Consider the following 288,358-nt stretch of genomic DNA (forward strand, 5'->3'; position numbering starts at 1 on the left):
TAACCACAATACAGTTTTCTCTGTCCATGTGTTGGTTTATATTCCACATATGAGTGAGATCATACAGTGTTTGTCTTTCTCTTTCTGGCTTATTTCTCTATATATACCCTCCAGGCCCATCCATGTTGTTGCAAATGGGATAATTTTGTCTTTTTTTATGGCTGAGTAGTATTCCATTGTATATATATACCACATCTTCTTGATCCAATCATCAGTCGAGGGACATTTAGGTTGCTTCCACTTCTTGGCTATAGTGAATAATGCTGCAATGAACATAGGGGTGCATAAGCCTCTTTGGATCGTTGATTTCAGGTTTGTTGGATAGATTCCCAGTAATGGGATAGCTGGATCATAGGTCCTCAAAATTTTAAAGAGAATTATATCGGCAGAAGCACTACCTGCTTGGACTGCTAGAGCTTAAATATTTCTCAATACAACAGCTTTCAATGTTTATATTGCAAAAAATTATATTCACATCTTAAAAACTGAATATAGTATTTTAAATAAAATGATGTGAAGAAAAATGTGAAGTTATGCTGCAACCAGAATTTGTAGAAAATCAGAATCATGCTGCAACCAGAATTTGTAGAAAATCAGAATCATATGTAGCTATTTTGAAAAGCTTGCCTAGTATCAACAAAGGGAGTGTGTATCTGAATGTTGCTGGAATTAAGAGGGACCACAGTGTCTTACTTAGTTTGAGCCATGCTTTGTCATTTTGCTTCTGCCTGATATGCATTTCTACAATGACTGCATGTAAAGCTGAACAATTTAGTGTGATTAAATCCTCCACATGAGGTCTTAAGATCTCATCCATTCTTTTTCATGGACATCTTCAAAGCCAGACTCTTGCAAGAGCAACAATTTTCAGCTTGGCATGTCGTCAAAGCCTTTGAATTCAAATTGCCAGATTAATTTCCGTCATTCACCGTGTATCTTCTTTGAAGAAACTCTTTGCTTCACCTTGTTGATGAACCCTAAAGCGTTTGTTTTTATGGAAAAGAAGCAACAATAAAGGCCCAAGAGAGTATCCAGTCAAGGCACTGGTCATAAGCAGCCTAAAAGAATAAATGGCCCATGCAGATACAATGTGTAACATTACCCTTATAAATTTATGGCAGCATGATGAAGAGCCCTTCTTTTAAAAAACAGCCTGATATATCTTAGAATGCCGTATAAAGGAATTTACAAGTGTAAATTGTAAACTGCTCTATTTTGCAATTTTTTTTTTCATCCTAAAGTACAGATCATCTTCCCTGAGAATTTATCAGTGCCTTCCTGTTCTGGAGTCTCTACAGCAGTGTCACCAGTACTGGTCAGATGGGTGCAGTGAGGTCCCAGGTTCTTGGTCCACAGATACAAAGGAATTTGAGAGCGGATACTAGCAAAAGTTTTGAGAGAGGAGGATTTATTAGCAAAGTGAAAGTACACCCCCAAGGGGAGGGGTGGGCAGACTTGAGGGGAGCAACTGCCCCGAAGTCCTGGTGGTCGGTGGCTTTGGAAGGTTGGGTCCCCGGGGGGCAGGGGAGGGTTTTGGAAGGTGGATCAACCGGGGCATTGTCTCCACCCCCATGTTGAGACGGGGAGATTTTTCCTTACATAGGCATCTCCGGAATTGTCATGGTGGTGATTCCCCATAAGGGGGGTCAAAACCGCAATGCAGATGAGGGTATAACGAGGCTTGGGGCTACTGTCCATCAGGGTCCAGGGGAGTGTTGCATGTCTGAGGAGCTGCTGCCTGGTAATGAGGACACTGCACCTGGTAGAGTGACCTTGCTCCCAGGTCATATCTAGCTTCCTGCCTATCTCAGCAGCACCAGCAAAGAGAGAGAATACCCTTCCCATTCCTTTGAATCTAAGAGTTTGCCTGAAATTACTCCTTTGTCATCCAATTCATTAGCATTGTCATCTTTGGTGCCTGTGACAAAATACCTGCGTTCCTCTCTTCTCAAATATCTTTAAGCTTCACATCTCTAACAACAGTTAATTAAAAGAAATTGCCTGCTTTTAATTATAATTTTAAAATTTCCTTAGTTATTGGTATGTATTTGGTGTGCCACATGGTAAACATAATGTGAAAGCAACTGATAGCAACCATGTTAATTGTTTGGTGATTAAAACGTTGTTCTTTAAATATTGTACATCCTAACAGGAGAGTTTGTTACTTATAATTCGCATTTTACTTTATTTTAAATACGTTAGGAATTTTGGGGTTGATGTGTAACATATTTTTTTTTCCCATTTAAAAGTAGGCTCCCAGCTAGCATTTTCTTGTGGAGCATCAGATTTTCAGGGATGGATTACTAAAATTACATAGAATAAGCCTTCATTGCTATTCCTGTAATTTCTGTTGACAAGTTTATGCTGTGTTTCTGATCCTCTCAGATTTTGAATTGGAGATTAAAAAAAAATTGTGATTATCTTGTTCCTGTCCTACTATTGTATATTGGATATGTTAAGGGGGAGATGACTTGAACATGAGAGCTGTATTCAGTCCTTAGGAAGATATTGGACTTTGAAGAGGATGGGGTAACTGCATGGGACTTTAGGTTGTCCCCCTTGGGAAGGGGAGGGTATGTTTATCTGTGGGAAGAAGGATGTGCCCTGATATTTGGGTAGCCAGAGGCCTAGAACTATGGCAGAAACTGCTGGTTGCCCCCAGTATCTATTGTTTTCATTTTGCTCAGTAATAAAACCCCAAATGTTAGCTGTGCATTTGTCCAACCAATAAAAAACAACTACATTTCCCAGTATCTCTTGCAACTAAGTGTGGTCATTTGACTAAGCTTTGGCTAATGGGATGTAAGGAGAAGTAGTTTGCATAGATCTTCTGGGAAGTTTTCTTAAAGAGAGGAAGTATGTTCTCTCTTCCTTTTCACTGGTCTTCCTGGCTAGCATGTGGATGTATCCGCTCAAGGTGAAACAGCCATTTTATACGTCAGGGTGGAAATCACAGGTAACAGTTGGCAGAGCAACCTGTCAGGAGTCTGGGATCTCAGATGGTAGTGAAGCCACCATCTTAGCCTAGGATGGTTTATGTTCACCCAAGAGTGAGATAAACCTTTATCTTTTTACCACTATTATTTTAGGCTTTTCATCTAATGAGTACTCCTCTTTTTATTTCATCCAAACAACTATCTTATCTTAGTTTATACTATCTTATATTATTATTACATCTATCTTATGTTCTCTTGTTTAGTTTTCTCACTTATTTGCTATCTTCCTCCTCTAGACTGCTAGTTTCATGAAAATAGAAACGTTGTCTCTCTTTTTTGTAACATGCTATAATTTTTATTGCAACATGGCCATTTTTATGAAAGTGGGTAGTTTGATCTCAAAAATAATGTTCCATTTGATGTTTTTTTATACAGAAGTTGACATCATGACTGATATTCAAAATATCTTTAGTGTTGCAAGACTACTCACATGGTAAACATAACACTACTATACTTATTCAGTAGTATACATGAAATGGAAAACAAAAAAGCATTAATAACAGCTATTTGTTTTAAGAAGATATGCAGATGACAGGAATGAACATTGGGGTACTAGAATAAGTTGATGACCAGTTAACATAACTTAGTTGGCATTCCTTTTGGGGTGGGGGTTAAACTCATTACAAAAAAGTGCTTTCAATGCCTAGTGTTATATGTGTGCTGCCATGTCACAAAAACAGGCTTGCCAAGGTACGTGAGGTGTATGAATGCTTGATCCTCACAGAACTGCAGTCAAGTGCAACTATAAATAATACTGAATAAAGTTTATCACCTGACAATTGATAATACTATCAAGGCATTCAATTAGCTTACCCTTTGCAGTATTCTAAGTTATTCACACTTCACGATCACATTCATTGTAGTGTTTGCTGCATGGGAAGATATAAACAATTGTTTTGGCTAAAATGTGACGAGAAGGCATTCCTTGGATTCTACATAAAAATAACAGCATTAAACAGTCTAAAGGCAATCACTGATAGGCTGCTTACATGAGTATTTCCTTCATTCATTGTTTTGGACGGGCCCATTGGGAAGGGGAAAAAAACAAAACAAAATCTAATACTAGTACAATTGACTGAGCTGGAGAAGTAGAAGTTGCTTAACATCCAGATGGCACTTGACTGTCATCTTATAAGGGTTTTCCTTCAAGTAAGACTACTACACTGCCTCCCAATTTCTCTCCAAGTAAGGAACAGTTCTTAATATGATCAAAGCCATTTATTTGCTACTCATGTTTAATACACTTGTAAATTTCTTTTTAATGGCATCTAGAGCTAGCATAAATCATCTTGCTTTTCAAAGGTGCACTTTCAGGAGCTCAGAACATAAATACCTTCATGGGCCACATAACGATGTTTTGGTCAACAATGGACGGCATATGATGGTCCCCTAAGATTAGTACTTTATAGCCTAGGTGTGTAGTAGGCTATACCATCTAGGTTTGTGTAAGGACACTCTACGATGTTCGCAAAACCAAGAAATCACCTTAGACGCATTTTTCAAAACATATGATGTTAAGTGACGTGTGACTGTACTAGGTTTTCTTTCTTAGCAAATCAGCAATCATTCAGAGGCAGCAACTTCACAAAAGCTGTGTAGGGGTCCTCTACAGTGTCACCCACCAAGATCTACTTTGCTTCCTCTACAATTATTTGTCTTTTGTCATCACTTAGAAGAGAACTTCTTTCTTTCTTTGATATTCTCTTGTGTAGAAAATGTCCTCACTTTCTTATCATTGAAAACTTGGGTGACTTGACTTCATCATTCACTGTAACTCCAGAAGCCGCAGTCCGCAGCTGCAGCGGCAGCTCAGGCTCCCGCTCTGTAGCCCTGGGAGGAGAAGTAGGGGTGGGTGGAAACCTTGTCTCTCTTGTTCACATCTAAATCTACAGAGCTTAGTGTCTGGAAAACAGTACATGCTCAGCAAATATTTGTAGAATGGATGAGTCAAGATTAAATTAGAATGAGATTCCTCTAAAAGTAGTAAGCTTTTGCTCTAAGGAAACTGTAGATTTAGAATTCCAAGGAAACTGCAAGGTCATTATAGGTGAGGAAACTGATATTTAGAGGGGTTATATGACTCACAGGTCCCTTGTCATGCCAATCGTTGGTCAAGCTCCTTAGCTAGGTGTGAGTTCTAAGACCACTGCCGCCTCTACTGTGTGTACCATTTGGCTGATGAGCGCTTGTCCTGGATGCTGTAGGCAGGACTGCTCAGTGGCCCATGGTTTGGACAGGATGATCTACTGCCCTTTCCCCACACAGGAAGTGTATGAACACAGCTAACAGATTTTTCAAGCCTTCTCAGGCACCACAGAGCTTAGAAAGCCCAGCAATTGGGAGCAGTGAGGTCGCAACCAGCAGGCAGCCTTAGCTATTTATTACCTGGCACTCTCGGGAAGGGGAGCTGGCAGTTCTGAGGAGGACGGTTGTCCAGGCTCTCCTCTGGCAACCATCTTCCTCCACCAGCTCCCAACAAAGACATTTAATCGCTTTCTTCCATTGCCCTCAGTCCTACTTGGCCGGGCTTTGAGAGGACAGAGGCTGGAGTACAATGTGATCCAAGTCACCTATCATCGCGCATCCGCCTCAGCGCTCGCGCTCTGGCGCGGCGCCGCGCGTGGGGAGAGAGGAGGCAGGCGCGTCCCCGAGCTGCGCCCTCACACTGTCCGCTCCGCGCACCGTGCTGGGCTCGGAGGAGCGGGCGCGCGCCTCCAGCGGAGGCCCGCTTGAGGGAGCGCGCACGCTCCGCCCCTCCCCGCCTCCCCGGTGCGTGCCCCGCCCCCTCGAGCTGCGATACGCCGACGGCTCAACATCCGAGGACTTTGGCCCAGAGTAACCCCGCTCGCGTGACCTTTCCCCTCCGTTCCGCACCTCCCGCGGCCGGCCAGGCAGGCGGGGGGTGGTTGGGGCGTGCTCCCCTCCCTCCTCCCCTCCTCTCTCCCGAGCATCGGCTGACCGCCTCTGGGCCCTGCGGGCGGCTCCTCGTCATGGCGGCTCTCAGCAAGTCCATCCCTCATAACTGCTACGAGATCGGCCACACTTGGCACCCTTCCTGCGGGCTTTCCTTCGTACACATCACCAGGGGCGCCCTGGAGGAGTCCCTGAAGATCTACGCCCCCCTGTACTTGGTGAGACCCCTTAGCCCCTCCCCCAGGACGAGTTTAGTGTGGAGGATGGGCCGGGGGTGCAGTCGTGCTCTCGAGGGGCTTGGGGGACTCGCCCTGTGTAGGTTTCTCATTTGGAGGAGTCACAGTGTTTTTTTTTGGGTGGGGGGCTAGGATGAGGGGAGGTCGCAAGAGGCGGATGTCCCAGTCTTACACGAGACGGTGTTCATGGGTCAGCGAGGCGATGAGAAATGGCCGGCAGTGTTTTCTCATCTAATTCCCTGTTTTGCCTGTACCCCCTAATTTTTTTTTTAAGGGCATATTTGACAGCACGTTCCTGTGACTTCAGATCTTATATCAGCTTGGGATGACAGTATTGTGGTTTGAGGGTTTTGCAAGTGTTTTTGCAAGTTCACGAAGTTGACTCCTGGTTGAGATTTTGCGTGGTGATTTAAAGGGTGGCGCCAGTCTTTGGGCCAGTGAAGGTGGTTAGGAGATCTGACTTTATGTCACCTAGGTCCTTTATTACACAGCTTTACATGTAGGGCAATCTAATTTTGGAGTTTTTAATAGAGAATATTTGGAAATATGTGTATGTAGCACTGGGAACTGTTCTTAAGTTTAAGTTTGTTCTTAAGTGTTCTCACTGGCATCTTTTTTTTTCAGTAATTTCATCCTTGGTGTTAAAGATTTATTACTTTGACTATTGAAGTTCATCCTCTCATTTTCTTGCCCAATAGAATCTGTGTCCTAAGAAGGCAGAGATCATATTTTTTGTATGTTTCTTAAAAGTCCCATGTTCAATGGATGGTCAATTCTTACCTCTTATTGAGTAATAATTTGGATTTATGCCTACACGTGTGTCATGGACATATGTATAGTACTTCTTGAGAAGTCTTATTTTTTGTTACAGAGATAACACAGGAGAAGATGGCAACTTTCTCTCAGCTTGTAGAAGCCAGTTTCATTTTTATCATATAGACTGGTGCTTTTCAAACTTTAACGTGTGTTAAGAATCTCTTGGGGAATCATGTTAAAATGGGGGTTCTGATTCAGTAGGTCTGTGTGGGGCCTGAGATTCTGCATTTCTAACAAACTTCTCAGGTAATATTGATGCTGCTGGTACTATTGATGTGCAAAGAGCCACACTGAATAGTAAGGATTTAGAGTAGAGGCCGATAATAAACTTATTATTGGAGTTGGAAATTTCTCCTTTGATTTTCTTTGGCAAAGATCCATGTTTATCTGCTTTTCCACATGAATTGTGGCCAGTCTATAGCTCAGCTTTTTTTTTAATAGAACATCTACAAACATTATTGAGCTCTTGATATGTTCAATAATACAAAAAGATTGTTCCTGCCCTTAGAGGATTATGATGTAGGTAGGGAGAGAGTTTATTTCTGTCATTTCTCTCCCTGAAAATCAATAGCACTTTTATTGTGCCTCATTTATTCATTCATTCATTCAACAACTGTTTGTCGAGTGCCTAATATTTGTCATATCTACAGCCTAGACAATTTATTGGTTATGTTCCATGATAGGGAAGTTCAAGGGAGCTACAGAAACATGGGTTCTTCTATTCTAGCAGGTAGGGTGGGGGCAGGGGATCAGGAAAAGTTTGTGCTTCACTGTTGTATCTTCAATTAGATTAAATGTTTCTTTTTTTTTGCTGAGAAAATTTGTCCTGAGCTAACATCTGTGCCAGTCTTCCTGTTTTTTTGCTTGAGGAGGATTAACCCTGAGCTAACATCTGTGCCAGTCTTCCTGTTTTTTTGCTTGAGGAAGATTAGCCCTGAGCTAACATCTGTGCCAGTCTTCCTCTATTTTGTATGTGAGTCGCTGCCACAGCATGGCTGAAGAGTGGTGTAGGTCCATGCCAGGGATCCAAACCCGCGAACCTGGGCTGCCGACACGGAGCATGCCGAACTTAACCACTATGCCATGGGGCCAGCCCCTAGATTAAATATTTCTTGAGGATAAATTCTCCATCTTATTTGGGCTTATATCTCTTACAGCTGTATATTTCAAACTTTGGGTTGCTACTCATGAGTGTAAAGTAAAATTAGTGGGGACTGACCACTATTTTAAGTGAAATAGAAGAGAACAGAAAAAATTAGAGCCCATTGCAGGTACTAAGGATAAGCATTATTTCATGACCGTTTTGTTTCAGTTATAGTTGTATGTGTGGCTGGGGCTACTTAAAAAGAGCAACACTTTGTTCTCTCTCAGTGTTGGATAGTTGTTGATTCAATGTGTAACCCTAGGTGCCAAAAGACAAGGTAGTGTGGGAAGAAGTGGGCTTTTAAAAGAGATCAGGGACATCTGAATTTGAATCTCAGCTCCAACAGTTACTAGCTGTTTGACTTTGTGCATGTTACTTTGTCTGTCTTTGTGAAAACTGAGTGAAATAACGCATTGAAGGTGTATCACATATTTTCTGGGTCATAATAGGTCTTAAATAATTAGGCATTTTTTTCTTTCCTCTTCCTCCAGTGGCACTTAACGTTAGGTGTGAAGTTCATTGAGGGTGGCCTCCAAGGCTCCTTGGAGGAAGTAGCATTTGACTTGGGCCTTGAATAAGGGTGGACAGACATTGATTCATGTAGTAGATATTTATAGAATACTTATTCTTAATGGAGAGGAGGGAGAATAACGTGAATGGAGGCAGAAAGCTAAGTGGTTTTGTAAGAGAAGCAGTACATATATTGATTGGCTAAAACAGAAGTTCTGTGTACAGGAGTTGTGAGTGATAACAACTCCTATTTATTGAACACTTATGTACTTAGACCTTCACGTATTTTATCTTATTTAATCTTTACATGACTGTTTTTTTTTTTTTGGTGAGGATGATTACCCCTGAGGTAACATCTGTTGCCAATGTTCCTCTCTTTTTGCTTGAGGAAGATTAGCCCTGAGCTAACATCCATGCCAGTCTTCCTCTATTTTGTATGTGGGTCATTGCCTCAGCATGGTCAAGGAGTGGTGTAGGTCCACGCCTGGGATCCGAACCTGTGAACCTGGGCTGCCGAAGCAGAGTGCGCGGAATTTAACCACTACACCATAGGGCTGGCTCCTACACAACTCTTGTCTTACTGTCCTCATTTCATAGGTAAGAAAACTGAAGGTTAGAGAGATGAAGTGATTTCCAGGATTCAGAGCTAGGAAGGGAAAGAGACAGGATTCACTTCTAGGTTTTTTTTGACTTAAAGTCAGACTGCTTTTGACTGAAGGAGCCATTGAGATTTTTTTTTGAGCAAGGGGATTACAAGTACAAAATGGTGCTTTAAGATAATGAACCTGGTAGCACTGGGTAGATTGGATTGGAAAGACAGTTTGGGATTTGATGCAATAGATTCACTAAGTGGTGAAAAGAATCAGTTTCCGTGAAATTCCACCCTGCAACTTACTAGCAATGTGATCTCAAGAAAATTACCTCACCTCTCTGAGCTTTAGTCTCCTTGCTTTGCAGAAGATAATTTTACCCATCCTTTAGGGCTGTTGTGAGGACTTAAATGGGATGATAGTGTGTAGGCATAGCAGCTGTCACATAGTAGGGTGCTAATAAAGTGTTGCTCTTATGAAAACAGTGCATTCATTATAGTCTCTCTCTCTATCTCCTGTTAGAATGGTGGTTTGTATTCAGAACTAGCACAGTACTTCAGTAAGTGCTTAATAAGTGTCTGAATGAGTGCAGGTATGAATGAATGAACTCATGACTAGTTCAGGAGTGAGGAGAATTTGGCAGGTCTAAAGTAGTGCCAGAGAGAATGGAAAGGAAGTTTTAGAGGCATTTTACAAGAAAGGTGTGTCACAGGAGAGGTATTTCACAGGAAGAATGAACAGGACTTACAGACCGAGAATATTGCAATGGGCAGTGCGAGGACTTGTTTATGCTTCTAGGATTTCAAGTCTGATTGATGCTGTTGCCATCATTGATAGAAGAGGAGAAGTTTTGAAGGGAAGCTGGTTTTGGGGAAAATTTTAATCAGGTGTTTTCTGGAGCCTATAAAATGGGTCTTGTCTATGAGCTTTTCATTTGAAATATTACTGTGTGTGTTGTACTGAACGGATTCCTATTATTTCTTTCATATTTACTCTCTTGTTCTATACGTCTGCTCTCATGCTTCTGTTTCATCTTGGTAGCTACAACTGTTCTTAGTCAGTATTCACCTTCTAATGCTTAAACCCTGTTGAAATGTAGGTGGACTATTCCTTTTAATAGTGAATCTTTGTGTTTTCACAGTTTGTAAAAAACATCAGTTCTCATCATCAGTTCGCTTCATGTAGTTTTTTTTAAAAAAATAATCCTACGTATGATGTAATATATGCTAACAATTTATGCCTGTACCAAAGATGTATTTCAGAAAGTTATATTTTATTTCTTGAATGTTAGTTATTGCCACGCATTCACAATAAGTGGTACCCCTCGCCACAGACACAGACACGAAACAGTTGTTAAACTGTTTAAACCCCAGACTACCACCAAAATTAACAAAGCATGGTGCCCTCAGTAATTTGTGGCAGATTTAAAATACATAATTGCCCATTTAGGGGGATGGATTCTATGCTGTTCAGGTTCTCAGTTGCCTTCTCTGAGACGGAAAACTTGTGCACTTATCTCGGGTGGTTCTAGACCTTTATTAACTATGCTTTTCCTAGGAGACTTTCTTCAGGAACTCCAGATTAGGGTATTGGCATTTATCCTTAGCTAACTCCAAAGTAGAACCTTTTGCACTTTTGGAAAGGAATGATTTAAAAACCTGCTTTTTTGTTGAGCTTTAGATGTTTATACCCTTCTTCAGAGTATGAAAATCTTTACTTAATATTTGCTCTCTTTGAACTTTATAATCTAACAGGTTTGTTAGATTATAAAGGGTCAGTTCATTGCCTCTAGACTCTGAGTAAACATGTAAGCAAGAGGCGGAATTCTAGGAATAAAAAAACAATTTATAGACAGTCTCTAGTTAGTTGCTGAAGGCTTGAAAACCACTGACTGTGAAGAAATCAGTTCAGTGATATGGCCTGAGTTTTTTTTTTTAAAATGTTCTCATGCAGTTTTATTTTATGGAAAAAAGGTAATTCTACAGAACTTCCAAAGAACTTCCAAAGTATAACTCCACTTACAAGAGGCAGTTCAGATTTCTGTATTTCAGGGTGGATTAGGAGGCAGGATCCTGGATTCTGGGATCAAATTGCCTATGTTAGAATTCTAGCTCACTACTTATGAGCTGAGTAACCTCAGACAAATTACCTAACCACTCTAAGCTTCAATTTCTGTGTCTGTAGCATTGGAGAAATGGTGAATTTTAAACTCTGGGGGTCCTTGTTAGGATTAAATGAAGCGTGATATGTAAGGTGCTTCTGGCACATAGTGTGGACTGAGTTTTTAAAGGCAATGGTTTAGCAGGTTTTCTAGAGAAAATGAGATCAGCAATGAGACTTTCGAAGTTTTTGGTAATAGGCCATTTGTTTTTGCTGTTTGCTTAAAAAAAAAGAGAGAGACACTGAAATCATTAAGGAATATGAACTACTGAGAATATCTATCTGGATTATTTGACCTTTGGAGATCACAGAATTTGTAAATATGTGGACTAATCCCTCTTTGATTTTTGCCTGAGGCCTAGTTTAGGGGGTGGAGGTAAGGGACCCATTTTATCTCTATTTAATAAGTAAATGATGATTCTTACATGTTTTGTTATTATCTCTTTGGAGCTGTAACAGTCATTTGGTCATTTTCTTTTAAATGAGCAGTTAAATGATGAGTTTCCTATTTGTTAACATGACAGTTTGTTGAACTTGTTTTTACATGCGACTTCTTGTTATTTTTTATCTCATCTCTGTTGAGTACAAACAGCACTGCTAGCATATCACTTCTAATTGAAAGTTGAAGATTTACTGTTACAGTAAACACTTCCTTAACTCACCCATTTTTGTAGCAACTATCTCTGAGTATAGCTAGTCAAATCTGGTTTACTGTTGTTTTCCCCTTTAGTTATCGTGGATCAGGGATAACAATTACTAAATATTGGAATATAGGATCTAAATAATTATGATCCATTGCTGTTCTTGTTTCTGAGTCAGTAGATTTTTATTAAAACAGATATTTGGTTGATTTAAAGAAATTTAAAAAGCTTTCAAATCCTTAATAAGTATTTTTCAATGCCAGCATCGTTTCATTTTGCATAGTCACTAGAAAATTCTCTTCAAATCTAAAGAGGTGGTCCTCTATCTGGGAAAGTTTATCCTCTTCAATAAAGTAATACATTTTGGTAGAGAGAGAAGCCCATCTGGAGGAGTGAGGGAGCCAAATCCACAATGGTAATCCTGTGGTGACAGATTTTCCATCAGATTGCCTTCATACCCAACTCTCTAATTGATTCACTGTGATACAGATTATTTTGAATAACCAGACCTCTTATTTGCTATTTAGAAAGTTATATTTGTCATGAACTTTTGACTCTTTAAAACATTTTTTGATTACTTACTGACAAATATTAATGAAAAAATAACCTAATGGAGGGGAGAGTGAGATTTGGTGATTAGGTTTAGTAATATCTGAACCTAGACTATTAGTATTGGAATATTTGTCACTTGTTCATTTACCAGTTATTTATTGAATCTGCTGTCTGCAGATGCTGTGTAGCAGCTCTGTGCTATGTGGTATAGTGGAGAATAAAAAAATGAATGGGATGTACTTCTTATATTGAGAGTGTATAGTCCACGGGAGATTAGGGGAGATTAGGCATGTGTTATCCTATAATACAAACTCATTGAGATAAATACCATAAGGTACAGATAAAATGGTTTGAGAAATCAGGGATAGATCACATTTGACTGGGAGATAAGAGGAAACTTAATGGAGGCGGTGGCATTTTAGTGGCCTTGAAAGAAAAGTAGGATTTGGAAAGGGAGAAATAGGTGGTGGATAAGGGAGAGGAATGGCTTGAACAAAGACATTCAGGTAGAATAGGATATGGTATGTTTTGGGGAACGGCAGTTGGAATTTGGACTTTCTTTGATGTAGTAGGTGATCACTAAAGGTTGCCGACAGGGGGTAGTATATTTGAAGTTGTTTCATAAAGCTTAATCGGACAGTGGTATATAGAACTGTTAGGTTTAGTGACATAAAGTAGGAGGAAGAATCAAATGAAGCTATAAGATTTTAAGCCTTGTTTATTGGGATGTGTGGAAGGTAGTGCTTTAGGAAAAATATTTTCAGTGAAATACGCTGGATTGCTTTGGGGCATATTGAGTTTTAGCTACTAGTGCAGCATCTGAGTGGAGAATGACCAGGAGACATTGAGAAATGCAGAGCTGCTGTTCTAGGGAGAAGGTGAGGCTAGAGATTTAGGTTTAGATGCCATAAGATAGAGATGAAAGTTGAAGCTATGGTAGGTCAACAAGGAAGAGAGGTTCTTAGGTCAACAAGGGAGAGAGTTCAGAAAGAGAAAAAAACTGGAGGAATGCTCATTTTTGGAGTAGAGGGGAAAAAAAAAAAGAAGCAGTCAGAGAGTCGTGAAGAGGTTGAGAAGAGAGTAGCAGAGAAGTCTTGAGCAGGGAGTTTTGGGAGGTATTGTTAAGAGGTGGGAAGAGCATGGGCTTGAATTTCAGTCCTGCCACTTAATGGCTAATTGTGACCTTGAGAACCTCAGTGTTCTCATCTATAAAATGAGAGTAAAATAACTATCTCATATCCTTTATAAGTCAGCGCCTGTTATTCTTGGGCTCAGAACTCTCCGTTGGCTTTCCATTTCAATAAAATGTTAAATCTTTACCGTAGCCTATAGAGCCTTATATGATCTGGCTGTTGCTTGTTTGATTGCATTTCATACCATTTTCCTCTTATTTACCTCCATCCATATGTGATTGCATGATTTATTTTATATTTTTGAATCTAAGCTTTTAATTTAGAACAGAGAGTTCTTGATTTCTGGAGAATATCTTAAATTGGACAACAGATTGTAAAAAATAAACATTTCTAAGGAGTGAATGAATATAAGGTGGTTTCCTCTTTTTATGAGTTATGACTGAGAAAAAAATCTTGCCTCATATTTGTGCATAAGCAATATACATGTAAGTAATTGCTTTTATTGATTATGACAAGACAACCAGGATTGAAAGGCTGGAGCACAAACTTATGTTTCATAATTCTATCTGTATAAGCTTTGATAGTGATAAAAAGTGTGGTAAGACTTTGATAATAGATTTATAATTTATTCATCAAATATTTATTGGATATCTACCAGGCTCTGTGCTAGGTGATAATTAGGAAAGAGGAGTTAATTGAAGTGACTGCTTAACAAAGAGCTAAATAAAAAGTTTTTGGAAAGTCTTTTCAAAATGTGTTGGTAAATTTCTTGCCTTACTTGTATTACATATTGCATTACATAGTGAATGTGAAAGATATGTTTACAGCCCCAAGGACTATACGAGACACATAGTAATGCATAATATTAGTTGATGCTTTGATGATTAAGGGTCTTTTTTTTTGTTGTTTGAGGAAGATTGTCCCTCAGCTAACATCTGTGCCCATCTTCCTCTATTTTGTATGTGGGACGCCTCCACCATATGGCTTGATGAGCAGTGTGTAGGTCTGCCCCCAGGATCCGAACCTATGCACCCCGGGCTGCTGAAGCAGAGCATATGAACTTAACCACTACACCACCGGGCCGGCGCCTAAGGGTCTTAAAATATTTTATTATAACATAGTATCGTATTAAAGATTTGTTTGAATCTCTATTGAACTGAGGTCAAACTTTTAAATTGTCTTTTGATTAATCACTAATCTTAGCTTTCTTTCTACTAATTGATCTCCTCTAAAAGAATGGTGTGATTTGGGATTTTTTCCTTCATGTTTAATATGAGATGAATCTGTTTCATCTTGGGAAACTAGGAGTATAGTTAGTGTTTGTTAATGAGCCTGATTTACTAGTGAATCAAATTAGTATTGTAAATTGATAATACAAATTATATATGAGACTCTCTTTTTCCTCATAATTATACTTGAGGGGAATCAATAATTGAAGTGAATGAATGCAGATTTTAAGTAATTTTGCTTTTGGCAGCATTGAAAAATGTTTAGTAAAATGAAATTTTGTCTGTAAAGAAGTATGAGAGCGGAAAAGAACCTTAGATCAAGTATCATCAGATTTGACCAGGTGCCTTTTATAAGAATGCTGAATTTACAATGTTTTCAACTTGTTATTTATTTTGTTGAGTCTTTTGGTTCATTACATGTGTCAGGTTGCTTTGGTTTCTTGATTCCAGCTAGGTCTTTGACGTTTGGATTGTGATTAGTCCAGTTTTCGAGTTGCCTTTGAAGGATTCTCTCTCTATTGGTGGTGATGGAAGGAGCCTTATTCTGATCGTTCTTGATTTCTAAACCTTGAAGAAAGTAGATGTGGGACCATTTTTTTCAGACCTATATTTCAGAAACTCTCAAGCCCAGGAGACACTGAATTAATCAGGATTACACTGCATTTCGGAGTGTGCTCATAGTTCCTTTTGGAGCCTGTGAAGTGTTACTGTAACTGTATATTTACTCTGATTCTGCGTTTCCTCTCACCCTCTTACCTCATTTCATTCTTCAGATATTACGGATTGCCTACAATGTGTCAGAAATATAGGGGTATGGGCAACAAGATGTACATGGACATTACAGTTAAGGAGGAAGATAAAAAAAATATACAAAAAATTTATTTCATCTGTGATAAGTGCTATTAAGAAGTACAGGGTGTTACTAGAGAGTGTTATCAGAGGACTCTTTCTAATGTGGTAGATGTGGAAAGGCTTTCCCAATGAAGTGACATAGTGAGTATGTGAATATGTTTAAGTGAATATGTATTAGACTTGAGAGAAATAAGAAGCAATTACTTTATAGAAAGGAAGATTATTTGATGATTTCTTCAACCCAATCATTTGGGTTTGGAATTTGATTTCTTTCCTTTTGACTTGGGCTTTTACTTAAACTTGGAGTCAGAGGCAGTAATAAAACATCTCAGACCATGCAAATACCTTGATTAACAGATTTTCTGATATTGAACCTCCCTTCTAATAAAATCTATATTTTAAATTAAGGTAGTCAGAAATTTTCAGTTACAAATGTTAGAAAAACTGTTGTAACCTCTATTTGCCTTCACCCATTTGAAGGTAAACAAGGGTTGTTTTAGATAAAATTATGAGGTCTGCGAAGTTAAGCATCTTTTTTAAAGCTTTCTTTTTCTGTGCTCTTTTTTCTTTTTCCCATGGTTAAATTTGTGGTTAAATTTCCTTTCTGGTTCAGGTAGATGGTCAGGGTTATCCCCATCAAAAAATAATAAGGGATTTTATATCTATCAAAGAGTTGATGGGCTAAGACTTCAGTACAGTGAGTTTTAGCAAATATGTGAGTACAAGTGCAGTTTAAACCTTTTGAGAATGGCTTTGTCTTCTGTTAATGGAATTTTATATATCAACAAGTGGTGAGGCAGTTTGGTATGTTTTAGTCAGCGTAGTCCCCTGATACTTGTGATTTCTTCTCTTGCTCAAATTGTCTCTACTTCTCTGACTTAAATTCTTAGTTTGCTTGAGTTCTATTTTAAGGATTCAGTTCGGTACTCCCAATATTCTTATTGGACAGACTGGAATATATGTGCACACCTTCTGTTCATCTGAATAGAGTTCTTCAATAAGTGTATTATTAGAAATTTTCTTTATTAATTAAGGTATTTCTTATTAGAGCCCATGATATTTGTACTTAAGTGTGCAGAAGGTGGCAAAATATGAAAAATGTTTTAGTTTAAGATTATAGTATTGCATAGTGAGTTATATCAGCAAGTTTAAGTAACAGGTGTGTGTTTTCAAGACTGACCTTACATTACCCAAAATATTGATATTACTTACTCAGTTTGGAACATGGCTATAGTGTATGCAGGGCTTAATCTGAGTCTTGTTCTTGGTCATATTTTGTCTCAATATTATATCTAAAGTATATTTTCAGGTTTATCTTTAAAGCCTATGTCAATCTTCATATAAATTTGAAAGTGGCCCTTTTATTGAGAGTAAGGATATTATAAGGCTTTAGTCATCACTAAAGTGTGGTGGTATGATTTTCATTATAGGGGGACTTTATAATAAGTAGCTAAGGAAAACGTTTGAAGATTTGCTTGTATTCTCTGGCATGTATTATTTAAAAAGTTGCCCTAGGTGGGTTTTTTTTTTTTTTTGGTGTTGTTTTTAATAAGCTGGTTGTCTGTATGTGATGAGGCAGCATGATGTAGTGCATTGGGAATAAGTTACAAGAGCTGGGTTTTTCTTTTGTTCTGCAATTTATAGTATGCCCCTTAGTTTTCTCATCTATAAATAGATAATATTCCTGCCTTAACTACTTCAGGACTTGCTGTGGGAATCATATGAGATAGTGCATATGTAAAAGCTTTGAAAACTGTGAAAAGATATGTAAATATTGGTCTCTCATACTTGGTTTCTTGTCTTTTTGTTTTAGATATTTAAATTTGGCTTTTGTAGTTTGTAGTTTTAACCTTAAAAGTAAAAGTGTTGGAAGCACACACATACTATATATATATATGGAGAGAGAGAGAGATAGAGAGAGACTTATTATAAGGCATTGGCTCATGCGATTATGGAGGCTGAGCAGTCCTAAGATCTACAGATGACAAGCTGGAGACCCAGGAGAGCTGATGTGTAGCTTCAGTCTGAATCTAAAGGCCTAAGAAACAGTAGAGCCAATGGTGTAAGTTTCATTCCCAAAGCCAGCAGGCTTGAGACCCAAGGGGAGCAGATGTTTTATTCCTGAGTCCAAAGGTGGGAAAGGACTAATGTCTCAGTTTGAGGGCAGGCAGCCAGAACGAGTTCCCTCTTACTCAGCTCTTTTGTTCTATTCAGGTCTTCAATTCATTGGATGAGGCCCACCTACATTAGGGAGGGCACTCTGCTTTACTCAGTCTACTGAAAATGTTAATCTCATCCAGAAACACCCTCACAGGCACACCCAGAATAATATTTGGCCAAATAAATGTCTGGGCACCAGGTGGCCCGGTCAAGTTGACACATAAAATTAACCAGCACAGGAGCTGGCCCGGTGGTGCAGTGGTTAAGTTCCGTGTGCTCCGCTGCAGTGGTGGCCCAGGGTTCACAGGTTCAGACCCTGGGCATGGACCTACACGCTGCTCATCAAGCCATGATGTGGGGCATCCCACATGCAAAATAGAGGAAGATGGGCATAGAGATTAGCTCAGGGCAAATTTTCCTCACCAAAAAAAAAAAAAAAAAAAAAGAGCACATGCAGTATAAATTTATTTGTGACGGTCTGTCTTGTCACTTTATATATTTTGATTTCTTCTTTCCTGATCATTAAATAGTCTTCTAAAACTAGGTTATATAAATATAAATAAATAAATAAAGTGTATATTTTAATCATAGTGCTATTATGTCCCTTGTGTTTAGCTAAGTGTTTGTATGCATATTTGGAAAATTCATAAGAAATTAATTAACATGGAATTGCTTGATCAAAGCATATGAACATTACAACATTTTTGCTATAAAATATGAGGTGTTTGATGATGTGTGATAATGATTTTATACATATGTGCATGTGCTCTTACAATTACTACATGATTAGTACAATTACTGTTACGTTATTTGGTTAGATCAGTGCTTTCTAACCTTTTTTCTCACTGTAGCATGCTGTGGTGTTCATAGAAAATGATAATAATTGTGTGGCATGCTAGGGAAAACTGAGATGGTTATCACCCTGCTCTGTTACCCTGGGCCTGGCGTGGCTACCCAGACTGCTGAGAGGATCAGTATTTCGGCCACTTGTAAACCCTGGTTAGAGGCTCTGAGTTAGAGCACAGTGATGATTAGGTCCTAGGTTGTTTCCCACATTTTATGTCAGATTTTCCCTGTTTCTCACAATACACTGTACAGTTTGGTCTACCAATATTGCAAATATGTACAGTTTATCCACTTTATTGTTAATGAACACTTAGGTGTTTTGCAGTGTTTGTAATTATAGATAGTGCTATGAATGTAACTTTTGGTGGAAATAAGCACTTATTTCTCTTGGGTATATACCTAGGAGTGGAAATGCTGGATCATAGAATAAGTACACATTTAATTTCATTAGATAATAATGGTTTTCCAAAATAACTGTGCAGTTTTACATTCCCACCAGCAATGTGTGAAGTTCCAGTTACTTTATTCCCAACAGTACTTTGCATTTTCAGTTCTTTTTATCTTAGTCATGCTAGTGCGTGTGTAGTGGTATTTCACTGTGCAATTCTTTGATGACTAATGATGCTGAGCATATTTCATATGCTCATTGATCATGTGGATGACTGCTTTTTTGTTTTAATTGAACTTTTTGTTTTGAGAAGATCGTAGATTCTTATGCAGTTGTAAGAAATAATAGATTCCCTGTACTGTATCTGGTTTCTCCCAATGATATCATCTTGCAAAATGATAGTAAGATATCACAATCAAAATACTGCCATTGATATAATCAAGATACAGAACATTTCCATCACCACAAGGATCCCTCATGTTGTCCTTTTATAGCCACACCCATTTCCCTCCCACTTACTCCCCTCCTCTTAACCTGAGGGGCAACCATTAATTTACTTTTCATTTTGTAATTTTGTTATTTCAAGAATGTTATATAAATGGAAACATGCAGTATGTAGTCTTTTGGGATTGGCCTTTTTCACTCAGCATATTTATCTGGAGAGTTATGAAGATTGTTTCATATATCGCTAGTTTGTTCCTTTTTATTGCTGAGTAGTATTCCATGGTATGGATACACCACAGTTCTTTATTTTTATTTTTATTTTTTTTTATAATTTTATTTATTTATTTTTTTCCCCCAAAGCCCCAGTAGATAGTTGTATGTCATAGTTGCACATCCTTCTAGTTGCTGTATGTGGGACGCGGCCTCAGGATGGCCGGAGAAGCAGTGCGTTGGTGCGCACCCGGGATCCGAACCCCGGGCCGCCAGCAGCAGAGCGCGCGCACTTAACCGCTAAGCCATGGGGCCGGCCCGACCACAGTTCTTTAAACCATTCACCTCTTGAAGGACTTGGGTTGTTTCCTGTTTTTGACTATTACAAACAAAGCTGCTATAGATATTTGTGCACAGATTTTGTGTGAACATAACATTTTCATTTCTCTAGGATAAAAACCCTGGACTGCAATTGGTGGGTCAAATGATAGTTGCTTGTTTAGTTTTTTAAGAAACTGTCAAACTGTTTTCCAGAATGGCTGTGCCATTTCACATTCCCCCCAGCAATGCGCGAGTGATCCAATTTCTCTGCGTCTTTGTCAGCATTTGGTGTTTTCAGAATTCTTTTTAATTTTAGCCATTCTGATAGTTGTATAGTGATAGCTCATTGTGGTTTTAATTTGCATTTCCTTAAAGGCTAATGTGCTTATCTGCCATTTTCATATCCTCTTCAGTGAAATGTCTGTTTATATCTTTTGCCATTTTCTAATTGGATTGTTGACTTTTTTTTTTTTACTGTTAAGTTTTGAGATTTCCTTATATATTCTAGAGACTAGTCCTTTGCTTGATATGTAGTTTACAAGTATTTTTTTCCCATTCTGTAGCTAGTCTTTTTATCTGCTTAATAAGTCTTTCAGAGAGAAAAAGTTTTAATTTTGAAGTGTAATTTACAGTTTTTCCTTTTATGACTTGTGCTTTTAGTGTCATGCCTAAAAATTCTTTGCCTAGCCTTAGATCCCTAAGATTTTCTCCAATTTTTTTTCCCTAAAAGTTTTGTAGTTTTATGTTTTAAAGTTATGTCTATGATCCATTTCGAATTAATTTTTGTATAAAATGTGAGACAGGTTGAGGTTGATTTTTTTTTTTTTTTAGCCTATGAATGTCCACTTGCTCCAGCACCGTTTGTTGAGGCGGCTACCTTTCCTCCATAGAATTGCCTTTTTACACCTTGTCAAAAATCACTTGGATGTATTTCTAGGTTCTCTATTCTGTTTCGTTAATCTCTGTCTCTCCTTCTGCCGATATCACAAAGCCTGATGCTGTAGCTATATAATAAGTCTTGAAATTGGGTAGACTTGTTCCTCCCACTTTATTCTCTTTTTCAAGGTTGTTTTAGCTCTTATAGTTCCTTTGCTTTTCTTTATAAATTTCAGGATAATCTTGTCTTTATCTACAGAAAGCACTCTGGGATTGTGACAGAAATTACATTAAACCCATTGATCATTTTGGAGAGAATTGATATCTTTACCATATTGAGTCTTCCAATCCATGGACATTTATTGATATCTTCTTTGATTTCTTTCATCAGCATTGTGTAGTTTTCAGCATACAAGTTCTGTATGAGTATTGTAGATTTTTCCCTAAGTATTTCATTTTTTTGAGGAGTTATAAATGCTATTGTATTTTTAATTTCTGTGTCTATTTGCTTATTGCTCGTATATAGAAATATGAATGATTTTTGTATGTTTATCTTGATTTATACTTTATATTTTCCATTTAAAATATATTTTACTTTTCAGTTTAAGAATGTTTTTAAGGCATTATGAGTATTTACCTCAACATTTGGAGGTTCCTCATCGTATGACCCACGTTGTCATTTCTTGGTGTATATTTTACCCATTATATCTTCAATAAGTTAAAGTGTCTTCTTTTCTGTCCCAGAAATTGTATTTTTGTAAAGGAGCCAGTAAAATGCTAGAGTTTTTACTTTAATTTTAAAATATCTGCTATTATTCAGTAGCTTTCATGTAAGAGCTAATTTAAGTAGGAAAAGTTGGTTGGATTAAACAAAAAAGCCTTTCTCTTTCCAGATTGCAGCAATTCTCCGGAAACGAAAATTAGACTATTATTTACACAAACTACTCCCTGAGATCCTACAATCTGCTTCATTTCTGACCGCGAATGGTGCCTTGTATATGGCTTTCTTTTGCATTTTAAGGTTGGTACTCATAATCACCACTGGAGGTTAATACAAGTTCCTTTGTTAAAACTGAAACAAACATGTTTATAAAAATGTTGTGCAGGTCACTGCTTGTATATTTTTTTCTCTTTGTGAAATGACATTTATTTATCTCAAAGAAAGCTTGTAAACCCAAGAGCTGTGGGCCTCTTGGCCTAAAGATGTAATATAAGCTTCAAATTATTGCTGTGATTATATAGCAAAAGTGCTTTAATATATCATGCATACATTTTCTGAGGCCTACCTATTTACCAAGTTGTTGATGAGGATTTCTTAACTTTTCAGTTTCATAGATCAGGAATTCAAAGCAACTGTCCATGATATAGGTTAGGTCCATATGCAGTGAACAAACTTGAAAGGGACTATAAAATGCTCGTGTTTATATATAAAACAATAAGTTAACTTCTGGCATATGCTACTGATGAAACTTTTGCTTATGATTCAGTCTTATATACATTATCTGGGGGGCCGGCCATGGCTTAGCGGTTAAGTGCGTGCTCCGCTGCTGGCTGCCCGGGTTCGGATCCCAGGCGCGCACCGATGCACTGCTTGTCAGGCCGTGCTAAGGCCGCATCCCACATACAGCAACTAGAAGGATGTGCAGCTATGACATACAACTATCTACTGGGGCTTTGAGGAGAAAAAGGGAAGAAAAAAGGAGGAGGATTGGCAACAGATGTTAGCTCAGGGCCGGTCTTCCTCAGCAAAAAGAGGAGGATTGGCATGGATGTTAGCTCAGGGCTGATCTTCCACACACACACACACACAAAATAATAATAATAATAATAACGATAATAATAATAATAATAATATATACATTATCTGTCACATGCTTCATACAATGTACATGTTTTTAGAATTCAGTTTTTAGTGCTGTGATATACCTAACATGTTTATTAGATACTTACTTTTTATCTTTTTCTCCATTGATTGTTGAAAACCCAAACTAGTATTTTTTTAGTCTGTCAAGTTAAAATGGTCACTTCATGTTATCCTCATATTAGTGTTACCAATTAGTTTCGCCCAAAGTGGTTCTGCAGGTATATTTTACCTGCAATTAAAAATATAATTTCCAAATGTATTTTACAGGTTTTTTCCCTCAGAACATTAATATTGATAAACTTTTAGATTGTGCAGAAAATAATTGATAAGGTTTATAATATTGAGTAAAGCATGCCTTTAAATTGACTTAAAAATCTGTGTAAGAAACTCTTTGTCATGTGGTCTCTGGAAAGTTTCTAATGCTTGTTAAAACTCTAAAAATAAAGTTATTGGATAGTTAGGTTTAAAACATTGCAATAATAGTAAATTGCTATTACAGCATATTTCTTTATGTTCTATGAACCTGTTTGGTTAAGTTGTGGAAACATAAAATACTTATAATAAGTTAACATATGTGTTCCTCCTGTAAGTGACTCATTGAGTTATTTTCCTTTAATTTTACGTTCAATAACGTGTGAAGTCCTTTGTGGATTTTATATTGGAGGGAGAATCACCTCATCTTCTCAGGCAGAAAGTTTCTGATGTCCTTCATTTAGGAAATACCCATGTTATGTATGATCAGTAGGTTTTCTAATTCTTTTAAAGCTAAGCTTTAATTAGAAAGATCATTTCTTCTGTGATTCTTGATCCTTATCTGTATGTGTATATATTTTTTCCTATAACGCATCGTTTAGCAATTGACCAACTTTATTCAGATAATTTCTTATAATTTTTATGTGCTGCTTCTGCCTTTCTTAGGAACATGTTGTCTTTGAAAGGAAAAAAATCATCCTAACATCTCCAAATTTCTTTTCTTTTTTCTCTTTAAAAACCCGGTGGGGCTGGCCCGGTGGCGCAGCGGTTAAGTGCGCATGCTCCACTTCGGTGGCCCCAGGTTTGCAGGTTCGGATCCTGGGTGCGCACTGATGCACTGCTTGTCAAGCCATGCTGTGGCGGCATCCCATATAAAGTACAGGAAGTTAGCCCAGGGCCAATCTTCCTCAGCAAAAAGAGGAGGATTGGCATTGGATGTTAGCTCAGGGCTCATCTTCCTCATACACACACACAAAAAAACCCGAAGCAGCTAATCGCCATTTATAATGTGTGAGACACTATGCAGATTCTTACTTTCAAGGGACATATTCTGGTAAATGAAAAATGATATATACGTAATTAAAAAATATGAAATACTTTCGTAAGTGCTATAAGAAAAAGTTATCAAGGGTTGTAGAAGCAAAGGAGAGACATTTGTTGAATATCATGTGTTAAAAATAGTAGTAATAATAATAATAATTGTAATAACAGCTAACTTTTTCTGAGTACTTTCTATGTGCCATGCATGGTGCTGGGGAGTATCTCATGTAGTCCTCATGGCAACTGTATGGGATAGGTAATATTATTATTCCCATTTGATAGATAAGGATATAGAACATCTATAGAGGGTTTGCATAGTGAGCAATATGGATCCAGGGAATGTCTGAATGAATATGACTGGCTAAATTATTGGAAGGAGAGACACCTGTTAGTTTGCTGTTGTAGTAACCTGAGTAAGAGATGGTGAGGGACTTAACTAAGGCAGGGGCAGTAGGTTGAGAGGAATTTGAGAGATAAATTGCATATGGAAAAATTTAAGGGAATGATTTAGTGTATGGGGTAAGGGAGAAGGAGAAGCCAAGGATATCTCAAGTGTCACACCTAGACAGATAGGTAGTTGTTGATGCCATTAACCTAGGAAAGTAGAGGAGAGAGAAAAAGTTCATGGGGATAGGGGAGAGAGAGTTGTATTTAAGTTGCTGTGGGACGTTTAGATAGAGGGTGGACTGAGAAGGGAAACTTTTTCTCTATTCATAATAACTGAAATGACCAACTAGAAATTTCACACAAACATTCCAAATTTGAATTTCAGGAAGATACTTGGAAAATTCTACTCATGGAGTCCTGGCTTTGGTGCCGCTCTGCCAGCATCTTATGTGGCCATTCTAATTGAAAGAAAAAGCAGGTAAAATTTTATGTAGCTACATGTTTAATAGAACTGATTTACTATCCCCCACCTGACTAGAAATTTTTTTTTTTTGCTTATCATTTATTGTAGTCCAGGGTTGAGAAATACTTCCACATGTATTTTATAGTCTTGCAAATATTTGATAGAAAATTTAACTTTATACTAATACTATTGTTTATGTTTATTAAGCTGTTAAAGATGCTTTAAGCCAAGTTTGCTATGATTTATTTTTAGCACTTGAGTAATGTGATAACATTTTTGAAGTATTTGCTTACTTTGTAACAGAAAATGTTGAAATGAGCATCTGTGTAACCATCACCTAGAGTCAACAGTTGTTGACGTTTTGCCATTTTTACTTTATTTTATGTGCTTGTATGTATAGATACGTGTGGTTTTGTGTGTGTGTGTGTGTGTATGAACCATATGGAAGTACATTGTAGACATCATGACACTTTACTCCTAAATACTTCAGCATGCATATTCTAAAATAAGGATACTTTCCTACATAATTACAACACTGTTATTACACAGAAGAAAATTAGCAGTGATTCCATAATACTGTCTAGTCCACCTTGTCCTAAAATGCTTTTATAGCTGTTTTTTTGAACCAGAATCTAGTCTAAGTTTATGTATGGCATTGTATTTCTTTATCTTCTTTTTTTTTTGTGAGGAAGATTAGCCCTGAGCTAACATCTGATGCCAATCCTCCTCTTTCTCTTGAGGAAGATTGGCCCTGGGCTAACATCCGTGCCCGTGTTCCTCTACTTTATAAGGGATGCCGCCACAGCATGGCTTGACAAGTGGCGTGTCCGTGTGCGCCGAGGATCCGAACCCACGACCCCCGGGCTGCTGAAGTGGAGCGCGTGAGCTTAACCGCTATGCCACTAGGCCAGCCCCCTTCTTTATCTTCTTTTAATCTAGGTTAATCTCCCCACTTTTTCCCCCCATGGCATTGACTTATTGACGTGGCCAGGCCAGTTGTCTTGTTGTATATAAAACATTTTTTATTTTGTCTGAATTTTTTCCTCATGGAATTGTTTAATTGGTTCCTTTATCTCATGTATTTCCTGTTAACTTCAAGTTCGGTCTAAAGACCCATTAGATTCAGATTAAACATCCTTGGTAAGAACATACTTCATAGATGCTGCTGAGGCCTTGAGGAAGTCCATAGTTCCAAGTGGTTCCAAGTTTGAATATGTAATTTAAAGTGGTAATCACCAGATCTTTTCCATAAATCTATTGTTTATGGTGAATTAGAGGAATGGATTTTCTAACCTTCCACAATTCTCGCTTTGCTGGAATGAACCTCAATTCATTCATGACATCACTATTTGTGTCATTGTTTATGTATGTGTGTGTTATTCTTTAGCAGGTTTGAGTGTCATATTTACTTGATAAAATATTGCAGAAGTTTTCCTCCTTTTTTCTTGCTCTGGAATAATTTAGTAGCAATGAATATTCTGGCCTTTGAGTATATGGTCGTTCTTCTGTGAAACCTCCTGGGCATGGTGACTCTTTGGGTATGGTTGTTCTTAGAAAAAGTTATCAGTTTCCTGTATGGAAATTGGTCTGTTTAAACTTGGAACTCACTCAATGGAGAAAGAGTTTTAGTAACTTTCTCTAACAGCTAGAAAGTTATCCATCTCTTAAAAATTATCAATTTCCCAGAAATTATCCTTTTTATAAAGATTTTTATATTTGCAGAGTTGTACAAAGTAGTCTGTTATGACTTGATTGAATTTTATGTTTTCAATGGTTATTTCTCAACTTATTTATTTTGTATAATTGTGCCATTTCCCTTTTTTATCAAGTTAGCTGCTAATTTTGTTGATTTTGTTTTTTAATGAATCATCTTTGTTATTAGTTCTGTTTTTGGTTTTCTAATTCAATTCTTGTTTTTATTGTTTTCTCCTACTTTCTTTTGACTAATTTGCTTTCCTTTTTAAAAGCTTTTTAGTTTGAGGCTTATTTATTTTTATTCTTTAAGTTCTGTTGATATAACTGTTTAAGGCTATGAATATTCTTATCACTGCTTTAATTATATATCCCATAGATTTGGATATGTACTATTTTCATTATCAGCATTTTCTAGAAATTCTGCAATTTTAGTTTTGTATTTCCCCTTTGATATAAGAATTATTTAGTAGAGAACTTAAGAAGATGGAAGGGCCTCCTTGTTATTAATTTCTACTTTTATTGCATTCTTATTTGAGAATGTTGTTTGTAGTATTTGCTCTGTATGAAACTTAATCAAGTTTTCTTTGTGGCTTAATTTGTGCCCATTTTTTTTGACTCTTTTATGAACATTTGAAAAAAAGATGCATTTTCTTTTATTGGAGTTCAAAGGTTGATGGATAGCCATAAGATCTATGCTATAAATTATGTTTTTCAGATTGTATCTTCATTTTGAGGTGGAATTTCTAGCATTAAAAAGTATGTTTTTCATTTCATTTAATGCCTTTTGGCTTGAGATTTTTAGTTACTTTTCTTTCTTTTTGCTTGCATTTGCCTAGTTTCCCAATCTTGGCACTATTGACATGTTTTGGGCCAGGTAATTCTTTATTTTGGGGAGGGCTGTCCTGTGCATTGTACTCATACATACCATTAGCACTCTCTTCTCCTCCCTACCACCAAATTGAGACAACGGATAATGTTTCGTGGGAAACATGTCCCTATGGGACAGTGTAGTTCTCCTTTGTGGAGAACTACTGATCTATGTTGTTACTAATTTTTTTGTCTGGTTTTATCATTTGCTGAGAGAAAGGTATTAAAATCTCCAACTGTGGTTCTAGGTTTGTCTGTTTCTCTCTTGAATGTTTTCAGTTTCTGTGAAGATTTTATTGGTATATACACATTTATGATTGCCATTTCTTCATGATTAATTGAACCTTTTATCAATACAAAATGTTCCTCTATAGCCCAGATAATTCTCTTTGTTCTGAATTCTGTTTTATTTGATATTAATATTACTATTCCAGCCTTCTCTTACTTACTGCTTTGCATAGTATATATTTTTCTTTCCAATTAATTTCAACCACCTGTGTCTTTATATTTAAGGTGTATTCTTTGCAGATAGTATATAGTTGGGTCTTGGTTTTTAAAATCTATTCTGCTAATTTTTGCCTTTTGATCAGATTTTTTAGTCCATTAATATTTGGTGTATTTATTGATATAGTTAGATTAGGTCTACTGTTTTGTTTTCTGTTTTTTTTTTTCTTTCTCTGTTCCTTTTCCTGCTTACTTTTCCATTATTTGAATTTTTATTTTTTGTAGAACATGACACTGTGTGTTACTTTTTTTAAAGACTTTATTTTTTTGGAGCAGTTTTAGATTCAAAGCAAAATTGAGAGGAAGGTAAAATAATTTGTCATATATCCCCTGCCCCTACACATGCATAGCCTCCGTGATTATCAACATCCTCCAAGAGTGGTACATTTATTACAATTGATGAATCTACATTGACACATCATTATCATCCCAAATCCATAATTTACATTAGGGTTCACCTGATGTTATACATTTTATGAGTTTGGACAAATGTATAATGATGTGTATCGACCATTATAGTATCATGCAGAATAATTTCACTGTCCTAAAAATCCTCTGTGCTTGCCTATTCATTCCTCCTTCCCCCCAATCCCTGGTAACCACTGATCTTTTTACTGTCTCCATAGTTTTACCTTTTCCATAATGTCATATAGTTGAAATCATATAGTATGTAGGCTCTTCAGACTGGCTTCTTTTACTTAGTAATATGCCTTTAAGTTTCTTTTTATGGCTTGATAGGCCATTGATTTTTTAGTGCTGAATAGTATTCCATTGTTTGGATGTACCACAGTTTATCTATTTACCTATTGAAGGATGTCTTGGTTGCTTCCAAGTTTTGGCAATTATGAATAAAGCTGCTATAAACATCCATGTGCACGTTTTTGTGTGGACATAAGTTTTCAGCCTCTTTGGGAAATTACCAAGGGGCGTGATTGTTGGATCATATTTTGTAAGAAACCACCAAGCTGTCTTCCAAAGTGGCTGTACCATTTTGCATTCCCACCAGCAATGAATGAGAGTTTCTATTGCTTCACATCCTCACCAGCATTTAGCATTACCAGTGTTCCGAATTTTGGCCATTCTAATAGGTGTGTGGTGGATATCTCATTGTTGTTTTAATTTGCAGTACCTTGATGGATATATGTTGTGGAGTGTTTTTTCTTATGCTTATTTATTTTAATCTGTATACGTCTTTATATTTAAATTGGGTTTCTTGTAGATGACATATAGTTGGGTTGTGTTTTTTGATCAACTCTGTCCCACCTCTGCCTTTTAATTGGTGTATGTAGACCATTGACATTAAAGTGATTATTGATTTCGTTGGATTAATATCTACCATATTCATTACTGTTTTCTCTTTGTTGCCCTTGTTCTTTGTTTCAGTTTTTGTCTTCAACTCTTATTCTGCCTTTTGCAGTTTAAATTGAACATTTTATATGGTTCCAGTTTCTCTTCTTTCTTAGCATATCATTTATGCTTCTTTTTTTACTTGTAGTGATTGCCCTAGAATTTTTTTTTTTTTTTTTGAGGAAGATCAGCCCTGAGCTAACATCCATGCCAATCCTCGTCTTTTTGCTGAGGAAGACTGGCCCTGGGCTAACGTCTGTGCCCATCTTCCTCCACTTTATATGGGACGGTGCCACAGCATGGCCTGACAAGTGGTGCATTGGTGCGTGCCCGGGATCCAAACCTGGGCTGCCAGCAGCGGAGCGTGCACACTTAACCGCTATGCCACGGGGCCGGCCTGTGCCCTAGATTTTTCAATATACATACAACTAATCGAAGTCTGCTTTCAAGTTATGCTATACTCCTTCATAGGTACTGAGAGTACCTTATAATAACAACATAATCCTAATTCCTTCCTCTTGTCTCTTGTATCATTGCTGTCATTCACTTCACTTATATATACTTGTGTATATAATACAGAAGCATATATATATACACACATATATGTATACACATATATATACTTATATATGTATATATACACGTGCACAGATAGATATATACATAAGCATACATAATCAAATATATTGTTGCTGTTATTATTTTGAACAAACTGTGATCTGTTAAAGCAATTAATAAGAAACATAAAATTTTTTATTTTACCTTTGCTTATTGTTTCTTTGCTGCTCTACCTTTCTTTATGTAGATGAGTTTCTGACCTGTATGATTTTCCTTCTCTCTAGAGAACATTTAGCATTTAATATTTCTTGCAGAGCAGGTCTACTGTCAACAAATTCTCTCAATTTTTGTCCAGTGAAGTCTTTATTTGTCCTTCACTTTTGAAGGATAATTTCACAGGGTACAGAATTCTAGGTTGGTGTTGTTTTCTCTTAACCCTTTAAATATTTCACTTCACTCTCTTGTTGCATGGGTTCTGAGAAGTTTGATGTAATTTTTATCTTTGTTCCTCTCCAGGTAAGGTTATGTTTTTTTTTTTGTCTTCTTTCATGATTTTTCTTAATGTTTCATTTTCTGAAGTTTGAACATGATATGCCTAAGTATAGTTTTTTTTTGGAATTTATCCTGCTTGATGTTCTCTGAGCTTCCTGGATCTGTGGTTTGGTGTCTGACATTAATGTGGGAAAATTCTCAGTCATTATTGTTTGAAATATTTCCTCTATTCCTTTCTTTTTTCCTTCTTTTTCTGCTATTCTCATTATGCATATGTTAAACCTTTTGTAGTTGTCCCACAGTCCTTGGATATTCTATTCTGTTTTTTTTCAGGCTTTGCTCTCTTTGCTTTTCAGTTTTCAAGGATTCTACTGATATATCCTGTAGGTCAGATTCTTTCCTCAGCTGTATTCAGTCTACTAAATAATCCCATCAAAGGCATTCTTCATATCTGTTACAGTTTCTTTTCTTTATGGTTCTTCCTTAGGATTTCTATCTCTCTGCTTACATTGCTCATCTGTGCTTACATGCTGTCTACTTTATCCATTAGAACTCTTAGCATGGTGATCATTGTTGTTTTAAATTTCTGGTCTGATAATTACAACATCCCTGCCATGTCTGGTTCTGAGGCTTGTTCTGTCTCTTCAAGTAGTGTTTTTTGCCTTTTGGTATGCCTTGTAATTTTTTCTAGATAGCTGGACATGATGTCCTGCTAAAAGGAACTGCTGTAAATAGGCCTTTAGTAATATGGTGATGAGGTGTGGGGGGAGGGGAAGTGTTCTATAGTCCTTAGATTAGGTCTCTGTCTCTCAGTGACCTTATGTCTCTAGACTGTGAACTTGACCAGTGTTTCTCAGTGTTTCCCCTCCCCTTTGGTGGTGCAGGATGGCTAGAGTGTTCTGGAGTTGGGTATTTCGGCTAGAGTTGGGTATTTCCCTTCCCCAGGTCGGTTAGGCTCTCATAATACACCAGCAGGTTGGGCTCTGGTTAACTAGTTTCTCTTAAGGGCAAGCCTTGTTAGGAAGAGTGCTCTGGATTATTTCAGAATGGTTCCTTTTCTCCTCACCTTGCTTGGAAGCACAAGAGGATTTTTCTCTGATATGTACTTGAGAACTTAGCCAAGCTCCTGGAGATAAAACCACAAAAGTGGGGGTCCCCCTTATGACTGGGTAGCCTTGAAATTTTTAACTCTCTGACTTGTCCACCCTGAGCCTCCTGCTATTCATTGGTTACAGTTCAGGTTTTCCTACCCTAGCTCTCTTGCTCTTGGAGGTTTCAGCTTGTGAGTTTCTGCTTTGGTAAGTTGTGATTCTCTGTATCTGCCTGTATCTCCCCAATTTTGGGGGCAGCAGTTTGCAGTGTAACTTCACTTCTTTTATGGATCTGAGAAAAGTTGTTGAGTTTTCAGTTTGTTCAGCTTTTTCCTTGGTGTTAGGACTGAGTGATGACTTCCAAGCTCCTTACATGGGAACTGGAAACTGAAAGAAGAATTTTTTTTTAGAATTCCATTTTTATGTATTTTTTCATTTTTCTTTTTTTAGTGCTTGCTCTACTGACTACAGTATATATCTTTAACTTTCTATAGCCTCTTAGTGTTAGTATTTTATCACCTTGCAAAATGTAGAAATATGTTTAGGTCCATCTTAGAGGCTGCTTACCATAGGATCTTTTTTCTTCCCCCCTTTCCTTTTATTTTTTGGCTGATGAATAGTCAGTTACTCTGGCACCAGGAGTTCAATAGTCCATTCTTTACTGATTTGTAATGCCCCTTGTCATATACCAATTTTTCATGTATATGTGTGTGTTTGTTGTTGAGCTCTGAATTCTTTTCTGTTGATGTATTAGTCTAGGTCTTATTTTTACAATTTTAGTTAAAAAAGATCAAAGTTTTCTTTGAAGACCAACATTTGTTTAAATACAATAACACCAAAGTAAAATTGTGTTATTGATATTAAAAGCTATAACTTAAGGCTTAAAGAGGTTTTCTGGAAGTGGGATGATAACTTGGATTTTGGTTCACTAGTTTTTAGTATTTAGTATTCTGTTTTTACTTTTGATAGTGAATTTTTTAAAGCTTTCTGCTTTTTATTTCCTTTTAATGAGTTATTGCACTAGTGTTTTATTCATAGACACTAGGTATTCACAGAAAATCTGTAGGTTTTATAGATTATGCCTGTTTTAGATATTAATTGGAGTGGTTTTACTGTTTTAAAGACCTAATCAAAATTTTGAGTGTAGCTTCTTTATAAGTATTATTATATGGTCACTGAAGAAAAATTGATCCTTACCTTGATGTGATTGTTATGTAGTTGAACTCTTTGTGATATGTGTTAATTTAGTTTTGTTATTTATTAGGTGATGCAGTTAATACCCAGAAATAGCTCTTTAGTTGTTTTTGTTGAGAATTGTTTATGTATATGTATATCAACTACAAATCTTGGTTTAGGGTCTAATTAAAAACTTTAAATTGTAGTTTTTTTTCTTGTTCAGAAGCCATTAACTTATGTTTTTAAAAAGCAGGTTTTTAAAAATTTTTTGGAGTTAACCTTAAAATATAGAAAGGCAAATCTTTAGCTTTATCTCTTTGCAAGTTGCTTTATAGTGTGTCATATTTTAAGCAAGTCTGGTCGATGTTTGTCTGGAGTTGTGTAAAAGTTAACTTAGTGCTTTGAAAAAGTATTTTTTACTTATCACAAATTTTTATTAAGATTTCATTAAATATCAAGATCCTTTAGTAGATAATAAGTAATTTACAAAGGTTGAAGTTATGTATATTTTAAAATTATTACATCTAGTGCCCCAAATGAAGCATATTAATATTATAGTTTTTACTTTAAGGAAAAGGAATTTATAATTATGCCTTTAATGCATAAAGAAAATCAATATAATGTTGGTGGAGATAGCCAGTAGGCAGCTTGAAATGTGAGTCTAGATTCTAGAGAAGCATGGTAGTTATAAAAATAAAATTGGAAGTTTCCCTCTTATAGGTGGTCATTGAAGCTATGGGAGAAGATTAGAGTGTGAAAGCCCAGAATAAGAAGAGGTCTGAGGTTAGAATTTGGGAAACAGCAAGACTTAAGGAGTCAGTTGTCAGTTGAAATATGTATACAGTTCATCCTTTTAAAAATAAATATCAGTAATATATTAGAAAGACTGGAATAAACAGAATGTGGATGCTTAGCAGTTTTTTTCAAGTTAGCAAATAATAGTAGTCCTAATTTTTAAATCTCTAAAGCTTTATTTAATAGTGAAATCTTTACTCTGAGATTATATATTTTGTACTCAATTTATAATCAGGTTTTCAAAAAGCATTTAATGAGGTAAGAACATACAATATGGTTATACACAGGCACATGTATATGATGGATATAGATAGATAGATAGATATGTAAGTGAAGATCTGTTTATATTCATAAATATGTCTTCATCTACATTAGTTTAACTTTCTTTCCTCCCTATTTTTTTCTCTCTTTCTCCAACCCATCCATCCATTTATCCATCCATTTATCCATCCATTTATCCATCCATCCACCCATCCATCCACCCATCCATCCATCCATCCATCCATCCATCCTTCCATCCATCCTTCCCAGTCTCTTTCCTTCCCTTTACAGAATTAAGCATGCTTAGCCAGCTAGTTCCTGACACCTTATAAGAGGGCAGTTTACTTAAATCTTAATCACATCACTGTGGGGTTCTGAGAAAGCTTTGAAGTTGTTTCCAGGGTTGCTTAAAAAATTTGTGCCACAAGGAACTGTGATCATAGTAACTCAGCATGAAGCATTGGTAACATCTAGTTTATCCCTAGGTGGGCTGTTAAGAACTAGTCTTCTCTTTCTTTTTCTAGGAAGTGCTTTGTTTGTGGTTCAGAAAGAAGTTGTTCTGATGGATTTTGTTTTGTAGAATTGCTGTGGAATCTGCTTTGATATTTAGTATTAATTTAGATAAATTAAAACTGCAGGGTGCTCAACATGGGTGTAGATTAAAATATCAAAAATTGCCTATTTATTCTAAGTACACTCATGGGTTGAGTTGTTAAATTACTCTGTTGTGGTTATGAAACTCCTAAGCGTATATGACCAAAATGAACGAACTATATAACTATGTAGTATGTAAATAAAAGAATATCATGAATTTGATCTATAAACTCTCGACATCTTGTAAGCTTCAGTGTCATGTTATCTTCACAGGAAGAAAATTAAATTACCTTGCAGTCTTCTGAAAAGTTTACTCTGTATTATCCACTATATATAATAGAATATGATCATAGACTCTTGCTCTAAACTGGAAGTTTATCTTATCCATTCCTATATCTTAAGGAAGTATTTTTATACTGTTCTAAAACATTCTAATAGATGAAAATCTATTATATCTTGAAAGACTTTCTGAGATGATTAAATAGCATCTCTTAAAGCATTACAGTGGTTAGGAACTTTCACTTGTATTACACATAAATATTTTTATATGTATAGTATATAGAATATATAAATACTAAGAATTTAGAAATTACACCATTCCTACTATATTCCCTAGTGACCTTAGTTATGAAAGGTGTTATATATAGTGTCATTCAAAAGTTTGAGAAGGTTAGCTGAAGAATATATACATTAAAGTTTCCAGGAAAAAAACATTATTGCTCATCTAATTAGACATGGTGATATTGTTAGAAGTTAATAATACTTGGAATTTCAGGACAATGTGAGGATACCTTTTAATCTACTAAGATGTTAAGAAAATTTAATTATTTTAATATTTTTCCCATAGAGATAATGATACTCTGATTACAGAGTTAGTTCTTACAGCAGTGGTTCTTAATACTTTTTTTAGGTAGTACCCCTTGATGTGCACACCCACTGAAATTTTGCATATAAGTTTAAGAGATTCACCCTTTTCCCCCATCAAAAATAAAGAAGCTTATCTGTGGTTTAAAGAAATACTTGACTAACTTTAGATTGCTTAGTCGCTGAGCTTCACCAGTCTTCTAAATCTAGTGATTCTCAGCAGAAAGGGAGTGTTTGTGTATCGGAATCTCCTGTGAATGAAAAAAGTTATGGTCCTTCTTGGCCTCAGCCCTTCCTCTTTAGGCCTAGGCCACCTTTAGTTCTATCTGGCACCTCCCCCTTCCCATCACTGTTGTAGTGGTATTTTAATATGTAACTTCGTTTCCAGAGAGAATTTCCTCACTAGGAAGGGAGTGACCTATTTGTCTTCAGACTTAGGCTAGATATAGTCAAGTGTTAAATAATAAAATGGCATTTAATTAACTTACCAGTTTCTCGTGATACTGAACATTTCTGGAGAAGTGATAAAATAAATCACTGTTCTGATATTCTACACCTACCAAATTGACATTGGAACGGAGGTTGAAGACACTGCACCAGGGTAACCTACCAAAAAGTCTGGCTATGTAATCCACCATATCATGCCATTTACAGATAATTGTCCTCTCTTTCTTGAGGCTATTAGCTCTGGGTTGGAATTCAGATAAAGCTGGTAAGAAGGTGATCTTCCTCATTATTTGAGAATGATAAATTGGATCTTGAGACCAGAATAGGACACAATCTAATAACAGTACATCCTCTGCTTTTCCCAGTAGTGAGTATGTCAAGGCTTTACTCATCCTCAAAGCACAGAAGCCTGTTAGGACGCCATATTAAACAAATCAGTGAATTGCAGAATTTAAAGAATTTCGTAATGTAAAGATTTTCTGCAGTAGAAGCAGTGCGTTGGAAAGAACACAAAACTGAAGTCAGATGAACTGACTCCTAATTCCAACTTGGCTTTTTGCTACTTGTATATTTTTAAGGAAACCATTTAACTTCTCTGATTCTTGATTTTCAGTAGAGTGAGGATAATAGTATCTGCATTATACTTCATAGGACTATTGAGAGGATAAAATCTGATTTCAAAAAATTGATTATACCTTGTAAATTGTTAACGTTTATGCAAATGTAAGATAATCTGATCACATCTTTGCTTGCTAACAAATTGGTATCATTAATGGGCCCTCCTCTGCTAGTGGCTGTCTTTTGTGATTATATTTCTATAATATATATCTGTAATGTGTTCCTTTTTATAAGGCTGGGTTCCTAGTAACACCTTGTTTAGTAATTCCACAACCATTTGTTTAGTGCCTATTAGATGCCAGATACTATTGCGGGTTTGTGAAAATGTAGAAGTAAACAAGATAATCTTTGCCCGGAAGTTAAAGATAAACAATTATATTGTCAGATAGATGGAAGCTAGTGATGAAACTGGAGCTGGATTACAGGTAAATATTAGAGACAGAATTAGATTAGTGGAACAAATGTTTTTAAAGATAGCATCGTATATTACTTTACTTCATAATGAAATGTCTTATCAGGCACTACCATTGAAATTACAGAAATATTTTTGTTTTTGTTTTGTAATTAAGAATATTATTTTTTTCTTCTTGTGTAACCAGCTTTTGGTAAGAATAGATATCTCTTGAGAAGGATTTAACTTTTCTGTGTATGTGTGACTCTTGGATGTTGATGTTACCGTAATTTTTCTGTATATAATTTATTTAAAATGAGTAGTATTAGAACACCTTTGATTTAGAACTTGGTAGGAACTGATAAGATTGGTAAGGATTAGTAAGAACAATTTCAATTCAATATGTACAAATCATAGAAAAGAAGAACTAAAGGGATTTTACAGATCATCTTATCAGTGATTTTTAAATTATTTTTTAGGGGAGCAATAGAATTCTGTTGTTCTGCTGAGGTGCATTAGGACTCTCTGAAGAGGGACATTGTCTGGGGGTGTGGCTCAGTGGGTGTGTCTAGACCTCTTCCCCTTTCAACCAGAGTAGGTCCAAAATTATGTTTTGTATATTGGTGATAAATATGTTTTTTTATTTAAATAGTTCTTATATTTAAAACACAAATTAGATACCAATACAAAATAAAATACAAGTTAGTCTTGTTCTCTCATTTTTAAGGACAAAATTACAGAGTACCAGAGAATTAAAGTTACCTGGAACCCTGATTTCCTAACTTCACTTCACTGTTGTTCAGTTAAATCATCATGCCTCGGTGTGGCTTTAGTAATATTAAAATTTTATGAAGCCATTTTAAATAATGAACAATCAAGACTAGGTATGCCTGGATCTGACATCAAGAAGATTTCATTGACAGTGTTAATATCAAGACCTGCACGATATTTAAATGAAAGTGATTTGATATTCATACTTGTTTTATATACAAAGTATTTTTTCTTTGAGTACTACAAATTGTAACTCAAATAACTTTTTATAATTTTCAGAGTTTGTTATTTGAACTCTGCCCTTAAACTCTTAAAACATTAAAGATCTCTTGGGCCGGCCCCATGGCTTAGCGGTTAAGTGCGTGCGCTCCGCTGCTGGCGGCCCGGGTTCGGATCCCGGGTGCACACTGACACACCGCTTCTCTGGCCATGCTGAGGCCGCGTCCCACATATGGCAACTAGAAGGATGTACAGCTATGACATACAACTATCTACTGGGGCTTTGGGGAGGAAAAAAAAGATCTCTTATCTAGAAAATAGGATGTACTTCATTCATGGTCTCATATGTAATAGAAGTTAAATAAAGTGATTAAGGGCATAGAATTCTTCTTATCTTTGAGTTTCTACCTGAATTCTCATTAAATAAGTTTGGTAAACATACAATTTTTCTGTAAAGTGAGCGTTTATAGAACTTTTGTTTGTCCTTTGGCATTAGAAAGCTCACTTAGTGCTTGACTTTTCACTTAGCATTGAAGGGAAAACCAAGGTGATTTAGTATGATTTGTAATGACATCTAATGAGCATTGTGTGTGAAACAAATAGAAGGCCTGATTGTTTTTTTTGTGTGTGTGTGTGAGGAAGATTAGCCCTGAGCTAACATCCAATGCCAATCCTCCTCTTTTTGCTGAGGAAGGTTGGCCCTGGGCTAACATCTGTGCCCATCTTCCTCTACTTTATATTTGATGCTGCCACAGCATGGCTTAACAAGTGGCATGTCGGTCCTCGCGTGGGATCCGAACCTGCAAACCTTGGGCCGCCAAAACGGAGCACGTGAACTTAACCGCTACACCACCGGGCTGGCCCTAGAAGACCTGATTTTTTTTTTTGAATAAATTTTCAGTTAGTTAGCATCCTTCTGGCCTTGACTTTTTTGGCAAAATGAACTTGTTAGGATTCATCATTAGAGAATAGAGAATTAGAGAATTTGGAATTCTCTAGCATAAACATAGACCAATAGCAAATTGTACTACTCTTCCTATTAATAAATAATGATAAGGCAATAGTAATTTTTTTAATTGAGATATAATTGACATGTAACATTGTATTACTTTCAGGTGTCCAACATAATGGTTCGATATTGGGATACATTGTGAAATGATCACTACAATAAGTCTAATTAACAATTACTAGGCAATGGTAATTTTAAAGAATTTTAATTAATGACCACTAAATAGAATGTTTAATGACCACTAAACAGAATGACTCGTAGAATCTATTTAGATCCAACTATTAGGTTACTGAAAACTTAGTTGAGCATAATCTACCCCCTTTTCTCAACTCCTGATAACTGTTTTGAGATATTTCTGAAAAGTGATAAAGTGATTAAGTCAAATTGATGCTTAATCTCACTCTATCTCTTTTTAAAATTATTTGCAGGAGAGGGCTGCTCACAATTTATATGGCCAACTTGGTAAGTAATTCTTTTATGTGCTTGGAAGATTTTTCCATGTGCTTTTTTATCTTTTTATTTTTTTGTAATCAAGTTTCCTTAAAAAAAAAAGGAAAGGAAAGCTACTTAAATTTGACAGTATTTTCTGTCTCTGTTTTAAAGGACAGTCTTAAATGTTTAAAAGAGCCTTGATGCCATCTGGTTTGTTCCTGTCATGTATGTCTGAATTTCACTTATTTCAAGAGGAAAGTGATTCACTGCCTTGTGCCCTTCATGACTCTTGTTTTTAAGCCTAGATCTTCATCTTTGATAGGATCTCTCTCTCTCTCTCTCTTTCTCTCTCTATATATGTCTTTAATTTCATTTCATACTCTACTTCTATTGCCATTTCTTATGGGAAAAATGATTTAAGGGTGAGCTTTTGTGATGTACATCACAACAGACATCAGAACAGCATCGGTTCTATCTCCAAACACTGAGTATATTTAATAATATAATTAGCTAGCTTCGAAATTTCTAAGTTTATAGAAATGAAATTAATGTTATCTAATTTGATATTCTTTACAATAAATATACAATCAAGGTTATATAATTTTCATTACTAAGTGTATATTTTAAAGACATTTATATTAAAAGTTGTTTGATAGAACTGACAGGCAACATTGAAAAATTCAACTAAGAAAAGATAAATAATTATTTATTTACCTAAGGATGGGTTCTTGAATTCTGTAACAAGGGAATATAGTTCAGAGTTATATTTAGCAACTCACTTCAGTTATAAAATATTTAATTTTTGCTCTATACTTCCCATGTGTCAGTTACTGTGCTGTATCACTCAAGATAGAGACAGTCCTTGTATGTATGGAGTTTGCTGTCTAGTGGAGAAGTCACAGTAGAAATAATAATGTTTGAAAATGACTGAAAGGTAAATTATAGGGTGCTGCGAGAACCATAATAGCAGCACCAGAGTGTTCTGGGTGCTGCTCTCCTTTCTTATTTTTTAAAAAACATAAAAATATTACGCCAGCATACTAGAAGGGAATTTGAGTTTTAATGTATTTTTTTTCTTTTAGCCATGTGTATGCTTTTCTATACTACAGCATGGTGTATACTTTAATACTCAAATACTGCGTGTATTTATACACTTAACTTTAAATTTTAAGTAAACTTTTGCAAACTTTTTTTGTGTTCCTGGTTTAGATTGTAAATTTCTGGAGAGATCTTTGACTTTGGTTGATCTAATCAATGTCGGAGAATGCCCTTAAAATACAGTATTTTTTTTAGATTAAACTCTGTTTTGAAATAATCACAGATGCATATACAGTTATAAGGAATAATGGGGAGATCTCATGTACTCTCTACCCAGTTTCCCCCAATAGTAATATCTTTCAAAACTATAGTAGTATCAAAATTAAGATATTTACATTGATATTTCCTGTAGTCAAGACAGAGAACATGTCCTTTACCACAAGGATCCCTCATGCTGCCCTTTTGTAGCTACATCCACTTCCCTCTTACCCTTAATTATCCCCCTACCCCCTTAACCTCTGGCAACTACTAATCTATTTTTTATTTTTATAATTCTGTCATTTCTATAGTCATTTCAAGAATGTTATATAAATAAGATCAAATAGTATATATATAATATTTGTGATTAGCTGTTTTCATTCAGCATAATTCTCTGGAGATTCATTCCATTTGTTACGCATATCATGAGTTCATTCGTTTTTATTGCTGAGTAGTATTCCGTGGTATGGTTATACTAGTTTGTTTAACCATTCACCCATTGAAGGATATCTGGCTTGTTTCGTTTTTTGGCTGTTACAAATAGAGCTGTTGTAAATATTTATGTGCAGGTTTTTGTGTGAACATTAGTTTTCATTTCTCTAGGATAAATGCCTAGGGATGCAATTGCCAGGTTGTATGGTAGTTGAGTGTTTAGTGTTTAAAGAAACCGTTCATCTGCTTTCCAGAGTGGCTGTACCATGTTGTTTAGCTGTACCATGTTGTTTACCATAGTGTTCCCAATCTAGAATATTCCTTTGAATTTCTAGTTCTTTCTAAATGGAAAACTTTTTTGGGGGGGAGGGTAACGTTTGTCTGTTCAGTAGATTTGTACTTTTTATGTCCAGGTTAATAAATTTCAGTATTAGAAAAGTTTTTCAGAAAATGCAAAATATGAATTGGTCTTTTATCTTTGTCAGCCAGTTATAAAGGGTCTGCAATTCAAAATTTAATGAGATCAAAGGCTTTACAAAGATTTTGACTATATTTAAAGGAAAGGGAATTTGTACATGATATATTCTGGATACTAATGATAATCTAATAAGTTTCATCTTTCCTTTATCTAAATAGAGCCTTTTATTTGTACTATTACTATATAACTATTACTATAGTAAGAGTGTGGTTGGTGCAGAATAGAAAAGAATTTAAATATTTTCAGAGAGACCGAATTTAGCTTACCAGATTAGTTTGAAATTGTTGGCTTATAGCATCAGCAACAAAATTTCCAAACGTTGGGAGGTTTTATTTTTAAAAATTATTTATGTATTAAGTATGTGTTTCTGATTTGGATTGCATGGAAAAGCATAAAGAAAAAGTAAAAATCATCTGTAATTTTATCATGAAGTAATTACTAACATTTTAGTGTTTATTTTTTTTATTCCTTTCCTTCTCCTCCAGTGTACAAACATAAATACATGAACATAGATGCACATTCACATTACACGTTACATTCCCATTTTTTAAAACAATTGGGGGCACGTTGTTTTGTGACGTGTTTTGTTACTATGCCATGTAGTTTTTATTGCTCATGATATTAAATAATCATTATTTGGAGGGTGTACTTCTACCCTTTCACTTACTTCTTGATTATATCTTTATTGCAATGGCTTGGTTTTATACATACACATATGTACGCAGCCCCACTCAAAATGTTGGGAGACAATTAAATAATAACTATTTGGTTAGTAATAATTTCATTTTGTTAGTTTCAGCTTTTACAGTTACCCATTCCTTAATTATTTTGACAAGAAAATTTCAAAGGCATTACCATGCCTTTGAATGAATATATGATAGAAGAGTATGCAGAATTGGCTCCATATTATCTTTATCATCCTTGTCTTTATTTTTTATCAGTGAACCTTTATTGAGTACAAAGCACTTTGCTGGGTATTGGGATACAAATATAAGCAATTATTCTGGCCTCGAAATTAATTTGTTGAGGAACAAGGTGTATCTAGATCTGGAGTTACAATGAATAGGTAATTAATAGCCCAAGAGAGTGTATTCATGTCAAATATATGATTTAGACAGTACTGTCTAAAACTTTAGAAAAGGGAGTTAGCTTTGGGCTGGGGCAATCAGAGAAGGTTTTATAAATTACGTGGGACTTGAACCTTGAAGAAAGGAGAGGACTTGGAGGCAGCGCCGTCTTAGAGACCACTGGTGACGATAGGACAAAATTCTTGCCTTTCCAAGGATTGCCAAGTTGGGGCCGAGGTTTAGGGGAAAAAAAAGGGATAAGAAACATTTTTTGAGCATCTACTGTGTTAGACACTGTAGGTGGAATTGGAGTTACCAAAATAAACAAAGTATGGTCCCTGCTTCTGAGGACCTTATGCCTCACTGGGGGAGAGAAATATGTAAACCAATGGAAGCAAACCTCATCTCTGTTTTTTCATATTGATAGTTGTCTCATAACAGAAAACAGTACAGCGTTTGTACTATGTAATTGTGAATATAGATTTTGCTAGTTGTGTTTCTGTTAGTGTTGTGGGGAGCAGGTGAAGACCTAAATACTCTACATAAGGGACATCTCTGTTAATGCTTTTGTTATTATAAAAAGGTCTTCCCTTGGGCTCCCTTATAGTTACTCTTATTACTCATATCTGTCAGTAAGCTCCAGTAAATCTTAGTTATTAGAACAGTAGTTTATAGCTTTAATGATTAACTAGCAGTTTTAAAAATTACAAACTTAAGGCAATTGAATTAATACCCATCTGAAAATGTTATTATTTCCTTGTTATATGTTAGTTAGCATATTTTGGAAGGAAAAGTGTACGATTTTTAAAATATTATAGTTTTTTAGATTTTTAGAATTGATAGAGAATTGGTTGTTAAAGGGCAAAATGTATAAAAAGTATATAGAAAAGATATGAAATAAAGAATTAAATATTTTTTCTGGCTTCTGCCCAAGATATGGCTATAAAATGATAGAAACATTTTCCTGGGGCTAATATGCCAGAACCAATTACCCAGAAGAACACCAGCTGCTAGGATTCAACTCTGCCACAGTATGATTTAAAAAGAGAACACAAAAGTTTGCGTTCACATGATTTCCCTTTATTATGTTGGTTGTGACACAATGACTGAGGATTCCAGTCTTTTAAAATTCATTATATGCTGCCAACAGTTATTTAAAGTGTAATGTCAAGTGTAGTTCATTTATGTTTAGTTTAATTCTTATTTATGACATTTAAAAATCTTTCTATGTAAGTCCTTTTGAAAACTTCTCTGCAGTTTCATTTATGCCACCAAGCATTCAACAATGCATGCATTTTAAAATTGTAAACATACATCTAGTAGGCTTGTCTGTAGCGTTTGTTTTTTAATTTTAAACATGCAGTGTCTTTATTTGAAACATCTGTATTTGATTTTTCAAACATAAGATTTGAAAATGTTCATGTCTTCTTGTAAGGCCACTTCAATTTAATTAGATTCAGCAGGTATTTATTATATATCACTGTGTGTAGGCACACGAGGATACAAAAGCAATACAAAATGGATTGTAAACTAGTTGAAGAAAGTTGACAGATAAACCTGAAAGAAATAAACTGAAAGTATTAAATTCAAAAAACAATTATGAACACCCTCTTTCAAATTTGCTCCCCTAAGCCTTCCATTTGCAGCAGATAACATCAACTATCCATCTAGTTGCTTAGGCCAGAAACTTAGGCGTTTTAACTATTCTCCTTATACTCCTAGTCCAGTCCATCAGGAAATCTTATTCTACTTCTAAAATAGATTCTGCATCTTACAGTGACTCACCACCTCCACAGTTGTAACCGTAATCTGAGCCCTGTAACCATCTCTTGCCTGAGCTGTCTTAACCTAACTGGTTTACATTTTCCCACTCTTGTCTTCCCATAGTCTGTCTTCCACATAGCAGTCAGAGTCATTGGAAATACAAATGAGAGCGTGTCAATGTTCTGCTTAAAACTCAGAAAACTTTCCCTTCCTGCTGCACTCCAAATAAAATTCAAATGCTTCACAAGGCTCTGTATGGTAGCTGCTACCTCTCTGACTTCATCTACTCTTTCTTCTCATTCTTTACACCGGCCTTCTTTCTGTCTGTTGAACACTTGAAAGCTTCTTCTTCCTTTCCAGCCTTAGCACTTGGTTTTCTTTTTGCTTGGAAATCTTTCCCTAGATTTTTCTTGGCTAGCATCTTCTCCTTATACAGTTCTCAATTCATTGTCACCTCCAAAGAGAGCCCTTCTTTATTGGAGTTACAGCAGCTTCCCCTTCCCTTTCTACTCTCTACCTCTTAATCTTATATTTTTCATGGCACTTATAAGTACTGAAATTTTCTTATTTGCTTGTTAAATTGTTTTTCCTCCCTCACGGTGTATAAGCTGCTTAAAGGCAAAGACTCTTGCTTATTCACTGTCATATCCCTAGTACCTACAAACAGTGCTTAGCATATAATATATGCTCAATAAATAATTATTGAATGAATGTAGATTGGGAGCAAATACTCCCAAAATGGTAAGGATGAGAGAGAATGATCCTTCTCTTCTAAGTTGGTGAACATAATGCCTATTCTTCTTCTCTCTCCCCAACCTCCCTTCCATTAGCCCCAAGACCCAACTCCATTAAGCCAACCAAATGACCTTGTTTTCCCACCGGAAGGTAAACAAAGGAGTAAGTGGATCTGCCTCAACTGAGTTCCTGAACTAGTAGATTCCTTTGTTGGAAGCTTTCTTAGAAGTACCAGAATTAGGGATGATATTCCTCTCTCTGTTCTTACTCTGATTCTTTCAATCACATTGAGGAATGTGTTTCTGGTACCCAATATAGTATTAGGCAATGTTGAGCTCTTATCTTCGTTTTGTAGCAAGTGAGATACTTTGCTGTCTAAGGAGAATAGGTTCCTTAAAGTTGCCATGGCTCACCTGATCACAAAGACAGACATAGAGGGATATTTTCCTGGATACTACAGCCAAGCTTGTGAGCATGAAAAGGGGAATTATTAGAGACTCCCTCTTATTTTCTTTTATTGGATAATTTAATACTATGTTTTCAAGATATATCCATATTGTATTTACTTTGAACTTGACACTGTGTTTTCAAGATGTATGTGTATTGCCTTATATACTTCCAATGCATTGCTTCTGACTGCTGCATAGTATGCCAAAATATCCATCCCCTACATGTGCTTTATAATACCATTATTGAGATATAGATCACCTACTATAAAATTTACCCCTTTAAAAGTTTACAATCCAGTGGTTTTTAGTATGTTCACAAAGTTGTGTGACTGTCACCACTATCTAATTTTAGAATATTTCATCCACTGTATTTTACTTGTTCATCCTTCCAACATGGGCATCCAGATTGCTTCCAACTTCTCAGCATCACAATGTGGTGATGAACATCTTTGTACATGACTGTTTTGTGAATTTCTCTAGGTGTGGATGGATAAAAGCTAAGAAGACAGATTTTTAGATCATGTACTTTCTGATAAAAGGACAGAATGAATGGCTTGGAATGTGAGAAAATATCATTATTCTAGTAGTTCATTTGAAGGTAGATTTATTGTTACATTAGTAGGGAGTTTTGTCTTGTGCTTCTTTGTCCTGTGTTTCTGTTTGAATGATTTGATTATTCATCCTAGGTATTTTAAGGTTAGAGGTTGAACTTTGAAACTAGTAGGGACATTGCTATAAATGGCTGAAGGACTGCTACAGGGTCAGTTAGACCAAAAGATGTAATGTCTCTTTGGGCATGGGTTATTATCATAACTAGTCTTTATACAGCTTTGTTTTCTATATGCTTTGTAAAGATAATATGAAATGTATATTAAAAAATTGAGGGGCCAGCCCAGTGGCGCAAGTGGTTAAGTGCGCGCGCTCCGCTGCGGTGGCCTGGGGTTCGCTGGTTCGGATCCTGGGCGTGCACCGACACACTGCTTATTAAGCCATGCTGTGGCGGCATCCCATATAAAATAGAGGAAGATGGACATGGATGTTAGCCCAAGGCCAGTCTTCCTCAGCAAAAAAGAGGAGGATTGGCATGGATGTTAGTTTAGGGCTGGTCTTCCTCACCAAAAAAAAAAAAAGTGACAAATGTAAAGGAAAATCATTAAAAATAAATAAATAAATACAAGAGGCAGTTTTGAAGAAGTAGAATTACAAAGGAATATAAATAAAAGAGACAAAGGAAAGTAGTATATAAGAAAGGAAAATGCAAAATATAAAAACAACCCACATAATAAGAATTTGGCTTTCATTGACACCTGAAGGGTGGTGTGGCTCCTCTTTATTGCTGGGTGGGAGTGGTCTATACTGACACCCCTGGTGGCGGGGTAGGAGAGCAGGGGCCTAGTTATCAGCTGTTGGGGATGAAAGTCTCAGCTTTCTGCTTGGTCTTCTCTGACTCCTCTCCATTGGGGATGTTAGGGTGCCTTGTTACAGCCTCATGAGGGTAGAAATCTGGGCTCTCCACCTGGTTGTTGTTGGTGGAGGTTGGATGTTTTTTTCCTGTGTGTTTGGCTAGAGTAGAGTGGTTGTGGTCTAAAAGTTGCTGTTTTGCTAGGCTGCCCTTTTCCTGGTCCTTTAGCAAGACAGAGCAGGTTTTTGTCTGTGCCTGTGAACATTTCTGGTTTGCAGTCTTCTTCAGCTTCAAGACTGGGATGTGTAAGACAAAAAGAAAACCTAAGTACTCACCACCATGTCATTTTCTGGATCTCAAGATCTCTAGATGGTCTGCCTTCCCCCCCCACCTTTCTGTCTTTTAATGTTTGTTTTATATATAATATCCAGTGTTTTTAGTTGTAATTCGTGGGAGGAATAGGGAAAATATGATACTTGATCTTCCTGGAAGCACAAGTCTTGCTTCACATATACTTTTTATATGGTACTCAGAAATAGTCAAGCACACAAGGAAACAAGGCACCAAGATCAAAATCTGGCAGAAACAATAAACAGCAGAAACAGACCTGCAGAGACTACATGTATTTGAATTATCTGAAAATGTTATAAAACGAGTGTGTTTACTATGTTTAAAATAAAAGATGACTTCTGATTCAGGCCAAATTGGAGTGATGGGGGACAGATTTACCCTTCTGCCTGAAATAACAAAAAACCGGACAAAATAAATGAAACAAGTTTCCAAGGCATTGGACGTTAAGCAATGAAGGACAGTGATGCCTGGAAGATTGGAAACTAGTGAGATGAGCCCTGTGATTGCTTTGGCTTACTACCTGGAGAACATTTCTAGGCCATAGAGCAGGGATTTAGAACTGAGGCAGAGCCTGGTTGTATCCCAGAGTTGGTGAGACAGCTAGGAGTCTAAGGAGACAAGGTGGCTAGAGTGTACAGGTAGGTCAGGAGAGAGTTAGAGAGCTCCAGAGATATGCAGAGGGTCCCAACAAGTAGTCAGCTGAATTCTGATCAGTGCATGTATGTGAGGAATCTGCCTGAGGCTGGGGAAAGAACTAGTCAAACCCATTAGAGGGAAAAACCTTATGAGCTCATGCAGGTCTAGGAATAGCTGTTTTCACCACTGAGAATAGAAAATTTCATAATTCATAGGGCATTGGGAAGAGTACTTAGAAGGATTTTTACCTCAGTGTGGGGCAAAATTAGCCCTAGATTAAACACTGCTCTGGCCTCAAGTGAAAAAAAAAAAAAGCAAGACGCGAAAGGATGTAAATGTTTCCAAATACAAAAATATATAGCACTCAGCAAGGTAAAATTCACAATGTTTGGCATATAATAAAAAATTACCAGGCATGAAAACAATCAGGAAAATATGACCCATCGATGAGAAAAATCAATCATTTGAAACCAACTCAGAAATGATACCTATGGTAGAATTAGTAGACAAGGACATCAAAACAGTAATTATTACTGTATTCTTTATACTCAAGAAGCTGGGGTAAATATTGAACATGTTAAGCAGAGATATGGAAGATATGAAAAAAGACCCAAATTAAACTTCTGGAGATGAAAGCTATAATGTCTGAGATGAAAAATACACAGGACAGGATTACTGGCATATCAGACCTTGCAGAAGAAAAGATTAGTGAACCTGAAGGCGTAGCAATAGAAACTATCCAAAATGAAACACTGAGAGAAAATAAAAAATACGAACAGAATATTAGTGATCTAGTAGGACAACTTGAAATGACCCAATGTGCATACAATTGGAGTCTTTAAAAGAGAGGGAGAAGGAGGGTCAGAAAAAGCATTTGGAGAAATAATGGCTGAAAATGTCCCAAACTTGATGCAAACACTAAACTTTTGTATCCAAGAAGCTTAAGGAACCTCAAGCATAAGGAACATGAAGGAAACTAATCGTATCGTAGTCACGTAAAACAGTGATAAAGAGAAAAATATTAAAAGCAACCAGAGAAAAGAGAAACATGTTATACAGAGGAACAAAGATTATGTTGACAGCAAATTCCTTACTGGGAATAATACAAACCAGAAGACAGTTAAGCAACACTTTTAAAGTACTGAAGAAGAATTGTCAACCTAGAATTGTATACCCAGCGAATATTTTTAAAATCAGGTGAAATAAAGACTTTTTCAGACATACAAAAGCTGAAAGAATTCATCAACAGCAGACCTGTACTAGAGGAAACGTTAAAGTTTGTCAGAAAGTTTTCAGGAAAATGATAGCAGTTGGAAATCTAGGTTTACACAACGAAATGATGAACAGTGGAAATGGTAACTACATGGGTAAATATAAAAGATACTTTTCTTATATCCCTTTAAAAGTATAATTGACTGCAAAAATAATAGCAGTGATAGTTTGTGAGGATTATAACATATGGTAAAAGTAAAGTGTATAACAACAATAATACAAAATTCAAGAGGGAAGAGATGGAAGTGTAATGTAAGATTTTTATACTGTATGTGATACTGTATGTCACTTGAAGGTAGACTGTGATAATTTTAAGATGTATATTATAAATGTATTTATAGTATATATAAATATAGTATATATATTTACTATATATAAATATAGTATTTGTGTAATATAAATGTATTTCTTGTAGGTTTCATATTATAAATATATTATACATATTATAAATATGTAACCTACAAGAAGCCACTTTAAAAGTAAAGGGTCAAATAAATTAAAAGTAAACTAAAGCAGATTAAAAGCAAAAGGTTTGAAAAAAGATATGTCATGCTCACTTTAATCAGAAGTAAGCTGGAGTGGCTGTGTTAGCATTGACATAGTAGATTTCAGAGCAAAGCATATTACTAGAGAAAAAGAGGCTCATTTCATAACAGTAAAGGGGTAAGTGACTTAAGAGGACATAATAGTTCCTAAATGTTTGTTCACTTAATAACAGAGCTTCAAAATAAATAAAGCAAAAACTGATGCAACTGCTATGAGAAATACACAATTACACTTGGAGATTACAACATCCTTTTTTCAATAATTGATAGAGAATATAAAAAGAAAATCATTAAAGATACAAAAGCCTTGAATAGCACCATTAGCTAACTTGACATTCATAGAGTACTCTTCACAACAACAGCAGAATGCACATTATTTTCAAGTGCTGTTAAGATGGACCATATTCTGGGCTCCAAAACAAGTCTCAAAGGCTTTAAGTCATACAGCTTATTGTTTGTCCACGATGGAATTACATTAGAAACGGGTAACCGAAAGATATCTGGAAAATCCCCAAATATTTGGAAACTAATGTACTTCAGAAGATATCAAAAGAGAAACTAGGAAGTACTAGTTGAACGGAATGAAAAGGCAAACACAATATAATAAAATGTGTGGGATATATTTACTGCATACTTAGAGGGATATTTATAGTACTAAATGCCTGTTTAGAAAAAGAAGAAAAGGTCTCAAATCAGTGACTTCACTTTCCACCTTAAGAAACTAGGAGAAGAAAAGCAGTTACAGCCAAAGTAAACTGAAGTAAGGAAATAATAAATATTAGAGTGGAAATAAGTGAAAAAAAATTAAAACCAAAGAAAAAAATCAATATACCCAAAGCTAGTTCTTTGAGAAAATGAGTAAAATTGACAAACCTCTAGCCAGACTGATCAGGGAAGAAAGAGAGAAGATACAAATTACCGATGTCAGGAATGAGAGAGGTCACATCAATATAGATTATATAGGTATTAAAACTATAATAACTTGATATTTTGAATAAGTTTATGTTCAGATATTTGACAACTTAGATGAAATGGTTACATTTCTTGAAAGATACAAACCACCAAAATTCACTCAAGAAGAAATAGATAGCCTAGGGCTATCGATAGGGCTATAGCCTAGAGGGCTATCGATGGCCCTATATTTATTAAAGAAATTGGATTTGTAGTTAAAAACCTTTTCCCAAAGAAAATTCCAGGCCTAGGTAGCTTCACTGGTGCGTTCTACTAAATATTTAAAGAAGAAATAATACCAGTTCTACTCAAACTGTATCAGAATGTTGAAGAGAAGCAATTACTTCCAAATTCATTCTATGAGGCCAGCATAATTTTGATATCAAAATGAGACAAAGACATTACAAGAAAAGCAAACTATAGACAGTATCCCACATCACTATAGGTAAAATATTCTTAATGAAATTTTAGCAAATCAAATCCAATATTAAAAGAATAATATATCATGACAAAGTAAGATTTAGCCCATGAATTCAAGTTTGGTTCAACATTCAGAAATCAATTAATGTAATTCATCATATTAGTGGACTTAAAAAAACATAATCATCTCAATAAAGTCAGTATAAACTTTTGACAAAATTCAACATCCATTTCTCATTAAAACTCTCATAAAACTAGATCAACGGTTTTCAATCAGGAGGAGTGATTTTGTACTCCAGGGGATATTCGCAATGTCTGGAGATATTCTTGATTCTCATGACTGGGTGAGTGCGACTGGCACTTATCAATTTGAATCCTGGCTTACCATTTAGTAGCTTTTGTCTCAGTTTCTTCGTCTGTCAAATGGAATAATTAATATATCATTGTTGTGATTATTATGAAGATTAATTAATATGGTCCAAGAGGAATAAGAAGCCATTAAACCTAGCATTTCTTTATTGTGATAATGAATCATTCTAATAAGAAGGAAAAGATGAGTAATTTAAAGAAATATTTTATTGTTCATAGAGCTCTATTTTTGACTGCTTTTTAAGATATATATATTATGATAAATGGGTAACTAATTAAGGATGAATAAAAAAGTGGCATACATTTTAAAAATACAGACATTGTGGGGCTGGCCTGGTGGCGCAAGCGGTTAAGTGCACGTGCTCCGCTTCGGCGGCCCGGTTCATGGATTTGGATCCCGGGCGTATACCGACGCACTGCATATCAAGCCATGCTGTGGCGGCGTCTCATATAAAGTAGAGGAAGATGGGCACGGATGTTAGCTCAGGGCCAATCTTCCTCAGCAAAAAAAGCAGAGGATTGGCATTGGATTTTAGCTTAGGGCTGATCTTCCTCACAAGAAAAAAAAAAATACAGACATTGTTCCAAAGAGTAAATAATGTTTAGGTTATTAGCATTGCATTGTTATTTTATTAATGCATGATTAGTTTCCCAAAATGATTACCTAAAAGCTGTTATGAAAGTAGGTTCTGGGAATTGGACCTGCCATAAATGCCTTATTTACTTGAATCTAGGTGTTCACTTTTCTAGTTCTGCATTCTTTCACTACATCTAGGCTAAATAAGTCCTTGTTAATGAAGTTGGGAAACATGGTTTTCCTTAACACGGATATAGGGTGGATTAGATCAGCACCAGGAAGTAGCACTCTTAGCAAGGAAGACAAGAAATGCTGAATTTATTTTTCCCTTCCTTCTGCTTTCCTTAAATAAGCCAAGAAATATTTATGAGGGCACATTTTTTTGTCATGAATTTAAAGGGAAATAATAAATGCAGTGTATTTTTTTTGGTTGTTTTACCTTTCAGATATTTAATATATGATTTTTTGGTATTTTTGTTTGTTTTCCTTTTTCCTTTTCTGAAATAAGCTCTTCAGAGTCTGGGATTTTGTCTTCTGTCTTTATAATTTCCTACAGTAATAACCAGAATGTTTTATAATCAGTGAATAATACTGTCATAGTTAATAATAACTCATGTTTATCTATTGCTTTAGTAAATGCTTTTTCCCATACTTTTTTGCATTTAACATACCCAAACCACCCTGTTAAATAGGCATGACAGCTTTTATGATCCCATTTATGGATTGTAAAAATAGAAAATGGGAGGACATATGACTTCTCTGAATTCATATTGATGGTATATGATAAAGTGATACTGAAAACTAAGGCTTCAGTGCTGGGTTTAGTGCTTTTTCTAGGGTACTGTATCCTACCTAAATGTTATTGATTAATGACCTTTTAGAAAATGAGACTTTTTAAATGGTTATTAAGAAACAATCCTTAAATGTGGCAATAGTTGCAGTACAGAACATGATTGTTTTCATTTATGGTCTTTTAATTAAAGTTAAATCAGAGGTCTGGAATGTAATGGCAGTATTTAAAAAAATTTAGCACTACTATGATAGCTTCAGGCAGCGGTTTGGGATGTTAACTCAATATACTTATGTGTTAAATCATTTTATGTCACTTTGGTTTAGAAGGAAAACATTAATTGTATTTCCAGGAATTAAATTATTCAAGTGTGCTGTATGTTTAAAACCAAAGGAAAGATAATGTATTTAATTTATATTCACTTAGCAGGCAATTTAAGTCCTAAAAACGCTTCTTTTACTACTTTACTATATTTTGTGGCTCTTTGGTCATCTAACCATATTCAACCAGGTTTTTATGGTTTTTATGTATTTCTTTTATTTTGATATCCAGAAGTATGATTTAATATAATATTTGGTAGTTTTGAAAAACAGAAGCAAAGAACTGTGACTTTCTTAATGTAGTTATTGTGCTTATTCCTATTGTGAAATACAAATTTAATTACAAGGCTAAATATCATCTTTGAATCATCTTTGTAAAATTGTTAAAATACTAAATTCACCCTTAAAGAAAATTTAAAGGTAAATGGTAAAAACACATTTACTAATTTAAGGGCTTAAATACCTTAATTTTAAAATATTGCATTATATGTTAAATTTTTTGAAGAAAAGGAAGTAAGTTTTCCATCATTTGTTGAATTATATCACTGAATGGCATGTGATGAGAGGGTTTATGATTGTATTTTCTACCAGTAAAATTTTGTACCATTTAGTGCTACCTCTTAGCAGACTTGCATAAACATAACATGAACAATGATATTGCTTATCAGAAATGTATTGCTTATCAGAAATGATTTATTGGGCCGGCTCCGTGGCTTAGCGGTTAAGTGCGCGCGCTCTGATGCTGGCGGCCCGGGTTCGGATCCCGGGAGCGCCCCGAGGCACCACTTCTCCGTCCAACGTGAGGCCGAGTCCCACGTACAGCAACTAGAAGGATGTGAACCTATGACATACAACTATCTACTGGGGCTTTGGGGGGAAAAAACTGAATAAATAAAATCTTTAAAAAAAAAAAAAAAAAAGAAATGATTTATTATTTGAGAAATTATGTCTAGATGTATCCTAAAATGTACAGATTCTGGAATTTTTTGCACTTTGGCATAATATACACTGTAATTGGTTCAAAATTGGTTCAATAAAGTAAGCAGTATAATGAAGAAATTTAAGAGAGATAAATGGGTTTAATGTGTAGGAAAAAAATAGCCATTTGGAATATGTCTCTAAAGCATGTCCTTTACACCTCTATAGCAGTTAGCATAGTAGAGGATGAAACATCCTGGCCCAACTTACAAGTGCCGTTTGGTGAAAGATGGTAGTGGACTTTCTTATTTCCATTTAGCTGAAAAAGTTATAGGAAGCAGGTAAGGACTACTTTTCCTGAAACTTGATCTTGTATTTGTGAGGAACTATTTGTTTAAAGAAAAATAGTAAAAAAGAAAAGTGAAAAGGCAAGAAAAAGATGTTTACTCTAAAAGGTACTTTGGTCACATGAACCTGAATCTTTCATATCTGGCGTTTATTATGTTACCTCTGCAATTATTTTTTTCTTAGGTGGTTAATGGGAATAATAGTCTGATAAAGATTTTTTTTAAAATTTAACTCTTATTCCACAAAACCAGACACTTATGACAGGATCTGGTTTATTATTGTATTAGTTAATGTTAAGTTGACTTTCTATCCCTGAAAGTGTGGCAGTAACCTGGTACAGGTCAAGAGACAGAAAATGTGGAAGAGTGGAAAGCAAACTGGTATGGAATCTGGAGGCTTAAATTCTGCTATCAGTTTTCATACCGGTTAGCGGCCATGTCATTTGTCTTCTTGGCCCCTGGTTTATTAGTCTGGGAACCCTGAGATCTTTTCAGTACTACTTCAGTACTTTGTCTTTGTCACTAAGAAAGACTTTCCAGCCACTGCTGCCTACTTACTGGTTGTATGATCATCTTGGTCAAACCATCTTACTTCTGTGCCTCCATTTTCTCAGCTATGAAGTGGGGATCATAATAGTATCTATTGCATAGAGTAGTATTGTGAAAATTAAATAAGATAATGCATGTTATCTTATTTGCGTAAAAGACTTACTGGGGAATAGTAAGATCTCAATAATGTTTGCTTTTATTATTGTTTTTGTCATGTTGTTGTGACTAGGATTATGATCATGTCTATGAAATCTTTACAGCATGGAAAAATGTTATCTGTGTTTCCAGTAAGGCTATATCTTTGGAAAACTTGTATACTATGAAGGCAGCAAATTTCCTTAGATTTAGAACTAAATCCTCATACTTTAATTTGTTTTTTGTTGTTGTTGTAATTTGATTTTATTTAGACATCTAGAAAGAATTCATTTTATTTATTTATTTTATTTTTTTTTGTGAGGAGATCAGCCCTGTGCTAACATCTGCCAATACTCCTCTTTTTTTTTTTTTTTTTTGGTGAGGCAGACTGGCCCTGGGCTAACATCCGTGCCCATCTTCCTGCACTTTATATGGGACGCCGCCACAGCATGGCTTGCCAAGCAGTGCATCGGTGTGCACCCGGGATCCGAACCAGCGAACCCCGGGCCGCCGCAGTGGAGCGCGCGCACTTAACCGCTTGCGCCACTGGGAATGCCCTGAAAGAATTCATTTTAATTCTCTCCTTTTTTTCCCCCCTAAGGTGTCTAAAGTAGTGATTAGATAAAGAATAGTTGATGTTCTATTTTTATATGGTTTTAGTAGTTTTTCATTAGAAATGGAAATATAATCATTAATACTGTTGTATGGCAAATTATACTTACTATCTTTCCTCCAGGAAGCTCAAAACATTTTATAGATGTAACTAAACATTTTATAGACACTATTTTAATTATCTCTATTTTACTGAGGTGAAACACGGAGGGTAGAAGAGTTGAGAATATTTGTCATGTCTGAAGGATGTGGAAGTTGGTGCTAAAATATTTTTAATCGTGGGGAAATTCTTTCTCTTAGGCTATGGATATTATAAAAAAATCTTAAAGTAATTTATCCTGAATTTATGAGGTGAATAAGACTGAGGTTCTCTGTTTATATACAAGAAAACAAACAAGGAAAACATGAACTACTGTATGACATCAAAGTCTGATTATCTGATCAAAGACATTATTATTAGGTAAGTCTGCATCTGAAATATAGATTGCAGTACAGAGAAGGTGTCATCTGGCAATAAGTTGTCTATTAAAAAGAGACAGAAAACATTCAAGAGTGTTGTAGGTGGTAGACTGGGCATAATCATTTACTACTTAGGTCCTTCCTTCCTTTCTTCCAAATTTTAATGAAATGGTAGCAAACATTTGCAGAAAAGGAAGAAGTCCATAAAAACGTTGGAAGAGACTAGAGATTTTAATGAATTTCTGGAAACTGGAATCCTAATCCTAATAACTAAAAATCTGGGGAGGAGTAAATTACAGTCTAGCACTCACGGGTGAATGCGACAGGAGAGGTTGGAACCATCCTTCATGGTAGAACTCTGGAAAGAGTTCAAGCTAGGAGCTTGAAAAAGAGCCAGAGTCAAGAGGAGTGTATCTAGAAGAATGGAGTCATTCACCCTAGATAGTAGGATGGGAGGAGTTGGATGATTCAGGGTAACTTTATCTAAGAGTAAAATTTATTAAAGGATTTTGAGCATTTGGGAAGCCTCCCATGCTTGGCTTGCTTATCTGCCCTATACTCAGATCTTTTTAAGTGAAGTCTGCCAGTCAGTGTGCCTAGTTTATGCATATAACTAACAGTTGGCTTTCCATTCAGAGGAAAACAGTGTTGGACTAATAACCCCAGAACTGCAGTGGACACTTTTTTGTGTTTGTCTATATCTCTTTAGTCTTTCTATTATAAATGTGAATATATAACCAGGTTTCACTAGGCATTTGAAGAAAATGAATAGCATGAAATAGATCATACTGAATAAACATTTGATTTTGGAGAAAACAGAATTCAGGAACAAGAGCAAACCTGAAAACAAACAAACAGAATTTCCTCAGAGAATTTTGAGAAAGTATAGCAATCATTAAACAAGAATAGATTTCTTTGTAAAAGAAACAATTAGAGAAATAAGTTATTCTTAGAAATAAAAGATATGATTGATTTAAAAAAACCCATATAAAATGAAAGGCTGAAAGATAAAGCAGAGGTTGTTATGCAGAAAATAGAGCAAAAGCTACAGATGGAAATTACTGAAAGATAAATTAATAGATGTAGTGGACTGTGCCTAATTATGAGTTGTAGAAAGAGAAAATGAGAGAGTGGCAGAAAGGGCTCTTCAAGGGCATCAAAAGAACAGAGCCTACTAAACTGTGTCACAGACTCCATTGGGAAGCCTGCCTAGAAGCCACTGGGGATGACTTGCTTGCAGACCCCCCCAGCTGGCCCATGGGCATCCTCAGTGTCATGTACACCTCATCCACACGTGCCCCGACTGTGTAGCTGGCTCCTTGTGCGTGCTCCTGATGGTGGTGAGAGTGAGCCTTTGCAGATGGCTAGTAAACATGTGCAGAAAGCTGGCTTGAGTCTGTGGGCCTGGGAGATACCACAGACTTGAGTGTTCGGCACCACCTTAGAGAAAACAGAAGGGAGGTGGGCTTTGCAGGATTGAGAGGAGGCTCATACAAGCTTAAGAATTCTGCCATAAAAGGGAACAAGAAGAGTGGAGCAGGTGTGCCCATAGAAAATGGCAGAGAAAGCCTGGGATTCTGAGAAAGCCTCAGAATCCCTAGCAGGGCTGACAAAAGGTATTTCTCTCCTGAAGCAAGTCAGTAAAGAATAGAGGAGGTGACTGCTTTTTCGGATCTGCAGACGGCAATGCAAACTTCAAGGCAATATGAAAAATCAAGGAAACATGACATCACCAAAGCAACACAGTTTTTCAGTAACCAACCCCAAAGAAATGGAGATCTGTGATTTGCCTGATGAAAAGTTCAAAATAGCTGTTTTAAGGAAGCTCAGAAAACAGAAAGACAATTCAATGAAATCAGGAAAACAATGTACAATTAAAATGAGAAGTTTAACAGAGAGAAAAAAATCATAAAAAAGAACCAAACAAATCTTGGAGCTGAAGAGTACAATGAATGAAATGAAAATTGTAGTAGAGATCACCAACATCAGTTTAGATTAAGTAGAAGAAAGAATATGTGAAGTACAGGACAGGACCTTTGAAATTATCAAGTGAGGAGAACAAAGAAAAATGAGTGAAAAAGAGTGAAGAAAGCCTATGTGAAAAAGGGGATACCATTAAAAGAAACAATCTACACATTATTGGAGTGTCAGAAGGAAAAAAGAAAGAGAAAGCAGCTGAAATCTTATTTAAAGAAATAATGGCTGAGTACTTCCCAAATCTGGGGAGTGATTTGGACATACAAGTTCATGAACCTAATAGATCCCTAAACAAACTCAAAGAGATCTTCTCTGAGACACATTATAATAAAACTGTTGAAAATCAAAGATAAAGAGAGACTTTAAAAAGCAACAAGAGAAAAAAAATTCCTGCGTACAAAGGAACACCCATAGGGCTATCAGCAAATTTCGTAGGAAATTTCTTAGGAAACTTTGCAAGCCAGAAGAGAGTGGGATGATATATTTAAAGTGCTGAAAGAAAAAACTGCCAACCAAGAATACTTTACCTGGTAAGTTGTCCTTCAGAAATGAAGGTGAGATAAAGACTTTCCAAAACGAAATAAAACTTTGGGTGTTTATCACCATTGGAGCTGCCTTACAAGAAATGTGGAAAGGAGTTCTTCCAGCTGAAAAGAAAGGACACTGATTAGTAACATAAAAACATATGAAAATATACAACACAATGGTAAAGGTAAGTATATGGTCAAATTCAGAATACTGTACTATTGTAATATGGTGTGTTAACTTCACTCTAGTATAAGAGTTAGACGACAAAGATATTAAAAATAGCTATAGCTACAAAAGTTTGTTAATGGATACACAGTATAAAAAGATGCAAATTATGACATCAAAAACATAAAATGTATGGGGGGAGTAAAAGGGTAGAGTTTTTGTATGTGATCGAAGTTAAGTTGTTATCAGTGTAAAATAGACTGTTATACCTACAAAGTATTTTGTGTAAGCCTCATGGTAATCACAAAGCAAAAACCTACAGTTGATATATAAAAGATGAAGAGAATGGAATCAAAGCAAAACAGTACAGAAAATCATTAATTCAGAAAGGAAGACAGCAAGAGAGGAAGAAAGGAACAAAGGAACTACAAAGCAGCCAGAAAACAATAAGATGGCATTAGTAAGACCTTACATATCAATAATTACTTTAATTGTAAATATATTAAATTTTCCAATCAAAAGTTATAGAGTAGCTGAATGGATAAAAAATTCAAAACTCAACTATATGTTCCCTACAAGAGACTTACTTTAGCTTTAAGGACACATATAGGCTCAAAGTGAAGGAATGGAAAAGATATTCCATGCAAATTGTGACCACAACAGAGAGGGAGTAGTTATATCAGACAAAATAGACTTTAGTCAAAAGCTATATAATGAGAGACAAAGAAGGTCATTATATAATGATAAAGGGGTCAGTTTATCAAGAGGATAACAATTGTCAATATGTATGTACCCAGCATTAAGCACATAAGTATATTAAGCAAATACTGACAGACTGAAGGGAGAAATAGACAACAATACAGTAATAGTAGAGGACTTCAGTACCCTACTTCAACAATGGGTAGATCATCCAGACATAAAATCAGTAAGGAAACATTGGACTGTAGATGAAACAGACTTGCCAGACATCTTCAGAGTATTCTATCCAACAACAGCAGAATGCACGTTCTTTCCAAGCATACGTGGAACGTTATCCAGGATAGACCATATGTTAGGTCACAAAACAAGTCTTAGGAAATTTAAGAAGATTGAAATCATGTGAAATATCTTTGCAGACTACAGTGTTGTCAAAGTAGTAATAATAGGAGGAAAACTGGAAAATTCATAAATATGTGGAAAGTAGACAGCTTACTGCTGAACAAGCAATGGTCAAAGAAGAAATCAAAAGGAAATAAAAAAATATCTTAAAGCAAATGAAAATGGAAACACAGCATGCGAAAACATATGAGATGCAGCAAAAGGAGTTCTAAGAGGAAAGTTTATAGTGATAAACACCTGCATAAAGAAAAAAAGAAAAATCTCAAGTAAACAACCTAACTTTATGCCTCAAGAAAATAGAAAAAGAAGAACAAATTAAGACCAAACTTGGCAGAAGGAAGGAAATGACAAATATCAGAGTGGAAATATATGAAATAGAGACCAGAAAAACAGTAGAAAAGATCAATGAAACAGAGCTGGTTTTTGAAAAGATAAAAAAAATTGACAAACCTTTAGCTAGGCTAATTAAGGAAAAAAAAAAGATAAGACTCAAGTAAATTAAATCGGCAAAGAAAGAGGAGACTTTACCACAGAAATACAGAAGATTATAAAAGACCATTATGAACAATTATATGATGCCAAATTGTATAGCCTAGAAGAAATGGCAAATTCCTGCAGTCATACAGTTTACCAAGACTGAATCAAGAAGAAATAGAAAATCTGAACATACCAACAATGAGTAAAGTGGTTGAATCAGTAATCAAAAACATTCCAACAAGGAAAAGCCCAGGAACAGATGGTGTCACTGGTGAATTTCACCAAACATTTAGAGAAGAATTAATGCCAATCCTTCTTAAATTCTTTCAAAAAATTGAAGAGGAGAGAACACTTTCAAACTCATTTTACGAGGACAGCATTAGCCTGATACCAAAGCCAGATAAGAACACTACAAGAAAAGAAAACTGCAGGCCCAAATCCCTGATGAATACAGATGCAAAAATTCTCAAAAAAATACTAGCAGACTGAATTCAACAGCACATTAAAAAGATTGTACACTATGATCAAGTGGGATCTATTCCTGGGATGCAAGGATGGTTCCACATATGCAAACCAATAAATGTGACACAACACATTTAATAGAATGAAAGGTAAAAAATCATAAGATCATCTCAATAGATACAAAATAAACATTTTACAAAATTCAACTTCCTTTCATGATAAAAACTCTCAACAAATTTGATATCAAAGGAACATACCAATATAATAAAAGGTATGTATGAGAATCCCACAGCTAACATCATACTCAATGATGAAAATCTGAAAGCTTTTCCTGTAAGATCAAGAACAAGACAAGGGTGCCCACTCTCATCATTCCTATTCAACCTAGTACTGCATAGCCTAGCTGGAGCAATTAGGCAAGAGAAAGAAATAAAAGGCATCTAAATTGGAAAGGAAAAGTAAAATTGTCTCTGCAGATGATATGACCTTATATATAGAAAACCCTAAAGACTGCAACAAAAAACTGTTAGAACTAATAAATGAATTAAGTCAAGTTGCAGGAAACAAAATCAATATACAAAAATCAATTGTAATTCTATATACTAACAATGAAATATCTGAAAAAGAAGGAAAGCAATCCCATTTACAATAGCATCAAAAACAATAAAAACTTAGGAATAAATTTAACTAGGGAGGTGAAAGATTTGTACGCTGAAAACTATAAGACTTTGATGAAAGAAACTGAAGACACAAATAAATGGAATATAGCTCATGTTCATGGTTTGGAAGAATTAATATTTTAAAAATGTCGTAGTACCCAATCCCATCTATAGATTCAGTGCAATCCATATCAAAATTCCAGTGGCATTTTTCACAAAACTAGACAAAACAACCCGAAGTTTAATATTGTAAAGGAGGAAGACAATTCTTCTACCCTCTAGGTCCTTCTGGCTGGTCTGAGAGTTAAATTGATACGAGACAGAATAACAGGAGAAAATAAACAGCGTTTAATAACGTGTATACATGGGAGAAACCCAGTAAAACTGAGTAACTCGCCATAATGGCCAAAGCCACCACTTAAATACCATCTTAAGCTAAAGACAAAGGAGGATGTTGGGGGGTAGTGGCTTGGGACTTCAAAGGGGAGGAAGGCAATTTACATGGAGATAGAAATGCAAATGTTTGATAAGTGTTTGCTGGACCATCTATAGACAATGTGACCTGAGAGACAGAACTTGGATAAAAATGGGCTTGCTAGTGCTTTCTTGTCTATCACACCTAGTTTACATTATACTATAGTTATCTTATGGTATTAGATCCTCCTGGAACAGGCCTTCTGTCTTCAATTCTTCTTGGCAGTTAGGGGGAAGGTCAAAGTTTCTTTCAGAATCTTTTGTTCTTAAAAATAATCAAGGCAAAGAGACACGTTTTAGGCCAATTCTGATCCCCCACGATATAGAGCCACAAAAGACGTCCTATAGTCATTGCAATCTTGAGAAGTAATAACAAAGCTGGAGGGAACACATTTTCCGATTTCAAACTATATTCCAAAGCTATAGTAATTAAAACAGTATGGTATGGGCATAAAAACAGACAAATAGACCAATGGAACAGAATAGAGAGCCCAGAAATAAAGCATCACATATACATTTGCCTAATATTTGACAAGGGAGCCAAGAATACTCAGTGGGGAAAGGATAATGTCTTCTAATAAATCATTTTGGGAAAACTAGATAATTAAATCGAAAAGAATGAAACTAGATCTCTATCTTACACCACTCACAAAAATTAATTCAGAACGGATTAAAGTCTTAAATATAACACGTGAAACCATAAAACTCCTAGAAGAAAACATAGGGAAAAAACTCCTTGACATTGGTCTTGGCAGTGATTTTTTGGATATGACACCCAAAGCACAAGCAACAAAAGCAAAAATAAACAACTGGGACTACTTTAAACTAAAAAGCTTTTGCATAACAAAAGAAATAATCAAATGAAAAGGCAACCAAGGAATGGGAGGAAATATTTGCAAACCATACATCTGATGATGAGGAGTTTATTTCCAAAATATATAAGGAACTCATACAACCCAATAGCAAAAACATAATCTTATTAAAAGTGGGCAAAGGACTTGAATAGACATTTTTCCAAGGAAGACATACAGATGGCCAACAGGTACAGGAAATGATGCTCAGCAACTCCAGTCATCGGGGAAATGCTACTCAAAACCCCAGTTAGATATCACCACATACTGTTAGAATGGCCATTATCAAAAAGACAAGAGATAACAAGTGTTGACGATGATGTAGAGAAAAGGGAATCCTTGTGCACTCTTGGTGAGGATGAAAATTGGTAGAGGCACTATGAAAAACAGTATGGATATTCCTCCAAAATTAAAAAATAGAACTACCATATGATCCAGCAATTGTACTTCTGGGTATATATCTGAAGGAAATGAAATCGTTGTCCCAAAGAGATATCTGCATTCCCATGTTCATTGCAGCATTATTGACAGTAGCTAAGACATTTAAAGAACCTATGTGTCTCTGGATGGATGAATGGATAAAGAAAATGGAGTGTATACACACACACACACACACACACACACACACACACAGGAATATCATTCAGCCACAAAAGAGAAGGAAATTCTGCAATTTGGAATAATTAGGTTGGATATTGAGGACATTATGCTAAGTGAAATAAATGAAATAGAGAAAGACGATCTCATTTATGTGCTCTCATTTATATGTGGAATCTAAAAAAGCAGATGTTATAGAAACCGTAGAATGATGGTTGCCATGGGCTGGGGGTGGGGGAAATGGGGAGATGCTGGTCAATGGGTACAAACTCCCAGTTATAAGATGAGTAAGTTCTGGGGATTTAATATATAGCATTGTGACTATAGTTAATAATATTGTATTATGTACTTTCAAGTTGCTAAGATAGTAGATGTCAAATGTTTTCACCATAAAAAAAAGATAATTATCTTAGGTGTTGGAGGTGTTAACTAACCTTATTGTGGTAATCATTTTGCAGTATATATGTATATGATATCATCACATCGTACACTTTAAACTTACACCATATTATATTTCAATTATATCTCAATAAAGATGGACAAAAAAATAAATGTATAAGCATTTTGTGTATATTTATGGTGATAATCCAGTTAAATGACTAGAATCATAAATAGTTGATGTAAATTTTGGGTTGCCAGTTGAACTGGGACTAGAAATAGTCATTTTTATTTTGTATCGTCTCTCTCACTTTTTCTCTCCCTCTTTTTTATTTTATAGTCTTCTTATATTCTTCTTAATTTTAATATTATTTATTTTTACCAAGGTGTGTTTATGGATCAGGAGTTCTTATTATCAAGGTCACTGCTCTTAGGATGTATGGGATAGCCAAAATTAGTATAACATAAAACATTCAGTAATTCTTACTTACAAACAACTCTCTTAGGTTAACATTGTCATTGTCCTTCTCAATCTCTAGATGATGTCCTATGTTGTAGACATTTGACAATTCAATGGAAGGTCAATACAAATAATTGGAAAATGAAATTGCAGGTTTTTGTAAAAGATATGGCATGGTATGAAGCCCCTAAAAGTTAATATTTATGACCAAATTGAATCGCTGAGAAATGTGGGCCTGGCAGTTAACTGCTGAAGAATCTTTTTGAAATTTAGCTTTATTTTTCCCATTACAGTTAGACCATTTCCTCACTATTTACTCTGAAATTTTAGTCCTTGTTTTAAGTTGACCAAAATTCTCTTTGTGGGGTTTTTTTGGTTTTAATTATTCTTAGATAATGTGGACCTTCTAAAGTCCTTTAAAAAATATTTAATTAAAGTTAGGAAAAAAAGTACTTAGAATATGGCTTAAAAGCCCAAGGATAGAAAAAAAATCATCATTCTGCCAAGTCAGTATATTAGCCTTAGTCCACAGGGCTGAGATTGATTTTTCAATAGTTTCCTCCAAGTGTCAGTGAGTTCTAGTTTATGCTGACAAGATAAAATGAAGTTCATTTTATTGAGGTAGTGTAGGGCTTTCTATAAGCTACTCATTGAGTTGTATATGTTGCAGTCATGGACTACACCATAACACTTAAGCTGTTTTTATATGTGTTACAAGCCACTGTAAATAAGAAGGGCAAAAGAAACACAATACTGGTGCTGATTGTGAACTGAGGGAGATATCTGTACAGGACTTGGAGGTAATTGTACAGATTAGTCAGCTAAGGATGCAGTACTTGTAATGGCTTGTTACTTTTACAACAGAGGTTTTGGCAAACTAGCTAGTTCTGCAAGTAGCTAGAAGGACGGTAGTCTAGAATAGACCACTGACCATATTCCAGTATATTCATGCATAGTCACCTTTATTTGTTATCTTTGAACTCAAACAAAGGCAGCATATATGAAGAATTTTGGAGAAATGTTGAATATTGAGCTCTGTAAGAGAAGCCCTGGTAATTAATTTGTCAAAAACGGGGACTGATTAAGACTTAATGATATAATTTATATTGTAGTTTTAAAAATGTATTAAAGAAATTTGTTTAATTTTAAGAAATTTTTATCAGCCAGATCTTAAAGAACATTTCTATACTGTCCATTATTTTGTTTAAAAAAATTCATAATATGCTCAAGGGCTGTGACATTTTATTAATACCTTCTTAATAGTTAAACCTAAATTCTAGATCATTTTAGTTTACAGATATTTTTCCTCTACATTAGAAGTGACTTTAGTGACTTTATTCTTTAATGATTTCTGATTCAAGTGGAACTTTTTTTTTTTTAATTGGTGTTTTAATGGTTTTTAACATTGTGAAATTTTGGGTTGTACATTTTTGTTTGTCCATCACCACATATATGACTCCCTTCACCCCTTGTGTCCACCCCCCACCCCCACTGCCCCTGGTAACCATAGTACAGTTTTCTCTGTCCATGTGTCTGTTTATATTCCACATATGAGTGAGATCATACAGTGTTTGTCTTTCTCTTTCTGGCTTATTTCACTTAACATAATATGCTCCAGGCCCATCCATGTTGTTGCAAATGGGACGATTTTGTCTTTTTTTATGGTTGAGTAGTATTCCATTGTATATATATACCACATTTTCTTAATCCAATGGTCAGTCGAGGGACACTTAGGTTGCTTCCACTTCTTGGCTATAGTGAATAATGCTGCAATGAACATAGGCGCATAAGCCTCTTTGGATTGTTGATTTCAGGTTCGTTGGATAGATTCCCAGTAGTGGGATGGCTGGGTCATAGGGCATCTCTATTTTTAATTCTTTGAGGAATCTCCATACCGTTTTCCATAGAGGCTGCACCAGTTTGCATTCCCACCAGCTGTGTATGAGAGTTCCTGTTTCTCCACATCCTCTCCAACACTTGTTTTTTGTCTTGGTGATTGTAGCCATTCTAATGGGTGTGAGGTGATATCTTAGTGTTGTTTTGATTTGCATTTCCCTGATGATTAGTGATGTTGAACATCTTTTCATGTGCCCATTGGCCATCTGTATATCTTCTTTGGAGAAGTGTCTGTTCATTTCCTCTGCCTATTTTTTGATTGGGTTGTTTGTTTTTCTGTTGTTCAGTTGTGTGAGTTCTTTATATATTATGGAGATAAACCCCTTGTCAGATGTACGTTTTGCAAATATTTTCTCCCAGCTGGTAGGTTGTCTGTTCATCTTGATTCTGGTTTCGTTTGTCTTATAGAAGCTCTTTAATCTGATAAAGTCCCACTTGTTTATTTTTTCTTTAGTTTCCCTAGTCTGGGTAGGCATGTCATCCGAAAAGATTCCTTTATGACCAATGTCAAATAGTGTGTTGCCTATATTTTCTTCTATGAGTTTTATAGTTTCAGGTCTCACCTTCAGGTCTTTGATCCATTTTGAGTTAATTTTTGTGAGTGGCGATAGCAGATGGTCCACTTTCATTCTTTTGCATGTGGCTGTCCAGTTTTCCCAACACCATTTATTGAAGAGACTCTCCTTTCTCCATTGTATGTTCTTAGCACCTTTGTCGAAAATTAGCTGTCCGTATATGTGTGGTTTTATTTCTGGGCTTTCAATTCTGTTCCATTGATCTGTGTGTCTGTTTTTGTACCAGTACCATGCTGTTTTGATTACTATTGCTTTGTAGTATATTTTGAAGTCAGGGATTGTGATGCCTCCTGCTTGGTTCTTTTTTCTTAGGATTGCTTTAGCTATTCGGGGTCTTTTGTTGCCCCATATAAGTTTTAGTATTCTTTTTTCTATTTCTGTGAAGAATGTCATTGGGATTCTGATTGGGATTGCATTGAATCTGTAGATTGCTTTAGGTAATATAGACATTTTAACTATGTTTATTATTCCAATCCACATGTGTGGGATGTCGTTCCATTTCTTTATGTCATCATTGATTTCTTTCAATAATGTCTTGTAGTTCTTATTGTATAGGTCCTTCACCTCCTTGGTAAAATTTATTCAAAGGTATTTTATTCTTTTTGATGCAATTGTAAATGGTATTATCTTTTTGAGCTCTCTTTCTGTTAGTTCATTATTAGCATATAGAAATGCAACTGATTTTTGTAGATTGATTTTGTACCCTGCAACTTTGCTGTAGTTGTTGATTGTTTCTAATAGTTTTCCAACAGGTTCTTTAGGGTTTTCTATATATAAAATCATGTCATCTGCAAATAGTGAGAGTTTCACTTCTTCGTTACCTATTTGGATTCCTTTGATTCCTTTTTCTTGCCTAATTGCTCTGGCCAAAACCTCCAGTACTGTGTTGAACAGGAGTGGTGAGAGTGGGCAGCCCTGCCTCATTCCTGTTCTCAGAGGAATGGTTTTCAGTCTTTCCTCATTGAGTATGATGTTGGCTGTGGGTTTGTCATAAATAGCCTTTATTATGTTGAGGTACTTTCCCTCTATTCCCATTTTGTTGAGAGTTTTTATCATAAATGGATGTTGTATCTTGTCAAATGCCTTCTCTGTGTCTATTGAGATGACCATGTGGTTTTTATTCTTTGTTTTGTTGATGTGATGTATCACGTTGATTTGCAGATGTTGAACCATCCCTGTGTCCCTGGTATAAATCCCACTTGATCATGGTGTATCATCTTTTTAATGTATTGTTGTATTCGGTTTCCCAATATTTTTTTGAGGATTTTTGCATCTATGTTCATCAGCGATATTGGCCTGTAATTTTCTTTCTTTGTATTGTCTTTGTCTGGTTTTGGTATCAGGGTGACATTGGCCTCGTAGAATGATTTAGGAAGTGTTCCATCTTCCTCTATTTTTTGGAATAGTTTGAGAAGGATGGGTATTAAGTCTTCTTTGAATGTTTGGTAAAATTCACTGGAGAAGCCATCTGGTCCTGGACTTTTACTTTTTGGGAGGTTTTTGATTACTATTTCAATCTCTTTACTTGTGATTGGTCTATTCAGATTCTTCATTTCTTCTTGGTTCAGTTTTGGGAGGTTGTATGAGTCTAAGAATTTATCCATTTCTTCTAGATTGTCCAATTTGTTGGCATATAATTTCTCATAGTATTCTCTTATAATCCTCTGTATTTCCGTGGTATCCATTGTAATTTCTCCTCTTTCACTTCTGATTTTATTTACTTGAGCCTTTTCTCTTTTTTTCTTAGTAAGCCTGGCTAAGGGTTTGTCGATTTTGTTTATCTTCCTAAAGAACCAACTCTTTGTTTCATTAATCCTTTCTACTGTTTGTTTGGTCTCAATTTCATTTATTTCTGCTCTGATTTTTATTATGTCTCTCCTTCTGCTGACTTTGGGCTTTGTTTGTTCTTCTTTTTCTCGTTCTCTTAGGTATAATTTAAGGTTCCCTATTTGGGCTTTTTCTTGTTTGTTAAGGTGGGCTTGTATCACTATGAGTTTCCCTCTCAGGACCGCTTTTGCTGCATCCCATATGGTTTGGTATGGCATATTTTCATTTTCGTTTGTTTCCAGATAGTTTTTGATTTCTCCTTTAATTTCATCAATGATCCATTGGTTGTTCAGTAGCGTGTTGTTTAATCTCCACATTTTTGTCACTTTCCCAGTTTTTTTTTCATGGTTCATTTCCAGTTTCATAGCATTATGGTCTGAAAAGATGCTTGTTATGATTTCAATCTTCTTAAATTTATTGAGGCTTGCTTTGTTTCCCAACATATGGTCTATCCTTGAGAATGTTCCATGTGTGCTTGAGAAGAATGTGTAGTCAGCTGTTTTTGGATGGAGTGCTCTGTATATGTCTACTAGGTCCATCTCGTCCAGTTTTTCATTTAAGTCTACCATTTCTTTATTAACTTTTTGTCTGGATGATCTATCCATTGATGTAAGTGTGGTATTAAGATCCCCCACTATTATTGTGTTGTTGTTAATGTCTCCTTTTAGGTTTGTTAATAGTTGCTTTATGTACATTGGTGCTCCTATGTTGGGTACATATATATTTATAAGTGATATGTTTTCTTGGTGGAGTGTCCCTTTTATCATTATATATTTCCCTTCTTTGTCTTTCTTAACCTGTTTTATCTTGAAGTCTACGTTGTCTGATATGAGTATGGCAACACCTGCTTTCTTTTGTTTGCTGTTAGCTTGGAGTATTGTCTTCCATCCTTTCACTCTGAGCCTGTGCTTGTCTTTAGTGCTGAGATGTGTTTCCTGGAGGCAGCATATTGTTGGGTCTTGCTTTTTAATCCATCCTGCCAATCTGTATCTTTTTTTTTTTTTTTTTTTTTAAAGATTTTATTTATTTATTTTTCCCCCAACGCCCCAGTAGATAGTTGTCTGTCATAGCTGCACATCCTTCCAGTTGCTGTACGTGGGACGCGGCCTCAGCATGGCCGCGGCCTCAGCATGGCTGGAGAAGCGGTGCGTCGGTGCGATCCCGGGATCCGAACCTGGGCCGCCAGCAGCGGAGCGCACGCACTTAACCGCCAAGCCACGGGGCCGGCCCCAATCTGTATCTTTTGATTGGAGAGTTCAATCCATTTACATTTAGGGTAATTAGTGATGTATGAGGGCGTAATTTTGCTGTTTTGTCACTTATTTTCTGGTTCTTTTGCATTTCCTTTGTTTCTTGTCCCACTTGTTTCGGACTGCCAATTCAGTTTGGTTGTTGGCAGTCCGAAACAAGTTTTCGGACTCTTCTAGTTTTCTCTTTGTTATCGTATGTGGTTTTATTTTGATTATTTGTTTAGTGGTTACCTTGAGGTTTGTGTAAAAAATCTTGTGTATGAGATATTCCATTATCTGATGGCCTCCTATTTCCTTATACTAAGTCAATTCAATCACTTTCCTCTTCCCCTTCTAAGTAGTTCTTGTTATACCTTATTCTATCTTGTGTTGTGGCTGTGTGTTTACAGTGATGAGGTTAAATTTATTTTTGGTGAATTCCTTCCTTTGATCTTTAGTATTAAATCTTTTAGTATTTAAGTGGTTGCTAACCTATTCTGGTAAAGATCTACTATTTTTCTGAGTTTATCTACCTATTTTTCTCCTTGCTCCATTCTTTGTATTCCCTTTCTCTTCTTTTTTTTCAGGCCTGAGGGCCTTCTTGAGTATTTCTTGTAGTGGGGGTCTCGTGGCCATGAACTCCCTTAGCTTTTGTTTATCTGGGGGAGTTACTATTTCTCCATCATATTTGAAGGATATTTTTGCTGGATAGAGTATTCTTGGCTGAAAGTTTTTGTCTTTCAGTATTTTGAATGTATCATTCCAGTCTCTCCTAGCCTGTAAAGTTTCTGTTGAGAAATCTGCTGAGAGCCTGATGGGAGTTCCTTTGTATGTTATTTTTTGTTTTTGTCTAGCTGCCCTTAATATTGTTTCTTTGTCATTGACTCTGGCTAGCCTTACCACTAGGTGTCGTGGAGAGGGCCTTTGTCTGTTAATATATTTAGGTGACCTGTTGGCTTCGCTTACTGGTATTTCCTGCTCCATCCCCTGATTTGGGAAATTCTCAGCTATTATTTCCTTGAATAGGCTCTCTATTCCTCTTTCCCTCTCTTCTCCCTCAGGAATACCTATAATTCTTATGTTACATTTCCTAATAAAGTCAGATATTTCTCAGAGACTGTCTTCATTTCCTTTTAGTCTTAGTTCTCTCTCCTTTTCCATCTGGAGCATATCTGTATTTCTATCCTCTAAAATGCTAATTCTTTCCTCCATATTGTCAGTTCTGTTCTTTAAAGAGTCCAGATTTTCCTTTATCTCCTCCATTGTGTTCTTCATCTCCATCAGCACTGATGGGTTTTTCTTTATGATTTCAATCTCTTTTGTGAAGAAACTCCTAATCTCATTGAATTGTTTGTCTGTGTCGTCTCGTATTTCGTTGAGTGTTTTTATGATAGCTATTTTGAAATCTCTGTCATTTAGATTATGGATTTCTGTGTCTTCAGGGTTGGTTTCTGGGTGCTTGTCATTTCCCTTCTGGTCTGGTGATTTCATATATCTTTGCATTTTGGTTCCTGTGTTGGCTTTGTTTTTCCTCATCCTGGAAATCTCTGGTTGCAATTTCCACCCGCTGCCACTGTATGGTGGTAAAGGGCTGTGTAATCTAAGCCCCCTGCAGTCTGCCGCAGTTATTCTGCTGCAATCCGTGGTTTTCCGCTGTGACCCCTGGGTCAGATAGCTTGATCTGGTCTGCCACCGATCCTTGGTCTGGTCTGGTTGGCTGAGCTGCAGGGTCCGGTTTGTGGGGAGGGGGCGCTCTCTCTTTTGCCCTCTGGGTCCCTGGCATGGGGGGCTTCTCGTTCGCACCTAGTTGTCTGCTCTCTGCGGTGCTCAGATGTTGATGGTACCCTGTAGCTCTTCTGAGTCCTCTGTGTGGGAGTTTCCCGCTGGCTGAGTGAGCCCCAAGAGCTACGGTTTCCCCACAGAGGGCCGCCCCTCCCCCCTCTCTGGGAGCCCTGCTGACCGGGATCCCTGATCTGATGGGGATGGAGAGGAGTTCTCCTTACCTCTCCCCACTTCCTCCGGGGCACAGCACGTTCCACTCTCAGATGTGCGGCAGTGTGGATCTTTCCGGTCTAGCTTTTCACTGTCTGGGATTCCGTGGTTGGTCTGTGACTATTCCTTTTGTTGTATCTTATGGGGGAAGAGTTCACAGGAAAGGTCACTCCGCCATGACGCTGACGTCACTCCGGAACATTTTTTTTAAAGGTAAAGTAAAGTGATTTTACTTGTCTTGAGAGCTGTGGTTGATCCCTACCCTACCTCATTGCTAGTCCCTGTTTATTTCAGTAAACACTTTCATAGTCACCTTCACTTTTATTCCTATGCAACTGAACTATATTTACATTGAGTTGACTGCCTTTGAGGTCTATAAATTGTGTAATTTAATGGCTTACCTGGCATTGACTTTTCTATTAATTTTTTACATCTAGCTGATATTAAGTAGATAGTTAAATTTAGAAATATTCACTCCTGACTATTCATTATTTAGCTTTTTTGGGATTACTGTTTATAAGAGAAGTTTTCTTATAACTTCAAAATTTTCCTTTCCAAAACAAAAGAAAGTTTTATACACACAGCAATTTGAGTTTGTCACAAATGAAAAAGAAAAAGAGTAGAGCCTGTAATCTTTAAGTTCATTATTGGGTTGGTCGGTTTTGAATCTCAATCTAAGAAGATTTGTGAGAAACTTGTAGCATAGTCTTAGAAATCCATTAAACATTAAATTGATTTATGTAGAATTTGGTTTAACACATCAGCAAAATAAATAGAAATAGCAATCTGTTTACTTTTCATTTATCTAAGAATGTAGATTGAAGATAATTTTAGTTCCTTTAGCAAATCTAAAGATTAAAATAGATTTATAAAATAACTTTTCAATTTTTACTCTTAAAGAAAATCAATTAAGGTTCATTCTGTTATTTTATAGTTTTCACCTCCCTCTGGCCCACGATATGTATATGACAGTAGCCTTTAATTGGTATATTACAACTGCATGTATTGACATAGTTTACAATGTAAAATTCCACATTTTCTAGATCTAGAATTGACAAAATTCATCTGGATAATTGTTAGCCTTTATAAACACACTTTTATTGTGCTTCAAGTCAGAAAACAGTGACGTTGAAAGCCTGTGCTTTTCTAACATATGGCTTTAATTTGCATTTTAATCAGAATATGGAAGTCATTACTCTGACATCTGAAACTGAGGTAGCAATAAAAAATTATCACTAACAGGACAGCAGACACAATTTATTTTGTGTTTATTACTGGGTGGCCTTCTTGAAACTTTCCTGAACTTAATTGGTTCCAGATATTAGAAAATTACGGTTAAACTATGACATTTATTTTGGATGCATTGAAGTTGTACTGTCTTAATAGGATTGGTATAAATTAATGATTAATATCTTTTAAGGTTTATAGCATATGTGTACAAACACACATATATATGCATATATATGTAAATGTATAGATAAAGGACCAAAAAGATTCATTTGAAAATGCTAAATGGCTTCATTATAGTTAATATCTCTGAAATGGGAATGTTGGTGAGAAAAGAAATTTCAGGATTTTTTCTAAATATTATTTTGAGTCTTATATTGGGGATGTATTATTTCTATTATAAAATAATTTACAACATGAGATGAAATTTCATTAATTTTTAAGTTTTATTTGAACTAAAATATGCAATTACAATTGTTAAAGCATTGTTTAATAAATTATTAAAACAAATTAACTTCTAATGAAGAAAATACTTAAAGGTACATTGTTCTACTATCTAGAACTTTGTTGTTATAGATTTCTAAGATAATTTTAATTTATGCATTCAGCAAATATATTTTGACTCCTCACGTGTTCCATACATTGGGCTAATTGTTGGGGAAAATAATGATGAATAAAACATGGTTCTTCTCCTTGAGAAACTCAATGTTTGATGAAGTGTAAGTACCAGCAAATAGATACATTTCAATATGATATGGTAAATATTGTTTTAGCGATGTGGAGGAGGGACAAAACAATTTGCTGGGAAATGTAAGGAAAGGTTTTCCTATCATAAAATTCAGTTTAGTGTGGAAAAATAAACAAGTAATTAAAATCATAATGGGTGTTACAAAGGGGGAAGTGTAGGGTATTATAAGTGTATATAACAATGTTAAGTATAGGAGAAGCTTCTGGAATATTGAGGAGTGATATGAAATGGGACTGGATGGGGGTTGGGGTCTCCTTGTGAAGTGCATTATATACTGAGCATTAGGCTTTTAAATAGTATCTTATTAAGAAATTAACTACAGAAGTTCCATAGCATGATCAAACTTGCTATTTTAGGACAATCATTCTGAAAGTTCTCTTAAGGATGATACATAATAAAGCAAATTAATATTCTTATTCTACATGCTCCCACTGTACCCAGCTTCTCCATGATGACTAATATCATCTAACTTATTTCGCAGAATGAGACGTGTCAGACTATTGACTAGCACCTTTGTGTTTTGCTAGTCTTTTGCCAAATCTTGATTTATTTTAAAACTTGAAATCATTTTCCCATGATAAAAATACCTAGGTCTTTTCATTTAGGTTTTTAGTCTATTCAGCTACTACTTTGAAATCTGTCGTTGGTACAGCTCCATCTTAGAACTCGACTATTCGTGTCTCAGGCATTTTGCTTAAGGCCAGGGGTTGGCAAACTTTTTCTGTATAGAGTCAGATAGTAAATATTTCCGGCTTTTTGGGTCTTATGGTCTCTGTGGTAACTAGTCAACTTGGCCACAGCCATAGACAATATGTACACAAATGAGTGTGGCTGTGCTCCAATAAAACTTTATTTTGGACACTGAAATTTAAATTTTATATAATTTTCACCTGTCAGGAAAGACTATTTTTAAAAAAAATTATTTTATTGAGGTCATATTGGTTTATAACATTGTATAATTTCAGCTGTACCTTATTATATATCAGTTTCTGTAGAGACTGCATTGTGCTCACCACCAACAGTCTAGTTTTAATCTGTCACATACATATGTGCCTCTTTACCCCTTTCGTCCACCGCCCCCACCTGCTCTGGTAATGTCTAATCTGTTCTCTTATGGATGTGTTTGTTTATCTTCCCCATATGAGTGAAATGATGTTGTGTTTGTCTTTCTCTGCCTGGCTTATTTTGCTTAACATAATACCCTTGTCCATCCATGCTGTTGCAAATGGGACGATTTTGTCTTTTTTATGGCTGAGTAGTATTCCATTGTGTATATATACCACATCTTCTTTATCCATTCATCAGTTGCTGGGCACTTGGGTTGCTTCCATGTCTTGGCTATTGTGAATCACGCGGCAGTGAACATAGGGATGCATAAATCTCTTTGTGTTGAAGACTATTCTTTTGATTTAAAAAACAGCTGTTTGTATTAGTTTCCTAGGGCTGCCATAACAAATTACCACAAACTAGGGTGGCTTAAGACAACAGAACTACATTTTCACACAAATCTGGGGGCTAGACACCTAAAATTAGGGTGTCGGCAGGGCCATGTTCTCTCTGAAGTCTCGAGGGAAGAATTCTTTGTTCCCTGGTCCAGCTTCAGGTTGCTCCTGGCGATCCTTGGCGTTCCTTGGCTTTTAGCTGCATCGTTCCAGGTTCTGCCCCCATTGTCTTGGCCTTCTTCCCTGTATGTGTATGCCTGTATCCACATCTCCCTCTCCTCTCTCTTATAGACACCAGTCATTGGATTTAGGGATCACCATAATTCACTATGACTTTACCTTGGTTACATCTGCAAAGGCCCTATCTCAACATAAGGTCACATTCACAGGTACCAGGGGTTATGATTTCAACATATTTTGGGGGGGACAATATTCAACCCATAACTCTATTTAGAAATGTAAAAACCATTCGTGGCTTGTGGGCCATACTAAACAGGTGGTGGGTGGATTTGGCCTATGGCTGTATTTGCTAACCCCTGCTCTAGCCAGAGTTGGCTTTTCATTTATTCTCTGATTGAACATCTTACCCTTACTGGGAAACAAGGTGAGAATTAACATTTATTGAGCCCCTACTATCTTCCAGACATTTTGCTGAGGTTTTTTTTTTTTTTTTTTTTGGTGAGGAAGATTGGCCCTGAGCTAACATTTGTTGCCAATCTTCCTCTTCTTGCTTGAGGAAGACTGGCCCTGAGCTAACATCTGTGCCAGTCTTCCTCTATTTTGTATATGGGATGCTGCCACAGCATGGCTTAACGAGAGGTGTGTAGGTCTGTGCTAGGGATCCGAACCCGGAAACCCCGGGCTACCAGAGTGGAGTGCATGAACTTAACCACTGTGCCACTGGGCCGGCCCCATTTGCTGAGTGTTTTGATGTTTTTTACCTTGTTTAATCTTCAAGCAATGCAGAAGGCTGTTGTTATTATTACCATCAGCAGCTCAGGAAACAGACTGAGAACACTGTTAAATTAGCTCTTCGTTCTTACATCATGTAGGTAGCCAGTAGTGAATCTAGGATTTGAATCTGCATCTGAAAGTGAGGGACATTAATGTTTTTCTTTTTCTACTCTGTCGCTTTAGTTTTTGCATATATAGTGACTTCACACTGCTCCTTGGAATAGATCCATAATCCCCGATCTTTATTTTAGCTCTTCACTAGGTTGATTGCACATTCAGTGTTTCATATATCTATTACAGTTGCTTTGGTTTTGTATAACAGAAACCAATTTGGTTAGCTTAAGACAAAAATAGAGATTAAGGGAAGGACATTGAGATGGCTCACAGAATTGAAGGAAGTGCTAAACAATCAATCTCAGGAAAGACTGGAACCGGGGTATCTATGGGGAACTCAGCAGTAAGACCTTTTTTTAATTTGATACTCTCGTTAAAGTGACTTGCCTCCAACATCCCCACCCCACTCCCTTCCTCCTTGCCTTTACCCTAAAATTTTAAATCCTTTGTGGGGGAGACTCTGATTGGCCTAGTTTGGGTATAGTTTATCTGATCCTGGATCAAACGGCCGTAACAGGGTGGGGGACAGCAAGGGAACGGGGCATAGCCCAATCATGACCTCTGGTGTATTCTTCATGAATTAAACAGCATCCTGAGTTTTGCCAGTGACATCTTTTGCGTCATACATTCATGGGGCTCCTGTGCGTACAGAGGGCCAAATGGAATAATCGCCATTTAATACGTGGTATGTGTCACTGTTATTTCCTGGTCATGTACCTAAGTCAGTGGCAAATCTGAGTTTAGAAATCTTTCTTCTAGTTAGGTTATATTCTCCTCTGTTCTCCCACAGCGCTTAGTTTGTGATTCTGGAGTGGCAGTGTCCCTCCCTTCTTGTCTCCTCCCTTCCTCCCTTCCTCTTCCACTTGTGCTTCTCTTCCCTGTCATTACACTGGTAAGCTCTTCTAGAGCTGAAATTTTATTTTAGTCATATTTGTGTTCTAATGAGCCAGATCAAGATCTTGTGAAAGTGTGTTCAGAGACAGTGAACAGTAAGTAATTAGGCCTCTAGATGGGAGCAGGCTGCATCTGATTTGTAGCCGAAAAGTTATGGCTGGACAGAATGGTATGGAATGAGGTGGGAAAAATAGTCACAGGACATTGATATTTAGGACATTGTGGGCCATGGTAAGGAGTTTAGACTTTATTTTACATTTAATAGAAAACTATTAGAGACTTTTAAACAAAAGAGTAAATGATATGATTTGCCTTTTCAAACAGTTACTCTAGCTGATTTGGGAAGAAATAATTGTAGGGGAGATGGGCAGCAGTATTAGAAGCCTTGGAGCCAGTTTTCAGGCTGTTGTAGCAGATTATAAGCGCTCCAGAAAATTTAAATTTCATGTAAAGTTGATTTAATTAAACTTTACAGATAGTTTATTTAAGTACAGATAAATTTTGGTTAGCCTCTAAAATTTATACTAATTTGTTTTACTCTTTTACCAAAGCAAAATTTGTAGTCAGTGCATGGAACATATACTTTCTCTCTCAGCGCCACTCCCCGCCCTTTCTCCTCTATCAGTTGTTTCAACAATGGTATGAAGAAAAATATTATATTGAGATTTGCTATGAGGTATGCTTCAGTAAATTTTTACTTGTACTAGTGAAAATATTATAATTATCTCTTTAATCATAACTGTCCCTGAATTGCATCCTGATATACTTTCTTGAGTGGGAAACAAAGGAGTGAATTACAGTTAACATGACATTAATTACCATAATCTTGGGAACATCCATGGGAGTGTTAAGTCAGCTGTTTTAGAGGTCATGATGCAAAAAAAGTTGAAACCCCTGTTTCAGATGAAAGGTAACCATTGTATTTATTTATTAATCGTTTTTATTTCAGTTAGAAATTATCTTTTAAATTAGAACATTTATATGAAAATGATTTGTTAATTTTAAAGTTCTATACAAATATAGAGTATATTAATTCACAGGATCAATATAAATCTTTATTGATCGCTTTGAAAAGTAATTATAATTCACATCTTTATCAGTAGGCTCTTGAAACTTAATTTTTTTTTGCTGAGGAAGTTTCACCCTGAGCTAACATCTGTTGCCAATCTTCCTCGTTTTTTGCTTGAGGAAGATTAGCCCAGAACTAACATCCGTGCCAGTCTTCCTCTACTTGATATGTGGGTCACCACCACAGTGTGGCTGACGAGTGGTGTAGGTCAGAGCTTGGGATCTGAACCCAGGAACCTGGGCTGCCAAAGCGAAATCCACCGAACTTAACCACTACACCCCATGGCCGGCCCTTGAAACTTAACTTTTGTAGCTGTCTCTTTAGAAGTCTGGACTGTTGTCCCTATGTGTACATAAATGTATATTTTTACATATATGGTAGCATCAGAAACTTATCTTAATTTTATTTCACTTTGTTCAAATATTTTCAAATATTTTACTTGAGTTGTTGATAATTATTCATCTTTTCATTAAAAAATGACAGTTTAAACCACCATAATTAAAACAATGACATTATTTAACTTTCTAGAAAAAAATTTGGTATATTTTATTATTCTGCCTTCTTTTTTCCTTTTGAGAAGGAAATTTAGTCCTTGCTAACAGTGTATAGATTTAAAAGTGCTATTGTTTTTTTTTTTTCTCATATAGCACACTATGTGTTTGTATATATATATATACACACACACTTGTGGGAGAAAGGGACTTATTGATTGTACCATTATGAATCTGATGTTTTTGAAACGTCATGTTTTCCATTTTTGGTGTTAAAAATTGCTAATAAAATGAAGTCACTGTGAAGTATAGCCTATGCATATTTGGAAGTACTAGAAAGGAAGCATTACATTTAAAGAAGGCTGGGTTTAATTACTAAGTAGGCATATATACTGTATGTGTTTATAAAATTTATGTTTGGATTCTGAATTCTTATTAGAGTAATTTATGATGGAAATAAAAGTCAACAGCAGAGGCAAACTAGTACAGGAAATGGTTAGAAATTGTGGAATTAGGGGGAATGATTAAGAATTGGGATCTATTACATTCTTTTTAAGAACACACATACAAGTGTAGATAAAAGAGGCTAAGTTCATTTACGATATATTTATTAACAGCCTGGCCTGGTAGAAAGCAACATTGATTGAGCAATTCTGGATGTTTTCCAAGTCTTGTTTACTTTGTTGAAACCATAACAAGGTAATCTGGTTCCTTTTGACTTAAGACAAAGAATTCAATATTGAGGCACTGTTTATAGGTTGTTAAATGTTTTAGTTTGGTGTCTGAGGATAATGTTTATTTAGCATTGTGTTCAATTAGTGTGAACTAACCAATTGAAGTGCCAGATTCTTAAATGTCTTACTTCAATTAATACAAAATACTAAGGGCCCCATTCATTCCAAGTTACTTGCTCCCTGGGTGCCAGCCACACAGTCTCCATAAGGAGGCTTTTCTGGGGACTAATCAAGACTCATGGCCTCCAGGTTTTGTGGCAATGGCATTTCAGTATCTGAAACGTCACTTTTTCTTTTTATGAGCTTCTCTGTTTTTATCCCTAGTTCGTTCTCCCATTTTAAATTATGCATGGAATTAAACTTGTATGATACTATAATGTAGTTAGAAATGGGTGTAATATGGTAGAGCATACTGGAAAGTTATAATAATAAATAAACCCAAATGAAACTTTATGCCAGTTTAGCGGATATTGCTCTTCTGTAGACAAAATTTTCAGTCAATTAAAGACAGCAGTAATGTTCTTTATTGCTACCAGTGATAGGGCCAGATGTTGGTAAAATGGTGAAGTAGGCAAATTTTTTGTTTGGTACTCTCCCACCTTCTTTTTCAGCATTTCTTTCTGTTTTTCACCATCTCTGTTCCTATTTCTGTTTTTCTTCAGGTGACTATCCTTGTCAGCTAATTTTTCATCAGTTTCCAGTGTGCAGAGATATTTGCAACTTAATGCAAATATTTGTTAATAAATGAAAAATTCTGAATATCCATTAGAATACAATAATGCAAATATGGTTTCAGGCACTGTGAGAGGAAACGAAGATCTGTTTTGGAGGTGAGAGGGACTTTCAATGTCTCTTAAATCCAAATAGGCAGATAAGTGCTCTGACTATCTGATCATGCTGGATCTAGAGTCTCACTTGGGCTTCATTGTGTCTAGTCCTAGTTATTCTCTGAATTGGTTATGTAGATAACAGAGAAATTGTATAGTCAGTATAGACAGTTGTATAGTCTAGTAAAACTCTTGGCTTCTAACTTTTTATAATCTCCTGTTAAGAATATTAAAGCCGGAAAACAACAGTGTAGTCCCTCTACACTTGGACGACACCTTTTTTCCTAGTCGTAATTGTGTGTGTGTGCGTGTGGATGTTAGCACGTATGATTGCAAGTGTGTGCATATGTGTGTACACATACTTCCTTCAAACCTTCTACTCCTCTGACTCTAGATCTTTGCTCCAGCTGTTTAAACTCTCTGAATACTCTTTTTTCTTATAGGTTTCTGTTACTTGTAATAAGAGAATCTTTAGCAGAGCAAGTGTCTATGATTTTCTTGCCGGCGAGAGAAAGCTAAAGAAATGCTTTTGATTACTAAGTTACCACCACATGTATGGTATCATTAAGTAGGTAGTCAATAAATATTTACTGGAGTAAGGAATAATTTCACTTTGAAGTTTCTTTAGATACTTTCAGGATACTTGATGAACTTTCTTTTGTTAACCTGGAGAAAAATATTAACTAGGAAATGAGAACTATTATTTGTTGCTCGTAGGAGTGCAAATTAGTACAACCACTTTGGAAAACAATTTGGTACTTTTTTAATAAAGTTGAACATACACACACCAATTCCTTCTTTAAGTATGTACTAGATATTTACCTGTGTGTGCTAGGAGAAATCAACAAGAATGTTTAGAGCAGCATATTCTTAATTATAAAACCTCACTCAGTTCAACTCAAGGATCCACCAGCAGTTGAATAGATAAGTAAGTTGTATATTCATATACTGGAATACTATATGGCATAGAAGCTTCAAGTTGTTTCTAAGAAACTCTAGTGAATTATTTCTTCCAAATCCCCGTGCTGTTTTCTATTTGGAAATTAAGCAGCTTTAAGTTTATTTTGCTTAGAGTTGTGGCTTAACACTGAATATCTGAGGCTTTTGCATCTTCTTACTTTCTGATTTTGTAATTTATAACCTTTACTTTGCTTTAAAAAAACTTAGTATTACTATGGCTATAGTTGAAAGGAACACTGAGGTTCATATTATCAGCAGAATTTATTTTTGTTGTGTATGTTCCCTATTATTTTTGTCATAAACAATATAAAACTGTTTACATTCTCTCTTTGGAAAAAGTGAGCCCTGAATTAGTAAAATATAAATATTTCAGAATCTGTTTCATAATTCTCCATACATCTAGAACCCAGAATATTTAAGGAATGATAAATAAATGTGAGGTGCCACTCCAGGATAAAGATTTTATTTTAATAAATTCTGAGGCAAGTTCTTGACTGGGCTTATAGATTTATTTGGATGCAAGTAGCTGGATACCCAACTAAAGTGACTTCAAGTAAATGTACATTTATTTATTTCTTTATTTTGGTGAGAAATATTAGCCCTGAGCTAACATCTGTTGCCAATCCTCCTCTTTTTTGCTGAGGAAGATTTGCTAACATCCATGCCCATCTCCCTCTACTTGATATGGGATGCCGCCACAGCATGGCTTGATGAATGGTGCGTAGGTCTGTGCCCAGGATCCCAATCCACGAACCCTGGGCCACTGAAGTGGAGCGCATGAACTTAACCTCTAGGCCACCAGGTTGGTCCCCTGTACATTTGTTTTTTAAAGTAAGTTACAGGGAGTCTTGAGAGTAGTCCAGGATTCAGTGATGTTATCAAGCACTCAGACTATTTAGATCCTTCTACTCTGCCATCTTTGATTCATTGGCCTTTTGCTTCCATGTTTGTCAATAAATTCCATGATAATGATGATAGTGATGATGGTGAAGGACATATAATTCCAATTTGTAGTTTTTCTGGGAGGACTTGGATGAACAGATTGGAAATTAAGACATAACTCTTTGAAAGAAATGTTCTATCCGTATTTCGGAAATAATATGACTGAAATGCTGACATCATGGAAAGGAAATGGCCTTTGTATTCACAGTTCCTCCTGTTTTTGCTCCTTCTTTCCTTACTGTCCTTTTGTGTGGCCTGTAGAGATTGGACTGCGTATCTGCATAACAATCATTATTAATGACTGGGTATTCTAGTATGGAATGACTAGCCATTAGATGTTTTCAATGAGTTAAATTCAAATTGTCATCTAACTTCATCCATTTTTTGGCATTTATTAAATTATTTTAGTTGTATAAAAGGTGCTATTTTTAATTTATGTGTTTTTTTAGAGTTTTTTCCTTTTATTTTTTACTTTGGTATATGACTTTACCTTTTCTTTTTAGCTTGTACATATATGCTTTTTAAAACTAGACTTAATTTCCAGAGCAGTTTTATAGAAAAATTGAGCAGAAAGTATAGATAGTTCCCATATTCTCCCCTTCTCCCAATTATTAAAATCTTGCATTAGTGTGGCACATTTGTTACTGATGAGCGTATATTGATGCATTATTATTAACTAAAACTCATAGTTTACATTAGGGTACACTCTTTGTAATGTACAGTTTTGTGGATTTTGACAAATGTATAATGCCATGTATCCACCATTACAGTATCATATAGAATTGTTTCACTGCCCTAAAAATCTCCTCTGTCTAGCTGTTCATCAATCCCTGGCAACTGCTGATCTTTTCACTGTCTTTGTATTAGTTTTGCCTTTTCTAGAATGGAAAAGTTGTTTTTTATTGGTTTTTAGCCGTTATTAGAATGTCACCTGACAAAAAGAGAAAGTTTTACTTCTTTTCTAATCTGGATGACTTTTATTTCTTTTCCTTGCGTTATTTCACTGGCTAGGACTTCCACTACGGTACTGAGTAGAAATAGAGCTGACATCTTGCCTTGTTCTTGATCTTAGAGGGAATGTATTCAGTCTTTTCACCCTTGAATATGTTAGGTACAGACTTTTTGTAGATGTCCTTTTTCCATTTGAGAAAGTTCTCTTCTATTCCTAGTTTTTATAAAAGTTTTTAGTATCAAGAATAGATGTTTGATTATGTCAAATGTTTTTTCCTTATCTATAGAGATAATCATGTGATTTTTCTTTTTTAGTTTAGTATGGTGAATTACACTGCTTGATGTTTGAATGTTAAATTAATCTTGCATCCTGAAATAAACACCACCTGATATAGTATTCTCTTTATATATTGTTGGATTCAGTCTGCTCAGATTTTGTTAAGCATATTTATATCTATGTTCATGGGGGATATTGGTCTGTAGTTTTCTTGTAATGTCTTTGTCTGGTCTTACTGTCAGGGTAACAGTGCCCTCTCAGAATGAGTTAAGAAGTATTCCCTTCTTCTCAAATTTCTGGAAGAGTTCGTGTAGAATTAGAATTGTTTCTTCCTTAAATGTTTGTAAGAACTTACCAGTGAAGCCATCTGGACCAGGAATTTCCTTTGTGGGAAGATCCTTAACTACCATTTCAATTTCCTTTATAGACATAGGGCTATTTAGGCTAATCTTCTTGTGTGAACTTGGGTAGTTTGTGTCTTCCAAGCAATTTGTCCATTTTATGTCAGTTGTCAAATTAATTGGCATAAAATTATTCATATATTCCATGATTATCCTTTTTAATTTCTGAAGAATTTGTAATGATATCACCTCATTCCTGATAATGGATGGTAATTTGTACCTTCTCTTTTTTTTCCAGATTATAGTCTATCTTGGGAAATGTTTTGTATGGATCTGAAAGAATGTTAATTCTGCTTTTGTTTAGTGTAGTGCTCTATAAACATCAATTAGGTTAAGTTGATTGATACTGTTCTTCCAGGCTCATATCTTTGCTGATTTTCTCTCTACTTTTCTATCAGTTGTAGAGGGGTTTTGAAATCTCTGAGTATAGTTGTGAATTTGTCTTATTTATCCGTGTAGTTGTATCAGTTTTTGACTCGTGTTTTGAATCTCTGTTTTTAGATTCATAAACATTTGTTATGTCCTCTTGATGAATTGACCGCTTTACTATTATGAAATGGCCTTTATATCTGGTATCATGTACCGATATCTTAAAAAATCGCTGGTGAGAGGAATGGGATCACAGTATTGATTTAGTTAAGCCAATAGCCTTGTAAAAGAAGATGAATTACTTAAACAAATTCAGCATTTTGTTAGAATAGAGGAAGGAAGTGAAAGAAGGTGGAGGGATGTTGTATAGTCATCTAACAATTATTTATTACGTATGCTAATCCTGCCTACTCTAAAAAAATTTTATATGCTAATTAAATGAAAGGTCAAATTTAGATATAATGCGTTATTCCCCACTCTTGAATTTGAAGTTAAACAGACTCTCAATTATTATAATATTTGATGTTATCAATACCATTTAATGGATGAGAAAACTCAGCTGAAAGAGTGACTCAACTCTATTATTTTGTTTTGAAACAGAATTGAAGTCTAACTCTAAATCTCAGCATTTGTGTTTTTTTGTTTGTTGTTTTCCTTTCTTAGTTTGTTTTGACTCTCAGTCTAAGAGGATAACATTGTGGGGGAGCCCCCCACCCCCATGCTTTTTCTTAGGTTTTGTTATGTTCAAAGAAGAAAAGCAGAACATAACATGGTATGTTATTTCATCATGTCACATTGGATAGAACATGACAGAACATATATTTACAAAAGTACACTCTTCTTTATAGTTAGATGACTGCTATCAATTTGGAAACAAACCATCTGCTTATTGTTTAAATTCCTGGATAACTTACCAACCCACATCTATAAACAGAAGTAACATTCTTCATAACCTTAAAACCACTGCTAAGGTCTGTCATCTCCATATGTAATGTATATTTCCTGTGTACTGAATGAAAACAGATTATGACATTTATGATGTCTAAAAAGATCAAGTTGATTTCATTAACATGAAAGGCTAATGAATTATACTTTCAGTGTTTGAAATTGTTATAATACAGTTTGGGATATATTTGTTCACACCTTGGTAAAGCACATATCCCCAAAATATTGATAAACAACTGCTTGCTTGACATATTCTAAACTACTGCTTATCCATTAGCTCTTACTTCTTGTGTTCATTCAACATTTATTTAGTGTTTCTCAGGTGTTAGGTGCTAGGGGTATAATGATGAGTGAAATACAACCTACAGTCTAGTGAGAATTTTAGATGAGCCAGTAATTACTATAATAAGTAGTATAAGTATACTACTATAATAAGTTTTACTTATGCAAAGTATTATGTGTTTTTGAGAGAAAAGAAAGATTCAAGGATGACTCAAGTTTCTGCTTGGGCAAATGGTGGTTGGAAACAGGTACAAGAACACTCACCTGCAGATGAAGGAGAGATTGGTGATGCTTGTTTGCCTATTCTTCAGCTTTTATGTATAGTACTTATTTTTCTTAATTATCAAGTTAAGTGTGTATTAGAGCAATGGTTCTTAAATGATGATATGTGTAGAATTTTGTATGGAATGCATAGTTTTCATAGCAATTTACTCTCTTGGATCCCTAAGTGTTCCTATGAGTGTGACATGCAGGATCTATTTGTCCTATTTGTACTAGATTATTCATCTCTTGCATTTATTGTTTGCTTTAGTGTTACTGCTCATTTTCTTCTGCTTTGGTCAACCTCTACCCTCTGCCTCCAGTTTATATAAATTTAAGATAACATCTATATCAAAGCATATAAATAGCCTTCCTAAAAAATTTTCACTAGGGTAGTACTTAGCTTTTTCCTAATGATTGGTTGGAATTAAATTACCAATTAATTGAGAACTGCTTTGGGGAGGGGGACAGGTGTGCATTCTTTTTTAAAAACAGCTTTATATTTAATGAACATCACCTGTTTAAAGTACACAGTTTGATGAGTTTTGACAGATGTTTATAGTTGTGTGACTACAAGCATAATCAAGATGTAGAATATTTCTCTCTTCCCTAAAAAGTCCCTCTTCCTCCTTTGCAGTCAGTTCCCTTCCCCCATGTCTCAGGCCCCAAGCAATCACTAATCTGCTCTCTGTCACTATAATTTTGGCTTTTCTACAGTTCAAATAAATGGGCATATGTTTTCATTTCTCTTGGGTAGATACCTAAGGATAGAATTGCTGGGTCTTAGGGTAAGTGTATGTTTAACTTGATAGGAAACTACTCAGCTGTTTTCCAACGTGACGGTACCTTGTTGGCAATAAAAAAAACTGTTTTGTATTGCCACCAGCAACGTATGAGAGTTCCAGTAGATCCATATTCCCGCTATCACTTGGTATTGTCATTTTTTTTACTTTTAGCCATTCTGGTGCATGTGTAGTGGTATCTCATTGCACTTTTAATTTGCATTTCCTTAAAGATTAATGATGTTGAACATCTTTTTCCCTATTCATATATATGTGTGTGCGTGTGTGTCTACACATGCATGTATATACATATGCAGTATGTACACACACATATGCATGCATACATATATATGAATATTTATGCATATGTGTATATATCTTTTTTATTTTTGGTGAAGTCTTTTGAAATCTTTTGCTCATTTTAATTTTTTTGGTTGTAGGTCTTATTTTTGAGCTATAAGAGTTATTTATTCTGAATGAAAGTGCTTTGTCAGATATATATTTGCAGATATTTTCTGTTGAGTCCGTGGCTTGCTTTTTCATTTTCTCAAGTCTTTAAAGAGCAAAACGCTTTTAATTTTTTTTTTTCTTATGAGGAAGATTAGCCCTGAGCTAACATCTATTGCCAATCTTCCTCTTTTTGGTGAGGAAGATTGGCCCTGGGCTAACATCGTGCCCATCTTCCTCTACTTTATATGGGACGCCGCCACAACATGGCTTAACAAGCAGTGCGTAGGTGCGCACCCGGGATCCAAACCTGCAAACCCTAGGTGAAGCGGAATGCACGCACTTAACTGCTATGCCACCGGGTTGGCCCCAAAAGGCTGTTAATTTTGATGAAACACATTTTATCAATGTATTGTTTTCTGATGCTGTGTAACAAACCACTCAAAATTTAGTGGCTAAAAATAACAATAGTATTTACTTTGCATGTATCTGCAGTTGGAATAGAATAGACTGTTACTGCTCTACTTGACATTGGCTGGTTCAGCATGAAAGCTAAGGGCTGGGATCATCTGAAGACTCACTCACATGAATGACACGTGGGCTTGGAGTACTTGGGTAGCTGTGTGTTGGAATAGCTGGGGCATCTCTTTCTGTTTCTATGTGGTTTTCCTAGCATGGTGGCTTCAAGGTAGTTAGGCTTCTTACATGGTGGCTCAGGGCTCCAAAGACACGTGTTCAAAGAAAGGTGAATGCCAGACAGAAGTTATTTTGCCTTTTATGATTGGGCCTTAAAATCAGCATCACTTGTGCTTCATTATGTTTAAGTTACAGTTAAAAGGTAGTTTCAAGGTCCCAAGTTCAAGGAAAGGGAACATGGCATATAGAGGAAAGTTAGTTTCACATTTTAAGAAGCATGACATGTGGGATAGGATATATATTGGTGTAGCCATCTTTGGATAGTACAATCTGCCATAATGAATTTTTTCTTTAATGTTTTGTTCTTTTTTCCCCTACGTAAGATAGCTTTGTCTAAATCAAGATTATAAAGTGTTTCTTCCCAGTGTTTCCTGCTAGAATTTTTATGGTTTGAGCTTTAACAGTTAAGTTTATTCTATTTTGAGTTAGTTTTTGTGTATGGAGTGAGGTGTGGGTCGAGGTTCATGTATTTCTGTTTGGAAATTCAATTGTTTAAGCTCCATTGGTTGAAAAGACTACTGTTTCCCTGTGTACTTTGGTATCTGTGTAGAAAATCAGTTGAACACAGAGTGTAGGTCTATTTCTGGATTCTAACCTGATGCCAATACCACACTGGATTGATTACTGAAGCCTTATGATTAGTCTTCAATCCTGTAGGATAAGTCGGCCAACTTTGTTCTTTTTAAACATTGTTTTGGCTATTTTCTGGGTTTTTTTTTGCATTTTGCTATAAATTTTATAGTCAGATTGCCAATTTCTACAAAAGTGCCAGGATTTGGCCTACAGGCCATAGTTTGATGATCTCTGGTATAAAGAAATCCATTCCTTTTATGATGAATGTTTGGCAATGTAAACCACTATTTCTTAGCTTGTAGGATTACCCCGTGTCAGTTTTTTGTTTGTGATGAGGAAAGTGTTACCTTCAACCTTCTAGTTTGAAATGAACGTTGGAATTCAGTCTATGTAACCATAATGTTTTACCTCTCTGGAAGACTGTCTTTGAGTTGCACATTCTATCAGGTGTCCTTCAGTTTTCTCTGTTATAGTCAGATGATATTGTTGTAGTTTGAAAACTAATGTCTAAGGGTAACATAGATGGAGATGCATTAAGTTTATTATGTATTTTTGAATTTTCTACTAGATTATAAATTTATGTTGGGGACAGTGGAACTTCATCGTTTCTAGAAAGTAGACCCAAAATGTGCTCATCCACTCCATATGTACATCCAGTATGTACATCCGGTACATATGTAGTATTACTACATATGTACTTTGCTATGAGGAAAAGGTATGTTATTAGAAAGCAAAAATTTTTATATGCATTTTAATAAATATTATTTCAAGGGTGGCTTTTGGAGAGTTGATGTGAGTTTGTTTTTTTTAATTTAATTTTAACCTCTGTATGATTGACACACAGAAGAAAGGTATGTCCATGTGTTCTAATATTCAGAGCATTTATTGAGATCACTGGGATATGAATACAAATAAAACCTTTTCTCTGTTTCAGAAGTAAATGTGGTTCAGAAAGCAAAATACATTTGTAATGTATGCTATTGTAGAAATATTTATATTTAGGAAGAACATTTATTCTTTACCTTGAAGGGACATGGAAGGCTTAATAGAGGAATTCTGAATTGAATTCTGAAGTTATGTTTTTAAATATAATCTGACAATCTCTGTCTTTTAATTGATGTGTTTAGATCAGGAGTCAGCAAACAGCAAAAGTCCCCTGTCTGCTTTTGTAAATAAAGTTTTATTGGAGCCATGTCTATTCATTGATAAATTGTCTCTGCTTTCATGGTACAATGACAGAGTTGAGTAGTTGTAACAGACCCTGTATAGCCTGAAAAGCCTAAAATATTTATTTGACATTTTGCAGTAAAGTTTGCTGACCCTTGATTTAGATAATTTATATTTAATGTAATTATTTATATTGTTTGAAATAAGTGCACTATCTTATTATTTATTTTTTGTGTCACCTCTTTTTTTGCTTCTTTCCTCCTCTTTTCTTGCATTCCTTGGATTATGAATATTTTTTACTGTTCCATTTAACTTTAGCTATGGGACTTTTGGCTATATCTCTATGTATTATTTTTTAGTGATTCCTTTAGTGGTTATAATATACATGCTTAATCTTTCACAGTCTACTTGGAATTAGTATTTTACCACTTCTAGTAAAATGTAGAAGGCTTACAACAACACAGGCCTCTTTACTCTCCCCGCTTATGTTATAGTTCTCATATATATTCTATCTACATACATTGAAAACTCCATCAGACGATGTTATTTTTCAAGTCATTCATATTTTAAAGATCTTAAAAGAATAAATAACAAGCTTTTACATTTATTCAAATTTTTACCATTTCTGTTGATTTTCTTTCATTCATCAAGTTTCAGGTTTCCCTCTAGGATTATTTCTCTTTAACCTATAGAAATTTCTTTAGCAGTTCTGCTGGTGACAGATTCTCTTAGTCTCTTTCACATGAGAATGTCTTTATTTTGCTTTCATTCTTGAAGGATATTTTTGCTGGATATAGAACTCTGGCTTGGGCCGGCCCCGTGGCTTAGCGGTTAAGTGTGCGCGCTCAGCTGTTGCTGGCGGCCTGGGTTCGGATCGCGGGTGCACCCTGACGCATCGCTTCTCCGGCCATGCTGAGGCCACGTCCCACATACAGCAACTAGAAGGAGGTGCAGCTATGACATACAACTATCTACTGGGGCTTTTAGGGGGAAAAATAAATAAATAAATAAAATTAAAAACAAAAAAAAGAACTCTGGCTTTATAGTTTTTTTGTTTCAAAACTTCAAAGGTGTTCTTTCTTCTTGCTTCTGTGGTTTCTGGTGGCAAATCCATAATCATTCTAATAGTTGTTCCACTATATGTAGTATGTATGGTTTCTTTTTTCTGTGTTCAAGATTTTTTGTGTGTCTGTGAGGAAGATCAGCCCTGAGCTAACATCTGCCAATCCTCCTCTTTTTGCTGAGGAAGACTGGCCCTGGGCTAACATCCATACCCATCTTCCTCCACTTTATATGGGACGCCGCCACAGCATGGCTTGACAAGCAGTGTGTCAGTGCGCGCCCAGGATCTGAACCGGTGAACCCCAGGCTGCTGCGGTGGAGCGTGCGCACTTAACCACTTGCGCCACCAGGCTGGCCCCCGAGATTTTTTCTTTATATTTGGATTTCAGCAGTTTGTTTATGATGTGTCTAGGTATGGTTTTCTTTGAGCATATCTTACTTGGAGTTCCTGAGCTTGAATGTGTAAAAGGATGTCTTTCACCAAATTTGGGAAGTTTTCAGCTATTATTTCTTCAAATATTCTCTCTGTATTTTCTCTTTATCTGGATCTCTGATAATACCAATGCTAGATCATTTGCTGTCCTTCCACAGTCTCTGGGGCTCTGTTCATTTTTTTTTTCCGTCTTTTTTTCTCTTTATTCTGTAGAATGGATAATTTCTGTTGATTTATCTTCAAGTTCACTGATTCTTTCCTCTTTCATCTCCATTCTGCTGTTGAGCCCCCATCCACTGAATTTTTTTATTTCAGATATGGTATTTTTCAGTTCCAAAATTTCCATTTTTTTATAGTTTCTATTGCTCTGCTGAGAACTTTTCTTTCCATTCACAGAAGTGTGTTTAACCTTACCTCGCGGAACACAGTTGTAGTAGCTGCTTTACAGGCTTTGTCTGGTAATTTCAACATCTGATTGTCTTTCCTTTGAGAAGTGGTCACAATTTTTTTGTTCTTTGTAGGTTGAGTTATATTGGATTGATCTTGGACGTTTTGTATATCATGTTGTGGGACTCTGGGTCCTGTTAAGATCCTCTAGAGAGTATTTTTTTTTTTTTTTTTAGTAGTAGTAAGTAGTCACCTGTTAAGTTCAGACTATAAGTTCTGTTATATCTTCAGTGGGCAATAGTTCCAGTATGAATTCTGTTTTCAATGACTTTTCTAAGCTACTTTGGCTCTGTCCCATCTATGTACCACTCATGGGTCATTCTAGGCCTTGGGTAGTGGTTTTAATTGTAGCTTTGCTCTTAAAGCCTTTGCTTTGCTGCTTAGGTCTTTTCTGTGCATGTGCTGAAAAGCGGTGAGCTCTGTACTTGTGCCACTTAAACACAGATTCAGTTAAGGGAATCTCCTATTCTAGCTTTTCATTTCTGGGATCCTCCCTCCACCCCCCATAGTCTCTGCTTCATTGGGCCTCCTTTTTCTCGTCCTCTGCCCAGAAAGACGGGGTTTCTCTCAGGGTTTTAGCTGCCTGTAGTACTGTTATAGCTACACACACTCAATAGGGCCTGCCATTGGGACAAAGTGGCTGAGAAAAGAGAGTGAAAAAAATAGTGGGGATTCTTCTTTTCTTCTTTGGGTTGCGGAGGTCCCCTTACCATATATGTCTTTGGCCAGAAAAACAGAATTTCTTTCTCAATTTTAACTACCTGCACTGTTGCTGCTTCATCTTATAACTAGGGCCTATCCTTGGGGCAGAGTCAAGAGGAAAAAGAGACAGAAAATCCCTCCAACAACCAGGGATTAATTCCCTACATTTTCTGGCTCACTTGGACCCCTCTTCCCTCTTTTCTGGCTAGAAAGATAGTTTCTCTCAGAGGTTTTGCTCCCTATGCTACAGCTCCCTATGTTGCAGCTGCTGCAGTGCATGGGCCCTGAAGTTATGAATTATAATTAGTGAGCTGGAAAAGGGTGGGGCTATATGCAGCTGCCTGGAGAGAAGAGTGAGAATGGTTTGGGGACATTACAAAGGTCTTGGTTGCTATGCTAATGCATTTGTGTATTTTGAATACATGCATATTATTAGATTTGTATCATGCACTGCTTCTTTTGTGAGAAGCAGATAGCTAATTCTCAGTTTTCCTATTTTTTATTTTGTGTTTTTATCATCATAAGGAAGCAAAGCAGCTGGTGCTTAAAAGCCTCAGTATTTAAATCTTTTTTCTTCTATGGCCAGGATAAACAGCTGGGGAATGAATTTTGCATATGATTTCTGAAGACTTTTGCTAAATTAATCTTCTTGAAGTAATGTAAGTTTTCTATTTTTTTTGGTTGTCTTGTCAAGAATTTTAGCATAAATAAATGGTCATATGGCATAATGTGCTAATTATGGTTGACTGTTTTATATAGTACGTTTTTAATTGCCATCTGAGGCAATTTTTAATTGCAGTCTGATGACTAATTTTTAAGGTAGAATTGGATTTCTGCATTTTCTTTTAGATAATAATAATAATAAAATTATCATTCATTGAGCACTTACAATTTTCCTTGAGTTATATATCATTATCATTATTTTGCTAATGATGAAGTTGAGCTCAGAGAAGTGAAGTTGCTTGTGTGAGATCACACTTCTTACAAATGGCGAAGCTAGAGTTTGGACTTAACAGTCTGCTTCTGAAACCTGCTTTCTTAATCTTTATACTGTCTTGTTATACATTGCTCAAGGTGCTGGGAATACATAAATAAAAGATATAGTTCATGCCCTCAGGACCTGTCTGAGTTGGTGAACCAGAACAATAAAGAGAGAGTCATAAAACAGTACGTGCTGTGACTCTTTGTCATAGGTTTTTGTTTTTCATAATCACAGCTGTGATTAAAGCTCATTTGTTTCTGGTCTTTCATTCATCCATTCCTTATTTTTACATTTGAAAAATCAAAATTAGTATTTCTCAAACATCTTTTCATCTCAAGAAGTGCTGTCCTAAATTAGACCTTGGATTTATTAGTTTGCATTTATCTAGCTCTTTACAGAGCTTTTCACATATGTTAACACCCGCTTTGACCACCACAAGAAGACTGACTGATATTAGCTGTCATCTTTTTACAGAGGAGGTCAGAGCTTAGAGAGTTTAAATGACCTGCCTAAGGTTGTCGGAATAGTAAATACTAGTGGAAATAAGATAACTAGGATTCTAGTTGCTTGACTAATAGGAAATAAATATCTGCTGAATGCAACTTTTGTATTTATATTTATAAATTGCATGTAAATTGAAGTCTTTTTGTAATACGATGCTTTAAAGTTATTATAATCGTACTGTTTTTCAAGGTTGAGTATATTAAATGTGTATTTCTTCTTGTTAATTTTACTTGTCTTGTGTTGATTTAATAAATTAAAAAGTATTAGACTGTAAGAGCATGAGTCTCTATTGAATTTTGATTATTTTCACTTTGGGAGCTACTCAATGTAGTACTGCTTGTATTATAACATTTTATATTATTCCACAATTCTGTTTTAAATCTGTTTTATCTTTTAGTGTAATAAAGTTTTTACTTTTATTTTTTTACTTTTTATTTTTATTATTACCAAACAGTATATGTGGATGATAGAAAGTTAGAAAATGAAGAAGAAAACACCCAGAGATTACTACTATTATCAGCTCATTGTACATCCTGGATCTTTTTTGATTTGCACACATACACACACAAACACAGGAATCCAGTCCCTAACTTTGCATTTATTACATCTAGATTTCATGTCTCCTATGTCTTTTTTATCTACCACTCTTCTTAAAAGCAGTCTCTCTTGATAACCTATTTTTAAACAAGGACCTATAGATGATTTTTTCCCCTGCCACTGACGGAAAGTGTTTAATGAATGTTTTTAGTATTAATCATTTTAGTTATCAAAACTCAAGGAGAGGGAAATTTCAATGAAGAATTTGCTGGTGGTAAATTTACAAATGCTGGGAATTAGCCCTGTATCTCATTGCTTTTGACACTTGTTAGTTGTTGTTTGGTTACAAGTAAATTAAAAGCAGTCTCTTCAGTAGAGGTCAAAAGAATGTTGTACACTCCAGTGCCTCCCTGTGGAATCAGAGGAAGCTGAGCTGAACTGACAGAGCGCTGTTAGAATGAGACATCCTTAAAAATGTTGGTGGGAAGAGCTCATGAAATAAATTAATTTAGTTGGAAACAAAAGATCGAATTTGGTATTCTTCTTCTACAGGACAAAGTGCAGAAAAAGAATTAGATCTTCAAACTGCCTTGGGTTTTTGAGACACAAAAAAGTAAGAAGTTTGATCTAGTTTAGAGAAGTTGTTACATACTTTATCCCAAATGCTTAGTGCCTCTGCCCTTCTGCTTTTGCTCCTCAAATATATACAAATATATATAAATATATGTAACTAACCTGACCTAGATGAGTACTGTTAATCTCATCACTAGATTATATAAGGTTTAAAAAGAACCAGGAAGATTGAAGATGTAATTTAATATACAGATTATTAAGAATAGAAAAAATGCAAGTACATCATTGGTGAGAAATTTTTTTCCTTTAATAAAAATTTCTATAAATAGTTCTTTCTATAAAACATCTAGTTTTATATGCTTTAGTAAAATTCTATCATAGCAAAGTTATTCATTTATAATCTTTTTTTTTGTTTGGGTATGTGCATAACCCTTCTCTCTCCCCATAAATGGCCTATTTTAACTCTTTCAGTGAATTATGGATTGGAACTATATTCATATTGTGCTGCAATCACAAAATTTAGGAGTGTTTGCCCTAAAAGTTTTTTATTTTCTAACTTAGCATGTAGACATCCACCCCTCTCCCCCTTTTTTAGGTAGGGGTATGTGTAGGAATTTTCTAAAGATGGTTACTCCTCAGTTAAAAAATGTTAGAAAAATTTTGCTTTTATTTATAAATTACATGCTATATTTTACCAATAAAGTAGAATTAATTAAATTAATTAATCCATTTAATCCTTATCCTTTCTAGCCTTGCTCACTTTTTTGACAGTTCCTAAACAATGAATCTCTCTAGCTTTCATAACTACATGGATTTGTAACAACAAAGATTTATGATTTTCAACCTTAGCTGGGCTTTTAGTATTGCTTGGTAGTTCTGTGTTCCATTCTCTTATGTTTTCCTTTTACATGTGTTACGTACTCTCATCCCTGTCTGTAAGTCAGTGTCTTTGTCATTCTTAGGAGATTATCCTGTCTCCTAATTCTGAGAGGGAGAGGGGGAGAGGAGGAAGGGAAGGGATGAGAGGGGAGGGAAAGTGTGGAGGGAGGGAGAGGGAAAGTATTTATATGTTTGCACCTTCTCCCTTTTACCATAGCTAACAGGTTGCTCTGTGTGCTCTTGATCCTATCTTCTACACGAATCTCCTTCAGTCACTATCCATTTTCCTTCCTGTGTCTGTAACTTCTTCCACCTTACTATTTCTACGTAGCCATTAAAAACTTGTTTAAATCTCTTCTATCCTAAAAATATCCTGTTATCAATTTTCTCTCAACTCTACTTTTTCTACCAGCAACTCAATCTCATTCCTTACCTTTATTGTTAAACTTTTTGAAAGAGTTTACTCACACTGTTTGACTCTGTACTCTCTTATTCAGTCCTCAACTCTATTCGTATATGTACCACTCATTAAAATTGTAAAGTATTTGATCTCTTTGCAAAATTGGACAATATTGATACTTATTCTTTTAAAAGTTAAAAAAAATCGTTTTGGTCAAGGATTTACATGTAGTGTAAACAGTCAAATAGTATGCTGTGAAGCTAGTAGAAAAAGAGTACTCTTCTTCACCTCTTCCAATGCCTCATTTCCACAACTCAAAGGCAACCCCTCGCAACCCTTTCCTTATGTCTTCTATTTACTTCCTTATATCTGAATTATATGTTTATACTGCTGTTTATATTACACTGATCACACTGATTTTGTACACATATGTCAGTTTCCTTTGGTTTTCCATCCCTCCTACCTTTGGATTTCTTTAGATGTGCATTCAGTTTTTAAAGGTAAAATTCTCTTCTTTTTGTTCATATACTAATTCTCAAAACTGATGTTCAGTAGAGCATCCTTTGAATTACATTTTTGATTACTGAAGGTTGAAAATGCATTCCTCTTATGCCAGGTTAAAAAATATTGAGTAGATGAACTTGTGTCCTCTCTTTTCTCAACCATATTCTCATGCAGTCTTTTTCTTTCAGCCTCGCTGGCCATCTTACTCGTCTTTGAACATGCCAAGCATGATCCTACCCACTGGCCTTTGGCTTTTTGCCCCTTCTGACTGGAATACCCCTATTATGAACTGAATGTTTGTGTTTCCCCAAAATTCATGTTGAATCCCTACCCTGCAATGTGATGGTGTTAGGAGGTGGGGCCTTTGGGAAGCAATTAGGATTAGATGAGGGGCTCTCACACATTGGATCAGTGCCCTTATGAGAGTACACAGAAAGCTTGCTTCTCTTTGCTCTCCATCATGTGAGGATATGACAAAACAGCCATCTAGGAACCAGGAAGTAGGTCCTCACCAGACACCGAATCATGAAGCTTTTCCCTTATGTTTTCTTCTAAGTGTTTTATAGTTTTAGCTCTTACGTTTAGGTCTTTGACCCCTTTTGAGTTAATTGTTGTATATGGTATTAGGTAAGGGTCCAGCTTCATTCTTTTGCATGTGGATATCTAGTTTTCCCGCACCATCTGTAAAAACGATTCTCTTTTCCCCATTGAATGGTCTTGATTACCCTTATTAAATATCGTTAGACTGTGTATACAAGGGTTTATAGACTGTGTATACAAGGGTTTACTTTGGGGCTCTCTATTCTACTTCATTGGCCTATTTGTCTCTTTATGACCAGTGCTACACTGTTTGATTGCTGTAGCATTGAAGTAAGTTTTGAAATGAGGAAGTGTGAGTCCTCCACTTTGTTCCTCTTTTTCAAGATTGCTTTGGCTATTTGGAGTCCTTTGAGTTCCATATGAATTTTAGGATGGATTTTTGTATTTCTGTAAAAAAGTTATTGGTATTTCGATAGGAATCACGTTGAGTTTGTAGATCTTTTTGGGTAGTATTGACATGTTAACAACATTAAGTCTTTTGGGTAGTATCAACACCTTAACAATATTAAGTCTTCCAATTCATGAACACAGGATGTCTTTCCATTTATTTATGTGTTCTTTAATCTCTTTCAGCAGTGTTTTGTAGTTTTCAGTGAGTAAGTCTTTTGTTTCTCGGGTTAAGTTTATTCCTAAGTATTTTATTTTATTTACTTATTTTTTTGATGCTATTGTAAATGGAATTCTTAATTTTCTTTTAGAATTGTTCATTGTTAGTGTATACAAAGCAATAACTCTTTTCAGGTGTTATTTAATACGTGATTTCATTGAATTTATCTTCTGTCAGTATTTCAGTAGCAGTCAAGTGATTTGAACTAAACTCAAATGGCAGCTAAAAATCAGAATAAATGATAATTTTGGAACTGAATCCAAGGACTAAATTTTTGTTTAATCTTTGTTAGTTAAACTAAGGTTTAAACTTAGCTAAGTGTACTAATTTGAAACTACAGACCTGGAAGAATACCAGCAGATCACAATAATCTTTGAAACAGTTCAGTTTGAGCTCTTGATAACATTAAAAGTTTCTAAAGATGATATTTCTGGAGTATAATGTAGAGTTTGTAGTTCTTATTATGCCTTATTGATACTTCTATAGAAGTTGCTGGAAATGTAGTAGCATTGAATGTTTTTTACATTTTGGGGGTGGGATATACAGTTGAGTACAGATTATAGATAATATATTTTTGCTTTTTTTATTCACAGGCCACAGAAACACTGTTTAGAATGGGTGTAGCAAGAGGAACCATCACAACATTAAGAAATGGAGAAGTAAGATGAGAATTTTGATATATTATTAGTTTTTAATTCATAGTATGCCATTTTTAAAACAAAATGTCATGAATTCTATGATGCTTTATATAACAAGTTGAGAAATACCTGATGTACATAATATTGAGTGAATCTGACCTACAAATCTATTTTAGTCCAGTCATATTGGAAGCAGATCTTGGGTCGAAAATAAATTACTGGGCCCTTTAATCTTAGGTTACCAATTTTTTTTACTCTTAAAAGAAAACGACATTTTATTTATTAACAACTTCTGCGTGTATGTATTTTTAATGAAAATAATCCCGTACTTTTTCCTTTCTTCCTATTTTATGTTCTACAGATCTGATACTTCTTTCTTAGGATAAAATAATTTGAAATGTTGACATTTATCACAGAGAAAGAGTGAAGGAGAGGGAGTAGGAGGTGAGAGAGAGATGGAATTTAGTCTGCTCTTTCTTATATTTGAGGCTCAAGATACAGATTCTAAGTTTTGATTCTAAATGATCCTACCAATTCTCAAAAAAAAAAAAAAATTTCCATTACAAAATTATTACCAGCCTAATTACTACTGGTTATTACTACTGTCTGGTTTTTCTTTATTCGCTCTCTCACTAAGACATACTTAGGTTGAGATTGAATATAATGTCACATTACCATGTTCCTTTTTCTATTCTACTAGCAAATAGTTAAGGATAAAATACAACTAAAATCTCCTTATTCTGGAATTAAGTTCTGTGTTATTTAATGTAATGTTTATATTTCAATAACCTAAACATTTAATAGTGGAAGTGAGTGAATATCTAAAGAGTTAATTGAAATGGTATTATTGTATGATTATAAAATTTATCGGTTGATGTATCTGCTTGTTAGGTGAAAATGTACAATCATTTGGAAATCATATACTTTTAAATGTTTAATTGTATATTGGCAAATCACTTTGGTATTAATTCGTAATATATATATATATTTTTTGTGTGTGTGTGTGAGGAAGATTAGCCCTGAGCTAACATCTGTTGCCAATCCTCCTCTTTTTGCTGAGGAAGATTGGCCCTGGGCTAACATCTGTGCCCATCTTCCTCTAATTTATATGTGGGATGCCTGCCACAGCATGGCTTGATAAGCGTTGTGTAGGTCTGTGCCCGGAATCTGAACGTGCGAACCCCAGGCCGCCAAAGCGGAATGTGTGAACTTCACCACTACGCCACTGGGCCGGCCCCCATGTAATATATATTTTGTCTATGAAAAAGACTTAATTGATCCCTTTGCGTTCTCAACAAACTGCAGTATGTGGTGCCGTTTGAGAAAAGAAAACATTCCCATTAATAAAGTCAGAAATATTTCTCTGCCTAGAATGTATCAAAATGAATTTCAGATTTTGGTAATTACTGTGTATTTTCTCATGGGGTGGGTAATGAACTTTTGAATTTTATCTTCTATTCTAAGAAGGTTGGGGAAATGTATGCAAGACAGTTTTATAAGTAATCTTTTGAGCATATCAACATGTACTGGATATGTACATATTTTACTTAATGGAGAGAAAGTAGTTAAAGCAGCTGGCTTTGGATCCATTTCTCCCCCAGTCACTGAGGACTGCTACAGGCGACTAACTTGGTTATCAGGTATTAATGTTGGACTGAGTTTTTAAGCACTCTCTGACCTTCAGTTTCTAAAATCAGGTTAAAACTGTAAGATGCACATTTTTTTGCCTTACACTTTAAGATTTCTAAAAATGGAATGTGTCTTCTAACCAGTGGCACCTCATAGTCACCATTTACTGTTTTTCACATTCTAACAACTCTCAAATTATGAGATTTCTTACAAGTGTATAATATTTTAGAGTTGATAAAATATGGTAATATTTTGTAGTTTAAAAAAATATGGAGTGACATATAGTAAGTATTCAGTAAATGGTAGCTAGGGTAGGCCACAAATTAGTTTTAATTTAATTATTTGACTTTGGGAAGTAGAGAATTAAGACAAAACAAAACAAAGATATTGAATATGTGTATACAGAAGTGGTATAGGTTTTTGGAGATGGTGGACTAAGTGATGAGGACATAGATGGTGTAATATGGTTCCTGCCTTTAGAGGAGCTTACTCTCTGGTCGAAGAAACAGTGGCATCAATACTTGGAAAAAAAATTTGGGAGAAAGTAGAAATACTTAGTTTAGGGTGAGGCTGGAAGTAAGTAGATTCCAGATTCCACTTGGAATGTGCTAAATTTTAGTATTAAGGCAATAATAGAGAATTCATTTGGAAGTAGGAGATAAACTAAAAGGTTAGCAATTTAGTGGGTTATTTAAAACACAAGCTGAAATCACCATATTTATCATATTGGAAAATTTATTATAAGCTAAGGGAGGAGAGTGGCAAGGAGTTTACTTGTCCTAGGGCATTTAAAAAATTGTTCTAGCCCACTACTCTGAAAATATTTGTTAAGCAGGGGTAATAGGTAACCCCATGACAATGATATTAGGTAGGAGGAATAAAGACTGGTATATTCAAATTGCAAAAATATCAGTCTTTAAGTAAATTTGTTATCTGGGTACATGATGACACAACTTTGCTTGTCTCCCCTTCTCTGTGTGCTGACTCTGAGCCTTTGTTTTGTCTACCTATTGGATATTTTAAGAAATGTTGAGACCAGAGAACACGGCTCCTCTTTCTGAAAGTAAGAAGATAGTTTTTGAAAGGAGTTTGAAACTTACTTTATAAGTTGCAATGAATCATTGGAGGATTTAAGCAAAGGAGTGACACGTTATCTTTTTTCATCTTCATCACAACTCTGCAAAGGAGAAATTATGATGTTCATCTTATAGATAAACTGAGGCTCAGAGAATTTAAACATTTGGCCTGTCATCAAACAGCTAGGAAATGAGAGAGCTAGGATTTGAACCCCAGTCTGACTGCAAATCCCATTCATTCCACTATTCAATATAATCTCCCTCAATGTAATTCACTTACTGAGACTAGAGTTTTCTAATCATTCAGTTGTCCTGTAGTTTGACAATTGAAAAATAGAATAATAGCTAAGAACTGTGAGATTATGTAATCAGTCATGATTTTTTTTTTTATGCATTCTAATTATCCTGTTATCTTTTCATAAGTGTAGAGAAATATATGGCTTAAAATGAATAGGAAGAAAAATACTGACCCTTAACAATTCTGTTTTGTCGCTGAATGCCTAACCACGTTGATGTGTTCTTTGTACAGTCCTATATGTGGACTAGCTGGATTTTTGTATCTTGATTAAATTACATAAGCTAGAAAGCAGGTAATTTTTCCGGGTAGAATTTTTTTAAATGTGTCTTTTTATTTGGGGGGCTAACTTGTAAAATTATCACTGTCAGTAAATAGTTATTGAATGGGCTTGACTCAAAAATTATACTTCAGGAAAGGTGAGAGCCTGTTTTCAGCTTTCTAGATATTTATATATGGGGTGAAACAAGTACTTTGTTAAAAGATAAAGTTAGTAACGTATTTCAAAACTTATCTACTGTTCTTTTATATAACTTGAGACCTAAGTAAGCCAGAAATTGGTGTTTTTTCATTAAATTATTCTTAATTCAAAGTTTTGAAAGAGAACAAAGTATAGCAGTTTTTTTACCGTAGGAAGGTAGGATTTCAAACTCTAGCTCTTAATTAAATCCTTTACCTACTGTTTATCAGCTGACACTGTATATCCAGTTCTTCAGTAATGATAAGGAATCACTGAGATTGTGTAATGAGGAAGCTAAATGACTTCCTATAGCCAGTGAATTGATTCATCTGTTGTAGCTTTATTATTTTTTAAATTTTATGATTTTCTAAAATATCAGGCATATCTATTTTCATTTTTTCAAAAAGTTAAATTTTTCATATCTGTGTCTTTAGCATTATGTTTGGAATTCTGGGGAGATTCATGAATGCAAGGAGAAATAATCCTTACCTGTTCATTCAGCAAGTATTTATTGAGCACCTTCTGTGTTCCTGGCATTGTTTTAGGTGCCTGTGATCCATCAGTGGGCAAAACAGGCCAATGTCCTTGCCTTTGGGGAGCTTATATTCTAGCCCATTAATAATTTATGTTCTAATTATGGAATTTTGGAAAAGAAGAACATACAAAACAACTAGGAAGTAATTATAATTACAAAGCTTTAAAAGAAGATATAAGCAAATATATGGTTTAAAAGTACAAGTATTTTAAATGATAAAGGAAGAAACAAGTGATTAGAGTCGGGTTAGGTTAGTTCAGGTGATTTCTTAGGAGGCACATTTTAAACTGGGCTTGAAGAAATTTGTGAGCAGTATTGAAGGAGAAGAGGTCAAAAGGCGTGGCCAATTAGAAGACACAATATAAAAATGGGCATAGTTGAGAATTAAGGAGAGAGATCTTGATATAGAATCAAAAAGGAAAGGGGAGGTGGGTGTGGTGTTGAAGGGAAGTAACGCTTGTCAAGTGCCTTTTCCAGGCACCTTTATAATTATTCAGCTCATTTATATATCAAAACAGCTTTCCATTTTAGATCCTTTTATCACCGTTCTTTCCAAAAGAGATGTTTGAAGTTCAATAAAGTGTAGTGTTTTTCTTTTTTAATCACATTTTCCTGAGAATTTTCTATATGAATGCTTATGATATTGATTAAGCTTGTGGTAGAATCAAGAATTAATACTTTATCTCCCTCCCCACTGGAGTAGCCAGCCTTGTGTGGTGGAAAGGGCACTCACTAGTCTGCATGCCAGTAGACATGGATTCTCTTCCTGGCTTTACTAGCTATGTGATCTTGGACAATAGTTACTTAACTTCTTACAACTTCAGATTCACACTTTAGAAAATTAGTTGATTATATGATCGTTAAGGTCCTATATAGCCTTAACATTTTCTACTCCTAGGCAGCTTTGTATACCCTTTCTTTTTTGGTGGTTCTCAACCTTGACTGTACATGAGAATTGCCCATGGAGCTCTGTAAAACTATAGGTGCCTGGGCTCTATCCCCAAAGGCTTTTGTCCATTAGGTCTAGCTTAGGGCCCCAGTATCTATATTTATTAAAATGTCCACTGATTTTAATGCTTAGCCACTGTTGTAAACTACTGTTTTAGAGAAGTATTTTTCTATCTATGTTTTCTTTGAACTCAAGGAACATGCAGTTTGAGTAAGATAAAACAGATAAAGAAATAGCAAAGAAATTTGAAGTGTATTTAAAGATTTTTGTATATAAAGTAGTACACAGTAGCATAATTTGTTGCTGTTTTGGAAAGATGGTATGGAATTTGACCCAGTATCTTCTTGTGTTTTATGTTACTGCATGGTGTTAGATATTTGGCATGTTTTATTAGAATGGAAACCTTTTTTGCTGTCCTGGAGCATGGTTTAAATAAGTAATATAGAATATTTTGTTTTAGTGTGATTGCTGCAGTGAGGCTCGGAGCTCTTTGTTATGGATTTCTCTTTCTTCAGGTTTAGTACTTGCCTAGCACATAATAAGGATCTCAGTATATGTCTAATGAACAAGTAATAGATTTATTTAAAAAGAACTTATGTGGCAAATATTACTTTGATTTAATTGGCTCTCAGTTTAAGATAAATACAAACCATAAATATCTTTATAGATTTGTATGTATACTTGTAAGTACTAGGGCTGTGTTATGTCAAAATCATGAAGTTTATAGTACAATGATGTATTTTTGACATCAAATTTTTTATGAATTAAGGAATATTTAAAGAGACTATGAAACTTACATATTTGATATTCATTCTTATCCACAAAGTTAACTGATATTCAGATATTAAAATACATTTCTAAAGTTGAAATTATGTTAAAAATTATATTCAATTTAATATAATATTTAAACTATTTTCTTTCTTCTTTTTGAATGCGAATTCTTTGTATAAGGGAACCTAGAAGTAAACTTTCATACCTTTATATTTTTGAAATTGCATCTATTATTTTCTTAATTAATTTTTTTTTTTTTACTATTTCTCTTTTAGTACCACCTCAGGAAATATATGTCTTTCATAAGCAAAGTGTTAGTATTTCAAATAGTGACATCTCTGAGACCTGGTGCCTAGTAGAGTGCCAGTAACTAGTGGCTTGTAAAATCTAATCAAATGAGCAAACGTATTGAGAGCATCTTAAATGCAGATGTGACATGTGGCACTGGAAACAGATCTGTTGTCCCTTACCTTCCCTAAATATTGAGTGCCAGGTGCTATACTAGGTGCTGGGTTTTAACTGTAAATAAAACTAATGTGGTTTCTGCTCTCAGGAAGCTTTATAGTCTAGTCGTTGGGTCCATAATCGGCTGCTTAGGACCTGGCCACACAGTGTCTTCTTCTGTAAATGGGGATAAAAGCGTCTACTTCCTGCACTACTTGTGAGAAATAAATTAGATAATATGTATAAAGCAGCTAGCACAATGTCTGGCACAAAGTAAGCCTATTAGAATTTAGTTTGTACTAAATGATGACTATTTTTTATTTAATTAAAAATGATGAAATATTTTCCATACTAGAGTGAGTATATGGATGTGTCTGGATTGTGTTTTTTTTTTTACAACAGTATGTGAACTGAGACTTGGTAATGAAAGACAGACTTGAGATATTTTGGGTCCATAGCTATGTTAATAGCAGTGTTACCGGTACTTTTGAATGATCATTTCCTTCCTGTGGGATTCAAGATATTTAGGTCAGCATATATTGCCAGTGCCCTCTGCTGTCTTAGTACCGGTAGCTCAGTAATATACAGAATATATGTGTAGTTACAGACTGGAAGTGTACTACTCAGCCAAATTCTGCTGATTATGATTTTGCTTCTATGCTTAGAATAAACATAGCAGGGGGAAGTGCAATGGTAGAAAAACTGATGTACAAACAAGCATAAGAATCCTATTGGAAAAACAGGGTAAAGTCGTTACATAGTGAAAACTTAGTTCTGATAATTGCAAGTCTTAGTTGGGCAAAAGTCCCGCTGAGAATCGAGACACTGACCTCCCAGAAATGCAGACTAAGGCTCAGGTAATCCTGTCAAGGAAAATTGGATTATCTCTTCTGCAATGAGACCTCTATTTTAACAGGAAGAAAATATTAAGATACTTTACACATGTCTGTTGCCATTGAAGTGTACTCTTTGTTAGCTTGATTAGCTTTCTCCTATATCTCCATATCATCTAAGGAAACAAGAGAAAGACTTCTGACCACTCTAGAACGTTCCTGGATAACGTTCCTGGATAATTGTTTTTTTCTTCTGGGAGTGATTTCCAAATTGTACACTTATTGATAAGCTATACAAATAATCTGTTAGCATTTAGCCAAGAAAAGTTATTATAACATTTCTTCCTTTTAAGCAGCAGGTAGAATATAGCTTTAAAAAAAAGCATATGGGAAAAATGGCATCCAGACAAGGAGAGAAGAAATAAGTATGGAGAAGGATCTAGAGAGAAAGGTTAAGGCCTAGGGAGTTTTTATAAAAAGCAGAGTATATACACGGAAGTCCCAAACCTATCTCTAGTGGGTGGGAAGAAATGAGTTTTGATCGTAGAATAGAAAGTTTGAGATAACGGAGTGGATGATCGTTACTTCAGGGTGATGAAACATTAAAAGAGGCTTCAAAGAGGTTGTGGGATTACTATCTTGCTCATTTTAAGAAAGTTTTATTTCTTAATAGCCATCAATCTGGATGGTATACATATAAACTGCCAGAGGTAGAAGACTGATCTAAGTAACATGTTGGTATTTTTTTTCAGTTTTCCAATTCCATGAATCAAAACAACGTGTTATATTTTGGCAGGTGCTTAGAAAATTTAGAATCCATGCCTAAATCTCATCATAAAACATTGAGCTTCAGAACTTGTATTTTTTTCTTGCTGGAATATTTTAGCTTTGTCTCTAAGTCTACTTTAAATGGCTCATCATGTTATATGCTGTGGCGTTATTTCATACTCCTGGTGAACAAGCAGAGTTTATTTGGAAAATTGTGATGCAGACAAAGAAGGCCAAGGGCCAAATTGAGGTTTTAAAAATATTGGATCGCAATGTTTAGCTTGGTGGCCTTGTCTATACCAACTCTGTATGTGCCTTTCTATACCGAGATAATTATCTTTTGAAATGCCCTTATTTTCTTCGTAATAGTAACTCTGCTTTTGATTTAAATACAAAAATAAATGTGCCATAATTTTGTCCTTAAACAAAACAAACAATATCTGGACAATATCTAGCTAACTATGGAACACTTAGGTTTTATTTTTCAAAAATTGGAAGGGTTCTTAAGATAACATCAGTTTGTTTTGATCCTAATAGGAAGAGCTTTAGGCCAGGAAAGCAATTATTTCCACATGGGTAAGGCCAGTCCCCACTACCTCCCCTCCACCAACCACTCACTGAACTTACACTTGCCTACCTTGGCTATATAGCTAAATGTGGTTGAATGCATTAGAAAATGCAGGCTCTATATTAAAAATAAAGTCTTTAGATATACACAAAATGTTTCTTTGTACAAAGCATACCAAAGGAATTTTGTATATAATGTTGGGGTGAGTTTAGCAGCAAGTAATTTAAACTTTTTGAATTACCAAAGAAATTTAATTTTATACACAGATATGTCCATATATAGTTCTTACCCTTTTGTTTGTACATCTTTTTTCTCTTTGTGTTGACTCTTGGCTGCGTTCTCAATAGGTGAATTTGCTATATAGAGACAAGTAGTGCTTGTGGTGGTTCTGTAGTGATGTGGCAGATCAGAAAAGAAGATTTGTATTAAATGATGTGGTTGGTCTTTCTGGTGATCAGCCTTGATCCTAAAGCTATCACCATGAATCACCTCAGCATTAACAGACATTCCTGTCACTCAGGAAATTCCAAGGATTTTCGAAGGTGTGTACTAGGAACTGGGAACAAAGACCAGATATATTCTTTATTTTAGCACAATCTATAGATTTGCTTTTTCTGAAAGTTTCACACACATAGAATTATACAATATGCGCTTTTTTGTGTCTTTCTTTCACTTAGCGTGTTTTTGAGGTTCATCCATATCAGTTTTTTTGTTTTCATAACTGAATAGTATTCTGTTGTATGGATAATATTTTGTTTATCTATTAGCCAGTTAATGAATATTTGGATTATTTCCAGTTTTTGGCTATTATGAATAATACTTCTGTGAGCATTTGCATAGAAATCTTTGTGTTGACATATGTGTTAATGTCTCTTGGGTCGATACCTAAGAGTGGAATTGCTAGGTCACATGAGTAATTTTTTAAGAAAAAGTGCCTGTACCGTTTTATTTTTTTATTTTATTTTTTTTTGTGAGGAGGACCAGCCCTGAGCTAACATCCAATGCCAATCCTCCTCTTTTTTGCTGAGGAAGACTGGCCCTGGGCTAACATCCATGCCCATCTTCCTCTATTTTATATGGGACGCCGCCACAGCATGGCTTAACAAGCGGTGCGTCGGTGCGCACCCGGGATCCGAACCGGCGAACCCCGGGCCCCCGCAGTGGAACGTGCGCACTTAACCACTTGCGCCACCGGGCCGGCCCCATCCCTGTACCGTTTTACATTCTCAGTGGCAATGGACAGGGCATCCAGTTTGTCAACACCTTTGTCAACATTTGGTATTATCAGTCTTTTTGATTATAGCCATTCTAGAAATATGTAGTGGTAGGTCGTTGTGGTTGTAATTTGCATTTCCCTGATGACTAATAATATTGGGCTTCTTTTCCTGTACTTATTAGTCATTTGTACATCTTTGATTAAAGGTCTATTAGAATCTTTTGCCCTTTTTTCATTGGGTTTGTTTCTCGTTATTGAGTTGCAGGAGATGATTTTTTTAAAATTCTGGATATAATTCTCTTATTAAATATATGATTTGAAAATTTTTTCCCCCAGTCTGTGGCCTGTCTTTCTGTTTTCTAAATTGTGCTTTCTGAAAAGAAAAAGTTCTAAATTTTGATGAAGTTCAGTTCATTAATTTTTTTTTGTATCATATCCAAGAAATCTTTCCCTAACCCAGGATCACAAAGATTTTCTCCTATGTTTTCATCTAGAAGTTTTATAATTTTTGATTTTACATTTACATCTGTGATCAGTTTTGAGTTGACTTTTGCATAGGGTGTAAGGCAAAGGTTCATCTGTTTATTTTGTGTATGGATGTCCAATTGTCCCAGCAGCATTTGTTGAAAAAACTTTCCTTCACTTTTTGAATTGCCTTGACACCTTTGTCAAAAATCAATTGACCATAAATGTTAGGGTTTATTTCTGGAAATTTTGTGGTTCTGGTTCTGCTAAGATGAAGCACAGTCTGTCTATCTCTCCCACTGATAACAACTAAAACCCCGGAACAGAATACATAAAGCAACCATCTGAGATCTCTAAAGAGTAAATAATAGCAGGAGGTTTGGGGAAGGAGGTCAAAACTGGAAGTGAGACTGATACCAGTGAGTTTCCTTTGCCCTCCCACCCACCATCCATCTATTATCTTCTGGCTTGGACTCCAGGGAATCCTCTATTCTTGATCTGCATGGTGGATCCAGATAGAACAGCTCTAAGAGAAATACCCTCTTCCTGTGTTGATGGTCAGAGAACTGGAAAGGAGGGCCCCTATATGAATGAGACTGTGCAGAAAATCACCATTTTCTTTTTATGTTTTGTATTTTGGTTTTATTCTTCTGGTGGGACTGCAGACAGGCCCCAATCTTGAGGCTGTCCTCTAGTAGCAGTGGTGGTAGCAGCAGTGGCAGCTATGTGTCCATTTAAAACTCTGAAAGGTAATCTTTCTCTTTGACCAGAGAAGCTGGAAAAAGGGACTCCTGTAGTCCAGAGAGTGTGGGGAGAATATCTGTTATTTTTTACTTTCTTTCCTTTCTTGCCCCTTCGGCCTTGAGGCGGTTGGAGTTGCAGGAAATGTGCGGTGGTGTGGGGAGGCAAAAAAAAGCAATGTAGGCAGGAGATCAAGAAAAGAGGCCTGGGAGACAGAGTGTGGGGAAAATCATGGAGAGGTGGGAGGTAGACAGAAAGATGACCTAAGTCTATGTGTGAAGTCTGAAATTCACCCCTGAGCTGAGCATGTGTGGAACTTATTGGAGGAAGCATAATAAAGGCTTTGAGAATTGAACTATAGCATAGACCGCTGTGCTTAGATGGCACACATGGGGAAAGACTGAATAGTACTGAAGAGACTTGGGAAACTGAAAATGATACTGAAACCACAGCCCACAGAAGGTGGGTCAGGACTTGTGGTTGGAACCTAACAGGGTTGATTGCTTACAATGACAACAAAAACAGCAACAAAACCAACAACAACAAATCAATTCTCCAGAGGACCAAGAGTCATTAACATGACCAAGAGTATCATAATATAAGTCTGCAGGATACAATCCAAAAGTATTTGAGGTACCAAGAACTAGGGAAATCATAACCAATTGTAGGGCAAACAATCAACAGATGCCAACCCTGAGATGTTGGAATTATAATAAAAAGTTCCCAGAGCAGCCATTATAACCCTGCAAACACTTTTGAGATGAATGGAAAGATTGAAGTTCTCAGCAAAGAAAAAGAAACCATAAAAAGAACCAAATTGAAATTTTAGGACAGAAAATTAAAATAACTCAAATATTGATATTAAATATTAAAATAACTAGAAATTCACTAGATGAATTCAAGAGCAGAGTAGAGAAGACAGGAAAGAAAAGCGAAGTTGAAGGAAGCTCAATAGTAATTGTACAATCTGAACAACAAAGAGAAAAAGACTGAAAAAAATGAACAGAGCTTAAGGACCTGAAGGACAATAGCAAAGGTCTAACATTTGTATCATGTGTCCCAGAAGAGAAGACAAAGAGATTTGTGTAGAAAAATTATTTGAAGAAGTAGTGACTGAAAACTTCCAAATTTGGTGAAAGACATACATTTACACATTTATAAAGCTTGGTGAACCCCTACAGGGCTAAATATTGTATGATTCCGTTTATATGACATTCTGCAAAAGTGAAAACTACAGGGATGGGAGAATAGATCAGTGGTTGCCAGAGATTGGTGGTGGAGGAAAGGTTGATTACAAAAGGACAAAATGAGGAAATATTTTTGGTGATGGAACTATTCTGTGTCATGATACTACTGGTGGTGGGTACACAACTCTATGCATTTTTCAAAACCCATAGAACCGTACGCCATAAGAGTAAATTTTATTGTATGTAAATGAAAAGATGAAGTAATGATTACAGCAACAAAAAAATGTGTATTGGAAGACAGTACCATTCAGAACACTCTGGGTCTTATAATGTCTCCTAGTTGTTGAAGATTAAGGAGCATAATTAAGGAGGCTAGTTCTACAGCTTATTTTTTTCTTTTGGCTTCTTTCAGGATTTTTTCTTTATCTTTGATTTTCTCTAGTTTGAAAATGGTATGCATAGGTGTAGTTTTTTTGGCATTTATCCTGCCTAGTGTTCTCTGAGCTTGTTGAATCTGTTGTTTGGTGTCTGACACTAATTTGGGAAATTCTTAGTCATTGTTTCAAATATTTCTTCTGTTCCTTTCTTTCTTCTTCTGGTATTCCCACTACATGTAATGTTAGTCTAGTTGTCTACAGTCCTTGAATATTCTGTTCTGGTTTTTTCAGTCTTTGTTCTCTTTGCTTTTCAGTTTTGGAGGTTTCTATTGAGATATCTTCAAGCTCAGAGATTCTTTCCTCAGCTATGTCCAGTCTACTAATAAGCCTATCAAAGGCGTTCTTCATTTCTGTTACAGTGTTTTTTTTATCTCTAGCATTTCTTTTTGGTTCTTTCTTAGGATTTCCATCTCTCTGCTTACATTGCCCATCTGTTTTTGCATGCTGTCTACTTTGTCCATTAGAGCCCTTAGCATATTAATCATAGTTGTTTTCAATTCCCAGTCTGATAATTCCAACATTCCTGCCATGTCTGGTTCTGATGCTTGCTTTGTCTCTTCAAGCTGTGTTTTTTGCCTCATAGTATGTTTTGTAATTTTTTCTTGATAGCTGGACATCATGTACTGGGTGAAAGGAACTGCTGTAAATAGGCTTTTAGTAACATGGTGGTGAGGTGTGGGGGCAGGGGAAGCATTCTATAGCCGTGTGCTTTGGTCTCAGTCTTTTAGTGAGCCTGTGCCTCCGGACTGTGAACTTCACAGGTGTTTCTCAGTTTTTTTCCAGCCCCTTTAGGTGGGACAGGATGGCTAAAGTGGGCTGGAGTTGGATATTTCCCTTTCCCCAGGTCAATTAGTCTCTGATAATAACCCAGCAGATTAGGTGCTGGTTAACTAGTTTCCCCTGAGGGCAAGTCTTATTAAGAACAGAGTGGTCTGGCTTATTTCAAAATGGTTCCTTTTCCCCTGCCTGTTCTTGGAAGCATTTTTCTCTGATATTTACTGTGAGAACCTAGTCAAGCTCTGGGAGGTAAAACTCACAAAAGTATGAGGGCCCCCCTATGACTGGATTCCCCTGGAGCTTTTAACTCTCAGACTTGTTCACACTGAACCTCTAACAATTCAGTCAGTTACAGTTCAGGTTTTCCTACCCTGGCACTGGTTTCTACTTGTGAGCCTTTGCTGAGGTAAGCCGTGACTCCCTGTATTTGCCAGTCTGTTTCTCCAGTCTTGGGGGCAGTGGTTTGCCCTGTGTCCTCACTTCTCTTATGGATCCAAGTTGTTGGTTTTCCAGTTTGTTTAGCTTATTTGTTAGGATGGAGAGGTGGCTTCCAATTTTCTTTCATGTGGAACTAAAACGGAAAGTCCCCTAGATTCTTATAGGAGAATTGAATCCTTGTACTCAGTATTTCTATATGATGTTGACATATTCAGTTCCTTTTTGCCAATTCTTTTTTTAAAGAGAGGATTGGTAATATGGAGTGTATTTGAAATGGGAGTAGTAAGCCTTGATATCCTTAAAGAGCCCAAGAAATGTTGAAAAGCATTTCCCAAAAGTAAAAGTTCAGAACAGAATTTTGAATATGTAATGATATTTAACAGTATTAAAATGAAGTCGTTGTTCATTGTCCTCCCATGCGAACTTTGTAAATTTATATGCCAAAATGAAATGTATGTGTTTTGTGTTTCCTATTAATAGTAGGTATATACAATGTACATTTTGTGACCTGAGTGCTGTTTCTTTTTTAAAATTCTGTATTCATGGGCCGGCCCTGTGGCTTGGTGGTTAAGTGCGCGCGCTGCAATGCTGGTGGCCCGGGTTCGGGTCCCGGGTGCGCATCGAGGCACCACTTCTCTGTCCATCCTGAGGCCGAGTCCCACATACAGCAACTAGAAGGATGTGCAGCTATGACATACAACTATCTACTGGGGCTTTGGGGGGAAAAAATTAAATAAATAAAATCTTTAAAAAAAAAATAAATAAATAAAATTCTGTATTCAAATTAGGAGGAGGAAAATAAACCAAAGTGCTTTCTTGTATGTGTGTTTAAGTTACAGTTTCTTGTTCATTGCTCAGACTTGTGATACTGGGTAAACAGTTATTGGAAACAAGGTGGGTTAGGTGGAGGACTCAAGTAAGAATTCCCAGTTAGTGACCTTTTAGCTCTAGATCTTACAGCTCTGACAGCTATCTTGAAGTGTTGTTTATCTTGTGTTTTAAAAATAGTGATTCTGCTGTCTTAAGAACTGTCTCTAGCTTTAGTTTGTATGGGTTTTGTCAAGGCTATTTTGGCAATTATAGTTGGTATTTTTTTTTAAACCCTTGCATTATATTTTCATGTAAATGTTAAGTAGGAGAAGAAAACGCTGGAAAAGAAAGTCAAGTTGTACACTAGATATACAATCTTTTCTATAGTTTTCTTAAACATTGTTTATTACTAAGGCACAAATATAAATTAACACTCTAAATGAAATTTACCAAACATAGTAAGACCAGTTGCTCCCAAAGAATTACGGTAAAACCATATGAAAGCGTTTTCCTTTTTTTGTGCTACCTGGGCTGTGCAACAGTATGGGGAGCCAAAACCGGGACTTTGCAGCCTATGACCACCCTCTTCTGTCACCACCACTGCCAAAGAAAAACGGAATCAAAATGTTTGCTTATCTCATAGAAAGTTAAAAAGCAGATGGTAATAGCTTGCCGTACCATGCCAAAAGATAATGAAAGATTCAAAAGCAAGTAAATATTTGTTGAAAACAAACTGTGTGCCCTTTCCATTTCTTCCACTTTTCATATTCAAATCCTCCTCATTCCTCAGGTGAGACCCATCTCAGTTGTAACCTCCTCTGTGAAGCATGCTTTGATTTCCCCAGCTGGAAGTCATTTTTCCTTTCTCTGAAATATCACAGCACAGTATTTGTACTCTCTAAAAGCCTTCAGTATTTCCTGCATTTACGTTTGTTGTTTAGTTGCTTGCCTTCTGTTTCCTGCTAGATTTTAAGCTCTTCAAGGACGGTTTTTGTGTCTGATTTTCCTTTGCATTCTGGGTAGCACTTGGTACATAATCCCAATTTATGTTCAATGAGGTAATGAAAGACAAATTGACAATAAATTAAGAGGAGAAGACTAAAAATGAAAGTCCTCGTTTATGTTTGTTACAGTTTCTTGTTCACTGCTTCGACTTGTGATATTGGGTAGAAGGTTGTTCAATATAGCCTATAATAATTTTATATACCTGTCATGATAAAATGATTAAAATGGTGGCACCGTAATCAGGTGCTGTGAATTTTGGTGGTGAAAAATATGTGTCTGCAGGCAGGAATTTGAATCCCCTTAAATCTCCAACACCTAGGGCTATGGCAGATATAATTTCTATTTGCTTTTCTGTTTTTGCACTGTTTGGTTAGTAAAACAATTGATTTTAATGTTAATTTGGTAGGAATGTCTGAAGGTACTTTGCCTTACTTACTACTTATTATTTTGCTTAGTGAAGATCAGATTTGCTTTAGGAAATATTTTTTCTTTAGAAAATTATGTTTTTAAACTGTATTCTAGACTTGGGGGAACGTAATGATAAATAAGACATGGCCCCTGCTTTCACGAATCTCACTTTTAAAAGGATTGTTTCATTTGTGTTTCTTTTAATTTTTCTCTTGAATATTTAGTGTTAAATATTTTAAATGTGACTTTTTTTGTTAAATAGTTTACTTTCACATAGAATGTAAATAAAATTAGTATTTGGTCTTACTGTGATATTTGGTGAAAATTCTATCACATGCACATGACCTAGTACGGTTTAATTACTTTAATCCTATAGAACATAGTTCCATAGAGTTGAGGTTAAGGAAGGGCAAGGAAAGAAAGCCATTGCTTGAAGCTAAAAGCTCTGTTGTATCTAAATTGTAGCTATCTAAATGACTGATGTTTCTTTTCAATTGGCATGGTTCAGTAATCATTAAAATTTTTTGTTTGTTTCCTCTATACCCCATAGTAAAGTTAAAGGCAACTAAAAGTTAGCTCTTAATGTTTTTAATTCCAGAGCACTTTTTAAAAAAGGACATTACAAATAAATCATCTGATAAAAGTAAACTTTTTTACAGATGGATTTTCTTAGGATAATTGAAATGTATGTATTGACACTGAAACTTGCAAATCACGTATTTTCTGTATGCTATTTCTAGATTAACACTTTTGTCTAAAAATCCCAACAGAGTTTGATCAGTTTTAATCTTTCTTGTTCTAAGAGCATGTTTAGTGAACATTCTTTAAATAGAAAAATGTTGCAATATATGTTTCAAATATTTTAGAATCTTTTAAATTCAAAAAGCACTTTATGTCGGTTATTTCATTTGTTCTTTAGGAAAATTATTTAACAGAAATTGAAACTTTTTCTCTCTCTATTTATTTGTGAATTATCTGTGGTCCAAAAAACTCATCAGAAAAATTAAAGAATAGGTACATGAATATCACATATACGTTGTATGAGGTTTGTTTAATTTCAGATGACCTTTCTATTTGGTATTACTTCCATAATTGGGTTATTTTTTAATTCAACGAAGTTTTCCATCTACAGTAGTAACAGAGTATGCCTTTAAATGTTGCTCTTTGAAAAATGCATAGAGAGGAATTGATGTGTAATTTTGCCTGACAGAATGGCTTTTAGGTAAGAGTTTCATAGAAAGAAGTATCTGATTACTTTAGATCTTTTAAATAAAAGAACAACAATACAGAATGATTTTTAGAAAATTACTGTTTAGTCCATATGGTAATTGAAGGAGTTTCTAATGCTAAGCATGTTTCAGAAACTACAGACATGACAAATCGTATTGTGTGTAAGTATATTCATAGCGTTAGTTAGATGCTCCCCTTGTTTTTTCCTTAAATATTCTTATATAAGGGGCTTTACATAGAATGAAATTATTATCTTTATTCTGTATATATTGCTTTCTGTGTTGAATACCTGCAGCTTCTAGCCCAATGGCTGGAATGTGGTCTGTGCTCAATAAAAGGTTGATTTTGTTGAACACTCTTGTGAGTAAACATTGATTTATAAGATTTTAAAATACCCAAGACAGAAGTATTAGTACATAGACATTTGTTTGCCTCTCTTTATGAAAACCCGATAGGCACACATCCTCTTTGCTAAATAAAAAATTCGAGGTGCCATTTATTACATTATGAAAGAATTTTTCTGATAAAAATTTCTTTTTGTTATGGAAAATTTTAAACATGTAAAAAAGAGTAGCCATCTTACAGCTTTAATAATTATCCAGTGATTGTCAATATTTTTTATCCATATCCCCACCCATTTTCATATTGCCTCCCCCCAATAATTTTGAAGCAAATTTCAGATATCGTATCATTCAGTAAATGTTATAGTATATATCACTAAGACAAGGATTCCCCGTTTAAAAATATAAACACAAAGTCATTTATCTCGCTTAAAATTTTTTCCATATTCACACTATGTATTTAATCAGTGTTCATATTTCCCCAGTCCTCTCTTTCTCGTTTGTTAAAGTGAGAGTGCATAATAACGTTGCACTTGGTTAATGAATCTTAAAAATGTTTTAATTGGTTGGTTCCCCTCCATCTCTCTCTCTCTACGTTCCGAGGAACCAGCTCCAAAAAAAGAGTAATGAGGTTTTAAAAATTATTGTTATAAACTCATAGATTTCAACATATTTTATGTGTTTCAATCCATTGTAGTTATCCTTCCTGATGGTCAAATTGTCCCTTCTTCAGCCAATAGAAGCCTAAAAACTAGAAGTTCACTCCTGAATCCTTTTGTTGTAACCCTAGTAGCATTCTGGTAAGATAAGATGTTCATCTTGAACATTTGCTGGCCCCAGCTGGAATCAGCCATTTCTCTAAGGAGCCGTGGTTAATTTACAGAAGGATTTTAACTTACAAAATGTTTCTGTGTTTAAAAGTAAACCCCCCCCATGAATTAAAATTTTGATTTGAGTTTTGATTATTTAGACTATATGAGTGGATCATTTTTTAAGATTTGCCCACTGTTGAAGTCAGCCATCTGGGTTTTGGTTTTTCCCCCTAGGAATTTCTGTCACGTGGAATAAAGTTTATCTTTAAAGATGATTAAATTTTTGTGATTTAAGATTTGAATGATTTGTATTATGATACTCATTTAGTTTCATACCTATATTTATAAACAGTTATCTCCATTTTATAAGTAGAAAAACAAAGATTTATAAAATTATGATTTTGTTTTGTTTTTGAAACTCAGTAATTTGAGTCACTTGATTTTTGGACCATTATTTTTCACTCAGTGGTATAACACTTTTAGATTTAAAATTGGTGTAGGAGTGAACAGAAAGTTATTTTATAAAACAAGAGAGGGGAAAAATTAAAGATTAAAAAACCTCCAAGGTTTAAAGATGATGTACTAGAAAATGTGGTTATTATTGTGTGGTTAGTATTATGGATACTTTTCATGATTTATCATTAAGTGAATCTTAGCCAAAATAATAGTTTGACCAAGTGCTTATATGATTAGTTAAGAATATTTTATCTCATTGGGTTCTCAAACTTTTTCTGACTTTGAGATTTTAAATGTTTGGAAATGTCGATGCTTGGTTTGTGTCTCAAAGGGAGATATGTCAAACCAAGTAAGAGTTCATTAATAAAACTCTTACAGTTTATTTCCCACAGAGATTTAGCTTGAATTTGTATGTCAGAGGTTACATAGAAGTACTTCACAGAAAGTCTCTGAGGTAAAGCTGGTAGGTTAGAGGGGCCAGGCAGGAAAGCATGTCTACCAAGTTGACTAAGTAGAGTATCTGAAGCAGATTCTGATTAATGTGTTCACATGAAATGAAAACAGGCAATGGAGAAATAGTTACTGTCTGTCATAAAGTATTGTGGTTGGGTTGGAACTGCCAAATCTGAGATCCTGTTGAACTCAATATAACCCACTCCCATGGGATTTGGGGATCTTTCAGATCTTGACCTTAGCTGCCATGGGTCCTCAAACCACCCTGTCTTTGAGCCTAATCAGAATGTGGTCTGTTGTAATGATTGCAGTAAGATGACCTGAAACATGCTGTGTATGTGTGTGTTTCTGGGTGCACTTGAGTGTGTGTGTAGTACCATTTGATTTGCTTTATGGTTATAGTACCTTGTCTATTGAGAATCTTTTGATGGTGTTTTACCACTTTAGATTTCAAAGATTGAAGTTTTTTTCAGCCAAACTGTAAAACTGTAAAGAGAATGTCATGTCACCATGCTATTTCAACAACTTTTTATTGTTTTTGGTAAAATAAACAAAGTCATATTCCTTTACTATTCCTTTATCTAGCACAGAATGTTACTTATGCGTGGCTAGAGGCTGTTTATTTGCCAGTCTTTTAAAGTTAAATCTACTTAGATTATATTATACTTTGAAACTCAGTTAATGTCTGTATCTGACTTTGTTTAGAAAGAGCACTTTGTGTTTATGCTACAGGATATTTTGCTGAATAACATTATTTATTCAGAATTCCCAGCTATAAGTTCAGAGTTGACCAATGACAGCATCATCACAGACTCCTCTTTGTTGTGATGATGAAATTTAGCATATAACTATATGGTGTTCGGATGGCTGTTTCTTTAGAGTGTTGTAGAAAGGGAACCGGTGCAGTTTGCACAGTCATCTTTTTGTTCATGCCCCACCCCCAACATCATCCAGAGGCTTTTATGGAAAAAAAAAAAGTCGTGGAATTTCTCTAGGTTAATTGAATTGAACTGATTTTTGAAGTCAAATCTGAAAAACTAAGTTATAGTCTCCATTTTGTGTTTTGTTTTTTAATCGCTCTCCGGTTCTCCTCATCCTGTCTTTTAATGTTTCCGTTGGATTTTTAAAAAATTATAAAAGTAATATATGCTATCTGACAATTTCAAAGTATGTAGAAGTATGTAACATAAAAAATGGATGTCCCCTCTTTTTCCTCTTTCATTCTCACCCTCTGGATTAACCACTGTTAATGGTTTGATGTTGTATCCTTCTTAACTGTCTTGTGTTCATCCACATATATAAACATACATCTGTATGAGCATAGAAAAAGACTACATATATTTTGTATCTCTTTTAATAATAAAAATGGGATCATACACATTCTGCATATTACCTTTGTCACATAAAAGTACGTCATGAACGTTCTTCCAATTGGTATATATGCCAATGCAACTTAGTGTGTAATACAGATACACAGTCATTTATTTACTCATTCTCGTACTGGTGAACATTTGGATTGTTTTCAATATTTTATTTCTCTAACAGTAAAACGAGCATCCTTGTTTATTCCTATGTTAGGTGGATTTCTGGAGGAAGAATTGAAAGGGTGTGTGCATTTAAATATTGATCGACGTGGCCAAATTGCCTTCCCAAACGTTAGGACTAGTTTATACCCCAGCACACCTCATGAGAATGTTTTTTTTCCTCACAACTTTGCCAATGCTGGCACTTTAATCTTTGGCTTTTTTAATAGGTTAAACAAAATGTCACTATTTTCACCCTTCTTTTTAAATTCAAACTGCTTCTTAGGTTTCCTGAACTGTTCCTCTGATTTGTGACTTTTATTGGCAGCTTACAAAAAATATAGGCTATAGTCAGAGATTTCGCTGAAGAAATGAGAAAGGGTAACAATGGTAAAGTTTCTTGGTGCTTTGGAAACCTTCTCTTTGTTACTTCAGTATTTACTTTTTCTGTTTAAATGTAAATCAAGCTTATTACGTTCATGCTGGAGCATCCAAATGGCATCACTTTTGTTAACATTCATATTTTTGTAATTTATACCAGGTTTGAGGTTTTAGAAGATGAATGATGAAAAATGGGATAGTATGATAGCACATTTTCAAATCTCATAAGTTGATGAAACTTAATAGATTCTTTTTGTCTTTTTAAAATTTGTAGTCTCATTTGATTTTTTTTTAAACTAGGGGATAGTAAAATTTCCAGGGCAGGATCTATATCTTCTACTTCTGTTTTTTCCTCCACAGAATCTTCCATACTACTTGGTAAGGATTTATTGATTTAGGTTTACTTACAGTCCAGTATTGGACATTGGACATTGATTTATCCTGTAAATTCATGAAAGGAATGTATTTATTGAAAAAGTTTCAAAATTTCAAATTTAAAGAGGTCAAGTCTCACTTAATGGTATTTTTTCCCAACATGGTCACCCAGGCTCACCTGCCTGGGAAGACAAATTATTAATTTTGTGAAATATTTTTATGACCTGTTTTGAGTGTTGGTTAACTACAACCCTTTGCTATTCTCCATCTTTAAATATTTTTCTTTGATATTATTTTCTGATGCCTCTTGTAGGGTGCTCATGGAATTCAAACTAATCTTATTAGCATCCTATGAAGACTCTATTATGAATATAAATTTGCTACAGAAGCCACCACAACATAAAATAAATTCTAATGCAAATGCAAACGGTATATTTAAAATTATACACACATATATGTTATATACCTTCTAGCTTAAGTTTTAATTTTTTTTTTTTTTTTGGTGAGAAAGATCCGCCCTGAGCTAACATCCGATGCCAATCTTCCTCTCTTTTTTTTTTTCCTTGAGGAAGATTACCCCTGAGCCAACATCCGTGCCAGTCTTCCTCTGTTTTGTATATGGGACGCCTCCACAGCATGGCTGATGAGTGGAGTAGGCTCGTGCCTGGGATTCAAACCCACGAGCCCGGGCCACCAAAGCAGAGTGCACAGAGGTTTGACCACTCTGCCACGGGGCTGGCCCCAAGTTTTAACTTTTTTATATACATTCTTCCCTAAGTATTCTATTCCATGCTAGTCACTTTTCCTTGATTTTGTATTGTTCTTTTATTGTTTTCTGTATATTATCTCATTAACTTTAGAAGTTCCCAGAGGGCAGAGACTATCTTTGTCGTTCTTTGAATTATATAAAAATTTATATTTTCCCAATGCAATATATTCTTTCAATGACTGCATGAAGTAGAAAAATGTTATTTTTTTTTAAAGTCTTATTATAGGATGGTGTCATGCTTTTTAAAAGCTTAACCAGTCCCATGCATGGGATTATTACCTATTATATACCAGCTGTTCTCATGAACTTCCTCATACTTCCCTTGTAGGAATCCCAGGCATTCTCAGCCGCGTAGTAATCATTATAAACACGTTAAGAGTTTGTATTGTGATAAGGATGGCAGCTAGAACATCTCAATGGGCAGCATCCTTCTGGTAACGTTTACTTAACAAAAATATTTATAGGACTGGGAAGTATGCATTCTGAAACTGCTATTAAAACAGGATTTAAAAAGTCATTTTAAAAGACCAAAGACAGAGCAGTAGATCCAGATTTTCTTTTAAATTCAATCATGTAGAACCAGGAACTACTATTTTAATTCTTTTAAATCTACTGATTCCTAAGAGAGCTGTCTTATAAAAATTTCATTCACTTTATTTCATAACCTTGTCAGATAGGGCCAAAGTTGATCCACCCTTCAAATTCTTTCTTGCTTGTTTACAGATATTCTCCAGACTTCAAAGCTCTTACTATTCGCTAATAAACATAATCACTGTCTTTGTGAAGCACTTTCTCTGCCTAATTCCAGTTTATCTTGGATTGGTGTCTCTGCGGATTATTATAGATAATGCTGTGGAAAATAGAAAACCATCTGGTTAAAAGAGAAGTAGTGGCAGTAGTGGTATTGGGTGAGAGAGAGGGGGGGTGTGTGTGTGTGGGACAATGTATTTTTAATAAGAATCATGCAAACTTTTTGTTAGTTTTTTCTTTAATTTTTTTTTTTTTGAAAAATAAGCCCAAATTTATTTTATTTTATTTTATTTATTTATTTTTTTAATTTTTTGTTTATTGCAGTAACATTGGTTTATAACATTGTAAAAATTTCAGGGGTACATCATTGTACTTCTATTTCTGCATAGCTTACATCATGTTCACCACCAAAATACTAATTACAACCCATCACCACACACATGTACCGAATTATCCCTTTCACCCTCCTCCCTCCCCCCTTCCCCTCTGGTAACCACCAATCCAATCTCTGTCCCTATGTGTTTGTTTATTGTTGTTATTATCTACTACTTAATGAAGGAAATCATACGGTATTTGACCTTCTCCCTCTGACTTATTTCACTTTGCATTATACCCTCAATGTCCATCCATGTTGTCACAAATGGCTGGATTTCATCGTTTCTTATGGCTGAGTAGTATTCCATTGTGTATATATACCACAGCTTCTTTATCCATTCGTCCCTTGATGGGCACTTAGGTTGCTTCCGAGTCTTGGCTATTGTGAATAACGCTGCAATGAACACAGGGGTGCATGTACCTTTGCAAATTGGTGTTTTCAAGTTCTTTGGATAAATACCCAGCAGTGGAATAGCTGGATCATATGGTAGTTCTATCCTTGATTTTTTGAGGAATCTCCATACTGTTTTCCGTAGAGGCTGGACCAGTTTGCACTCCCACCAGCAGTGTATGAGAGTTCCCTTCTCTCCACATCCTCTCCAACACATGTTGTTTCCTGTCTTGTTTTTTTTTTTTTTTTTAATTTTATTTTTTTTATTTTTTTCCCCCAAAGCCCCAGCAGATAGTTGTATGTCATAGCTGCACATCCTTCTAGTTGCTGTATGTGGGACGCAGCCTCAGCATGGCCAGAGAAGCGGTGCGTCAGTGCACGCCCGGGATCTGAACCCGGGCCGCCAGCAGCGGAGCGCGCACTTAACCGCTAAGCCACGGGGCCGGCCCAAAGATTTTATTTATTTATTTATTTATTTATTTATTTTTTCCCCCCAAAGCCCCAGTAGGTAGTTGTATGTCATAGCTGCACATCCTTCTAGTTGCTGTATGTGGGATGCAGCCTCAGCATGGCTGGAGAAGCAATGCGTCTGTGCGCGCCCGGGATCCAAACCCGGGCCTCCAGCAGCAGAGCGTGCGCACTTAACCTCTAAGCCACGGGGCCGGCCCCTGTCTTGTTAATTATAGCCATTCTGACGGGCGTGAGGTGATATCTCATTGTAGTTTTGATTTGCATTTCCCTGATAGTTAGTGATTTTGAACATCTTTTCAGGTGTCTGTTGGCCATCTGTATATCTTCTTTGGAGAAATGTCTGTTCAGATCTTTTGCCCATTTTTTAATTGGGTTGTTAGTTTTTTTGTTGTTGAGATGCATGAGTTCTTTATATATTTTGGAGATTAAGCCCTTATCAGAAGTATGGTTTGCAAATATCTTCTCCCAATTGTTAGGTTGTCTTTTCGTTTTGTTGATGGTTTCCTTTGCTGTGCAGAAGCTTTTTAGTTTGATGTAGTCCCATTTGTTTATTTTTTCTGTTGTTTCTCTTGCCCGGTCAGATGTGGTGTTTGAAAAGATGTTGCTAAGACCGATGTCGAAGAGTGTACTGCCTATGTTTTCTTCTAGAAGTTTCATAGTTTCAGGTCTTACATTCAAGTCTTTAATCCATTTGGAGTTAATTTTTGTGTATGGTGTAAGGTAAGGGTCTACTTTCATTTTTTTGCATGTGGCTATCCAGTTTTCCCAACACCATTTGTTGAAGAGACTTTCTTTTCCCCATTGGATGTTCTTGGCTCTTTTGTCAAAGATTAGCTGTCCATAGACGTGTGGGTTTATTTCTGGGCTTTCAATTCTATTCCATTGATCTGTGTGTCTGTTTTTGTGCCAGTACCATGCTGTTTTGGTTACTATAGCTTTGTAGTATATTTTGAAATCAGGGAATGTGATACCTCCAGCTTTGTTCTTTTTTCTCAGGATTCCTTTAGCTATTCAGGGTCTTTTGTTGTTCCATATAAATTTTAGGATTCTTTGTTCTATTTCTGTGAAAAATGTTGTTGGAACTTTGATAGGGATTGCATTGAATCTATAGATGGCTTTAGGAAGTATGGACATCTTAACTATGTTAATTCTTCCAATCCAAGAGCACGGAATATCTTTCCATTTTTTTGTGTCTTCAATTTCTTTCAGAAATGTTTTATAGTTTTCCGTGTACAGATCTTTCACCTCTTTGGTTAAGTTTATTCCTAGGTATTTAATTCTTTTTGTTGCAATTGTAAATGGGATGGTATTCTTAATTTCTCTTTCTGCTACTTCGTTGTTAGTGTACAGAAATGCAACTGATTTTTGTATGTTGATTTTGTATCCTGCAACTTTACCATATTCGTTTATTACTTCTAAAAGTTTTCTGGTGGATTCTTTAGGGTTTTCTATATATAAAATCATGTCATCTGCAAATAGTGACAGTTTCACTTCTTCCTTTCCAATTTGGATCCCTTTTATTTCTTTCTCTTGCCTGATTGCTCTGGCTAGGACTTCCAATACTATGTTAAATAGGAGTGGTGACAGTGGGCATCCTTGTCTGGTTCCTGTTCTTAGAGAGATAGCTTTCAGTTTTTCACCATTGAGGATGATATTAGCTATCATTCCATAATGATCAAGGGAACAATCCAACAAGAGGATATAACACTTGTAAATATCTACGCACCCAATGTAGGTGCACCTAAATATATAAAGCAATTATTAACAGACATAAAAACGGAAATAGACTGTAACACAATAATAGTAGGGGACCTTAACACTCCACTTACACCAACGGATAGATCATCCAAACAGAAGATCAATAAGGAAACATTGGCCTTAAACGACACACTACAACAGATGGACCTAGTACATATATACAGAGCAGTCCATCCAAAAACCGAAGAATACACGTTCTTTTCAAAGGCACATGGAACATTCTCCAGGATTGATCACATATTAGGCCACAAAACAAGTCTCCATAAATTTAAGAAGATTGAAATAATACCAAGCATCTTTTCTGACCACAACGGTATGAAACTAGAAATCAACTATAGGAAGAAAATCAGAAAAGCCACAAATACATGGAGATTAAACAAAATGCTACTGGACAACGACTGGGTTAACGAAGAAATCAAAGAAGAAATCAAAAAATACCTGGAGACAAATGAAAATGAAAATACGACATGCCAGAATTTATGGGATACAGCAAAAGCGGTTCTAAGAGGGAAGTTTATAGCAATACAGGCCTATCTCAACAAACAAGAAAAATCTCAAATAAACAATCTAACAATGCACCTAAAGGAACTGGAAAAAGAAGAACAAACCAAGCCCAAAATCAGTAGAAGAAGGGAAATAATAAAAATCAGAGCAGAAATAAATGAAATAGAGACCAAAAAAACAATAGAAAAAATTAATAAAACCAAGAGCTGGTTCTTTGAAAAGATCAACAAAATTGACAAACCTTTAGCTAGACTCACCAAGAACAAAAGAGAGAAGGCACAAATAAGTAAAATCAGAAATGAAAGGGCCGGCCCCGTGGCTTGGTGGTTAAGTGCGCGCGCTGCGATGCTGGTGGCCCGGGTTCGGATCCCGGGTGCGCATCGAGGCACCACTTCTCCGTTCATCCTGAGGCCGAGTCCCACATACAGCAACTAGAAGGATGTGCAGCTACGACATACAACTACCCACTGGGGCTTTGGGGGGAAAAATAAAATAAATAAAATCTTTAAAAAAAAAAAAAGAAATGAAAGAGGAGAGGTTACAACAGACACCTCAGAAATACAAAAGATTATAAGAGAATACTATGAAAAGCTATATGCCAACCAATTCGACAATCTGCAAGAAATGGATAAATTCTTAGAATCATACAACCTTCCAAAACTGGATCAAGAAGAAGTAGAGAATTTGAATAGACCAATCACCAGTAAGGAGATCGAAACAGTAATCAAAAACCTCCCCAAAAATAAAAGTCCAGGACCAGACGGCTTCCCTGGTGAATTCTACCAAACATTCAAAGAAGACTTAATACCTATCCTTCTCAAACTCTTCCAACAAATTGAGGAGGGGGGGAAGCTCCCTAACTTATTCTACGAAGTTGACATTACCCTGATACCAAAACCAGACAAGGACAACACAAAAAAAGAAAATTACAGGCCGATATCACTGATGAACATCGATGCGAAAATCCTCAACAAAATACTAGCAAATCGCATACAACAATACGTTAAAAAGATTATACACCATGATCAAGTGGGATTTATTCCAGGTATGCAGGGATGGTTTAACATTCGCAAATCAATCAACGTTAATACACCACATTAATAAAATGAAGAACAAAAATCACGTGATCATCTCAATAGATGCAGAGAAAGCATTTGATAAGATACAGCATCCATTTATGATAAAAACTCTGAATAAAATGGGGATAGAAGGAAAGTACCTCAACATAATAAAGACCATATATGAGAAACCCATAGCTAATATCATTTTCTTTAATTTTTAATGGTGTTTTAGTAATTGGAAAACTTGAAACTGACTCTTAGACAATGACATCCAAATATTTAAAAAACTTTTGGGATTTCAAAGATTTACAAAAAAAGTGCCCTAATACTCCCCAGGGTGAGTTTTCTGAGAGAAAGCGAGGAGGAAGGCACAATGTCTTTTCTGGCCTAGTTTCATAAGTCACATACCATCACTTCTGCCACCTTCTGCTCATTAGAAGTGAGTCTTAGCTAAGTACAGCCAGCACTTAAGAAGAGGGGAATTAGGTTCTATCTTTTGAAGGGAGGAGTATAAAGAATGTGTGCAATGTATTTTAAAACCGATATAGTCCCGATATATGATTCTTAGAAAATTTACTGTTAGAGTCTATTATTTGGAATTTTTGCAGCAATGTTGATAAGTGAGATGTGCTGTAGTTTGTTTTTGATGAAGTTTTTGGGTTTTGCAATCAGTGTTATAATCACTTTACAGAAATAACTTGGAAGTTTTTTTTTTTAATGTTTTTGGAATAGTTGCAAGTATCATTGGATGTTTATAGTTTTTAAAAGTATGCTAGAATTCTCCTGAGAAACCATCTGGACCTGGGACTTTTTTGTTGGAAGCTGTATACGTAGTTTTTCTATTTCTTTCATAATATTTGAGTTAGTAGACTTTCTGTCTCTATTACAGCCATTTCTGGCACCAATTTCAGTATTTTTTAAGATAAATTTTGAAAGTAAATTTATACTCAGAAGACTATATCTTTTGTTTTGAAATATAAGCCAATGAAAACAAAAATGAAATTATATACTGACATTTTATGTATAGGCAAACATTAGAAATATATCATTTCATTAAATAGAAGTATACCTTTCTTATAGATATTTGTTTTTTAACCTGTAGGTGAAGGCATTGCTAATTAGGTAAATTTGAGTGAATATGAGAGTTTTCAAAAAACCATGTATTTACTTTTCTTCATTGTGTGCTGTTTGAAGGCATCAGTCATCATATTACTTAAAAATGAGAGAGAGAAGCTTTATCCCATGTAATTTGATATAGTGATGTGAATTTGTTGTTTTTATATCTATTCTCATTTAAACAGTCTTGCTTGAGTTTCTTTCTTTATAAAATCCATTTACATATTGGTAAGAATGTGATTGTGTGTGTGAATGACCCATTTTTTTTTAAATAAATATTTTGGTTGTCAAGTTTCCATTCTTTGTTTATTCATTCCCTTTTCATCAAATATTAAAGTCCATCACTAGGTTAGGATTAGATGATAGACGACAGTGGAGATAACTTGTACCTGCTCTTGAGGAGCTCGTGTCTAGTAGAGTCTAGACTAGGACAGTCGTAGTAAGATCTGATTTGAGAAATATTTAGATTTCTGAAAATTGTAAGAGAAACTTAAAAATCACTTTGTCTACAGTTTTTCTGGAAATTAAGATATGGATCATTAAATAGTTTAGTCTGTTAATTTTTATCCATTTTTCTTGTAGTTTATACAGTTTTTTCAGTTTTTTTCCATGTTACTTTCCCATTTAGTTTTCCACTGAGCTAAATAATTTATGAGACTCCAGATACCAAAATTATTTTAGTTTGGTACTAAGAATTGGAAGTGAATCCTTTTTTGGGGGAAATAACTATTAATCAGTTGCTACTAAGTATCCAGGGACTAACTGTTAAGCTTTCAATTTTGTGGTTATGACATTAAGAGTATCTGAATTCTCTTTTCATTGTATAATCAGAAAAACAGAATTAAGAACTCAGTTTTTAAAAAATTTTTCTTTAGTTTGTTCACATTCATGTCTTAAGTGTTCACTAATGAGGAGAATTATATATTATACTGGTTTTGAATTTTTACTGGGCCTAGGATCATTCTAGGAGATAGTAGGTACTCGATAAATTTCTCTTCAGTTTGCGTGTATTGAGGCATTGCTGTGGAAAATGAAATATTTTTGTGGTAGTTTTGTTATTTTTGCTTTTTTCACTTACTAGCAGGGAAAGTTAATGTAGTAGTGTTCAAATTATGATATTCATGCTTATTTTTAAAAATCTTCAAAAAATGTCTGTTTTGCATCAAACACATTTAAAAGAGTATGCTCTTGGGTGAATTTTAAACCTTTCAATGGTTCTTACTTCCATTGCATTTAATAAAAAAGGAACCATTTTTGGCTTCACACGAAAGGCAACATTTTTCCTACTCAAGTTAAAAAAAAAAGGATTGGTAAATGTAGATCTTCATTGAGTGAAGTACTGGGAAAGCTACTGTTTCTTGCACATATTCTTAACATCAACAAAAAGTTGCCATAAAACAACTGGCTGCTGTGGTTGGACTTAGAAAGCACTATCCACCGTGCTCGAGTCTGCGGTATTTTAGTCTAGCTAACTATATATTGTTCTGCAAATTTTAAAAAGAATCTCTCAAATCGTTTAGTGGATGAAGACTTTAAAAATTCTCCTATTATAGTATATCAAGTCTTCTTATTTACTTGCTATTTTACTTTCCTCTGCATTTTATAGTTCTACTTTCTTAAAGAATAATAATACCAATGCCAATAATAATAAATGGTAATACTAGTACTACTACTAATACCAATATATTTGTGTATAGTGGAAAATGTAATTGTCATAAAATATACAAATTAAAGCAACTGTAACACTAATTAAAATGATTGCCTTTTATTCCTAATCTACTACATTGAGCAAGATTGCTGTTGCCCTTCACGTCTCTGTCAACTGTCTATAATTCTCTTTGAAGTCACTGGTTGCTGCAAGTATGGAAGTAAAGAGAGAAAGTAAAACCCAACCCAGTGTACTTAGAGCTCTCATTGAAGTTGATGACAGCTGTGAACAAATGTGTTCCTCTCTCAGCACTGAAGTACCTACAATATATAACGTCACATGTAATGGTATGGCTTTTTAGAAAATTATTAGATATCTAATTTCCTTATGCTGTGTCATAATTTTAGCTTTTGCATAGCATCTTAAACAGACGAATTACATCTTACTAAATTGATGCCTGCATATGCCATTTAATGACTGTTGGATTCTGTTTTTCTAACCTTCAAAACCATGTAAGTGTTATACATTTTATCTTTTAAAAACAAACTATGCCTTTTTATTAGTGTGAGAAACATACATTACAAATTAAGTCTTAGTTGTGTGTTATTTGAAGAAAGTTATTTAAAATATGACTTATGTTGTACCTAGAAACATGAGTGTTGTTTGCAAGATAGCAGATGCAAATCCAACTAGCCAAACTTAGGTAATTTATTTGCTGTGAAATGTCTATCTTTCCTTCCTCCTTCTCCCCCTTCTACCTTCTCTTTTCTTGCATATAATGCAGCCAAGAATGATAAATTTCAATCAGTATGATTGAAAAAGTCATTTCCCCACTGGACACAAGTGAAAATTATTTTTGCATGTTGGTTATTTTCAGCCTGAAGTTTTTTGGAGTCCGCCTCCTAGTGTTGATGTTCCATATGAATAACAATGAGTAAAATTTGAGACATTTCAAAAATATGGCATTTGCTTGATACTATTATGGTAGCATTTTAAAACAATTTTTGGTATCTGGGCAAGACTATTTTATGGCAGTTTTAAACTTGTATGGAATGATACCGTTCTTTTGGCTAGAATTATTAAAGAAACTAGTTTAAAAAATCTTTCACAATTTTAGTTGGGAAAATAAAATCATGTAAAAACAATATTTGTGAGAGTTTTATTGGGAAATATTTCAGGACTTTGCACTAAAATGTGGTCTATAACTTTCATCAACCTTTGCAATGGTGAAATATTTAAAAATTAAATTAAATATTTGATTAAATACTGCAGGTATGTTAGTATTATAACCTTTGGTATACTTAAATCAAAATGAAGGTTGTTAAAATTGCATTCACTATCATATAATAGATTTTTTTCTTTTCACTATGATGAACATAGTTAAGTTGGCACAAATGCTGAGGAAATAAAATTTAAAGGAATGATAGTCACAAAAATCCACTATATGTTTGATTATTTTAGGTTATGCCAGTTTTTCTAGCCTAAAAGTTGTTGTAATTTGACTATATCATATTTAGATGCCTGGCTATTAGAATGTTTTCTTTTGTGCACAGTTGGGACCATTATTTTTATGTAATTTGGTGTGGGGGAACCTGAAAGTGAGGCTTAGTTTTACAGGAAGATCTTTTCAGAGTTGTCAGGAAGTAGGTTCCAAATATAATTGTGCACAATCTGGCCACTTATTCAGTATTTCCTGACTTTCTGATAAAATAAAGCCCAGATTGAGTGAAATTTTCAGTGAAACCTGAACTTTTATTAGACTTTAATGCATAATCCTACAAGTGGGATAATACAGTATATACTTTTAGTGGGCTTTAAAAATTACAAAGAATTCTTTTTGAAAATTATCCAAAAAGGAATTAAAATTACTTTATGAATACATACATACTTTTGGAACATGTATTATCTAATATTAAATATTGGTGTTTATAAATTAAAGATTTTGAACATTGAGAGCATATTGATGAAGCATAGTTATGTTTCTCCAAGTTAAAAAAACATGAGCTGAACTTATTTATGGTACCAAAAAAATAGAAATAAAGTATTTTTCAGGTTTAGGCTGTTTTTGTCTTCTAAATATTTTTACTCTTTTTAGAAATTTCCTGATATAAACAGAAGGTCAATAGCTGCATGATTATGTATTCTTTTAGTTTAATGCAAGCAATTCCAATTCAGCATAAATATTAAAACATACCTGACACTCATACAGAATACTGGTAAGTAGTATAAAGGGAAAAACACACTAAATTCCTTTGTGTTGTCACATAAAAGAGACAACACTTTATTCCTATATCAGAATCAAGAAAGGGGATGGTAACCTGTAATTTGACATTAGATACAGATCTCTTTCTGAGTCAGCAAGTGAAATTTGCTAAGTTTGTGCTATTGATGAGATAGATTTCTTTCTGATGGTATTTAACAGTTCTATTAAAATTAGTTTTTATTATTTTCTTGGTTTATCTATGGCTAGTCTGGTTTTTTGTGTAGCTTGGCAAAAAAGTGTCATTTAGGTCAACATGAGTCTATGCTTAAATTTTATTTTCATATTTAATTATTTGAACTATTTCTTGCAAATCCATTTATCAGAGGTGTCATATGAATACAATGCTAATTAGAATGAAAAAGTTACAAAATGTGTTTTTTTTATTTGTATGTTCTCCGAGACGAAAGTTGACATTTTATTTATTTGGAAAACAGTTAACAAAGCACAAATTAATTCCATCTCAGAATCCATTTTTATTTTATTTCCTGATACATTTTTATTAGAATACTTCTTTTCTTTTCTTTCTTTCTTTCTTTTTTAACAGTTTTATTTATTTATTTATTTTTTGTGAGGAATATCAGCCCTGAGCTAATATCCATGCTAGTTCTCCTCTTTTTGCTGAGGAAGACCGCCTCTGAGCTAACATCTATTGCCAATCCTCCTCCTTTTTTTTTTTTCCCCCAAAAGCCCCAGTAAATAGTTGTATGTCATAGTTGCACATCCTTCTAGTTGCTGTATGTGGGACGTGGCCTCAGCATGGCCGGAGAAGCAGTGCATCGGTGCATCGGTGCGTGCCTGGGATCCAAACCCCAGGCTACCAGTAGTGGAGTGTGCGCACTTAACCGCTAAGCCACAGGGCCGGCCCAGGAATACTTCTTTTCGATCTAAATTTATTCAAGAACTGGCATGCTAGAGCCAGGAGCCTTGGAAACCTTGAAACCCATTAGAGTGTTGCAGAGAAAAACAATAACAAAACGAGTTAATGTTGTTACTTTCCAAGTTCAAAACATCTAATGCCTGAATTGGGTTAGTTGGTCCTTTCTTCCTTTCATTCCTTTATTCCTCTCTCCTTTAATTCTTCCTTGTCTTTTTCCCCTCCCTCTCTCTCTTTCTCTTCCTTTCTTTCTTTTCAATGAATGAACAAATGATGATTGCACACCTGCCATGTTCAGGCACTATGCCAAGTGGTGGGGACAAGTAAAATTTATGGAAACAAGTTTTAAAAAGATGCTTAGAAATGAAGAACATTAGAGATTTCCTTGTTTATAACAGGCTCATAATTTAAATATATTTGGTGCTATAATGGAAATATGTACAAAATGCCATGGGAGTATAGAGAAAGGAGCATCTTAGCCTTCGAAAAAGATTCTTTATGCTCTGATTTGGAAGACTAATTCAGACACATCATGTGTTATTAACATTTGTCTAGTTAATATCAGAATTTATGAATTTCAAGCCTATATTTTTGCAGACCCAGCCTTAATGCTACCCCAGATGGATGGGTGACAGTGGGAAAACATTCTCTCCTGTTACTGAGTTTTCTTCTCCCTGTATTCCTGGGAGTAAGTAGTCACCACAGTTGTGGGTGAAGGATAGGGAAAGATATGTTTCATTCAAAAAATGAAATGTTTGTTTTTAGTATATATCAAAAGATGGCTATAGCTGTGCTCAGAGCATAAGCTTTCTTGGAGCTGCTCTCACATTTCTTGCCAGGTTGCTCTGTTAAAAATATGTGTGGTCCCCAATTCATCACCTTCTTGCCACAGTACTTTTACCCTATAAAAAATATTATAAAAGTTTTCAGATTCTAAGGGTTGTTCGCAAAAGTTTATATTGGATCTAACATATAGTGGTATTGATATTTCCCAAAAATCAACTTAAAAACAAACTTTTAAATGACAACCCATGTGTAAATAGAGGGCTTCTTGGAATAGATGGCAGTGTATGTTCTGGAGTTTTGATCAACGTCTAATTATTTCTTACCAAACTGATATGTAGAAAGTTCTTTATAGTATCAGCAGAATATAAATAGTTAAAAATAAACTTTAAAGATGATTAGCCACTTTAAAGTTTTTATACTTTTTCAACATGTTTATAACTGACAGAGCAAAATCAAAGGCAGTATTCCAAGGATGGGTTTAGAAATTGAAATTACTTGAATATTTAAAAGCCAAAACACATTTAGATTTGTATCTGATCCTTCTAGTTCTTACATTTGCTAATGTACCAAAGTATATATTATTTTGTACTAAATTCTATATACAACTAAATTAAAAGACATAGTTTCTGCCTTCAAGATATTCACTCAGTGGACCTCTAGGGCACCTAGAATCAGTATAGGTATTCTCAAATAATTTATATTACTTTTATTTAATGTAGCCATTTCTATCTCACAAACCAAGTAACACTCTCCCTTCCTCTCTCGCTTCTTTCTTCTCTCCTATCTTCCCTCCCTTTGAGAGTGAATAGGGGGTTTGAAAACAGTTTCAGCTGGCAGACAATTTTGACTATTGATATGATAACAAACATAATTATCTTAGAAACCTCAATATAATAGGAAAATTGTCGAAATGCTCAGTAACGTGATATGTCGATATAAAATACTAAATTACTATTATTGTATAGATCAATGTAGAAAATACTGATTAAAATTCATAGGGCATACAAAGATTAATAAGTCATTGTCCCTATTCTCCTAGGACCTCAATCCTAGTTTGAAGACTAACAAGTATTTAAGAAATTCTAATACAAGGTCAACCTTAATTAGTGCAATCATAGAGTAGCGTCTATGTTTTGAGATAGAGTGATAAATTTAATTCTGTTTAGTTCTGAACTTCATGCTTTTTGCAGTATTTTGGAGGAATTTGGAATAGAATGAAAACAAAACAAAGAGTGGGAATGTTAGTAAATCTGTTTTACTGAAAGTTGTGTAGGAGTGTAATAGAAAGTAGGGTTTAAAGGTTGAGATCAGAATTTGGAAAGGTCTTAAATTGCCCTGGAATATACAACCTTTACATCTTTATTAGTGATTTCTTGTAGATTTACAAATACACTTTTGGAGATTATACTTTTTATTGCCATGTCAGAGCTTTTTTATTCCAAAGATCTTGCGTTAGTACAGGTGTTTTACTATAAAGGAAATTAACATCAGCATTAAAGTTTTTGCTCCTCATTTTTAAACACAATTCCCTCTAGGATAAATCATAAGAATATTTAAAAACATGATGTGAATGGCCAATACTGAGAAAATAGGAAAGCTCTGCAATTAAAGACAAGTTATTGGGAAGGGAAATGGAAATAAATCCTAGATAAGCTCTAAGATTTGCATTCAGTGTAAGTCATGCTTGTTATTTTAGAACAGAATTCCATCTTTGAGAATATTTTACTTTCTTGACTTTTTCTTTAGCTAACATTCCCATTTTCCTTGACAAAAGATTCACAATTTGGCAAGAAAATTCAAAGGAAGATTTTGACTTCCTATTTTGGGGAGATGGTGAAGACACATTCTTTTATAGAAATTTCACCTTTTCTTAAGTATTCCTAATTTGTCTTGAGCTATTTTTATAAATGAAATTTGTAGTACTTGAGAGCAGGAAATATAAAAGATTTAAGTGGCAACATATTAATCATATTGTGGGAGAAAGATTTTCATAAGCTAAGTTTTTTGGTTATTTTGTAATAAATTAGGAATGACTTACTTAATATACAGAGTAGAAGAAAAATAATAAACTTTTAGGATGGCCCTGTGAATTATAATTCCTAGTTTTACCTTAAATGAATGTTTTGCATGGCTATTGTAACTGTAGAATTAAAATAGTTGTAAAAGGCACTAGAGTTCAACCAGAGTTAAACTTGATGTAATCTATATGACTTTGGATCACTATGTCTCTTGTTAGCTTAAATTAGATTCTGCTCATTGATGGCAAACTAAACTTGTCCTGGAAGTTTTCAAGAAATAAGTAAATGTTTCTCTTGAAATTCTTAATAATTATTTTGCTATTTTCCAAAGCATTTTGTTTTATTGGCTAGATTTTGAACAGTAGCTATAAGCATCTTCTGGACAAACTCTTTTATGGCAGTAATTTTTTTTACCCACAACTCGATATCCCAAAAGTCAGTTTCTGAAGTTAATAACAGTGTTAGAAGTTCTTATAATTATGTCACCTTATTAGTTCAAGAGCGTTAGTTAACAGTTGCTGTAATCTATCAAGTCTATGGTAGTATTCCTCCCCTAGCCAATTAAGTTTCCACTAAAAGCCTACACCAATGGAATAGAAGGCATATGGCAGTTTTTACAGATACTGAACTAAGGGCACTCAGCAAAGACATTGCAAATTGATAAGGATCACATAAAGTTATGCCATATTTGACAACTAGGATGGTGACTTGGGCATGAAATTATTATTTACTTTTTAAAAATAAAGTTGTAATATTTTTATTAGCTTCTTTAACTGTAGAAGTTTTTTCAAGCTATTGTTCCTTAATCGTAGAAACAAGCATTTCTCTGCAATTAGGCATATTTTACCTACCAGTAAAATGCAGTTATGCCACTTTACAAACAGGCTAATTTTACGAGAGGAATATACTTACAAGACGTATGTTCTCTCTCTGTGTAATTGCTTTGTGTGTGTGTGTGTGTGTGTATGTGTGTGTATACATATGTATGTGTATATATATATTTTTAACATTTTTCGCCATTTTAACTGTTACTTTGTAGTGTGATACTTTTCTGTGAATGTTTTTGTTTGGATAAAAACCTATGGTGTATGAAAAAAAGTATATATGTGCTTGAATTGTGTATTCTTTTTTTCTATATTTGGAAAGAATTGTGAAATGCTATAGGAACTACTTTTCGGAAAATTAATTCATAATTCAGTACTTGAATGACTTTATGTTCGTTTATCACTTTTCTTATATTCATCCATGTCTTTGGTGTATTAACATAATTATTAGTATGCATGACCTTTTATCATGATTTCTGTCTTAATGAAGACAAATTACTAATTTATGTTTTGAGGGAGAAGAATTTAACCTCAAATCCTAGGTTTGCGATTGTTATTCTTTCAGCTCTACTTTTGCTGAAATGGTATGACATCATCATTGGAAATTTGGGCTGTTGCTCGACAATGAACTTTTGTTTTTCAAAAAGCTATTCATAAAGAAGGAGACACGGTCAGACTACCTTTTGCAGTCTAAAGAATGCAGCACTGACGATAGAGAACTTTCTTAGATTCTAGACACTGGGAACTCCTTGTGCAATGCTATTACAAGTGGTTTAATGTTTCTGAATAGCGTAGGTTAGAGAGAGTGTCAAGAGGATGGAAACCTCCTTGTATTGACCTCTTTGAGACAGTGCATTCATGTCAAAAACTAATCAAGTGCAGCTGCAAGATTAATTGTGTGGGGAAGCTATAAACATAGAAAGCTGTGACCTCTGCTCAAGCTCTGTTTTATGTACAAGCATTCACTTTGGAACTACTGACTATGAACTTGAATGAACAATAATTTACTCAATTGAGCATACAGTAGTGGTATTTGATAATTACCGAGCTTGTAGGGCATGAGATAGACACTTAGAGATTTCTAGTTGAGGCATTTGAAGAAGCTAGAGTAGGCCTGAGTAAATGAGAAGAGGGAGAAAAGAACTTGGATTTGTAGAGCCATGAAAGAAATTTGCCGTTGTCTACCTTTGAATCTTTTTCTTGAGCCTGTTTACTTACAATGGAATTTCACTTTACCCTTCAATGTAACTTGCCTTCTTCTCTAAGTCTTATTTATAATTGTTAAAAATCCCTCATTAAAATATGTAATTATTAGTAATTCTCAACTTGATAATTATCTTATAGAAGTGAAATACTATTTTTAAATTATGAGATAGTTAATTTTTATTTTTAATAGGAAATATCTTATCCACCTAAATATTTAGGCTTTGGGCTTTGTCCACATACCTCCAAAAATCTTACTATTTGGAAAGTAACCTAACTGGATATTTGAATTATCTCATTAGGTTTTTGGTAATCTTAGAATTCAAGATTGTCAAAAGTTAGATAATGATTTATCTTTATAGTGTATATTATTTTATGATTTATTTTAGTTTTTTGTTTGTTTTTACATTAATAGATTTTATTTTTTAGAACAGTTTTAAGGTTCACAACAAAATTGAGTGGAAAGTGTGGAGAGTTCCTGTATTACCCCTTCCCTCTCCCAGCCTCCCTCATTATCAGTGTTTCCCACCAGAGTGGTAAATTTATTACAATTGAAGAACCTACACTGACACATCATTATCAAGCAAAGTCTATAGTTTGCTTTAAGCTTCAGTCTTGGTGTTGTTCCTTCTACGGGTTATGACAAATCTGTAGTGACATGTATCCATTGTTATGGTGTCATACAAAGTAGTTTCACTGTCCTAAAAGTCTCGTGTTCTACCTGTTCATCCTTTCTGCCCCACAAACACCTGGCAACCACTGATCTTTTCACAATCTCTTTGCCTTTTCCAAAATGTCATATAGATGGAATCATACAGTATGTAGCCTTTTCATTGGCTTCTTTCACTTAGTAATATGCATTTAAGCTTCCACTGTGTCTTATTGTGGCTTGATAGCTCATTTCTTTTTAGTCCTGAATAATATTCCGTTGTATTCTTTTAGCTTTTAGGAAGGGAAGAAAGCTTACATGTGTTAGTGCTGTTATTTTTAAAAATTTCCGTTTTAATTTTCACTCTTGCTAAGTAAAGTACGGTTATTCTTATTTGCCCATGAGGAAACTGAGGTACAGAGAAGTTATATAACTTTCCCAAAATCACCTTGCTGGAAATCGTAAATCCAGGAATTGAATCCCAGAAGACCTTGTTACTGCTACATCATCCTGTCTTAGAGAATGTGTAACATATACAAAATCTTATATGTTGTAATTTTAAGTGCAACTTCATTTTTATTAAAAATACAGTGTTTTTACATCTTTCATGTTCCATTAACATTTTTTGTATGGAAAATTCATAAACTACTTTTGGAAAAGAGTGTAACGAGTCTGTTTAGTATGAATTGCCATTTTACTGATGTTTTAAATAGAGTCTTAGTAGATGCAGTTTAAATTTCACAAACATTAAGATTTCATTCAGTACAAAGCGTTCCTTGGCTTTCATCCTTGTGTAATCTTGTGAATTTTGTATCTTTCCTGATGCAGTCAATGAATATAACGTGGTAAGTGTTAAGGTCATTGTTAAGACACCTGCTACTTGGAGGAGTTAATTTTATCATATGATGACAGCCAATGTCAGCAGTACATTATGAAGGCTCATACTTGGGGAAATGTGAGAAGTGATTTAGGTTCATGTGTAACGTGCCTTTTTTCCCTTATATTTTCAGAAAACTGATGCTTGAAAAAATTACATACATAATTAGGACATCGAAAAAGTTCACTTAGTTTGCTAAAATATGTTAATACTGAATTTATATTAAGCCATCCAGGAACTTTATGTTAATAACCATTAAAGAGGTATTACACGTGCTAGTACTGTAATGGAATCTGTCATATGACTACATTTTCTTAAACATAGTAGGAGATTTAAAAACATACCCAGACATACGTATACACACGCACTTTTGGTGTTTATTTTAAAGAAAATTCTGTAAAAGTATTTCTATCATTACCACTTTAGTAGTTTGCAGTTTTAATCTGTGTAACTGTTAAGGGGCAGTGGCAAAACATGTATGTATATATGTAAAATATGCCTCTCTATTATGCAGATGTGTGTTATAAGATACTGCATATAAATAATAATGATTGACATTTGTTGTTAAGCACTATGCTAATTTATTTATGTTGATTTTCTTATTTAGTTTAACATCAATGACCTATGAAGTAGATGCTATTGTTATTTTCGTTTCACAGAAAACCCTGGCTTGAAATTGATTAAATGCCACATGGTCACACTCTTGATAAATGGGATATTGTCAATAATTGTAAAAGATCTGAGATTTTACCCTGCTTGCAAGGCAGCAAGTTAGCCTGCCATAGTTTCATGGGTGCTGGCTGAAGACATGAGATTTCTGGTCAGATCCAAAAGACTTTATTACTCACAGCAATATCAGTAGACAGAATATCATCATTTTCTTATGATGGTTCCTTGAACCCCAGTTTTCCTAGAGTGAGGTGAAGAGGGTCAGGTGACATCTGCAAACAAAATAGATTGCATGACAGAAGAACTCTGAGCCTGGGGAACCCAAATCTTTTATAATGGGCAGTAAGCATGCTGTTTTGCTCCACAGCAAAAAACTGTATCCTCCAAAGTTATTCACTGTATGTAGACATCCTTGAAAGATAGTCTGGAACAAAAGATGAGTGCCTCTCTTGCAGAAGCATGAAAAAAACTTGTGCAGAATTCTCCCTCCCGCCCCAATCATATGTTGGTAGAATGACTCCAGGGGGAGTCTCTTAACTACTCTTTGCTGTAGTGTCTCCTTGAGTAAAATATTTTTGCCTTTATTCTTTCTTTTCCTTTTCTCCTCTATGTAGTCTTTTTTAGGTTCTTCTCAATCATTCAAATAATTTTTAGAATTATTCTTTTCTCTGCGGCTTCACTGCCATTACCCATTTCTGAACCCTTGTCCTCTTTTGACATAGTTACTGCAGATAATCTGGGAGGTCTTTTCCCTTGCTTCTTTCTTTCCTCTCTCATTCATTTTGTTTTTGGCTAAAATGCCTCTTTCTGAAAGTCATTTATGAATCTGTAATAGATTTACTTAGCCAGTCTTTTTTCAATGAATGAATGGATTGAATATTCATACAAGTATTCCATCAAATCCAGGCCCTTTGGCCTAGTATTTAAGGCCATCTATAATTTGTTCCTTTCTTGTCTATTCACCTTTTCTTCCTACTGCTTCCCTACAGAGTACAATATAACACTTGTTCCTATAACTATTCTTTCTTCATATTGTTTCTTCTGTCTGAAGTGCCCTTTGCAGTTCTTTTCTGAATTCTACCTGTTCTGTTCTACCGTCTCTGTGAAACTCTCTCAGACAATACTGAATGTGCATTCTGTGAGCTCTTACTCTGTTTTCAATGTATTTATTGTTTAATGCTAATTCTTGAATTAAAATCATTTTTGCTAGTTTTGTCTCTGCCAGAAGTCAGAGACTGTCATCTATGTTCTTTGTATATCTGGTGAAAAACGTGGTGGCTGTGAGCTTCAGAAGAAATGAGAAGTTACATAGATGGAAAAAAATAGAGGTATAGAGATAGTTGTAATGATGACATGGGAACATGTTTGAAACATAGGGTTGTTTTAGGAAGTAATGTGAGGGGAGATGGACTAGATATAAGATTGTTTGATGGAGTGGTAGCTGTGGATTTTCAGTAGGCAAAAGGACCTATTGTAGATATTTGAGTAAGATTAGTATGATGAAAATGGTGCATTAGGAAGACGTGTCTGTCAGTTTACTATGAATTGGGAGAATTGAATACTGAGAAACCAGCTAGAAGATGTTTGTAGTTTTCTAGATAGTGATGAGTAGCATAGATACTCTAGTGTCAAAACTAATACTTTGGGGGGATCAGAGGTTGGAGTAGGGTGGAGGCATTGCCGTTTTTGTAGAGAGACATAATTAAATACCACAGTTTATGTGAAACTCTATTATTCTTTGAAAGTTTGATACAGCAAGCTATATTGTAGCCAGACTCTTGAAAAATATCAGTTAATTGCTTAACATTTGTGATGCTAATGTCATAGGCCCTAGAGATAATACAGATGAATAAGATACAATCTCCTGTTTTTCAAACCTAAAATAAAAGTTGGCTGAACATAGTAATTTGTTAGATTTTGTTCTTGCTCTGTATCCATTCCTTGTCATGAGTCCATGTCACATGCTCTACCCCTTACTATTTCTCAACATGCTCCTTGTCAAAAGATAGGAATTGAGCAATTAGGTGAAATAGTGAGAGCCTTGGTGACTCTTCATCCTCCTTGAGGTTGCAGAGATAACCTCTTTGGCAGATAGGAGGCCATGGGGATTCACCTTCTCACTAATTGTAATAAATCTTCATTTTCTTTTTATCACCATATCTGGCTGGTCACTTATGTTTGCACAGGTGGTTGTGAACTACTGTTCTAGTCATTTAAAATGTGATTCATTTTGTAATACTTTTGTTGAAACACAGCATTTCTTAAAATGAGGAAATGATGTGCATCTGGTTTGAAAAGACCATACTCTGTTCCAGATTGTTGGCAAAACTTCAGAAACTGCATCTGAGAGTAATATGTAGTAATTTGTGAGATGCTATGATTTAGTGTTCAGTAATGCTAGTAATACATGTCTGTATACAGTGGATAAAAATTGAGAATTGCGAAAATTTGTTATAATTAATCTCAGATTACTCCAGGACTGTAGAAAGGCAAACGATGGTACATTTAACTCATTCAGGGATTTTTGAATGTTATGCTCTTTTCTTTCTATCTCATGGTACAGATTATTTTAATAATTGTTCAGAGATGAAGATTTATTAAATGAAACAGTGTAAAAAAAAAATCTCACAGTGAAGGCAAATTTCTCTGAAGTATCCGTAATGTGACCTGTGGTATTGCTAAGAGGCAAATCAGAAACATCTGTTAGGAATGTTCACATTTAATGTTAGTTTAAGAATATTTATTAAAACAAAAGAATATTTATTACATACATATAGTATAGTTAACCAGAATAAAAAGTTTAGTCTACATAAGTTTAATTTGTAAAGATATTTTGGCAGGATACTAAAACTATTATAGCAGGAACCATTACTTCTGGAATTTTATTTTTGTTTTCATACAAGTCTTGTGTGATACATTGTAATTGTGATAGATGACTATTTGAAGTTGAAATTATCTCCATGCCTGGGCTCTTTATTTCGATGTGTATTTTTATTTTAGTATGTATGGTAGAACCTGTGTTGGTCAGAATAGCCCACTTAAAGGCAAGGTTAATAAAAATTCTCTCTCCCTAGCCTGCTGTGGTACCGAAAATCGTGAAGACATGCATTTTATCTAGGCAAGACATGATGAGACAGGAGACCTACTAAAGTAATTAGCTAGCTGCTACTTTTAGCAGGGATTTTTCTGATTAAATTTATTGATGATTAGTATGGAACCGAATGCTGGGGGAATGGAACAAAGGATGAGGGAAGGGAGGTAGGACGCTTTTTAGAACTTGTAGCTCAGAAACATTTTACTTTGGAGCCTTGGGCTATTTGCTTTGGGACATAGGGCTCTTGGGATGGACTCTGCAAGCAGCACCAAGGATAAACTTTGCTTACAAAGTTTTACCTAGGGTTGGTGAAATTAATAATTTTGCTTTTGTATTGCCCTTGGAAGTTCTGCTGTGATCCTCTTACCTTATGGCTCTTATTCTGATTCCCTGTGATCTTTGCTGTACCTGAAATAGTTTCAGTAGACTTTCCAGGTGTCCCTTAGACCTCTCTTTGGGATTCAAGGACCCATGTTTCTATTTAATGATTTGTCATTAGTTAACATTGTTTACTTAATCGAAAGCATATATTTTCCAAACTATAGTAACAACAATCACCACCATTTATTGAACCTTATCCTTGTGCCAAGTAGTGTGCTAAATGCATTGCATAGATTTGTTATTTTAAGTCCTCAAAACAGCTCTAAAGGTATGCATCCTTAGCCCCTATGAAACTGAGGCTCAGAGAGGCTATCTTATTTGCCTAAGGTCACACACAGCAAGGCCTTCAAAGCCTTAGTACTTTCCAGAATAACATACTTCCTCTTGGAATTTGAAATTTTTAATGAAGTTGGATTTTCTCATTTCACATAAATATACTGTTTATTACCATCACATAACTGTATACTTTTCATATTTGCCTAGTTCATTGAATATTTTAAACACAGAGCTCTCACTGCTGTTGCTAAGTTCTATAACCTTGGTCTTATATTCCTAGGCATCCTATTGTCATGGACTTAGATTCGTAGATTGGAAAGTATATTGAAGAGAATTAGGAAAAGAACATACAAAGTGAGGAGATCCTATATTATTGAGGAGCCTGCAATAATAATTACAGAATTTGGTAACTTAGACCCATTCACTCTCTTGAGTTGGTGTGCATTGTCTTTTCTTTGTCTGTTCCTTTTAAAGATCATTTAGCTGATTGGGAGAAGGAGGTTGGGAAGAGAGGGAACAATTAGAGAGATCTGTTTTTAAACTACTCTTTCTTATTGAGCCCTTGTTTGTAAAGATTGCCAGGTATAAAGCAGTGAAATTCTCTTGAAATAGTATAGCAGGATAGTAAGTTGGTAAAGAGAGGACTCTTTGACTTCATAGCTGTGAGATCTTGGGCATTTTTATTAACTTTTTTGACTGTATTTTCTCATGTAAAATGGGCATAGTGATATGTACTTATGTGATTATTAAGAGGATGAAATCAGATATTATACATCTGTCTATCCATGTACAGTATAAAGAATAAGGCATGATACATAGCAAACATCCAGTAGTATAGTTAATCTGCATAAAAGCCATTGGTTTTTGAATAAAATTTGTAGAACTGTTTCAGTTTTGAACTATTAAAAGATAAACTGAGGCACATTAAAATTATGAGAGTTTGAGCAAACATCAATTCTAATTGGGCAACACCATACTGAAAGTGATTAGGAGTGCTCTAGAGAGGAGCCACGAGAAAGGCTTTTATAGAGCAGACATGGAAGCAATGCAGGGAAATTATTTGATTGGCTCTAGCTTAAGCCATTGCCTTATTTGGGAAAGCCTAGTTGGCTGTTGTGATTGGTTGTTCTTAGGTTTCGCTTTCTTAACCTTGAGGCATTTACAGGAATGTATTCTGGCTTAGGTTTCGGTTTGCTTATGTAGTCTGCAAAGGCATTAGAGTCACCTCAGTCTAAAGGCTGCCTTGTTTAATTACTTTAACATTACTCAAATGAGCTTTTCTGCATTTTTTTTTCTTGCCAGTAAATGGTGGTAACTGAATACCTCTTGCCCCAGTTGTGAGAGTCACAAAATGGATTACAGCAGAGATATGTAATTACTGTGAAGGATCAGATTGGTTCCTAGGTCAGAATAAAATTTGACCGAAATATAATTGAATATATTAATAATTCTAAAGGGGAACTTTGTAAATTACAAAGAGTGTTGGTCATTCAAGAGAGGGAGAACCAGGAGTTACAGATCAAAAGTTAGCAATGCCAGTATAGTAGAGAGATACTATGGCCCAAGAATATAAATATCTTGTCTGTGATAGGTGTATTTCTACTGATTTAATAGAAATGGTGGATTTTTTTTTTTGACTTGACAGCAGTATATGGTCAAACCTTAATTAACTCATCTTGCTCTGATCCTTTGTTCACCAATAAACCTTCTGGTTATAATCTGGCTTCTTATGGAGCTTATGTTCAGGGAGAGTATTCATTAATAAGAGCCTCAGAATGTATAGTCTCTTTGCAGTTAAGTTTGGTACTATAAATTTATAAACCACATTTTGATTAGAGCTGTCTCTGATAGCTTGATTAATGCTAGTTAGCATTTGTAAAGTGGTCTCTTCGCATGCTAAGAAATCAGATTTGTTTGTCTGCCTGCTAAGAGCCAAACTGGTACTTCTCTAATAGTGTCCCATGGAAGGTGTGCTACCAAATTTCAATAAATACAAACTTTTATTGTTGCTGCAACTATACAATTCTGTTATAGCAACATATGGCAGAACACTGAGTTGAGTGAATCATGCAAAGTGATATAAACTGGGATACCTAGAGTGTGATGAGAAGTCAGCACCAAAGAAAGATTTCTGGACCATTTGAGAACTGCGTTTAGAGTAAATGACAGTACACAGTTAGAAGAGTATCCAGTTAAACTTAGAGACTGTACAGAAGAGCAACTTGCAAGCTTCTAAACTAGTAGGTACTGTATCTGTTGTTCTTTCCCACATCCCCAGCATGGTAGGATGTGTTCAGTAAATTTTTGTAGAATGAGTGAGTAGAATGACTATTCAATCAGTGTTGAAATAAGAGGTCAATTGTGGACGTATAAAACACAGAACGCACTTTTTTAAAACTACTTTATTGGGGTATGATCAACATACAAAAAACTGTACTTATTTAACATAAATACAGTTTGAGTTTGGAGATAACTGTATATACACATGTGAAACCATCTTCACAATCAATGCCATAAACATATCTGTCACCTCCAAAAATTTCCTCCCGCCTTCTTTATTCTTTCTTCTTTATTTTTTTGTAGAACACACTCTTCTTTTTCTTTTTCTTTTTTTGTGAGGAAGATCAGCCCTGAGCTGACATCCATGCCAGTCCTCCTCTTTTTTTTTTTTTTTTTTTTTTGTTGAGGAAGACTGACCCTGAGCTAACATCTGTGCCGATCTTCGTCCACTTTATGTGGGACGCCGCCCCAGCGTGGCCTGTCAAGTGGTGGGTTGGTGCGCGCCGGGGATCTGAACCCAGGCCGCCAGCAGCGGAGCATGCGCACTTAACCTCTACGCCACGGGACCGGCCCTAGAACACACTCTTTAATGACCTAAGAAAGATGCATATTTTGACTGATAACACATCTGTTATGCTATTCTAAATAGTTACTGAAAAAGATCTTATAGCTGTTGAGTTTAGCAGCAGCAAGCCTGTATGAGTGAAACATAACTTCAGTCTTTCCTACCAGTAACATTCCATAGTGATGTGATGTAGGAAAATAGAGTTTTAAGTACTTAAAACGAAACTAAGAATGAATCCTTTTATTGGAACTGTGAGACATTGCTTTATTGTAGTAGTAGTGATAACCATTGCTGACTTCAGTGTTGTTCTGAGTCTTATTTTCTTAATTCCAAAGTGCTCTGAGAACACATAAAGGTTGAGAACCTCTGTTCTAGACTGTGGTGAATCCTCAGTGTAATGCAGTTCTGCTAGGGACCTGTGGGGCCAGCAGGTGACCTTCTCCAAGTACCTTGCCAATGAATACCAGTCTTTTTTCAAACTTCCATGTACTTAGCAGGATTAGTGGTAGGTGTGCTCAAGTCTTATTCACAGAAGACCTGTATTGGAAAGTTACTTCTTTGTAGGCTATGTTATATAGCTCATGAAGTGAAGGAGAGTTCTCTTTGAGGAAAACACATTACTCAGGTAGATTGGACTCTGTAACACTTTCTTTGTATTTTCTTTTGGCTACAGCACCAGGTTATGAGGCAAAAAATGTATATACTAGTAATTATGGTGTTTGCTTAATTAAATGGTCTTATTTTAAGTATTTAAAACATTTTCCCCTATATTACATTCACTGTGGAATGTTATGGGAAGGAAAGACTGAAGTTATGGTTCACTTAAGCAGAGTTTCTGCTTTTATTAACAACTGATTAGTTATAAGATATTTTTCAGCCAATGTTTTGAATAAGGTATTGGATAAAGATGTGTTAGCAGCCAAAATATGCATCTTTATTAGTCATTAAAAAGTATGTTTTAGGTTTTATATATCCATAATTAACTTTCTCTTCAACACTGATGGAATATATAAGGAAATATAGGTGCTAAAGAATTTTATTCTATAAACTATTATAATTTCTACTGTACATCTAAGACCAATAGAATTTATTGTTATTTAGGAATGCAAAAACCCAAGTTTTCTATAAGTTTTGGATTCATTAAAATATTTTAAATCATCTTAGATTAAATTGTTTCTAAATGGTGTCACATATTTTTCTTTTTTAGTTAGAACATATTAAACAAATTGTTCATTATTAATATTATATGAATTATTTTATAATACCATAATATTTATACATTTAGAACCTATCAAATTGTGTAAGAGTCTTTATTCTACACTAAGTGATCTCCAGATGACTATTAATTTTGATTTTAGCTTATTATTATCTATTGCTGTGTAATGAACCACCTCAAAACTTAGCGGCTTTAAAACGGCAGCATTTTAATTTGGTTTTGATTTTGTTCATCAGCAATTTAGTCTGGGCTTCACTGGGCATTTCTTCTGTTGATCTCTCTTGGGATCACTCACACAACTGCAGTCTTCTGGTGCCTTGATTGGGGCTTCATGGTCTTAGATGATGTTGAGCTAGTCATTTGCTTCTCTCTGTCTCCCTGGTGTCTCATCCGCAAGCTTGGGCTTCTTTACGTAGTGGTCTCAAGGTTCCAGGAGGTGAGAGTGGAGCCTAGGCTTGGGAGTCACAGTGTCACTTTTGCCACATTAGATTGGTTAAAGCAAATCATAGGGCAACCCAGGAAGGGAAAGGAGCTAGTCTCTATCTCTCTCTCTAACTCTAATGAGTAGAGCAGCAAGCAAAGTCACATTATAAGGGGGTATGCATACAGGGATGGGAGAAGTTGTGGTCAACTTTGCAAACAATTTGCAAACATTCTTACCAATTTTTTTCTTTTGCTTCCGCTTTCAACTATTACTTTGTTATTATTTTTATGCCTCCCTCTAGCATCTTCTCTCTCCTCTGTCCCTCCTATGCTGAATTTGCTAACTATGTTTTTGAAAACCACTTAACTCACGTGCTAGAATGGTGTGTAAACTAAGAAACAGACTTACTTGGAGAGAGGACTTGAGATATCCTACTACAAATCAAGTGCATGGTAGTTGTGGCATCTCTTTTTCTAGTCTCTGAACCTTTTTTCTTTTTTTGAGAGAGAGAGGGTTTTGGAGGGAGGGTACAGTGACTTACCCTTTCCCCCTCACCTTTTTTTTTTTTCTTTTACTATGTGCCAAGATAGTGTTTTCTATGATATTCTTCACATATTTCCAGAGTTCTGCAGAGCCTCCCAGGAACTACTGTGTAGTATGGTATAGGAGACAAAGCAGTACCTCAGGCAGAGCCTTTCTACGTTCATTTATTTTACTTCTAGTTTTTGTAGGCTTGATTTTGTTTGAACAAAGAGTTTCTTTGCTAAAAACAAAACCACCATTTTAGGTAATTAGACTTGTTGGCTAGCTGAGTTCTGGATATGTGAAGTTATTTATGCAGTTAAAACACAACTAATTTAAGGTCTTATAAAAATATTTTTGCCTTAAGCCATTTCTAAAATATATTTTATAAAGGGGGAATTTGTATGCTTCGACATTATCAGATACTTTGAAAACATTCTAGAACTTAGCAACTCCAAATTCAGAGCATTCCATTACACACAAAAAATAAAATTGTATAAAATTAAGGGCTAACTTACATCTGAGAAAGTGGGAATATAGTAAAACAGCAACATGAAAAGTCTTTTAGTGTATTGAAGGAGTCCAGCATTTAGTCCACCAATGAAAAAGTAGATGTTTTTTAAAAAATTAAAAACTAAATCTTTATGAGAAATTGACTGCCTATTTAGATGAAGAGGAAATAATTAGAAAAGAAAAAAATTATGCCACAAGTTATAGATGTATTTTTGAGAATATGAAAGTTTAAATGAAAAAAAAAAAAGGATTTATAAATGTTGCTATAAGTGCATATATGATCCAGGGCTGGACCTGTCTAGACGTAGGAGATAGTCCAGTGTCTCTCTACCTCCATGGGATGGCCTGGGTGATTCCTTGACCATTGGCTACCTAAAATGTTGATTGAGATTGTTTATGTGTCCCTTGTAGTTCTGACCTACAAAGCTATAGAGGTTATCATCTTCTCTTTGAAGAACTGGTTTTGTGGAAGAAAGATTTATTTTCTGTGACACTAGGGATTACAGGTATGATTTAGAGAAAGGCAGATTTCAGTGCCATAATGAGGAAGAATTTTCAAATAGAACGGTCCAAAAAGTGGATTTTGTTGCCTGGTAAAGTTGAGAGTTTCCCATTCTAGGAGATTTTAAAGCCAAAGCTATAGAGTGTTCTTTTATGGTCATTACAGAAAGCATTCGTGTGGCAAAGAAGGGGTTAGGTTAGATAGTTCTCAGGGTTTTATCAGTGCTTAAGATTGTATGACTGCTCCAAGTAAAGAATCTCTAGGCTTCCTCTAGGTCAGTGGTTCCATGTGGGGGCAATTTAGTGCACCCTCCAAGAGATATTTGGCAATGTTTGGAGACATTTTCAGTTATTCTCACTGGTGGCAGAGGGTGCTATTGTCATCTAGTTGGTAAAGGCTAGAGATGCTGCTAAACATTCACACTGCGCAGGAAGCTTCCCACCTCACCACCCCCACAACAAAGAATTATCTGCCCCCAAATGTCACTAGTGCCAAAGGTGAGAAACTCTGGGATTTGGCTCTAGGGATTTGGCTGAGTGAGTGAGTTAGATATTGGTCCATTTGATCTTTGAGACTAGTCTGGGCCTGAAGTGAGTAGGCCAGCTAATACTGGCCTTAGACAAAGGTGTGAGGTAGGAAACAGTTATTTCAACAACTTGTCGCCATTCCCATCACAACGTCTCTTCCATTGCTCTCATGCTCTGGAAGGTTGGCCTCTGTACCACCCTTCTGGGCCTGTCCTCTCTAATGAATGACTCTTGATCACATCAGACTTAGCTCCCTTGGGCCCTATTTCTTCAACATCTCCTCTCTGTTACCTAGATAATCTGAAAAATGAATGTAGTTACTGGTATTGATTTAGTACTCTTTCCTTAGTTGGTGATAATGCCTGAATCTCTTTTTCTCCCCCAGTGATTCATGGTGATTCTGCTGGAGCCTTCCAAGATGGCCTTTTATCTACACATAGGGCTATAAAATTTGCAAGTTGTCATTCACACGGATTATTCCTTTGTGATTCTTGTCTAATATCTATTCAAAATTATTTAAATAAAAATTAAAACAGGACATTAGAAATATTTACATGCATTTATATGAAGCTACTTAGAGCTAGCAACTCAGAGGTAGATTAAAATCTCAATGGAAGCAATTTGAGTACTGGAAATTATGAATACTAAGAATGGTCTACAATCACTTGGGTAGAGATCACTCAATTTCTGAAGGTTAACTGACCATCAGAAGTATTTACATATGTATGCCGAAAAGAAATAATCAGGCAATAGTTTTGTGTTGAAATTTACTTGCTATAAATAAACTGATTTATAGTTTGGTGGCATAGCTATCCAAAATGAAATTAAAATGTCATCATATTGTTATAGATAATGGGAAAAGTGTTCTTCTAGTCGTTTGTCCTATACTCATTACTAAGTGCTTGGTATATTTAATTGGAGAATTTATTTTTTGCTCAGGTTTTCTCAATATATATAAAAATCTAGTTCTAATGAAATTTTTGAAGCAGAGTAATTACCCATATTTTAATGTTTAGTTTTCATTAAAAACTGGTCATTTTGCTCTCTTTCCTTTTTATAAAACTGAAATCATGCTTCCACAAATGCCAGTTTATACTTTGGCTTCTAGCTTGATTAAGATGAAGGAATGTATGCTTAAGATAGCTCAGACACTGAGACTGTGTATACCAGGAACCACCTGCTTTCCTTAGGGGCCTTTTCTATTAAAATATTAATCAGACTGTTGATTGTTATAGACAGAATTTCCATGTAAAATTTTGGCTAGCATAACACACATACCTCATTTTTGCCATGCCCTATATTTAATACACTAAGAAAATTACATTTAGAAATGCTCTTCAGAGCTTTGCAGATTCCACCCCTAGTTAGTTTGGTTTATTGTTACTAATTAAATTTTTAAGACTGAGAAGGCCAAGGCATATCAGTTTCAAAATGCTTTGGGTGTTGTGAGGACTTATTTTTGAGGATATTAATCTGTGTCACTCCTAGTATTCTTCCCAGCATGACAATATTGAGTTGTTCTGCTCTGCTGATACACTGTTTGTTCATCTTGTTCTAACTTTGTGGGTGGAGACAACAATGGTATTTAGACATGGTGTTTTAGGTATATCCCAGGGAGGTCTTTGTATATGCTATGATTTGTAGAATTTTATTTTGAGAAGGCTATAACTTTCTTTTTTTTTTGGGGGGGCTAAAATAAAGTGTTTATTAAAAATAGTTATCGTGGGGGCCGGCCCCGTGGCTTAGCGGTTAAGTGCGTGCGCTCTGATGCAGGCGGCCCCGGTTCGGATCCCGGGTGCGCACAGACGCACTGCTTCTCCGGCCATGCTGAGGCGGCGTCCCACATACAGCAACTAGAAGAATGTGCAACTATGACATACAACTATCGCCTGGGGCTTTAGGGGAAAAATAAATAAATTAAAAAAAAAAAAAATAGTTATCGTTTGTAGAGTGCTGCTAAAAGAATCATACTGCCATTGTGAGGGAAGACCTACATAAATTCTTTTTTTTTTTGAGAAGGCTATAACTTTCTAAACTGTAAGATATCTTTAAAAATAGCCACTTGAAAAAATCTGAGTTGAATGAGAGAAATAACTAAGTTTATAATTTAAGTGAATGAATAAAATGAATGTTCTTTTGTTTTTAACCATGAAATCTATGTCCCATATGTCTATATGTCCAATAACCTGCATTTTCCAGGTACTACTTTGGAATATAATCTAGAGTAAGTATACATTCATGTTACTGGTACTTGTAAATAAAAATTAGTGTGGATGTGTTCATGAAATAACACTGGAGAAGTAAGCTAAAACTCTGCAGCTATGTTAATTGCTACTAAAAAAGACTGTGGGAACATTAAGAATGCTATTATGAGAAAGTTTAAGAAAACTTTGTTCAATTCTTCCCATGCCTTTTAATGATATCTTCTGGAGGAAAAAAATTGAGAAGAAAAAACAAAACTTATTTTTTCTTTTGTGACAATTTCTATAGGAGTAGATGATTATCAGGTTGTGAACATAATTGAGGGACTAAAATACCATATGAGGTTCACATTCTTCATCCTGAAACCTTGTAGTCCTCTTAGATGCAGGCGTTATGAAAAAGCAAGTAAGATGGAGAGAACAAAAACAAGGTGGTGGTTTCTCCAAGTACGTACTGTATTCAGATTTGCTGGTACCTTACTTTGAGTTTATTTAGAAAGTTCAGGGGCCGGCTCTGTGGCTTAGCGGTTAAGTGCACGCGCTCTGATGCTGGCGGCCCGGGTTCGGATCCCGGGTGCGCCCCGAGGCACCACTTCTCCGTCCAACGCGAGGCCGAGTCCCACGTACAGCAACTAGAAGGATGTGAACCTATGACATACAACTATCTACTGCGGCTTTGGGGGGAAAAAAAATGAATAAATAAAATCTTTAAAAAAAAAAAAAAAGAAAGTTCAGGGAATACTATCCTTTGGTAAGGGAATTTTGAAGAGGAGTTGCATATATAAACCTAATCTATTTATCCATCCATCCACACATACATACATGCATATATACAAAATATTGACATCAGTGATGTAAGAGTAATGTTCCTTCAAGGGATGAAGAGTTTGTACAAACATTCCCAGATACTGGTGCCTAAAATTATGATTTTGGCTTTTAGACAGATGGCCTGCCTGCATTTTAGGTCATATGGTCCAGATTCATCCTTGAAACTGGCTATACACAAATTTCATACAAGGTCTTAACCACATGCAACTAGAATACAAAGCAGAAGAGAGATTTCCATGATAGAGTTAACTCTGGTCTATAAATCTCTTCTCTTTAATCATTTTGGAATCCATAACTAATAGCTAATACTGTATATAAACTTGATTTTACAGTTGCACTAGATTTTTATCTTTCCATTTATTTTAAATTCATTTTTATTGTTGGAACAAGACTAGATAAACACTTGAGTTTCTTCTCATTGTCCTAGAGCTATTAGGTATTGAACACAGTTGACCAGTAATTTAAAAAAATATCAGTAGTGATATTTTATTCTTTTATCACTCTCTTACCTATAAACTGTTAAAATACTTCTGTGGGTATTTTGAAAAACCATATATTTCACTGTCATTATGACTCTTAGTGATAAACTAGGTACTGAATCTGTCTTGCTGATTGGGGAGGGGGCAAAAACAGCACAGAAAATGAAGGTTTGTTAAGGTTACCCAGCACAGCTGAGAGGCCTTGATCTATTTTGTTTCCTTGATGTAATAAGCATGGGAAGCTCAAAAGGAAAAATCTTGTGTGTGGATTAAGTTTGGAAGAGATGATTGAAAAGTCTTTCACAGTTCATCTGATTCAGAATTCAAGCACATGCTGCACTTTTTTTTTTTTTGGTAGAGGTAGGGCCCACTTTCATTGTGCTTTTTTGTCTGAAGAAATAGTAGTCAGTGGGAACTGAGTATGCAGAGAGGAATCTGCAGCTGGATAGAAATAGTGAGAACCAAGACAGATATGAGCAATGCCGTGCCTAATCAAGGAAGGATTTTCTCAGATGAATTCTGGAATGAGCATATGCCCAAAGAACTGGCAGATGGCTTGAGTGTGGGCACAGGGCACACCATTTGGGAGAACTAAGTGACATTCCATTATACCAATACATGAGTAAAGTACCCATATGCTGTGTTTAAAACAACAGTAAGGAGATTATATATCCTTCTGTTTATTGTTGATGGCTGTTTTTTTTTTTGGATCATGTATTGAGATTGAGTTAGTTCTAAGTGGACACCTAAAAAATGTGGAACTCAGCTGGAGGGCAGCTGTTGGCCTTCTGTCCACAGCACAGTCTGGCTTATGAAGTCGTGAGTGAGTACTGTCTTATTGGGCATCTTGGTTAGGATTACAGGACCTTACTCTAATGGTCTTTCTTACCTTTATCAAATGATAAAAATCTGAATTGCCATATACCATGTTCTGTTTGTATGTGGCCCTGCTGTGACTTCTCTAAAGTAATCTGGAAGCTCTTATTTATTTATTTTTGTAGTGACTCTGAGGGAAAAACATAGTATCACCCTAAGCCTGGTTCTTATTTGAGGTTAATGGGAATACCACCCTTTGGATGAAAATAACTAACTTACTACAAATTGTCTACTTATAATAATGAGGTTTCACTTAGGTGACCCGTCTACTTCGCCCTGCTGAAAACATAATATTTTTTCAGCTTTAACTTTGCTCTGAGTCCATATAAAACGTTTCTCCTCCTCCTCCTCCTCCTCCATGTGTGCTGAATGACACGTGAAGTGTTTTGTTTTTCCTGAATTGAAAAAGTAACATGTTTGCCTGCATTGGGATGAAGAATGGTCCCTCACATAGTCATGTAAACATATTGGAAAACTGACTCACGCAACTTTTTTCTCATTTCACTTATTAACTAAACATGTAAGGTTTTAAATTTTTGATTCTAATATTGAATTTACTTATTTTGGAAATTTAAAAAGTATATTTCTTAGATCTGTTCCTCTTAACTAGAATAATATTTTATAGAAGTTTGGAGGATTGTGGAATTTTCTTGTCACCTTCACTGTTCTTAAATCTGGTTCATTATGTAAGTAGTGAGCTCTTCGACACGGAGACTATGTTTTAACTTACTGTTATATCTGCTGTGCATGAAAATAAGAAATGTTTCATAATTAAGTTGAATGGAATTTGTAAAAGCTCTAATTCTTTAATGGGAATTTTTAAAGGAAGCTTAGAGAGAAATCCATGACAGCTCCTGGGCTTTGGAATCACACCTGGTTTCCAAACCTGGCTCAATCCCAAACTATGTCTCTCTAAACCTCTTCTCTGAATCGGGATAATAATCCCTACATTGCAGAGCTATTTTGAGGATTATGTAAGGCAATGTATGTCAAACACTTAATACAGCACGTGACATATAGTGAGCATTCAGTAACATCAGCAATTGAAGTTGTTGTTACACTATTATTTTAATTATTATTATACTGAACTCTGAAAGATTTCCCTGCACTCCCTTTTTGTAAATGACAGACACTGGTTAAAAAAATATATATATATATTGGAAGCATTATGGGGATTATTCCTACCTTAGAAGCACAGTAGCCACTAAATCAACTTTAATAAGAATGAAATATTTTCTAGAGACAGAAGGGTACAATTGAAAGCCTTGCATTTGAAATCACATAGTGCCAGCTTTGAGTCTTCGTTCACCTACTTGCATCTTCTGTGATTTTAGCTGAGTAACTTGTCTTCTGAGTCCAGTTTTCTGCCTCATCTTTAAAATGGGAATGATAAAACCTACCTTGAAGAGCTATTGTTAGGATTAGAGATAATATTTTAAAAATATCTTTATATGGTGCCTGGCACTGTTAATCAATAGTAGTTTATTATCTATTTTTTTCCTCTACTTTCCTCTTTCTCCATGTTCTCTGGTGCTTTTTATTTTCTTGATTTACCTTTACTAACTTTCCATCTTTAAACTCTCCCATGGTTTCTTTTGGGTCCTTACTCTTCCTTTTCATATTTATTTCTTTTCCTGTTTGTTTTGAATTGCATTTTTAGTGACTTTTAATGACCAAACGACCATAAAATAGAGAATTGAATATGGGAAAGAAAAGAAACAGTTGAATATCTTGATAACGTTTAAATATGTCATTGGCCAACCTTTACTTCCAATATACTGCATTTTCTTTACATGATGATAATAGAGATGTGAGTGAAGTGCACTGGGTGTTTGATGATAATGTCTAATTGGTTTATAGTCCTAGTTCTGAGAATATACTTTCAATGAGTATTTTGTTCACTGAATGAATTCACATCTTGATTTTTACTTGACCGCTAAATTTTCTTTTAAATTTTTAATAAAGACTGAATTTTTCCATATGTAGACCTTTATCTGTAATCCTTTAAATAGCAAGTTGTTTAAAACTGTTTATTTTTTAAAAATCTAGCAGAATTAGAATTTTGTTATAATGCGTAATGAACTTCCAGGTCGTATTAGGTACTACGTATTGAAATGTTTTATAGTTACATGCTTTAAATCCTTTCATTTTTATGGAAGACGAAATACAGTTTACCTACTTAACATAAAAGGACGGGATATCGTATAGGCTGTACTTGCTACTATCTAACATAGCTGTTTCTACAACTGGAAAATTTCAAGGTTAATATGTTGCCAGATGCTGTTTGCTGACCTTGAAGGTATATAAATCAAGAATGGTGAGCAGTGCAAGGAAGAGACTAGACCCAAGTTTTTAGCATATTTAATGTAATTCCCCACACTGAATTCAGTCATAGAAAATTCATTTTATTTGCTTAGTGTATGCATATATTCTGAGATTTGTCTCATTATATATATTAGTAACATTTGCTTTTAAACAATTTTGTTGTACACTGAAAATAATTGACTCATGGAATCATAGAATTTTGGTATTCTGAAGGATCCTAGAGATTAATCTAACGTCTTTTATAGTTGAAAAAGTTAAGGCCTAAAAAATGAAAGTGATTTTATCAAGTTTATAGTCTTAATCTGGAAATCCATGACTTGTTTCTTACTTCTACTCTGGCATTTGTGGCCCTAAGTTCCTGATAAGGTGTTTTATACTTCTCCTGTATTTGTTTTGTCAAGGAATGGAAATTAAAAAGAAAAAAGGAAATCAATAAGTAAAACTGCTAATCCCAAACAAAGGGACAGATTAAAAAGATGGACTGTATATTATGTGAGATTTGAATTATATAAGGATTTTTTAAAATTATAAAACAGTACCTAGTTATTTATCTTGAGAATAGCACTGCTTAAAATTATGCATTATGTAAAGCAAATCAGTTTTATGATAATATGTTGTGTGTTCCAATTCAAAATATATACATTGCAAATTGTGATAACACTTACTCATTCAATACGAGTGCTTTCCCCAAGAGGCCATGCAATGGTCTGTGTTTTCAGAAAAGTTGAAAATGCATAGTCGAGTCTCAAGTTCAGCCTTTTAAAAAGTGTATGAATGGAAGTACTATTTAGATTTTTTTTTTTTATTTGGTGAGGAAGATCAGCCCTGCACTAACATCTGCCAATCCTCCTCTTTTTTTGCTGAGGAAGACTGGCCCTGGGCTAACATCCGTGCCCATCTTCCTCCACTTTATATGGGACGCCGCCACAGCATGACTTGACAAGTGGTGTGTCGGTGCGCGCCCAGCATCTGAACCCAGGCCGCCAGCAGCGGAGCGTGTGCACTTAACCACTATGCCACCGGGCTGGCCCCCTCTATTTAGTTTTTTGAAAGATGGTCTCTATAAATAGAAACTAACATCGTTATCCAAAGCCTTATATAAGATATCAAGAATCTATCCATTTGTGCAGTTACGTGAAGTGAATACTGTTGTTTGGGGCTTTGTGTTCCAAGTAAATTCTGGGGGAGACTTAAAGGAAGTTATATAGACAACCAAAAAAAGCATTGCCCAAATATATTGAATAATTAATATAATGAAATGTTTTGGTGAGTACCTCTTGTGGGGTGAAGTATAAGTATTCTGTCCTAGCATGTTGTATTGGAATGATTTGTTAAGATGCCTGCATTTTCATTAGACTGACCTCATAAGGGCAACAGGAATCGAGTATTAAGTAGTTTTGTTTCCCTAGTTTGCTGGCAATATAGCCAGTACTAACTAAATATATTAATGAGGGTGAGAACTTGTGGTTCCTTGTCTATTCTGTTTCACTTGAAGATCATGCAGGCTCCTAATAGTCTGACGCTTAGCTCTGTATCTCGCTCCTTTTGACTTGCTGAGTTACAAAGTGTTAGAAACACATAGACAACACATCCATTTTTGTGAATGGGTAGGTGGATACAGGATAAAATATGAATGAAGTACTCATGGGGCAAGGGGAAATTTATTGCTTCTTTTCCAGAAAACAGAGATGAGATTTCAGTATTTATTTGAGTAATGGGGGAGTGGGGGGCTCAGTGAATGTGGGGGAAAATGGGCTTGATGAGTAATGAAGGCCAAGCAGCAAAGGGCATCGTTGTCTTTGGACACACTCAAAAAGGAGTGGTCAAAGGCACTATGATTAGGGACAAAGAAGATTTAATTGAGTATGTTAAAGAAAAGCAGAAGAGTTGTGTGGTAGGAAGTAGTTAAATGCACCATCTGTTTAGGTTTCTAGTAGACTTTAAAATGACTTCAGGATATGTGTTTTAACCATTTTGAGGCTTAAATGGTAAAAACAGCTTTCTTTACCAGGACATATTCACATTGGGCCATATTCACATTTTTTATATTTCTGGTTATTTTTAGGATTTAAAGTATTCATGTATTATGATATTGTTTCTTTGTTAGAGCCTTGAGAGGGATAGTTTTCGTATAATTCTACATGACATAGTGATGACAGCAATAGTATAGTTTTTTTCTGAAAGTTTTGTAAGCTCTGTAGCAGGAAGCCATGTATTGTAAATCTATCGCTTCCTGAAAAGTCATTCCAGAGAAAACAGTATTTTCCAGCTGAATGAACTTTACTTTCACATTATTTGTTATACTTTTTGTACACTCTTGGCTTAAAATGTTCTTTTCGCTTAGGACATTATGAGATTTCCTTTACGTGATTACTTTTATTTAACTACCCATATTGTTGGTGCAATAGATAATAATGAAATTAATTCTATGTTTTCCTGTAAATATTCAGTTTAAAAAAATGAAAATGGTTTCTAAAAGATCAACATCCAAAAATAGGCAAAGGATATGAAAAAGCAGTTAAACCAACTGACCAAAAAACAAACAAAACGGTTCACAAACCTGGGAGGCTCAGTTTCACTCATTAGAAGAATGCAGCTATAATATGAAATATCATTTATTTCACCTATCAGGTTGGCAAGGATAAAACAGTTTGATAAAACAACAGTTTTTGTGAGTAAAGGAAAATAGTGTAAGGAAAGTGTAAAGAAATAGCTACTTTCATATACTGTTGACGGGAGTGCATCAAAATTAAAAAGGTACTTATTCCTTGATGCAATAAATCCATTTCTAAGAATTTCCCTTTAGAGATATAAGTGCATATGTTTATAAAGTATTCTTTGGTATTCAATATTTATTGTATCCACTCTAAATATCTTTTCATAAGCTGTTTAAATAAACTTCAGCATTTCCATATGTGGGTTTGTGTGTGTGTGTGTATGTAAAGTTAAACAGAAAAGTATAAAACAATGTCTTTATTAGGGATGTATCGATATACAAATGTATACATACACACACAGAATTCTATACAGGATACGAGAGATCTGGAATAGAAGGGAACTTTCTTTTCATTGTATTTTTGTTATTCAGTTTGAATTTTTCTTTTTGTCGTATACCTGCATTACTTTGTAAAAAAATCAGTTTTAATAGTGTTTTTGAGATGTGATTTACGTAATACAAATTTACCAAAGTGTCACTTGCACTTTACAGTATATTTACAGAGATGTGCACCTATCCATACAATCTAATTTTAGAAGCTTTACATTACCCCAGAAGAAACCTTGCACCATTAGCAAACACCCCTTATTACCCCTCACTCCCCTAGCTCTAGACATCCATTATTCTGCTTTCTGTAAATATTTTGGAATTTCATATAAATGGTATCATACAACATGTGATCTTTTGTAATGGGCTAATTTCACTTAAATCATGTTTTTGAGGTTCATCCATGTTGTAGCATGCCCTACATTACTCTTTGAAGTTAAAAAAATGTTAAAAAAATTAAAGTGATAATAGCAATTTCAGAATTATCCTGTTTAAGTATATTGTGCAATGTTTGTGAAATGGAAGGGAATTACAGAGAAATTGTTTCTTGTTAATAGTTACCATTTATTAAACATCTATGATGTACAAGTCACTCTGTTAGACTTAGTTATCTCATTTAAGAGAAGAAAAAATAGTTGATGTAATAATGGTTGAAAAATTTTCAAATTTGAAAACTGTAAACCCATAGATCTAAGAAACTTAATGAAATTCTAGTACAAGAAACATGAAGACTACTCCAAGGCACACCATGTAAGAAGATATTGGAGTGACATTCATTGAGCCAACTACTGAAATAAAATGGTCCATCAGCCTAGAAATCTATACCCACAAAAAATATCTTTCAAAACAAAGCTGAAATTTTTTTAGTCATACATTTTTAAGGAAAATGATTAAAATATAGTGGTCTTATAAGTAAAAGTACCAATGGATGACAACAATAACACAAAGGTCAGGAGGGGAGAAATGGAAGTATACTATTCTAAGGTTCTATATTATATGTTAAGTGGTATAATAATACTTGAATGGAGACTATATCAATTTAAAGATGCATACCATAAACCCTAAACAAACACTAAAATAAGCCAACAAAGGAGAGAAAATGGAATCATAAAAAATATTCAGATATTCCAAAAAAGGCAGAAAGGAGGAAAAAGGAAACAAGAGAATAGAAAAATAAATAGCAAGATGATAGATTTAATTCTGAACTTACCAACAATCATATTAAATGTAAACAATCTAAGTATGCCAATGAAGAGAGAGGGAGATTTTTGGATAGGATAAAGAAGCAAGAAGCAACAATACGATGCCTACAGGCAATGGACTTCAAATATAAATACTGAATCAGTTAAAAGAATTGAAAACTAACAATAATCAAAAGAAAGCTGAAGTTACTATCAGGTAAAATAGATTTCAGAACAAAGAATATCAGAGATAAAAAGGGCAATTTCATCATGGTCAAGTGGACATAATGCTAAATGTTTACGTCCCTAATAGCAGAGCTTCAAAATATACCAAGGAAGAACTGATAGAACTGCAAGGAGAGATTGTGGAGACAACTCTACAATTACAGCAGCATATTTTGATACCTTCTCTTAATAATTGATTGAACAAATAGAAAAAAAATCAGTAAGGATATAGAAGATTTGAACAACACCGTCGACCAACTTGACCTAGTTGACATTTATAGCTCCCTCTGCCCAGCAACAGTAGAATGCATCTTCTTTTAAAATTCACATGGGATATTTACCAAACATATGAAACATATTCTGGGACATAAAATAAGTTTTGATAAATTGAGAAATAACCAAGTCATGTAAACTGTTGGCTGACCATAATCAAATAAGATGTCAGTAACAACAGGAAGATTGCTGAGAATCCCCAAATATTTGGAAACTAGTTAACATGCTTCTAACTAAGTCATGGATCACAGAAGTAAGTAAAAGCAAAATTAGAAAGTATTGTGAATGGAACAAAAATGAATAGCCGACTTATCAAAATTAGTAAGATACACGTACAGCAGGTCTTAGGGGGAAATTTATAGCCTTATACACCTATACTAAAAAAAGAAAAAAATCTTAAATCTGTGGCCTAAATTTCTACCTGTAAGAAGCTAGGAAAACAAAAGCAAATTAAATCCAAACAGAAAAAAGGAATTAATAAAGGTCAAATTGAAGTCAATGGTGTAGAAAACAGAAAAACAATAGAGAAAGTCAATTAAACCAAAAGCTCATTCTTTGATAAAATCAATACAGTTAATATATTAAGAAAATAAGATACAAACTACCAATATTAGGAATGAGAGATGTGACATCACTACAGATTCTTCAGCTATTACAATGATAATAAAGGAATGCTATTAAGAACTTTTTGAGTCTGATGGCTATATTCATTATCTTGATTATGATTATTTTACAGGTATATACCTACGTCACTTACAAAATTGTACACTTTAAATATGTCAGTTATACCTCAATAAAGCTATTAAACATTTTAAGTAGCCACATGTGAACAGTAGCTATAGAATTGGACTGTGGAGCAGTATGCTGTAAGCTCCTTGAAGATCAGAATGTATTTAAATATCGTCTGTATAGAGCAGATGCAGAGTAACCATGTGTCCAATACTTAATGAAGAAAATGCAAGGTACAACTAGCAGAGTAAGCATGGGCATATCACTTACCTTATCAGGATCTAAGTTTCCTGATATGAAAAAATATACAGGTTTATCTGAAGTTCCTTTTAGCTCTAAAATTCTATAATTTGAAACACAGGGAAAATATTCTTCATTATTTAACTGGAAAGATTTACATTTATTTGGAAAAGCACTTTGTTGAAGTTACAATGTTTAATAAATTAACACAATTAATTTTAAAAACTTTGAAAACTTTACATCACTAAAAAATGAAATCCTTTCTTTAGCATTTTTAATATGATACTGAACGTCTTTCGTAATAAAATTCAGTCTTTCCAGTGGTTCTGTTGATATGGTCCCCTGGCTTATCCCTCATCTCCTCAGGGTCTCTACTAACAAGTCTCTGCTTCCTTGACCACTGTGTATGAGACAACAACCCCTACTGTCATGCATTTTATTTCCTTATCCTGCTTTGTTTTCTCCAAAACGCCTATCACTGTCTGACGTACTATTTTCTTTTAATATCTTCTCTCACCTGACTACAAGATATGTTCCATGAGGGCAAGGACTTTGTCCATTTTGTGTATGTTGTAAGTTCTAGAGCAGGGCCTGGCACATAGTAGGTGTTCAGTAAATATTTCTTGAATGAATTGATCATTTGTGCTTTAATATCCCTTAGATTTTTCCCCTGCGTATACAGATTTTCATCTCTTGACTCTTTGCTCTATAAAAACGTGAGCTTCAAATGTTGGTGATTGGGAAGATTTCAAAAGGTTTGTCTGTTTAAAAACAATCTTCCAGACTTATGTCTCTGGATGAGGTTTTTATATCTAGATCACTTTGATGAATAACAAAACAAAATAAAAATAATCTGTTGAATGCCTGACACATTTGCAAGCGTCATCCCATTTAATCTTCCCAACAATTCAAAGTGAGAAGACATTCTTACTTTACCGTTAAGGAATTAAAGCTTAGAGAAATTATATAAAGAATCAAAAGTCACACAAAACTAGCTTGAAACCTAGATCTGCCTTACTCCAAAGCTTGAGTTCTTAAACATTGTGCTCCTTTCCAGTTTCAAATGTATTATTTGTTAAGATAATTGTTAGTTTTTTATGAGCACAGGTATGTTTAGCATATTAGGGTAGAGCTTAGCAACATTTTGAGAGAAAGAGACTTCGGAAATTTTCTTTAGAGAAAGTAGAGAGTGTGGGAAGGATTTCTAGGATACTCCTAGAGAGGTTTGCGAGTGAGGTCTACAAGGTGGGCAATGACTAGTGCAGGGAAAGAGTGCAACATGGAACATCTGGGAGGGATGGCATTGCCCAAAGAGAGTACAATGATAGGGAAATAAAAATTGAATTTTTTGATGTGAATCCTTGGCTGAAAAATTATAACCAGTAAACAAACTCACTTGGACTTCAATTTATAATTGATTAATCACTAACTGAAACTTATTCCATACACTTCAAGTTATGTTTTCAAAAACAGTGACATGAACCTTATGCATCATGAATAGGGTACCTTTTTTTGTGTGTGTGAGGAAGATAAGCCCTGAGCTAACATCCATGCCAATCCTCCTGTTTTTTTTTTGCTGAGGAACACCGGCCCTGAGCTAACATCTTTTGCCAATCCTCCTCTCCCCCCTGCCCCCTGCAAAGCCCCAGTAGATAGTTGTATGTCATAATTGCACATCCTTCTAGTTGCAGTACGTGGGACACCGCCACAGCATGGCCGGACAAGCGGTGCATTGGTGCGCGCCCGGGATCCGGACCCGGGCCGCCGGTAGCGGAGCGCACGCACTTAACCGCTAAGCCACGGGGCCGGCCCCTGAATAGGGTATTTTTAAAGGCAATGGAAAAAGAGAGAGGAGGGGAGAAGAATGTGTGTGTGTGTTTATTAGAAGAGAGATTTTTTATACTTTATAAAGAGATTTTATATATTTTATATGTATTATATATAATAAACTATCAAAATAATGTTTGTTTTGTAGTAATTGATAGCCATCCTCTTTTGGTTGGTAGGTTTCTGTAGTTCTAAGTCACTCAGGTTATACTTATAATTCTTATCTTAAGGCAAAGTGGCGAACCTGTCAGGTTTGATTTGTAATAGCAAAACTATTATACTTTCCTTAAGTTGACTAGAAATTATTTGGGTTGGAAATAGCAAAACACTATTTTGTACCATTTTCATTTTTGTTGTTCCTTGTGGTCACCCTTTTACAGTGAAAGATTGTTCATTTGTCATTTGTCTATGATGTGAGGCCACTGACAATCCTTATGTTTAATTTACATTGTGGTTCACATAGGAGCACATTTTACAACTTCTGTTTTAGTGATTTAAAACAACTTTCCGGAGATCCACTTTTTTGGCATAACTAAGCTTTTGGTCAGGATGTGGGTTCTGGATTCTTTCCGTATCCATCTTAGTATGTTGTGTTTAGTATCATGTGTTTGAGGGGAGCTTTAATCCAGATTTACTGCGTGTTCTGATGTCTGCTGTTAGAGGAATTTTTTTACTAGTCTGTATGCCACAAAGGATGATTATATTTTTAGGAGCTTTTCTTATTGATTGGAATTGGTTGACAACTAGACTGTATTTTACATGTAAAAAAAAAGTCTGGTCGTCTTGATATAATAGTGAGCTTTATGATTTATTTGCTGACTTCATTATATAAAAGCCATTGTCTTTGTTCTTAAATTACTTGTTCTTCAGGCAATCTTAAAGGTAATTAAAAAAATTGGCTGTTCTTTTTGAATCCTGTTACCCTTCTACCCAGTCTATATACATATTGTAATACACACACACACACACGTCATATAATGTATACAATGTATAATGTGTATAATAATTTTATTTATATTTATAAATAAATATTTATATATTATATACATTTATAAATATTTATATATTATATATATTTATATATATAAACAAAATGTGTCTATATATGTCTGTGTATATATATATACACACACACAGAGACTCATTACTGCCTTCATATGGTTTATTTGAAAGGTAGAGAATGTGATATGTGTATGACTAGTTTTGCACATCTTAAAATTGTTTCAGGCACAAGATTTAATAAGTAGATATTTTTCTTTTACAAGACACACAAATGATGATGTCAGTGTTCTTTTGCAAGTAATGTATTTTCTCCTTGTTATAGGTCCTTTTGTTCTGCATCACAGCTGCCATGTACATGTTCTTTTTCAGGTATGTTCTGTTATACCTATTTATTTTAATAGAAAAAATAGTGTTCTTTTGTAATTTTTATCAACCATGTAGCTAAAGTGTTCACCAAATAATTATCCCCTACAAGTGGTATGAATTTGTTTTTTTCCTAGAGTGGTCAGAGGTAAATCCTTAGTGAATAGAGAGACAAAGGGAAGGAAGATTTGTTTTTTTCACGTTCTATTATAGGTTCATCTTGGAAAGCTGAATATGTAAATTAATAGTCCTCAATTCCTAATATGTGAATTTTTGATTTTTGTGGACCTAATTTTAGATATTCTTTACCCTCCTTATGAAACAATCCACATTTTAAATTTAAATGAGAAAAATGTGATGGTAGGGCTTAATCTAAGTCTTCTGCAAAGATAACCTAGCATACTAATCATAGTCTGTAAAAATATTAAATTAGTCCTTAATATCAGAGTTGTGTTTTTCATTGACATTGAGACTCTGAGGAATGTGGGGGAGTGTTAGGATGGCTCAAGATTTCAATGTCAATAAAAAGGATGTTTGTCAGTGTCGTATAACCACAACAGAATGGGAATAGGATTTTTGATTAGGAAGAATCTGCTCCTTCATAATCTTCATTTTCTGTGATAACAGTGATTCCCATTTATTTCACTCTTATTACACTCATTTGAATAGACTCTTTCTTGATTTTTCTGTGTATAGGCAGAATTCAGTCACAGCAGGAAGGACCAGGCTTTTAAAATTAAAGTTTGTACTTGATTGATAAAGGAAATTGTGGATTTTAATAGGATATATTTGATAGATATCTTTATCTTTTTTTTAACCTAAATAAGACAATTCAACCGTATAGAATTTTTATTTATTTGTTTATTATTTTTTTGTTTATTGCGATAACATTGGTTTATAACATTGTATAAATTTCAGGTGTACATCATTATACTTCTATTTCTGCAGGGATTAAATCATGTTCTCATGTTCATCAGTCAAATAGTAATTACAGTCCATCACCACACACATGTGCCTAATTATCCCTTTCGCCCTCCTCCCTCCCCCCTTCCCCTCTGGTAACCACCAATCCAATCTCTGTCTCTATGTGTTTGTTTGTTGTTGTTATCATCTACTACTTATGAGTGAGATCATACGGTATTTGACTGTCTCCTTCTGACTTATTTCACTTTGCATAATACCCTCATTGTCCATCCATGTTGCCACAAATGGCAGGATTTCATCATTTCTTATGGCTGAGTAGTATTCCATTGTGTATATATACCACATCTTCTTTATCCATTCATCCCTTGATATGGGCACTTAGGTTGCTTCCAAGTGTTGGCTATTGTGAATAACGCTACAATGAACACAGGGGTACATGTATCCTTACGCATTGGTTTTTTCATGTTCTTTGGATAAATACCCAGCAGTGCGATAGCTGGATCATATGGTAGTTCTATCCTTAATTTTTTGAGGAATCTCCGTACTGTTTTCCATAGTGGCTGCACCAGTTTGCACTCCCACCAGCAGTATATGAGAGTTCCCTTTTCTCCACATCTTCTCCAACACTTGTTGTTTCCTGTCTTGTTAATTATAGCCATTCTGATGGGCGTGAGGTTGATATTTCATTGTAGTTTTGATTTGCATTTCCCTGATAGTTAATGTTGTTGAACATGTTTTCATGTGCCTGTTGGCCATCTGTATATCTTCTTTGGAGCAATGTCTCTTCAAGTCTTTGCCCATTTTTTAATTGGGTTGGTAGTTTTTCTGTTGTTGAGATGCACGAGTTCTTTATATATTTTGGAGATTAAGCCCTTATCAGATGTATGGTTTGCAAATATCTTCTCCCAATTGTTAGACTGTCTTTTCGTTTTGTTGATGGTTTCCTTGCTGTGCAGAAGCTTTTTAGTTTGATGTAGTCCCATTTGTTTACTTTTTCTATTGTTTCTCTTGCCCAGTCAGACATGGTGCTTGAAAATATGTTGCTAAGACCGATGTCAAAGAGGGTACTGCCTGTGTTTTCTTCTAAAAGTTTCATGGTTTCAGGTCTCACATTCAAGTCTTTAATCCATTTTGAGTTAATTTTTGTGTATGGTGTATGATAATGGTCTACTTTCATTTCTTTGCGTGTGGCTGTCCAGTTTTCCCAGCACCATTTGTTGAAGAGACTTTCCTTTCTCCATTGTATGTTCTTGGGTCCTTTGTCAAAGATTAGCTGTCCATAGATGTGTGGGTTTATTTCTGGGCTTTTGGTTCTATTCCATTGATTTGTATGGAATCCATCCAGCTCTCAGATCCGTTCTTCTAGTCTTTCGTCCAGCTTGCAGGTCTGTTCTTCTGTATCCTCTACTCTGCTTTTGAGTCCCTCTAGTGAATTTTTCATTTCCAGTATTGTATTCTTCATTTCTGATTGGTTCTTTTTTATATCATCCATTTCTTTGTTGACGTTCTCACTGAGTTCATCCATTCTTCTCCCAAGATCAGTGAGCATCCTTAACACTCTTAGTTTGAACTCTCTGTCGGGTAGGTTCCTCATTTCTGTTTCACTTAGTTCCTTTTCTGGGGTTTTGTCCTCTTCCCTTATTTGGAACGTATTCATTTGCCTCCTCATTTTGCCCCTTTCCCTGTGCTTGTGTCTGTGTATTAGGTAGGTCAGCTACGTCTTCTGCTCTTGGAGAGGTGACCTTATATAAGTGATGCCTTATGAGCCCCGGCAGCGTGCTTCCCTCAGTTCCCAATGTTCCAGGAGCGACCTCCATGTGGGCTACATGTGTCCTTCTGTTGTGGCCTGTTTGCTCTTCCTGTAGGTGCCCAGGGAGGCTTAGTTATGCTCCTGGCCAGCTGTTGTAATGCTCAGCTGCTTGTAGTTGTTGTGGGCCCTTCAGTCTCTTTATCGGGTGTGGGGAGTCCCAGCACAGTTGGCTGCAAGTTCTAATAGCACATTTGTGTTGTAGTATTTCTATTAAGTGAGTAGGCCCCCAATGTGGCAGGTTATTAGGCTCAGGGGCTTACAGTTGCTTAAGCCTCCAGCCTTTAGATCTCTTGTCAGCTCTCTGAGGATTGCAGCTGGGTGGGGCTGGCCTCAGGCACGGGAGCACCCAATTGTTTCAGGCTTTGGAAGGTGGGGCAAACCCCTATGTGGGTCTTTGAGAAGCACAAGTCTTCTGCAGTTGACAAGCCCCTCTGCCCACAGGTCCACACACACAGTCAACACAGTCCTGCCCCGTGTATGCACCCCGACCGCCTGAAGTGGACCCAGTCTCTCCAAGGCGAGAGCCCCACACACTCCACCACTGCCACACAGTCTCCACCCGCTCCTTGCGCACGCCCTGCCTCACAGAGGTGGACCCACTCGCCAGGCTGTGGAGAATCCAGGCAGCTCACTTAACAGGCCCACAAGTTGCCCGAGGGCTTGTTGTTGGATGGGGCCAGTCCCTAGGGTGGGCTGCCTGTCCTGGCTGAGCTGGATTAAATCGATGCTCTAGTGGGTGGGGCAGACCCTGGGCTAGCAGGCCCCAGGCAGAACTCCAATGGTGTCTGCCAGCATCTGTGTCAGCACGCCCACAGCAGGCCACAACAATGGCTGCCGCCAATGTCCCAGCCCCTGGAGAGGTCTCACCTCTCACCGCGAGATGCACTCAGGGCCTATCAGATGAGTCTGTTTTCACCACAGCGCTGTGCCCCTTTCTTCCTGGTGATTTTAAGTTGCTTTCTGAGACAGGTGAATTTGTGCATGGGCCCTTGAAGAGCTGGTTTTAATTTCTTTGTGAACCAGCTTTTCTGGGGGTACTCCCCAAGGTTTTAGTAGCAGGCAAAGTCAGATATTATGCCACTTGTCTTGATTGTGCTGGGTCCAAAAAATGCCTATAGCGTGTATGCTCCCCAGCTCAGGGCCCCCCTCCTCCAGGGAAGGCTGTGTACCTTTGGGCTGCTCCCGGGTGGCTGGGAAGCTGGCAGCTTGTGAAGGTGGTGTTTTTTTTCTCCACAACGGAATTTCTGCCTCTTCCACCTTAATTAGGATTGTCGTTTGTTGCAGGAGTTCTTCTTATCCAGTTTTCAGTTCTCTCTCAGAGGTAATTTTTCCACAGTAGTTGTACATTGGCTGTGTCCATGGGAGGAGTTGAGTTCAGAGTCTGCCTACACCATCTTGACTTCTCTTTCATCCATATAGAATTTTTAAACAACTAATTTCCTGCCAGAACATCCTAATAAATATTTGATAAGTACAATAATATAATTTTAACTTATTTTGACTTTATCAAAAATGTTATATGCAAATATAAAATGATGATGTTGCTGTTATTATTCTTGTAAAGAGACAGCCAGGCTGTTAGAAGGAAATAAAAATGGAGAAAGTTTCAAGACTGGAAAGACTTGATCTGCAAAGGATTGGTAATGGGGTGTGTAGTATCTTATGTCAGTTATTAGTGACTGAAAAAATCATTGTGGCAACCGGGAGTCTATGTGAAATTGTTTGACCTACCATTTTTAATATATCTTCCTATACATCATATGATTTCTGTGATCTCTTTCTTTTTTTAATAATTTAGGGGTGGGATAGGGGAGTTAAGAACAATGACTATTTCATTTCATCAGTTTCCAAAAACTTCATATTGTATTCAGACACATTATTAGGACAATATTGAAAAAAATTCACATGGCTTATGTTTATGTTCTGTCTAGTCTGAAAGTAAAGCATACCTAGTGGGGAAAATGTAAAAAAGATAAAAATGTAGAAACATATCTTTTGTTGACATGCACAGTACAATATCAAATAAATTTTTTTTCTGTCCTAACGGAACAGGTAGTTAAGTGAAGCAATCCTTCCCAATATGGCTCTTAAAGACAACATATTTGATCAACATTTAGCATTTCTTAGTCTTCAGAAGTTTTTGAGGTTTAAAAAACCAATCATGTGTTGAATATGGTGATAAAGCCCGATTTTTAGTCCTAGGAAATTGTACTTTGAAAACTGCTGCCATCAACCTAGTGTGTTGGTGTAGAAAGAAAATCAATCCTATAAATATGTATTTTGGTGCAGAGCTACGGAACCTTTTCCTGTTTCAGTCACAAAGTCTAGGTTAAAAACAACAATTTAAAATACTTTCCAGAAGGCTCAATACAAGGTTTTAGTGCCAAAATAAACATTTTCAATTTTCTGAGGAAAGGGGTTGTTTTTCTCCTAAAAGAAGCACTATCACCAAATTCCTAGTGTTCTTGGCAGAAGAGAGTTTGAATAACTCAACAAAAGAGGTTTGGTAAATGGTAAAATAAAACCATTTATAAAGTACTATGACCAAACAAAACAATGTTGTGTGTTAGTCTGAACTCTCTAGCATGTCTTTGGAATGAACAAACAATATTGTATATAGCAATCAGTAAGTCCAATTGCATTAGAATATTTTATTCTTAAAATTCAACTTTATTATAAATATAGGTATTTGGGAACACGTTTATTCCATTTATTAAAAATAACTTTAATTATAATTGCATAAAATTAGATAACTAAATATCAAATGATACTGTTCCTTGGACTCCACTCGTGATAACCTTTTTTGAGAAGAGGATAAGGGAAACATTTTATGTTAGAAATGAGTCAACTTATGTTTTTATCCTCGCCCGTAAATGGGAAAAAGGGAAATGAGACCCCCTTTCAATGAGAGAAAATGTGCCAATTTTATTTTTTCAAAGAGAGAACTTGAGGAAGTAGTTCCATAAGTATTTTCTAAAAGTGACACAGGAGGTGATGCTTATGGTATGAATTTACTTAAAAAGCAACACAATGTTCTTAGTATTGAAACTATGGTTATTAAAATGTGTAATGAAAATACCTTACTTTTGCATAGCTCTTAATGGTTTTTTTATAGGTATAGTTTTTTCACATACATTATCTCATGCACGGTGATCTTGATTTTCAATCTATACACCAGAAATAAGGCTTACATTCAAATGGAATCCTGAGAACACTTCAGAGGCTTGGGTTGAGGAAAGGTAGTATGTGAAGAGAGAGTTCTAGTTTTGTTTTAGTTTTTTGCCAGCTGGCCATCCATCCATCTAGCTGTCCATTGATACCAACACATGCTATGGGTTCTGTTAGGAATCAGGGTATAATATTTTGAAGATGTTTTGAATGAAGAAGGCTCTCTGTACAACCCCAATGGGCATTCTTCGTAATATAGTTCAGCCTCCTTTATTCAATCCTTTTATTGTTTTGTATGTTATTGTCATAGCTTCACCTTAGAGCATTGTCTGTCACTATCAGTTAAGGCCAAGCAGAAGTCATGGTTGAAAACTTGATAGAATCTTTTGTCTCATGCATCCCTTTAAAGCATTCATTTACTTCCAAATGTGTATTTATGGGTAAAGCAACCTAAGTTTTTTCAAGCCAAAGGATTCCTCATGGTTGTTGATTCAGGTTTGATTAGGATCTTCCAAACAGTCATATGGAGAAAAGAAATGAGTTTCTTTAGAACCATTAGCTCTTTTTTGTTTTAAATGAGAAGCAAAGGAAAGAATCAGCAACACAGAAACCATGCCAAACTGTTATACTTAATGCTGCTCACAAAAAACAGTGAAACATGTGACACTTTTCAACATAATTTTATTGGTTTTATTTTCAACAGTAGGTATCTGTGTATGAAGAACACTAATATTTTAGAAAAATGAAATAATTCAACTCCATTTTTCTTTAAGTAATTTAATTTAAAATAGACAGTATAATGAAGCATATTATGACAATTTTGATCCCATCCTAGTCAGTACTTGGCTAGAAATTCTTTCCACCTGCCTTTGTAAAGGCAGCAACAAATCCAACAGTTTGTTTAAACACGTGGATTGAAAGGCTCAGACTTGCTGTCCTAGCAGATAATCTATAGACTATCTGGGACTGATTCACACTAGACATATCTTAATCTGATATAAACATTGACAAATATTGCATTTTTAGTTAGAAACCAGTGCAAAGTAAAGTTTATTGCTGTGTTTTAAACATATTTAAAAACAGTATTGATGCCTGCCATTTGATGAATTCTAGTCAACTCTCTGTGAAGGCACAAATAATAAACCATTTCATTAGTCTCAAGATATAGATGTAGTTTTTGTATTTAAGAAAATGACACTCTTGGGGCCGGCCTGGTGGTGCAGCTGGTTGGGTTCGTGCGTTCTGCTTCTGTGGCCCGGGGTTCACCGGTTTGGGTCCTGGGTGCCAACCTACTCACCGCTCATTGGGCTATGCCGGGGTGGCATCCCACGTGGAGAAACTGGAGGGATCTATGACTAAGATATACGGCTGTGTACTGGGGGCTTTGGGGAGGACAAAAAAAGGACAGTATTTATTGGCTGGACAACCTGCAATTCTTGAGTGAAAGACGTTTGTGATTGTCTTTGAATCTCTTTACATAAACTTAATTTAGTATCTGGAAATAACTTTTACAGCAAGTGAAGAAATTTTGATCTGGGTCTTTCAGTCATTTACTGATTTTAATGAAAGTCCTTTAAATGTCAATTATGTTCTATTTTTTAAAGTATTACCTAAAAGTACACAAATATCCAGTCTAGAAAATTATGTATGACATTTTGAGTTTAAAAGTTTTACTTCAGGGTTAGGAGAGTTTGCCCTAAATAATCAGATTTTTATTTTGAAGAGATTACTTGCAGCAATGCGGAGACTGAATGCTCCGCATCCGCATAATGGGAGGATACTGTTGCAGATATCTAGGAGAGAAGCAGTGAGGACATGACCGAGGGTTATGGGAATGATGTGGTGAAGAGTGGATTTATCTCAGATATGAGGATTACTGCTTGGAGGAGGAAGAGTGAAATACTGGAGGCGGAGCAAATTAGAAAATGTTTGGAAATTGAGTACAGGTTTTGCAGATATTAAGGTTGAGGTGCTTTTAAGACATTCACATAGAGAAAAATATAGATATCAGTTGGGTATTTGGAGTTTAGGAGATAAAATAGGGGCTTTTCTTGACTGTCACACTGGCTGCTTGACTTGGGATGAATTACACAACTTCTGTATACCTTAGTTTCTTCATTGTTGAAAAGTGTAAATTATTATATGGACTTCATAGGTAGGATTGTGGGAATTAAATAAGACATTGTCTTTCAAACTGTTTTGGATATGACCCAAAATAAGAACTACTTTTTCTATTGTGAATGTATACATACACATTTCCCAGAATAATACTGAACTTACTACATGTAATGCATTTGGATATTTTTAATTCTAATTTATTTATTTTAAAAGCTGCTTTGACCCACTAAGCGGTAACAACCAGCAGTGTGAAAAAATACTGAGATAATACATATCAGCACCTAGCACGGTGATTCTTACCTTAGAAAAAGTAGAGTTAAGAGTAGTAATTGTTGTTTTTAAGCTAGGAAAGAAAGTTAATTAAAATAGAGAATTTTGGGAATGAGGGCGTTATCTTTGGTGTTAATGCCCAGTTAAGGTAAAAGTGCTGATTTGCGGGGGCCGGCCTGGTGGCGCCAGCGGTTAAGTGTGCGCCCTCCCCTGCAGTGGCCCTGGATTCACTGGTTCGGATCCCGGGCGTGCACCGACGCACTGCTCGTCAAGCCATGCTGTGGCAGCATCCCATATAAAGTGGAGGAAGGTGGGTATGGATGTTAGCCCAGGCCCAATCTTCCTCAGCAAAAAGAGGAGGATTGGCAGATGTTAGCTCAGGGCCGATCTTTGATCTTCCTCACACACACACAAAAAAGTGCTCATTTGCTCTGGCAATCTGGTGGTCAGTGGTAACCTGCTAGAGAAATTTCTGTAGTTGAGTTGGGATAGTAGATTAAGAAATAAATGTGACATGTTGTACACTTTAAATATATACAGTTATATTTGTCAATTATTTCTCAATAATGTTGGGAAAAATAAAAATAAATAGAATAAAATATAAAAAAATAAAGTGTGAGATGAGGAAGTAGAGTGAGTATAGTAAACTCAAGAAGTTTGAGAAGAGAAAGATGGGGCAAGTTGTTACAGGATTAGGGGTTTTTCTTTTGTATTTTTTTCTTTTCTTATTGATTGATTGATTGACAAGAGAGACTAGACTAAGGGAAAATTTAAGTGGATTAAAAAAGGTTACACATACAGGAGAGTGACAGGTTGGGGAATGGGAAAAAAAAGAGAGATGGCCTAAAATGGGATCCAAAATGTCAGCAACCTACTTGTCTGGGAGAGATCATGATAAATGATTAGGAGGAAATTGGAAGCTCTGTTTGAGGGCATTGAACACATGGTTTAAATGAAAGAGGACTGATGTATAGAAGAAGTAGGAAATAGAAAAATCTGATGTCTCTGGCTTCCCAGTTTCATCATCATTCTTAAAAGATAAATTAATGAGTTATAAAAATAGACGTGAGCTTTTGAAACTGTATATCCTTAGAAGATATATGCAGGTGAAACAAGGCAGTTCCATAATTGGCAACTAAACCAGTGAGCTAAACAAAGAATGCAAAATTTGTCCTATGAAAAGAAAAAGTATAGAGATTGTTAGGACTGTTGTTTTCCTCAAAGCAAATGGAAAAGGTGAGAAAACATAGGTTCATAAATGTTGTAAATTACGTTCTCTGAGAATGCAAAGCTTATTATCAAGTCATATGACTGTAATCTGACTTCCTTTTTTTTTGGAGGAGAAAATTAGTCTGTCCATTTGTTGAATATACTCCATCTATGGATGAAAGCTGTGGCAAATCTGTTTTCACTTTTTAACATGTCGTCATTTGAGATACTTGTGCCTAGATAAAGTAATTGCTCAAACATTTTATAGCTAATGTTAAATGTTAATTGTTTTCACTAGGAAGCAAAGAGAAATATTGTATGGTGAAATAGTACGAACTTAAAATGCAGTTCCTAAATTGGGGCACAATCATGTCAGGAGTGGCCAGTAGCCTTTCAAAAATTTGCTCAGTTTTATTTTCATGAATAAAAATGGCATTTTTAGGTGGTTTTTTAAAATGTAAGCGTTTTGTTTATTTTCACTGGTGTCCAAGTTCAAGAAGTGGATGACATCCTCATGTTAACGACTCAGTGAAAAGTTTACGCAATTAACATAGTATTATTATTTGTTCCAATAAGCTTGTTCTAGTCCCACAGAAGTTCTGAGGTTCCACTGGACATAAGAGCTTCTTTGTGAATCAGGATGGTGGTTTGCAGTTAAAATAAACAATGAACCATAATTATTTTTATCTTTTTTTACGATAATAGCCTGGTGTACACTTCTGACCCAATACGATTTTAACCTCTTTTAGCATTGTTAAGCTAAATCAAGTTGGCACTATACAGTCTTACAAGTTTTTTAATTTAATCTTGTAAGCTACAGTTGAGCTAGAATTTAGTAGTAACAATTGTTGTATCATGAAAAAGAAGAAATTTGTTCCAAGTTCTTCAATTATATTTATATTATTTATAGAAGAATAATTCTTCCTTTAAATTCAGCTTATTCTTTAACAGGTATGAGAAATGAAAATATTTTTGTTTTGAAAATGACAATTCACAGAAGATTTTGACAAAGCGTTTTTCAATAAAGGATTTCTGTTTTGAGCAATAAGAAATTCCTCTTGTGTATAAACATATGTTACCTTTTCAGAAGTCTCAGCAAATCAAATATTCATAGGGTAAGAGAAATAATAAGTCGTGATAAATTTCTAATAATAGTGGTGAATCCTTGAAATAGTTTAAATTCATTTTTTTTTTCCCTGATGATGTCAGTAATAGTTTATTAGCATTGGTGATTATTACTAGAGGACGTTTTGGGTATAAGAGTACCCAGTAAATGTTTAAAAGAATGATAGTGAGTTTAAAACATTTAATGATTAGAAGTAAAATTTTTAGCTTTTCAGAATTTTCATTGACTTAATGAAAAACGTAGATGTGTTTTAGAAGGTACCATGGTGTAACAGAAATTGTACAGTCTTCAAGTCCACATAGCACAGATCTCCCTTTAGGTTTTGGCTCTAACACTTACTAATTCTGTGGCCTTCAGCAAGTTACTTGGCTTCTTTCATCTTAAATTTTTCATCCATAAAATTATCCTTATGGCTATGAGAATTTAGAGCAGATACTCCTACAAGAAGGTATTTTTTTAATGGTATTTATGTTTCCAAGCCAGTCCTTAAAAGTTATTTAACCTATAAATGAATCTATAAAATGTACTTGGAGTATAGTGCCAGTGGTACTGTAGAAGCCATATTTATTATAATGTTTCTTTTAGAAAATACATTGATGTCAGATATATTAGAGCTAAAGCAGAAGGACCGGGAATTACCCAGTTCTTGAGCTACTCCACAGAGTCCTATGTTTGGAGCAGGAGTTTAGAGCATAGGGAATGGGAAGTGAAGGGATAGAAGAACAGAGTTGGAGCTCTTAGGAAGAGAATGGTTAAAAACAAAACAGGCTAATTCTGCAAACTAAAGAGCCAAGGGATTGTGGTTATGGTCTAAACTGGGGTTTTCCTTTCATCCTTCTTTCTTCTTCTCCATCTCTTCCCCATTCTGATGTCATTCTGACAAAGGGGTATTGGGGCAGCTCAGTAAGTGAGACTGGAGAAGAAAGGGTCTTGAAGGTGTAAGGTGGATGGGCACTGCAGGGGCTTGAGGGTGGGTGGGTGGGCAGGGAGAAGAGCGGAGTGAGGAGGGAAGAAATGTATTGGCTCCAAATTCCCAAAGCAGCAAGATTTAGCCATCTGTCTCTCTATTGCCAACCTTACTCTCAACTGTTTGCTAGTCCATCTGTTGAAAACTAGATAAAAAAATCTAAAAAGATTAAAATGGATCAAGAATGGAACCAAACAGGATATCCTTATCTCTCCATGTTCCAAATTTCTCTAGGTATCATATTGCATTATATTCTAGTGTAACTCAATTAACTAAAGCCACAGGTGATTCTTAAAAGTATCTGCAAGCACTTTTTGTCATCTTTTCATACCCAAACAGCTACCATGCACTTGCCCTTGTTTCACCTCTTGACTGTAGGGGAGGGATCAATGGTGAAGAGGATGAGAAGAGGAAACAATTGCTAGAAGCAGTGAGATAAGAGGAGGCCTTAGGTTTGGCTAGTGGTCATTTGTATTTAAAGGATCTACCTTCATTTTTGTGTATCTTCAGTGTAGTTATAAGGCTTTGTTTTCCTGGAATTTGCTGGTATAGCATCTGCTTGGTAAATTATAAAACTCGTGCTATGGTCTGAATGTTCATGTCCTCCCAAAATTCATATGTTGAAATCCTAACCTCCAAGGTGATGGTAGATAGTGGGGCCTTTGGGAGGTGATTAGATCATGATGGCAGAGCCCTCATGAGTGGAATTAGTGCCCTTATAAAAGAGAGCTGAAAGAGCTCCCTTGCCCCTTCCACCACATGAAGTTACAGTGAGAATATAGCCGTCAATGAAGTGGGCCCTCACCAGGCACAGAATCTGCTGGCTCCTTGATCTTGGACTTCCCAGCCTCCAGAACTGTGAGAAATGAATTTCCATTGTTTATAAGCCCACCCAGTCTCTGGTATTTTGTTATAACAGACTGAACTGACTACGACAACTGGGAAGGGCTTTTCAACTTTCTAATGAAATTCATTGATATTTCAGGTGTCCGTTACAAAAATTGACCTGAAGACCTGCTTGCTACCCCAAGGTGTAGGCCAACTACTGTCTCCATGTAAGCTTCCTTTCTCTTAAAGGAAAGTCTTTTAGTAGGGGTCTTTTAAAATGAAGTCTGAAATCATAAACTTATTTGAATTAAATTTATTATTAATTCTTAACCCAAATACCAGTTTATGGCTAAATATTATTAGAAGATTAGCTAATTATATTAGTCAAAAACCAGGGATTCCAACTATACAAACTTACACACCTATATACCTCAGTCAGAATTATAAGTTATTCCATTTCATTCAAGCTTGAGATATAAATCTGTGTTTGAAAATATGAGATTAAAATTATTTGAAATTGAGTATAACTTATAAATGATAAATACAGAAGTGAGAAGCTGTTTGGCTATGCAAAGATGAAGAAGTGGTTGCATATACTTTTAAGAATCACCTTTTGGCTTTATTTAGTTATGGTATACTGCCTAGAGAGTTTTTTTTTGAGGAAGGTTGGCCCTGAGCTAACATCTGTTGCCAATCTTCCTCTTTTTGCTGAGGAAGATTGGTTCTGAGCTAACATCTGTGCCCTTCTTCCTCTATTTTGCATGTAGGACGCTGCCACAGCATGGCTTGATGAGCGGTGCGTTGGTCTGCGCCTGGGATTCGAACCTGCGAACCCTGGGCCACAGAAGCAGAGCACGCAAACTTAACCACTACCCCACCAGGCTGGCCCCTCTAGAGAGATTTTTAAACTTGGGAATTTATGATGAATATAAAAGAATGGTAAAACTTACTCGATAATGAGACATGATGCCTTGTGAGTTAGTAAACAGCCAGAGTTTTGTGGAGCACGTTAGAGGACAAATGGCCTAAAGTTAAGATTATATTAAAGTGATTTTTTGTTTAAAAAAATATTTTTTGCTCATTGTAGAAAAATGCCATTAAACAAAATCATCACCACCACCACCACCTATAATCTCTTCTTTTAGAGATGAACAGCTACCACCTTTGTTTATATCCTTATACGCCATCTGCTATGTCTTTGTCTGTCTGTCTCTCCTGCCCCCCTCCTTCTTCCTCTTTCTCTTCCTTCCCTGCTCCTTTTCTTCCTCCTCCTTCACTTCTTTCCTCTAACCTTCCACATATATATTTATATGTTCTCTCCCCAACTTCTCAAATGAGATCATATTATATAGGCTGTATGATGAAATGCCTTTTCTTGGCACTTCTGCGTTAGGAAAAACTAAGAACTTTCTGTGATTAGTAATAAGCACCATGAAGCAGGAAGCAGGCAACCCAACACAGATAGCCTGAAACACAAGGCGTCCTGTTTCATTTACTCACACCCACTCGTATACACAACAAATTATTATAAGCCATAGAAAGGGTTGTGATAACAGTCTTCAGTTCTTCACTAAGAAACTAGGGGTAACCCTTAACAATGTGAATGGGACTAAATGTTTCCAAGCATCTATTCTTTCAAATTCTGAGAATCCTCTTCTATGTGCTAAGGTGTCTGCTTCTCGTTTAAGGAGAATTATTACTAATTGCAGAAAGTTCTTAGACTAGACTTTGCTGATACAGATGCTCAAATTTGAAGGAGTTAAGGTTAACTGCTTGCTTTATCAGTTATGAGGAATGCTGTAATTCACTATGTTTTTTTTTTTTTCAAGTCTGTCTCTATTTCTTTTATTTTCTACTGCTTGAGTTCTCTTAGAGGTAATCAAGGGGACTGTTGTGTAGCAGAGTTGGTTAAGAGCATGAACTCTTGAGCCAAACTGTGTAGGTTCAAATCCTTGCTCCATCTTTCTGGTTTTGTGATCTTGGGTAGGGTCACTTAGCTTCATTGTGCCTCAGGGTTCTCATCTTAAAGTGGGGATAATAATAGTACTTACTTCATGGGGTTTTGGTGAGTATTAAATGTCTGCCACATTGTAAACACTCAATAAATGTTAGCTGTTTTTATTATTTAAATATGAGCTGTAAAATCATATGTTGTATGATTCCATTTACATGAACTGTCCAGAATAAGCAAATCCATAGCGATAGAAAGTAGATTTGTTTTGGCTACAGCTAGAGGACTTGAGAGGGAATGAGGACTGACTAGTAATGGGTGTGAGTTTTTTTTAGGTGTTGACAATGTTCTAAAAGTAATTATGAAGATGGCTGCACAAGTCTGTGAATACACTAAAAACCATTGAATGATATGCTTTAAATAGTGAGTTGTATAGTATGTAAATTATATCTCAGTTAAGCTGTTATAAAAAATCTGAACTGGAAACAGATCTTTGTTGCATAGTGGCATGGTGTTTCTTGTGTTAACACCATTAAACATCCCTCTGGTTGCCACATCTCAGGAGTGTTACTGTTTTTGTGGGTACATAGACATACATTAAAAGAAAACGTCAGGAAACTTCTCTTTTTCTCAGGTGTATTTGAAGGAGGAGTGTTCCCTTGGAGAATGATATAATGGATAATATGCAAGTGTACTGCAAAGCTTGTCAGCTCTCTTTCTAGAATTGTCAGAACTGCAGTTTAGAGTATGCATATTCTTAGTTCTGAGAGAGTACACTTAAGAATTAGAAGGGAAGTAATAGAGGAAGCTACAATAGAAGTCACAAGTGTATATGAGATTGTATTATTACAGTATTGTCCTAATAAGACTGAAATTTGTTTTTGATACTTAATGAGTTTAGGATTTTTTTTACTTGGTAGTGACATTTGAAAAGTACTGTTTAAAAAGGGTTTTCTAGGTTTGCCAACGAAGCCTAATTTCCGAATATATGTAGATACGGTATAATATCAAAGATATTAATTTATTAATTGGAGGAAAACAAGATTGAAGAATCAAGATAAACTTACTGATATAAAGCATTTAGGCTTTTAGTGAATATATTCTCAAATGTAAGTCTGATGCATTCCTGCTGGTCAAAATGAATAGTCATAGGTTGCCATTTAAAGATTGTGATCACGAGAATGCACTTTAAATATCTATGAAGTCTGTTGCTAACACATTCCAATTTAGTTTGAATGGAAGTTAAATTTACAGTCTTTGGAAATATAAATGATCAGTTCATAACTTGATTATATTTTGAGTATATATTTCACAGATTATATATTGATATTGATTATATTTTGAAGAAGAATTTTATTATATTTTCCATTTATTTTGAGGGAAGTGTTTCAAAATCATTGTCCTTGCCATAGAAAATTATTGAAATGAATAGAAGGGCATCAAAGGAAATTGTATTAATATTTATATCATATATATTATATCATATTTTTTCCTCTTCCACAGTCTATTCTAGACATTTTTCAAAAATCACAGATAGCAAAAATAGGAAATATTTGGATTTATTCCAATCTGTGTCCTTAAAACTTCAAATAAAATAGCCATGTATGGATGCTTATTTTTTTATGCTGTATAGGTTCAGTGACAGGGCTTATTGGGAGAGGAAGTACATCACTTATAGCTCTGCTGAGCTGAAATTCACAGTAAAACGATATTTTTCCACCAGTATCAATTTTCAGCACAGATTCTGTTTCTCATGTGTGACCGAATCACTGAACCAGGAAGGTGTTTACCTGCAAGGTGAGCTGACGAAATGGGAGAAGCTTTTAAGTTCTAAAATTTCATCCAGAGTCTTCCCTAAAGGAAGGACAAAATGGGTCTCTTCCCTTTTTTTATATTCTCTTGTTAATCGTAAAGGTGCTTTTTTACTGATGGGCCCTTGTTGGTGACTGAGTGCTGACTGTTTATCATATTCCTGTCATCCTAAAATGCAAAATAAAGGAAGGAGGAGAGCATAGCTTTGGGTACTCAGGCCTTAGAGGGTAAATTTCTGTGGCAGCCCAGGACCTCTGAATCCAAGCTGCCCTGGAATGCTTTCTGAAGTGATTTGATCACTGAGTGGAGTATGTAGTTCTTATGGTTTTGAGCTCCTTAGACATGTTCAGAACATGAATGATATTTAAAATCAGATGATGGAAAGCAATTGAGCTTATCAGATTTGATTTCTTCTATCGCAAAAACGTCAAGCTCCCTAATACTGGAAGCACAAATGCTATCTTAACTTCTATTTCTTGCTTGAATGTTAAAGAATGGTTTTTGAATTAGATAATTCCCAGTTCTAATATTTTGGATAAACCTTCCATGCAGGGTATCATTTTAAGATATTTTCAGGGGTTCTTATGGAATATAAGACTCTCCTCACCATACCTTTTAAAATCACCAGCAACTTTTACATGTGTGAAACATTTAGGGAGATTTATTATAGCAATCAACCTTGTTCAAATTACTTGAGTCCTCAGAATTTTATACTTATTTATTTATTTATTTATTTATTTATTTTTTTGTGAGGAAGGTCAGCCCTGAGCAAACATCCGTGCTAATCCTCCTCTTTTTGCTGAGGAAGACTGGCTCTGAGCTAACATCTATTGCCAATCCTCCTCCTTTTTTTCCCCCTCAAAGCCCCAGTAGATAGTTGTATGTCATAGTTGCACATCCTTCTAGTTGCTGTATGTGGGACACGGCCTCAGCATGGCTGGAGAAGCGGTGCGTCGGTGCACGCCTGGGATCCGAACCTGGGCTGCCAGTAGCGGAGCGTGCGCACTTAACCGCTAAGCCAAGGGGCCGGCCCAGAATTTTATACTTATTAAAGTTTTTGGTCACTTTATTGAAGTTATTGTCTATTTCTTTTGGATTTTAGCTTTGCATCCCTTATAATTTTCTATTACATGTTAATGATTAACAAGAACTGTGTGAATAAATATGAGTTGGAATGACATAGTTTTCACCATCTTAAAAGAATATAGGCCTAATAAAATAGGGTTAATTTTTAAAGTTTTCTTTGCAAAAGCAGAAATAAAATAGTTCTGATAAGGATGAAAAAGAAAGGTTTTGTTTGTTATCAAATGAGACATTTCTTTTTATTGATTCCTAAGTACACACTTGTTAATGTTCAGGAGGTATAAAATGAACTGTTACAAATTTAAATGTCTGATATAAGGGCCATAGGGAGTTCTCAGACTTGAACTTGTGCACAGATCAGTTAGGGATCTAATTGAAATGCAGATTATAATTCAATAGGTCTGGGGTGGGGTCTGAGCATCTGTATTTCCAGCAAGCTCCCAGGTGATACCAGGCTGCTGGTCCTGGGATCACACTCTGAGTAGCAAAGCTGTAAGTCACCTCAAGAAATAAATAAAATTTTCCTTCAAGTCTGTAAAAAAAAAATCCAGAGAATTTAATCCCACAGTTTTTCTTGGCAACCTATGCTGGTAGTTCACAACATATAGAGTCAAGACATTTTCCCCAAATATCTTAAATCTCTGCAACAAGAGGGAATGGGCTTACCCTAAAGTCCTTTTATCAGTTGAAACAGAAGACAGCTGTTCATATAATTACTTTAGATGCTCAAAGATTATTAGGTCCCGTCTCCTCCCTCTTGCTTTCTTCTCAGCATCAACTTCCTTTAGCATTTCAGTATATATTTTACTTTAATTTATCATCCTAATTTAAACTGCAAATCATCTATGTAGGGTAGCAATGATGAGTCTGTTCTTCAGTAGGCGAATTGATGAGAGACTTTTCTGACCTAAAATTTATCATTAATCAATCTATGAAACAAAAAGACTAGTAGAAGCAAGTCTCCTCTTTTTTTATTTGTTAATTATACAAGTAATACACTCCTCAGTTCTTTTAAAAATTCAAATAATTAAAAGTATATAGCATAAAAAAAGAAAGTTCTTACCCGTTTATTGGCTCCCTCTTCCTGCTTCTCTTTTCAGTTGAAGTTAGCTTAACAGTTTGGCGTATATCCTTCCAGAATTCTGTCTGTACATACCTATGTACCATGTCTATATTTATTTTGAAAAATAGGATCACATACTATATATTTTTCTGCAATGTTTTATTATTTAATAATATATCTTGGGGTTCTGTCCATGTGTCAGTACACGCAGAGCTACCTCATTGTTTTTAGGAGTTGCAAAAAAAAATCTGGGAATAATTCTTTAAGCCCTATTAGCAGACATTTATACTGTTTGTAGTTTTTCACTATTACAAATTGTACAACTGTGAACATTCTTTTTAAAATATCTTTGTGCACATGTTCCAGTGTTTCTGTAGGGTAGATAGTTAGCTGCAAATGGATTCTCTGGGTCAAATATACAGACATATTTAATTTTAAATGATACTGCCAGATTATCCCCTACAAAAGGCAGTACCAATCTACTTTCCCTCCAAGAGTCCTTGTTGATCCTCAGTCCTAGTTCATGTCGGTAATTCTTATCTTTGTCAATCAAATGAGCTAAAAGGTTATGCCTCATTTTTACCTTTCTTTTTATTTCTCTGATAACTAGTGAGGTGGAACATCTTGTCATCAGTTCATTAGCCATTTTGATTTCCTACCCTTTACCCATTCTTTATTTTTTAATTTGTTGCGCTGATTTGTAGGAGCTCTTTATATGCTATTAATATTCATTTTTTCCTTGTTATATTGTTGTATCAATCAGCTATTGTGTAAACAACCACCACAAAATCTTAGTGGCATATAACAAGCAAGTTGGTGGGGCCAGCTCTGTGTCACACTGCAGGTCTGTGGGTCAGTTAGGGCAGTTGTTCCCCATGTATTCATTCTAATGCCTAAGCTGAGGGGACAAAGCTATGCTGGGAAAACTGTCCTCATGTTAGTGGCATGAGATTTGTTTTCACTAACATTATCTCCAAAATGTCAGTGCTTGTATACCTTAAGTACTCTATTTGAACCTTGCACACACAAACATCTGCCCATTTACCAAAGTATTTTCTTTGCGTATGTGTTCCCTTGCTGGAGTTCTAAGTTTTTGCTGTATAAACCATACTTATAAGGTATTGTCTTTCCAAAGCATTCAACTCAGTTGCCATGGAAAAAACTTGATTCCTTTTTGGTTTGTGTAGTAAAATGTAGGTCAGTTACATGATTACATTAATAAATACAAATGACGTTAAACATTTGGGGGCAAATATACTGACTCTTGGCAAGCATGTAACTCAGCTGGTGTGAACAGATGTGTATGTGGTTGTATTTGGGAGTGGTGTTTTTATCTTTGAGTGATCGATATGAACATTAGAATGTTTTACAGAGAGAAAATAGAGAATCGAAGATAAATTTGTCTTATCATATGTAGTCTCTTAAATGGAGATTGGGTAAGAGAGTATTTACTGTAAAGATCACATTTTAAAAATATTTACTAACTTCTGATTCTGTATCTTTTGTCTCTGTAGTATCATCATCATTGCCTTTTTAAAATTCTTTTAGGATTTCTTCCATGCATTATTAAAGCTCTCAAGATTTGGCTCCTACTTTTTTCCCCCTTGTTATTTATTTCAGTAGAGCCAGACTTCAGAGTCATGCTTTTTGCTGTAGGAACTACTTTATATATTTGACATATATCTTGATACTTATTTATGTGAGCCTAAAAATAATTGAGGTTCAAGAATTCATGGACTATATGCTGATTTAGTGTCATTTTAAGTTCATTTGATATGTTGCAAAATTCCATAAACAAAAGTCAGGAATTTTTTTCCTTTAAAGTCAGGAATACCAGTATTTAATATTTCAGAGGATCATGGAGTTTTAGAGTAGGAAGCTAATTAGAGATTATATAATGTGGCATTGTCACTTTTCTGGTGAGGAGACAGAATCTCCGAAGATTTTTGTGACTTGCCTTAGTTCACAACAGTTAGGGACAGAGGTAGAAGTAGAATTTTGAATAATTAACTTTAAAATACCATAAATTATTTCAAAATAATTGAATATTTTGAAATTTGTGTGAGGAACATGGCAAAAGATTCAGTATTATTTTTGTACTCTTAGATATTACAATATAATAGATAGCCTTTTTGAGAGGAAAGATAAAATTAAACAGATCTAGAAAGTAAGGAAGATAGAAATTTGATCAGAATTTTCTTAATGCGTATTTTGGGTTTTGTGTATAAAATTGTTTTAACTATATCAGAAATACCATCTCATGGGGTTATTAATCTTTCTTTTTGAAATAATAAATATTTCTTCTTGTTGCCATCAAAAATCTTTGGAATTCCTTTCTTGTGACTACATTTTAAACCAGAAAGGAGGATAAAAGCTACATTGTAGTCAGATGGCTGTACTTTCTGTTTCTGTGTTTCAATCTGTTTCTTTCCCTCTCTTCCTCTCCTCCCTCCCCCTTCTCCACCCTCTTTCTTTTCTAATCTTTTTGGGTTTTAGTTTTCTGCTTTTTTGCTTTAATATATAATGTCAAGGGAATAACTAGTAGTGAACTATGGCACTTAACATTAAATATCCATCATGTCATTTTAAGTGTGACAAATGTGTATAACTGGCATTTCAGAACAGAATTAAATTTATGTTTCTACTTCCTATGCATTATTAAGAATTTCTTAAGAGGAAGAAACAACACTTTAGCATGTATTTATAATCATTTCTGATCTTTTATTGTGAATTGATCACTGTTTTATGAAATGGAAACAGATATGTATTGAAGATTTATTGGAAGAGCAGTTTGTATACTTTAAGCATTTCATTTGTTTTAATTTTGGCAATGTAGTTCCAGCCTTAAGCTCACTGGTGTAGTCAATTGTCATTTAAATGCTATCTTCCAAATTTAAGATATATGAATTTCATCTAGTAAATCAGAAACATCTTAAATTTTATTCTGTGTTTATTACCTTTGAGGACATTATTTGATTTCTAGTATTTAAGTTTATTTTGTTGAAAAATAATTGACTAGATTTCCAAAGAGATTTATAAAAAAGATTATTTTTTAAAGCTACGAACTACTTGAAATTTTGTAAGACAAGTCTGAAGCTATATTGTAGAATATAGGTTTTACATTCTTATTTTTCAGATCACATTGGCCACAGTATTAATAAGCTACAATTGAAATATGAAACTTTGACATAAACCAGAAATTGGAATGTTACTAACAGCTGTTGTCATAAAAGAGATTGACTAGAATTTTACTGTGTGTATAAAACATTATCTTCTCACAAGTCTGCCTTTGTAGCTTGCTGACTTGAAGTTCTTATTCTACTCTGCTTAAACTCACTTTAACAGTCAAATATTGTTTCTTCTTGTTCCATACATGAATTAAATAGATATTAGGCTCATCACATCTACCTTGTATAAGGTTCTGTTTGTCTAAAAGTATTCTTTCCAAATCATAATTCCTTTGGATTTAACCGTTTTTACTTTTAACTGTTTTGTTATTAACATCCAGATCTGCTCTAGATTGTGACCTCTTGCCCTGTTTCTAACCCTACAAATCCAAGTAGGTTCCCTATTGTTGGCTGTTTAACTTTTTCTATAAATTCAGCATATCTCTTCTTGGCAGCATCCTCTTCCCATTTTTTTTTTCACGTGTCAGTTATGTCTTCCTGTAAGTGGTGATCTACAAGGTGGGAATAATTATACAGGCTACCTTTTGGGCACAACATTCTTTCTTTCAGTGCCCAATTTTATTTGGAATATAAAGTAATTTTTAAAACGCTAATGTACCCTAGGTAGAACCTGTCTATGTTCTTACATTTTTGTAACACTTTTCTATGGGAAATAGTGCGGAAAGTCAGATTTCTGGGTATGCAAGGTAAGTGAGAGAAGTTTCAAATTCTTATTGGAAGAACCAACAACACACTAGTGCGAGAGACAAGTATAATGAATCCGAAGAACAGATATTTGTCTAAATTTTATCAGCTTTGAAGGAGTCATATATTAATAGGAATTTTAAATATAAGTAGCATACAAGCACACGTGACTTTAAAAAGCCACCAAACTACAGGCGTGCCTCGGAGATATTGCGGGTTTGGTTACAAATCACTACAATAAAGCAAATATTGCAATAAAGCGGTCACACAAATTTTTTGTTTTCCCTGTGCATATAAAAGTTATGTTTATACTATACTGTGATCTATTAATTGTGCATTATATCTGAAAAAACAATGTACATACTTTAATTAAAAGTAGTTTATTGCTAAAAAATGCTAACTGTCATCTGAACCTTCAGTGAGTCATAATATTTCTGCAGGTGGAGGGTCTTGCTTCGTTGTTGATTGCTGCTGACTGATCAGGGTGGTGGTTGCTGAAGGGTGGGGTGGCTGTGGCTATTCCTTAAAATAAGACTACAGTGAAGTTTGCCGCATTGATTGACTCTTTCTTTCGTGAACGATTTCTCTCTAGCATGCGATGCTGTCTGGTAGCATTTTCTTCACAGTAGAACTTCTTTCAGAATTGGAGCCAGTCTTCTCAAACCCTACTGCTGCTTTATCAACTAAGTTTATGTAATATTCTAAATCCTCTGTTGTCATTTCAACAGTCTTCATAGCATCTTCACCAAGAGTAGATTCCATCTCAAGAAATCACTTTCTTTGCTCATGCATAAGAAGCAACTCCTCATCCATTAAAGTTTTATAATGAGATTGCAGCAATTCAGTCATATCTTCAGGCTCTACTTCTAATTCTAGTTTCGTTGCTATTTCTACCACATCTGCAGTTACTTCACTCTGCTGAAGTCTTGAACCCCTCAAAGTATCCATGAGGGTTGGAATCAACTTCTTCCAACCTCCTGGTAATGTTGATATTTTGACCTTTTCCCATAGACAGTAATTCCTCTAATGGATCTGGGCTAAGTAAATTGAAAAACTTCTGGACAGGATTCACCATTCTAGATGCCATTAGGAACATTCATGATTCTTATTATGTCTAAAAAACAATGTACATACCTTAATTAAAAAATAATTTATTGCTAAAAAATGCTGACCATCATCTGACCCTTCAGTGAGTTGTAATATTTTGCAAATTGAAGGTTTGTGGCAACTCTGCATAATCAATAAATGTTAACTTATTATTGTAATTGTTATTTTACACAAATACATTATTTTAAAAAATCCAATTTTATGGCATCATGTAACGTGATCATTCACTGGTTAGAGCACAAGACTTTCTGTGACTTCAGCATACGTGGGGAGCATGTGGTAATCTGTATTTCTTGTAGATACATATTAGCAAAAGGTAAATGGTTTATATGCAGAGTACCAAATGAGGAAGTAGACAAGTGAACACCATAGGGGTTCAAAAGAGGAGGAAGATATTTTGTGAAAATTTGATCTGTCCTTTAACAGGATAATAAAGCAGTGGCAGCTACAGCAGCTAACATTTATTGAGTCCTTACTATGTGCCTGGCGCTGTGTTATACACTTTATGTGCATTATTTTCCTCAAAAGAGCTAAGAACTATTATTTGTAGCTCTATTTTAAAGATGACGAAACTAGGCTTGAATGATTAGGCAGCCCTATCAAATGTAGAGCTAGAATTCAAATCCAGATAAATGACAAAGAAGTCTTCCAATTACTTATGCTTTAAAATGTTTTTCCTTATCTGTCATAAGTCTTTGGAGATAAAGTACGTGTGCACACCCAATCTCTCTCTCTCTGATGATATTTAAAAACAATTTAGTGTTATTTTAAATGTATATAAAATGCTGTGTATTTATGCAAATATTCTCAAACATAAGATATATTCTGTGAGTAAATTATAGTCTCAGTGTATAGAAAGAAAAATATACTAAGCATCAGTTTGGTAACATGAAGGATTTGGGGAAAATATAATAGTCAATGTTTAAGTGCACCAAAAAAAAAAAAAAAGAATATTTTACAGGTTGTATTACCTCAGGCTTTTTAAGTGAGACATTCTGAATTACGTTTAGAGGAGCTTGTGTCAAATAAGTCTATCTCTTTGGTGGCCTTTTGTAATTTTGCAAATGTAGAAAAAGAACTAACATCCTATTGACAATGTAGAAGTTCTGTTCAGGCTTGATTTAACCTGACTCTGTAGGCTTAGTACATTTCATTGAAAGTAGAGCATTTGGAGAAGGACTTTTGTTTGAAGATTTGGGATGTTTATAATGGGTTTTTACTTTATTTGTAACAGACTTCAAGTGGTGTTACATCCAGTACCATAGTTTCCAACACCAGACGACAGGCTATATCCTCTTGTGAGGATAGATCGGCTTTGGTTGCCACCTATGTGGTAATACTTTTTTTCTTTCATTTCATTGAAAAAGATTATTTAACAATTATTGTCATTCATCCCAAATGTAATTTGGCATCATAGATACTTATTGCACAGTTTACTTTCTGTTTTTTCTTTTAAAAACCCTTCGTTAATCTTGGTGCTTTTTTTGATAGCTTGTCCTAACAGGCCAAAACTATGAAATATTTTCAATTTTCAGAATGTGTAGTCTTTTGTTCTTTTTATTTCTTTGATAAAGAGATTATAAACTATGTTCTTAAGTGTCAAGATGTAGACACTTTGTGTAGAATACAATTCACAAGTTAATTGAGCTCTTATAAAGGGAAATGACTTACTGCTTCTCACTAATACCAGATAAAAGGTTTTTTTTCTTTGATGATTTTTCTTATAGAAGTATTAATCTGTATTATAGTGTGTTTGTATTCAGGTAACTTCTGATTTTTTCTCCGCTTTTAATATTTTGGAACTGAAATGTTGGTGATTGGTATCTCTTTTCCACTATTTGTATCTGTATCAGTAATTTCAGACCATCCATCCTGATGTTTTATTTTGAATTAGGAGTAGTGAAAAAAAAAATTTTTGTTTTTACTGCATCTTGAACATAGAGTTAGCAATTTTATAGTGGGATGAGCACAAGCTATAGAATTAGACTAATCTGGATTCAAATTCCACATTCATCGCTTACTAGTTGTGAAACCTTGAGCAGTTTATTTAATCTTTTGGAGCCTATTTCTGCTTTCATAAAATATTCATAATTTCTTCTTTGCTGATTGTGTTGATTATTAAGGACAATGCTGATAAGGCCCCTTTCAGTGCCTGACACATAGTAAATACTCAGTAAATTGTGGGGATTGTGCCACTTCTATCAAGGAAGATATTTTATCTCAGTTGTGAGAAAATATCTCTTAGATCCTATAATACTCATTAGTGTACTTACCAAATATTTCCAAATCACACCTCCCCCCCACCAGTTTGGTCACATGGTAGGATTGCACTGATCCTTGAAGCTAAGTGTAACCATGTGACTATCTTTGGCCAAAGGAATATGAATGAATATGATACATGTCACTTCCAGGCAGAAGCTTTAAGAGCCCATGTTTTTTGTTTTTTGTTTTTTTTAAATAATTTTATTTATTTTTATTTTTTTTCCCCCAAAGTCCCAGTAGACAGTTGTATGTCATAGCTGCACATCCTTCTAGTTGCTGTACGTGGGACGCGACCTCAGCATGGCCGGAGAAGCGGTGCGTCGGTGCACACCCAGGATCCAAACCCGTGCTGCCAGCAGTGGAGCGTGTGCACTTAACCGCTAAGCCACGGGGCCGGCCCGAGGGCCCATGTTTTAGTTGCCACCTCTCCTTGTCCTGTCTTGCTGATTAAGGAAATATGTGTCAAGATGGAGCATCCGTCAGCCTGGGTTCCTGAGTGACTTCAGTGATCTGAGTCCTCTTGCTGAACCTGCAGTGTGAGCCAGAAATAAACTTTTATTGTATTATGCCCCTGAGATTTGGAGGTTGTTTTTTACTGCTGCAAAACCGTACCCTGAATGATACAGAACTATTCAAAAACTGCAATTTTTATGTGAATAAAGCAAAGTCTTTACCTGTTGTCAATGAAGATTTGACCTTTAGAAAACAAAAATTGCTTATGATAGTTCTATTACTCAAAGTTAATATTGAGCACCTTGGCCTTTGAAAACATAGACTATATATTTTATAAGAGTGTGGTGGTTAAAAGGGATGCTGGAATCTAGAAGTTAAATTCTTAGTGAGTATGCTTATGGAGTTACCCTGGTGGTGGTGGTGGTGGGGTATGTTGTTAGACACTAAAGCCTTTGGGTTTCATTTAATCTAGAGCACCCAGGCCTGATAATAGCAAGAGTAGCTGTTTAACACCACTGAACGCCACAAGGCCTAAGAGAAAGGCAAAAGAAGGTTAGGAACTAACTGTAGATTAAGATTAAGGGTATTTCATAATATGTAGCTAGTTGTTGCCACTTAGGTTGCTCCTACGATTGCCTGTCTGAGCATCTTCTTTGCGTGCTTTGGGGTTGGGAGAGAAAGCAGCTCAGTTGATAAACAGTCTGCCTACAGGTGTGAAAATGCGCAGCACTTGCTAGCTGCTCAATCTTCAGCAAGTTCTTTAATCCTTTTGGTTTTGTTTTCTTACCCATAAAATTGTCAGGATAATGCCTGCTGATGATGTAAAGATGAGGTAATGTATATGGGATAACATATTAAATGCTTAGCTCTGTGACTACAACTTAGAAGGTGCTAAAAATACTGGAATTTCTTTCTCCTCTTGTTAACTGCATTTGTTGAGAAAGATGGTGCTGATACATTATCAAGACCTTCCTTTTTCTATATGTTTTTAGAAAGGAGTAATGCTATTCCTTTTCCTATGAATAGTACCCTTTATAAAATTCCTTTATTTTCCTTAATATCACATAAAACTCACTAAACTATGAGTTTTTTGAAGGGGCATGAGCTCTTTTTTTATTCCAAAGGCCTGTCAAGTACCCTATCAAAATAGGTTCTCTTTTCCTTCTATAGTTTAGGCCTTCAGTAAATAGTAGATTAGATTGAATTTTTTCTTTAATTATCCAGCAGTGTAATTATTGTGTTCATATTTGTATGTGTAAACTCTGCATATTTAAATTATAGCGGTTTTATCTGTTGAACATAGTGACATCTATGTAAATAGATATTAGACTAGAAATCCTCTAGTAAATTAATTGTCAAAATGCTGTTTGCTTCAAGCTTATAATAAAAAGTTGTTGATGAGGCAAATTTCTTATATCAAATCCTACTGTGACCATTGTCTTACATCTGGAAAATCCTTGCTTCCTTGTTTAGGGTTCCCTGAATATTGTTGCCATCTAAGAAAAGAGGCAATATTCAGCTGAAATTGCCGCAGACGTTAAAAAATCCCACAATTGCAAATTTATCCTAATCTATGCAATGAAACTTTATATACGTAATTGATTCTGTAGAAGTGACTAAATTTATAGATTTAATAATACATAGTTGAAATATCTTTGGTGACAAATGTCAATGTAAAAAGATTTAAAAATGAACTCTAATTTAGCCTTAGAAATAGTCTTGCTTTATGTTTGAATAACCTTATAATATTTTTCATGAATGTCATGCCATATAAGAATTGGATTTCATACTGTGAATGAGTGAGACAGTTTTATAATCAGAACATTGAGTTTTTAAGTAATTAGTGCTACCACTGATTAGCATATAAAATGACAGTACATTATCCAGACTTCTGATCCATTTGTAATAACATTATAATAAAATTCTAATTATCGTCATTATTTTAATAGTTTAATAAACACCAGGATTTTGTATGCTAATAAACAGAGAAGGAATATGAATAACATAAGTATTAGAGTGCCATCCTTTAAAAAGTTTATAATAGAAAACATATGCTCTTCCAAAATGGAAAAATCCAAGCGTGGATGAGATATTTATTTTATAAAGCAATCACTAATGTTTAAATTATAACTTTAAAGTTGTAAAGTTTGCTACATGTGCAAGTAAGGTTTCTTGTATTGCATGCTCATGGCTTCTGGTAATGTCTTACAGTAGGGAAGAAAAGAAAATGCTCTGTTTTTCGTATTTTAACTAGAATAGTTTAAAGATAGCATGTGTTTTTTATTTTCTGTTATTCTCTTTTTAATAGTGGCATAATGTTTGGATTCAAACCCACGCTAAATCTTATCTTCCTCAATGTTAATAATGTGTAGCTTTTTTCTACCCATTTTATCCCAATAAAATAAAGATTTTTATAGTTATAAGATGGCTAAGGTGTTTGTCACAAATTCTCAGTTATTAGAAAAACTACAGTATTACTTAAGAATCTAAGGTAAAATTTTCTATCGTTTAGAAAATAAAATGAAAACTATCATGTTAATTATATAAGGAAAAAGAGTATTGTTGGTATTCAACAACTGCAGTTCTGAGAATCGAATTATATAGGAGTTGAGTGAACCCCTGACTCCATATGTACTATTTGGAAAACAGCCAGTTGTAGCTAAAACATTTCCTCATAATGTTCATTAAATTTCCATAGAGAAAGTGTTTTACACTCAGATCAGCTCTTTTAGAAGGAGGAAATTTAGAGCTAGAACAAATAATATTTAAAGCTCATTTTATAGACCAATAGTAAGAAACTTCGCCAGAAGCCAAGATTGTTAGTCCTACACATCTGGTCATCACGATTTTGGAATCTTTACACTCTGATGATATGTCTTTGTTATGACTTTAGAATGTTTTCTGGCCAACTCATTAAGCAGGTATGGAAACAAATCCTGAGTCAGACCAAGTTCCTATCATGCATGAAGAATACTGGACTCTTTTCATCCTTAAAGAGAAAAACAAGTCTTGGGATGATTTCATGGAGCCATTTTGCCATATTTTACATAAAATGGAGCATATTACTCCTCAATGTTTTCTCCTCCTCTTCTTCCAAAAAAAGAAAATCTGTTTTCTTTCATTTGAAGGCGGCTTTTCATTATACTTAGATCAAATTTTGATAAGGATCTGAAGACTTCTTGGAAGTAATTGGTATGCATTGTTTATAAAATATTCAGGTATTGAGGAAATGTGAAGACACATTTAATCAACTGTCATTTTGATATAATATTTAAAGAAAATAAAAGATGCATTCAATTTTAAAATAGTTTTTAAGTGGCTTGTATAAGATGTCAAGTAGTCAGTAATAAATTATCTCTGAGTTAAAGACAAGAGCGTAGGGTATTTTGTAGTTCATTTCATTCCCTCGGTCATAACTCATTATTAAACACTATGCAAAAAATATCAGTGATCACTGTATGCATAGAGAGGATTTATTTCTCATTAAGCATCTTCCCAGTTTACTCAGAGTATTCCTTGAGATACTGAGAAAATCATTTAAAATCTTTTTATATGCATTTAATGAGGAGTAGTATCCTGAACTATCCATTGAATATGTAGACTTATAGCTAGAAGGTTTTATTGAAAACCTCTTTGTGTTTTTGAACAAAGATTGAATTTTTTCCATGACTCAGAGTAATGAAAAGGAAATATTTATTTTGAGGATAAGCCAATTTATATATTATTGGACATAACACAGACCACCCAGGCCTGAAGCCTACTGTTTATAGTTTAGGATCTTAAATCTACATATGCTTTTGATGAGCAAGAGCTATCTTTTTTCCAACTAAAAGTTTTATGTCTACAAAGAGTAATAATTTCATGTTTCTCCCTCCACCCTTGGCTGGTAAAATTCTGTCAAGTAGATTATTTCATTTCCACAGGGGAAAAGAGTTCTTTGGATCTCAGTAATAATAACATTGCTGAATTTCATCTATCAAAGGGCTAATGTTTAATACTGTTGGAAAACATAGAGTTATATTTGCCTTCAAAACCAGTTTCTTATATAAATATATATATATATGTGTGTGTGTGTGTGTGTATGCACACACAATATATAGCTGACTTGTTTTTAGTGCGAAATTTGTAGTTTGATTTGAAGCTTCATTCTCCCCTACTCAGCCATCATATTTTAGAATTCTTCAAAGATTGGTTCTAGGCTCTCTTCTTGTCTCTGTGTTCTCACTGTAAACAATTTACCCTGTGTTCATAGCTTTAACTACCATCTAATGTAATAGGAGTTAAGAAAGAGAAAGTGGTGCAAAACAGAAGCTATCAGGCATGCATCTCCTCAGCTTCCCATTGTGAAGTCATGTCTGCTAGCTTCTATGTTTCTCAGTAAAGTAGAAGATAAGGTTTTGATGAAGGATAGGGAGTCAAAGGCCTAAACAAAATTCAGAGGATTTGAAATATTTGTTTTGTGTAGATCAGAATAAAATGATAGGATTGCCCGGCTGCGTTCAGGATCCATTTGAGCATGGCGATAGTGTTTTGTTGTGTGATTTTCCCTAGCAGCACACACTTACTTCACTATGGTTTCAGAAAAAGTAGGTAGTTTCATCCAGGGTTGCAGTTTTACCAAAGGAGGTAATACAAGGACTGAACAGGAAAGGAGTTTAGGGTAATAGAATGTCTTCTAGAGTCATGGAATTTAAGCTGGTTAAGGAGGCTAGTGAAGAGAGAAAGCATTGATAGATGGGAAGAAACATGAAGCTAATGAATTAGAAGTCTCTTAAAAGACCAAAGAACCTTCATCGTGGGAGTAGTTCATCAAGAGAATTAGAAGTAAATGAGAATGTGGTTATAAAGGTGAACTGCTTGAATAAAGGATTCAAGAGCAATTAGGATGACAAGGTTATGGTAGTAATTGTGGAAGTAGATGGCTGACATAAAGTGGAGTTACTCACCGGGAATGGGAAGGTCAGAGTGCTGCACTGATCACACGTGTGGATGTTGACGTCACCCAGAATAGTGGAAGGATTTCGAATGGAGAGAAAGATGGCAAGTTAAGTTCCAAAGCCTTTGATGACTAAGGGGAAATGAAGGAGAGATTAGTAGGTATAACAGTGATGAGGAGGCAAAGAGGTGGTGGGACTGAATGTCATGAGCCTCAAATGATCAGGATCTTTACTAAAGAATTGGAGATGATGGTATAAAGCTAGAAATAGGGAGCAGGGAAGAATGTGGTTAAGTCAACAAGCTTCATTTGAGATGGCTGCAGGGCATACGTATCTTTAAGGAGCCAGCTAGTTTTCTCTGGCCTTTTCCAGATGGGGTTGAGAATACAGGACAAGGCAAAACAGGTAGTCTGTACTCAGTAAATGCTATTTATTTATTGAGCAATAATAAAAAGGTGATTAAAACACTAATATTATGTCCACTTCCCTTTTTGTTTTTATGTGTATTGGTGTTTGGAATGGAGTATACATACTACAGATGCATTTTAATAATCTCAGCATTAATGGGATGAGGTCAGCAGTACTAAGATGGGTAAGAGAAACAATCAGAACCATGGGTAAAATCGTTGCAAAATTTATGTCAAATGAAACATTTACTGTCTTAAGGACCATAGAATTCTATTTGTAAATGTGATAGATTGATTGTGTACATGTTGGAATTAAGTTTCACTCAGTGTCTAATGCTGCTTAAAGAAAATGCTTCAAAGTTTTATGTTCTTTGAGTTAATGATCATATGATCATATTTATAAATTACCAAGATAGTATAAACATTGCTTTCTCTTTAAAATAATAATTCATTTAATATATTAAGTGGGAAAACTAAAAAAAAATTGTTTTCTTATTGAATGATGTCATTACCCTTTCTTGGAAATGTTTTCTAAAATTTCCTCTTATTAAACAAATGTGTATGGCTGCACCCATATATGGAGTAAATTATCTCTTATTAAACAGATGCATATGGCTGTACCATATTCCAAAGTTGGACCCGGTATATGTTTGAGAAAATCTCCTGTGTTGAGCAATTTCCTCAAGTTCATTTAGTATTGAAATATAAGTGTATAATGAAGGCTATTTATTATTATTAGAGATATCAGTAGTAATCCTGATAGTTAACATAAAATACTTAGGTTGTACCAAGCACTGTGTGAGTACTTTACATATGTTAATTAATCCTCAAAATAACCCCATGAGGGTAGGTACCATTATTATCATCCCATTTTTACAGATGGGTAAACTAACGTCTAGGGAAGGTTAACTGACTTACTGGTAAAGAGGCAGAGTCCTGGCCCTGAACCCAGCTGCTCTTAACTATAATGCTAAATTACTTTATGTGATGCCAGGAAGAATATAACCCGTAAAAAATAAAACTTTTCCTTTCCTACGTTCTGTTTTTTACTTTCTCAATCCCTGTGGATTACTTAGGATTGAGTTCAGTGCTTAAGATTGAAAAACCTAAAATAGTGTGGCATAAACACGAGAAAAATTTATTTCTTACATAAAAGAGGACCCGAGGTGGGCAGTCCAAGGCTGATGTGGTCACTCCATAGTCATTGTGTCCTAACTCAGTATCTGTTTCACCTCCCTTATGAATAAATTTCATTCAAGATCACTTCCTGTACCAAGGTGGCTGCTAGAACTCCAGCCATCATTATCTGTCTTTTGGCCAGAAGGAAGGTGAATGGTGACAAAAGAAAAAGGAACCCCTCTTATTAAAATCAGCTTTCTTTTGATAAATCCCCACACAGCACTTCTGCTCTCATCTCATATTCAGAACTTAGTCACATGGCCATAAAAGCTGGGAATTGTGGTCTTTTATTCTGTGTAGCAGCACGCGTAACTAGGTAATAGGCTTCTGGTACTAAGGTAGAAAGGGAGAATGGATATAGGATAAGTATCTACCAGTCTGTGAGACACGGTCCTTGGTATCCACATCTTTTCAGACTGGTCTTTTACACTGTTTTGTATCAACACATTTTGAACTGAGAATTTAAATAACTGACAGAAGTGAAGACAGGATTGAGAAACAGTAGAATGGGGTTTTTGGGCACCCATGGCATACCTATGGCATATAGTGAGGTTAATACAAAAAACAAATTGGAGAGGGCGTAAGTCATAATTGCTATAGTTTTCAATTAGAGTAAAACTCTGCCATAAAGTGATAAGTGAAGTTTAATTATACATTCACATAAAATATGTTTTTTATTATTAAGACGTTAATTGAAAGCAGTAATCTTTAATTGGACTTCTAGTTCCTTCATGGGGAGGGGGTGGATGAAAAGATTCTCACCTATTTGTTTCATTTATTTAGATTGGTAGGAAAAGATTGATTACTGAACTGAGAAAGTTCTAAATGATCAGGAGGAAATCCCTTCCTAATTCTCCATCTCTCACAGGAGATAAGCACTCTCGTCCACCCCCTTTTAAAGAATGGAAGAAATGCTGTATCTGATTTCACATGGTTATGGGAGTTTTACTCTATAGAAAAATAAAAATAAAAATATTCTGGAGGAAAAGAGTTTCATTAGAAAGGTATTTTCCACTGAAGATAATATATAATAAGCTTCAAATAGTTACTTAAGCTTATTCTTGTTTTATTTACAGCTTGGATTTCAAGATTGTTTTTGGTGATACATAAAAACTTTTCATGAAATAGAAAATTTTATGCGTGATATACATTTCAAAAAATAATATATGAAACTGTATGTCCTGATCAATATTCTTTTCCCTGTAAGTGTTCCTGGAATACAGGATAGCTAAGTAAAGTCTTGTTTACTTTAAGGGAGATTAAATGCTTAGTCTTTTTTAAAGATGGTCTGACTATGAATATTTACATGACTTGTTCATTATACATACTATCACCTATACATACAGTCACGTTTTAGATGACTGAAGTTTCCAATAAATGATTTAAGGATTTGAACTAGAATGAGAAAATCTTCTATATCTTTATTTCAAGAGTGTATTACGAACAAAATTCTGACCTAAGGGTCAAAGATATTGAATGAATGATCATGGATTTAACAAAGAATTCTGTCTCCTCTTTGCTATTGTATTTTTTCTCTTGCTGCACAATTAGTAAACCCAGTTTACCAGTGTTGTTAATGTTCCTTATTTGTTTTCTTGCTTATGGAAACCTAATTAGAGCTTTTGAGAGTGGATTTCAGTCAGAAGTGATTTATTTCGTGTATCTAAGCTGAATTCCAGCTGTTTGAGGTTTTTCTCTTAGAAGTCTAGGTTTCAGATAGCATCTAGATGGAAAAGACAATTCCGGTTAAGATGCCTATCCTAGTCTTTCTTGAGCAATTTAAATTCTTTGTTTTTCTAAGTTTCTAAAAATTTTACTTAGATTTTCATGTTAAAAATCACTATTTATGCTTAAATGTGTTATACCGATAGGATTATAGATTCCAAAATTTCCTTTTAAGAATGGCTAGTTTTAAGGAAGGATTATATGTGTTTTAAAAAAAATTGTACTTTTCCAATTTCCATTAGCCAAGTCAATAGAATTCAGTAGGCTATCTCTAAGAAAAGTCCTATGGTATATAACAAAAGAACATTTCCTTAGTACTTCTAATTCAGAAGTTATAACTTATGTTAATGTGAAAAGACAGACTCCCATTCATACTACCATGATTTGCCATATCCTAAATCTTTCCACGAATCCTTGCTTTTTTATTTTATTCACCAAAATATAAGTAGTTTCACATGTAGTTTTGACTTAAATGACTTGTCAAATTCTTTTATTATTAAAATTAAGCTTTATAGCCTTCTTAATAATGTCATAAATTTGAAAAGTTCTATGAAATAACATTTTCTATAAAGGTATCAGCCATCATTATTCTTAGACTACATATTTCTGTTGACTTTCTCACAAGCTTTTTTTTTTTTAGAGAAACTTTGTTTTTCTCAGTTTCAAATCATATATGCCTGAAGGAACATCTGTAAAAATTTCAATACTTTTCTCTTATGTGAACTCTCAGTTACAAAATACTTTTCATGAAACTTGCTCTATCAGGTTGTGTATCAGGTTGCCTATCAGTTTACTTTTAGAAAGGTCATTTGTGATTGCTTCCTTCAACTATAATCCTTAGAAGAAAAGCCCCCTTGAAAATAATACATCACCACTAAAATAATGTCTTTAATCACAGTCTTATTGGATTCAGTTGATCAATAACCAGTTCCCTAGAGCTATAGGATGGTCACATTAACTTACAATGGGTTTCTGTGAGGTTTTCGTGGTTCTAATATCAATGAAGAGAAGAAAGTTGTATCCTATTACCACCCTATTAATTTTAATCTTTAGAAAGTCACTGAACATATATGCAGGCTGCAGTTACTTTTGTGATTATCTAGACCTGCGTTGTCCAGTATGGTAGTCACTGGCCACATACAGCTCTTGTGCACTTGAAATGTGGCTAGTCCAAATTAAGTGTGCTGTAAGTATAAAGCACACACCAGATTTTGAAGACTTAGTATGGAGAAAGATGTAAATATCTCAGTAATAATTCCTTTATGTTGATTATTTGTTGACATGATGATATCTTGGATATATTGGGTTAAGCGAAATATATTATTAAAATTAATTTCACATCTTTCTTTTTACTTTTTAAAATATGGCTACTAGCGAATTTAAAATTACATATATAGCTTTCATTATATTTCTATTGGACAGTGTTATTCCAGCAGATACAAGACTAGAGATGATGTCTATGGATCCTTCAGTCCCAGCATTCTGATGATTCTGATTGATGCTCTGAATGATTCTGGAACCATCATTTTACTTTGTTTGATTGTTTTGATGTTAAGGTCTCTATTGAGGGTTTTTACAGTGTGCTGTTTTAGAACGTAGAGCTCTTGGAAAATCCTTTCTGTTTCTCAGGGCATGAGCCAAACTACCTTTGCCTTGAAAGAATTTAGCCTTTAAACTTTAAATTATGCCTAGATCTTCTCATTTCTGAAGTTGGAACTTTCTACCTGGTACAGCTATTATCCTGCCTTTCTTTTTCCTTTTTCTTATTAAAACTCTCAAATTTATTAATTTTGTCTCAGTGAGTCCATTTATTTCATCCAAAGCTTATGACCTCTTATAGTCTGAGTTCTGTCTTCACTAGGTCTAGAATGGTATAGTAGAATGAGTATAGGATTTAGAGTCAGAAGTCCTAGATTCTAATTCTGGTTCCTCTGATAATTTATTAGCTGAACAATCCTGGGAAAGACACTCATCTTCCTAAACTTGGTCTTTTTGTCTGTAAAATGGATGTGGTGAGGATCAAATAAAACACCATACAAATATTTTTATTACTTACCCATGTTCTTTTTCAGAGGTCTTGTCTTTTCAGCCTTCTTGATAGTATTTGACTTCAAGGGTACTATCCTTTCCTAGTATCCTTTATTCCTTGCTATTTGTTTTTATTATTTTAGGTCTTCTCTTTCCCTCATCCATTGATATTTGTGGTTCTATCAGTTTTCAGTCCTTCCAAGAGACTATGGTTATAAAGAAAAATAGAGCAAATATCTTACACAATCTCGCTCACAAAATGGAAATCATCACTTGGAATTTGCATGTAGATTTTTTTTTTTTTTCTGATGAGGAAGATTTGGCCCTCAGCTCGCATCTGTTGCCAATCTTCCTCTTTTTGTTTGAGGAAGATTGTCCCTGAGCTAACATCTGTGCCAGTCTTCCTCTATTTTATATGTGGGACACTGCCACAGCATGGCTTGATGTGCAGTGTGTAGGTCCATGCCTGGGATCTATACCCGCTAACACTGGGCCCCCGAAGCGGAGCACACAAACTTAACCACTATGCCACCGGGCCAGCCCCACATGTAGATTTTTAAAAGCCAAGATCATAGATTCAGAAAAGGTTTGAAGCAACAAGGGGGAAGGAGAGAGACTAGTACAAATTGTAGAAAACAAGACCAGAGGGAAAGGGAGAAAGGAAGTTAACATATATTGATACTTGTCATGTTCCAGGCACTGCTCTTGACAGATGATTGTTATGTTACCTCATTTTATTTTATGTTCACCACCATCTTTTGAGGAAGGATTTTGTTTTTTCCCCCTATCTTATAGAGGAGGAAACTGAGGACCAGGCATATTAAGTAACTTGCTTTTAGGTTACTCAAGTCTCTCCTTATTGTGTGTCTGCATTTTTTTCCCCCAAGACCATGGTTTAGTGAGTGCTGTTTACTTTGGGCATTTGAGTTCTGTGCTAATGATGTAGATGGAGTTGGTTTCAAGTGTACTAGCAAAAGTAAATGAAACTTGAGTGTTTTTAAACAAGGATACCAGATATGAGATTTATGAAATGCATTTTGTTTTGGGAATCATAGGTCTCTAGAACAGTCTTTAGAGTGGATTGAAGAAGTGGTAGCAGTAATTCAGAAAGCCTTCCCTTCCCAAGCTGGAAATGTCAACAGAACTTTCAGGACTGAAAGCTGCTGAACACTAAAAATGAAACCCTTCTCAGTGTCTGATTTTCTTTCCCACATTCCCTTAGGGCCCAACTCTCGCTATTCTGCCAGCTGCTCCCTTTACTGGTAGGCAAAGCTAAAATCGTAACTGTAAATTTGTGAATTATGCTGTGACTGTCAGGGCTAAATCCAGACTTATTTGAAATGTCTTTACAAATGTGGTTTATAACAATCTCTGCCCACTTCCTTCAAATCTTTCCTCCCTGTCTACACTTTTCTGCGTGTTAGCTCTCTAATGCTCTACCCCATACATTTCTTTCTCAGTTTCCAGCAGTATGTTCCTACCTTCTGACTTTCTCACTGGCTTGTTTAGAAAGGCCAAAATATGCTAAATATCTTATCGTGCATTAGAGGTCTTGGGGCAAATATTCTACACTGACTCAAGTGTAGAATTAGTAGCAGGAGTGAATGAAGTCTTGAGAAATAAATAGCATATTTTCAACTCTATGTCCTCCTATTAAAGAAGGCTAGACAAGACATTTATAAAATATGATTTGTTAAGTACACTGGTTTCTAAAGAAATCTTTTCCCCCCTAAGGAGTTCTAAGAGGCATCTGTTGTATTTCTAGAGCAAATAACCTTTAACATCTCCTTCATTTTTCATTTTATTTAAATGAATGAATATTTGAAAAGCCCTTGTCTCCATGTTCAGGCCCCTAAAATTTTCTATCAAAAAAAAGTATGAAGTGTTACTATGACACTGGGTAATTTTATTTCAAACTAAATACAAGAATGTTATTTTCTACCCTCCTGTGTGGTTGTCTTTTGTTTTCACTTGACTCTCCTTCCTCTTTAGCCTCTTGGAATTTTGCCTCTGAAGCTTGAATTCCCTTCCTTTTTTCCTACAAAAGTGAGGTGGAGAACAAGGCATGGCTTGAAGTTAAAAGTAAATTCCTACATTTAAGTGCTAGCAACCATTACAGGCTCCTTGAGGCCAGAGCTTGCCTATCAGTCTTGGCTGTTGGGTGGCCATATGTTCTAGGAAGGGGCACTGGACTAACTCTAAAAATGTTGAGTTTTGATATGCTGTTGCCAAATACAAAAAAAAAAAAAAAATCACTCTGTGTATTAAGTATTTATCTGGCAGGATATTGAAAACCTAAAATATAGCCCACACATGCAAACTTGTTGGAAGACAAAATACATATTTCACCAAGTTAGAGTCTCAGAATGAGAGAAGCCAAGCCAGTTTGGATTTTAAAGTTTTCTTCTCACTTTCCCCTACTGCCAAGCTCCAAAGGGACACTAATCATGTAGCACTGAAAAGAAGATTATTTTCTGCATTTCTGAATAATGTTATTGCTTTTGACTCAGTAGCATTTCAATTTACATATGCAAAGGAAAGTATAAAATTACAAGGAATGGACACTAGCTAGGATGGTATTTAAGGAGGGAATTAAGATGTAATTAGAACTAGTTAGATGTGCCCATATATCAGTTTTGCTCATCTTTAAAAAAAAATATATAATCATAAAAGTGTGTGAGTGTGTGTATATTATAATCTTGTTAGCTTCTTTAATATATTTTTAAACATTTCTTTGTAGGTTCATTACATGTTCTAAGATATTTTCTTGTTAAATATTAGATCATATATACATTGAACATGCTAAGATATTTTCCTGTAAAATATTACACATATATGTTCCACCCTTCCAAGTTGGTAAAGCAAGAGCTATTGCAGAAAGTCAGCTTATAACAAATATAGATGGTACTATAAATAATATATCTGGTTATTTGCTATACTTAGTTCAACAGACCTCAGATAATTTCCACATATAGAAGTATTATAGTCTAATATAGAAGTAGATAAGATACGTTGAAGGTAAAATATAATTTTGAACATCTGAGTGTTTAGTTTGTTCACTTGTATTAGAAGTTCTTTTACTTTGGGTAGCATGTTAATTATGCAATATTTTTTCTACTTAGTACACTTAAGAAGATATTTTCAATGATCTCTAGAATTGAATGTTTTAATCGATCTCATACAAATTTAGTATTGGTTCAATTATACTATTTTAATTTGAGACTTAGAATCAGATTGGGACTGTACCAAGTTTGAGCAGATCACAAAAACTGGTGGATAATATTGTGTATCAAAATTTTTAAGTTGTGAAGAATCTTAAGAACCTTAATTCAGTCCTTTCATTTTATATTTGGAGAAACTAAGGCTCAGAAATGTAAGTTTGTTTTTGGGTCTTTACACTATTTTAGTGAAAGAGCCAGAATTAAACATGAGATTCTCAGACTCTGTCTTACCAGAATCAGTTATGGAGTCTAAAATGGGAGAAGAATGCTCACTAGAAGGAAAAGAGTTAACCTCTCAGTATATCAGGCCATACATATCTATTGACCTATTTGTAGATGAACCAATCATTTCTGTCAAAATTCGTGATAACCTTAAGACCGTTCTAAGTCATTAACGTTGTTGGCTCTGATAAAGTAAATGAAACATTGCTCAAGTAGGAATAGCTGTCTTTTCTGTCTCTTGGATTTGGAAATCATCAATGCCACATGATTGATATCTAAGAAATATCTTCCAAATGGCTTTACTTTTGTTTACTGAGCTCTCTATTTGCAATACTAATGGACATCTTTGCAAGAATATGTGCCTTATAGTTTTGGATGACCTTTAATTCCTTCCTGTTCCTCATTTAGGCTGGTCACATAGGGTTTTGTTTTTGTTTTTAAGATAAGCATGACTGTTTGTATATAAATCCCTTGTCACATTTATGTCTATTAAAAAAACTTAGTTTTTCCAAATAGTTTGATGAATTAAAAGCTTTTTATTCTAGTTTTCTACCTGTTGTAGAATTTCATTTTTAATAAAGCTTGAGGGAACATAAAACATCTTCTAAAGTTTCTCAAAAAATGTCAGGGTATTCCTGTAACCAGTCCCCTATTCTTCCCTTCCCTGCCCAACTCTCCCAAAAAAGATCCACAAAAGTGGATTTGTACGGCAGGTAAGGGTCATCAAACTTAAGATTTTCCATGAGATCCTCATAGAAGGGACTAGGACTTAAGGAACTCATCCTCTTCCACACTCTTCCCACCCCGAATCTTTTCTGGTATTCTTTTCTATCTATTTATCACTTATTCCCTCCCTGGGGCTGATTTGCCAATTTGTCATCTTAAAATTATAATGCCAAAGGGTTATAAATTCTATGTTCAGTGCGTAGTTTTTGAGATTTTTCTAGAGCTTTTATTACAAACATTTAATCCTGTGACTAGATAGCTATGTGTTAGAATGGTCAAACTCCCCCTGCAATTTCTCCCTCTCCTCTCCAAAGAACATCAACAAAACCCTAAGGCAGTAACAATTTATTGAGCACCTTCTCTGTTTCAGACTGTATATATTATGTCCCTTAATTTTCACAACAGTCTCTCCTGGTAAGTAATATAATATTATCTGATTTTACATTTGGGGAAACTGAAGCGCTATGAGGTCAGGTAACGTAACCATTACTCCTAAAAGTTCTCTTGTGCTTTTTTTGCCATCGGTTCCTACCGCAGCCCCATCCCTGGTACCGTCCCTGATCTGCTTTCTGTCACTATAGTATGAGATTTCTTTTTTCTAGAACTTCATGTGAGTGAACTCACAGTATGCACTTTTGTGTCTGGTTTCTTCTCAGCATTTTTTTGGGATCCATCTATTTTGTTGAGTATATAAGCAGTTCTTGTTCATTGCTGAGTAGTATTTCATTATATGCCACAATTTGTTTATGCATTCACATGTCGATGGACTCTTTTCTAGTTCAGGTCAATTTTTCATTTTAAAATTTATGTTACTTGTACTGTTGTCCTCAATTTGTAAATAATTAGGTGCTAATGTGATTATATCTGTTTGTATCTTTGGAGGGAGGGTTGTATGTAATGTTGGACCTTTTAGATAATGGTGTTAATTTCATGGCAGATGCTGTCTATACTTCCTCGTGCTTTGTGGCTCACTATTTCACCTCAGGGTTTAAGCGTATGAGCTTGACATGAGTAGGGGCCATTACATTTTCTTCAGTCCCAGTGCTGAAGACAGTAATTGCCATACCTTCATCTTTGTAGTTGTGTCTGTTGTGGTGATAGCAGCAGCATAGTAATAGGTGACATTTATTGAGCACTTAGTATAATAATCATAAGAGGTTAGTGTTATTATTTGCGCTTTACAGATGGAGAAACAGGCACAGAATTTAAACAACTTGCTTGTCTGATTCCGTAGCCCTCTCTTTGAACTCTACTGCACCAAAGCTTAATAATTGTTGAAGAAATGAATGAATGTGTCAGTGAATAACCATTGTTCATAGTTCTCTGGATATAGTGTTAATTACACAAAAGTGTATAACTACTCCATCTGATGTGACTTATGGGTAGTCTTAGATTTCATCATCCTTCCCTGTTCCCACAATAAATAAATCATATGACTTTGTTCATTGTGTACACACAGAGCAATACCTAGAACTACTTTATGGTTGTCTGAAATGAAGTTACTTTCTGTGGCAGAGACAGCCAAGGAGAATGCCTGGTTGGATAGTGACAAGCAAGAAACAGACCTTTATTATGTTAAAGCACTGAAATTTTTTGGCCTGTTTATTACAACAGCTAGTATTAATTACCTGAATTTTATAGTATCATTAAGTTTGAGGCTTTATATCTTTATTTAGTTGTGGTTTTGAAAGGAATCATTGTTTTTTAACTGATTTGTTCATCTATCAAAAGGTATTAAAATCTGTTTTAAAGTTAACATGTGGCTTAATCTATTACGTTAAAACAAAATAAAGAACAATATAAGTTTTTAGGTGGTTTAATGTCTTTTGCTTTCACCGGAATTCACTTTGTGTTGACATTTAAAAAGTTTAAACAAATATTGCTAAGTGAGGTTATGGTTTAAAAAATAAACAATGAGATGGGATTCACTGGTAGGTCATGTAAGCCACACTTGGGCTATCTTTGTTCAACACAGATCTGGTCGTGTCTTTCTTCTGGGGTGTGGGGTTTTATGCCTTATAGGTAAAGTTCCAGCTCATTTTTGGCGTGGTCTGGCCTGTGCCAGTCTTTCTCCACTCGGCTTCCTTATCTCTATGCCCCAGTCACGTTAAACCTCTTCAGTTCCCAGAATACCCGGTGTTCTCTTTTCTCTAAGTCTTATATATATTGTCGCTCCCTGCTTTCTTCCTCCACCTCTTTTATGTAGCACCTTCAATATCTCTTTTTCTGTATAGCCTTCCATGGCACCAAAGCCGGGGTTAGGCGCCCCTCCTTTGTGCTCCTGTGGCACTGTACTTGATAAGGAAAGTACTCTGGGTGAGGCAGTAGCACTTTTCTCTTGTGTGTATGCCCCTCTGGATTGTGAACTCCTGCAGAACATGGACAATGGCTGTCTCCAGCACTTGGCAACCTGCCTGGTACATAGTCAACTCGTAGTAAATGTTTGTGAAATATTTAACAGCGTGAATGAGTGAATGAATGATAATTGAATGTGAGTAATGCCCCAACCTACAAACTTTATGGTCTCACCTCTTTTACTCAGTTACAATTCCTAGTAAAATGACAAACATGCAGCATCCTCATTCCTGCCTTTTGCATTTGATAGTTCTATATTACAATCACTGTTATATTTCATTTTCTCCTCGTTAAGAAAATATTAGAGACCTCCATTTAGACCCCTATTTATGCATATTTATGTCTAAGTGTAAATTCATATCAGATTATCAGTATAAAAAATCTAATAAAAGTTTGTATTAAGGACAATCACTGGAAGTTGTTAATAAATATTGGGGTAGCTGATTTGAAAATAAATTTCTTTAGAAACTGAATATTAAGAAAACCTTAGAATTGCTGTTAAAAAAATAAATCCAAGAAACTTGGCACCCAATTAGAAATAAAATTACTATAAAATGCAGTGTTTTCATTTACTACACAGATAAAAATTTCTTCCTTTCAACATATATTTATTGAGTGGCTTGTGTGCTAGGCACTGTAGGCACTTGGGATACATAATTGAACAATGTGAAATTCCTGAATGCTTTAGTAATTAGAAAAAATGGAGCTCAGAATACATACACACATATATATGATTATGCATATGTGTAAAATACTAATTAATATGTTGTAGACAGGCCTATTTCTGAAACTAGTACCAGAAGGATTTTAAAATAATCATAAAGTGAAATATTGAAGTTATTGTGAAAAAGACTAAATGGTGGTGAGATCTGGGAGGAAAAAGGGAACTGCACTTTGAATTTCCTTAAATATAATAAACAAATACAATTGATCTTCAACAATAATATGCTTGGCCTGTATGGTAGACTATGTTATTGTTCAAAAACCTTTGCTGCCCCTCCCTGGGGAAGCGTTATACTTCCTTGCCCTGTTGACATCATGCCTGGCCTTCGATTTCTTTGGCTACTGAGATATGAGTGGAAATGATTTATGTTTACTTTTGAGCAGAAGCTTTGAGTCAGAACATAGTGTCCTATATTCTCTTTTTTTTTCTTTTTGCACTGGCAATCAGCAGATCTGAATAGATGTTTCTCCATCACCCTAAGGTCTGAAATAAAGATGATGTGTAGTTGAGCCATGGCCAACCCTTGTTTGACATGTAGCATGAGAAAGAAATAAACTTTTGTTGTTGAAAGCCATTAAAATTTTATTACTGCAACATAGCCTAGCCCAGTGGTTCTCAAACTTTAGCATACATTGGAATCATGTGGAGATTTTGTTAAAACACAGATTGTACAGATTGTTGAATCCCACTCTGAGAGTTTCTAAATTCAGTAAACCTGAGGTGGGGACCAAGAATTTGTATTTCTAACAAGTTACGATCTGACACTGATGCTGTTGCAAGGATTACACTTTAAAAACTGCTGACCTTGCCTTTCCTGACTGTTACAGCCTGTTAATTCCTGGATACTTTAATTACTCAGTAAATTCTATAACAGCAAAATGTAGAATATTTCCCAATCTTATTATTATAGAAGTAAACTCTATAAACCGTTCCTTTGATTTCTGGGACATGGACACACAAAATGCCATAAGAAAGCCTAAATTTGGTACAGTGGATTAGATAACTGTGGAAATTACTATCATATTAGACAGAGTCAAATAAAAGCCACCAAAAATAAGCAAAGAACAAAGGGAGTTTGAGAAAGAAATAGTCACATCTCATTGTGGGAGAAATTGCCGTTCCTGATGGACTTGGTAGGAATTCTCTCGAAAAGGGAGGATGGTTGAAGAGGGCATTGCATATGGAAGGACCAGGATGACCAAAATGAGAGAGGTGAGAGAGTGTGAAATGTGTCTGCAAGTAACTACTGATCCAGTTTGCTTTTGAGAGACAGATAAGGGGGAAGTGATCTCATGAATTTCTTTCAGAAGTCCAATTTCTTACTTGGTGTATAATATGAAACACAATTAAGCTTCAATTCAGTACTGTTTTTTGTGTTCATGTCAGGGATTGAGGTGCTTTGGAATGTAGGTTGCTAAAGACGGCAAATTAATATCTTATGAAGGGTAGGCCTTATGATTGTCCAGGAAATTCTGGAGAGACTGATGTGAAAAATAGCTATTGTGAAGAGGAGGTGGATAAGAGAAGCCAGCGTGGAGTCCTGACCAAGGTACACTCTCAGGCAACTTGTGCGTGGGTAGGAGGACATGTGGAAGTGAGGAACTGGAAATTGGTTTATTTAAAACTATGCATGCCCTCATGTCCTTTGTAAAGTCTTTGCACAGTACAAGAGCATTGCTCTCTCCCTTCGTTCAGGTGATTTGTGGTTTCTCTTCTACTGCACAAGATCCCTCTCGTTCTCTGTAGTATTTCTTCTCCACAGTGAAACCTCAGCAGCCACCAAGAGTTAGTGGAATGGGATATCAAATGATTTTACTGTCGTGTGAGGATGTCTGGGACCAAACTATGTTTTCGGACAGATCATTTAACCTCTCTGGGCCTTGGTTTCTTAATCTGTAAAATATAATTCTCTCAGATTACTGTAGTTCCGATATTCCATTTTTCTAATAGCATCTGTAGGCCAGCAAGATTCCAGTATGTGTTAACTTGCCCTATTACATACCACAAATTAAGTTCATAATCTTTGCGTTGAAGTGAGCTAGGGTATTTGAAATGAATGTTTTTCTTTTAGAGTTAGGATACTCTATAGTCCTCAATCAGAAAATAGTAGTTTTACAAAAGCTTCCAAAAATTTTTTTTTTACTTAGAGATGCATATTTTATTTATTTTAGATTTGAACTTCGATATTAAATAAGCATAATTTTATGAAAAAGTAAACCTAATGTTATAGTTTCAAATAACTGCTCATTTTGTTCAGTATGAAAGCCAATTGCCATATTAATTTAATGACATCGATACCAACATGGATTTGAAAATAAATTAATGTTGGTTCAAAGATTCTATATAATTGAAAACATTTGTTTTAATTTTTTCACAACCAATATAGGAGGGGAAAAAATGAAAATACTTGCCAGTCTTGAGGTCTTTAAAAAATAGATTGATTCAGTATTGTGGTTATAATTTTGTTTAACATAAATAATTTTTTTTCCATAGCAATGCCATGATTTTAAGAAGCTTGCTAAGTTTTTCCTTGGATTTACATAAAACACCATTTTGATCTTAAATTTTGTTTTTGCCTATAGTTAATTTGTCAAGTCTAAACAGGCCATTTCCTTGGGAACTGCAAACAGGACTTTCAGTTTAGGTCCAAAAGAACTAAAATCTCCTTTTACAAGTATTTTAAAGTTTGACTAGTATTGCTATTATCAGTTCATTTGAGAGGGAAATTCGTCCTAATTAACATTTCTTTTAGAAACAGTCTGAAGGTGATTCTTGGTTCCTTAGCAATTGAAGACAGCTTGGAGCATGACCTTCCTTAGTTTGGATTTTAAAGCAATAACAGTTCCAGCCTCTCCAAGTTTAAGGAGAAATCTGATTCTATTGGAGTTGTTACTGTAAGTTTGAATCCAAATGTTTCCAATTTATGTTTAGGAACACACCAGAAAAAAGTGCACAGTAATCCTCTGGGGACGTACAATCACGCTTGATTACCCGTAACTGCTGCCTGCTTCAGCAGCTTTCCTTAGGTTCTGGAGAACAAAGCTAAGCACCAGTGTTCCATTCTGTATGAAATAAATGTACTATAAAGTATTTACCAGAATCAAAAAAAATATTTTTAATGCACTGGCAGAATTCACTATTTAAAGGAATCCAATTGAATATTATTTTGAAGATATACAGTGTGTTCGTGAAGCAAACAAAATAATCTTCCCCAAATTTCTTAATTTGTGGCTATTCCAACTTTAGGTTTTTGTATGTGAAGTTTCTCAAAATGGAAACATAACAGTAGTTATTTTGTTTTCCCATATTAAATGCCATATGCAGGCCAAAAGGGAACTCTCTCGGTCTATTTTATTACTTGAACAATAGTAGACTTAAGAGGAAAAACTTATGTGTATATAAGCAATATAATGTATTTTAATCGCACCCCACAGGTTCTGAGTAAATTGAAATGATTGATTTAACCTATTGGAGTATACATATGCAATTAGGACACTGAAGATTTAAATAAATAAATAAATAAATAAATAGAAGCCTGAAATTAATTCCATGTCAATCTTTTTTTTTGATGTTCTTATGATAAACAGGTATCAATCACAATCCATTGTTGATCAAATCTCAGATACTAAATTATAACTGAGGACTCAGGTGACCTTCTGCACTCACCTTTCGTTTCATTTCACGATGTAAAATAGTAGACTAAAGAAATTTGAAGCTGAACTCATAAAGTACAAATAGAGTAATCAAGCTCCTAGAAAAGCACTACTGATACAGGAAATTGCGTGTCAGAACTTTTAGTCAAGATTATTTTCATTTATTTGACAAACATAGCTATATAGACGCCTTTTTTTTTTTTTAGTAGACAGAGATGGTGTATAGATGGTATATCTTTGCATTCCTCAAGAGATTGGCAGCACAGTGTCTTCTGTGTATTAGGTGCCCAACAAATGATTGTTGAGTGAATAAAGGTAGGTGATGTAATATTTAACCAATATTTGAGTATCCTTCTAACCAATTTAATGAATAAAAAAGGAAAAAGAACTCTGAAATTGATACTTAATGTTTCTTTTATCATTGTAGTCACCTGATTATCCATGTTCATTGGGATCATAGTTTCAGAAAATTCTAGGCTAAACCATTTATTTTAGTTAGTAATTTCGTGCCTTCTAGCCAAACTTTTAAGTTGTATTAATTAGTAAAGTTGACTAGGTTTACATTCTCTGCCATTGGGTTGGTGAAATAGAGATGAATAACTTTTACACTGTTTAATCTGTTCCTAAATGTTCAAGTATTGAATTTTTTTTTTTTTTTTTTTTTTTTTTGTGAGGAGATCAGTCCTGTGCTAACATCCGCCAGTCCTCCTCTTTTTTTGCTGAGGAAGACGGCCCTGGGCTAACATCTGTGCCCATCTTCCTCCACTTTATATGGGACGCCGCCACAGCATGGCTTGCCAAGCAGTGCGTCGGTGCGCGCCTGGGATCCCAACCAGCGAACCCCGGGCCGCCTCAGCGGAGCGCCCGCACTTAACCGCTTGCGCCACCGGGCCGGCCCCCTCAAGTATTGAATTTTTAATTAAAGAAACTATACAAATAATTTATAAATTTATACGTGTAAAAAATTTTTAAATGATATATAAATATAGAGAGTAAAAAGTTATATTCTTCCTGCATGCTTCTTAACCCATCCTATTCAATAGGTAGCCTACTAACAACTGCTTGGGGCATATCCTTTTGACCACTTTTTATAGCATCCATGTGTATATAATAAATAACATTTTATATCTTACCATTAATGTTAAAATGTTATTGTTGGTGCTTCACATTGCAATAATGTAATATTTTATCATTATTGAGATTATGTGTATAGAATTGTTTCTTTTACTTAACAGTGTTTCTTACAGCTCTTTCTATAGCAGTATATATCCCAATAGTTGGTCTTATAAACTAAAAAAAGAAAAGGTTCTCTTTGAACCTTTGCAGGAATAGGTTCCATGTCAATAAGTATTGTAAAACAGTAAGCAAATATAATCATATTAGTAGCAGCTAGTAATCTCAAGAAAAATTCAGTGTTTGTATGTTTGTTTCTGTTTTTTTATTGACATTGGTGAAATCATTTCTTTGTTTACATTATAAATGATTTAGGGTAGTTCATTTTATTTTCCATTATGATTTCTGATAATAACACTAGCATTAAATAGAATGATAAAATTTCAGAATTAGACATCATTTAATCAGCCAATTATGGGGGTCATTTACTGCCAGGATCTTTTGTAATAGACAATGAAATTGAGCCCTGAGGCTAAATGATTTGCTCCAGATTGGTAGAACAGTTATGACTAGTATCTGTATCATTCATATCAAGAGTCTTCCTACTGCATCATGCACTGCCTTGAAGCGATATTTTAAAGGAGATTTATAAAGTGCATCTTTCATATCCATTATATTTACCAAATGAATGAAAACTGAGTAGATAAAAAAATTTTAGGAATCAAAATAGTTCTCAGCTTATTAGAGAATGTATAATGAAGTAGCACATTCACATCACCAAATTTTATGTTGGTGCCAAATGATAGGGTGTTCGTAAAGATTTTTATGGCATGATAGGAATAGGAATATCACCTGTCATTAAAAGTCTAATATTACAATATTTACTTGGGGAAACAGTGCAGTTTAACTAAACAATGCAACATTTTCAGTGCCTATAAATATATTTTTAAGGGGCAATGTGCAATGAAATGTTTGATAAATCACATCAAAGAGCTACAAATTCTTCTAAAAATGGTTTCCTAGCGACATCTGCTGGTACAATGTTGTAATAAAGATAAAAGTATCTCAGGAATTAATTTCAAGGAAACCTAGCATGAGAGAAAGAGTCTTTGTGGGCAAAATTGTTGCTTTTACTATCATTTACACTTCTAATTGAAAAAAGTTTTTTGTGTTTGTGGGTTCCGCCCCAGTGACATTTGGCCAAGAGTAGTAGTCTAGTAACAATAACGTTAAATTACTTTATACTTTTTTGTATGTAGTATGTAATTTCAACCTGAACCTCTATAATTGGTTGTTTGTTGGCTAAGTTGTTTGATATAATGCTCCAAATTCTTTTTCCTCCTTGTCTCTCCTGGCTTTGTTTTTTATCATGCATATACAGAACCTTGCAAATGTAGAGATTCAGTAACTATGGGTTGAGATATACTAGTTATTAATGTCATTTGTATAGACTAATAGAAAAGTCTGTGTATACATGAGTTAAATGTATTATCTTTATGCACACTCAAAAATAAAAATGCAACTTTATATTAGAGAATGATTTTATTAGGAGAAATGAATTTTTGTTTTTCTTCTATAGAAGAGATTTTCTACATTATAAATTATGGAGGAGTAAAATATACTCAACTCTTGGATATTTTCTCTATCAACACTTATTTCTTAGATGACTGTATCTGGATTTAAGTACTACTTATAAACAAATCTGACTTCTTCCTTGAACCCAACCCTGTATAGCTAGCTGCTTGCTTCCTTAACATTTCCATTTATAGCTGACATGCCTCTCAAACTTAACATGTCCAAAACAAAACTCTGATTTTCTTCTCAAACCTATTCCTCCTGTAGTCTTCCTCACTTCAGTAAATGGACATTTTATCCTTCCATTTACTCAAACCAAAAATATTTCAATAATTTGTAAATTCTCATTTTCTCTTCTACCCCACATTCAAACCACCAAGAAATCCCACCAACTCTGCTTTTGAAATACATGCAAAATCTTACCGCTTCTCTCTACCTCTACTGTTATCGAACCTGGCTCATTTTTGCCTGTCACCCAGAAAGCCAGTTGCCTAGACAACGAGATTGTAGCAGAGAGAGAGTTTTAATCCCAAGGTAGCCCAGTGAGGAAACCGGAGAATGACTCTCAGATCTGCCTCCCCAAAATGGGGACTCGGATATTTATGGGGTAGGGGGCAAGGTGGTCTGAAGTGTGGAGATAGATGATTGGAGGTGAGGCGAGGTGAGGTAATTGATGATCTGCGCAAGCATAGTCGAACTTCCTGCCTCTTTGTAGGACCCACGTTCACAAAATGGCGGCATTAGCATGATCTGTGTGTGGAGTTTTTAGCTTCTTGACGTCAAAAGGTGACTTATCAGGCATTTGCGAGGGCCTGGTTGATGGGTTGGTAGTCTCAACTGGCCTGAACTGGACAAGGGGGTCCTAATTCCTGAGAAACAGCTCAAATACCCATTACCATGGTGACCCAGGCGCCAAGAAAATGTTATCTGTAGGAATGTAGTGGGAGTCAAATAGCGTATTGCCTAAGCAGCGCAGTTAATGGACTGGTGGACAGCTAAAAGCTATAATCAGTAATTGCAAAAAAAAAAAAAAAAACTGTAGTTACTAGCTACCTAATCCTCAATGGCTGTTTACTAATTTCACTACTGCTAAGATCCAGTCAAGCCACAATCATCTTTCCCCTCTTCATTAGCTTCCTTGCTTCTAACCTTGCCCTCTTGTAGTCTATTTTCCAACCAGCAGCCAAAGTTGATTATCTTCAAATTTAAGACAGATCTCATCAGTCCTGTGCTGAGAACCTTCCAAAGTTTTTACCGTGCCTAAAGGGCCCTGCCAGAATTGTAGACCACTCCCTCCCTCCACCGCTGTTACTGCCTCATTTCCAAGCATAGCTTCCCTCCCCTGTTCTGTTCTGCTCCAGCTCCAGCAATCTACTTGCTGTTCTCCTTACATGCCATGCAGACTCCTCGTCACAGGCTTGGTACTGGCTCTTCCTTCGAACCGAAATGGTCTTCCCTCAATTCAGTAAGGTTTCTGAGCAAATTACCAAATTTCACCTTCTTAGAGAGGCCTTCCTGACCATACTACTTAAAATAATGAGGTCACACTCCCTCAGTGTTTCTCCCCTTACCTGCTTTGTTTTTTGCCATAGCAGTTATCACCACATGACATATTTACTTTTATCATCTCTCCCCCACCTAGAACGTCACCTGTATCAAGGCAGGGATTCTGTATCGTCCAGTGTTATATTCTTAGAACCTAAACCAGTGCTTACACATAGTAGGCACTCAGTCAGTATTTGTTGAATAAATCAGTGAGCCTTAATACATGAGTGAAGAATGTGATTTGATTTACATTATAATAACTGAATCCGTGGAATAGTGAGGCACTTTCTCATGGGGTCTGCTTTGTCTAAAACTTTATATCATCCTTTTTACATTTAACACTGATTACAATAGTGTTTCTTGGTTAGGTTAAGGCTCAGATAATACTCTTGGTGTCCGAATGCGGGGCAATATTACTATTTTAGAGATTCTTTTTATGGGAATAATTACTTTTTTGTTCTTTCGACATAGACATCTGACCCTCAATTACATTAACTGACCTTATACACATGAATGGAAAGAAGAATAGCCCCCTTTGAATCCACACTAAGACTTTATCAATATGAAGTGCTTCCCACAGGGTTCTCCTGAAAGAACCAAACTTCCATCATAATGAAATTGCAAATTCATTTGTGTTTGCCCTTTTATATTTGAAAGCTACTTTTTGATGTTTGGTCTGCAATTAGATTCATTGTTTAAGGTCACAAATGTGCAATCCTGACTAGACCAAGTTGTCAGAATCCTTTATCTATTCAGCATTGCACAAAGATAAATGGCTATCTTTTCACAATAACATACCAAAGCCAAAATTTGTTCCCAGTTGTATATAATCTTTTAATCAATCAGCTCCTTTCTGTTTTCCAGTCAATAGACTCCTAGCCTATCCCCTCACTACCCCATCTATCTAGAAATTACCCAATTATAGGTTTTAAATTACTGAGAAACACTTTCTTCAGATGGAGAAAGATGAGTTTAAGAATTTAAATGCTATAATTTTCCCATGCACATTTTTAGCTTAACATATGAATCCTTTTGCCTTTACCCTCATTCTGTGTGAGGTGGATGATTATGTAGTATGTTAGCTAAATTCTGTGGTTACATTTCTCACTGTTACCATGACCACATGTGTTAATTGAATCATGTTGCTTAATTGAAATGAATTTTTAAGTGTTTTAAAACATCTCTGTGTACGTGGATTAAATTTTTTTCTGACATTCTTTGTCTGCCAATAAAAATGTATATATTTAAAATTGTTGATAGATTTCTTATATTTTTGTACATTTCCTTTGTGACCTTCATATAAAAAGCATGCAGAAAGAACTGCCCAATTAGATTTGAGGCTGTACTTTTTATCCAAGAATATCCAGTGTCTAATATTAACATACATTAGAGCATCATTGTATCACCAATCTTTATAATTTCTCCAAGGGATTTTGATACTAGATACCCAAAGATTCTTTAGTAATTTGATCATACCTATAAAGCAGGCCGTTAAGACCAGTATAGTAATGTCCCCATTTAAAAATCTTGTTTGAATATCTTTTGCAGATCTGAGAATCTTTTTTTTCTTAATTGCCATGTAGTTTGAGTGTTGCCCAATTAAAAGAAATACAGTTTCAGGAGGAGATATAAGAGTAAACCATGACTTTTAAGTCAGATGAACTTTTTTTTTCCCCTCAATTCTGATTACTATTTATTTTGTGACCTCTGGGAAATTGCTGCATTTTGTGGGCCTCTGCACATCTATGGACAAGAGAAACACCTATTCATAGAGTTGTGACATAATTAAATGAGACAACACATATAAAGGGCCCAAAACAATGGCCAGCAATAGTAAGCACTCAATATATTATCTGGAATTCTCTCTCTGTGCTCTCCCCCGACTCCTGCCCTGTTCCCCATGCTATTTTACCCAATTCTGATTGGGCTCACTCAGAAGTTAAAACGGGTGAACTAAACTTGAAGCCTTTTTGTGCCTGCTGACTCCACATTGCTCTGCATTCACTGAATTAATAAGTAGGGAAAAGTCAGGACCTTGAATTGACCTATACATAATACCCAGCAGGTGTATGTGGCCTTTTTCTTTACAACAAATTGCTCCCCCAGGGATTGGGTAGAGTGAAGAATACTTCACTCCCAGCCTTCATTTTAAGTCCACATGGAGTCCTTAGAAGATTTGCTTAACTCTCTCTTCAACCTGCAAATCTGAGAGTTGAGCCTTAAATTATGTTAATATAACATAGGAAAGCATTATCAATCATTTTGTGTAAGATGGTTGCCTCATTGTTTGTTTGCTTGTTTGACCATTTGTACTGCTCAGATAATTGTTCTGAAAGAGTTTCACCTTTTAAGAAATAATCATTTTCACAAAAAATTTTAATAGCTGTTTAATATACTACTTTATATCTCAAAACATGTTATCATTGTAAGTTTTTGTTTTAGGTGCAAAGATGGTTTGAAAGGATTTATATTCTCTGCCCTTAGGTAAGTAGCATATTTTATTTACCTTTATGTTAAGAGAAAATTTGCAAGTTAACTTTTTAAAAAAAAGTGATATCACTATATGTAATTATAATAAATATTTATTGACTCAGTTTTTAAGCTGCAAGTAATTTTAGAAGTCACAAAAGTAACTTTGTGGATGTTTCATTAAAAAAATAATTTAATAGATTTTTTTCCCCCTGAAAATCAGTCCATCAACAACTACTTTTGGGACCTGTTGTGTGCCTTATCCCATGGGATGTTAGAAAGGAATTACAAGAACTCTCTTTTCAAGGAGCTTGGAGACACAAAGCTACACATGAACAACTACTGAAAAATTAAGTACTTAATTGTGTGGTACCAGATTACGGGCTTCTTTAGGGCAGGCCTCATGCATTGTCAAACACATTGTGGATTATAAACTTCACTAGAGTCATCTTTTCACCTCGTAGCCTGTCTCTTACCACAGTGATTGGTACTGGTGGATACTGTAGAAGTGTTGGTTAGCATTAGCGGGTATTTTATAGTTCACCGAGCATTTTCACATAGATTAGAAAATTAAATTTTCGCAACAATTCTATGAGATATGGGTATTTTTATGCCCACGTGACATAATGAAGAAACCAAGGCTTAGGATGTTTGGCTAATTTAATTTAGTATCACACAGTGACTATAAATACTTACTCCAAACCCAGTGCTCTTCTAGTTTATGTCATGAATGTTGCCTATTTTATTCTCCAAAGTACCTAGAGTAGATGCTTAGTGAAGATTAATAGTGTGGTATTTATTGCAAATATAGGAGGGAAAAATTGGGGTGGGCTTCAATACCAGGAGAAGCTTTTATATGATTGTCTCATAGGATTATTTTGAGAATCAAATGAGTTAATGCATGAAAAGTGTTTAGGACTGTGCCTGGCACACAGTGCTCAAGAAATCTTGGCTATTATTGTTGTTATTGTTCTTATGAGTGATAAGCCCTAATCTGTACTTGAAGGATAGCTTTAGGTAACTGTAAGGGAAGAGGGAGAGCATATGAGTGGAAGTGAATAGAAGAAGGTAGAAGAAGCTTGAAATTGTAAACATAAAATGTGAGGTCAGAAGGGAAAATCAACTTAATTGGTATAAAAAATTTATATTAGGGAATATAAGGATATTTTTTATGATAGGTAGAGTATAGCCAGATTATAGATGACCTAGAAAAAAAAATAAGACAAACTTGGATTTGATAAGATGGGCAGTTGGGAGCCACTAAAGGTTTTTGTGCAAGGTAGTTAACAGTGTTTTAGAAAGATCATCTGGCCACAGAATTTGGGACGTGGAAAAAGAGAGAAAATCAGAAGGAAAAGAGAGACAAAGTTGAGACTAGTAATGGAAGCAATGAATACCTAGTGACAGTTATTTTCCTTCTTTTTCTTCATATCCACTCCTTAACAACAGCTAAATATTGAACACCTAAGTGCCTGGAAAGAGATGCTATTAACAAAAGTCAAATGGCGTGCAAGGAATCTGGTTTGAGAGGGAACAAATTCAGTCTCTTGTGTGACTGAGAATATCTTTGGAAACTCTGTGGTAGCAATAACTAAGCCATAATACACAGCAGTAATTTCTTCATATTATATTTTTCATTAAAAGATCATGACACTTATTAGCAAATAACTTTTTGTTGTTGTTGTTGCATTGGCTCTAAAGGATTCTGTGTTAAACTGAAAGTTGGTAACACAACCAGACGTTGGTTCTCCCAAAGAGAAAACTTTGCCTTTGTTCCTGCATCTCTCCTTGGACTCTCAGAATCCTTGCAAAAACTCGAAATGTGTCAGATATTTTTGTGTCTCTTCTTCAAATCCACTTATAATAAAGTGCTGATTTGGACTGTTTACACTTAAAATTTTCTCTATATTATAGGAAAATATTCTGGAAAAATGTTATTAATTCTTGCTAGTTCTACATAGATAATATTAGAAGTTATGGAATACATAGAAAGAGTCAAGGACAGAACCATGGGAGAAGAGCCAGTCCAGGTGTCTGAAGGTATGCTAGCCCTGCTCCATCATGGTTTAAAACACAAAAGTGACAGAGCTTGATGATTAAGAACCCAGGCTTTAGGGTCAGACACTTCTGGGTTCAAATAATTACTGATGTTCTTGGCTATGGACAAGAAGCTTTTTCATGCTAACTCTCATGGAAATTATGGTACCTACTTCATAGTGTTGCTGTGAGGATTAAATGATTTAATATTTATAAAAGTATTATGCCTGTCATGTAGTAAATGCTAGTTATTACTATGTTCATTCATTCAATATGTATTAACTAAATATTTACTGTGTGCCAGACACTGTGCTAATCACTGGGATATAATAGTGAAGAAGAGATACATAGTCTCAAAGACCTCACAGTTTAGTGGGGGATGGAAACTACTAAAAAGGTGCTTCCTGTACTGGGAGTTCAGTGGGCTATGAGAGCACAAAGGAAGGATTGCTAACCCACTCCAATTTGGGGCAGGGGCAGCTTCTCCAAGGAAGTGGTCTCTAATCTGAGATGGCCAGTCCTGGCCAAAATAGCAACACTGTTCTGAAAGGTGTGGGAGATGTTATTGTATCTGTTCTAGCATGGTTTTGTCTTGTTTATAAAGAGCAGTAGTATGGATCTTAAACTCTCCATGCACACCCACTATTAAAAACCAAATTCTTTTAGACTAACAGTTATCAAGAATGCACAGCTGCCAGCTGGTGACAGACAGTCTCATTGCACACCCCTTATGATTTGATAAGCTGGATATCTTACCAAGTTTGTCCGAATGGGGTGGGTTGCACTTGTTGATGTAACAGCTTTTTCCTTCTCTCTTTTATGAGTTAATTAAATTTTCTAATTGTTTGTCTTAGGTCCTATGTTCCAGAATTTTAGTGTAGTATTATTGATCCCCTATTTTATCTATATTTTATGATATTTTCTGAAAGTTCAGCAGGTAGAGTTCCCTTAAGAAAGCTTAGTTATTCTTTATAAGAGAAATGACTCTTACAGTGAAGGTGCAAACAGCAGAAATGAAAACTCTGATAAAGGATACTGATAAGTAGTATCTAACAGTGGTAACATTTTCTTTGCATTGTCTTTGGAAAATTGTAGTCCAGTTTTGATGAGATAGGAATAGTGTCTTCTCCTGGATATTAGGTTTTTCTGAAGAGAAATAAGTAGATTGGAATAACATTGAATTTAAGTTTTTCTAATGAAATAAGGTGAGGGTACATGGAATCTTGACCATTTTCCAATACTCATTCTTTAGTTACCTGTATTTCCCTATGTATAGGGATGACCTTCTACTGTACTGCAGCTGTTCTATGACTCAGTGACATTAGATAAAAATTTAGAGTAAAAAATGAGAAACACATTTAATTGTGACTATTAGCAGATTTTAGAGAAAAAATAGAATTTTTATCATTAATTAGCAGATCCAAGTTAGATAGTTCATCTGCTTCTTTGTTTGAAAAGACTTTAAGGTTTGTAATACTTTGAAAAGTGGTGACCTAAGTTAACAGGGTGCTTCATAAGAGTGCTATGCTGTATTTTACTTGGTTAATTTGATTTTAAAATACCTTCATTGTCAAACGAATGACTATTAACATTTTCTGAGCATTTGGATTTTAGAAGTCTATTTTTTTAAAGGATGATTACATTTTGTATAAATTGTGAAAAATATTATTTCAAATGATAAGGTACTGTAGAAAATATATTTGTATATAAACAAAATTGGTTTATTTTCTCATTTTTTTTTTTTTAAGGGCGAAAAATGCCTTACATTGTGCTCTTTTCTTTAGGTTCATTGTAGGGAAGGAAGAAATTCCCACACATTCTTATTCTCCAGAGGCAGCATATGCAAAAGTGGAACAAAAGACAGAGAAACATGAGGAAAAACCAAGAAGAATGAATATAATTGCTGTAGTCAGGAAACTTGTGGATTCAATGTGAGTTCTTTGTCTTGATATTTTAACACACTTTGTCATTGTTTTATATGATATTTCTGCCATGCCAAGATATTTTTGTTTGCTTTTCAGGTAATGATAATTTTTTACCAGAGACTGTGCATAGAGTTTTATAAAAGGCACATGACGGCAAGTGAATGTTATTTATTATTTCTGGCAGGACTGTAGACCATCATATGCCTTTAAAATAGACTTACATGAAATTGAAATACTTTTCTATTTCAAACTAGGCAGAGTTGCAGGAGGCTAGACTGGGGAACTTTCAGGAAACAGATTAACATGTGCTAATTGAATGTGCCAAGTATGGAAAAGAGAAAGAAGAGTTCTGAGAGAGATTCAAGAAGATACAGGAATAATAAGGAGCAAACCCTTAAGTAAAGGATATTTTGCAAGAGTGGAAATTTTGGGGGCTTTGGAAATAAAATAAGAAATCTTTATTTGTATATTATACAAGAAAGTCTGTATTTCATACAAATCTTCATTTGTATTTCAAGTATAGAAATTTAGGAAATGAAATTTAATGGTTCAAAATTAGAACATCAGCCAATAAAAATAATGTTGGTAGTGATATTTTAGAGGGTATGGAGTGAGTTGACAATATAGAAAGTTAAGGGATCAGTTTTGGAAAGCTGAAGCCCTTTAAGAAATCAGAAGACCTAGGTTTGACTCTTCATTCGCCCCTGGCAGCTTTGTGACTATGGGTAAGTGATGTAACCACTCTGCATCTCCAAGTCCTCATCAGTTAACTGGGGTTAATAATCTCTATTAAGGAGTGTTGTGTGCACTAAATGAAATAACATATGAGTTGCCTTACATACATGAGCAGAGAGTAGGTGCTCAAAATTTTCTCTGAATTTAAAGACTGTCATCATTTTAGCATACACCGCATACAGAAGGTAAAAGGAAAGAAAGGAATAGTAGATGGCAGGGATAATTGTGGTAGTGAACTTATTTAAGCAAGTTCAAAGTAGTTATGAGTTACCTTAGTGGAGAAAAGGGAGAGGGGATCCCTGTTAATGGAAATCATGTAAACAAGAATCATAGGGGGATGCAGAGAATGTATTTTGTGGGTGAATGATGCCTTGGGTATCAGAACTAGTCAGGTCATGGCAGAACTTGTCAGAGCAGCCTCAGTGAGCCCATTGGTGTGAAAGCAGATGCAGGATAATACAAAAGCAAAGCAGATAATATAGGAGATGGACAGTCCAGTACTTGGGAAGCCATTATAGTGAAAGACTAAGGAAAGATTCAATGACAGTATAGTTGATATCAGAAGTAAACTTCACTAACAAAGACGGTTTAACAATTTCTGTGTGGTTCTGGTAGCGGTGGTTGAGAAATGTCTTTGAAGAGGACACTTAGAAGTATGAAGAGTGATGGTTTGCATAAGGCAGTCCTTCTCTGATTCCCCTCTTTTCAGGCCCCCAGCTTTAATCACTCAGCACCTTCACATGACCAGATATGTCATATCACTCTAATGACCTAAGGCCTGTGGTCAGTGTGAACTGTTGCTGTCACCCTTGACTAGGAAAGGCTGCCTCTACTCCAGCTGCAGGGCAGAATTGGGTTTCGGAAAAGGTCTTGCTAATCAATTTGCAGATGGAATTAGATGTGGAGCCAGAATATCACTCTACAAGTTATTATTATAAACAGGAAAGAGGTAATGTATTCCAACCATTAAGATAATTAATTGACTGCAGTCTGAAAGAGTTATAAAGAGTACTTATTTTGGAACATGAACTCTTCAAAGAGAAAGGGGAGAACTAAACCCATGTTAGATTTTACTTTTTTACACCTAGAGTGAGTAATTAGTCCTGGAGTCAACATACCAAATAATTAAAATAAGTGTGTCTTGAACAGTAGTCCTCCCAGCAGAAATATTTATTAAACACTAGAAGAGTAAGTAGTTTACAGCTAAATCACAACCTACTTTTGAATTCCCACACGATCTATTTCTATATTTGTTTTAAAAACTGAATTTCAAATTCTAATACTATATCATGTTTCTTTTCCAGATGTTTTCTCTCAAATATAATTAAGTAAAAATTCCTGTAACCTGATCACATTCTCACTGTGATTTTTGCTCCAGTACTGACTTCATGGATGATTTATGACCGTTATGCTTTACAATAAGTGATTTAAAGCTTCCAAAAGATTTGGCAGAGTATAGAGATAATACATACATATTTTTCATATTTAGTCACAAGTATTTACCAATATGGTTTTTCTGTTCCATGTTTGCATATTTTATATGTGTCAAATGGTGAGCAGCAAAGAAAAAAAAAATCTCTTATCTTTGCTTCTGTATGTCCTAAGAAATCAAAAGATGCACACATTTAGAAATGAGTAAGTAATGTTTTCTCCTTTTTTGGTTATAGAATTTGAAGCAGATCTGCACACACTTATGTACACAAACACACACATTTTAATTATAGTTTTTTTGTTTTAATTTTAGATGTAAGCATGGACCAAGGCATAGATGTTGCAAACACTATGAAGATAACTGCATCTCTTATTGCATTAAAGTATGTATGTAAAAGTATCTACTTTATTAATCATGGAGAATATGTATAGAAATAGCTTATTTATTATAACATAATTTCAAAGTAAATGGAAAAGTTGACAATAATTGCTGTTATTCTTTGCATTTGACTTGAAGAATAAGAAATTTGTGAGAAATAGGTAACGATTTAGCTTTTCGTGTTCACTTACCAGATCCTTAGTCAAATAATTTTAAAATTAGCTTATTTAAAAATTAGTGTAAAACTTATGAAGTAGAAGAGCAAGTGAAACAACAACAAAAAAGAAGGAAAAATAAAGTCATTAAAATTTGTACTTTGTCATATATGCTCATTAGAATACCTCCTGGAACAAGGCCCCTGAACTGTGCTGTGTGCTGGTGGATCAGGAGTCACACACATGCGCTGTGTACAATCTGGTACAGAGGCATTTGGTTTTGGACTTGTAAAGCTGTTACATTTTTTAAGGCATGGAGGTAACTGGAGCACGCCCACAGTTGCTCTACATTAAGAAAGTTAGCTCTGCCCACTGGCATAAATTCCCCACTCCCTAATGTGTTAGTGTACTAGTGCGGCTCTCCCACCCCGTCCCCCACCCACGCCTGCCATCGCCCCATCCCCCATCACCACCAACTCTGAGAAGGAAGTTATTTTCATTGCAGTTAGTCTGGCACAGGTGGTGCCACCTGCTACAAATTCTTTAGTTTTGGATGGTGCTCTAACAATTCTGATGCTTTAAAAAGTTTATGTTCTTTCTTACAACATCTGATCCCCACTCACTTGATGATGAGACAAGCGGAGTTGTACGGCACCCCAAAAGACAGCCTCCTGATGGTCACCCTAGAAGGGAGGGACTGTATCACATTAGTGCTTATCAATGTGAACGCCTATGGCCTAGTGTTGATGGTGGCATTTGCCCAAGCCAACACTTGCCCTTAGAGTCCCCAAAGATATGACCAGGGGTAAAAGCAGTAGAGTGTTTTTTCAGTTGTGCAGTGGTTTCTGATACATTCCTTCCAAATCTGATTTCCTGCCCCACTTTTAAAGTGGCAAAAAAAAAAAAAAAGGCAACATTGCTGGCAGCCTCAGAGTCTGCCAGCTCCCGGAGAGTTATTATTCCCTCCAACTGGACATAATTCTAGTTCAAGGGGAAATTTCAGGAGGGGAACTAAAAGAAATATTCTGATTAAATCAGAGGTATTTGAGAAATTTTGGGGAGGGGGAGGTGATATTAAAAAAAAATTATATGAGAAAGTTAGAATTACTGAGCAATGAAAAAAATCTAGTCATTCTTTCAAATGTGTACCAGTACTATAAAGTTGGTAATTTATGTCTAAATTGTAATATTATGTCCATGAGTGTAAAATTATTTGGAGACCTGCAGGTGAAGAATATTTACATCACGAATGTAGTAAAATATTTTGACAATGCCCCTCATTATTCCACATGTTAAATCGTATCCCTGAGTAAATATTCGTATGAATTACATTCCCCTCAACTCACTCTACTCCATTCACACTAACTTTTTCATAGTTCCTCATGCCTGCCGATCTCTTTTTTGGCTTTGTGCTTCTGTCCAAGCTATCTGAAATGTTTTTCTCATGCTAGCTCCTTCTCTTTTGTGTCTATTTAAATGTCACATCCTCAGTAGCCTTCCCTTACCATTCATTCTAATGTAGGTTGCCCTGTTAATTTGTCTCCTAGTGCCCTGATTATTTCCTTCACAACACTTATTGAAATCTATAATTATTTTATGTTTATTTGTTTATTTATTTTTTCTTCCTCTAATGAGCATGGAAGTTCCATGTAGGCAAGAACTTTGTGTCCTCTCAACCACTCTAATCCTAGCGTCTAGTGTAATGGTTGACACATAAGAGGCATTCCGTGAATATTTTCTGAATACCTGAAAGGGAGAATGGAGGAGGGATGAATGGATCTCTTGAAAATAGCATGAAAAGATTGAACATGAGTGTGATCCTTGAATCCTTAGATTAATGTTATAAGGTTTCAGTGGCAAGATAAAAATGTGAACATTTCATGCATTAAACAAATACTAGTCAGTTTCAATTAAGTAAATGGATGGTAATTCATACTAATTGTTTGGACAATTTAAATTTAACAAACTATTAGGTAGTTTCAGGTAAGTTGTGGAATATTTCTTCATAGTAATTCAGTTTATTTCTAAAAAAGAAGGCTGCTATCTGGAAGAATCTAACCTGACCTTTGGAACTTAGCAGGCAAGCACTGCTAGTAATGTAGACATTTTCCCATCCCAGTGGGGAAGAGAGAGAAGAAGGATGGGGGACCAGTGTTACAATGTATTGGTTGAATCATGTATAAAGTACTATTCTTTTTGATAACATTTTGTTTTGTGCTAATTGGAATTTTTCAGTGTCTCAGTATTAAGTGACATCTAAACTTCATTTTCCCAAATACTGAAATGAAATGGACCAACGATAGTCGCCCTCTCCATTGCCTCTTGCACTCTAAATAGTTGTAGGTAATATGGTGAAATGTGGCAGCAACTATGGATTTGTAACGAATTTGTTTTTCAAGTTTTGATTGGTGTACCTTAAAGCTACCGTTCCCTAGAGATATTTTAGCCTGACACAATTGAGCACAGAAATAAAAACCTAGATATAATTATTTTTTTTCCTGGGAAATTCTTTTAACCTGATTCTTTAAAAAGTTGACACCAAAGGTCTAAACAAATAATAAAATTATTTTTCTGTCAAAAGAATTCTTACTTATACTAATGATTGAGGAGTTTTTTGTTAAAATTTCCAAAAGCATTTGATTTTAACTATTTTTTGGAATTTCAGTGCTTTTGTTCCTAAAACTCAGTTGTGGTTTAGGAATTGTAAACAACTGGTTATTGTCAACAAAATGTCAAGAAATGGAAGTTTGGTGCATAGACGAGCTTGGCCAGTGCTTGTGAAACTTTTTAAGTCTTTATAAAATCAAAGAAAGTATATTCACGGCAAGATGTCACCCTTATTTTTAAGGTAATTGTTTTAAAATTGTTTGAGGTTTTAAGACTTCATTTTGAAAATGGCTGTGATGTATACTTGTATTAATTTTTTTCTGAGTCCTGTTTCAATTCTGAGACAGTAAAATTCATATCTATCAAACTTCAAAATTTGGTTATAAATCAGAATTTCCTCCCAATTTTCTCTAGGGTTTCATCAGAATGTTTAGCGTGGGATACTTGATCCAGTGCTGCCTCCGAATTCCCTCTGCATTTAGGCATCTGTTTACACAGCCATCCCGGCTACTTTCTCTCTTCTACAATAAAGAAAACTTCCAGCTTGGAGCTTTTCTGGGCTCTTTTGTTAGTATATACAAGGTAAGGCTTTCAGAAGAGGAAAGAAAAATGGGAAATGAAAGACATGGCTGTTGTTAGAATGAGATATGGCCTTAAGTCATCTAACATCTTTTTTTAAATACTTCTTTCTGTAGTATTCGTAAATATCTTAACATCACCAAATGTACACAATACATTGGGAATTGAGGTTGGAGAAATTTCTTCTTTTAAAATGTTACTTAATATGCTTGCAAGTATAGACATATTTGCATTTATACATAATATTAAAGATTTTCAAAGACTCATTCTTCTTTCAATAGCATAGACACTGAGAAAATATGAACTTTCTGATATTTCTAGCATCAAAAGTGATATTAAAATACCTGGTCTGTTTTTCTTAATCATGTGTACTGTCTGGTTATTAATTTAAACATATTTCAGATCTTTCTAGCTGATATCAATACTTAATAGAATCAGTAAGGATTTTGTGTTGTAACTTACGAAAGCAACGACTGATTTTCCCTATTCCACCCACTCACTATTCCTACTACACTCTCTCAACTAACCAAAGTTAACATCCCTCCACCCCTTTCTACATGTGTCTATAAATGTACCCACACATATATAAGCACACACCTAAACACGTATGTAGGGATCATTCATGACACAGTACTCTGCAACTTTTAAGTACTGGCTTTTTGTTTAATGGGAATCACTAATACAGTAAATCATATTACTGATATATTTTATTAAACATCTAAAATTTGGATTCTAAATCTAAATCTAAATTCTAAATGGTAAAAAGTGTTAACTAAAGTTGACCTGTATGTGTGTGTGCACACAAACACACTCGTTAAACTCAAGGAAAATTAATGCTGGTAAAAATTGAATTCTGGGGTTATTTTGGGTAAGATGGTTATATAGCATTTTATGTAAAAGTTTACTTATAAAAGGTAGGTATGGAGAAAATATTTTGAAATGGAAAGAAGAGGAGTGAAAGACTAGATAAACTAAATTAACTACTTGTGAAATGTTAGTAATATTGAAAACATTTTCAATATGATTTGACTAGGAAGCATTACTAATGTCTTTGAATATACAAGTCAATAGGACAGAATATTGGTAGTTATATATTTATATTCACATTCTTTTTCAGTTCTCATGTCGTAGTCTTTCTATTTATTCTTAACGTAAACTCTTAAATGTTTACATGAGGATTATCTCCAACATTTTAGCTCTGGTTGGTTATTCTCCACCATCCAGAATATCTCAGGGCATGTTTTTGTTTTTTTGGTTTCATTTATATTACTATTTATTTGCTTAGGTAATGCAAACTGATATATTACCTAATGTTTAACTAAGAAAAATACAACCGGGTCAGAAAATCTCTTATAGAAAATATTCATACAGAGTGTTCCAATGCCATACATGATTTAAAAAAAATTATCAGTGCAATTAGTATCTTCATAAGAATGTAATTAAGAGAAGGACAGGCAAACAAACTTTATTTCTTCTGTGTCTTCTTGGTGAACTGTTTTTGCATTTTGTAATGTTCCTCTTTATCCTTGGTAATATTCCTTGTTCTGAAGTCTACTATGTCTGATACTAGCTAAGTCTACTCTAGCTTTCTTTTGATTATATTTGGTGGTGGATTGTTTCCATCCTTTTACTTTAATCTTTCTCGGTCTTCAGTTTAAAGGTTGGTTTCTTTTAGACCACATATAGTTGGTTCTTATTTTTTTATCCAATTTGATGATCTCTGTCTTTTAATTGGTATGTTTAGACTATTAATGTTTAATGTACTCATTGTTATGGTTGAGTTTAAATCTCCCTTCCTGCTAGTTGTTTTGTATATGTTCCATGTTTTTCTTTGTTCCTTTCTTTTCTTTGTTCCTTTCTTTTTTCTTTTTCTGTCTCCTGGATTTTTTTTTTTGTATTTTTTATATGTTTTTGATTTTCATTTTTTATATTTTTTGTATTCTGTCTTCACTGTTGGTTTATTATTTATAGCTCTTTTTTAAATTTAGAGATTGCCTTAACATTTATAAGAAACATTTTTAATCTATCAGTGTTTTCAAACTATATTCTATCACCTCATTTATTGTATAAGAATCTTACAACACTATACTTCTAATTCTTCCTTCCTGACCTTTGTGCTATACATTGATCTTTTCATGTTATAAACTCCATAATACATTGTTACTATTTCTGTTTTGGACCAGGAGTCAGAAAACTTTTTCTGTGAAGGGCCGGATAGTAAATATTTTAAGCTTTGTGGACCATATGGTCTCTGTTGCAGCTACTCAGCTCTGCTGTTGCAGTGTAAAAGCAGCCATAGACAACACATAAATGAGTGAGCATGGCTGTGTTCCAATAAAACTTTACCACACTGTGATTAGAGTTTCATATAATTTTTATATGTCACAAAATATTATTCTTTTCTTTATTTTCATCCATTTAGAAGTGTAAAAAACATTCTTAGCTTGTGAGCCATGTGAAAACAGGTTGGCAGGCCAGATTTGGCTAGTGGGCTAGTTTTCTGACCACTGCTTTAGACAGTTAATTCATTTTTATAGCAATTAAAGATAAATGTCTTCTAAATTTATCTTCCTATTTCCAGAGCTCTTCATTTCTTTCTATAGATCCAAATTTTTGTCTGGTATCGTATTCCTTCTGCCTGCAGAACTACCTTTAACATTTCTGGTAATGCAAGTCTGCAGGTGATGAGTTTTCTCAGCTTTTATCTGTCTGAGAAAGTCTTTGTTTCACTTTCATATTGAAAAATATTTTGTTTGAGTATAGAATTCTGACTTGACAGATTTGTAGTTTATCCAGCTTTTTCTGTTTGTTAGAGTGAGAGTGATACTTTTCCCAGCATTCTACATCTAGGCAGAAGTAGAATTTATGGATTCATTTTGAAAAATCATTACAATAAAAATATTATGTATAATTTCTTAATAGGGTCTATTCAAAACAATAACTTTATAACAGGTTATTGTTCATAAGTTCCCCAATCATGTATTCAGTTTGATTTAGATAAGATCACTGATTTGCTTCCAAGGTCAGCTAGTGACTCACTCACTACAGATGTTACATGCATTTTTTTCTAGAAATGAAACAACTGAAGTCATTGTATTTTCTTCTTGATACAGGGTACTAGTTGCTTCCTGCGCTGGGTCAGAAACCTGGATGATGAACTGCATGCTATTGTAGCTGGTAAAGCAATGATAAAAAAAAGAATTATTATTATTGCATCAATCAGTGGTAGGAATGAATCAGAAAGAGTTTACAAATTCGTCTAATTTCTATGTATCTTCCCTTCTGTATAATAGAATCCCTATCTAAGCACTAATCCAAACATTTTGTATTTTTGAACTTGAATGTATCAAGACACTCTTGTCATTTGGTGTTTTGAGTTGGCAATATAATGACTTGGGTATCTGCCCTGCTATAGGCCAGAAATCCTAGGGAATGTGTCACAAAAGAACATGGAGACTTAAAATATTATATAAGTGACTATGGGCAGTGCAATTAGATTTCTTAAAATATTCTCTTTTTACCACTGGCAAGTGACATATGTTTTCATAATAAGTTTTTTATTTTTTAGAAACTTAAATAATTTTATAAAAATAAAAACTAAAGAATATTTTCAACAAGTGCAATATATGTACTACTTAAGTTAAATAGACAATTCTCAGATATTTATTAGTAATATTCCTACTATTAGTATTCCAGGCCTCCCCCTTCCTTGGTTTTCCGTTTATAGAATGAAAGCAGTACTATGGAGAGAACTGTGATGCTAGCACTAACAACAATTTGAGCTGTTAGGAGAATATATGAATAAATATTTCCACTTAAAATCAGAAATGATACCAATAGTCTTTAAAAAGTTATTTTTGGGGGCCAGCCCCGTGGCCAAGTGGTTAAAAGTTTCACATGCTCTGCTTTGGCGGCCTGGGTTCACAGGTTCGGATCCCAGGCTTGGACCTACTCCGTTCATCCGCCGTGCTGTGGAGGCATCCCACATACAAAGCAGAGGAAGATTGGCATGGATGTTCGCTCAGGGCTAATCTTCCTCAAGCAAAGACAAAAGGGGGGAAGGTTGGCAATGGATATTAGCTCAGGGTGAATCTTCCTCACCAAAAAAAAAAAAACAAAATGTCTTTTTGACAATCCTTACATTTGGCAAGACCACTGCTGTTTTTAAAGGTAAATTTAGAATGTAAAATTTCTTATAACATGTGTATCAGAACTATGTGTTCCTAACTCTGAAGGTCAATTTTTTAAGTTAAAAGTATGTGATAATAAGAACTCACCCCATTTTAATGTCATCAGGTATATTACTGTCCTTGATTTTGTTGTAACAAAAGGCAGTGCTACAAATCAATTCTTTTCTATTTGAATGAATTAACATTTTCGAATGATTTAATAACAAAGAAATACTTTGAGATCCGAACAGTTTTGCCTTATTTGTTGTTTCAGGATTTTTGGCAGGAGTATCAATGATGTTTTATAAAAGCACAACAATTTCCATGTATTTAGCTTCCAAATTGGTGGAGGTAAGCGAACATTTTTATGCATGTACAGTTTCAAAAAATATAAAGCTTTTTTAGCTGCTTTAGCAGCAAATATATATTCTAATTACAAAAGCAAATTCTAATCCTATAAAAGTATTTGCCAAGTCAGTTCTCCTATTTCTTGTTTCTTTATGTGTGTTATTTTCAAATATACACAGGTCTAGAAAGAGTGGCATAATTAACTCGCACGCACCCATCCTATAGCTTCAACAGTCAATAGCATTTGCCCAATTGCATTTCATCTATACTGCCCCTGCCCCCCAAGTACTGAATTGTTTTAAAGCAGATCCCAGACATCCTATCACTTCATCTGCAAACTACTTGGGATGAAGACTCCTTAAAGACTAAGGCTCAAGGATAAAGATTCCTCAAAAACAGACAGACAAATCAACAATACCACCAAAGTATAATCAAAATACTATTATGATACATTAAAAAAAATCTAGTAATTCTTTAATATTATCATATATCCAATGTGAGCTTACCTTTTCACTGATGGTCTCACAGATGTCTTTTTGCAATCTGTGTGTTTTAATTGGGATCCTGTGGATCTTTTAGTTTATAATAGTTACATCCACCCCTCCCAACCCCCCACCCTGCTGCTGCTTTTTTCCCCCCTTTCTTTTTTTCCTTACCATTTATCTGTTGAGGATCTAGGTCATTCGTTCTGTGGAATTTCCCACATTGTGGGTTTTGCTGATTGCATCCTTACTGGTGGTGTTAACATGTTTCTTTAACATATATATTGCCTATAAACTGTTAATTAAATTTAGACACTTAAGCAAATTCAGCTTCAAATTTTTTTTAGGGGGGTGGCAGAAATACTTGACATTTACTGCCTGTGTGAATTCCTAGCACATCACATTTAGGAACCATAAAAATGTCTGGTTGTCTCTGTCTTTGTGATGCTAAAATTGATCAGTGGGCTCAGTGTTGATAAAGCCAACATAAGGTTCACCATTACTCTTTTACCTAATTGTTTTAGCAGCCATTAATGATATTACCAGGATTTATTATTTGATTAAGGGTTGCAAAATGGTCATAATCTAATATGGTTGTTTCTTCTGCATGTATTAATGAGAATTCTTCTAAAAAGAGCTTTCCCTTTCCAACTGTTTGGTTACTCTGAAATAGGTTCACAAAGTCATAATAAAATGCTTGATTACTTCCCTTTATTTACTAGTGTTTAGAATGAGTTAGTCTCTAGTATCCTGCAGAGTTGACTATGAGTCTTTATTTTCAAGTGTCATAATGAAGACATGGATTTTAACGTATTTCATTTGTTTCAACCTATTGCAGTCATTATGCTCAAATTGCCCATCTTTGGCTATGAGAGCCTCTCCAAGTTGACTCCTGTTTCTTTTTGACATAATGCTGGTATTTTTGATAGCTGTCTTGCTTTGTGATAAAACAAGATACTCCAGGCTCATCTGGGACATTTCCTGCCCCAGACATAGAATTAGCCTTTTCTCCAATGGCCCCCCTACTTTCTTTTGGTGGGAAATGGTATTTAGAGACTTCAGTTTGGGGGCTAAAGGTTTTTTTGTTCCCAAGTTAGTCACTGTTTCTTGGTCTTTCTAGTGAACAGATCAGAGAATCCTTTTTTCCCCTTTTCTTTGTAGAGAAAGAGAAAATCATTAGGAGCATGTTAGTTCTAATTCGAAGTTAAGATTATAGATTTTCTTTAAGTTGTTTGATTTTGAAAAAGTTTTATCTCACTGGAAATTTGTGTCCCTAATGACATTAAGAGAATTACATATTTGCTGTCTCCAAGTGTGTGTGTGTGAACGTGTGTGTGTGAGAGAGAGAGAGAGAAAGTGTTTGATCTTTTTCTCAGTGTAATTGGAAGCTGTTGGAGAGTTGTAAACATGGAAATGACATGAAATTATTCACATATTAAGAAGAACATTCTGGCTATTATATAGAGAATAGATTAGAGGCAAGACTGGAAGTTATGAGAACAGTTAGTCTCAGGTAGGAGATGATGGCTTTGCCAGGACAGTAACAGTAGAGGTGGAGAGAAGTACACAGATTTGGTCTATGTTAAGGAGGTAGCGGTGACAAGACTTGCTAACAGAGAGGGAAATGAGAGTAAGAGAAAGAAAATAACCCCCAGCTAGCAAAAATATATTCTTTGACACAGGGGGAATCCAATATTGAGGTCTAGTTTGTAAAATGTGTGTTTTACAGCACTTTCCTAAATGGCTAGAGTTTTTTAAGCCGAGCAATGGTGTCACTCTGTTTCTTGTATCAGCAGGCCATGTCTGATCTTGGCAAAAGAAACTGGTATATAAAGTGTGCTGATGAGAATGTTTTTTAAATACAGGAAATTAGAAATTTAAGCTTATCAAGTCCTTTGTGGAATTAATGACTATGATGTAATAGGCAATCATTTTCCTGTGATTAAAGTTAATTTTATATTAAAATGCTGTATTACTATATAATGAATATTAAATAAAAATCAGCTATATAGACAACTTTTTTCTTGGAAAAAATTACTTCCAACATATATTTATCAAGTATCTGTTATGTTCCCATTACTGTGTTAGGTGCTGGTAAGCATGTGGAAGTATAGGATATGATTTCCACCTTTCGTTAACTTAGAATCTGGTTCAATAGATAAGTTTTGTTGTAAGAAATAATTAGGAACACAGTTATTCTGTATATCAAGAGATATCTGTTTCACATAATGTTTCTGTGATGCCATTCTACCACATCTGAATTTCATTTTTGTTAACATGAATACACTGCAATATATCTGTACCTGGCAATATACTGTCATATTATTTTCAAAATAATGGCCCATGTTTATCTTCTTTCCTAAGTAGATTGTAACTCTTTGTACATATCTTACAGATTGATATTAATTTTATATTAAAATGCTATATTAATAGATAATGAATATTAAATAAATATTAGCTGTATAGACTTTTTTCCTTGGAAAAAATTATTTTATGTTCTTTATTTCATGGACCACCCATATTCTTCTTGAACTGCCCTCCACCCTATTGTAACACCATTTTCTCTTTGTCTTCTTTCCACTTTTCTTACTAGTTTTACTTTAGCTTGCCCATGTTCCAGAAAATCCAATTCTATGAATGATCTCATGTTCTGTGCATATAAATTTGCTGACAGATCCCTATATCTATCATGTACTTTCACCCTGCTTGTTACCCTTGCGTTTTTTCTCTTATCTACTTGTTGATCCTATGGTTCTTATAAGGCAGCACTATTAAAAGTGTGGTCAGCAGGCTCGTGCTAGCCCATGAATTGTTTGTTATCAGTTCATGACAAGATAAGTATAGAAATTGAGAGAAAGCATTTGGAAACTTTTATAGCAGCTTGACAGAGTAATTTGTCTTTTGAATATAATAGTGAAAGTTTGGTTCAGTTTTGTGTTTTTTAAATTTATTTTTCTAGTAATTTATTTTTATTGTATTATAAAAGCATCAAGCCATGACAATTGGAGATTTTTTAAAAAGTGGTTCTTCACTGCAGATGGTTTGAGAAGCACTACTCAAATGTAGTCATTTCTGAAGTTCTCCTTGATCCTTTGTCCTGGACAGAGTAATTGCTCCCTTCTCTGGGGAGCCAAAAAATATATATATTTATTTATAAATTTATACATAAATATATATATACCTATATGATAAATACCTATATAAATATATATGATAATATATATACACACACGATAAATATATAAATATACACATCTAATGTGCCTATAACTATATCTATATAGCAGATATATATCTATATAACTATAGATATATAACTATATCTGTATAACTATATCTGTATAATATATATAGATATATATATCTATATAGAGATATAGTTACAGCCTCATTAGAGTACATTAGTTATTTCTGTTATGTTTACCACGTTTTATTCATTTTTAAAATTCCTAGCTCCTAGTATAGTGCCCAGCAAATAGTTAACACCATTAAATGTTTAATGAATGAGTGAATAGATCTAACAGGGAAGGGAGGACCCGAGTATGGTACAGAAAGCATTGAAGAATAAATGACATAAAAGAGGTGGAAATAAAGTGTTATTGTTACTCACTTCTGGGGTTTGGGGTGAGAGAATGAGGGTAAGGGAGGGACTGACGCTTAACGCTGTTGTGGAAGATGCAACCTGTGATTGGAACTCTGCAAGGATGGCTAGGATTTTGAAAGGTAGAAAAAATAGTTGTAGATAGGGAGCGTATTGCTCCACTGTATTGTTAATGCCATTTAAAGTTGTTTTCTTTATAAATCTTGCATTATGCTTGTTTTGCAGACAATGTATTTCAAAGGCATTGAAGCAGGAAAGGTTCCCTATTTCCCCCATGCGGATACTATCATCTATTCCATCTCGACAGCAATTTGCTTCCAGGCAGTAAGTATAGCTTTTTGAAATGCGAAGTAGAATTATTTCTGTGTTTTTTTTTTTTAACTCAGCTTGCAAGTTTCAAATCATTAAGCATGTTAACTTAGTGGGCCAGATCATGTTTTATGAACACACAATTTTTAGGTTTAGAGTGCAATTTTTATAGGTAAATTATTACTGTAGTACCTCGGCTAGAATGCCCCAATTTAATTATCCTTCTTCTAGAAAAAAGGTACCATGGGATAAATAAGAATAATTGTGTTTCCTCAATATTACTCAGGCAGCGAGGATGAAGGGAGAATCTAGTTTAATAGAAGCATTGTTCAATCTCTTTAAATTCTGTAATCATCATTATTGATGTTGATAGTTTTAGAATTGTTGCAAGGTTTTGGGGACAGCTTCTATTTGCTCTTTCTTGTAGTAATGCTGCCAGGTTGGTAAACTTATTATAACTAGTGAAGTACCAGCTATCTGATGGGTATTCAGTACATTCCTCCTAATGATGATGACTATTAATTATTATTTCATAAGCAATGTTCCTATTGAAGGCATATTTATAAAGATTCTTGATAGTTGTCAACTTTAACATAAATACATGTTTTTGTTATTGTCATCACTGTCATTTTTAAAATACAATGAGCAATAAAAATAGGGATAAAACTACTCTGTTGCTGGGGACTGCTGGGAGTATCTGCTATTTAGTAAAAGAAGTCTCAAATTGAATACTCTAATCTTAGGCTGTCATGGAAGTTCAGACCTTGCGACCATCTTACTGGAAGTTCCTTTTAAGGCTCACCAAGGGCAAGTAAGTGACTGAGATGTTTTAACTGATCGTAGAAAACAAGCAATTTCTGTAAAAAAGATTTTGAGTCTTTTTGTCTCCTTGAGGGAATATTCTTTCAACAGTAAAGTAGGTATCTAGATATAAATCATGTATGACCAATTTAATAAGAATATCATGTGGCATTCTTTTAGTGAACATTATTTTGACTAATCTTTTCCCTATAATGTTTTAGATATTTTAAGTGTTCTGGATTAATATCATGTTGATTTACTAACTGCTGGTTAGTGGCTACATAACATTCTTAAGTCTACTCTATAAATCTTTGATCTCTTTAATTAAAGATCTCTTTTTTAATTAAAGACATAAAACATTCATTAGAGATCATGCCTAAATAATTGACTGATTTCCATTTTGGAAAAATAATCATATTCTGTTGCCTGATATTGTAAGCATACATTCCTCTGCTTCGACTACCATGTTCTTTGTTGTTGTTGTTACCATTTCCTGATCCTGATTTAATTCTTTGGGAGGCAGCTGACCTAATAGAAAGCTTTGGGGTCAGGCAGACCTAGGTTTGACTCCAGCTCTCCGACCTTTAGCTGTGTTGCTGTGGGAAAGTGATTCACCCTTGTGACCCTCAGTTTCTTTCTGTCTACAATGAAAAATAATACAGGGTTTGTATGGTTGTAAGAAAATCGAGATGTTTGTGGTAACACTTAGCACTTAGTAGGCACTCAGTAAGTTGCAACTGCTATTCATATTACTGTCATTAATAGCAATAATACCAAACAGTTGTATAGTGCTTACAGTGTCCCAGATGTGGTTTTAAGATACACATACACACAAACACACAGCACACGTATACATACATATGTGTTTAATCGTTAAAGTAGCACTATGAGATAAGTACTGTTAATACCTCGGTTTTATCTGTGAGGAAGCTGAGATGCACAGAAAGGTTAGATAGCTTGCCAGAGTCACACAGCTAGTAAATGATGGAGATGCGATATGAGCCAGGCAGTCTGGCTTCAGAATCCTTTCTCTTAGCCATGACACTGTATATTCTTTCTATTATAATAATTCCATTATTTATTTCTTTTTCATTTAGTTTCTGCACATTAATGATTTAACCAGTTAATTATTTTGGAAGGGAACTTATTTTGGAAAGGAACTAAAGTCACATTTATTAACTCTTGGAATAATGATGCTGGCCAATGACTCAAAATAATTTCACTCTGCTGTCTTCTCCAGAGAGGAAATGCTTATGATCAGGCACAGAGTCACAGAAAGTCCATGCTGCACGTTAGCTAAATATGTGTCTTTTAAAAATTTTGTATCTCTTAGGTTAGCTGATGGATAAAATGAGGGTGTGTTTTCACTCTGTCCTGTCTATTAGAAATTTGAAAGTCCATATGCTGTTTGCCTTTTAATCATTAAACGTTTGCACATTTGGATGTGTTTTCTGTTGATTGTGCAACATTAAGATGTCAATTATGAGAGAAATTACATTTAATATCTTTGCCTCATTGGTAAATGTTAGCTCATTCGTTGTTTATTTAGTTTTTTGTGATTTCATTCATCAGAAAAATCATAATGAATCTATTTTTCTATTTGACACAATGGAGTGGAAAGAACTCTAGAAGGGTTTGAAATAATGATAGTAATCTCTGGGGTTTGAGTTCTGGAGATTATTATCTCTTTAAAGAAAATATGAGACAGTGACTCTTGAGGAATTCATCAAAGTGACTTGTGAATCTGCCGTTGACTCTTTTGTCATGTCAGTCTTTTCTATTTTCCCATCTCATGAAAGATAAGTCAGAGTGAATCATCTTATTTTATAAACTACATTAAATACTTGTTCACTGTGTCCTCTGTTTTACAGATTTGCTGTCATGAACCGAAAAGTCCTTGATGTTTTTGGTACTGGTGCATCTAAACACTTTCAGGATTTCATCCCTAGGTTGGATCCAAGATATACAACTGTACCGCCAGAGTTGCCCATAGAGTTTTCTTGAAGATGACTGTAATTTATTAGTGTGACTTAATGTTTCATTATTTTATCCTGAAGAGTTTATTATGTTGAACACAAAGAAGGGGGCCCGAGCTTGAACTTCAGTGTTATTTTGATGAGAGATGCTCTTTTTTTCCTTTGTTTTTCTTACCAATCAGAAATACAGATGCTTTTTAGGAAGGTGTTGCTTAATAATTAAGCTTCCTCCATAGCCAGAATCTGATTCTGGATCACTGTAGTGGTTGACATTATGGTATATTGTTGATTAAATTATGTCCACAAGCAATATTAAATAGTCTATGTAGAAATGTAGTAACAAATAGGAGTATATTTAAAATTACTTTCAAAGATGTTTTTAGTTCATTCCAGTATAATTCTTGGTTAAAACTAAGAATATTTCTATGTTTTAGGATACAAAGGATCACGGGTACATGGATTTGGTCTGTATATTTTTAACTTTTGAATTGGTAACTATAGTAGTGAAATGTTATGGATATGAAGTAACTCTTCACAGACAGTGCTGCTTTAGTAGAGCAATTTAATTGGAGAAAGTGGCCATTCTTACTTCAGGGATGCAAAGACGGGTCTCATACTGTTTGGATAAGTACTGTGGTTGTCTATGCTCTTCTTCCACGGATACCTTCATCTCTCTCCACGATCAGCTGGGCTGTTGGCAGCCCAGTGAACCTATGTACTAGTGGAAGATTAGGAGCAAATGGAAATTGACATATCTGATAAAGTTGAAACGTCTGTTTTAATCTTTTATAGAAGCATTACACTTGAATATTGAAAAGCAAATGAAGTTACTTTTAAACCTCTGGTAGGTTTATGATGTTTCTTTTCATTTACAAGGACTGAATTCTTCATAGCTAAGTTTGTATGCCAGCGTTGATTTAGAAGGGATCAAGATCCTATGGAACAAAAGCAGTTTTGGGAAGTTTGACAGTTCGTTCCTTTTCAACTGTTTCATCTATACAATGGATGTTTTACAACTAAAACAATATAAAAATCCAGTGGGTGTTAAAAAGTCCATTTCATCACTTATTGGATCCAGGTTCTCTAGCCACTTTCCAAAAAATCATTGTCACCATTTCTAGTCCTGTTAGATTAGAGAAGTGACAAAATGTAGTCACTGCTGACTATGAAGGTTGGTTCAGGACAGCTGTGTTTGAAATATGATCACTCTTTAGAGTTTTTCAGGGAAAAGTTATACTTTTCTAAGTTAATGAAAGGCTTAAGTGATTGTAGTGTCTACAGTTAATGTTAAACATGTAGGGATGATGGTATATTTTTTTAATATAATTTTGTTGCTGAAAAGTTTTAGGTCATTGTAAATTAATTACGCAGTAAAATTTGTGCTGCAACAAGAATTATAACCTAGACTTTAAAAATGCTTAATCCTCCATGTTCAATTTCATTAAGCCTTGTATACTTCTGTTTACTTGTAATCCTATCCTTGGTTGTTATGGCAAATTGAAACCCGACAAAAAGATAGACTCTGGTGCCATGGTAACAGAGAAAGCCACTTTAATTTGGTCAAAATTTTTCATTGTAAGTAACTTTTTGGAATTTAGTTGTCTATTAGGCAATACTGTTAAAGGATCATTTTGGTTTCAGACTTCAAAATTGATTAATAAATTAAGTTTTAAGTTTGTATTCACTGGAATCAAAATGATGATTGGCACTGTGTTTACTTTTAAAAATCAAGTATTACAGCAGTGAAGAAAGCACTGCTGCCTACATCTCATTTTCTCTATTCAGAAATTATATTTATAATATATTTCCTGTAGGTTAAGAGAAAAACATTTTAATTCGTAAGTTATTGTTTTCATTGGCATTAAAAGACTATGATATTGAAAGACAGAGTCTACTGAAATTTGATGAGATTGTTGAGTAAAATTTTATTGATCAAAGGTGCATTCCTATAATTTACTTATTTTTATAAACTACAGTCATCTTTTATTTTATATAAAATGTAAAATGAAGTAACCGTTGTGAAGCAGAACACAATAATGAATGAATGGTGACCTAATTTGCAGTGGTGACCAGAGCAGTCCGATTTGATTTCCTTGAGACAGACTGCAAAGTGTAGTTGTTCGAGCAAACACAAAGAAACTGTGTGTGTTCCTGAAAGACAATCAAAATGAGTATCTTTCTACCTCTAACTAATCAGGGATCGGTCGGCAACTTGGCATCATAAATAAAGTCAAATAGATGTCTCCATTCCAAAACGTGTTTTTTTAGTCCATTTATATGCTGAAGAAATCCTGCCTATGGTAAGTTTCCACCAGAACTGATTACATTAACCATTAATACGCCCCTTAGTATTTTCTACATCTTTATGTAGACTGGAAAACAGTGCATTGGGGTAGTTAGTAATATTAGAGTTGTTTCATTACTATTTCCTGTATTAATAAAATCCTAGAACTAGTACCAACCAAGTAATGACTGAGGTTACAAGATAACAAATTGTCTCAAATCTGTTAGAGTCTTATCCATTTTTCGTCAAATTGTTTTAGTCCATTTTATTACTCATTTCTGAAATAAAACCTTTGGTTCAGTTATTTTTTTTCATAAATTCTGTGGTTCTGTAACTTTTTTCTTGATCTATAAACATTGTTGTCACTCATTGATGTCGAGTTTATTTTTTGCCTTCTTTTGTTGTTTAGTCAGTTATTTAATTTAGAATCTTACCTTTTTATTCTTTGCTCTCAGATTTTATAATTTACTTTTTTCTAGAATGAACATATCTTTTGTAATGAAAGTTAAATTGGTCAATTGTTACACAGTATTTTGTTGAGCTTGAATATTCATCTCATTGTGGGTTGTGTCTAGGTTAACATTTGACTTAGTTATTAATGCTGACAAAATTGTTTCTGTTAGTATTTTATCACCTCCCTGAGTTTCTAAGTCCTTTGCCAATGCATAGTTAACGAAAATCAATTTTTGCCCTCCAGGAACTTTGTTCACTTGTTTATGTCACATCCTCCAGGTGGCGGTCAAGAAGGCTCTCAGCAGGGCCAGAGGGGACATGTCTCCTGGGAGCAGTGACCTGGTGTTCTTTCTGCCCCTGTGGAGGGGTCGTGAAAATGGAGTAAACATTTCTAGGGACGGTGACTTCTCATATAGCTTTGCATTTCTTAGGAAGGAAAATATGGAGGATAATTGCGTAGATGTGGAGAGAGATGTTCGTCTGTATATAGGACCTTTAAATCTAGGAGAGTCAGTCTCTTCTCAACAACCCCATAACATCATGTGACTTACTATGGCTACATGGAAGGGGCAAGAACTCATTTCCTATTGCTTTCTCAATTTTCTTTCCACTTCTCCCTCCTTCAAAGGTGTCCTAAGTGAAATAACGTGTTGGGCTTTATCCTTTGTCCTTGCAGCCCTGAGAATCACAGTAATAACACACACACACATGCGTGCGTGCGCGCACGCGCGCGAGCACACACACACACACACACACACTCCCCATCTGCTCCACGGCAGAGGCATCAGGCCAGGTGCACTTTGTACTTTTTATCCAGCCGACAAGCCACTGCAGCTTGCCTGTTCAGTGTTTTGTTCAGTTTGGGGCCCCTGCTCCCCAAAGCATAACCTTCTAATCTCGTCAGAAAACCCCAGGCTGCGGATCATAGGATGTGCGTGGTCTTGGCACACAGCATGGGCCTCAGCATCCCTCCACAGCTGGGGAGGTCCAGGCTTCCACAAGCTCAAGTCACCAAGGTATATTGCTTTCCTCTGCCCCTTAATTTGGACCACGCAATTTCTGAGGCCTATTTCCTCAATGTCCATTAAACTTCTCTTAGTCATCAATCAACCCCTTAAATGAATTTTTTTTTCAGGTTATTTTGATCACACAAGAGGACCCTGTGGCTGTAGAGAGGGATTGGTGCCAAAGGTCTAATACGGTTTAAAGTGTGAAGTAATCCCGTTGTTGGTCGTTATGGAATGGGGTGCCAAAAGGATGGGGGAGAAGAGACAATAGAGATTTCAAGTCTTTTCCCTCCTATTTCCTTCTTTACCTTCCCAAGCCTGTGCTCTCCCACCGCATCTTTGCCAGGTATTTCTTCAGTTTGAGTTCTCCAGGGAAAGCAGGAGTACTTATTTTCCTATTTGTTTTGGGGAAACTTCAAGGTGAGACATAAGCATCGTCTGACTCTTGGTCACATGAGAGCCTGAAGGAATGTTGTTGAGTCTGTAAGAAAAAGGGGTAGTTTCCCTTTCCCCCCTCTCCCATCAGAAGGGAGCCAGAGGGATTCAGTCAAAGGGGGAACATGCAGTGTCATGTCCCAGTGACATATGTGACAGGTGTACACTACCAAACTTGGCATAGTGAAGAGGCGCACACAGTCTATGAAGGGAGAGAAAAAGAATTTTTCTCAGAAATATTAAAGTAGGGACCGTGTCTGCAAGGATTATTCTAAATATAAACCTGCCTGGAGGCCAGTGGTCAAACTGGGTATGGACTAACAAGGTACTTTTCTTTCGTCAGAGTATCCAACGTTTGTGGCATGAAGGATTGAGTGGCCTTGTGATACTTAAGAAAAGACGGTAATTATTTTTTCAAGTTGGAAATGTGTTAAATGTATTAAGAGAGCTTTTATATGAATAAAGTTTTTAACTTCCTGTTTTTGAAATGTAATTTGTAATATAGGTAAAATCTGCGAAACTACAGGAAGAAATTCAGTTGTATCTAAATCTGAGTCTGCAGTTTTTGAAAGCCTGTCCTTCTCAGGGATAGCAGTAAGGTTCTCTTAAGAACTAAGAGGGCAGGATAAATAAATCTACAAAACTAGGGATATAATTGAATCATCTTTTGATTCAATTTTTTTTTTTTCCACTAGAACTCTCCATATAACTTGGATTAAAGTTTAAACATGGGATTGCAGTCATTTAGTGGCTGTTTAATCCTTCTTCCTTGCTGATAGAGCACTGATTTTGTTAAGGCAGCAGTACTTCCAGTCCCAGGGGATGGATCTACTTTTTGTAGGCCTTTCATGTCACTCCTGTCTTCTGGTCCAGATATTTTTCAAACTTTCCTCTGATGGTGGTCATGTCACCCAGTTTGAGCCAATAAGATGTGATGGAAGATCTGGGAAACGCTTGGGAAATTTTTTCCTCCCTGATTAAATGAAAGCTCTTTTCAGCTCCTTCCTTTTTTTCTTGTTCAGCACAATAGTTAATGGGATCTGGATCTGTGGCAATAGTCTTGCAAATATGAGGTGAAATGGACAAAGATGAAGAACCAACCATGTTAAAGATGTCAGAGCAGAAAAATGGGAATAACCTGCCTCTCAGATGACGTTCTTGAGCCACTGAATCAATGCCAGTGACCACATACCTCCAAGCGTTTTGAGAAACCAAACCTCGATCGCTTCAGGTTCTATTAGTCAAGGATTCTGTTACTTTCAGCTAGAAACATTTCTAACTGACACATTCTAATCCTATATAGATCAGACCTCAGATTCATTTCCCATTGTGTGGCTCCCCCCTTGATTTAGAGTGCTCTCTTTTTCTCTCCTACTCTACTTCTGCATGTATCCTGAATTCCTCAGTCATCTCCTCTCTGAAGGTTTTGCTGACCTTCTATCTCTGTCTTCCTGAAGCAGTTTGCTAATACCTCCCATAACATAAAGCACATTCCAGTTGATTCTGATTAGCTGTGTGCTCACTTGTTGCTCCTTTAGATTGTGGTGTATATTTGAAGGTCAAAGACCACAACTTATCCCCAATCTCAGTGCCTACATCAGGCCTTTACAGTCATTCCTCCGTATCCGCAGGGGATTGGTTCCAGGACCCCCACGGATACCAAAATCCACAGATGCTCAAGTTCCTTACATAAAATGGCATAGTATTTGCATATAACCTACGCATATCCTCCTATGTACTTTAAATCATCTCCAGATTACTTATAATACCTAATACAATGTAAATGCTATGTAAATAGTTGTCTCGTTTAGGGAGTAATGACAAAAAAAATGTCTGTACATATGCAGAACAGATACAACCATCATAGGCCTTTCAGTCCGTGATTGGTTGAATTTGCAGATGTGGAACCTGCTGATACTGAGGGCTGACTGTATGTGGCTGGTTGGAGTTAGGGTGGGAGGTGGTCTCAGCAACTGCCTGTTGAATACATGCTAACTTTGTGGAGTGTGCAGACTAAAAATCTACCCTTAGTTCTCCTTATAAAAGTCTGGAAAATATTATCCTTACAAATGATTTTGTAAATACTCCAGGAAATTGGCTTCTACTACCCTGCCAGCAGCTATTGGAGCCAGTTTAGCTTCAAGTCTTAGAGAAATAATTTCTCATCTGTTTCCTTTGTTTGCTTTTTCCTGACAGAGCTGGAATTCTGGATTGTTCCCCACTTAAAAACTGCCAAATCCAAATGAGAAGTAGACAGGCCAGGACACAGTGCTCTTCCTTCTTGCTCCTTTTCACGGGCAGTTTTCCTAGAATTACACTTGGTGTCTGGCTTTTTAATAGCATATTATTATCATTTTTTTTTCCTGTAACAGAGAAGATCTTAGATATTTGAGAGGGAAAGGCTTGGGAACACTCTTATCAATACAGGCAGGGCCCTAACAAATAGCTTCTTCTGATATTCATTTTTAGGGGGAAAAGAAGAAAACTAAAATGTGTGAGGTCCTCTGGTATATGGTAGTTTGTTTATATCGCATTCAAACTTCACAATCTATGTGGTAGATATTATTCTATTTTACCAGTGAAAGAACTGGGAAGCAAAGAGGCTAGTAATTTGCCAACGTGGCAATTCTGAAATTTGAGGTCAGATCTCCAAGGAGTTGAAAGTTTAAGTTTTGTTTTGTTTTCTCAAAACATAACAGCACCTCCCAAGAAGTGGCGTCTTCACTCCCTTCCATTAAAAGTAATCATATAACATTGTAATAAAAATCTTACCTCTAAAAATGGTTTTGACATTTCCTTTCAGCTCAGATAGAAGAACAGGAACTAGAATTACTTTCTCACTTGAAAAAACCAAAAAACCTGATTATATATATAAAACAACAGTTTTCAGACACTGAACACCAAGCAGTGCAGGGCAGTGATCCTTGAGAGAAGGAAAACAAATGGGTGAGTTCTGTGATTGCCTCAGCTGATGCCTGGAGAGAGATTCCAGATGCGGCTCAGGGAGGGAGCACCACAGCAGAGCCCAGATGTCTCCCTGAGTTGAGGAAACAGGCTTGGAGTCCAGAGAGGCCGAAGTGGGTGAAGCTCATAAGGCAGAGTACAAGAGAGAAGCAAGCTGCACAGAAGGAAAGCATAGAGATCAAAAGAGGGGCCCCCTTGAGACGTGAGCTAAGTACTCAGTGTATGCATGATGGGAGGAAACTACTGAGGCTAGAGAAAGAACCGCTTAAAAGGAGCAGAGGGAACAATCATTGAAGTTCACACAAGGCAGTGAATAGTCTCTGTGCCTAGCCAGAGTAGGACACTTTGTAATTCAAAGGGCACTGGGAAAGAGAGTCAAAAAGTATTGCTTCAGTAGGAGAGCAAAATTAACCCTGGACTAAAGGCTTAAAAGTATCAAACAGTTTCTAAGTAACTGTCTCCTAGAACAAAATACAAGAATATAGAGGTAATTCAAAATGTTTGGCATCCAGTAAAAAATTACCAGGCATGCAGAAAGCCAGAAAATACAACCCATAAGAGAGGGGGTTGGGGGGAGAAACAGACCCAGAAATGACACAAATAATAGGATTATTATTTGTACAAAAGGACATTGTAACTATATTGCATATAGTTAAGAAGGTAGCAGTCAAGAAGTAGAGGCAAGATTGAGCATGTTTTTTTGTTTTTTTTGTTTTTTTAAAGATTTTATTTATTTTATTTTTTCCCCCCAAAGCCCCAGTGGATAGTTGTATGTCGTAGCTGCACATCCTTCTAGTTGCTGTATGTGGGACTCGGCCTCAGGATGAACAGAGAAGTGGTGCCTCGATGCGCACCCGGGATCCGAACCCGGGCCACCAGCATCGCAGCGCGTGCACTTAACCACCAAGCCACAGGGCCGGCCCCGAGCATGTTAGGTAGAGGCATAGAAGATATAAAAAGGACCAGAAAATAACTTGTAAGAGATGAAAAATAGAATATCTGAGATTAAACAAACAAAACACTGGGTGGGGTTAACAGTAGATTAGACAGCAAAAGGAAAGATTATAGAACTTGAAGACGTAGCAGTGGAAACTCTCAAACTATTTAGAGTGCATCATGACTAGAAAGAAGGGACAGAGCTTCAGTAAGCTTTGATCAACTTTAGGCAGCGTGATGTACATATAATTGGAGTTATCAAAGGAAATGAGATGGGCATGAGGAGGGGACGGGTACCGAAAAAATTTTTATTTTGTCTTTTCATCTTCATTGGGGTCATTTGAAGATATAATGGCCCACATTTTTAAAAATTTTATGAAAATTGTAAACCCTGAGATCCAAAAAGCTCAATGAACTCCAAGGGCAAGAAACATGAGGAGAATCACACCAAGGCACATCTTAATCAAAGTGCTTTAAACCAGTGATAAAAAGAAAATCTTAATAGCAACCCAGAGGTGGGAAAAAGACATGTTACATACAGAGGAACACAGATAAAAATGACAGGAAATTTATTATTGAAAACAATGGAAGTTAGGGAGGGGGGCAGAAAAAAAAGAAAACAATGGAAGCCAGAAGACAGTGGAGCAACATCATTAGTAGTGTAAAAGGAACAGAACAAAACCCGTCAACCTAGAATTCTATATGCAGTGAAGATATCTTTCAAACAACAAAGGCAAAAGACTTTTTCAAACATCCAACAGCTGAATGAATATATCACCAGCAGACCTGCATTACAAGAATTGTTTTAAAAAGTCTTTCAAACAGATATAATATGTGGAAATATGGTAAATATATGGATAAATATGAAAATCCTTTTTTGTTTTTGGTTATTTTTAAGTCTTCTTAAAAGGTAATTGACTGCTGAAAGCAAAAACAGTAACAAATTATAGTGGAGTTTATAACACATGTGAATAAAACAAAAATTACAAAGTTTAGGGAGGCAAAAATGGAAGTATACTATAACATACTATACATGAAGTGATATAGTATTACTTGAAGGCAAACTGCAATAGGTTAAAGATTTATAATATAAACCCTAAAGTAATTCCCCTCCCCACTTAAAGTGTTATAGCTAATAAGCTAACAACAACAAAAAATACAATGGAATCAATAAAGTATTCAGTTAATCCAAAAGAAGGAAGAAGGAGGAGGTGGGAGGGAATAAAGCTAAGTCAAAAAGAAAACGACTAGCAAGATAATAGAGTTAACCCAACTATATCAATAATCGCATTGATTGTAAGTGGTCTAAACACCCAGTAAAAAGGCAGAGATGGTCACACTGAATAATCGAAAGCAAGACCCAACTATATGCTACTTACTCAAAACCCACTTTAAGCAGAAAGACATTAGGTTTAAAGTAAAGGTATAGAGAAAGAGATATCATACTAACAATAATAATTTAAAGAAAGCAGATGTACTATAGTAATAGTAAACAGAGTAGTTTTCAGAGCTTGGGAATATTACCAAGATTAAGGATTAAGATGATTGTTTATAGTGAGAAAGGGGTCAATTTAACAGGAGGAAATTACAATCCTAAATATTTATGTGCATAATAACAGAGCTTCTAAATACATGAAGAAAAGATTGATGGAACTAGGAGGAGAACCAACCAACCAACAAATATAGTTGGATATTTTAACACGTTCAATAATTGATAAAACATGTAGACAGAAAATCAGTAAGTATTTAGAAGACTTGAAAAACACTATCAACCATCTTGACTTAATTGACCTTAGTAGAGCACTCCCCCCAACAACAGCATGGTACACATTCTTTTTATGTGCATTCGGAACATTTCCAATAGAGACCATATTCTGGGCCATAAAGCAAGTCACAATATATAAAGGGTTCAAATCATGCAAAGAATATTCTCTGGCAAAAGAAAAATTAGAAATCAATAACAGATATCTGAAATATCCCCAAATATTTGGAAACTAAGCAACATGCTTCTAATGAAGAAATAAAGATAAATTAGAAGTATATTGACCTGAAGGAAGATGAAAGCATATTGAAATTTATTAGATACAGATAAGGCGATACTTATAAATAGAAAATTTATAACACCAGTTGCCTATATTAAAACAGAAGAAAATTCTCAAATCAGTGATCTCAACTTCCATCATAAGAAACCATAAAAAAAGAGCAAATCAAACCCAAAATAAGCACAAAAAGGAAATAATAAGGATAAGATCAGAAATGGATGAAATAAAAATGGAAAAATGAGAAAAACTAATGAAATCAAAAGTTGGTTCTTTGAGAAAAATCAATAAAATTTATACACCTCTAGCCAAACTGATTGGAAAAAATAAAAAGACAACACAAGACTAACAGGAATAAGAGAGATGACATCACTACAGATTCTTCAGAAATTAATAAAAGTATAATCACGACTATTGTAAACAATTTATGCCAATAAATTTGACAATTTAGATGAAATGGACAAATTTCTTGAAAGATACAAACTAACAAAGCTCATGCAAGAACTAGATAATCTGAACAGCATTGTAGCTATTGAAGAAATGAAATTTTTGGTTAAAAGCCTTCCCACAAACAAAACTCTAGGACCAGCTGAGTTCACTGGGGAAGTTCTGCCAGAAATGTAATGAAGAAATAATACCAATTCTATACACACTTTTTCAGAAAGTTAAAAAGGAAGGAAAACTTCCCAACTCATTCTATGAAGCCAGCATTTTCTTGATATCAAAACCAGGCAAGGAAATGACAAGAAAAGAAAACTAAAGCCAACATCCCTCCTGGACACATAGACAAAAAATTTTAACAAAATTATAGCAAAGTGAAATTAATAAAAAGGATAACACGTCATGGCCAAGTGGGGTTTGTCCCAGAAATGCAAGGTTGAGTTAACAAAGGAGAACTAATCAATGTAGTTTATCATCAACAGGAAAAACCATGTGGTTATCTCAATAGAACCAAGAAAAGCATTCAGCAGAATCTAAACATCCATTTCTCATAACTCCTAACAAACCAGGAATAGGAGGGAATTTCCTCAAACTAGGAATAGAAAGGAATTTTCTAATAAAGGGGGGCTACAAAAAACTCTACAGCTAATGTCATGCTTAATTGTGAATGATTTAATGCTTTCTCTCTAATATCAACAAAGCAAAAATACCACATCTATTCAACACTGTGCTGGAGGTTCTAGCCATTACAATAAGACATGACAAAGAAAGAAAACCATCCAAATTGGGAGACAATAAGTAATACTGTCTTTAATGGCAAACAACACGCTCATCTATATAGAAAATCTTATTAAATCTACAAAAAAAGCTATTAGAATTGATAAGTGAAATTTGCAAACTGATTCTAAAATGTATATGGAAATGCAAAAGATATAAAATGGCCAAAACTACTTTGAAAAAGAACAAAGGGGATTTACACTATCTGATTTCAAGACTCATTATAAAACTTCCATAAAGATATTGTAGTATCAGTATAAAGATAGACAAATAGATCAATTGAAGATAATACAGAGTCCAGAAATCAACCTAGATATATTTAGTTAACTGACTTTTGGCAAAGATGCCATAGTAATTCAATAGGGAAAGCATAATCTTTTCAACAAATTGGCTAGCCATATGCAAAAACAAAACAAAAACCCCATAAAAAACAAAAAACTTTGACCCTTACTACAAAAATTATACCATATTTAAAATTTTAATTCAAAATGTATCATAGACCTAAATATGAAACCTAAAGCTATAAAACTTCTAGAAGAAAAAATAAGAGAAGAATCTTTGTGACCTTGAGTTAGGCAAAGATTTCTTAGGTAAGACACCAAAGCTACAGTCTATAAAAGAAAAATTTGATAAATTGGAGTTCACCAAAATATAAAACTTTGGCTCTTCAAAAGACACTTTTAAGAAAATGAGAAAACAACGCACATACTGGGAGAAAATCTTTGCAAATCACATATCCGATAAAGAGCTTTATCCACAATATATAAAGAACTCTTGAAACTCAATAGGGAGATCAACTTCAGACATGACAGCATGAGCAGCTCTGCTGACTCACTCTTCAGTGAAACTGGTGAAAATTATTTTTAAAAGCTCAACCATTTAAAACCTCTGGGAATGATCCTAAGGACAAACAGCAAATGAAGAAACATTTCTTCAAGAAAATCTTTGAAAATTCAATAAGGTGAATTTTGAGTAAGAAAGATGAATCTTACTTTCTGTAAGAAAGTCTGTGGTATTTGAACCAAGACTACTCCCACCCTCCCTCCTCCAGCTCCGCAAGGTGGAGCTTCAGACTGCTGCAGCCAAGAATACAGGGCTCCCTCTCTCCCCAGCTCCCAGCCAGAAGGCTTTCTTCCAGGAGTAGCAGGACTTTGGTGGTTCTTATCCTACCCCCAGCTGCCTGTTGCTGAGGCTGAGTCTCAGGCAAGTGCAGTTGAGAGGTGGGAGCTCCCTTCTTCTACTCAGCCCTTATTCATGAAATGAGGGCTCTACCTTGGGTGCGGCATGCTGACAATACTGACCCTGAAATCCTTTCCCCCATTTTGTGAGGTGGTGGTCCCATACTATGACAGGCAGCCAAGAGGACCTCAGGCTACGGCCCCTCCCCACCCCCACTGAACAATCAGCTTGTAGAGTGGAAGTGTCATTTCAAGATAAGCTTGCCATTGTCCCCACTCCCAGCTCCAGAGTCAGGGAAAGATGGAAGGGAGCCCTACCAGTACTACTGTCATCCCAGGGTCACAGGCATACCCAAAGCTGCACCTCCCTGAGCAGCAACATCAGAGGCTTAACACTGTGGGGGAGAAACAGACGTCACTAAAATAATCTAGCCAGTCACTAAACAAATAAGCAAGTAAGAACAACAAGCCTGGGGGGGGGGGAGTAGGATTAGGATCCATTACCCAGATTTGCTACAATATATTATCTAAAATGTCCAGGTTCCAGTAAAATTTATTAGGCATGCAAAGAAACAGGGAAGTATGATCCATGGGGAAAAAAACCCAAAAACAGACAACAGAAACTCAGAGTGACCAGATGTCAGATTTAATAGGAAAATATTTCAAAGTAGCCATTATAAATATGTTCACAGTAAAGGAAAGCTTGATTAAAAGAAGTAAAGGAAGGTATGATGACAATGTTGCATTAAATAGAGAACCAAATGGAAATTCTGGAGTTGAAAAGTACAATAACAAATAAAAAATTCACTGGAGAAACTCAACCATAGATTTGAATTGGCAGAAGAAAGAATTACTGAACTTCAGGATAGATCAATAGAGATCCTGCAAGCCAAAGAACAGAAAGAAAAAAGGAAAAATGAACAGAGCCTCAGAGAAAGATGGGGCAGCTTGAAGTGCACTGATATATGCATAATGGGAGTACCAGAAGAAGAAGAGAGAGAGAAAAAAATATTTGAAGAAATAATGGCTGTAAACTTCCCAAATTTATTGGAAAACTATAACCTACACATCCAGGAAGCCCAATGGACTTCAAGTTGGATAAACTCAAAGAGATCCACAAATAGACACAACATAGTAAAAATGCTGAAAAGCAAAGACAAGGAAAAAGCCTTAAAAGCAACAAGAGAAAAATGATGCATCATTTACAAGGGAACCCCAATAAAATTAGCAACTGACTTCTCAGCAGAAACATTGGATACTAGAAGGCAGTGGGATAACATACTCAAAGTGCTCAAAACTCAATAATAAGTGAACAATCTGATTTTTTAGATGGGCAAAAGATTTGGATACATGGATGGCAAATGAGGACATGAAAAGATGCTCAAAATCCTTGCAAATTAAAACCAGAATGAGATACCACTATGCATTCACTAAAAGCACTAAAATTAAAAAGACTGATTGTCCTAAGGATATATACTAAGGATGGCAAGGATGTGGAGCAGCTTGAATACTCATATACAGCTAGTGGGAATGTAAAATGGAGCAACTTATTTGGAAAAGAATTTGGTAGTTTCTTAAAAAGTTAAACACACAGTAGCATTTGACTCAGGCATTCCAATCATAAGTATTTACCCAAGAGAAGTGAAATTGTATATCCATGGAAATTGTATATCCATACTAAAGACTTGTGCATGAATGTTCATAGCAGCTTTATTTGTAATAGCCAAAAAGTGAGATATGAACTAAATGTCTTTCAATAGGTGAGTGGATAAACAAATTTTGGTATATACATACATTAAAATACTATGCACCAATAAAAAGAATGAATTGGTGATACATGCAACAACCTCTTAACAGGTTTTTTAAAAACCTTTTTATTGTGAAATAGACATATACAAAATTGTACCCTCGCCCCCCAAAAAGCTTTAGTTCAGTGATCTATCATAAAACAACTATGTAATCACCACCAAAATCAAGAAATAGAATGTTGCCAGCACCCAAGAAGCCTATCTTGTACCTTTTTGTAATCACAAAGCTTACCTCCCCGGAAGGTAACCAATGTCCTTTTTATAATAATCACTTGTGTCTTAACATACATTCCCAAGCACTAGAGAGTACATTGGCTAGTTAATTGCACTTCATGTAAATGGAATTATGCACTATGTATTTTTTTGTGTACAGCCTCTTTCACTCAGCTTTAGATTTATTGTGTGTTGCTGTAATTTGTTTATTTTCATTTTGTACAGTATTATGAATATACCATGCACATGAGTTGTTTCCTGTGTAGGGCTATTATAAAAATGCCACTGTGTGAACATTCTCATATATGTTTCTGGGTGCCTTGTGCACTTTTGTATGAGTTCTATACCTGGGAATGGAGTTTCTGGGGTATAGGGTATGTTATATCTTCAGGTTTATTAGATCAACTTTTTCCTAAGTGGTTGTTCCAGTTTACACTAGCACAGAGCTCTGTGGCTGTCCAAGCTTTGTCCAGGGGTTGCTAAAGCAACCCCAAATGGTCAACTCACCTCACTGGGCTTGTCTTCCCTCTGGAATCTGGCTCATTAATTCATTTTCTTGTTAACTCTCTAATGCTTTCAAGAAATTGTTTCTTTCGTATTTTGTCCATTTTGATTGTTGTCTTTTGAAGGGTTGTTTTGAATTATTTATTCCACCATTAATGGAAGCAGAACATCTATTATTGATGGAAACATTTATTGTGTGCCTACTGTCTACAGACACTACTGAGTGCTAAGGGATCTTAAAAGAGGAATTCTTATAGTTACTCAGGACTGTTGGCCTAAGGTAGTCTCAATGATCCTGAATGCAGGCCTTTCATTGGGACCACATGATATTTCTTAAAGCCATGTGCCTGAACCCAGGGGAGTGGCTGCATAAGACATAGAAAAATAGGCGGTAACATTCATTAAAATTTGCTAAGCCTTCTTAGGGTGCCATGTGGTCTTTTGGGAACTTCACATAGATAGATTTCTAATAAATACCAAGGTCACATCTCTAAGTGATCCGAGACCCATGGATGTACTACTATGCTTGGTGTTCTATGGAGCTGTTATTTGGATTATAACCCTAGTTGTATAAGTTCTGGGAGCAGAACTTGACATTTATAGTGAGAGAACCTGCTGCCACTTTTCAGTGTAATTGTACTCAGCAGGTCATTTTGGAGTAAAAGTTTGTTCTAAGAAGCACCACTTGAGAGGTCCACCTTAATGGTATAAATGTAAGGTATTGGACACCTGTTATCCTGGAGTATGGGTGTGACTAGGACTTCTGTGCCTTTGTGAAGGCCAAAGGCCCCTTCTTCAAGGCTTTGCTTAAGTGTCACCTTCTCAATGAGGCTTACCCCATCTTAGCATCTCAGACCCATGTAACCACTTCTTTTTATTTATCCTTAACACTAACGCCCATGCTAAATCATTTACTTATGGATTAAATCTGTTGTTTCCCTATCTCCCCCTGCTAGAGTGGGCCCCACAAGGATGGAAATCTTTGTTTCATTCACTGACATATCCCCAGCACCTCAGAGTTTCTGTAACATAGCGGGCATTTGGCAAATGGTTACTGGACTTCCTGATTATGAGAGTAATCAATTGACAAAAACATAAGCAATATGACCCTATTTATTCCCCATTCTGGTGAAGTAACCCATATCAATGGCAAACAGTTTTAATTTTTCTTGAGGCTATTTTAGGAATGTAATATTATTACTGTTATTATCAGGGTTTCACTCAATTAGAGATTTTTTTTCAGTATTGTTTTGAATGGTTTTATAGTGATTAAACAGTCTTTTCAAGATGACAATAAGAATAAGAATAGTGGGAAGTTAGAACTGCAAAAGATAAGAAGGTAAATTCTCCCATGTCTAAGATAAGGCTGAAAAGTCATTTATCCTGGAGTCACAGGCCCAGGAGGTCCGAGAACCTTGCACGGATGGACTTCTTTGCACGACTGGCTGCCTTCTAGTTGGAGAAGCTGTGCAGGTGCTTTCCTCATGGGCTGGGTGGTGCCAGAGCCACTAGGAGTCAGAAATAACTCCTGCTGTCCAGTCTCCTGCCTTCACACTACCTCTCAAATCCACATTTGCTCTTTCCATCTTCCCCAAAGAGGAAGAACAATTGTACCCTTCTTTTCCCTGTAATGCTACCGCAGTGCCATCTCTTTATTTCTCTTAGGTCTGCTTTTCCTAACTTTTTGATATCTTGCCTCCCTAAACTATCACCAAACAGGAAGGGCCCGAAGCCTCTTCTAATAAAGCTTCAAGCAGGTTGTCCACAAGGGAAAATGGCTGGACATGATTCCAGGCCAACGAAGTGTCCATTGCCTGCAGCCCCTACTTGGGAAGAGGGTAGAAGACCCAGTCGTTCCCTTTGAGGAGCTTGTGACCTTCACGCAGATGCTGGCTGGCCCTGCCCCTTGCTAACTCTGTGCCCTGAGCCTAGTGCAGAGTTCACAGGCAGTTGTGAGGCTTAAATAAGGTAACTAGAGGAAGTGTTGAGAACAAGGCTTCATTCACACTCAGCACTTGGTATATGTTAGTAATTATTATTTTCCATATGCTAGTTCAGCAAACATTTAATGAATCTGTTTATGGAGATTTGTATTTGACAATTGATTGAATACAATTTTAACCTGTAATGGCGGGAGAATTTCCTAGGAAACCTAGTCTGACTTTTCATAGCATGGGGGCGGTGGGTCTTGGGAATGTAACGCTGATTTTCGCAGAGTTTTTGCTTCACAGCTGCTTGTTCTGTTTACTGATCACATCCAAAAGCAGACTCATTTCCTTCCTCCTCAAACCTGCCCTTTCTCCTCTGTTCCAGCCTCGAGTGGCCTTAGTCTTCTCTCTGTCACCTAGGCTAAATCTTTGACTTGTCCCTCTTCCTTACCCACTGGCCATCAAGTCCTGGCGATTCAAATTCTGCAATATTTCGTGTCTGTCTCCTTCTCTCTATCCCTCCTGCCACCCCTCATTACGCTCCAGAACGTAAGACCCTAGAGGGAAGGGCTTTTTATATGAACGGCGCCTGGCACCTCATAGGCCTGTCAATGTCTGTTAAATGTTGCATGAATGATCCTACCACTGGCATGCTACAACCATTTTCCCTAACCACTCCCTGCACACTTGCCTCCTAAATAGATCTTTTAGAAATCAACCTAGTTATTCTCTTGCTTCAAACCTTTCAGTGGTTTATCTTAGCCCTCAGGAGAGAACTTCAAGCCCAGCACCTAGCTTACAAGGCACACCTTGACTCCATCCCAAGTTATCCTTCAAGTTCTGTCTCTTCCTGCATCGCCCTCTCCCACGAAATTCTGCAGCCACACTTGCTCTTTCCTGGACCTACTGTGTGTTTTCACTGGTCTTTGCCTTTGCCTGGCTGGCCCTCTGCTTGGCATGTCCTTCACTTTGTCACCTGCTGAAATCTTATGCATACTTCACAGTGTCAATGATGCCTCATTTTTAAGCTCTTGATGTTCAGCAGGTTATCACCTCATCTGTGCCCACACAGCTTATTGAATCTCTCTTGTCACCCTCTGTCTTGTATTTTGGTTAATTGTAAGTATCTGAGCATAGGCGTCCCTTGCAGGAAGAGACCATAGCTTGGTAATTTTTAATCCCTTGTGCCTAGCTCGGTGCATGGCAGAAAGTAAGCAAGCGCCTCATATCTGGTGGAGATTCTTGTTATTTTTGATGTAAATGTTACCCTTATCATTCTAATTATTATGGTTGTCAGGACAGAGGGACCAGCCTGACCAAAACCTAGAGAGGGTGGAGTGCAAGATGGCTGGAAAGATGCATGGTGTTGATAAGGTGTTGCCATCTTTACGGTCACTGCAGTAGTGATCTTCTTGATCCCCGTCGCACTGGCTGGTTCCCGGGGTCCTCTGGGCGCTGGTCACGCCGGTTAGACCAGATAAGGCCACCAGGTGGCACCCGCGCTCCATGAGTGCTGGTCGCAGTGCTAAGCTTGGGCGCAGTCGCTGGCTCCGCTTGGGAGGCCCACGGGGCGCAGGGGACGTCCGGCGCCCGCCCGGCCAGATGAGGTTCAGCCCTGCTCCAAGGTGGCGCCCCGCGCCCCGCGGGATCGAGGGGCCACAAGCCCAGCCCCCGGCTCTCCGAGCCACAAGTCGATATCCGTCCCCACTGCGCCTCCGCGCGGGTTTCGACCTGACGCTCCTCCTCAAGCCTTTATTTGTATTTATTCTGTTCCCTGCAGACTGGGTGATGCCGCCTCTCCCAGGCAGCTGTCTGGCCATTAGGGGCTGGCGGGAGGTGTGAGGAGTGGTCGAGTCTCAGCCCTGGCGGGGACACAGTGAACTATCAGCTCCCTCCGTCATGGAGCCCGCCCCTCAGTGGCGTATACCAAGAGGCCCAGGTCTGGGAAAATGTGTTCTCCAGGCAGCCTCCCACTGTCCTGACTTCCTGTACCCAACTCTACCCTCAGAAATGCCATGCATCTGTCTGTCCCTGTTGTTTACGACCAGCCACTGACTGGCTTTTCCTCTGAGGAACAGACGATTTGAAAGAATGAGTGTCATGGTACGTTTGGAGGAGGTTTGGGGTAGCCTGGTGCGAAGAGGACACCCTGATGTGCTCAGGCTGGTGACCGCCTCTGGGGCTGGGCCTGGCCACATGTGCCATCTCACTTCTGGAACTGTCTCTCAAGTTCGTCTCTCCAGCACAGGCTTCTTTCCTCCTGGGCCTAGCCTCTGTGGGCACCCAGATCTTGTCCCTCCACTGTCAGTGGGTGCCACCCTCCAGGCACAGTCTGTCTGGACTGTCCACCTCCCAGTCAGAGGCTGTTAGGAGCTGTTAGTTCTCGTTTGTAAGCCAGAGTTCTTACTCGAAGTGCACATGAGCTCATGGAAACAAAGGGTTTAGTTGGTCTGTTTTATGCTCAGCACAAAGAGGCAATGGTTAGAATCCTCATATATTCGTGTATTTATATATTATATCAACCACATCTGTGCAAGATTCTAGAAGAGAGGATGCTTTTGAGGTGTTTATGTGGCTTATGTGACACAGTATGTGAGGTACTTAACTCACCTCCCCCCAACACACACATACACTCTGGGGGGACGTGTCACCCAGGAGGAGCCAGGCCAGGAAGGCTTCTGCCCTTGCGTGTGGTGTGTGGAGGCGGGGAGGGACTGGAGAGAAAATAGGGTATAGGGAGCCAGTTAGTACCTGGGTCACAGCCAGGAAATTACTCCTCCCCCCAAAAAAGCTTAAAATACCTTCTCTCCTATAGGAAAACTCACAGGATGAGAATACATGTGAGGGAGGACCCCAAGGCGTAGAGCACAAAGCAGAGGTGGAGCTGTGTTGAGCCTTGAACCAGGCAGGCCTCCCAAGGGGGCAGACCCCCTCACAGCTCCGAGGACAAGCCACTGGCTCCTCAGGTGAACCTTGAGAACAAGCACGAGTGGAGATGTAATTCCTTCTGTAAATCCCACCCCGGGCCCCAGTGCTGAGGACGGGAGAGCAGCCTGAGGAGAGGAAAGACGATTGGCAGAACTGGGGGCCTGCTGAGAGGTGGAATCGAGGTGGACCTGAGGAGTGCTGTCTTGGTGCAAGAGTGTGACGGCTCCCACCAGCCCTTGATGAGGAGGAGCGGGAGCTGATGTAGCACGCACTGTTCACTGGGGCTATTTGAACCTGTGAACTCTACAGCAGAATGCGTCTTGGGAAACCACAAAAGCACTGGACACATTCTTTCTTTCCAAACTCCAAGCAGAACAAAGCGGTTTTTAGAACTCAAGCAAATCACCCCCTCCACACACCTGTGCCCTCTCATGATGCTGGTCTTTTCCAGGTTTCATGATTTCCATGGCCTAGCAAGCCATCCGGTCCTCCTCCTGCTGAGCCTCACAGGAGGAGCACCATCCCCTTGGGAGAGTTCCAGCCTGAAAGGGGGCATCTCTTTTGCACCTGTTAAGTGAGCACCAGCCTCTCTGCCTAAACTGCCTCCCAGAAGCATGTGGGACGAGATGAGACAATGCTTGAGCTTTGCAAAAACACTGCAAAGCATGGAGTGTTGATATTGCTCGTGCACAGGGTTATAGCAAGTTAGATTCTTGGCCCCACACCCTCAGTCGCTTTAATTAATTGCTTAGCGTTTATTTGAATTCGCATGTCAACTTAGACCTCCTCAAACTACAATGTTTTGCAGAAGTCCAGAATTGTCCCAAAGATTTTTGCAGGTTCCCAGGAAGTGAGGGCAGCTCATCTTAAGAACACTTCTGCCTCCGTGACATTGATCCAGACAAGAAACTCAGCCCCTGCTTTAAGCTCTTAAAAAAAACTCCCACTCAATTTGTGACAACATGGATGGACATTGAGGGTATAATGCAAAGTGAAATAAGTCAGAGGGAGAAGGTCAAATACCGTATGATTTCCTTCATTAAGTAGTAGATAATAACAACAATAAACAAACACATAGGGACAGAGATTGGATTGGTGGTTACCAGAGGGGAAGGGGGGAGGGTGGAGGGTGAAAGGGATAATTCGGTACATGTGTGTGGTGATGGGTTGTAATTAGTATTTTGGTGGTGAACATGATGTAGTCCATGCAGAAATAGAAGTACAATGATGTACACCTGAAATTTTTGCAATGTTATAAACCAATGTTACTGCAATAAAAAAAAAAAAAAAAAAAAAAAAAAAACTCCCACTCAGAGTGTCCATGAGGGGGGAAGAGTTTGCTGAAGTTCTGGGGGGAGATGGATGGGTTTACACCACAGCATGAAACACTTTCAAGTTGAATAGCAGGCATCTTGTTCTTATGATTTCCTGGATGAAACTTTGCCTGGGGTCAGGGTCTGGAGCCCACCCTGCTCTGGGGGACTTTCCCTGTCTGGACCTGGGCTTACTCATACTTCTCTCTGCTGCTTCCCCTCCTTCCCTCTGTTTTATACCCCACCTGCTCCAGAGCAAAACAAATTCCTCTTTTTCTCGCAGGTCCACTTTAGCCAGTGGGATTGTAGCTGAGTTCCTGTCAGTCTCACCTTCCACCTCAGATGCTTGTCAAAGTATTTTCCCAAAACAAAGTAGTTCCCTCCCTGAGAGGGACTCTGGGGCCAGCTGTTGAGACGACACATTTTCACCTCCTGACATTCACCATGACGGAATCCAAGAAATGTTTTCAACGGCTTTGATGCTGGGAACAGATTTGAGTTGGGAAAAATAACCTACATATTTTGTTAAAAATGAAATTATAATGTAAAATTATAATGAACGACATGGAGGGAGGAGATAAAATTCTCCCAGAAATCCAAGCAGCCCTTTCCAGTAGCTAAGACTAAAAGGGAAACAAGTGTGCACCTTCTCAGCTTAACCCCTAGTCCCCAGATCTCCCCAGGGCCTAGTGGTGTGGAGGGGCCTTCTGGGCTCTGAGCTCCTGCCAGCAAAGGTTCCTGGAGGGTATGGAAGTCGGCGCTCTCCTTGACATTTGGGGACACTTGGGGCGATGAGGAAGCTAGAGCTGGGAGATACCAAGGGAAACCCACTGGGGTGGACCCTCCAGGGGCCAGCATCAGTGCTGGGCTGAGTACCACGCCCCACTCCTCCCACTGTGACACACGCTGGGCAAGCCCAGAGTGATCCCAGTACTGCTGGGCAGGCCGAGGTGGAGGGACCCTCTTTTGCGTCGCTGCAGCTGGCTGGTTATCCCACCATATCACTGTCATTGTCACCATGTAACTGCCTGTCCACTTGCCTGTCTCCCCCACCAGAGTGTACCCCCTGCCGGCAGACATTGCTGTGTGCCTGGTACCCAGAAGGTACGCGATAAATATAGAAAGAAGGAAGGAAGAAATGATTGGATCCCTGGCCGGGGGTCCTGGCTCTGATTTCTAGCTTCTCCACTCTGGCAAGCCTATAAACCTCTCCAAAACTTCACTTTTCTTAGACTGGAATGGGAATAGATGCCTGACTTGAAGGGAAGATACAAGGATCTAATGAGATAGATATGAAAGCGCTGGGAAAGTCAAAGGGACAAGGAATAATGGCTATGGGCTCAGAAGGTCACAGGCCTGCAGGTCACCAACAATGTCCTCAGGTACAGCGCTTGACACAGTGTCACACGTGTACTGGTGCTTTCCTCCCAAATCCCGGGGAGAACAGCTTTACTTTCTTCCTACTTTCCTTGGGGTAAAAGGAGACCCAGGGAGTGAGTCACTTGTCTGCGCAGAGCTGAGGTTAGGACCAGGCCTTGTAACTCGGGCGCCCTCCAGCCGGGCGAGTGTGCGGGAAACGCGGGCAGTGCCTGAGAAGGGCAGGCGCGGGGCTCTTGTGAATAACGAGAGTGTTGCAGAAGCCGTAGGGCTGTGCTGGCTAATTGCAGAAGGTGTTTTGAACATAAATGCTAGGCTTCTGAAATTCACTTGGATAGAGCCTGAATGTAAAGAAAAGAAAGCTTGGAATGTATTCACCACAATTAAATTCTGCCTACTCTCTCTTCCTTAATCCTCCTTTCTTCACTCACTTCCTACTTGTGCCGTTTTTGTCCTATTGGTGCCACTTGTCGGCCCCCAGACCCACCCCCCCTTGTCTCTCTCACACACAGCCAGGGTCAGCAGGCCTGACATGCAAGAGCTACCAGATTCGTGTTTGAGCCTGAGCAAACGGAGAATGAGCAGATAAGTGAGTGACAGGGATGCCAGAGCATCTGACGGATAAGTGGATGCTAAACTCCTAATGTGTGTTATCCCCTCTCCCTGAGGGTACCTACATTCACACAGTGATTGTGTGGAAAGCTCCGCATTGTGACATCTTTGTGGAGGAAATTCTTTATTGGGGATTCTGCTTCTCTGTGTCTCTCCTCTCAAACTTGAAACACAGCAGTACTATGAGTCCTTACTTCATAAGGTTTTGTGGGGCCCGAATGTGTGCCTGGACACGAAGGTACAGGTAAATTGTAAACTCTCACAATGTTAGCTATTCTGTTATAGGAAAGGCAGCCCTTGCCTCCTTCACCATTCTGCTCACCACCTCCCTCCAAACTCTAACCCTCCACACACACAGCAGGTGCCTGCATGCACACAGATGTGTGTGTGTGTTTACACTGTGCACACACTGCACGAACTTACACACACGCATCCAGAGCACACAGAGGCCATAACATACTCCTCTTTACACTACACATATGCCCTCACTCTTGCTCAGGCCCAACAAGCCTGAAAACACGGCCATTTCCTGGCTGCCACCTATGTTCATGATTGATAGGTTTTTCTAATATTTCCTTCAGGGTCGTTTCTTGATAAAATATTACTAGACATTCCAACAGTAGTAACTGGCCCGTACTTTTTCCACTCTCATAAAAACCACCTGGGGCCTCCTGAGAGCGGGCTTTCATTCCTGCCTCCCCTGCTCATGCTGGGTATTTACATAGCCTTAGACCCTTGGTCTGGAACAAGCTGAGCCTGCGATCAGTCCCCAGTGGGGTTTTAGCCCATGAAGGGTTCTAGTGTTTGGCTGGAAGCCCTTCCTCCCTTAACTCTCAGGCAGCCAGTCCTGGTACGTGTCCCTCCTCCTGAGGCCCAGTGCTCATCGCTTGTCAGCTCTTCAGTTCCTCATCCCCACACACCCCAAATTGAGGAACAGACTCAATGGGGGATGGGATTGGACACAGTGATAATGAATTTAATTTTCAAAATGTTGAGTTTGACACAGCTGGCATATCCAGCTAGAGGGACGCTTTAGGGTTAATGGGAGAGATCGCAGCTATAGATAAACAAATTTGGGAATTTTCTGCATGTTTATAGTGTATTTGTTGGGAGTTACATTTAGTTACTAGAAATAAAGACTGGAAGAAACAGTGGCTTAAACAAGATGAAAGTTTATTGTACTTCACACTAAAGGACTGGTGTGTTGGTTTCATGGTGTCTTTTAGGGACCAAGGAGCCCTTCTATCTTTCTGCTGCACCATTTAGTGTGTGGAATTGCCTCATAGTCAAAAATAGCTGCTAGAGCCCCAGCCATCATTTTTGCATTCCAGGCAGGAAACAGGAGAAAAGACGGAAGCTTAAAAAAAAAAAAAAAAGTGCCTTTGCCTGCAAATGTCTACCTTCTTTTTAAGTCCCACTCAGCAACTTCTGTTTACACATTACTGGCTGAAAATTAATCAGATGGCTACATTTAAGTGCAAGGGAGGCTGAGAAATGTAATCTTTTAGCTAGCAATTTGTACCTGGCCTCAGCGCACTATTTGGCTACCAAAAACACCCTTGTCCGTAAAGAACACACTTACCCCCTTCCCAAGGGAGACAACCCCAAGCCTTGACCAACTTGAAACCCGGGGTATCTGAATGATGGGCACCCTTCACATTCAGTTGTCCTTCCTGTCTAGTGATCTAAACACCCCAGGGCCAAGTCGTCTCTGCACCTCCTAACGTGCAGTGGTGGAGCAGGAGCAGGAGAACCATCTAGATGCTGCTGGAAAAGGAGAGAACGGGAAGCAAGACACAGTCACTGGTCTGACACAAAGATCAATCCTCAGGGACAGGATTTCTGAAGACTCCCTACCATTGTAGAGAAGCAAACTCCTTGGTTTTCTCATCTGTCAGCCCCCTGTTCTGCTCTCTAGAAGGATCTTCCTTATTCATTGTCTCTTGGGTCCCTGAGCCTCTGTTAGTCCAGACTCCATCTTTGTATAAATTACGAAAGGGCAGCCCTCTGGGTGGTTGCAGCCTTGCTGATGTGTGGCTTTGGCAAGCAGACAGTGCCTTTGTGCTAATGAGGAAATGACAGCCCTTCTCCCTGGTGCACGCAGCCCTGTGCCAGAGTGAGTGGCTTGGAGAGTGGAGCACGGGCTGGATTTCAGCCTCTCAACTGAGTTTCAACTGGGCGTTTTGTGCAGTGGTCAACATGCACGTCTGTAGGTGGTGGCCCTGGTGGTCCCTGGCTCCCCTCTCAGGGAAGTTCTTTGTTCATAATAATTCTCCATGGACATATGTGAGGTCTGTTCGGAGAGGATGCCCTTCCTGGACTGCACAGCGTCAGCAGCTCCCATGCTGCAGGTGTGGGTTTGGGAACTCTGGATTGTATTAGGGGTTTAATTGTCATGGGCGGCTGCAGAGCTGGTAAATGAATGACATTGCCCATGAAGAGTGTTTAGTGAGAAGAGAAGAGAGTCTCAGATCCCTGAGAAAAACTAAGATTTAAGAGGTTGGTTGGAGAAGGAGGAATCACTAAAGGACACTGAGAAGGTAGGGACAGGAAGCCAGGGGAGAGGAAGGAGAGAGTGGTAGCCTGGAAACCTAGAGAAGAGAGATTCAAGGAGGGCCCGGCGACATGGTGAGAGAGTGTTAAAAGTCAAGAGGAGAACAGAAATGGCTGTGGAATCTGGCCTTCGACCTTCAATTACACCTTGACCCTCTTATGGCCTTACTCTACCTTAAGCCTTGGGCGAGGTGTGTGTGTGTCTCCGGTTTTCCTATGACATGGTATTCCTGTTCACTTTTCCGTAACATTTGGCCCTAATGGGCAATCCATCTTCTCTGGCGCTTTTCTCCTTCAGCTTCTGCTGTAATCTCTCTCCTTGTCTTCTTTCTACCTCTCTGATGGCTGGATCCCCCCTCACTGGCTCCCCATGGCCGGGACATCAGCCCACTGCTCTTTCACCCATATTTCCCCCATTGACGGTGACATTCCCTCCTGAGGTTTCAATTCCCGTGGTGATATTTCCAATTTCATTGATGCCTCCTGACTTGTCCGTCTCTTGAGCTGCAGACACATTTTGGACGTACTTATTTGGATGGCCCAGATGTATCTTAGATTCACTGTATTAGGAGAAAAAACCCCAGAGAGTTTAAGCAAGAAAACAAAATTATTGCTTCATATAATGAGATATGTAAATTCCAAATTTCAGGCCTGGCTGGATCCAGAGTTTCAAACTGTGTCCTCTGGGTGCTCTTTCTGTCTCGTTTCTCTTTGTCTCTCTCTCTCAGTGTCAGTTTCACCTTAGTTTTAGTCACAGACAAGCTTCCTCCACATAGTGGCATGATGGCCCCGGCACCTCCACTCACATGCTACCAATTTAGCAACCCCTGCTGAATGGAGATTTTAAAAAATGGATCTGGAAGAAAAGTCTCCAGGAAGATTGCTGTTGGTCCACCTTGGGTCATGTGCCTGTTACTGACCGCTTACTTTGTTTGGGATACAATGACGGGCATGGCTGAGTCATGGGTGGCATCCTCTGGGCATGGCTGAGTGGAAGGGATGAGGTTATGCCCCCTCAGCCACCCTGTGTGGACTCTTCCCCCTTCCAGCCAAACAGAATCATTTGTTGTTTCTCTGTGTCCTCAAAGGCTCTTTCACGTCACCGTTCCTTTGCGTGTAATATTCTCTACACTTTTGTCTTGACTCCTTTTCTAGCCAATTTCCACTCATCCTTTACACTCGAGTTGAGTCGCCTCCTTTAGAGAGCCTTCCTGCGTGCCTCAGTTGGATGAGATGGACGAGATGCTTGTGGTGGTTCTCCGAGACCTTGGGAGTTCCTCTACCCCTGCACTTATCATCCAGTTCTGTAATTATTGGTTTTCTTGTCTGTCTTGACCTGTTCTCTGAGATCCTTCAGGGCCAGAAGCACCTCTTCAACTGTGTATTCACAGTGCCTAGTCCAGCCTAAATGTGTGTTGAACTGAATCAGTGGTTGAATTTCAACAAAGTAGTGGAACACAGCAATAAGCAGCCACAGGACACTTGTTAATGAAAACCTGTATCTTTGGCCCAAAGACAGTGAGGGCCTTCTAAGGCAAATGCCACCATTTTTGGAACCCGTATAATGGCTGTGATGAGAATGGGTATTAGAGTCAGACAGACTTGGATTCAGATTATGGCTCCACCTCTTACTACCCCTTCAACTCTGGGCAAGTTACTAACTTATCTGAGCCTTGGGCCTTTATCTGTAAAGTGGGGATAAGCAGCATCTACTTCACAAGTTGTTGCGAGCATTAAATGAGAGAAACCTCATGTTAACAGCTGGTAGAGTGTTACACTGATGCACAATGCACGTTATTTCCCCTTTACTTCTGCTTTAGTAAGTGACTCTCCTCCTCAGGGCAGTCCCTGTCACAGCTGTTGTGTTGTCCTGTTGTAATTATTAGCAGTCACTCTTTTACTGTAAACAGTCTCCTGGCTGAGATAATAGAGTATGTGGTCACCCTATTAACGAACCTAACAGGCCATTCAACCTGCTGCCAAGAGTGCAGACCTGACTCCTGCTAAAATGACCACTGGGAGCCATAACCCCAAATGGACAACTCAAGGTAAGGAGCAAGGGCAGCTGGAAGCCATAGTCCCAGGGGGGCGCTTCCTGTGCACAGCAGAGACCACTGCAGCCAGCTCGGCACTTATGTGTCCCTGAGGGCTAAGTCCAATGTCACCAGCCAGTCAGTGGCATTCAGAGGCTTTCTTTTCCTAAATGAGACAGAGAGAATTGTCACTTTTTGGGTTTAAAAGATAGACTCCATTTCCTTTTCCTCAAACCTCATCCTCCAGAACCTGAACTGTCTGCTGGATGTTCCCTGCCGGGGAGTAAAATTACTTCCACGCAGTGCTCAATGTTTAGTCTCTTGGTCTTTGTTTTTATTTTTGTAACAGGACTTAGGTTGCAAACACTATTTGACTCTAAATGAAACCAGTCTATGATTGCAATTTTAGCATTCGTTGCTGCTCTGGACTGAGTTCCTCAAAGATGGGGACCGTGTCTGCTGCCATCGCTTCTCTATCACCCACCACTGGTGCCTGACACGTGGTGGATGTTTTACACGTGTGTATTGAGTGGATGGTTAACGAATATGAATGAGATGACCAAATCTGCCCTTGGCCTTGAGTGAATTTGCCAGACTAGAGTGGGCTTTGCTCTGCTCTTCCAAGGCCCCTGTGGGTGTAGGGACTGGATTCATCTAGAAACAGTCCCAGGAAATGGGCGGCCTGGGCTGGAGGTGTCTCAGTGACTTGGTAAAGATTTCCTTGGGCTTATTTCAGGGGGTTGACCACCACTGCCAGGAAACCAAACCAAATGAGGTCCTCCTGGGGAGAATCAATATTTAGTACAGTTGTTTAAAAGGAGCCCATGACATGATCTTCTCATCTCTCTTGATAGTATTGAGGCAGAGGCTTTAGAGAAAGAAACTTGAATAAGTGAGGGAAGGATTGGAGGGATGTTTGAATGAAGTAAGCAGGAAGGAGAGTCATTCATCCATATGCATATAATTCATGTGTCTGGTTGGTTCTTCTAGCTTGGATTGGATCCCATGATTCAGACTTTGCAGCATTCCCAGAGCGGGTGGAATACCAGGATCCATTCAGTCTTGCATTTCATTCTGTGTTGCCCACATTAGTCATGGTTTGGTCAGCACAGAAGTCACTCTAGGTATTTTAAGTAGGAAGAGGTTTAATACAGGGAATTAGAGATTTCCACGGCCACTGGAAGGTGGAGATCTCTGCTTTCAGGACATCATGAAGTGCAGAGGTCTTGGGGAAGCTGCCCCACTGACCTCGGCTGCTGCTCCACGGGGAGTAAGTCCCAGGAGGCTGCACTCCCAGAGGTGCTGGGAGCTGTGGCTGGTGGTTCAACAGCTTGCGGCACCAAAAAAGGGTGATTCTCAGGGTGATATCCCCAAACGTCTGCCTCTGCCAAATGCCCACGTGTCTGCAAACAGATGCCCCAGGGCGTAAAGACTTCTCTTTCTCCTCAGTCTTCTGGAGCTCCTCAGGAGCCTCTTGTTGGCAGAACTGACCGAGAACCATACTGGAAAGGGATTCTGGGGAAAGCAGTCCCAGGCTTTTCCCTGAGTAGGCGGGGTGAGGATGCTGCTGAGCTGATCACACAGTCCTAACTATATACATATATATATATAGTCCACAGAGACCTATATTCATTCATTCATTCATTCATTCATTCAATGAATAGTTAATGAGGACCTGCTATACATCCGACTTGCACTTGTACTAGTCTTGTTTCTCTAAGACTTTTGAGCACAGGTCTGTATCTTCTAATTTTTTTTCTATCTTCCACAGTATGTGGCACAAATCTGGGCACACGAGCAGATGTGTTCTGATTGCCTGTTAACCAACCTTAAACATGGCTAGCCTGCTATCTCCAACAAAAGGAGGTGAAGTTAGAAGCATCATTTACATCTGTCTACATAGATAGATAGATATTCGTGTATACATACTGTGTATACCTTAGTATTATAAAGGTAAAACATGTGGAAAACAATTTGAAAAAAAATAATTAAAATTTTAAAAATTGCTTTTAGTTCATCATTATTTACCAAAATAGTTTACCAACATTTTTAGTTTATTTGCCTTTTTAGTTATTTTTTCCATTTATTCCTTCTGGATAGTATTAATGCATTGTTATTACTTTACATCTTTTTCTCTTAATATTTAAGATATTTTAAGGTTATTGTATTTGTAAACATTTCAGTGGCTAAGGAGCAGTCACTTGAGTGCCTTCATTACCGTTTCATCATTCTCCTGGTGGTGGAAGTTTAGATCATTTCCAGTATCAGGTATTGTTTAAGCCTTCGCTTCCTTTGGAAATTGGTTGGTAGGTTGGGTCCTGGCTGAGTCTGGGTTTGCATCTCTCCTTCCTCCCTCTCCCAGCCTTTGAGACGACCATGAGGGCTGGGGGGTGGCGTTGGCTCAGGCTGTTAGTGCACAGTGTTGGTAAAACTCCCTGTTTGTTGGCCAGAGTGGACGTCTTTACCCCCCAGGACCCTCGCTTTAGTTCTGAGAGAGAAATCCACGCCTGCATGGCAAAGAGGAAACCTGGCTTCCAGTCCTGGCTCTGTGAGTTCACTGCTATGTGACACTGGGCATGTGTCCTCACCTCTCTGACCCCCAATTTCCCCTCATTTGAGAGAATGACCAGCTAGTCTATGGATCCCTCCAGCTCTGCTGCTCTTTAGAGTGGTCTCATCACTAACCTGCCTTGGGGTGAAGAACTGTCATGCCTCTCTCCTATTCTGATTTGTCGGGCTGGCTTCTCTTCTTGGGGATGTTTTGTGGCTCAGCTGGGGGGCTGAGATCCCTCCCACTTCCTTCCCTTTGCCCTGGCTGTTTCTTTCCTCCACCTGCATTCCTTTCTGCCCAACTCAGAGATGATGTTCGTGTAGGCCCAGCTCAGGGGACCTGTTTTGCAGTACAAAATGCAGTTCCCTCCTTGAAGAATCTCCTCTAACTGTGTGGGCTGCTGCAGCTCAGTGCCCAGGCCCCTGCAGTAGCGTTTACCCCGCAGGATGGTGCTACTGCCCTCGCCCCAACTGATGGTGAGTTTCTCGAGGCACACGCCACGCCTCACTCATCTGTTACAAGGTGCCTGGCACTGGGTGGGTGTCGTGACTGTGTTGAATAAGGGAATAAAAGTGTACCACCCCCAGCAAGCTTGCTGTACACTGACAAGTCCGGAGCGGGCGGAATGAGCACGAGCCACCCTTCCTCAATTCAAAAACAGGAAAGCAACTTGTGGAGGTTCCTTTGTTTGCCTTGTGGAGCAGGATGCACATTTTTAGTGCTGAGAGTTCCAACCTGAAGGGGTTTACCTTCTCAGCGATATCCCTTTACAGCAGCTCTTTAAATGCTAATTGGAGTCTCTCCCCAGGGATATCTGGCAGACTCAGCTTCACTCTGAATAATTTTCATCCTCTTTGTGCAGAGAGGCAGGTATGGAGTGAGGGTGTTACCTGGATGCTCTGAAGTCCTCTGATCTACACTCAGTTGTCTCATTTCAGTTCTCTCCACCTGCCATCTTTGTGGCTGGCCCTCTCGCTTTGAGAAAAGGCTACTCCTGGTGCGCCTCCCTGCGAGGGAGCAGAGGGAGAAATAAAGCAGTAGCGTTGACTCACTTATCTCCATGACCACCTTTTTGAGTAGGTTTTATCATCCCCATTTGACCAGATGAGGGAGCTGAGACCCAGAGAACTTTGTTAATTTACCAAGTCACAAAGGCTAAGTGGCAGAGGTGGGATTCGAACACGAGCCTGGGTCCAAATTCCACAGTACCACCCAGGTAAGGAGGCCAACACTGCCCTTTGTTGAGGGCTTCACCAAGGCAGGTTCTATGCTAAATAGGGCTTCACACGTATTAACTCATTTACTTTATATGAACCCTCTCAGAACCCCTTGCAGCTCTGTTAGCCCCATTTTGCAGTAAGATGAAGAACCTGGGGCACAAGAGGGTGAGCAGCTGACGCAAGATCACAAGGCTCCTTGTGGTTCACCCTCATTCATGTCTGACGCGGAACCCTGTCCCTGCCTGTGCCACCTCCTCCTCTGCCTGGCATCTTCACTCACTCAAAGGCAAGAGCTGCATTCAGGTCTCTGTGCAGTGCAGCTCAGTAAGTATTTGTCCCAGTAGGAATGATACGGACAGCCTGCAGCCGGTCACCAAGCCCCACCAGGGGGTCTCCGTGGGCACTGAGTCTATACTCCAGAAATCTCTGTCAGTGAGCCACATGGCTCTGGTCTGATGGATAGTACACATCTTCTCCCTGTGTAGCTCTGGAGGCTCTGGTTGAATAGAATTTTCCTTTGTGCAGGCTGAGTCCCCAGTGTCCTGGGGCTTGGGAGGACATTTAGATTACTCTCCTGGATAACAGCCATGCCTCCTGATGGGCCTCTCAGAACCTCTCTTGCCTCCCTCCAGCTCATTCACCGCACAAGAGCCGGAATGATCATTAAAAAAATACAAAGCTGATGATGTCACTCATTCCCTGGAAACACTTTCATGGTTTCCCATTGCTTTTAGGATAATGACCAAAATCCTTAACTTGACCATTGCGTGAGAGCACCTGTCTGCCCTCACTGCGTTTCAGCCACACTGATCTTTCAGTTTCTTGGTTTGCTCCTTTCTGCCTTAGGACCTTTTGCTATTGGTAGTCCTTTATTCTAAAATATTCTCTATGCTATGCCAGGCCCACTTCTCCTCTTTTAAATCTTGGCTTAAATGTCCCTTAGAGCTACGCCAATTCCTCTTGTAGCTCCTTGCACTTCTCTTTCATGATACTTACTGTCATTTGTCATGTCTTTGTTAGCGTAAGCAGTGTTTCAGTGTTGACCCTTCATTGGCATCTAAGCTCCCCCGTGGGGCAGGGGCCACCTTGTCCCGGACTCCCAGCACCCACCATCATGCCATATGTGTGGCAGGCGTTTGAGAGATGTTTGTTGAATAAAAGTTGGATGTTAAGGATTGGGCTATTCATACCTTGGAAGCTATTTCGTGCAGACGCTTGAATTTTCCTAGCCTGATTTTGCAGACGCTCTTCTTGAAAACTTTTCCTCATCCAAATGAAGTTGTCCTTACACTCTGAATATCAGGGCTATGGGGAACACAGAACTGGAATTCTGCTTGTAATTAAATCATAGCTAATGAATCAAGTGACGTGTTGATCTGTCTCACTGCTCACATATCTGGGACTGTGTGTTGCATACTAATTTCTGGTCTAAATCAATTAAAGTCCTTTGGAAAAAACTCTTTCCCCCTTTAGAGCAGAAGAAGAGAAATGTTCAGAGAATCATGGGAAACAGTTGGGCTCTTGCAGAGTGATTGGAAGGGACAGAGGGAGGGAACCTGGTCTGCTTTCACTCAGTTGTGGCTAAAAGAGAGGCAGATGAGTAAGATCTGGGTTTTGAAACCTTAATCAGCTTGGATTGTGGAAACATGCTTCACAATCCACTGTGAATCTTCTCAGCCCTTAGGAGAGGCAAATAACAAGAACACAATTGGATTTCAGGGATTTAGTCTAAACAATCAGCGTCTCCGAGCTGTCCCATGGCTAATATAGCGTCAGTGCAATTTTCTTCCTCTCCAGCTACAGTGTCAGGTGGGGAGGACTGATGTTGGTAATGAGGACCTGGAGGCCTTAGAGCATCCTCAGACGTCTGGGAATGGCTTGATTGAATGCAGAATGCTCTTACTTACCGAGGCAGAAATGTAAAATATGTATCAAGATTCGTGAAAATTGTACAGTTTTTCTTGCTAATTGCTATATCAGTCATTCAAGAAATCTGTCTTCAGTTTGTAGAAAGGGCACCCAGGCACAGTGTCTGTCCTTAAGGCCTGTGCCCCGTGAAGAAATTAGAAGGTGCTCTAGACAAGGCATAATTATGGGTTTGGAGGTGCTGTAATAAAACATACCCCACCTGCTACTACGTATGTGTGTCTCTTGGGGTAGCTGGGCTTTATTGGGTCATATCCTGATAGGATTAGTCAACTTAATCTGTAGACAAAGGTCCTGTATGTAAAGTGAGAGCTCTCTGAAGATATTCTCGCTGTCAATCACTGTGGAAGAGGCAGGGCTCTCAGATAGGAAAGTGAACTTCGGAAAGTATTAGGCAGGAGGGATGGAGAACTCCTGTCTTTCTCAGGGCCTCTCTTGGTTCTTTTAAGGCCTTAAGATGTCTAGACTCACCTGCAGGTACTCACCGTGTATGTCAGGTATGGGGCTAAGTTTCTTTATGTAGTACTTCCTTTGATACTCCCACCCCTAATATGGAAGGAGTTATTATCTCCATTTTCACAGAAGGATAGACTGAGACTCTGAGAGATGAAGAGTTTCATAGCTGGTAAGAGATGGTCTTGGAATTCAAAACAAAGTCTGCTTTAACACATAGCCTGCACTTTTATCCGTGGAGCTATTATGCATTCTGGGTGATGAGTTTGAAGCAGTGATGTGCTGGTAACTGTTTAACAACCAGCTCTCAAAAATACATAAATAAATAACACCCTGACTTTTGCCAATTTCTGTAGTATAGATAATCCCACTATGGCCAATTTCAAGCTACCAAAACAAAGATACTCACTGAACAGTTGAGCTGGCTCCAGCACACCTCAGGAGTGAAGTCACCCACACCATAGAAACAACCTAGAAGCTTCTATGGAGGTGGAACCTCCAAGCTCTAGATAATCAAGCCTATTATTGAGCTGAGTGAAACCTTGAGAGCTAGTTTATTTAGCTACATGTTACTCTCTTTCTTCTTTATGTTTCCAGAAGCCTTTACTGAAGCCCTGAATGAGTGCCTCTCCTTGCTTGGCTCTACCACAAGGATTTCCTGAAACGCGGAAGGCCCCCTTGCCCACCCTCACCAGTCTCAATGGTGGCGGCAGAAAGTCTTAGTGAGACATCTCCGTGGCCCCAGGGAATCTTGGGGGAGTGGGGGCTGTGGCTGCCCCTCCTCTTATGAAAGTCTTCTTCCATTGGATTATTTGAGGGAGATGGCAATTTTCCCCTAAAGAAGCTGTGAAAATGTTCTCTGAGATAACTGAACTCTAGCTCGCTTTTCCCTCATTGTATGTGGCCACCTCTTGATCTTCAACCCCAAAGTCATCACCACCCTTGTTCTTCCATTAGTGTCAACTTTCCCTTGAATGTGTAATTCTTGGACCACCTATATCAGAATCACCTAGAGTGCTTGATGAATATGCAGATTTCAGGCCCAGGAATCTGCATTTAACCAGCTCTCCAGTCAATGATTATGTTCAATGTTTGAGAGCCATTTCCCTAAACTGTATTTTCTAAAATGTCTCCAGCAGGCCCACAGGTAATAGGATATTAATAAGCATTATGTAAGAAAAGCATGAAAGAGGCCTCTTTGGCAGAGGCCTGCAAAGAGCTAAAACTTGAGTGGTGGCCTGTGTCTGTATGGCCTTTGAGTTGAGAATGGTTTTTACATTTTTAAAGTGTTGTACAAAAAAATAAAGAAGCTTGACTGCAGGAAGACTTGGCACCTTTAGTGTGCTAATGTGCACTGGAACTCTTTGAGAGGGTGTACAGAATTTCTCAATCTTGTTTGAATACAGAATTCCCCTCTCTTTATTTTTGTTTTTTTTTATAGAGCATATTGTGGAACCAGTGTTCTGTGGAATATGCTCCAAGAGACACTGTTCTAAACAAATTAATTCCAATCCAAATTTGGCAGTCTTGTTCCCTTGAATCTTTCACTGTAATATTTTCCTTTATCTTGGTCAGGAAGCCATTCCTTCTCCTGAGTCCATGGATTCAATCCATTCTTCCAGCTTTCTCTTCAAGTCTTCTCTTTTCCATCATCTACCTACCATCTCCTACATCAATTACAATCTTTTCCTTTCGGAGTTCTTAGACCCCTTAGTACTTGTTCAGTAAAACTCTGACTTTCTGAAGCTCTGAGGAAATGAAGGGTTCCAGAAAACACTGTTTTCTGGCTTTCTGAGAGGTCACCATTTTTGGCATGAAAACATTATTTAACCTAATTCTTGTGGACAGAAAAATTTTGAACTATACTGAACACTTCACTGACTAATTGAAAAGAGAACACTGAACAGAATTTAACCTTATTTTCATGACACAGTGTAGAGGGAAGATCATCTGATGAAAAAGTCATGTTTCCAGCCCAGTTCTACAACTAACAAGGTGGGAGGCCCTGAGAAATTCACTTTTCCATCCTGGCCTCTGATGAAATGAGGTTATTGGCCTAGATATTCTTCCAAGTTCCTCATAGCTCTAACATTCTATGATATTCTGGGATTGCAGAGTTCCAAGAAAGGGAGTGATATCAGGCAAGTCCAGTCAAGTTTATGTTAGATTTATTTCTGGTGATTTCTCATTAGCCACACAAATCAGTTAGTGTTGCTAAACTGTGCTTACAATACAGATTTTAAAAACATTCTAATTGATACTTAATTCTATTTGGTGAACAAAACTCAGGTTTTTACACAGCAACAGATTAGGAATCAAAGATTTTCTTAATACCATTAAGTGGATTTTCTTCTTCATGAGTGAGTCTGGCAAGCCTTTGATCATGGACTTTGACAGAATGTTGGTATTTTTATGCTGTTTAGAAAGCCCCAGCTGTCTGAGACACTCTGTCTCTGAGGTCTCACAAATCAGATTTGATCACTCAATTTATTTCCCAGATAAAGCTATTGACTGTGGGAGAGTTGCTTTTCACCTTACAGGAAGGTCACGAACTTCAATTTTGTGGATTCCTATTTATTATTTGATGCCATTGGCGTGCAAACTTCAGCTAGATTCTCACTGTGCTTCCAGATCCTTCCATCATCTCTGACTTTCCATTGAATTCCCAACAGAGACTGCCCCAACAGTTCTGTTTTCTCCTCAAGCTTCAGCCCATCTATCTTTCTCAGTCCAGCAAGGTGCTGTACTTTTCTTCTCTATCTCAAAGCTCCTAAAGCACCAAATGACTTTTCTTTTCCTCATTCATTCATCCATTCATCCATTCATTTATTCATTCATTCAACATTTCTTGAATGTTCAATCTGTGTGAATTGGGCACAGTCCTTCCCCCTCAAGGGACTCCCACTCTGGTGGGGAGTCAGAAGGGATAAGTACACCAATAAATGTGTATTTTACAAGTCTTTGAATACTAGAGGAGGAGCGTTTACTCTGCTTGAATGGAAGAATCAGGAAAATTTCCCAGTGAAGGTGGTCTGTGAGTCATGTCTGAAAGGACAAGTGAGAATTTAATAGGAGACAATTGGGGGCCAGCAGTCCGGGTGGAAGGGACAATCTGTACAAACTCATGAAGGTCTGAGAAAGTGTGGCGTGATCACCAGTGAGAGTGAGAGAGGGACTAGAAAGGAGGATGTGCTGGGGTGGTGTTGGGAGAGGAGCTGGGAAAGCTGATAGGGGCTCCATCACCTGGGAGGAAGAAGTGTCTTCCCATCCCTGTGCTCCTGCCCCACTCCCTGTGGCCTTCTCCAGCATCTTGCTTCAAAAATGGCCCTTTTGAGTTCTTTTCTTTATCTTCTCTTTCAGCCCACAGACATTCTCAAACTTTATCTTTCCTCAATACACACACACACACACCAACTTCACTCCACTCTGCTTTAAGCTTGCACCTCATGGTCCTCAGTACCTAGTTTCCAAAGTTCTTGAAAGAGCAGTTTGTCCCACTTTTTTTACTTCTTCGCCTCCCATTCTCTCCATCCCATTGCAGACTGGCTTGAGAAAAGATGAAAGCAGTGTGTTTGGGTACACCATCCAACTTTTAAACTTTTAAATTTAAAATCTATAAGTCAACTTTTTTTTGGTTCACCCCACTGTGAATTTTAAAGAATGCCATTTTCTCTTCTTCCCTATTTTGCAGCTCATGTAGGCTCAGTTTCTCCCTGAATATCTTTTAATTTACTTAAAACAAGTCTGCTTTTCCCTGCACACTTATGTAAAGCCAATGACTCCTTTAATTCAAAGGCTATGGGGATGCCCATTTCAGCAAAGGCTGAAACAGGAATATATTTTCCTTTATCCTCACTCAGAGAAGAAATGTGCAGTCATAGGAAAGCAGTAGAAGAAAACAAGAGAGAGAAATGATTCACACTGTCGGGGGAAAATGCCATAAGGGTCATGTGTGCCTATCTATGCAGAGGTCATTCTACATTTCCAACTATTTCACGAGCACTTGATAGGTATCACTATGCGCAAGGCATGGGGGATCCTGAGATGCAAGCTGTATTTCCTGGATTCATGAGTTCACATTCTGGGGACACAGACCAAAATGTCAGAGATTGCAATTTAGCAGTTTGCTAGGGGCCAGGAGGGAAGAGTGAAGAGAATGCCAAGTGAAAAGAGCATGTGAGGTAGCCTTGGATGGGTAAGGTGTCTGGAAGGACAAATATGAAGTTGACTAGGCAGCTGAAGGAGGAAGGGTATTCTAGGCAGGGGGAACAGGATGTCTAAATGCACAGAGATGTGAGAAGGTGGTGCATTCAGAGAACTGCAGCTGGTTTTATTGCTTGTTGTGGCTGAAATTTCGGGTAGAGAAGTGGCCGGAGGTTGTGTAATGAAGGGCTTTCACGTCCATGCATAAGAAACTGCATTGTATCCTTCAGTAATAGGAGCCGCTAAGGGGTGTTAATTGGCGTAGTAGTAAGACTAGAAATGTTTGTAACTGTCACTGTGAGCCATCCTTTCCCTACCTTACCTTTGATATCCCTCCCTAATCTTTACACTCAGATTCTTATTCTTTGTTAAATACGATAGCTTTGTTCATTCTTCTTTCTCCCAACCCCACTCAAACTTGCCATTCTTCTCGGTTCTCTTGTTCAATGACTAGGTGCTGCTATCCCTCCCTCTCTGGGCCAGAAGGCTTCTCCCTTTCTCATCCCCCACATCTAATTATATGATTCTGAATCTTTCATATTTCTCACATTCATTTCCTCCTACCACTCTCCCTGATAGATTTTCTGACTTTGCTTAAGTCACATCATTTCTTTCCTGGGTTAACTCAACACCCACTGAACTGATCTCTTGGCCTTAGATATCCTTCCTAACTCTGTCAGTGGGACCCCTGTGAAATGGGAATCTGATCATCTTATATTCCTGGTGAAAATCACTACTCTTCAGAAAGTAGACTCCCACGGCCCCTGCTGAGTGGGCCGACAGACATCACTGGTCCAGGGTGGGGAGACAATCAGACGTCGTTTCCCAGGAAATTGGAAATGGATTTCAGAACCATGAGGCAGCCTCTGTGGGTACCTGAAGTGAGCAATGAGAAAAAAACAGGATCTGGGCAGCCATGTTTAGCCTGTTTACAAGTGGAACAAGAAAAATTGTTCTGCAGAGAGATGTGCAGAGGGAAGAGGGGATGAGAGATCATGTGGCCCCAGAAAGAGGGGGACTTAGTGATGGAGTGGCCTGGTTTGGAGGGTGTGTGTTCAGTTCCTGGCACCAGATCTTTCTGGGGCCTGTCTGCACTTCCTGCCTTTGAGTTCCTGTTGATATTTCTCTTCATCCCCAAAACCCATCTTTTACTTAACGTTACTCAAGTAAGTTCTGTTTCTTACAACCAAAATCTCTTTAAGTGGGAGACTGATGGAACCCAGTTCACATTCAGGCTTCTCTGACCCTAAAATTTGTGGTTTCTTCATGCCTAGTGGTTTGCCCAAGATAGCACAGGCTCACGTGCTACCTTGATGTGAGGCAGAATCTGGCACCCTTTCCATTGCACTCTGTTACCCCTCCAAGACTGTGGCCTAGAACTGAATCTCACAACTTTGAACAGGCTTGTAATGTGCCCGGGGCCCTTTTTTCATTATAAATGAATGGCTATTTCTGCCATATAGAGCTGTTGATTATGTTGGGGGTTTTGGATATTTCTGTAAAAGTCACAATTTCACAGAACCTTGGACATTCATTCATTCAAGATTAATGCCTTCTATTTGACAGAACTGTATTTGGCTTTGGAGATAGAAAGAAAACGAAATGTAGTCCTTGATTTTGAAGGACTCTTAGACTTTTAGGGGATAGATAAAAGTTAAAAAAAAAAAACAAACGCTCATATTACTGTTGATGAAACTGAGGCCTAGAATAGAAGATGTGATTTAATCAGAAACTTAATGCTAATCTCTCTACTCTTTCCATGGTGAATGTATATCCTGTTTGGATACTAAATTATTCTAAATCTTTTGATCCAGTTGGAATAGGCAGTGGTGGAAAATTACAGGTTTGCGTTATTGCCTTCAAAAAGAATCCAGCATTCTTGGAAATTACATAAGCCTTAAGATTGCCAACCATTAGGCCTACTCTTGGGAATAACCAATTGAGTTCTACAAGGTCATCCTACTTGGTAAAAATGAAATAAATAGATGCAAAATGCTTTCAAAATTGCCTAATCAGTTGACTTCTGATAACAGTGAAATGCAATAACTAGGTCAACAAAAACATGATATCAATCTTAGGGAGGCCACATGAAACTATTAAACTGGTTATCCTGAACTCACTGATTTTTGTAACATCTGGACAAAGTATACTGCACAATGGAAGCAAATGTCAACAGAAAGGGAATGAGACACCAAAGAGATGGCTTGAAATTTCTCATACTAGCCAGGCTGGATAGCAAGATGGCCAGGGGTGGAAGGACAGGCAGGAGCGAGGCATTTTGCAAGTACGTCAGCTTTGCTGTGGGATGTCATAATGAAGGTGGTGGCAGGGCTACCTGTGCCTTAGGAATTGGAAGGGCTGTCCTGAGGAGTCAAACCTAACTGGAGAAATGAAATTGGCCCTGAGAGGAAGCAACATCAAGGTAGAGAGAGTAACTGGGTGTGTCAGACTTGAAGGAGGCAATGAGCAGGTGTGCATTGTGTAGGAAAAGGAGCAATAACATTAGTGATGTCAAGAGCTACTCAGGGAATTATTCAAGGATGAGTCTGGCAGTAGAGTATGCATCAGGTAGGTTGGCCTTAAAGAAGCTTCCCTGGGCTAGACACTGGCTAAGAAACCAAAGATGAAGTGCTTGAGATTTTTTTCTGAATGTATCCTAGATGTATAGGAATTCCATTTAGTCTATATTATTTGCATAGAGTTGACTCAGGATTTCTCTGAATTGTATAGGGCTGAAGTTAAAAGAATTCGAGGTGGGCTGAAATCCTGAAACATAATATTTTACCCACCATATCTGGGGCCCCTGTTTTGTTTTTTTTTTTGCCAATCACCAGACTCCCTATTCTACATGGACTACTTCGTTGAATCTTGAGAACAATTCTGTACTGATTGGATTCTTTCAAGATACAAGAAACAGGGATATATTTTTTGCCGGTTAATGAGAGTTTAAATGATTAAAAGTTTAATATGAAAAGTTTCAAACTTAACGCTAAACTTAGAAAGACTAATACAGTGAAACCCTTGTACCCATCATAATACCTACATTAATTAACTCAGAGCTGCTCTTGTTTTATCTGCACTCTCTCTCGTTCTTTCCTATCCTACAATTAGATTATTTTGAAGCAAATACTAGATATCATATTATATCAATAATTTAAAAGATAACCTAAAAACTTACTTAATGTCATCAAATATCTAGTCAAGGTTCAAATCGCTCTCTCGCTCTCTTTCTCTCTTACACATGACACACACACACACACACAATTTTGGTTTGTTTGAATCAGCATCTACAAAATGTCCATACATAGCATCTGGTTGATATATCTCTTAAGTATCTTTTAATCTATAGGTTCTCCCCCGTGTATTATTTCCTTGAAGAAACTGAGTCATTTGACTTATAGAGTTTTCCATATTGTGAGTTTTACTCGTTGTGTCCCCATTGTATTATGAAGCATGTCCCTCTGTCCCTTCCATTTCCTTTTAATCAATAGTTACAGCCAAACCTTCATACAATTCAGATTCATAATATTTTTTTTAATGAAACCATTTCATAGGTGGTGTTGTGTACTTTCATCAGACATTTCCATAGTGTCTGGTCTCTCTTTTGTGATGGTAGTGAAGATTGATGTTTTATATCTTTATGTTATGAATTTGCAAAATGGTGATATTCTATCATTTCTCCTTTTTTTGTAAGCTGAAATACCTCTGTAGAAAGTACATTTTCTTCAACATCTATTTAATTGCTCTAAAGTTCAGTTCATATAGAAAAGGCATAAAAAAGTACTTGATTATTTCCCATTAACTAACAATTTTTAGAATAGTGAATTTGTTCCTAGTATCCTCCAAATTGGACAATGAGTTTTGTGTGTGTGTGTCTGCGTGGTTATGAACTCAATGGACTTAAATATATTTGATATGTTTTAATACATTGGAGTTATTGTTATTATTGATGCTCAAATTATCTCATCTTTAGCCAGTGGGATCCTCTTTCAAGTGTTCCCTGAGTCCTTAGTAGTCTTTGTTTGCTTCCTTGCATTTTAGAATGTAAAGATGTTTCAGAGTCATTTTGTAGATTTTTGGCTCCAGATCTGTAACTAGCCATTTGTCCAAAGAGGTCTCATTTTTTTTTTCTTTTTTGTTTTAGTGAGATATGGTATTTAGAGACCATAAATTAGGTATTAAGGTGCTCAAAGCTACTGAGTTGGTTATTTTTTCTAGGTCTTAACAGTGGAAAAGGCTAGAAAAGACATTTGTTTTTTAAAAAAGCACATTGTGAGGTCATACCAGTATTTCAAAGTCAAATTTATAGATTACTTTTAATTTCATTTTGATTTAATATTGTTTTATAACATTATAAACTTTTACGTGGTTCAAAATTCTGCCATTTTGTTTTAGCTCTCATATGTAAACAAGTGTCCTTTTTGCAGTGTATTTAGTGTCATGTTTTTTGCATTTTTGTGCTTTTTGTTGGTGATTTCACTGTTTAAAATGGCCACCAGGCATGGTGCTGCAGTGTTCCTGAGTGTAAGAAGGCTGTGATATGCCTTGCAGAGAAAATACATGTGTGGGATAAGCTTCATTCAGGCATGAATTATAGTATTGCTGGCTGTGAGTTCAATGTTAATAAATTAGCAGTATATATAAATAAGATGTCTTTAAATAGAAACACACATCAAATAAGGTTATATATTGATTAGTTGACAACAATGTTGTGACCAGAAGTTTTCAGGAACCTAATGCTATATTTGCCCCAAGAGCAATGGCTCAGTATTTGCTAATTTAGTGCTCATGGTGACTTTACAGAACATAACTACTGCAAATAATAAGAATAATGAGAATTGACTGTGTGTATGTGTATGTGTGTTTGTATGTACTTCATACCCTCCTATCTCAGATAAATAATAGCACGTTATGCATATTCTTCTTTACCTTGATTTTTTTCACTTAACATTAAATCCTAGAGGTCGTTCCATGGCAGTACATAGAAACATTCCTTATTCTTTAAGACAACTGTACACCATTGTGTGGATGTACCAAAGTTATTCAACCTGTCCCCTTTAGATAGACATTTGAATTATTTTCAGTTATTGTTTTTACTACTTAAAATGAGATATATAGACTTGTGCATACATCTTTTTATATTTTTGCCAGTGTATCCTTGCATAGATACTTAGAAGTGGGATTGCTGTGTCAAAGGGTAAATGCATATGCAATTTTGATAGATATTGCCAAATTCCCCTACCTAGGAGTTGTATTATTTTGTTCTTCCACCAGCAGAGAAGTACCCATTTCCCTGTAGCCTTGATCAAAGGTTTCTTATCAAACTTTTGAATGTTTGCCAATCTGATAAGTGAGAAATAAAATCTCAGTTTACTTTTAATTTGCATTTCTCTTATGAGTGAGGGTGTATTTTCATCTATTTAAAGGCCATTTGCTTTTTTTGTTGTTTTTGTTCATATCTCTAGCACTGGAGGTTTATATCAGGGACACTGGGAAAACTAGAAAAGCTGCACAACCAGGACTCTGGAGACCTGGAACATTGTTTGTCACCACATATAATTGAACAGCAGCATCATGAGTCTATCGGCAGCTCTGAGCCCCAATAACAATTTGAGAAGTCTTCTGAACTCATGACACAGCAACTCCATCTCTGTTTCTCTCTCAACCAGCTTCTTTCTCTTTCATTCCTAACTCATTTTCCCTTCTCTTCTCAACCTTTTTGCTTTTAGCTTACTCATGGCTTTTGCTTACTCGTGAGTCATGCTACCACATGGCTTCTGCCTTTTATCTTCCCTTTGCCTCTGCCAATCGTACTCTCTGCTCACGTTTTTGTACATCTGACATTAAAATTCCCTAAAAGTGGACTTAATGGATTGCATTAGCCAGTAACCATTGAGTATAAAGTATCTTTGTTGGGCAATGCTTTTGAACCAAGCTACTGGCCAATCTATACATAGTTTTTTTGGGTCAGGTACTCATCCTTAGTTCAGGAGGTCATGGTTAGAGTTTAAGGTTATATAATACAAAGCATGGACACTTGGGGGTAAGGAAGTTCTCAGAAGAAAGGTGTGTGCAAGGCTTCTCATGGTTTTGCTTTGATATCCAGTATAAACACTAAGAAGAAGAGTATTATGAAATTAACATGTCCATTTTACAGATGAAGAAATTGAAGCTTAGAGACATTTAGTAACTTTCCAAAAGTCACAAGTCTTACTGGAATAGAAGCCATGTGTTTCGTAGCCAAGATTCAATCCTAGGAGCTGAGTACAGGACATTTTGATCCTGTTGTAGTGACTCTTATTTGGACACTATGGGTGTTTTGATCTGGCTGTTTCCACCTTGAGCATATTTAACTCCATATTAAAAAAAAATGAGTATCTAAATCAGGATTATGCCTATTGATAAATGTCTATTGAAAAACATTCTTCCATTGGAAGACTCTGCATTAATCCAATTTATATCTTTGATCAATTTCTTATACACCACAGTTAAATCAGTTCCAATCTAACTTTTATTTTACTAATGTTGATCTGGATTAATTCTTTCTGTGTATATTTTACAATAAACTTTGATGTAGCCATTAGTTTTTGTTATTGTTGTTTTGCTATTGAAAAATTTTATTGATTATAGTTTCTTCCATTTTTTCCACTCTTTCGCCTTTATAGTTATTAAATTCAATTTTCCCAGATAAAATTTTTAGATTTGCAAGATTTGATTATTTTGCTAGTTTTATTGAGTGCAGTTTTACCTTTGATAGTTTTTGTTGTTGTTGGTTATTTCTTTGAAATGGATTTTTTTCTCAAGTCATTTTTTTTTTCTTTTTGCATTTTACAATATGCCCAATAATGCATGATTCTTTAGTTATTTTTTTGCCTATAAAAAATTTTAGCCTGGAGAGTTTTCATTGTCATCAGTTTCATTGCTGTATTTTGTGGTAATTTTTTCTATTAGTAATGCTTATTATGAATTGGAAAAAGTACTGAAAATTTGTATCACTTTCTTGGGGCAAAGCAAAGAGTGCACTAAGGACAGAGGCATAAGACTTTAGTGTGCAGCAAATTGAAGTATTGCACATAGCCAGGAGTTTGGATTCTATAGGCAGTTCTCTTGTTTTTCAATCTCAGATACCTCCAGGATACCTGGTACTTTTCCTTTCTTTCAGCAGTGGTTTGGGGCCATCAGGCCAAAGATCAGGCCCTTTGCCCTACAAGGCTGCTAATGGAGAGGAGGAGAGGTCACCCTGAACTAGTGGGTAAAGATTGGAAAAAACCTTGTAAACAAAACAGCTCCCAAGGCCCTACTTGCCTCTGTCGAGGGAACAAGCTGTTCCTTTCCTGAACTTGGCTCCCAAGGTCCCCAGGCTGCCTTGGGGCTGGAAAGGAATGACCTTTCATCCTCCTCTGGATCCATCCAAGTTCCTCTAGGCTTGGAAGGGCTCCCAGGCCTTTCTCCAGTTCCCCTACAGAGTAAGCCTCCCTGTAGATTTCACTTGTCTGAATTCCAGGGGCCATGTGTCAGTTAAAGCACTTGGAAGTCACAGTCAGTTGTCTCCTTGACACCTCTAACTTCAGCTCTCCAAACTATTGCATTAGGTTCAATCCAGTCCATGGGTGTTAAGGCCCTGGTGTCCAGTGGGATTTTTATTATTGATAGGACCATAGAAACATGGCTAAGAACTAGACAAAACAAGTAAAAAGGACTATATACTTTAGTCAATGTTTATTATGAACTGAGCATCAGATCCCATGATTTCAGCCTTGGCATTCTCTGGAGATAAGGTATTTCATGGCCCTGTCCTAAAGTCACCCTCTCTGTGTGTATGTTTAATGGGTTACACTCCACAAAAGGCCAATGTATAACATGCTTGCTGATTCCCTGCGTGATCAACCTGAAGGACACATGGATGGCCAATATTTATTGTGAAACAAACATCTTTCTCCTTCCCATTATCCATGGGAACATGGTATTTAACATGTTGATCACACAAAAAATCAACACACATCTGTTGGCTGTGACTTGTTCACAGGCTGCTTTCTGAAACTTTTGATCTCCCTTTCCAAGCTGCTTTCCAGCCTGCTCCTGATCTCAGCCCAAGATCTCTTGCTCTGGATTTGGAATTAATCCTTAATACTCTTCTTTCAGATACTGATGTTTGCTTTACCTTTAGCTACAACTCAGATCATCCCACTGGGTTGTGGGCTGGGGATGGCTCCTGGTAGAGGCTTTTCATACTTCTGTCCGGCTCCTGGAACCCTTTAAAGGCCATGGCCACTATTGGGTTTGCCTTGGACTTTGAATGGGAACCGGGGTGGGTGGGGATGTTTACTCCTTACCCATCTCTCTGCCTTCCACTAATGGTTCTCTGGTTTAGCCTTTAGGTGTAACTCGGAGAGCGACTTTATGAACCCCACAGCCTCAGAGGAAATAGGGTCAGCGGATCTGATTGATCATAAGGTCTAGTATGACCCTACAGCCTTGGAATAGACTGTTTTCTACTCAGGCTCTATACCTTTGAGGGATGTGTCCAAAGTCACCCGGCAAGCCTGCATTCACTGTTCCTAATGAAAGAGCTACAAGGGGGTGCTGGTGCATGTTGTAAATCTGAATTGAGGACTTGTGCTCTTAATGTCATTGCTGAGAAAATGTGCTAGGCTAAGTGAAGCAAGAATTGAATGCAATTCATCTCTCTAACCACCACAGTGCCTAGAAAGTGCTAGTCAGTATCATTTAATTGGATATGATTTATAATTGTAAATCAATGTTCATGTGATGTCATCCATAAAAGCTGTGTTGCTTTTGTACAATCTAGATATAGATATATAGGACTTGTAGTGATAGACATGTAGATATATAGGACTTTGCCAACCCTTTTGTGTCTAATATTTATCTCACAGCTATTAATTTTCCTGGAATCCTTTTTGGTAGGCCTATTGGAAAGGATGTGAGCTTTGGGATCAGAAAGACATACATTTGAATATCTCTCTACCCTATACTAGCTGTGTGCTTACATTTCTGTCTGCCTCAATGAAGTAAAGGTAATGAAACCTATCCCGCTGGACACAGACGAAGATTAAGTGCAACAATGTTGGGAGTTTCTCTTCTCTGAGAGGCAATTGATAAACAGTGCCCATTATTATTTCACAGCTATTATCTCGTTTGTCGTTCATACTGTTTACCTTAAAGAAGTAAGAAATATATTCTTTTCCCCAAAATGAAACTTGAGCTACATTCACTTAGCTTCTGAGGGGAGGAGCCAAGATTAGGACCTGAACCTACTGACTTCTACTCACTTAGAAGTGTTTCTAGCAAACACAATTTGAGCCAAAGGAGTAGAGCTGGGCCTTCTAACCATACCACTCACTAGCTGGGTGGTTGTGGGTAAATGCCTTCATGTTTCTGAGTCTTTTTTCCCTAATCCTTAGAACTGGGACAATAATAACATATCTTATGAGATTGTTTTGAGGACTAACTTCAGTTATTTAAAGCAGTGGTTCTTATCCAGGAAATACTAAGAATCATCTGAGAAACTTTTTGAACTTGCCCATGCACAGGGCCCACCCCAAGAGGTTTGGAGGTGCAAACAGTCATATATGTTTTGATAAAGCTTTCTCAGGTCATTCTGATGCACCTCAACCCACCCCAAACTCCTGCCTGGAGCTCTGCTTCTAACTATAAAATTCCATACAAATGTGAGTGATTATTAGTATTCTTTTTTTTTTTTTTTCAGTTATTAGTATTCTTAACAAGTCTACATTGTACTGAGCCCTTAAAATGCTTATAAAGCTGTTGTGTTGTGAAGGAAAGAACAACAATATCTTGGGTCAGCAGATGTGGAACAAATCCAAGCTGTAAATTTCTGGCCGTGTGGCCAGGCAGGTTATATAACCTCTGTAAGAATCATTTTCCTAGTGGGAAAACAGGATGGACTAGTGCTCAGAATGAAATAAGGAAGCTGATGTAATGACACTCTTCAAATCACAAGGACTTCCTTCAGTTGAGGAAATGGAAGCACAGAGAGCTCAAGACATTTGTCCAAGATGAGACAGCTTATAAGCAGCAGAACTGGAATTTGAACCCAGGTCTGGCTGACTCCAGAGCCAGAGGTCTTATGTTCTACACCATCCTTCACTCATTCAATAACAATTTATGGGGTGCCTACTATGTGCTAGATACTCTTCTAGGAGCCTGGAATACACCAGAGAATAAAACAGACAAAAAAAATCTCTGTTCTCATGGAGCTTTGACATTAGAAGGTGATATGTGCTATGGAAAGAAATTAACAAAGGAAAAAAAACCAAGCATGTGGGAGGATCAGGAATGTTGGGGTGGAGGTGGGGTCAGCTTGCCTTTTTCATTAGGGTGGTCAGACTGGCCTCATTGAGAATGAGTCTTTGAAGCAAAGCCTCGAAG

General features: G+C 36.2%; 1 protein-coding gene and 1 pseudogene across 4 annotated transcripts; one reads left to right on the top strand and one right to left on the bottom strand.

Moving 5' to 3' along the window:
* Positions 1-4,125: 4,125 nt before the first annotated feature.
* On the bottom strand, positions 4,126-5,988 carry LOC101407793 (cofilin-2-like; annotated as a pseudogene).
* TMEM135 (transmembrane protein 135) lies at positions 5,796-242,467 on the top strand. Of its 4 annotated transcripts, none has more exons than XM_087433560.1 (15): positions 5,798-6,127; positions 21,911-22,038; positions 24,947-25,039; positions 39,152-39,185; positions 98,051-98,116; positions 164,336-164,382; positions 218,240-218,293; positions 222,100-222,246; positions 224,720-224,789; positions 227,962-228,129; positions 231,240-231,303; positions 232,570-232,646; positions 236,952-237,050; positions 237,779-237,846; positions 239,708-242,467. In XM_087433560.1, exons 1-15 carry the CDS (start codon positions 5,987-5,989, stop codon positions 239,838-239,840), a joined length of 1,389 nt encoding a protein of 462 aa, XP_087289686.1. In that variant the 5' UTR covers positions 5,798-5,986; the 3' UTR covers positions 239,841-242,467. The 4 variants fall into 4 exon arrangements, with proteins under 4 accessions (XP_087289688.1, XP_087289686.1, XP_004434146.1 ...); XM_004434089.3 differs by having other exon boundaries at positions 218,252-218,293; XM_087433562.1 differs by lacking the exon at positions 24,947-25,039 and having other exon boundaries at positions 5,796-6,127.
* Positions 242,468-288,358: the final 45,891 nt, after the last annotated feature.

This window comes from Ceratotherium simum, chromosome 7, assembly GCF_057802395.1.
Source record: "Ceratotherium simum simum isolate JZ-2026a chromosome 7, ASM5780239v1, whole genome shotgun sequence".
In the NCBI taxonomy this organism is placed as follows: domain Eukaryota; kingdom Metazoa; phylum Chordata; class Mammalia; order Perissodactyla; family Rhinocerotidae; genus Ceratotherium; species Ceratotherium simum.

Coding starts and splice junctions, on each gene's coding strand:
- TMEM135 (XM_087433560.1), top strand. CDS start 5,987: ATGGCGGCTCTCAGCAAGTCCATCCCTCATAACTGCTACGAGATCGGC. Junction 218,294..222,099: donor TTTATATTCTCTGCCCTTAG/GTAAGTAGCATA, acceptor TCTTTTCTTTAG/GTTCATTGTAGGGAAGGAAG. Junction 222,247..224,719: donor AGGAAACTTGTGGATTCAAT/GTGAGTTCTTTG, acceptor TTTTAATTTTAG/ATGTAAGCATGGACCAAGGC.